We start from the raw sequence: 288,358 nt of genomic DNA, 5'->3' as shown, positions 1-288,358 counted from the left end.
CCCCCCACAGCTGAGATCTCCCTCCGGACCTTCAGCTGCTGCCTGTGGGAGCCCAGCCAGCCTTCTCGCGTCTGCACTTCCTACCCGTCTGTATGAGGCCTCCACTTTTTCTCCTTGGTTATGAGGGTGCTCCCCAGCTCGTCTTCATTGGCAGTTGATTATTCAGGATGGCTTTTCTATGTTTTAGTTGTGATATCAGTTTGCTCCTGGGAGAGTGTCAGTGTAGCTCCCACTCAGTCCACCACCATCTTTAATCTGCTCCGTATCACCTGTCTTGATGTTTTCACAATACACCTTAGGAAATGAGAAACACAAGAGTAAAATGGTGAGATTTTTCAGGTAGGTATGATTTTATTTATTCTTCTCCTAAACATTACTTATCTTTCTTACTGAAGCCTCTTTTATTTGTTCACTCTTGACTATTGACTATCTCTGAGAATAGCGATGTGATAAAGATCACTAAAAGGACTGTAGAAATCAGAAAAGATGCCTCATGCTTTTAAGCAGCTTTGCCTCCTAGAAGCAAAGCAAAGAAAATAAGACATATTGAATATGCTGTTAGCTATAATGCCCAGCATTTTATATTCATGATTAATTGTCCTTGACTTATGGTGGGTTATGTCCCTATAAATTCATCATGAGTTAAAAACATCATTAGGATGAAAATGCATTTAATACTGTACACCTAACCTACTGAACATCATAGCTCAGCCTGGCCTACGTTATACGTGCTCAGAACATCTCCATTAGCCTGTAGTTGTGCAGAAGCATCTAACTCATGAATACACTCTGGAGGATTGGTTGTTGACCCTCATGATTGTGCGCCTGACTGGGTGGGACCTGCAGCTTACTTTCACTACCCAGCAACATGAGAGAGTATAGTCCTAATTTACTAATTATTCCTTGCCCAAGAAAAGATAAACATTCAAAATTCAAAGCCCAGTTTCCACTAAATGCATACAGCTTTTTGCACCATTGTAAAGAAAAAAAATCCTAAGAGCATAAAGCTGAACGGTCTCTATGGGCTATGTAGTGGATCTGGGAATTTCACAGGTCACAGTTATCCAAGTGTCTGTTAGGCAGTTGATGAAGTCTCACTCCATAATAGAATCGGAGGCATGTTTGGGCAAAGAACGTAATTGGTAGAGTTTTTGTTGGAATATTTGGTGCTTGGATCTACTGTTTGTATCTGCAAAGCTCAGAGGGAATGAACACAATGTATATTCATGAAACTTTCAAATGAGATCAAGATGACAAGCAAGTGTTGAAAGCAACAGCAGTCACTAAAAATATAAAATGAGAAATCAAATAATATTGGAAAAATGCAAAAGTTAAATACTCTTAAGGACAGCAGGAGGAAAGTATCTACACAGGAGGCAAATGCTGGTTGTGTTCAAGATTTCCCAAAATAAGATAAATCTAAAACAATAATGCGTCAGCATGAGTGTGCTAGAGGCTGAAGGTGTTCTTGAATACACAGCTACAGGTAAGTGGTGGTAATGCAAGCGTGGGACCACAAATTCTGTGCAGACCTCTTAAGGAAATGTCTGCAGTTCATCAGCAAACAGATGGCCACGTATACTTTTTAAGCATTTGAAGGGTTAGATCGAACTGTTCTTTTGCTCTCCAACAGTGAGAAGCAAGCAAAAATAGCTCTAAATTATAGCCTAGATCATTCACCTTCTTAACTACTTATGAGCACTGTTTAATACACTCAATATCTTTCAAAAAAATTCCTCCATCACTAAAGATCTCTACAGAATTCCCAAGTGATATATTCCTAAATTCAACCATTACTGCCAGTAGAAATAGCATGTTAATTTCAGTGATATTAACAAGTAGCTTCTCTGTTAATAGAGGGCCTCTGAAAAGCAGAGGCCAAGATTGAATTCAATGTGCAAGAAAATCTCAGGATAAATACCTGCAAAGAAAATCGGAACAGAATTGAGAGAGGTTGGGCCAGCATCAGATCACTATGCACTCCAGGTGAAGCCTCCTGGAGGAACAATGGAAGATGGGTGGGAGCTTCTTAGATGGCAATGCAGACTTTTTAAAAAAAATTAAAAATTGCTCAGCCGGGTGTGGCTCAGCGGTTGAGTATTGACCTGGGATCCAGGCGATCGGGGTTTGATTCCTGGTCAGGGCACATGCCCAGGTTGCGGGCTTGATCAATGCCTCTCTCATCATTGATATTTCTGTCTCTCCCTCTCCTCTCCTTTCTCTGAAATCAAAAAAGATACATTAAAAAAAATTAAAAATTAGTTTGATTAGAGTTTACATGCAATATTACTTTTTATTAGTTTCAGGTGTACAGCATAGTGGGCAGGCAATCATATACTTTACAAAGTGCCCCCCCAACACTTTCAGTGCCCACCTGGCACCAAACGTGGTTATTACAACACTACTGACTGTATTCCCTATGCTGTACTTTAAATCTCTGTGACTGTTCTGGAACTACCTATCTGTACTTTAATCCCTTCACCCTCCCTTCTGGAAACCATTAGTTGTTGTTCGTATATAAGAGTCTGTTTTATTTTGTTTGTTTATATTGTTCCTTAGATTCCACATATGAGTGAAATCATATGGTGTTTGTCTTTCTCTGACTGGCTTATTTCACTTACCATAATTCCCTCTAGGTTCATCTACGCTGTCTCAAATGGTGAGATTCAGTTCTTATTTATAGTCGAGTAATATTCCATTGTATAATGCACCACAGCCTTTTTATCCACTCATCTGCTAATGGTCACTGGGATTGCATCCATAGTTTGGCTATTGTAAATAATGCTGCAATAGTAATTCAAAAGAATATATGCACCCCTATGTTCATTACACTACGGTTTTGAGGAAAATTCAGCAAGGCCATTGAGGAGTCCTTGAGCCAATGTCACCTGTTGGAGGGAGTGACACCACACCCTTCCCTGTCTCCTGTAAGTGGTCCCACCTTAGCATGTTCTTGCCATACTTAGTCACCGGCACTAAGAGGCTGATAGATTTCAGAGCTACCAGCTAAGGTCCTAAACCAGCTTTATTCCCTGCAGTCTAATATCTGAGAGGCACATCCCCACATCCACCAATGTCATGGTTTCTTGTGTCCTAACTCTTTGCCACTCACTGTGTTAAATACTCTGAGATCTCGTTGGCTCTACACAGAAGTTACCCAGTGTCAATGGTGACTAAATGGCGAAGAATGATGGCAGTCTGCATCTGACTTGCCAGCCTGTGCTCTTAACGTCCACTCCCTCCCTCCCATGGGACTCTTCTACCCTCTCCATGCCATACCTATCTGATTCGTGGTCCCAAGAACAGGTAGACATGAGCCAAAAAGTGGTGAGAGGAATGTGAGTTTCATTTATAGCACACCTTCCTTTCCTTCTTGGTTGAATCCTTGCCTTTGAGACTGAGCTTGAGCACTTTCTATCACCCTTTTCTGTTCCTTTTCACTTTCTTCTCATTTTAGTCCTGTTTAGCTTTAGCAAGTAAGCAATACAAATGCTAATCTATTTTTAAAAAGAGAGAGAGAAGAGAAAACCATAATTCATTAGAGAATCACCAAAATGGAAGACTTGTAAACTTCCTGGTTAAATGTTCCTTTAGGATTCTTTCCAGCCCTGTAATTCTAAGTCAGGTTGAGTTGTACCAGAAGTTAAAGAGCAGTAGAGGTGAAGGGGGTCACAATGGGAGCTGAAGTCTATCCCGTACATTCTGACTCTAAAAGCCTAGATCGTTTATAACAAATAATGTTCTATTCTTTTCTTAATTGTCCATGAATGTCCTTCACTTACATCACCATCCATTTCACTCTTAGGTCATTTTGATGATTAAAAAGACATACCTAAATCAAATGATGAGATTCCTTTGTTAGGACCTCTTAAAATCCCCACAGATGCAGAGAACAACTGCATTCGACGTTTGAAGTTTGTAATCAGGTCACCCTATAGTATTTTTGTTCCAGTATAAAGAGCCAATTTCATTCATTAATTTATGTATTCATTCCCAAAGTAATTTTAGTGCCTTATTATACCAGATTTTTTTTTTTTTTTCCAATTTCATGACTTCCATTTGTATTTCTTGGACATTCTCCAGTTGTTCTAGAATCTTTAAAAGGCTGATGACCAATAATAGACACACTCTTTTAATACGGCTCTGGTTTGTCAAAGGATTAGATGCTGTCTTTCATTTTAATATTTTGGTACCTCCTGAAATATCTCGCCTCCATTCCTGCTACCCTATCTACCAACATCAACGCTGCCCCAACCACTAAAAACATTTGTGCTGATATTTCTCATGTGATCAGACACAACTTCCAGATCTTTTTTTCTATATGACATTTAGTAAGCTTGTTTAGTGGTTTGCAACTTATTTTTATTTTGTGCTTTTTAGTACCAGCACCTGGTTAATTTATTCACAATATTTGTCTTTAATTTTTGTTTCTTTTTATTAAATTAAAATCAGCTTGATATAAAATGAAGGCAAAAACCTAAGCTCTAGCACTTACTAGCTGTCTGCCTTTAGAAAAATGGTTTAACCTCTCTGTTTCTTAATCTGAAAAATGGGGACAATTATACCTACAGGATAAGCTTGATTAGGAGAGAGGAAAGTATATATTAACATGTAGCTGATATAAAGTCAGTGCTCAAAATGTTAGTGTCCTTCTTGGAGATATGGCCAGTTATTTACTTTGTCTGCACTAAATTGTAATAAGCTAAAGCTTAATTTGAGAGGGAATTTAGCTGAAGAAAATCTTCAAAAAACTCTGAAAGGGAAATAGTCTTAGCTTTCCTGGAGAAACGCAGTTGATAGACTTAGTAAAAAGGATTACATATCATATTATTTTTAATATTTGCTTTTATTTAGAGAAAAACCACAGAAAAAAAATGTTTTTTTTGCCCCAATTTAGACATCTGAGAAAATATTCCAATATAGAAGAAACAAGCATTTAATTTTCTTGAAAAGAAAGATATACTTTTCATTAGACTAAGGGAGACAAGACTGAGGGAGACAATTTCAGAGAAAAGAAAACCTCACAAATGTTGGAGAGCTGCTTGCAAATACTGGAAACGTTGTTACGTGGAAGAGGGACCCATTTATTCTAAGTGGGCCAAGAACTATGGTTGGTACAAAAACAAATGGAAGGGAAACGAGAAAAGACCTTGCTCACCCTGAAAGACATTCAAAGGTGGAATGGGCCATCTCAGGATGGGTTCATTTCAAATCCCAGAGGCTACAAAATCACTTTGTGGTATAGAGAACTCAAGCATTAAAGGTTGACCTCATTAGTTCCTTATTTCTCAAGCTCTAACCCATAATGCAGAGCTGGAAACTCTCTGAATAACTTTTCTAGAGACTGGTAGATACAAGTCCAGGAGGAAAGTAGGCAGAGAAAAGCTCCGTGCAACTACTGAGCTCTTAAAGAGATGGGATAGAAAAGAATGGGCAGGAGACCACACATTTATTTGCTTTGTCCATTCTTGCACCAGTGGCTGGCAAGCAGATATCTAAATGCACCTACTCTTTTGGGTGGTCCTACTCTGTGGAAGGCACTAGGGAGGGAATGTGGGAATAGAGGTAGAGCAAGGTGGTCATGGTTCCTGACCTTTTGAAGCATATAGAAGCATTCAGATAGACGTGATTGACAAACCAGTAAAGAGATGATTAAATGGAATAATTGTCATTTTGAAAGTGCTATAAAGGAAATAGGTGAGGAAACTGGGAATGGGGGTCAAGTAGTTAGAATTTCTCTAAGGAGCTGCCATTCATTAACCTGGGAGTTTTATAAAATAGGTAAAAGCAAAGAAAGGAAAAGAAGACAGATGATAGATAGATAAATGATACATATAGATAGATGATAGGTGACAGATAGATGATACATAGATGATACATATAGAAAGATGATAGATGACAGATAGATGATACATATAGATAGATGATAGATGACAGACAGATAGATAGATGATAGATAGATGGATAGATAGTAGATGGTAGATAGATGACAGATGATAGATAGATGATAGATGATAGATTGATGATAGATGGATAGATAGTAGATAGATGGCAGATAGATGGGTAGATAGGTAGACAGATAGATAAATAGATGATTGATAGATATAGATGGGAAACCAGTTATGCAAATGAGAAAAGAAGGGCATGTGTGAGGTGCTTTCTTGAATATGAAAGAAAACCACTATGATCACAAGCTTTGCTCTTGGTGAGTCTAGAGTGGTAGTCGGGGTCTTTTAAGAAATTAAATTTATCCTAACAGAAATGGAAACTATTGTAAGGGTTTACTAGAAAGAACCAGAAAAATTTATAAGATTGGTTTTTAAATGTTTTACTTTTTATTTTGATAAGAAAATTCAAACATAAAAAATTTGCAAGAATGGTACAATGAATTTCTTTATACTTTTGACCCAGATTTGTGATTTACCATATTTGTCCTCTCTTTATATAGATTATTATTAGTAGTAGTGATATTAAATTATCTGAATGTAAGTTTATAAACTGCATGACACTTTACCTCTAAGTATATCCAAAGGAAAAACACTTTCTCTTAGATAACCCCAACGCAATTACCAAATTCAATGAAAGTAACATAGACACTACTATTCTCAAATACAGAGAGTATATACTTCCTCAGCTGTTTCTCTAATGTTCTTTGTAACAATCATACTTTTGGATTCAGGATCTATTCCAGAACCTGCATTTAGATGTCACATAGCCTTCATTCTCTTTGTTCTAGAATATTTCCTCTCAGCCTTTGTCCTCACGGCATTAACATTTGAAGAGTACAGGCTAGTTGAGGTGCAAACTCAAAGCTCTTCAATTTGGGATTGTCTGCTATTTCATCACGATTAGATTCAGGTAATGCATTTTGGCAGGAATACCACGGAAATTATGTCCTTTTATAGGAATTATGCAGAAATTACTGCCCTCTCACTGCAGCACATGGGGAGACCTATGATTTCATTTTGTCTTATGAATTGGTGATGCTAACTGACTACTTGGCTATATTATATCCGTTAGATTTCTCCACTGGAAAGTTATCATTTTTCTCTTTCCTAAGACATACTTTAAAAATCCCTAAACATCCTGTTTTCTGTTAAACATTTGCTCAGTAGTACTTAGCATTAATCATAACTCTTACTTGAATAAGTTACTTTTATTTATGGTGGTTAATGTTTATAATTCTTTCATAACTTTTATATTAGTGTCACTCTCATTTACTTATTTCTTACTTTTAAAGCTATTTATGTCTTTACTCATTTATACTCAGTATGAGCCCATGAATCCTGATTTTATCAGTGGGTTATAATCTGTGCCATTACTCATTTGGAAGCGCAAACTGTCCCGTGTTTCCCAGTGGAGCTCTTTCAAGCTGGCTCATTTGTCCCTTTAACGTGTCCCCATCCGTTTTAGAACCCTTCCTTAATTTTTGGCAGGAAACTGTCCCAAGTTCGTTGTGTTTTTTTAATAGAGAGTTTTGAAATGAGCGGTGGTTTGAAAATTCACATCTGGATGAAGTTCATTGTTGCACCTGTGAGGAGTGGAAAACATTGCAGGGTGGGCAGCAATTGACCAGAGACCATTGCAGTCATCTGGATGGAAGGTGACCACGGCCTGGGCCAAGGCCATGGGGATGGGGGATGAAGGTAATAGGGTATATATTAGGTATATAATAGGATGTGTAATTAGATATGAAAATTGCTGGCATTTGGACATTGAGATAATTGGATATTGAGGTGAGAACAAAAGGGATTAAAGATAATCCCAGGCTCCTGGGAGCAACAGTTGGTGAGGTGTGTATATTGCTCACCTTTGATGTCTCTTGTGGGCTCACATGTTGGTGATTCTATACCCTGGCAGCTGGGTGTCGTGTGCTTTCTGTTGACTGTGCGGATGTGACCAAACTTGCATCTGCATCGGTGGGGTCATGCTCATGGGTTGCTATGGCAACCTCTCGGGGTACAGCTGCATGACAGCTCCGGGGCTTTCATAAACAGAAGCCTCTGGAATCAAATGCCTGAAGGTACTTGGAGGTGACTCAGCTGGTGCCAAACAGAATTGGGAACCTTGGTCTTGCCTTTAGAGATCGGGAATGAACAAGGGGAATAATCTCGGGGCTTCTTGCCTAGTGTTAGGGTGATAAAAGTTTTCAATTTGGTGAAAGAAAATGACGGCTTGTGAATAAATAGAAGCTGGTTGTCCTCTTATACAATTTAGAATGAAAATAGAATGCTTAGGAAAAGCAGCAAGGAGAGATCTGTGCGACTTGTATTTTTGATGTAGGTGATAATAAGGTTATCGCCCTTCATTCCATAACTAGGAAGTAAGATTTGATTGGCATTTTTTAAGAAAATTTCAAAAGTAGGAACGTTTATTTGTGTAAGTTCAGAGAATTTCCTTGAGAGGAGAGATCATCTCATGTGTTTGGGAAAATAAAATATGACTCACATAAGTAACCATGCAGCTTTTTAGTTTATTGATATTCATCTGAATCCGGTCTTCTTTGGGGGGCGCTAAGTCCTTGACTTTTTCTCCCTAGATGTCGAGTTGTTGGTTTTGTAGCTCAAAGCAGTGTTGTGCTTCATCCTCAATCTCTGCAAATCCCGAAGTAACTGATACAAGCTCTACCCTCCCACTTGGGAGTCCTGATGAAAAAAAAGAGGAAGACAGGCTCTGTACATTGTGGAATCTAATTTTAGGGAAATTGGCTGCTAGACAACCTTTGTGTTTTGTCATGATCAAAGAAATTTGGAGTTATAGAATATAAGACATTATTCTATCTTAGCCTTCATATACACTAGGCTCAACTTCTCAGCTACCGGGGGAAGAACAGAATGATTATATGTGACTGTAAAAACAAAAACAAAAAAGCTCTACTTGCATTGGATATGCACAGAGAGACTGAAGACAGGAAAGGTGTTGGCAATTCCAGGCCAAGAAAAATGAATCCCAAAATATGAAAGAAAAAAAAGAGGGCATAGTCAATGTAGAAGGTATAAATCCAAAAGATTTCATAGTCAACTTTGTAGAAAATTATGCTTGATTACTTTTAGGAATTGCTGAGGGAAAACAAATTTTTAAAAAGAACTCTGCAGTTTCTACTTTGTCCAGAATTTTATATTTAGTGTAAGTCAGAGTATTACTTTACTGGAGATGTCGTACTCAATTACAAAAAACTGGGAGCCTTTAAAGAATAGAAATATATTTTGTCATAGATGGGAGGCCACAAATCTGATTGAGGTGTAGCCAGGCCACACTCTCTTCGAAGGTCCATGCAGAGTATCCTTCCTTGCCTCTTCCAGCTTCTAGTGGCTCCCAGAGTTTCTTGGCTTGTGGCTGCATGACTTGAACTGTCTCTGCCTTCACATGGCCTTCTCGCTCAGTCTTTCTGTGTCCTTTCCTTTACTTATAAGGACACTAGTCATTGAGTGTAGGGCCAAAAACCTCCCTCCATTTGCACCAAAGTCCATGGGAGCCACATCCTGCTCTCCTTCACAAAACTTTCCCTAAGGAGTTGTCTTCTGCTCCTCAAACTTATTAAGTCTTGCTTTTTTTTTTTTTTAAAATCAATTCTTCCTCTGTAACTGATTGTCAAGGGCATCTCTGACATCCATCAGTCAAATGCAGTAGACTAGTCTTGAGATAACGTGGCCTATTCAATGGCCTCTAGGGTGATAGTTCTAATTCTGTTAATGCTGAAACATCTAAAGGCATCATAAAGACCCCAAGAACACTGTGAATTAGATACTTATGTATTGGCCATAATCAGGGTCAATAGCTGTATGCTTACTCTTTATAATGAGAGCAGGATCTTTGCTATAAGTGACATCTTAAGATTATCAACAGCGGAGCCTCATGGTTGTAGCAACACTGCTCACAATTTTCCCACATTAAGGGGTATATCTAGAAAAGCATTTTTAATAGGGATTTCTTTAACTCCTGAAGTTTTTCTGTGTTTTTTGAATAATCATTCTTGTAGAATCCCATATGACCAAGGTATTTATCTAAAAAAACTCAAAACACTAACTGAAAAAGACATGTGAATCCATATGTTCACTGCAGCATTATTTATAGCAGCCGAGATATGGAAGCAACCTATGTGTCTATCAACAGATGAATGAATAAAGAAGTGGTGCATATGTTGGAATATTACTCAGCCATAAAAAAGAATTAAATATTGCCATTTGTGACAACATGGATGGACCTAAAGGGTATTATGCTCAGTGAAATAAGAAAGAAAGACAAATACCCTATGATTTCACTTATGTGGAATCTAAAAAGAAAATAAACAAGATAGAAACAAACTCATAGGTACAGAGAACAAATTTATTGTCGCCAGATGGGAGATGGGATGTGAAGATAAGTGAAAAAAAGGCTAGCTTGAGGAAAAACTTGGGGAGTTGCAAAACATTTAATATCTGTGCCATTACAATCTGTGCTTCTAAATGTATTTAGGGTAATTGGTGACTTGTATTTTATTAAATTTTTAAAATGTTAAATTCTTAGTTATGTCAATAAATGTAACCCTTTAGATTTTTACCCAGTGATCCAGACAGGATTCCTATTAATTGGTGTTGTCTCTCAATCTCTGAGCATGAGCAAGTCTGATGACCTCCTAGAACCACTTTTTCTATCTGCGAACTGGGGGGGAGAAAGAAGGGGGGTAACAAGGTCACACCCATCCCGTACAGCTCGTGTGTGTATCAGATGGGTTAATGTGGGTAGAAGTGCATCCTATATTATTACAAATTTGCAGAGCATTGCCAAATGAAAATGCTCTAAACTGCCTGCCCAGATAATGTACTGCCAACTCCAATAAAAGTTTTTATGCACAAAATTGATCCTGTCCATCTTTGGGGACTGAAAGAATTGGACCTGTGCACCGGAAATTAATCTACTAAAGTGGATGGCAAAGTAGAGCCATAAATGAGAAATTGCACAAACAAGCCGTCATTCCCTGGCTTTCCACAGTTACTGGGGCCATAGAACATACATATGATAGAAGAGTTGTGTCCTGCCCTAGCCGGTTTGGCTCAGTGGTTAGAGAGTCGGCCCGCAGACTGAAGGGTCCCAGGTTTGAGTCCAGCCAAGGGCAGGTACCTTGGTTGCAGGTTCAATCCTTGGCCCTGGTCAGGGCTGATGCAGGAGGGAACCAACTGTTGAGTCTGTCTCACACCAATGTTCCTCTCTCTCTCTCTCTCCCTTCCACTCTCTCTGAAAGGCAATGGAAAAAATATCCTTGGGTGAGCATTAAAAGAAAAGAAAAGAAAAATTGTGTCCTAATTTTTGAAGGAGGTGGGACAATATAATAGCCGTATACGTGCAACACATGCAAAAGAATAAAGTATTGACAAGAAGTTACATCTGGTGTCATGGAGTTGAGCTGGTACTGGATAGATTACCAGGCTACTTTGTATAAATTCTCAAAAAATTTTTAAAAAATTCCCATGAACAGTGACCACGTCCTTACTGCTTCTCATTGCTAGGTCTGTTGTTAACTACTTGACTCTAAATTTCCCCAAGTGATTGACAAAATTATGGAAGTGGAATCTGGGTTGTCTGCCTCTTTGGATCCCCCCGAGTCTGACACAGTGCCCTATAGTGTGGTATGGATTGAGAATATCAGTCCTAACCTTGGTCAAACGGTTAATATAAGTTTAATGAATTTAGGCTCAGTTTGTCTTTTGGGTGCTTCCATGTATTTGGCAGAGAAGTGCCTTGGATATGAACTCATCTTGGCTTGGAGTGTACTTCAGAGGTGAACTAAGATGCTATCAGCTCCACTTTTTCATTTCGATTTATTACAGTTATTCTTGGAATATCCGTAGTTACTGAGATATTAATCTTGCAGGCATGATATAATAGAACTTTCTTCATCTTTGCATTACCTGAGGGGAAATGAGTTGTAATAAAGAGCATATATTTATTTTCAAATTTAATTTAAGAAGCAAACTTTTATTTTGGAAACGCATGCTATTTCATTGAACAATGTACCTGGTAATGTGAAAAATTCCATTCCACATATCATGTTAGACAAATAAATTCAGGCAAATGTGGAGGAGGTGATTTGAAGAAACTTGTTATTAAACTGCCTCATGTTTAGGAATATTCTGTTGAGGTAACTATTTCCAGAATCAAGGAAGAAATTTTCCCTTTTTTAATTAAAAAAAAGTGTTCATGTTAATTTTATAAAATTTGGAAAATGCTGAAAACATTAAGAAGAAACTGGCCATAATTGTCTCTATTCCCACCTCCCCATCTAGAAATTATTAACACTTTAGGGCATAAGCTTTTTGATATGAGTGTGTATGTAAGTAAAACAAATTATGTTCCCATTTCACAGATGAGCAAACTGAGTGACTGATAGGATCCTACAGCTAAAACCCAGTTCTCTCTTTGACAGAATGCAGCAAGGTCTAGTCCCCTTCTTAGACGTCTGAGAGGTTTTGGAAGGATGTGACAAAGCACTCAGCATTTGTGAAGCACCTAATAAGTGACATCAAGTCGTTATTGTCACTTATTATTATGGTGGTGGTGGTTACTCATAACTTTATCTCTGGTGTTGCACACAATTCCTAGGTGTAGTAGTTGCTAGAAAATGTCTATCCCACGAAGGACCCACACTGCTTTAGTTTCTCGCTCCTAAAAACACGAACAGCACATTGGCAGTTGGTTACTAAGTCGGTACAAGGCAACGTCGCTTCCAAACTTTCCCCAGTGACATCCCTGTTTTCCCTCCCTCCCCGCCCCATATGTCTTCTCACTAGACTCCGACCTGGTAGAAAATAACAAGTGAGATGTTTCTGGAATCACTTGTACCTCTTGCTGGGATGGATGGACCCAGCTAAGCCGCAGACAATTGACAGCTACACCTTGTCGCGCCCCTGCTCCCATCCCCGGTCACATTCTAGTGACAGGCAGGAGTTCACTTCAAACAATTCGGTGTTATGGAAACCTCATGCTTTGCGAGCGAGTCATTTTCTCATATCAGATCATTGTCACTTAGAGTTTCAGGTGATTTCTTTGTAAGTAAAAGGCCAGCCGTGGGGAGACAGGCCGAAAGGGGGGAGTTAGGGCGCGCGGGGACAGGAGGCTCGGGTCCCTGAGCAGCGACACGGCCGCAGTCCTCACTAATCAGAGCGTTCATGAAGACACTTGGAAAGGCCTGGGCCCTTGCGTGCTGACGTAATCACCCCATAGAAAGGAGCCACAGCCAACAGGCAGGACAGAGCCGTCAGAGGGTGTCATTCCCGGCACTGAATTCAGAAAGCATGCCGCTAAGCTTACTGCCTGTGAAATACCCATTTTAGCCGATAAGACCTTTCCTAATGGGGTACTAGTGGCTGATTTTAAAACGAAAATGCTGAATGCCAGAAAAAAGAATGAATGGTGGTGATGCCTTGACATAAATATAACTGAAGCACCACGCTGTAGTCGCGAATTACACGACTCTTCTAATGCGATGGTCATTCCCACTGCTTATCGGGTCGATCCGCTGTACAAGTGCGCAGAAAAACAGGACTTTCCGTAAATACCATGATATTTTTGCACAAGTAAAAATCCCCAGTTTTAGGTCAGATATTCCTGCTGAGTGTACTTGAATAACATGATTTACCCTCCACCTGTAAGTGGAAGGTACCGATCACTGCACAACACTCTTCAAGCGCAAAATTAGGTATTTTTAATTTTACGATGTTCTTTAATCGTAGCCGTTCTGGCTACACCTACGATAGCCAGTGACACTAAAGCTTTAACCTAACCCTCCATATAGCCATTTTGTGAATAAAAGTTGAATTCCACTTGAATAAGGCAGGCGCATTGACATGAATATCAGAAATCATTTTGAAATCATGGACCAAGTTAATTACCCAGCTTCGCATATGTGTTATTAGTTTGATGACTTAGCTTTCAAAAGCATATAAGGAATGTGAAAATAAAATAGACAAATTATAACCCATAGAGAACATTAATTAAAGAAAAAGGAAGAAAAATGTAAAGCGAGAAAAAATGCTTTTGATATGTTAAATATTTCCAGTTAGGGCTGGAGGCTCAGCATCTCACTGTCTTCTGTGTGACAAAGATGAGCCCCTTAGTAAGTCATGAATCCTGAATGGCCAGGATTAGTGTATCCACCCTCTCTTCTATTTCTATGAATACATGGCTTGTTTTGAGAAAAAACAATTGTCAAATTAATGGCAACTCAACATGCAAAAAAAAAAATTGACCAGTACTCTGGAAAAATTCCCCTTTTAGCTCCAGTATTTTGAGGATTTTCTACATGTTTTTTTTTTTTTTTTAAAAAAGGCAGTTTGGGTTAGTTCCTCAAGGGCTTAATTTTAGCAAAAGCTTTGCAGATGATATGCTGAAGGCATTTGCTAAGAAAAAATTATTCTCATGGCATGAATCAGTTTAAGGCTGCTCATCTCCTTTAAAATAATGGGTTCTTTACATTTGTTGGATTTATTTTAACACTTTAAAGCATTTTCTAAAGTGAATGTCAGTTTGAAAAATTACTGTCCCCACGTGTTCAGCAATGGAAGGGAAGCCCACAAGTGCGCCACCAGCGAGTGTCCAGGGATTTCTCCCACCAAGCCCTCCCTGCCGCTTCAGAGCAGGCGAAGGCATTGGAGGCCTTAATTCCTGCGGCTAATTTCCTTCCCACCAGAGCTTTAAATATTCCCTGCTGCTTAGGAATCCTGCATTATGGTCATCTTTGATGAATGTTACGTGTTTTGAATCATCGCAAAAGCGCCTGTAGAACGATTTTATGCTTTGCATCTCCCGCCTCCTTCCAGCCCCTGGCCCACGGAAAGTAGGTTAGTTAAACTAGATCAAGCCTAAGTCTGAGTAATTGAAACTGGGCTCCTCTGGGAGCAGTTGAGATCCTGTTGTAAAGCCAGCGATGAGACTGGGTAGAAAATTGTTCTCTGGTTTAATTTTGTTCTTAAGTAAAGTGTCTTCTTTTCTTTGACCACATTTCTGGACAAATGTCCTGCACATAGTAGGTACTCAGAAGCCATCTACAAATTGAATTTGAATCTATTCCTTTTTGGGGAGGCAGAAGGACTTTTTCTTTTTTCCCTCTCAGCTCCTCTAAATATTCAAAATATTGGATTAGAGAAGGAACAGGAGTTCTGAACTGGAGTCAATGGATAGAAATCAATCTGTGAACCTAGGCGGAAAATATTATATCTTTCAAGCTTCTCTTTACGTAGTTCCTACTGAATACCTGTGAGTCAGCTGGCATGCAGAGAAAGAGAGCCAGCTCTCAGGACTTTCCTTGCTAAGAATGGATCTCATATCATCTTAACAGAGGCACATACATTCAGTTTATTTTTTTCCTTTCTATTGAATTTTTTTGGGTGACACTGGTTAACAAAACTATACAGGTTTGAGGTGTACAATTCTACAACATCATCTGCATATTGCATTGTGTGCTCACCACCCCAAGTCTCCATCCATCATCGTGTATACCCCATACCCTCCTCCACCCCCCCCCCCCCCCCCCCCGGCAATCACCACACTGGACATATAAAGTTAAATCATGGCTCTATGTTATAAGTAAAAAAAAAACTAAATAAAAATTGCTCCAAACAGAATCATTGTGTTGTATACCTGAAATTAATATAATGTTATATGCCAATTATATCTCAATTAAAAATAGCTCCAAACAGTGAGGGGGTTGTTGGATGATGCCACTGAAAGAATGTGACAGTCACATCCCATTTAAGACTCCAGGTCCTTCAGTTGGCATGAGGAGAAGGGGGGAGGAAACAATACAGCACAAATGCAGTACAATACAATCTAATCATCAAAGAAGGAGGTTTGGGGGGAAAAATTACATAGATATATTTCCAAAAATGTTTATGCCGTTTGATTCAATATGTCCACTTCTGTTCATTCTTCCTGATTGACTCAAACATTTCATCTAGTAAATTAGACAATACCTTGATTAATTGCTTCCTTTGTACTTAGCCTAAGATGGGAGGGGAGGAAAGCCTAAGCACAGGCCCTCAGAGTGTCCGTTACGAGACGCTAAATGGCAAGAGGGCGGGAGGGGGGTTTAGCAAAGGACTGGACAGTGGCTTCCAGGGTTTGCTCCCCTTTCTTTCGTACCCACGCCTCTTGGCTCCGATGCTCGCCGTTGCCTAAGGCTTGGCATCTCTTCCCCAGGCCTGTCTCGGGGCCTGGGCTCCTCCTGAGCTGTGCTGTTGCATTTCTGGCATTGGTTGGCCTACCTGTTCTTTCCCAAATGCGTGACTTGGATTCCACCTGGTTTCCAATGTCACTCCTCCCACAATTCAATCGTTACCCATTCTGTATTGTGACTCACTGTCACCCAGATTGTTGCTCCATTGGCTAGAATGCACCATCATGTCTAAATGTCACCCACCAGATTAATAGTTTACAATTAATGCTATAAGTGATACTGGATGGGTTGCAGGCTGAGGAGTATAAACTGAAAAGACTTTATGTGTGCATTTTCTAGAATGTAAGAGTGGATGTTTTTAAAACACTGGGTATTATTCGCTTCACTTTTCTGTAGATAGTCATTCTAAACCATGACAATCGCCAATAAATGTTGGGGGCCATTATCACCTGTACCGGGGCAGACGGTCCCTCAGCCTTTGTTGGCTACTGTGTCATTGTTGTTGAGGATTCAGTGACATTAGGCATGAAAAGTGTTCTGCAACTTATGGATCAATACATCAATGGATGTTTTATTATTATATTATATATATTGTAGAGTGCAATGTGATGATTCTATTTTCTAGAAAGAGGCTGAGCGACTTTTCCTAAAACTGGACATAGGGTAGAGCCTCCCCTTATTTTTATTCAGCTAATCATGAATGCTTTCTTTCCCTTCTTGCTCTCATCCACAAAACGGACTAATTTAGGGAAGCTTTTCATCTCATCAGGTGCATTAAAATGCACAAAGAACCACTGTTTTCATTTTTAAAAGCGGGGGATCATTAGAAATCACCAGTGATATGTATAGTTAATTGAATTGCTGGGCTAGAACAATATTACTAATAAACAACTCATGGCACATGGCTAAAATGAACTCATTATATGCGGACTATAATTATAAGGCATGATAATTCCCATGCAGAGGTTATCTCTACCACAGAGTAAGTAACTGTCTCACTCGGAGCTGATTTGCTAACACTATCTGGGAAACCAATAAATATTCATTATTCATATTAAACACAAAATTCTGTCAGTGGAAGATTATTTCTTTCAAGGTCACCTGTATTGAAAAGCACAGTGGAGAGGCAGTGTGGATCCAGTTATTCAGGCCTCTGTTAAACAGCAAAGTTTTTTACCTTTAGCCATCCCTGGCCTTCCTCCATCCCATTTAGAAAGTGGAATTTTGGATTTTCTGACTCCTTTTGCTTTATAAGTATATTGCAAACAAAGTTCAAATAGCTTGATGAAAAGCACAAAATCTATGTAAATATAAGACACTCACACCCCATTAGTTCTGGTAGTTAGAAAATATTTTCTTTGACATATAACAGTAAATATCTCCCAAAGTATTTTCAATCTGTAAAAGCCACTTAAATAATATACTTCTATCATAGGTATGAAGGAAAATATTTAAATGCACATACATTGAGCGTCATATATTGAAATATGAACTCAAATGCAGTCTTTGGACACGTTGAGATTTTTGCTCATGTTGATTTAAGTCAGTGTGACACACTCGTGTACTGGAAATTGCCTAAAGTTTGGCCCCACAAATCTATCACTAATCCAAAGAGATCACTTAAATATAATTGTACCAGGAAGATCAATACACATTACTACATAGTTTATGTAGTGTTCTATGTGACAGATTCTTTCACATATAATGAAAAGTAAATTTAATTTTTAAATAGCTGGCAATAAATTTAAAAAGCTGCTAATTTTCACAAAGGATTTATTTCCTCTTTAATGCCCTTTGAGGCCGATGTGTAAAGTTCTGTTCACCAGGATGAGAGTCCAAGCTCGGAGCCCAACTCCCTGGCATTTCTTAGATTTGGGTCACTGATGCCATGAAGAGGTGAGGCGAAGACAGAACTTGAGGAATTGTTTCATGGGGTAACTGAGGGAGACAAGGGCTCACAGCCGGCTATGGTTTGGTTCTTAGGGACACAGCATGCAGCTGAGTGAGGGTAGAGGGATCTGTGAAACCCTACACCTGATGACATCTTGGTAGTGGGTCTCCTGGCTCATGGAAGGTGAGCTGCTTTGAGGGACGGAGTTTGTGATGGGGAAGTCGGTGTGTTCATCCAAAAGGCCCAGAGGCAGTAGCTAAGTGAGAGCGCCTTGGGGAGTGGAATGAGCCCGGCACAGGAGCACAGGAGGGGAGAGGAAGCCCTGACGCAGGGGCGGAATGAGTGGCGCCCAGGGTGACTGTCAAAGGAGGGGGCGTTTCCTCTGTGCCCTAACGTGTGTCATTATTTTTTTTACTGGGAGTTGGATGAGCATCGTGTCTCTAAAGAGATGCACATTCCAAAACAGATTAAGAATCCCTGGTCTCGACCTCTCTAACCGGATATAATAAGAGAATGGCCTGAATTGGAGGAGGGATTGAGACATTTCTGCCCGGCCAAAAGAAGCTATTTTTTTTTTTTTGATCTTCCCTGTTCAGAGTTGTCCTGCCTGTTGACAAACAGAAAGGAAATGAGGGAAGAATGTTAAAAAGCCAAGGTAACTGCATCACAATACAGTAAAAATCCAATATAATTAGTAAAAAAGGCTAATTAATAAAGCTCTTCCAATGAGAAGGAAAATCAATGACCCTCAATTCAATTCAGCAAATGTTATGAGACATCTTGTAGATACCAAGCACTCAGCTGGGAACGGTCTGTGATTTTTTTAAAACCTTGTTTGAATAAATAAATAAGCCACTTTCCTTTCATCATTGATCATTACAGGTAATGCAAAACTTAAATTTCTCTATACACTGTCCCTTAGCAACTCCCTAGCAACCTTCAAAGGAGCAAGCTTTTGCCAGCGGAGCCCACAAAACCGAATTTTAAGAAAAAGCTTCTTCCTTTTGCCACAAAACCTTTCATTTAAAATGTTTTCTAAGAGAAATAAAATTATATTTCCAGTAAAGGTTTAAATGAATCTTTATCAAGTGCTCCTTTGCATCATAATCTAACACAATATTATGAACAATAGCTACAAGTTGAATTGAATCTCATTAGATAGAGTAAGTCTGGGGAAATCTAGGAGAAGCAGTGCTCTTTTTCTATCGTATGGTAGGTGGAATAATGCTCCCACCCCACCCCACTCCCCCAAAACTTGTCCATGTCCTAATCCCTGGGACCTGTGAGCTATGTCATCTTTTAAGGGAAGAGGAGATTACGGCCGCAGACAGAATTAAGGTTGCTAGTCAGTGACCTTGAGATGGAGACAGTATCCTGGTTGACTCAGGGGAGCCCTTACGTGGGGACAGGGAGGCAGGAGATTCAGGACCAGAGAGCTCGCAGCATGAGAAACACTCGCCCAGACGTCGCTGGCCTTGACCACGGAAGGGGCGAGGGGCCGAGGAATTCCTCTGGAGCCCGGGAAATGCAGGAAAGCAGGTTCTCCCCCAAACCTTTAGAAAGGGACACAGCCCCAATTTTAGCCCAGTGAGATCTACTTTGGACTTCTGGCCACCAGAACTGTAAGCTAATAAACCTGTGTTGTCTTAAGCCATTAAGTGTGTGGTGATTTGTTACAGCAGCAATAAGAAACATCTTGCACAGAAATAAGTCCTTGTGGTTCGTGACATCACTTCCTGTCCCCTTTGTTATCATAGGTGGCGTCTACCTAATCCCTGGTTCCCCCGGGGAATTAACTGAAGACCTGGGAACCTGGGAAATTTTAACAATCATGGTCATGGGCCATCTACTACGATAGCCTGGAACTCCATCTCTGTGTTTTGTTTCTTCTTTGCCTCCTCTCCAGCCATTAAAAAAATAAACTAATAAACAACATTCAAGTAGAAAACTTTCCCAGCAAGCCTTTCCCTGTGGGCTCCCTGGGCTCCCTCTGGACTGTGAGCAGGTTCCTACAGTGCATCTCTTCCCAGTCTTTTGAGCTCCTTTGTTTGCCTATCTGACTTATAGAGCTAAGGTCTTTCGTAGCTGGATGGATGGGCTGTTAATCATGACTCGTGTCTAACACAGATATTGGCGCACAGTGTGCCCTCAGTCTAAATGCGGGGTGTCCTGGACCTCAGACTGTTGAAATGTGATCAGCGTCACTACACTCTCTACCTGCAGCACAGTGGCTTGGTGACTGTTGCACAGTCAGAGTGATGACTAAAATCGTTATTCCAGTGGCTTCTAATACATCAAAGAGAAATGAAAGAAGGAAGGAAGGAGCAGCAATGACATTTGTAATTGATTTTCTCCTTAAACCAGAAATTCTGGGGGTGTGAGGGTCAAAATCAGGGTAAATGTGATAGACAGGATCAAGGAAAGAAGGACACTGAGGAGCCCCTGGACACCGTTGTCCCCAAGGTTGATTTTAGACCTGCCCCCGGTAGGTGCCAACCCCCTAGCTGCTGCTACAGGCCAGGCCGGAAAGATCCAGTGCTGTTTCCTCCACCAGCCAGCAGAGGTGACAGCTTCACACCAACTCAGGGAACTGCCTCCTCCCCAGCCACCTGCCTCTCCAGGCGGCCTGTCCTGGGGACGTTTCCATCGTGGGCTGCTGTGCTTACTGTGTTACCATCATGTATTCACTGCGGTTCATGGCAATTTTGCTGCTGTCAAAAGAGAAAAAAAGAAAACAATGGGTTTTCAACGGTAAGGCTGATGACCCAGGGTGAACTGTGTATGAAGCTCAGTAGAAAGTCAAGGATGAGTCGACGCACCACAGTTTGTTTTAAAACCTTTCTGCTTAATCTTCATAGGGAGATGGGAATATGCGGATATTCCAAATTCTCGCTCATCCGTGCCCCTGTCCTCTCGTCAGTTCTGCCACTGTTAGTACGGGAGTCAACCAGCCCTTTACATCACCGCAGGCTTTTAGTGTCCTTTCCGGTCTGCGACACCACAGGTAACTCTGTTGTCAGAGGAGGCAGATCTGGGCGAACCATCACTTTCAGATGATTTATTCCGGAAAGCGCGCGGAAATGCATCTGGAGCTCCTACGCTTATTCCCACAGTAAACAACGGTGTAGAGAGAACCCTCTTAATTTGTTCGCAGTGTGAGAAGTGTCAAGGGGAAGTCATGTTACATTTAACATCTTTTGCATTATCAGTTAGCTAATAGGGGTGATGGAGGAAAAAGCCACTCGAATTAAATGATTGGAAATAATCTTACTGTGAAGATGTGGTATGGAAGACAGGAAGCAGAAACCCAGATGAGTCTAATCTCTCTCCATTTCCTTGGCTTCTCCTAAATGCCTTTTTGTCTTGTTTTGGTTGATTAGAGGGGCAGTTTTCTGTGCAGCCTAGATGGAGCTGGATGCCTTTCTTTTAGGATATTTCCCTACAGAAAAGGAGAGAGGGTCGTCCAAGAGAAATGAACAAAGGACCTCCTGCCAGTGTTTTTCAATGAGGTCTAGTTGGCATTTGGGGTAAGATTATTCTTTACCGAAAGAGGCTGTGTCTTGCATTCCTGGGCACTTAGCATCCCTGTTTCCCACCCACTAAATAAATACCAAGAGCATGCTGTAGTTATCATGATAGTCAACTGCACACATTTCGAAACAATTCTTTGAGGGGACAGAATGGCCTCCATCGAAGAAAGACCACTTGGAAATCCAAGTGAGACCTCTTGGGGTTGTCTCATATTTTGTGACATCAGCATGTGAATGTCTGTTTTATCAGAATGTCTTATGTAATGTCACTGACAAACAAAAATGATGTAAAGAGATGCAACAGGCTTGAAATAAGCATGCAAGGTGACTACACACCACATAATAGGTATTTGCTATGTGGCAGTTAATAGCATTGGGAGGAAATGTGCAAGATGTAATGGCGAATGGGTGATGTCCTCCTTGCTCTCAGAGAACAAGTGGGTGGAGGAAACATCCATCAGACACGCACCCAGTAATAAAGCACGTGTCCCAGCGGATGAGAGAGTAGGGCCGGGAAAGGGCTGAGTGCATCCGGGCTGTCCAGCTGCTGGGTCTTACATGAGTACTGTGCTCTGGTGGAGTGGAATAGAGTTCTGTTCTCCCAATACAACTATATAATTTTCACCCTGATTTTGAGGTGGGAACAGAAGATGGGTAGATGAGTCTGTCTTAAATTTAAAACTGGAATATGGCTGATACTTATGTGCAGCTGGACAGGAAAAATCTCACAACTATTTTAGGAGATTGACCTTGAACTTTGTTTCAATTTCCATTGAGAGGAATACTTCTATTTTTTATGTCAAATAAAACAGACATTGACTTTGTTGCACTTCAAATTCTCATGAATATTCTCCTTTGATTTCTGGTTAATATCAAATGTTTCAAGTGCTCATATATTTAACAAAATTTGATTCTAGAACTCCTGTGTACCTCTTGGATTATCTAATAGCATTTCACATCCTTTCTGAGTTTTTCCCTTCACTTATGTATTGACGGTTATGACTCCTACTCCTATGGCTATTTGTAAGGTATTTTAGCTTTAATTTTTTATTTCTATACATAAATCCATCCACTTGGTACTTAACCATATTTACATTTAACTCAATGCATACCCCCAGATACTATGATATTTATTTACAGTTTTGAGAAACTAGAATGTCTAGTAATAAGGTCATGTAGGTACAAGTTATAAATCTAACAAAAAGAGATAAGAAGCCCAGCCGACAAGGCTCAGTGGTTGAGCGTCTACCCGTGAACCGGGAGGTCAAAGTCCAACTCCCGGTCAGGGCACATGCCCGGGTTGTAGGATTGACCCCAGTAAGGGGCGTGCAGGAGGCAGCCCATCAATGACTCTCGCATCATTGATGTTTCTATCGCTCTCTTCCTCTCCTTTCCTCTCTCTGAAATCAATAAAAACATATTTCCAAAAAAGAGAGTAGTGGGTAGAATTAACAAAAAAAGAAAGAAAAAGAAATAAGAAGGTTCCTGGTGGCGAAATTTTTAATTGAGTGGTAACTATATCTTTTTCTAGAGTCAATTGAGTCTCTGGGTGTTTTAAAACTGAGGTTTACTATTTTAATTGCTTTCAATTAGGGAATATTCAATACCATAGCACAGTTTGGAAAACTAAATTAAAACCATTCCTTGAGATCAATAGTCTGATTTTTTTCTACTTTCCTTACTGGAAGAAAAAGACAGCAGGAAAGATAGCAAATAAGCCAAGTTTAAATCTATGTAATATATAACTCTCTTGTCTTACCTTAGCTAAATTAGCATATTTTAAATTTTCTAAACCATGCAGTGCAAACGAAGGAGGGAGATTTCAGACAAATCTGACTTAATGACGCAGCAGCCAGCCAGCTGTCGCTACAGTTTCCTTCCAGAATGAAGTACTGATTGTGCAGCGGTTGGCTACCCAAGGAGACTGTCTCCACACCCAAGAAATACAGAAACTGATCACAGTGAAATCTGATCTCCAAGGGCCCGTTTCTCTCTGCAAATCAGGGGGAATCATGCGGCCGTTGAGCTCTGGGGCTGTGGAGGCGACAGCACTGGGTTCAGATCCCTGATACTACTGGGTAACCGTGTCTGAAGGTCATGTTTTTCATCATTTTCACCAGTGTCTTTTGGTGCAAGAATGGCGCTCTTTTCACTGAGCTTAGCACATCTTCCAATTTTTTTTAACATAGCACTTCAGGCACCATTACAAAGCCGAATATTAAAGATGGAAAATAATTACAGTAATTAGGCATATTGTTTATGACTCGCGGGAATTTTCCCTCTGCCCCGCCTTCCATTCCTGTGGTATCCAGCACCAGGGTATCACACAATGCAGGCCCACCCAGCTCTCACCATGTGCCAGACCTTGTCTGAGCTCTTCAGATACGCTACGCCAACTCATTCATTGTTAACTACCTCCTGAGGAAGTAGATCACTTTATATTACACCATGCTTTTTAGAAGCTACTAAGTATATTTCTAAATTTTCTTGGGAAGAAATAGAAGTTGAATGCTTGATTATGAGATCTGGAAGTAATAAAAAACTAAATTCTGCAAAAATAACACTTAGTTGGAAAGTATGAATCAATAACTCCAAAATGAACAATTAAAGCATAACATAAATTTCTCTTATTCTAGTGGAAATAAAGAGGAATTTAAAGGCAGAGTGGCAGGCATCTCTCCTAACATGACACACTCAGTTGGTACACCAAACCCGACCTGTTCTATACCATAAGTATTTTGGTTAAAATACAACAATAAACCTATATCTATACTTAATATCATCTTATCTCTAATATCCTATATCTTATTGTATGTCTCATATCTCCTACCATCTTATATCTTATGTCATCTTATATTTACATCTATATCTTTATCTATGTCTATGAATTTGTCTACATCTTTATCTCGCATCTGTATCTGAATCTGGATCTATAATTAGTAGGAGAAAACTATCCCATATACTAAGTGATTGTCCTTAGGCAAAGTCAATGTTACTTCAGGCAGTAACGTCACCTTGTCACTTCAAGGCACTGGAAGTAAGCGATCTTTGGGTAGGAAGATGTGTGTTTCAGAGGGTGTAGGCTGCCTCCAACACAGGGACAGTGCTCAGCAATCAAGTGAGAAAAAGTTTGGCTTGAAAGTCTAAGAGATCATGTTGGTTTTTCAATTACTTGAATGTTGTACTAATTAATCTAGTTGTGCTCATAAATGGCCAAAGGCAACAATGAAAAAAGGGGAAAAAATTTCCATTGTACCTACTAAAGCTAATGCAGAATCCCTTTTGCTGTGGTTTCACAACCACTGTAAGAAAAGAAACGTGTATAATTCCAAGTGGATTAGCCAAATGGATTCCTGCCAGTTTTCAAGAATTAGTAGTCACAGACATCAACAGGGTTGCTGTTTTTATTTATTTATTTTTAAGGGTTTTCTCAACAAAAGGCATGGCAGACTAGCAGAATCTGTGTGTAATCCTCACTCATCAGCCCAGGTTAAATGACAGTATCATTTAACCTTTACTTATTCCCACCTTCTGCCTTCTTGTGTGTTTTCAGAGTCCAAGGACCCCATTTCTGACAGCTAGTTGGAAGCAGAGGTATCATAGATCCAACAGAATCAACCTCTTGATTAATTATGGTCCATACTGATGGTGTGGACAGCGGGGACAGAACTTCCAGGCCGCATCTCAAAGATGTGAAGACATGGAAAGAGCCTCCTACAATCTTGAAAATCTCTTAAGGGATATGCCTGAGGCCCTTGTTACCTAGTAAGGGAAGTTAGGAGGTCTGACTTGTAGTTACTATGATCCACCACTGGGACAACCACAATTCGGGTTTCATTTTCCCTACTGACAAACGGTCAAAAGTGTTGATGTAACATGCCGTGGTCACATAGGCTGGATTCTCCGCTAAAGACACTTCATAAAACTGATGAAATATAATTCTTAAACCTTTATCAGCAAAGATTTTTTTAAGTATTTAATACAAAAATTAGTTTTACTCTTCCTCTTGGGATCTGTGCTAACATTCTTTTTGAACACTGGGAAATAATTATCAGCATTTGACAGCGACCTTCTTTTGGTGAAATATTCGCCCCAGGGAGGGGTACAGCAGCTGGTCAGGGAAAGCATCTGAAAGCATCATTTGTATTGGTCCTCACTTGCCCACAGGGTAGAGTGATCCCCCTACCTCCCACGTGTCAGGACTTTCACACTCCGCACCCAAGTTCTCTCCACTTCTTGGCTCCCACCACCCTCCGCCTCTCAGTCTGTTATATTTCTCCTTGCAGTTTCAAGCCTTTAAAACCTCCCTACTTTTGCCCATGCTGATCCCTCTTCCTGAAGATACCTTCTTATCAGTCTCCGTATGGAAAATGTCGTTCCCTCAAAGGCAAGCTTAAGCATCACCTCCTCTGACAAGCGTGACATCTCCTGTTCTTCATCATTTCTTCCCTCAGCTCCCTAAAACCTTTTATTACCTCTCTCTAATGTGTTCTTTTAAGCAAACTGCCAACCCGATTGCCTCTGACACACAATTACGATTTCCCTGAAAGATGGGGCCATAGCATACCTTAAATTTCCCCAGCAACAAGCGTAGCATCTGGCGCACAGGGCAATCCAAATGTTTGTAGATGATGTAAGGGACCATAAAGATATGCAAAAAGCTTATTCAGACTCGCATCAGTCTGCGACAGACCTCAGAGGAACAGGGCCAAGTGTTCACTAGATTTTTATTATGTGACTGTCATAGCATTAGGTGCTTCTCATATGAAACAAAATAATGCTCTGAAATGTCCGTCTGTGTAGGTCGCTTGTGAGCATTGCCTGTACTTGACTCTCCCCTTAGTTGGATCAGTGGCACCCATTTTGCTTTGAGGAGACTTAGAATCACTACAAAAGGGGAAACTGAGGGAAGAAGCTACATTTGGTTATGAAAATATCCAAAACAGGCTCTTAGGTGCCATTGCTGGAATGACATCCTGAAAGCCAAAGTTTACATTTGAAATAAAATGACTTTCTTAAGGGAAGAAATAGCTTTTGGGGGAGCCCCAGTGGAAGCAGGATGTTGAGTTTATGCCACAATAGACTAGAAAGAGAATATAAGAAAGCCCAGCCTCGTTCACTATTAGAAAGACAAGATAACCAGGCTGACAGGAGAGAGTGGCTCCAGAGAGCAGAAAGGGGTATGACCTTGATGGAGGTCAATGAGCTAGACTCTGAGGGGACCCACAGAGGGAGCCTCAGGTCAGCATTGACATCCTGCCGAGCTCCATTCCTCCCTCTCAGGGCCACACTAGTGTGTCAGCGGTTGGAAGCTCCCGTTAGGCCTCAGGTGAGCTCTTCCCTTTGCCTGTGCCCGTGTTCGCTTTATGCTTTGTGTTGTGGTGAAGACCTCCCATCAGCAGCTTTATCAATGTCTCCCATGGGTCCTCTGGCAGATGTGATTCCCAGCTGTGGCCTGGACTTTTCCAAACTTCTCATCTAAACTCTTCAGCAAGGACATGCACATTAGTTTTTCTTTATTCTTTGTTTCTTAAATTTATTGGGGTGACATTGGTTAATAAAATATATAGGTTTCACATGTACAATTCCATAATACATCATCTGTATATTGCATTGTGTGTTTACCACCCAAGGACATACCCATTTTAAAAATCTCAGCTATGGTCCTAAGATGAAAAGTTGGAGACTCTGAAATCTAGAAAGGTGGTGCTGACAAGGCCAGGAAATCCTGGGCATGTGTATGCTGGGACAGGACTGACGGTGGTAAAACTCATACCCTTTACATATGAATAATTTTATTCAGCCTGTACAGCAATTATACAATATAGTAATTATCATCTTGGGTTTACAGATAAGTGAACTGAGGCCCAAAGAGTTTGAATAATTTGTCTAAGATCCCACCACCTGAGGTGTCAAAATAAGACAACAAACCTAAAGAAGACATGGCTCCACTCTGCTGTGACGTCTTGTTGTGCGTGTCTGCGTGTTTGAGTGTGTGCGTGAATGTGTTTGTGTGTGTCTGTGCGCGGGCGTGCATGGGTGATGCTGATGGCTCATGCTGTCTCTGGACTTTACCGGAAAGGTTCATGCTTGTTTCTGCACCGAGCGCTTTCACAAAACTGAGGTGGGCCTGTAACAGCGTCTCCTATTTCCCTCCTTCCCTCTCTCTCCTCTTCACTCCTTCCTTCCGCTTCTCTCTCCATCTTTTCCAGGGTCACAGTTCAGTGACATGCCAAGGAGAAGAGTGTATTTAGAGCAACACTAATGATTCTGGCCACTGGCTGGGAATGTGATCTTCTGGGCTCCTTTCCCAGCTCTCCCACCCTGTGATTTTAAACCCGATTGAGCTCCTGTTTATCTAGCTGTAAAATGCAGGTGATAGTTTCTGCCTCACGAGGACTGGGAAGGAACACTGCGCCGTACCGTGCTTTATGGGCCATAGATGAAAGGCACAGTCAACGACACCTTCATTACACTGACAGCGTTTCCAAACTCACCGGTCCCCCCTTCTGTTTATGTCAGCACTGTCCTAGAGGCGAAGGTGGTATCTATAGCATCTGACAGGGGAAGGTGTGGGATTGCTCCTCCCCCGGGACGCACAGAATTTTCAATTAGCTTATGATTCTTACGTAAAATGGGTTTTCTCCAATGCACAGAAAGCCCAAATTTTATCAAATGTATTATCTGAATTTAACAATATAAATGTTGAAACTTTAAAAAGTACTTTGAGTGTCCACAAATTTTTTTTTTTTTCATTTGCCATAGCCACAGAAAACCCATATGCCACCCCCTAACAACCACCAAGAATTGATCCTTAAGAAGTCCTGGGTGATCTCCCTTAATACGTCAAACTTAAGATTACTCATGGATCAAGTAAATGTGTTGCTTGCTTTTGGATATACTTGGACTATTTCCTTGATTTGAATAATAAACTAGAAAAAAAAGAATCCAGAGGAAAGAGCTCTGTACAGAAGCCAAATAGGGTGCTTTTCTAAAAGGAACGCGAATGGACTACGGCTTCGCCGGCGTGCTGGCTTCTGTCACTCTGGCGCTCAGTGCCGGGCAGCAGGTGACAGCTCCCCTCCCGGATCCTGGAAGCACCGAAAGGCTCAGGCTGCCAGGGCTGCGGCCGGCCGCCTGGGGCTGAGCTCAGCGCCCTGCGGGTGCGGATGCGGAGCAGGCCCTTGCCTGGCCTGAAGAGGCGCTGGCTCGCCTGCCACTTGCCTTCCAGCGAGTTCTACAGTCCAGCTGTGCGAACAGCAGGCAGGTAATGCCTATTATTAAAATAGTTAACAGTTTTGACCCCTGGGAACCCCCCAAAGTGTCTCACCAACTACCAAGAGCCACAGACTCGGAGCAACAGATGAGGGGTGCAGGGCATGAGTGGGAGGAGAGATGTTCCCGGTGGTGCCCAGGCTAACCTGGAGTCCGCAGGGACTGAGGAGACGTCCCGGCGACAACTGCAGCTGAGAAGATACGATGTGTCGCATAGGATGTGTGTGGTTCCAGTGTGACTGACCCTTACTTCTCCGTAGGGAGGAACCCCAGCTTGCTAATGCCAGGTATTTCAGGTGTAAAAACCATCCACATTCGCTTCTACAAATAATCGGTAACTACAGAGATGAGTTGGTTTCTCCGATTCTCCCATCTTGCCGTTATTCCAATGAAATTTATTTTATTTTGACAAGGACATCATGTTAAACTCCAGTTATTCCTAAATAAAAATGTACATTTTCACATTAATAAAAGATCACATGAAGAAGCGATCTTTTACTAATAAAATTACTTTATGGAATGAATCCCCGAGCGTGCACCTTCCAGCTGTGTTGGCCCGGTGTCCCCCTGAAGCACATCACAGATTGATAACTAATCTGCTCTCCCCATCTGGCCTTTGCATCACTCACAGCGTCTCCTGCTTTCCAAGTTCTTCACACTGAATGCACATCCTTCCAGAGAAAACTAAAAAAAGCTATCAGACTTGATCCAATAATGAAAGATACCTGTGAGTTGTGGAATAATAGAAGGTCAAACCATGCCAACACTTTCTAATTAAGGAAGTTGTATACACTATTTTGAACTATCATAATTGTGTCATATTTCATTTTAAATATATCTTATTGATTTTAGAGGGAGAAGGGGAGAGAGAGACAAAAACATCGATGATGAGAGTCATTGATCGGCTGCTTCCTGCATGCCTGAGCCCGCAACGTGGGCATGTGCCCCGACCAGGAATCAACCATGATCTACTGCATCCTAGGTTGATGCAAATCGCTGAGCCACACCCAGCCAGGCAATTGTGTCAAAATTTAGAGATTAAATTGTCCTTGCTTACCTATTTGCTTCTGGTCTATGCACACCTGGAACACTGTATTTAATTTAAGATAACTAAGTTAAATGAATGATACAGTCAAAAGGGAAAAATGCCAAAAAAAATGTCCGATGAGTAGGACACCAGAAGAAATGTTTTGTTTTTTTTAAGGGCAGATTAAAGCAAAACTCATGTCTGAATTGGTGAAGAGATATGAGAGGGATGCGACAAATTCAAACATGATTCTTCTCAAGTTTTCTGCCTAACACTAAACATCTTAACTATTAAGTTTATTGACTATTTAATGTTTTTTGCCATGCTCAAAGATTTTAAGAAAGCATTTGGGATGTAAGACAACAATTTCCTACTTCCCTAGCACCCTCCATTGGTCCCAGTATCTTGTTTCTTCCTATTTCCAGACCACCTTAATTAGAAGAACCCCTCAAAATAATTTTATCTCCACTAAGCTAAGAGCAGGAACCTGAGCTTCTCTCTTTCCATTTCTTCCTCCCACCATCGCTCTTCATTTTACAGGGTCATCACTGTCCACGGGAAAGAAATCAACGTCATAGGAGCCTGTGGGGAGTGAGAGACTTGTGTGTGTAAAGACAAGGAGGTAATGGCCCAGTATCATAAAGTTATGTTTGACATTTCAGATTAATAACACTATTTTATACTACATACAATAACTTGCCTTATTGTTAATAATAATAACAATGACTTTAGATAATAAACTTGCAGGATTTTAATTTTGATCCTTTAGCATAAATGATATAAGTGCCTGAATACTATGGGTACAAAAAGAGATGTGATCCTGGAGTTTACTTAATTCATGCGTAATGATGACAGAGGTCAACAGAGCAAGGTCGTCGTCTTTGTCCCTATTTTGATGTGAACCGATGTTCTCAATGATGCTGTTCAAGGTCTGCATGTACAAATGGCTAAAAATAGGATCCTTGATTTAATCAGCCGAGCCAGCCTGAGCCAGGCCAGGGGTGTAAGACAAGGTATGCATTCTGGAGTAAATGAAACTTGGAGAAGGGCCCAGAAATCAGTGCGAAGGCGGAGTCTGGGCCTGGCACTAGAGAACCTGTCCCCTGTGCAGGGATAAAAGGACAGGTTCTTAGCGTCGTGGGGCCCATTCATTTAGGTAAGATTCAGAGGTAAAGCAGGTTTGCAGCATTCAGGTACCGTTACGACGTAAATATGACACTGTGCAGAATTGATTGGGAACTCCGAAAAACCCAAAGGCATTCTAAAGAATATTCCCATGTGATGTTGTTGCCCCCTTCAAAAAAAGGCTTTTTATTATTGCTCGTGGAAGTCAGTGAGAGGTTGTCACCGCTGTGCTAGCAGCTGTTCCAAGGACATAACCTTGAGCGAGTAGGTGCTGTTGCGATCATCTGGGTGGGACTGAACCCAGATAAAGCCTCAATCTAAACTCCTAAGATTGTGGTGGGTGGGTGCAGGAAAGCATAGGAAGCATTTTGCCTGAGTCACCCCATCCCCTGGTGCAGAGCCGCTTGGCTCTAAGGAGGATCTCAGAGGAGGCATTTTCACTCCGTGGGGAAAAGGAGAGGGAAGCGCAGCCGCCATCGTCGCTGCTGTGCCGCTGGCACCTGTGCAGCCTTAGCTGCCAAGCAGCCCGCAGCCTCAGCGAGGCTGGGCCCGCGGGGGAGCTGCCCGAGCCCCGCCCCCGCGCCCTGCCCTGCCCACCTCCCGTCACGCGGGCCATGCCCACAGCGAGGAGCCCCCAGGGGTTCAGTCCCATTAGCTGCTTGTCTTGACCCGGGGGGTGGGGGGTAAAAGGGGAAGGATTTCCTGCGAGGGGTAAGCGGAAATGTAGAATGTCCTGCAAAGTTTCAAATAAGCATTTTTTACAAGAGTCATGAGTAATTTCCCTTTTATTTATCTCTGCCCCATGCTGTCATCGTTATTTTTGAATCATTGAATCATTTTTTTCTTTCTCACTAAAGAAAAAAACCAAAGCAATAGAAGAGAAAACAAATACTATAGCGAGAAAAACGAAAGTAATGAAGAAAAGAACTGAAATAAATGCAGCATGGCTTGGCGATTAGAAATAAGAACACAGTTTTGGATAAAAGAAAAAATATGTAAATAGGTAGAAAAAGAAACAAACTATCGATGCATTAAAAGTAAAATTGATGAATAATTAAAATTAAGGAAGAAAAGGGTAAGGAAGATGCGTGCAGGCCATTGAGGGGTAAAGCGTACAGAGGGGGCGGGTGAGGGACAGTTAGGGTGCAGATGCTGGGGTGCAGATGCTGGGGTGCGATGAGCGGCGGGCGCCCAGGGGAAGGCCTGCGGGGAATCGGCGTGCCCTGGGGGCGAGCGGGAGAACTGTGGTCCCTGCTGAGGGGAAGGCTGGGGCACAGCCAGAGATGTCGCTCCCTTCCTCCTACCCCCCAGGCCCACTCAATGCTGGCGGACTCGGCATTGACGAGGCTGCCTCCTGAAAGGCTGGCAGTGAGGGAGCAGGGTCCGTGAAGGAACTGTTTCCAGATAATTCCATAAAATAATCATTGTGAGAGGAGAAGGTAGATGCATATTAACCTAGAAAGTCAGAACTAGGAGAGTCACCCAGCCCCCGGGTGTGGGAGGGCGAGGGGAGTCATTCTGACTTGCTTGTATCTGCTCTAGTGGACTTACCATCGGGCTGAGTTAAAAAAGGCTCTTATCGGAGGCAATTTAGTCAGGTCATAGGACCGTTATCAAATATAATATTTCAAGCATCTCTAGAGTGACAAAAAAATCAGCGCTGACAAGCAATTCCCTAGGGGTCCATGGTGCGAACTGATAATAAATGAAAGAAGAGGTTACTGTAATGACTAGAAATTAGGTCCTAAGCGCTATTGATGAACAATTTGGTGAGAAATAGGTCAGTAGATCTTTGTCAAAACCCAAGCTTCTTTGTAACTTAAAGAAAAGGTCAAATTAATTTTAAACCACCCAAATCAATCTGTCTTACGTGGCTTTAGATTGCCTTCATCACAGAACCTAGGATTAGCTGTCCCACGCTAGGAATTAACCTTAGTGGCCCGATTGTCTGTGGAATACTTGAAGATCAACATCAGGTCATGAAAAACAGACTGAAATTTTACAAGTACAGCTACCAACTTATACTTTGCTTATTATTTTCAGAAAAGCAATTAGACCAAGAAGATATAATTACCCATTTAAAGAAAAGAATGCACTATGGAAAAATCATAATACTATTATCCCACTTTCCAATCTGCGCCAAGGCCATTTGATGATCACGTGGGTTGAGGACCACTCGTGTCTCATATATAACCAGCGCCGACCAAAACGAATTTAAAGAGCACAGGTTTTGGTGCTGGAATGGAGAATGGATTCCCTAGTACCAGCTGGCATGGCAGTGGAGGAAGACCTGTCCATCTTCATTTATAAAGTAGCTACTTCATAATTCTTTATATAGGTGCTCACATTTGGTCCAGACTCAGATTAATCATGTGGCATTAGGAGTGATAGAATATGCCCCCAAATCCGAAAAGCTGTTTCAAAATACCACTTAATGACTGATCTTGACAACATCATTATTCTATAAATACAGAAAATGATACAGTTCTGGGAATTTAAGGGCACTTTCGAAGTTCTGCTTGTAAAATAAATTTATTTTTTTGCTTAAGAGAAGTGAACCTCTGCTAAAACTCATGAGCACACCATCATCTTTTCTGGTTAACATTATCTTCTGCTGTGATATGGGCCACATCTATCCCATCTGGCTGTATTTCATTTTTACTTGGCCAGGCTGTTTTCAAAACATGAGGAAAGAGGTCATCTCATCAATATTCTAGTTTTAAAATACAACAAAAACCAATAAAATAAGTATTAACACTAACTTAATTCTCTACTCAACAAATAAAAAAGTTACATTTCTACATAATCTGATTTATGTTATAATATTATGGTCAAATAAGAATCTAGCCATGGCTAGTGGACAGAACCCAAAATATATCCTTGTATCAGGCTGGTTTTTCCTGCATTACCATAAACTGTATTTGGGAATGATATTAAATATTTTGTATACAATTGAAAAATCGTATGTGTATACATATACACACACATGTAAGTATGCATATATACATGTATATAATTTTTGTAACTAAACTGAGATGTTTCATAATTACCCTTAAAGTTTTCTCTCTGTAAGTCTGTTTTCACTCTCATTAGGAATATGCTAGTTTTGGACCCGGGCCCAAATATTCTCATTATTTGTCACTTCAAGTATGTTTTTTAAGTATTATTACCTGAGTCTAGTTTGGTCTGTCTCGATTATTATAATAGTTGGAATTACCATGCCCCACAAGGTGCTTAAACTACATTATAGTGTTTAGTACTCTGAGAACTTGTCCAAGGTCTCACAGCTGGCAGCTGGTAGAGGCAGGGTTGGAACCCAGGTCCCTCTCACTACAAAAGCCATCTTCCTAACCTGTATTTTGCTTCCATGTTGAGTTGTGTTATAGCAGCGCTTCCCTAGTTTTAGTGGGACTGTGAATTAGTGGGGATCTTGTGAAAATGCAGATTCTGGTTCAGTGAGTCTGGGGGAGGGGCTGAGAGTCTGCGTTTCTAACCAGCTGCTGCTGCTGGTTTGTGAGGCATTGTCACCCTGACCCTGGAGACGATCCCCTAACTTTGTTTGCTTTTTACCTCCATGCCAGGATACACGGAATTATACTTTTTTGTAATATATCATCAAGCAATCTCTAGGTAAGCAGTGCCCTATAGAGAAATGAGGATCAGCCTCTGCCTCTATTTTTCCGAAGGTCCTTGCCAGTTGATATCTCTGAGCCAGTGTCTTATGGGATTGTTGAAACATGAATAGGTGAGAATAAAATCATTATTGTCATCATTATCATCATCATCATTTAAGGTTCACTCAGTGCTTATTGTAATCCTTGAATCAGGCTGAGTGCTTTACATTGATTCTATCAGTTAATCCTCAAAATACATTTATGAAGTAAATTGGGATGTTATAAGATTAGATCACATTCTGTAAATGCCTATGATTCTAAATTATACTGTTAACCTAAAGAATTGCGTATGTCTGAAATAACTCAGCAGAATTTATAAGTTATAAGAGCAACATGAAATTAGATAGGTCATGAAAGATGCATGTCCAATCGTGGCCTCAAGTCAGAATTCCTTTGCTTACTTTGGACAATTATGTAAACTTTTTGAGCCTCAGTGCCCTCTGTAGAGAAGGAAGAGCATTACCTACCTTAGAGTTCATTTGTGAGAATTAGATGGCTTAGTTATGCCAAAAATCGAGTAGTTTTCATGATTGAGTCTCAAATAACAGTCACTGTGATCATCATAACATTAGTGAGAGAATTAAAATATTATGACTGCCTCCTATCTTATTTCACAGAGTGTGGGAAGAAGCAATGAGCTGCATGTGGTCTTTGTAACTTTCCCCCTCAAAATCTGGCACAACATAATCAGAGTCTTGGCTCTTAGCTTTCCCTTTAGAGTTACAGCCCTGGCCTTGATGATTTCCCACTTTGAGTTGATAAAAACAAAGGACATGTTTTCTTAGAACTTTCACAATTTACAATTACTATTTTCTTCCAAACTATCCAAGTTCCAGGCTTAATTTAAAAAATAATTTTTTTCTTAGTTTTAATTGAATTGTAATAACAAAAATATAGCCATCACCGAGATTAAAGTGAATTAACTGTGAAACTATCTTTTCAGAAGCAAATTATGGCATTTACTTGGATGAACAGATCATTGACTTTGGGTATTAAAGTGACCTACTTGTTTAAATGTATTAAAACCTAATTACTAAAATAGCCATGTATGGCATTAACAGATAGTTAGAACCTTAGTTCCTGATAATTGGAAACACCAAACTTCCAAACTGGTTTCTGATGAAGTTCAATGAAAATATTCTAAGGATTATTATGGCAGGAAAAAAACATTTCAGTCAGTCCTGCTCTGGTTCATCCCCTATTTACTGAGCACCTATGCAAAGCCAGGTCCTTGACAAAGGTTTGAAATAGAAAGTTGAATAAGGGGTGCAAAACTTTAAGGAACTCACTGCTTTTAGTCTGGCAGGTAAATATATCAGCGAAAAACTAGAATATAACTTGTATCATAAGAGAGAAGATACCACAATGCCAACATAGGTTGGGTGGGGACATTAGCATCCCCATCATTTCATCAGCATAGAGCTTAGAGTAAAACAGCCTACTCATTACGTAAACAAAGCTTCAAGATAAGTCTTCTTGCCTGCCCCCACTGTCCTTTCCTTTCAAATGGGTGGCTCCCCTGGATTCCCATACGGAAATTTGGGGATCACCCTGACAGGTACTGTGTAGAAGACTAGTCCATTCTCTTTGTAGAAGACCTCAACTTAAAATGAGATTTAAAGGCCACATGAAGATTTTTCAGGCAAAGGCTTTAAGCTAGGCAAGATCATCCGTCATGAGCATGTGCCTGGATAATCTTCTCTTCTGTTTCTTTGCCTACAAAATAGAAACAAAAATTTCTTACATCTCTGCCATGCTGTGCAGATTACATGCTTGAAAAATCAAGTGGGCTCAATAAATGGCAATTCTGATGTCCTCTCCTGTGCCGGAAAACTGTCATATTCAGACTTGAGTGGGTATAAAAGGAAATGGTATGTTGAGGGAATGGGGGGAGGGTCTGGACTGGTGGACAGCGAGGTAGGTGTGGTGGGAGGGGTTGAGGGGCCAGCGAGGACAGCTGGGGTGGCATCCTTACAGTGGGCTGCAAACAAGTCATACAAAGACTTTTATGCCATGCCGAGGAGCTTGCATTTATCCCATTGGCACAAAGCAACAATGGATATTTTGTCTTTTTGTCTATTTTTTAAAGCAGAACAATTAGTCAGATTAAAAAATGTCAATCTGTTCCATGCTTCTATGTCACTGAATATATTTTGTTCATCTGTTTATTATGTTCTTCAGATTTCACATATAAGTGAGATCATGTGATATTTGTCTTTCTCTGGGGAGGGGACATCTGTAATAGTTTGAACAATAAACAAAACAACAACAAGAAAAAAGAAAAGAAACAGTATTATCAGAGATCAGAAGATTGGAGCTCCGATCTTTTATTTTGTTGGAGTTGCTTCTTGCTTTAGTAAAGTAGAATGTCAAGTTAAAAAAACACACAAAACAAAACATGAAACTTAGAGAAATCATCCTGACTGTAGTGTAGAGAATAAATGGAACTGGGAGGGTGAAAGCAGGGGGACCAACTGACGGCTCCTGCACCGATTTAAGACAGAAAGAATGAGAGACAGTTAATTTAGGGTCCAGGATAACTTATAAATACATTTGAACATGCTTTATTTTGAGAACACTTAACTAACCTACTATTCTTAGAATATTTATTAATTGGTTTAATTCCCTGGGCTTTTAATCCTATGGCGTTTCTGTTTACTGATTATGTTCTGCCTGTAAGATAACTGTTGTTTCATATGAATTGTTCTTAGACGTGAAAACTCTTTGTTTCTTGAGGGTAGGGATTTTTTTGTTTTGTGTGTGTTCCCTATAAGGCCTGTGCAATGCCTAAACTTGCTAGGGCCTTGATAACAGCTCGATTGAGTAATTAGGGCTGCAATCATGTAAACAAGGAAAAAAGCTAAAATTGTTCAAAACTATTGAATATAATGCTAAATATTATTGGTCATGCTGTGATATATATATATATATATATATATATATATATATATATATATATATATACACACACACACATATATATATTTAATTCTTTAAGAGCTTCTACAAACTATTTATTCATCGATCATTCAGTCCAAATGATTTGCTGTTCTCAAAGCAAATAGCTTTAACATATATGAAAAGTGCTCCACTATCACAGACAATGGTGATCAAATAAACACTTTGGGTGCAAAACTCAGAAAAAGCACACCGGTCTGCTGCAAAATACCTTGAATTTTATATTGATATCACAATGCCAATTCATGAATCATAAATGCACAGCCACTTGTTGGCAAAAAGAAAACGAGATGTCAAGGGCAGATGAATCCACCGGCGAAGCGCTCTTGGACGGCAACTGCTCTTTGCTGATCTCCATGTAACTTGAATGGACCAGCAGCTGGCGGTCCACCGCAGCTCGGGCAATGGGTGGCATGGGTGGCTTGCCTTTTCTTTGTTCACCTTGCAGCCCAAGGGTGTTTGCAATATTAAAAAGCACGCACACGCGTGCACACACGCACCCCGCAACAGAAAGCCCGCCCCAAGGATGCCATATGGCAGGGCCCTGCTCCCGAAACCCAAACAAAGCCCCAGCGGCAGAGCCTGTGCTGGTCTGTGGCCGAGAACTTGGGCTGACATCAATTATACTTTTGAGCCTGAACGGAATTGAACATAAGCTTGTCAGTTGGCACTTTGGAAGAATGAATTAAGCCCAGCCTGTGTTTCCTTATCACTGACTCTACCAGCCAAACCGTTTTGTGCTTGCCTTTGACATTTTAATTGGAGGAACTAGGGTGGCTTTTTTCAAAGCTGTTCTTGGATAGGTAAGCAAAATGCACGTTATTTCCTGGGTGTATGATTTGGATAATTCCAACATTTTTTTGCCAAGAAATCAATGTTACGTAATGGAAGGTCAGATAATAAAAAGTGTCTATCTATAAAAACTTGAGTTAATCAATTTTAATTATAGACACTTTTGTTTCTGTTTTGTTATATTTTGTTTTTGTATTGAATCAGTTACAAAAGTATTTTAGGAAACAGTTGGAGAAGTTGCTTTGCCAAATTTTGGATAGCCACAGGCTTACAGACGTTTTTCAATGAAATTAAATTTTAGAATATTATGATAAATTAGCTCTCAAATAAATATTCACTTAGCTTTACAAGATGATTTTTTAGATACATTCCTAAATGTTAAGTAGCTCTTCACATGCTTATATTGCCAGCAACATATATTTTTAAGCTATTAATAGAAAAAATAAACATCTATTTTTGGTACTTTTGTGCATCTTGAAGAGAGAAGATTTCTTTCCAATATTTATTTATTTACCACTATAATTATACTTGTTTCTACTATTCTCTCTTCCTCTGGCTAAATATTCATCTATGTTTGAAATTATTATTGTGGGAAAAAAATGAGACTCTGCTGAAAAAGATATGTGTCCTCCATTAAAAGGTACAGGGAACATGCATTTTGAAGCATTGCATTTTAATAAACACTATAAAATCATGAATGCCCATTAAAACAATTTGTGGGTTTCAAACAATTTTACTTGATGCTATAATATATTGTCTTATTAAATCTTAATTGAAGTTTCTAGAACAGATTTCTCTAGAAATATTTTCTCTGAAAACTTCATTTAAAATTTTGGATTAGGGCAGTTGTAGGACTGAGCATGTTTTAAACGAGATGGAAGATGGTACTGGAAATTGTGAACAGATCAGTTTCTTGTGTGAGCATACATAATTTCCTATTTTTGCCAATATTAGTAAGAACAGTTCTTTAAATTCATGAACAGTTTTGATCTTTTTCCCCCCAAAATGCCATGGTTGTCACTACATGGCACATAATTGTTGGCGAACTGTTCATTTTGCTGGTAAAGAAGTGAGCTTTGGTGGTCTGTCTTCTGGGGCTGCCCTTCCAATACGGAACCACTGGCCCCACATGGCCATTTACATTTAGATTTAATGTAATTTAATTAAGTGGCAATTGAGCACTTGACAGTTGGCTAGTTCCACTGAGAGACTGAATTTTCCGTTGGACAGTGCAGATGCAGAACATTTCCATCAGGGTAGAAAGCTCTGTTTGGCAGTGTTGTGTTTTAGTTTGGGGTGATACTGGTGGCCACTCACAACTCAAAGCATCCTTACTGTTCAGGATACCTAGTCCTAATCTTCTAAGAAGAGTATAAAATAATATCCCTGCTTGAGAAGCAAACTTTGAGGTAATGAATGGTTGAGTGAGTTGCCACAAAGTCTCACAGAGGATCAGGAATGAAATAAATGTTCAGATACGTGATTACAAGACTATATTGCCTCAAAAGTAAATGTCCTGTCTCTGGTATATGGGAACAACACATCCTGCTGAATAGTTTCAGATTTATCCCAAACAGCTGCTATTGATATGCATATGGCAACTTATTTCAAATGCTGGTTGTGGACCACCCTCTAAGAAAAAACAAAAAACAAAACAAAACAACCTTTGGGTACCTATTATGAGTCATGGTTTGTTCTACCAGTCAGCCCTAGACCTCCCAGGAGCAATAGATTAATATATTTTCTCAAACATATTAGAAAAAAAAGAGTAACTATAACTTGGAAAAAGTCTTACAGAAACTCTACCTGAAATTTAACTTCTTTTCTGATTCTTTTCAGCCACTTTCTCTTAGAACTGTGAATCATAAATACAACTCCTCTCTTAACCTCTACAGTCCACCACCCATCTCCCACTCAGTCCTACTTGCTTAGATGTTAGAGGGTAACACATTTGAAATTGGTGTGTTGAAGTCTTTACTGTCTCACAAGAGCCAATTGTTAGCACAACTTCCCAAATCTTCATTTAGTGATATCACGTTGGAAATCAGCCACACTGGGAATATTTACGTCATGGAAATCAGAAAGTGCTACAAATCGGAGTGGCTCCACCATTGGACTCTGTTCATTAAACACCGCGAGGGCATCACTGAGTTTAAAGATGTGGAGAAGCCTTTCCTACAAGCCACAGCCTTCTCTACTCATCTACAAAGGTTTAGGCATGCAGTGGTTTTGGCAGAAATCCTGAGTGGAAAAAACATAAAGACAACCGTCAGGAAATATTGAGTCATCAAAATTATGGCTCAGCCTCTTTTAGCAAGTAGTTCAATAAACGGAAATACACAATTTCATTCCTGTTATCCAGGAATTGAGGGGCTGAAGATTTATGTTGACTTTCATGATCAAGTTTTTAGCATAACAAAGCAGACAAGGGCACTCTATCACCTACATACTTATTTTTTATCTATGCAGCCACTTTTTGTGCCTATAACGCATGACTGACACAAACCCGAGGTAGCTCATTTGTGTCTGCCAACACTAATGAAAACCTTAAGACAGAGTTCATCATGGTGCTTGCCTACAACAGGCTTCTGAAATTGAGATATGCGTATTTCCCTGAATGGTTCATGTAGAGATTTACTTCATTAAATAGGATCCTACAATTTCCTTAAAAATAGGTCTTTCTCCGATTTGGAAGAGTCAGGCAGGAGAGAAATACTCCTTTTCACAATAAATGGGAGAATGCAAAGTATGTTTTCATAACCCCAGGCTTCCATTGTCTTCAGCATCTCTGGCTTATATATAACAGGATGTCTAACATGAGCAAAAAGGAAATAATCTAAGCCCAACTTCCATATTTCTGGTTATTATAAAACATTCACAGCTAGATACTGATAATGAAGAGAACAGCCATCATATTACTACTCCAGGTCTCCTTCATGCTGAAGCCCGCCGAAGCGCGTCTTGAAGAATCGGCCCTCGGATGGTATTAGATATTCATGCACGACGGCTGATTTAGATGATGACATGTGTGATTAGAGTCATTAAAGGGAAGAGTCGTGTAACTTGGTGGCCCCGATACTGCCCTGGGATATTTGTGAGCCCTGAATCTGCTAAAATAGCTTGTAAATGCTGGTCACTATTTACAGAGAACACATTACACGCTGTATGTTATAACCCACCGGCCCATAATAACTATAAAACTCAAAATAATTCACTTTACCATGGGCAACTAAAAACAGACCTTACATTTATACTATAACATTGTTCTGATTTGAAAGAAGTTGAAACAATTTAGTATTCTGCATTAACATTTTATGTATTTAAAAGCTTTATATTTCCCCATACCCTCTCAGTTCACAGTTTCACTTGTTCTTTTTTCTTGGATTCCATGACAAATTTTGCAGTAAAAAAAAATAAAAATAAATCACAGAAATAAATAAGACCTGTTTGTTCTAGATGTAGCACTCTCCGCGTGGGAGAAGTACAGGGACCAGGAATATTTACTTACAAAACTATTCAAGTCATAACGGAGGATAGTTTTCTGAATCCCATTGGGTTCAAAATTATCAGCAGTTCCTCCACATACTGGCTGAAAATTTTAAACTGGGCAAAAACTTGCCAAATATAGACATAAATGACAATGATCCATCTTGAGCCCCTGGCCTTGTTTTAAAATATTGTATAAATATATTTGAAACTTAAAGATGTTAAAAAGTGGAAGCTGAAAGACAAGAGAAACAAACTTTAAAGAATTTATCCTATAGAACTATTTATAAAGATCTCCATTAAATGTGTTTGAAGTGGCCAAACTTAGAATAATCTGAATGCTTATCAATAAAGAAAGGTAGACTGGATTTTTAACTCATCTGATTTATAAAATGTGATTCAGTGATTGAAAAGAAGGGGTTAGGTCTAAGCTGCTGTTCTAAAGTGTCCTTAAGTAAGAAAAGCGAGTTGATTATAAATACCTGCTGAAAATTGTACTTACATAAAACAAATGGCCAAAAACGTACATAAAATAGTTCTTTCAGCTCTTTTCCACTTAGCTGATGCACCTAGCTCATCTATGTTACCTGTTCTTTCTATAAAACATGCAAAAGATACACGAATGGCTCCCTGAAAATAGTTTCCTATACGGTCATCCATAAAGCTCCTACCAATAAGCATTCGCGCACAAAGGGTTAGTTGTGTTTGTTCCCAAACCTCCTTGTACCAAGTGCTATTGTTATAGCAATTTTCACATTTTATACAATGCTATAGAAAGTGTTTATAAGTGAATGTGATTTAAAAAAAGGGGGGGGGGGTTGTTGCTTCATGAAAGCTTAGTTAAAAAGTTTGGAAAGACTCCGTAAATGAAAGTCACTGAAAATACATATTGAGAATTTAGACATGGGCAAGAAGGCTGTGAGAAGAACAGGGAAGAGACTTGTTAAAATCTGGAAAAATGCTACACTAAGTTGCTTAGGAAATGCCTTAAAATGCCTGATGACTTGAAAGAAACCAAAATGCCCCATAAAGTCTGGTTCTGCCAGACGCCTGTGCCAGCGGTGGGGTCCAGGGCTGCACCAGCCGGGGGGAGGGCCCTGCTCTTTCGGACCGAGAGGGACTCGAACCCGGCCAGGAGCACCTCTGAGTTTTCTTCGTCTGTCATTCCCGTTGCTCTGTGTTCCCGTATCATAGGCTTGCTTTGCCCATTGCTGTGCCCATTTCAGCAACTTCAGACAGACCTGGTCTCGGTGCACCAGGCCTCTCGGGAATATGCCCAGGTCTCCAGTTTCCACTGAGACCGTCTCCACCAAGCCACTCGAGGGTCCTCAGCCCTCTGCGACAGAGACAGCAAGCTGACTTGAAACACAGTGTCGTATCTTTAGCCAAGGCCAGGAAAGCTCTCTCTGGACAGACGACCGACTCCTTCCACCCAGACAGTCTGTTCTGCCCTCATCGCGGATGCTGAAGAAAGTCGCTTGGTCCAGACTCCATCCACGGACAGGAGTGTTCAGGACAGACACCTGCCCAGGGCACTGCCCTCCACTGGCCCAGAAAGGAGAGGGCAGAAGGTAGACACCGTGTTTCCGACGTGTATGAATTTATTTTAGATTAGCTCTCTTAATGGAAAAGCATGGGGCAATGAGTTAACCCCCACCGTCAGCACTTTCCCAGAGGAAGGAGAGGGAAAGGACCTAGCAGTAGACTGAGAAAACCCATCTTCCAGGCAGCTTTCTGGTAAAAGCTGTCCTTTGGTAGGAAGGGTTTGGCCTACTGGGCTGTGACAGCATTTTTTACGGCCTGGCCACCATAATCTTTCGGATTCACTCCCTCTCCTGGTCCCTTGATTTCACTCCCTGGCCTGTTAAAGCCCAAATCCCAAACCCCAGTCTCAGGATGATAGGCCGTGGATCTTTACCTCCCATATGTAATGACTGCCGTTTCTTTTTCTCAAGCCTTTATTCTGCTTCTAGAATCTGCTGGGTTCATGGAAGGAACTTCTTTGATCTTGGGTTTAGACAGAATATACTTGCCAGAAGCCCCCTTTCTGCTCTTCACCCCTCCTCCCAGCCTCACACTGGTTGACACCTTACCTTTGCAGATTTGGCTCCGGTCATCCCCTTGAAAGACATTTATCCCTAACCTCTCCCACCCCCTGTCCCCGCCAGCCAGCTGGGCTCACTCTTTTCTTCCAGGGGTTAGCAGCTCGTGTTCCATCACAGCTGTGACATATTCCTGTGAGTGACTGAAAATCAGTGTCTTCATCCTTCAACCACAAAGGGCTTACTCCCTACACCCAAGAACCTCAACTGACTCTCAAAAAAAATATCCACGAAGCAAAGTCTTATGTAATTAATTGATAATTTAGGTTGTATACACTCTACATTTTGTAGTAATTCAGAGAAAAGGGAGTTTGTGGGTGTTTTCATTAGTCAGACAAGAGTCAATGGAGAACGTGAGGTTTTTAAATGACCCCTCCAATACAGCGTTTGATTTAAAAATATCGAGAGACATCAGGTGAATGATCACAAATATCCCAGGACCCAGGACCAACACTTGCAAGCAGTGATGGAGATTATCTGAGAGCGAGGCTTGACTTTATTTCTAACGGATCACTAGCTAAGAATAACTACAACTTTGAAATGAACTTAAGAACCAATGTCACATTTTTTAAAATATATATCTTGGGGTTTACATTAGAACCAAACCAATTTCAGAAGAAACTCTGGGCCAGGGAGCTGATTTGAGGAAACGGAGGCCATGATTTAACTTTCATGAAGTTTTGTCTTAAAGGTGTGGTAGCCAAGTAGCCGTATGTACCTGGCATCTTTTATTTCTCCCCACTCCAGTCTCTTATTTCCTTCTCTAGAGTTATTATATATTTTGAGGTTATTTTGGTCTGTTTTTGCTTTGTTGTAGTTTTACATATACTACTTTGACAACCTAATATTTTTTCACCATTTGGGAAAAGATGAAAGCAAGCAAATCATAAAACACATGCATTTTCTATGACTTAGGAGTAATATAATACATTTTAAAGTATCTTTTATGTACTTATAATGGACTAAAAGAAAAAGGAACTGTGGAAACACAACTCTTTGAAAATGCAGTTGCTTTCTCCAAACCTAATACTTGAGGAGCAGTACAGTCTGTTTGACAACTATTTTGGGGAAAGATGAAGGAAAAAAAGAAAAACCTCACTAGCCCACATGCACGGGTGGAGCTAAAGCATAGCAAGAGGAACTCCACAAGGCAGACAACGATGGGACAACTATATGTTTTGTCTGCCTTTTGAGTAATTGAACATCTCGGGGTAATTAAAATGGTTGCGTCTCATTAAAGCAGGTGTGTTAGGTAATATCTGATCCAGACTCTTAAAAGGTCAGCCTTAGATCCATGTTTTTTCTTTCATGTTGACAAGGGGAAATAAGTAAATGAATTTTGTAGACAGTCAACTACACTCAATCAAAAAAGGAGCTAGCATGCTGGTCCTAGTTATTATTTGACAGGAAAGCCCACAGATACAGTTAGGAAATTATTTTTATCAACTTCATGGAGATATAATTTACATATAATTTATCCATTTAAACAGTATAATTCGATGGATTTTAGCCTAGTCTTAGTGTTGTATCACCACAATCAATTGTGGAACATGTTCATTCCCCCAAAAAATCCCAGGCGCTTAGTCATGATCCCTCCTACTCTGTGACTATTTCTCCCCTTGTGAGGATGCCATACTTACGGATAACAAATGTTGCTCCCATAACACTGTCCACAGTACGCAGTGGAGCTACCTGCTAACAACAATGTCTCTAGTATCCAATGTTGTTAACGGAAATGCAGTTGTCCTTCTTAGAAGAGGAACACTGTAATTTCTCTTGAGTCTATGGTGATCCTTTTAAGTCCAAGAGGAATTGTTTTCATTATTTCCTCTCTAGACTATTGACTTCTTTGGGCAAGACTGACCCTGGGCAGCTGAATTATAAAATGATGTCACAGGCAATCCCAGTAGTATCTCAGCGCGAACTCAGAGGTTGAAGAACAAACTTCACTGGAAAATTTTTAGCAGGACTAGATCATCTTTATATGGTCATAGGTTCAACCTGGAATTGATGACTGTCTTACTCTAAGAGCCCCTGATGGCAGGGCTTCTACAGAAACCTCAGGACCTGTGATAGCCCAGAGCACGGAGCAGGGCCCTGCACGCACATGGGGCTCAGTAAAGGTTACCGCCTGACTGACAGCCTCTCCCTGGATGCCCAGGCCGAGAGATTTGCAGAACATTTCAGTTTGTCGCTGCCACAGTAATCAAAGGATAGCAGAAGGGAAGTGTTTTCATTGAGGTCAGCTTTCAGCTGCTATAAATTAGTCATGGATCACAATAGGAAAGGAAAAGGAGAGTTACATATAATGAGAAAGAGGGAACCTATATATATGTGTCATTCATGGCTCTATTTTGGTTATATGTTTTACCTACCAGATTAAACCAATGGAAAGTGCCAACACTACCATCCATGAGTATGGATCTGGGACTGGGCTTCTCGTCATAAATTAATAGGGGCATTTTTGTGGCCAACATTGAGCAATTAAATATCCTTTATAGTGTGTTATTTTGTTCTGCATATTATTCTGGGTACCTATAATTAAACCATTGTGAAGCATCAGAAACACCCAAGAAAAGAGGAGCCGATAATGTGGCTGGGAAACGGCACACAGCAGATGAATAATGAAGCTGAGCAGATAAGATGCAGTAAAGTCACCTTCGTTTTTTTAAATGACTATTTTTGCAGGGACAGAAAATTCACTTCACTTCTCATATCATATCCTCTCTGCATTCTAAAGGTGATCAAAGTTCTGATTGCTAAAAGAGCCAGGTCAACTTTTCCCCTTGGATTCCTATACAAATAATGGAACATTGTGCATTTCATTTCTAAACAGGTTTGATTGCTGAAATTCAGTATATAAATCTGGGTGTGGAAAAGTTAACATGAAAATCATGGAGGAAATTTAGGATAAAGATAATCATTCAGATTTCCAAATTATTGGCTCCTCTTTTTTTTTTGAAATAAGTCTTTCGTTTTAATTCTTGATTATAGTTGCAGTTAAAAATGCTACATCACCCATTAATTCTATGATAATGTTAACAGCAATGCCAATTTTAAAACTAATTTAGAATATTTGCTTAAGAGCCTGATGCCACCTTCCAATGCTCCTTTCATTTCCCATGTATTTTATTCTTAATTTTATCAGCTCTAATGTTCTTCAACTAGCCGCCTGTCTCCTATGATTGTAATCTTCCCTGTATTTTAAATCTTGAAAAATATAATTCATAGTTACAAGCCATTTCTGGAGGGCAGCAGCGTACAGGCTCCTTACTTAAACCTGTCCCATCCACCGGCCCTATCAAATGGAATATTCCCAATTACGTAAATGAGCATTCAAGGTTTCCCACTGATAGACTGTAAAACTGATTAACTTTGAGGGAAGGAAAAAATAAATGCACCTATCTCAACACTAAAAAAAAGAAAAATAAATAACTAGGGCAAAACGAAATAAACTACAAGTAATGCGATTTTTCACTCCCCAAATTAACCTAGTGCCTAAACTATGGAATTCCAGGACACTTTTATTTTTATAACTTTCCTAACAGTTATAACATTTGTAATTACCTGTTTAATGCCTCTCTAGCCTGATAGGAAAAGGCAGGCTATACAGTCCGTGAAGGCAGAGAGCAGTTATCTATCTGTCCTTTGATGTACACACACACACATACACACATATACATATATATATACATATATACATATATACATTATATTATGTATATCTTAAGCATCTGGCATAGCGCTGGAAACACAAAAAATATCAGAGCACATGGGCCGAGTGAAGATGCAGGAGGAACGGCCCGGTGCTGGCTCTGACCTGTTGAACGCCCGTCGGGCCCGGTGAGGGGCCCGGGAGGCAGCCTGGTTGAGGCAGAGGCGGAATCGCTGGGCGTGCTCAGTGCCTAAATCTTCGTGAGTGCTCAATAAATATTGACAACAGCAGGTTGTAAGCCCCAGGGAAATAGTGAACAGCTGTCAGTAAAATGGATAATGGTCATATATTTAATCAATTTGCATTACAAGTGGTTTAACTGAATTTCCATTCATTCGTGGAGCAAACATGCCTCTGAATTCACGGTATGGCTGGTGTCACGCTCAGCATTATTAGTTTAAAGTCTTACTAACTAACTTTTTGATGTCCTATTAGCGGCAAAGCAGCCAAACATGTTGTTCTCACATATTAAGTTAAAAAAAAAAAAGTATAGCTATTTACAACTTCCATTCTACAACTGTATCTTTATGTCATTTGCATTCACATGCTTGCCCATCTATAAAAAAAGAGAATTGTTACTCAGATTTTTAACCCAAATTCACTGCAAAATTGCATGTCATCAGCACCAGATTTAAAAATTCTAACAAAGATTTTGTTAGCTATTTCTAAAATAACTAAAAAAATTGGGTAAATATATTAGATAAATATAAATATATCATTTGATAAATATTTTCAATAGCAAGTCTTAAGAAAGTTAATTAATACAACATAACTAGAAAAACAGATAATATCCTGAACATTTTAGTGCTTTTTTTTTTTTTTTTTTTTTTTTTTTTACCACATAACACATTTTAGGTGATCTTATTTTAAAGGAGAGTGAACTATATTTTAATGACAATCAATATTTGCTCATGTATAGAGGAAAAATTAATAGCAAAACTCAGCTGTCCATCCATGTTTTGTGGAATTTCTGCTCACATATCTATGTATTACAACGGAAGGAAATAGCTTCTGTTGAAATGAGTTGAAAGACATAAATATTGGCTCTGGATCGAAGTTTCCAATGATCAATATTGATATAAATTAATCAAGTTAATTCCCAACTTGAAATTCGATGCTGCTTCCAGCTCTACCCGGTTGCCTACAGGGTAAACGTCAAACCATTTACAAGACATTCAACATCCAGTCAGCTGTTTTTCAGCTTTAGCTCCCCATTTCCACCTGTCCTGGCCACCAGCGTACTTTATTCCAACCACACTAGCCTACTGGCCATTGCCCGCAGAATGAAGTGTCCCTCTCTCAAGTACCTTTGCACACATGCGTGTGTCTTTTTGACAAATGTCCCCTACCCCACTGATCACGTTCTTTTTTAAGAACTCAATTAAAATGTCATTCCTTCTTTGCATTTGCCCCATGTCACCCAGTTTATTTTCTCCTCTGTGTTGTGTGGCTCATTTTATACTTCTCGCTTCAGTTTAAAATTATACTTCTGTGTCCCTAACAGAGTGTGGACTTGCTAAAATCTGGGCTCATGTCTTAGAGGCTTTTTAACTACTCCAGCACCAAGCACAATGTCCGTTAGTTCTTCAGTCCATGCTCGATATTAAAATTGTTATTCTAGTACCATCTAGTCATCCCAGAAGGGAAGGGAGTTCTTCTCAGTGAATGGAGTCGCATCCCTCATAGTGACGTCGGGGAAGGAAACAAGCCAAATGATGTGGCCACCCCGTTGCTCTGATATTCGGACTAAATTTCTTGGTCTTTACTTGACTATAATAGCAAAGATGTCGTGTTCCATTTCCCCTCAATTTGCTACCTTCTACCTTGTTGCAGAAACAGTCACCTCTGTTCTTTTGTGGTGGAAACAGTCACTTCTGTTCTTTTGTATCACCAGTTGTATCAAAAAGAGGCCTGACTTTGATGTCATTAATAGTAACACAGAGGGGTTTTGCTTAACATCACTGCTAACTGTCTGAAAGAAATATGTTAATTAAACTGACTAATGATGCTACATTGGATGGTTTGAATTCACAAGTGGGGGCGGGGAAGGTAATATAAAAATGATCTGAAGAGGTTAGAAATGTGACCAGGAAAGAAAGTAAAAAACCACCAACCTCCTATTGGAAACATGCAGACTAATGTCTGTGTACCCGTGGGGGACGTTAAGCCGAAACTCAGCTGCTCTGCGTGGGTTAAAATAGATTACAAGTTTCTAATTCTTTGAGGTGCTATGTAAATGCCAAGACATTATTAATTTTTAACGAAGTAATGATGATTTCTATTAACACAGAATTTTTTTTACAGCAGATCTTAGAACGCACAATATACACTAGGCCATATTTTTTGAGATCAGTAAATGGAAAATGGTATTAACCTTAGTCTACAGATTGGGAAAACTTTTAACTTAAAGAAGAACTGTACGATTTGTTCAAGGTCAGTGGAAGAGCTATCGACTCCTAGTCTTAACAGATAATTACTAAGATTGTGTTTAAATATATCTATGAGTTGCAATTGTTCATCTGCCTAGTTTAATCCTTCCATTTACCTAAAACTCTATTTAGATACTAGGGATACCTTTTCCTCAGATCAATCGCTACGGCTTAACCTACCTCTTCCAGCTGCTGGATATTCCTAACCTGGCAATTCAGCTCAGAGAGACTTGGAGGCAACAGCGCTGAAAGGAATGCTGAGCTTGAGGCACTGACGCCTGGGGATACACCACGGCCTGTTCAGAAAGAGTCCTGGCTGTTCCTCATGAGTGACTGTCACTGCCTGAGTTACCTGGCACAGACACGCGTGCACGTGCACACACACGCCTGCCTTGTATGTAACTGGCATTCCTGGGCGAAGGCTGCCCCTGAGAAGAGCACACGGACAAGCGTCCCAGGGGCTGGTCAAGCCAAGTGGCACCAGGGAAAATTCCAGAACAAACTAAGGCAGAGAGGGAGAGGAAAGAGCTCGGCCGTGAGCGTGCCCTGAGATTGGAAAGTGGGAAGGACAGGACCCTTCCTCAAGAGGACGGCAGACAACGCGGAGGCTGCAGAGCCCTTAAGTGGAGGGGACCGAGGAGGACTGGGTGAAGCAGAGGAGGCCGCACCTTGCAGGACGCTCGGGCCACAGGCCTCCCCCTGCGCCAGAGGGATACAGTTCTGCCCCGGCCAGTGTGGCTCAGTGGGTTGGGCATCGATCGTCCTGGGCACCAAAAGATTCCTGGTTTGACTCCAGGGTTCGATCCCTGGTAGGTGGCCTGCAGGGGCAGCCAATGGATGTCTCGCTCTCGCATCTGACATTTCACTCTCACATCGATGTTTCTCTGTCTCTCCCGGTGACTTTTTCCAGAGCTAGTATAACTTCCAAAAAGAAAATACCTTATGTGTTCAATATGGTCATGAAGAAAGTGATTTAATTAAATCGTGACCATAATTTTCTCTTTCCAGAATTTCTAGCCACCATGGGGGCCCACTTTGATCTCCCCTGATCTCACAAGCCAGAGCACACCCCCATCCTCTCATGATTTGTATTAGGCCTTTCCTGGTACTTGATTTTCTTCGCAGTACTCACCACAATGGGTAATGGTACTGTTCATTTACTCGATTATTTTCGCCTTCCCCAGTTACACGAGCAGGCAATGCTTGCAAATGCAGAGGGCTCTGCCATTTAGCAGAGCCAGCTTGTGCTAAATACTCAATATATATTTTGAAAATGAGTAAATATTATATATCATACTTTACACTTAGAAATATGTAAAGTACCGTGGGTTTTGTGTGTGCTTCTTCTGAATTTGTAAAGTACTGGGGGGGACCTTCCCCCCCTTATAATCTATTCACCAAATGGTTCCACCTTACTCCCTCTCTCTTCCCTTGTGTGTGTGTTGTTTTACCTCTGAGTGGCATTACCCTTTTTTCACATGCAAGAATTTTTAAGTAGCTGAGGGAAGTATTTATATTTCCATAATTTTTAATTCTTCTACTTCAAGAAAACATTAGGGCAGCTTGATTGATGATGCAAAGGCTGGATGCTGAGGCAGAATAAATGAGATTCCAGGTGCTCATTTTAGCTGCCAATTGTGTTTAAAAAATATTATAAAACTCTCACTGCCTTTATATGGTGGGGCCACAGGCAGAGCTCGAGGAAACCTCCCTGAGATGCCTGGATCCTTCCACACTCACCCTCTCACCCTGGCCTGCCTGGTCTTTCTTCCTTCGTGCCCCCAATGGAGGTTGGGGGAGCTGCCAATGTGTGCATGGTGCCCCCCCCGCCCCCCAGCATGCTTGGATGCTTGGAGCAGGGGAGATCGCTTCCCTCGATTGTACGGCTTCTTGCCTTTTCCCCAGGAGTTTTTTTTTGGTTTTTTTTTTAGGAATGAGACATAAAATTTCAAAATAACTATTTCAAAATAATAGGTTGGGGCAAAAGCAGGTTTACAGTTTTGAGTACGAAAAACAGAGTTTATTCTTGTGCTATTATTTATTAATTACTGCATTATTTCTCATACAAACCACTGTAAACCTACTTTTGCCCTGCCCTCTATTGGTTGTGAGCACCTCTGTCTCATTGGTTTTGAATCCACCGCAAACATGGTGCTAAATTAAAACAGTTTGACCATTCATTCATGAATCCATTCTTTCATTAACATGTTGTTTCCAAGTTCCAGACACCTTTCCAGACATTGGGGATGCGATACGCCCAGGTTGCCAGAATGAAATAGAATTTCAGGATGAAAGGACAGCCACTCCAGTGTGGGAGGCTTCCCTGCGAGGGGAAGTGTGGAGCTGGACGGTCGGCTCAGGGCCCGCGGGCAGGGCGCTCTGCGTGGATGTGACAGGCAGAGCCAAGCAGTAGAGTGAGCTGCGAAGCACAGAAAGAACCAGTGTGGTTGGGACATGGTGGCTCATGAGAGGCTTGACAGTGACATTTCTTAGGTACCCCTGACTTCACAGCATAGCCAGTGAATGGCTAGTGAGTTCCAATTTGTCGTATTTCTGATACAAACGTAGGTGATAATGCGCTTAGCCCACATATTATACGGAGCATTTAGCCTAGTAGAGAGACACAGGATATCACAATGAATTACTTAAAGAGACTCCTTAGTCCCTGTACTTTATGCTTTTAATATTACCAAAATCTTTTCACATGCTTTTTTTCAATTAAGTCTTTCCCTTTGCTTCCTGCTAACAGCGTGATGATATATTCATAATAGTTTACAAGGGTGCTATTAACAAGTAATACGGTGTAGATTCAAAGGCAATAAAAACTTTATTAATAAAATAGGAGATTTCACAGTATCATCAAACCAAACTCCCTTTTTGTATGTCCTGCCAACCATGATAACAATACCCTTGAGCACAGTAATTCTCCGAATCTCTCGGGGGACCCACACGCAGGCCCCTCCTTTTGTGGGGCAGAGAGTCACGGGCAACATCATGCCCTTGGAAGAAGAGGGGGTTTGCATAACATGAGGGTGATAGCTTATCTGTGCCTGTGCTGCTTCTTCCAAATACAGCAGAAGAAACTGTTCTTTCCCCTGAGTGTGGCCCAAGCTGGCATCCCACGGGGGGCCGTGGGAAAGAGCCAGGCCCGAGGCAGAGCACCCCGCTGCGCCGCCTCCGATGGGGAGTTTCCATTATTTCCCCCCGTGCGCTGCGTGTTATTCATGTTGGCATGTGTGCGGTTAGTAACAGAGCCACGAAGCTCAGGCGATTCTCCCACACAGGCAGGTGGGTAGAAAACAAACATTAAACAGAGAATCCATGCTCTGCAATACCACGCGGGCCTTACACAGGAGGAATCGGGGTTCCGGGCGATGACTTGTTCAAGGTCACTCAGCTACGAAGTCATAGGGTCAAGACTGCAATCAGCCAGAAATTGTTATTATATATTCTTTACGCTCACAATATAGTCTCTCTGCTAAAACTGTTACCATTTTTATTCTACAGTGAGGAAGAAAACTGCAAATTATTTTATTGAAAACGTACACATTAAAAAGGCACTCTTAAAAACTCCACTGAGCAAAGCATTGAGGACGTGATCACCTGAGGGCTAGTTTGGGGAAACTCGAATCTCACCCCTCCTCACAGACTGCTTGTCCCGTTACGTATCCTATTCCTCTTGTCTCTTCCTCTGTCCAGCTCTGAAAAACCTGATGTTAGCAGTTTGTGCATGTCCACGCCACTCTGGTCTTCCTCACAATGATACTTGTGCTTCAGTCTTGTCTTTAAGGAAGAATAAAATACTTCGCTGTTTCAAAGAAATTTCAGGTTAACATTGGAACCCGTAGAGTGTCTGCTTTGCTGAGTCTGAGGCCTTCTTTCCCTCTTAACAGTGTGCCCTATGGCAGTTACAAACAGTCAGGGGATGCAAAGGACAGCATCGAGAATAGAGTCAATAATAGAAGGGCACTAGGTTTATTGGGGGATCCCTTGGTAAGTATCTAACCACTATCCTGTACACCTGAAGCTTATATAATAGTAAATGCCAAATGTAATTGAAAAATTAAAAAGTTCAAATATTATGCCATATAGTAATTATAATAATAACCTATTTGAATTGATCAGTATACAATAAAATAACTTCACATGTACTATTTCATCATCAAAATATTCTGTGATAGTACAATTACCTGGTGTGTCAAAATACTAAAGCATGAGCAAGATAATTATTTAAATAAAAAGAAACAAGAACAAACACCAAATCAATATGCTTTAAATCCAGGATGCAGTCTTGGGTCTTCATTCATTCAACATTAATTGTGCGGACACTCAAGGAGCATCCACCATGTCCGAAGCCCCGGGGACTTCTACAGAGACAGGCTCCCCGCACCAGCAGAGCTCACGTCCCAGAGGAAGATGCCATCGTGAGATCACTATGCAATGTCTTCTGAACAGCACTGCAAGTACTCAACAGTAATCTATATACACCCTTAGTCTTTGACATTTAGGCTCTCCTGACACTGTATTTTGCCTGGGAAATTGTCAGTAATGCTATCTCAGAGATTTTAGACCTTGGATATTTTAGAAAGCCAGAATCAACCTCGTTTCTCTAATATCCAAGTAGACTTTATTAAAGATTTTATCAATATTTAGGCAGAACTAAAAAGATTTTTTAAATGACTATTTTCTTTCATTAGATATGGGTGAGAGACAGAGACAGAGAGAAAGACACTGTATCCAGGTGATATCAAGAACTAAAACTGGTCTAGCTTGAGGAATGAGCCCTTATATAAGGCTCTATATTGGTAGATTTTTATTCTGCCTTTAATTGGCAACCAATGAATTAAAGCTCACCACTTTTTTTGGATATGTAGTCATTCTGGTTATTGGTGGTTTGCCAGCATAACTCAGGAAAATCTGCTGTTTGGTTTTTCTGGGATTCAAAGGTTTGCTTTGATCATTGCTGCACAGATAAAATGCTCTATAATAAGAATTTTAACTTGAACTTAATAGTTTGATTTTATGTCGTCTCACTGAGAGATAGCTGAAATGTACTGATTTTATTAACCTTGATGGTCACAGAATTCATATATCCTAAGGATGGCAAGACCATTTAATTCATAACATTTTACACACTTCTCTTTAAAATTGAAAAGGAACTTCAAAAACATGTCATCCAGCCTCTTAAAATTTCAGATCGGAGAACTGAACCCCAACAAACCAACATGAATTGCCACAGACAATAGTGACGAATCCAGAAATACCACTCACTGTGTTTCAGTCCAAGGTTCTTTTCACAACCAGCACTGCCTCGTTTTTTAGCTCTGCGAGGGTAATTTTGAATCATTTGCTTATGTTTCGAATTTCTGGCTTCATTGTCTAAAATAGCGTGTGGAATAAAAGCCTAAGCAAGGCTCCCATAGTAAAGCAATGAATTTATTTTGAAATGCCCTTCAGGAAAGCCAAGTTTCAAAGGGGTTTCAAGACTATCACATTCCAGGATATTTTTAGATGAGAAGAGAATAGAATCCTGGGAGCACGGACTTGCTTATTAAACAACTTGATACCAGTCTCCTAAGAAACCAATTTAGATTGTGGAGTTGATTCTCCAAGGACAAATTAAGACCACCGGTTTTGCCTTTCCTCGTGACCTTTAGAATTATCTTTCCTTTCCACTCACCCCCAAAACACTAGGTGGGAACTCTGTCTTCTATCTGGAAATTTTAAAAGAGAAAACCAAAAAGAAAACATGAGATTTCTAGACACTGAACTCAAATCTCAAAGGGAAAATTCTATGGCAGTCTTATTTCCTTCAAATTTCATTGTAAAATTTTGTAAGAATTTGATTTAATGATCATTGAAATATACTATATCAGGATATTTATTATTCAAGTGCCCTAAGAATGCCTTTGTTTCATTTATTTTGTTACTAAAAATGGAACACCTATTTGTATTAGAAAATCACCCTTAAGTCTACCCCCCAGAGACGGCTTTTCTATTTATTTGGTGTGATTTTCATCCAGTATTTACTGCAGTGCATCGTCAATCCACATCGTATCCATATGCCTTTCTTCTCTCTTAACAAAATCTGTACCACCTTCTTTATACAATTTTTAATGTTGCTTTTCTCTACCATTTACCTTTTTTTGGCATGTCCTTAAATATTATTCAAATAGATGATTTTAATTTTGGCATATCGATCTCTTTGGAGTATTATAACTAGACCAGACTTTTTCTCCTTGGACGTTCATATTATTTGTGTGTGTGAAGTTTGGGTGTAATAAAAGTCAGTCCCTATTAGGTATTTACTGCGAGATAAATGTTCTTTACATATATTACTTTATTAACTCACTGCAATAATTTGTGATATAAGCATCATAAGGCTTATTTTGAAAAGAAAGGCGAAAAGCTTTCAGGAGATAAACAGCTGGCCTAATGTCGTACTGCTAGTATACGGTGGAATCACTTTTTGTGTGTATATATATTTCTTTGCAATTTTATTAGACTTGCCACAGGTTTTTCTACTTGATCATGTGTATTTATTAGTTCTCTCCTCCCTTGCAAAGAACCAGTACTTATTTTTCCTAATACATTACTTTTTGCATATCTGCTTTATTTCTTCATTCCTCATTTTAAATTTATTTTCACAAAGCTTTTTAGAATTGTCAATATTTGCATACATTTTTTAAAAAACATCAGATTTATGTGGCTTTTACTGGGATGCAACTATAACTCACAGAGATTTACAAGATGTGCTTTTAATCAGTTTACACTAAGAATGCTATTTTCATTTTATATTAAATCTCTCAAATCCAAGGGAAATCTGATACTAGCTTTTTTTCTTCAAATGTTACTATTATTTATAGAATTACTATTATAGCCTTATATATTTAATGGAGACTGCATACTTTGTCTTTTCAATACATAGATTCAATATGTAGCCTATGTTTTGCAGCATTTTAAAGTAATTCTATACTGAACAATTCATGTTTAAATGCCGTGCATGCTAAAAGGTATTAATTCCACAAGAGTTGCCTGGATTTTTAAACTTCATAATATTGCACCTAAAGCTGAAATAGGTGTCGTTAAAACGCAGAATGAAACAATAGAAAATAATTTGCTTGTTTCAGCTACTATTTGAAAGAGTATATTTGTTAATAATCAGTGCCTGGATTGGGAGAAATATTTCTTCCCTTTATTTGCTCTCCATTGTTTTATTTATTTTTTTCTTTTTTTCAATGTAGCAGTTACCATAGTTATGTTTGTTATTAGTCTTTAACTTCTTTAGGCTACCAGGGTAATTAGGGGCAATAAGAAAATGAATGTCTTCCTTAATGAGAGTGAGTCAATTTGCAGGAAACTCCCATTATGAAGTCTGTTTTCTGTGCCCTGTTTGAAGCTAACAGCCGGGTTCTCACGCTCAAAGAAGAGTAGGCTCAGTTTGTGGCACCCACACTTCTGGTCTTGGGTTCAACTGCACTTGTCCCCTAATCTCAGTGGAACAAGGATATTACTGATGTTACTGAAATCCCAGGAGGAAGCCATATGTAGCTCTTGACTCTTCATCATTTGCTTAATTCATGTTATTTGGTTTAGGAAAATGTGTGTTTTTTATGGAAAATTATTCACCCTTCAGTGTTTCCACTTTACCCTTCCAGAGGCAAATTACTTTGGGAAACTGAGACAACAGTCAGGACAAAAAGATAAAACGTATTTGCAGCTTCGGAGCCTGTCAATGCAAAGGGGGATGGGAATTATGTGAAGGTCACACTGCGCTTTCTCACTTCTCAGAGGTTTTCTGGTCTTTTTGCTGTTGCTGCAATTAGCTGGTTAATATTCATAAGGGAAGAGAGCAGAGCGAGAGTCAGACTTTGTTGAGCGTGTGCAGCCGGAAAGCTTCACCAAGCTTCCTCCAAAGTGACCACTGTTCCCCCCCTGGTCCTCCAAGGGATTAGCACCCCTCCCCTCCCACATCCGGGACTGGATTGTTGGGGGGAAGGGAGAGACAGGCACACGGGCAGAAGTCGGGGTGCTGCAGGGGAGGTACTGCTACCTGGAAACCCGGAGGGGCTCGGGGGGCCTGTCCCTGTGTCCAATTCAGCGGAGGCAGGGTTGGGTCATCTAAGGCGTTTATTGAGAAGGCCGGCCAACCGAGAAGACAGGGAGCACACGAGCATCCCAAACCTGTCTTCAGGAGTGGCCTGAGGGATAGGGCTATATAGGGAAATGGGGTAAACTGAGGCTGGGAACGGAATGCAGCTATTGTGCAGTACTGGAAGTCCGCAGGTGTCAGCTATTGTTCTTGGTCACCCAGTGATGTCTCCATAAGCTATCTCGACTCCTGGTTGGGTTGGCCTGACCATGCATCTTGGTCACCTGGTGATGTCTCCATAAGATATCGCGACTCCTGGTTGGGTTGGCCTGACCATGCATCTTGGTCACCTGGCAATGTCTCCATAAGGTGATATGTTGACTCCTGGTTGGGTCACCCTGACCACGCCTGCTCAATGGTACATTGTCCACAGCTGTGTCACCTCCTTATTTGCTTCGTCCTGGATCAAGGGGAGTGTATGGGTGCAAAGGCCTAGAGAAAGGAAGTTAAACCCCTGCTCACATGAGCATATGTGTTCTATAATTTATAAGTGATATAATTATATTTCAGATTAATTCAGGTCCACAATCTTTGGAAATTATAAGTGCCCCTATCAGTACTTGCCTCTCAGTCTAGCCTGGGGAACAATGAATTGGCTAGGGGGTGGACCCCATCAGAAGTACAGAGAAATCTTGGAAAGTTAATTGGTTAAGCTCCTAGTTAAAACCCCAGACAAAGGAGTTTTCTCTCTCTTGTTCCCTTTGGCTCTTGCATGTTAAGCTACGATGATTCTAACAAACCACCGCCAAACGCAATGCAATGCATCAGTTATTGGGACTGTGTATAATGACTCTTCAGAGTTGTTTGAGATTTCACCACGCACACATAAAATATTCCACACAGGTCTTGGAACATTATAAATGCTCGATGTATTATAACCATAGCTGGTAGATGACCATTTCTTCCATTAATTTGGTAATAAATCTCTTCTCCAAACTCTGATCCATTAGCATTGCAATTTTAAGATCAGGCACGTGGGGATTTTGATGGGCAAGGCTTGTGAAAATGTATCATTAAGCATTTTTATGGTTTGTTTGAATTGTAACAGAGCCAACTCTACCCTTGAGTAGAGACAACCTTGCTCTCCCCTTGAAGGTGATTTTTGGCATGCATATTTATTTAAGTTCCACCCAGTCTACAGGACTCAGCTTCTTTAATAGAAGATGTAACAGGAGTCACATGGGCTTTTGTTCGGTATACCAAATCAAAGCTGGCAGGCTGAGAACTCATTGTGGTACCTAAAGTTTCTGGCAGCTGCTCGCATTCCTGGTCTATAAGTCATGGACATGGGCCACCTGGATTAAACATATAGTCCTAACACCTACCCATCATCTCCCCCCAGGTTCCCACAAAGGAGAGATAGGAAGCAAAGTTACCATGTGCATTGTCTTGTAAAGAAAACAAGACTGAGTGGAAATGTTTTAAAGAAAGTTTAACACTAGATAGGAGAATCTGAAGCTTCCTAATAGGATATAGCAGCGGGTCTCAGTATACCTAAGAAAATAAACACTGGATTAACCAAATGCCTTTTTGTTTGTTTGTTCTTTAAATCAGCAGACATTCTCAAAGCTTTTGTAATGCTTATTTCATTTTGAAACTCCAACAGGGGATCTCCAACAGTCACAGGATCCCTTTGTTAAGATGCACATTTCTAGCATCAACTATCAGTCTTTGGGAAACACCAAATTACCGGGCGTATTCCCAGAAAATGCTGATTATCTGATCCCTTCCTCATCAGCCTCCTCCCCACCCCCCACCCTGAAGTTTAATGTTACTTCTTTGAATGTTTGGTAAAATTCACCTGTAAAGCCATTGGACCCTGGGCTTTTGTTTGTTGGGAGTTTTTTTTAATTTTTATTGCTGCTTCAATTTCACTATCTGAATCTGTCTCCAGATGTTCTGATTCTTCCAGATTTTGTTTTGGAAGATTGTACGTTTCAAGGAATTTATACATTTCTTCCAGATTGTATAATTTGTTGGCATATAGTTGTTCATAATATTTTCTTACCATCCTTTATATTTCTTTGGTGTCAGTTGTTACTTCTCTTTCATTTCTGATTTTATTTATTTGTGTCTTCTTTCTGTTTTTCTTGATGAGTTTGGTTAAAGGTTTGTCAATCTTGCTTATCTTTTCAAAGAACCAGCTCTTGGTTTCATTGATATTTTGTATTTTTTAGACGCTATTTTGTTTGTTTCTGCTCTGGTTTATTATTTACTTCTTCTACTCACTCTGGGCATTGTTTGTTCTTTGTCAAGTTCTTGTAAGTGTAAAGTTAGATCATTTATTTGAGCTTTTTCTTGTTTCTTAAGATAAGTCTGCAATGCTATGAATTTTCCTCTTTGGACGGCTTTCTCTGTGTCTCACAGATTTGGGGTTGTTGTATTCTCATTGTCATTTGTTTCAAGGTATCTTTTGATTTCTTCCCTGATTTCATTGTTAACACATTCATCTTTTAGTAACATGTTATTTAGCCTCCATGTCTTTGTGTGTTTTTCAGTTTTCTTTTTGTGATTGATTTCAAGCTTCATAGTATTATGGTCAGAGAAGATGCTTGATATGATTTCAATTTTCTTAAATTTATTGGGACTTGTTTTGTGTCCTAACATGTGGTCTTTCCTAGAAAATGTTCCATGGACACTTGAAAAGAATGTATATTCTGCTGCTTTGGGGTGAAATACTCTGAGGCGATCAATTAAATCCATTTGATCTAGTGTGTCATTTAAGGCTGTCATCGCCTTGTTGATTTTCTGTCTGGAAGATCTAGCCATTGATGTCAATAGAATGTAAAAATCCCCTACTATAACTCTATTACTGTCAATCTCTCCCTGTATATCCATCAAGATTTGCTTTACATATTTAGGTGCTCCTATATTGGGTGCATAAATGTTTACAAGGTATATCCTCTTGTTGGATTGCTCCCTTTATCATTATATAGTGCCCTTCTTTGCCTCTTCATATAACCTTGGTTTTAAAGTCTATTTTGTCAGATATAAGTATTGCTACCCCAATTTTTCCCCCCTTTTATTTGCATGCAATATTTTTCCATCCCTTTACTTTTAGGCTGTGTGTATCTGTCTCACATTGATGTCCCTCTCTCCCTCTCTCTGTCTCTCTCCATCCCTCTCTCTAAAATCAATGTACATATTATCTGGTGAAGATTAAAAACAAAAACAAAAACAAAAGCCTCCATTATTTGTTTCCCCAACAACCATCTCAAACACTTCATTAGGGAGAAAGCAACTAGTTTAAAATAAGTAAATAAATAAATATTAAATAAATGGAACTTATAGGTCTTTGTTCTGGTCAATAAATAACACAAAGAAAGCTACTAAAGAACTCCATGAACAGAGAAAGTGTGTGGATCTCTACTTAGCACAGTGGCTGTTGTGAATATTAGCATTGTGTAGGGAAAATATATTGAAATATTAATTTGTGTTTGGTCCTCCCTGTATTTTTTTCCTTTTATTTCACTTCCAAGAATATATCCCAGCACCTGGTGTCTTGTTACTCCAGGGAAACTGCACAGCAGAGAATAATGATTTTAAGCACAGGAGTACCCAACATGGCTCTAAAGGCCCAAATTTATGACGCTAGTTTTCTCATCAGCGAGAAGGGAGAGGGATGTGTGCTCGGAACAAGATGGGGTCGGGGGAGGATTACCCCAATCATGACAAATATGGAAACCTACACGTCCCTTGAACAGTAATGGCCACATTGCCCTATTGCAGGGTCCCAAGGAGGTTGGTATGGGAGGAATCTTTCTGAACATATTAAAGGCCAACTAACGTTTCTCAGGTTAAGTGAAACTTGATAACTAGTGGCCCAGGAGAGTAGATTGAGTGACTGAGCTCTCCCTGAAAGAGTCCTGCTCTCTGCATACTTGAATACTCCACTCACTTCAGATAGAGACCTCTGCAAATCTTTAATAAACACAGTGCATTGAGCTCATCTTTTATTCCAGGCGCTTGGCTAAGACTGTTTCACATCATGCTAACACAATATGAGTAGAGGTACCCTTAGTATGCTTATTTTAAAAGCAAAGACACTGGAGCTCAGAGAAGGTATGCAGCTTGTCCCAGGTTACACAGCTAGCTAGTGGCAGACAGACACTAGCTTCACCCTGAGAAAGTTACGTCCACAAAAGGCAAGGTAGCCCCCATGAGCAGACTGGGCAGCAGACCGAGAGCTCCTCTTTCTCAAAGGTTCCCAAAGAAGAACCAGGATGATTCTCATTGTCCTGGCTCTGTCATATGCCAAATCCCGAGGGGCCTCAGGGAAATGGAATTAGCTGATTGGCTAGTCCTGGAGGACTTGCCAGTCTCTGCAGCAGATGGGGTTGGGCCCCACCCAAACCACATGGATTGAGAGTGAGGAAAGAGATGTTTCTCAGGAGATCAAATTTTATTGATTGCAGAATGAGAGAAAGGATGCTGGCAGGCAAGCCATGACATTTACCCGATAAAGTATCTACGTTTTTATCTTTTCGCAAGAGAAGGCCTTGAGCTAGTATGCCTGTTTTAGAGGCTAGGACCGTCTGTTTACACTTCTATACATGCCAGCTTCTGGCACAAGCCGCTGCGTGGATTTCCCATTGTTGGTAACACTTTATGACGCATGTGCTTTTTCATTCTCTCACAATGAAAAAAGACGCTAGAAATTTGTCAAAAAAACACCAGTTACTGATAGGCTCAGCGCAGGGAAGCAAAACCCACACCTTCAGCTCCAATTCTGTGCAATGGCCAGGATGGGGGAGAAAATGCCCTGAGGCAACAGGTGGGTGCTCACCTGCTTGCGGCCTGGGAGCTGCCTCAGCTGGGCAACAGGTGGGTGCTCACCTGCTTGCGGCCTGGGTGCTGCCTTGGCTGGGCTGCTTTGAAGCCCTGGTAATAACTCCGCTGCTTGGTAACAAACTCCACCAGGATTCAGTTGCCATGCAACCGCGTGCTAGTTCTCCATAATTCTGCCTTTCCGATGATTACAGAGCGCGGCGCTTTTATAGTCATAATAATACCGCACACTCGTGCCAGGCCTTTTACATAAGAGGATCCCGAAAGGGTGAATAGAGGAGCTTTTTATGTAAGGCCTTTCACCAGGCACTAAAAATATCCCTGCTTCCAATTTAGCTACGTGGCAGCCATCCTCTCCTAGTGCAAATACACAGTAGCTATTTTGGCAGGAGGTGATACAGGCCTGCGCCTCAGATTGAAAGTACGAGAGATGTTTAAGAGGACACAGTGGAGACGCCTCCGCAGAGCACAGGCCTGGCACCGCGTCCGGGATGCTCAGATGCTGACGGGCATTCGGGGTGTCTCTGCCTTAGGTACCTGGAAGACGTTCCAGCGTTTCTGCTTTTTTATGGAATGAGGGGAGCGATTGAGAGTGCCTGGGGTCAGGCTCTACCGAGTCACTCAGCTGCTCCCAGGTCTGAAATAGGTACTTAGTGCAGGCAGAGGGGCTTTGCTGGCGTGTCAGTCACCATGTGGTGGAAAAAAGGTCTTCCTTTCACCCAGGGAGCTGGCCCTCACTGGGGAGGGTCCAGCGCATTATTTTTAATTCCTTAATAAGGAGCTTTTAGACATTCAGGTGTTGTTATCAAGGAAACAGTAATTTCTCTGAAAATAAACAAGTTGTTGGGTTCCCTGACAAACATACTTAGTAATCTTTTATTTATTTATTTAAAAAATAAAACTACCATAACCCAATGGAGGAAACCAAAACTAAGTCAGCATGGCCTTAATTTTAATGAGCTGGCTAAATGCGTTATGAAAATAATTTGAAAGTGAAGAGCTATTTGCAGCAGCAAGGTAATATTTTTGATGTTTTCAAAAATCCCCTCTTTTTTTGGGAATCCACCTGAAAAAGAGAGGGGATTTTTGGTCGCTCTCTGCTTCCTCTCCACTTATGCTGATCTGATGATGCTCCCTTACTATAATTGCTCAATGGAGCTGTCCTCTAATATTCCTGCCACTCTTCTTTCTTCAGTAGATCTTTAAAAATCTATGGGAACACACAGCTGTCCTTGTTAAGACATGTTTTCCAGTCTTCTTTGCAGCTCAGTTAACTGTGAAGTGATTCGTGCGTCTTTCTGGTCATGGCCTTAAGGAAGTAGATGAGATGTGTTCTCTTCTCTCTCCTCTCCCAGCCCCCCAGCCCCGGTTCTGTCCTTGAACTTTAAAAATAATGAAGAATTCCTCTTGGTGATGAGGGCTGTGAGCTACGGGTCGTGGGAGGTGGAGCTATTGGCAGCCATGTCTCCTGCTATGTGGAAAAAGCTGGTCTAAAGTGGAAAAACCCCAAGCCAAGATGCAGCAGGGAGAGAGACAGAGACAGAGAGAGACAGAGACACAGAGAGAGATGAACTGCGTTGCCTCCGTGTTTCATTTCTATGATGTTTCAGTATGGCTGTCTGGGTATATGCATAAGCATTGGCCAAAATAGAGGATTATAAACACAAATTTTGCTTCTGTTGTCAGAGACCTATTTATTATGAGAAAAAAATTAACAGTCGATGCCCCAAAAGTTGAAAATTACGTAACCCTCTGGTAAAGTCAGAGCTTAAGTGAAGAAATGAACAGAATTTCAGAAACTATTGTGCTTCACTTGGGGAAATTATTTGAGAAGAGACTCTTCTTAGTGCTCACAGGTGACTCATGTTGACACAGAACTGAGGCCACCTGTTCACGTGAGTCTAGAGTGCCCTTTACCACCCTGTTAACTAAGACCAGAATCACCTTCAATCAGAACAGAGATTCCTTCAGTGGTTAGAAATAAGGCTGAAAACATAACCCAAATATATGCTGTCTACAAGAGACCCACCTCAGAACAGAAGACTCCCACAGGATGAGAGTGAAGGCTGGAGAAACATTTTCTCTTTTCTTTTGCTTTTTCTTTTTTTAAAATATATCTGTATTGATTTCAGAGAGAGGAAAGGAGAGGGAGAGAGAGAAGCATCAATGATGAGAGAGTCATTGATCGAGCCCGCAACCCGGGCATGTGCCCTGACTGGGAATCAAACCCCGATCGCCTGGATCCTAGGTCGGCGCTCAAGTGCTGAGCCACGCCCGGCCGGGCGAGAAACATTTTCTATGCAAATGGAAATGGAAAAAGAAAAGCTGGGGTAGCAATGCTCATAGCAGACAAAATAGACTTCAAACTGAAGGCCATCACGAGAGACAAGAAAGGTCACTACATAATAGTAAAGGGATCGATTCAACACGAGGATATAACCCTGGTAAACATATATGCACCCAAGATAGGAGCACCTACATTTATTAAAAAAAAACTTCTGGAGGACTTTAAGGGAGTGATTGACAGCAATACAGTCATATTAGGGGACTTTAACACCCCACTGACTTCACTGGATAGGTCTTCCAGACAAAAAAATCAACAAGGAAACAGTGACTCTAAATGACACACTAGATCAGATGGATTTAATTGACATTTACAGAACATTCCGCCCAAGCTGCAGAATATACATTCCTCTCAAGTGCGCATGGAACATTCTCAAAGATAGACCACATGTTAGGACATAAAACAAGCCTCTACAAGATCAAGAAAATTGAAATCATATCAAGCATCTCCTGGGATCACAATGGCATAAAATTAGAAATAAGGCTGAGACTGAAGGGCCTGAGTACATACTGAAGCGCTCTGAAGGCGAACGACCACCAGTTACTTAACATGTATTTATCAAGGAGCTTTTCCTTGTCAACACATTTCTGAATACTTGGGATATAAGATGAAAAGGAAAATCTAGTTCCCTATTCTCTTAGAATTTTATTACAACAGTAGAGACAAGCAATAAATAAGTGAACATATTATGATAACGTATAATAAAAATGCATGAAATGGAATAAAATAGGGTAACAGGAGTCCATGTTTCGCATTTTGTGACTAGAAACCCATTTAAGTACCAAAGCTTTATGAGGTATGTCCTATTATAATTTTTTTCTAATGAGAAAGTTGAACCATAGAGACTTTGAATAATTGTTGAAGATTAACAGCTACTTAAGACTAATGCTGAGCTGCAAACCCAGGTGATTGTAGCTCCAAAGCCAGCTGGGTAGTATCATAATCCATGAGCATGACATTCAGGAGAGAGGCTGGCGTGAGTGCCAAGGATGGCCACGCAGACAGCCAGGGAAAGGGCTTTTCAAACGGAGGGAGGCGTGAGGACAACCTGAAACTGATAGCAGATTCTGTCTTGAGAGTAGTTTCCAGGAGTCAGGGCGAGGAGAGGGCAAGAGGCACTTGGCTGAGGGTATAGGATGGACTCAGGGTGGGAAAAGCCAAAAGGGGGGCCTGGAGTTGCCAGGAAACCAGCTCACAATTTTACCCGGGGCCTTGTTACTGCTTCTCAGATCTCAATGTACATTGCTTTGTCTACTTCACCTTTGCACAGCCCGTTTTATTCCCGAATTACATTTGAAAGAGTCTACTTTATTTTTCCAAACTTTCTGGGAAAAGAGCTAAAAAAATCATGAACAAAAATAAAGTGTTATAGACTAGAAAGAGAATTAGCTAGTCCTGGGCACCCAAAGAAGCCCTGTGGCCTTAGGCAAGCTGTCTAGCATCCCGTCTTCAGTTTTCTGATCTGTTCAATGAAGGGGTTATCCTGGATTATCTCCAAGTCCTGTTTCTGTATTTAAATTTGGCCTCCGAATAAATGACCAGCTACCCAGAGAGAGAACTGCAGCACAATTAAGTCGAAACTTGATCCATGAGCACCTTTAATTTAATTCGTAGTCAACCTAGGGTTAGAAGATCAGGTGTTTAGAAATGATAATCTTGGATTTGTTATTTTTAATTATTATATTTTGAGGGAGTATTATTACCTCAGGCCTTCCTTTGGCGATGAATTTCCCATCGCCTCCTTCACCTCCCTTAACATTCCCTTAAATAACTATACTTGGATTAACTAAATGATGTCAGGATGTAGGCTTGGAGAAGCCTAACACAGGCCGTAGTTTTCATTTGTTTCTTCCACTTCCACTGTTCTCTCACTATTGACGGGTATTTTCAAATGCTTATTAACTCTGTGACCTTAAGTAAATCTACAGTGTCCCCATTCAGGCAAGACAGGCTGTGGCATTTCATGTGGCAGAAGCTGACAAACTGAGCGAGAGCTGGCTTAGTATCGTCTCGGGCAACACAGAAAACCAGCCTGCGCCCCGTCCTGAAGGACACCATCTCCCAAACACCGTTTTAAATATTTTCATCAGACAGGTTCTGTTTCCACCTGCAGTCCCTTCTTTCCATGGAACTTCCCCCCAATCCTATCTGGCCAATACACTACCCATAGTGACTTTTCAATGTTTATCTCTTTTTTGCAGATATTGCCAGCTCAGTAATGCATCGGCGACATTTCCATTTCACAAATCCTCCTGTCCCAGACTTCTCATTTTTTAAAATAAATGGAAACCCACAGCCTTCTTTTTCAGGGGTGGAGGGGCTTCGTGAAGATGGAATTTTATATTTTCCTCAATATTACCATAAAAATTATTATTAAAATAGTATATGCTTATTGGAGAAAACTAAACAGCACATACATCTATTTTCAAAAAGTAAAAAAAAAAAAATTTCTCTGGCCAGGTATAAACACAGTTATCCTATTTTTTTCGGAACTAGAAATTTCCCTCTGCATAGAATAGTCGGGAAAGCTTGAACAGATCGCTTAAACTCTGCCTCAATAGTCTAATTTGTAAATTTGTAAAATGAGGATCATTAGACTACCTACCTCAGAAGATCTGTGTGGTGATTGAATGATCGAGTTAATTCAAGTACAGCACATAATAGTCGCTATTATGAATATTATATTTATGCATGATGATTATTGTACATGTGCACATATATTATATTATGCCATTTCCTATGTAACAGTCATCCAGTAAGTGTTAGCTCAGCGCCTAAGCCACTGCTCTGCGGAGCTGCCGAGATGCGCAAGCAGATGGAGGTGCCTGCTCTCAGGAGGCTTCCATCCTAGGAGGGAGAAACAGGTAAATTAAAACAGTAGTAAAACCAAATCTGATCTGTCTGTGTGTGTGTGTAAACTAATATCCGTTGGTGAGAAGTATTTGCAGAGAAAGCACTCCAGAAGATGTACTAGTGGGCGACTGGGTTGGGCTTTCTGTTTGTCTGTCTGTTCTTCGATTGGGGAATTAGGAAGAAAACACGAAGCGGAGGGAGAGAGGGGCCTGGGCCTCGGCTCCGGGGAGAGGCTCGAGCTTCACCCAACAAGCGCCAGGTGATTCGGACACTGCAGCTCCTCAGCCCACACTTAGACTAACAAGGATCTAGAATTCGTTCCATGCAAGGGATTGTAGGAATTCTTTATGTGTGTATGCATGCCTTTCTGTGTTTGTTTAATTGTGGTGCTTATTAATATGCAGCGTATATTTGTCATGGGCTAGGTGCCCACGTACGCTTTTCCTGGACCTCTGACCTCTGCTGTTGGTTCTCAGTCCACTCCGCTGCAAACTACAATAAAATCAATGCTGCTGCGCAGGGTGTTTTAATATTTAGTCAAGAAAACATCTGTTAATGGCTTTTCAAATTCCACCTTTAACAATATCAGATATTGCTCAAATTAAAATTATATTAACTTTGAAATCAATTTAGTAAGAAATAATTATTTACGAAATTGATTATTTCTATTTGAGAAGAAGGAATTTCTTTATATCCCATCTTCTTTCATGTCTCTTTTATGGACTGAATGTTTGTGTAATCCCCCACCCTCCACCCCCAAAAATTTGTATGTTGAAACTCAAACCACCAATGTGATGGTATCTGGAGGTGGGACCTTTGGGAGGTAACTAGGTTACAGGAGGTCATGAGGGTGGAGCCCCACGATGGGATTAGGGTCCTTATAACAAGAGGAACTCTGACTGAGGACACAGATGGAAGGTGGATGCCTTCCAAGCCAGAGGAAGGGCCCTTAGCAGGAACCAAATCTACCAGCACCTTGAGATTGGACTTCCCAGCCTTGGGAACTATGAGAGATAAATGTCTATTGTCTAAGCCACCCAGACTGTGATATTCTGTTCCAGTAGCCTGAGTTGACTTAAGATAGTTTCTCAGAAAGAAAAAAAAAGTCTCCTCTAAATATATGTTTTTATATTCAATTGGCCTCCTAAGGTACTGTCTCATTATTTCTAGTCACTCTCACCATGGCTATTATGTATTTTTCAGGTAGAAAAATATGGAGTCCCTTTGGAAGGACTTTCCCTCCTCAGATACTTGAGTTTTAATGTGGCTATGTCTGTTTTTAGATTTTTGTCTAAGAATTTTATTTTTAAAAAGATAATTTCATGTTCAGTGTATGAGCACTTTGGCATTTTCTCCTGCATCCCATGCCTTGCATTCAGATCTGCATTCATTCATTCATTCATTCATTCATTCATTCATTCATTCAGATCTCTGGCAGGTGCCAGGCACAGTCCACATGTGGGGCCCTGAGAGTGGAGAGGACGGGCCCTGCTCTTTCAGGAATCTCAGACTAGCACCCTTGGGGCATGTAGAGGGCATCGGCAGAGTATAAAAACAATCTCACAACTCTATATTTTACTGATGGGGTATGTGTTTCATAACGGAGAAAATGCATCAGGTTGGAAGGCAGTAAGTCTGGACTGTGGTAAGGAAGACTACCAGGGTGACTGACACAAGCCTTAGTTTTGAAACTTAGGTAGAACTTATCCATTCAAGGAAGAGATAGTTGGTTGGAGTGAGTGAGAGTGCCTGATTTGTTCGACCACGTAGATCCGTTTAAAACAATTTTTAACAATTATTATTGAGTATAGCGATAAATACATTTATTATCAATGTAAAATCTCCTGAAATCTTTACTGGAAAATATCAGCTGGTAAAATAAAGGAGGGATACCGCGGTCAATTCACATGCTTCTTGTCATGGGAATAGTCCATTCATTACCAGTTTACTCCCTTGACAGTATAAATGTAGTTTTTGTGTATGCTACTAGACAATCAATCTTTCCCCCCCAGTTACTCAGTGTTCTGGATCCTGGAGCAACATATCGCCGCGGTATGTGCTGCCCCGTGACCCCTAAATCGTACGTGCAACCTCTGCTGATGTCTGTGTTGTTGTGTGGGCAGGAATCATGGGGAACATATGGGTCTCATTCTACCAAGACTTTCATTTCATGCTGCTACCAGAATGCTCAGAAATCCTGATTAGATGGGAAGGAGATTAGCTCTCTCCCCAGTGGAATAATTTCATTATAACAGAGGTGTCATCTCCTTAAGCTAAATGTGGAAAGAATAATAGAAAGATTACAGATCCCGGAAAAAACTAGAAAGGCATTATTAGAAATGATGACATGACTTAGAGAGCACATCTTGATATATTTAAATAAACCCCTTAACATTTAGGTTACTGGATTGATCAGTTTTAATTCTCACTTTTCTCATTTGCATCACTTTTATACAAAAAGCACTCTGTGCCATCTGGCTGACTTATAGAGGAAAAAGCACTTTCCGGGCTCTGACACCCCTTGTCTGTCTGAGTTCAGGGAAGTGACATATTTAACCTCAATAGCATCAGCTCTGTTAGTCAGTGTAACAGAAAGAGTCAAACTCCACCTTTACTTAAGAACTTCAGAGCAGTAAGTCGTGAAGCGTTTCAATGACTGCTTTTCTATTGACACAGAAAACATCTATGTATTTTATGAAGATAATAAATAAATCGACACATAACTATAATTTGAGCTTTGTTGGTCTCTCTATACCTTTATTCTTAATATAAAGGTATAGAGAGACCAACAAAGCTTATTCTTGGGCAATGCATTTTTCTCTGGATGTTATTGAAATAAGTAGAAATGAATTTTACATTTGGTTCTATGATTATTTAAGAGTATAGATCCTCTCTGTTTCACTCCCTGAGATCTAAAGAAGCAGTTCTGGGGACCTTCTGGACACCAGCCCTCAGAGGTGTCGTAAATGCTTGCACGCTAATGTGTCTCTGGAGGAGAAATTGCCTGATCAATAGACACCGTGGCCTGGAATGGGAGAGAGTGGGGTTGAGAAGGTGAGGTGGAAATAATTTGATGGTTCTCAAGCTTCATTTTATAAAAAGAAGAAGAAGAAAAAGGAAGAAAGGAAGAAAGAAACACTGTAATCATAAATTATCCTAAAATTGAAAATATTAAATTTAAATGGCCACACATTGTTATAAATATGCTCTCTACACTTTGGGGATAAAAATCCCTACTTTTGGAATTTTTGTGGCAAAGAAAGGCCATTTCGCTTTATAATTAGCAACTGTACATCAGTCTCTCCTCCCTTTAGTATTTGTGATTATCCTGATGCAGGAAATCAAGGCGATTGAGGACCACTGGTGGTTGAGAGTCGATGAAGGCGAGGTCAGCCCAATGACCTCAGCTTCTGATTCCAATGAGCCAAGGAGTGTGAGGCCTGGAACACGTCTGTATACTTCTCTTGGTGACAGAATTCTCCTCTGTAGAAGTGGGCTATGCATTAATTTTTATTCAAGCGCTCTATAGTTCAACATTATAGCCCCCCAAGCCTGATAGAATTATCAGCCATGATAAAGTATTTCCCCTCCTTAAACTGTCTGTCATATAATTTACTTATAAAAAATCTTCCCTGGCCCTGGCCTGTGTGGCTCAGTTGGTTGGAGTGTCAGCCCATGCACCGAAAGGTGCCAGGTTCAATTCCAGGTCAGAGCACATACCCAAGTTGCAGGTTTGATCCCCAGTGGGGGACGTGCAGGAGGCAACCAATTGATGTTTTTCTCTCACGTCAATGTTTCTCCCTCTCTCTCTCCCCCCCCTTCCTGTCTCTAGAATCAATTAAAAATGACTGAGAAAAAAAAAATCTTTCCTTCTGATCCTGTGCTGAAAGACAATTTCAATGGGAACACATCACTACCAAAAATAACGATACATTATTCAACCTCTTGTTCACAGTGTGGTGTCTGCTACTAGTTTGTAAGTGGTACTTGAGGCACCTTGCTTTCCTAAAATGTGCTAAGTTTTTGGACTCATTATAAGCAGAGAAGTGGAGAGAGAGATGGTGTGAGGGGGGAGAGAAGGGGGGAGGGGGGAAGAGAGAGTGGAGGGAGGGGGAGGGAGGTGGCCTCTTGTCTTTCCCACTCATGCTTCCCTTTCATCTTTTCATCTAATTTTCCAGAGTGCATTCCACAGATACCCTGTTCCCACCGGAAAGCAGATGCACAAGGCCCAGGAATTAAGTGACATAGGTGACTCACTTTAGGAATGCACTTTAGGACATGTGGAAACTGAAAGTATAACAGTAATGTCATGTGTCAATTTTATCCCCCCCCCGCCCCCGATGCTGACAAGTTACAAAAGCAAAATTCACAAAGTCATAGTGCGGTCCCCGAGAGCACTGAAGAACCAGGAAGGTGAGCTTAAGTTTACGGTTTTTTTATGTTCTCTTGATGCATGAAAAATTACTTTACATTTACAACACATTTTTTCTATGAAATTAGTGATGAATGTAGATGTTTAGGGTAACCCTTGGGAAAATCAGCTTGCAAGTGAAGGTAATTTACAATTGGAATTATTAGAAAGAAATGTGAAGGAAAAATATCTACAGGTCAATGTTGAATAATCAGCTAATTTTTCTTTTACAATGAGTAGTTTAGTCCCTATAAAGCAGAGATGTATTGCTTAGTGTTGCTTTCAGCATAGTGTCAAGCTACACATTAAAAGATCTACATTGTATTTTATTACACTTTTTACTTGAGCAAAAGCAAGTTCGGACGCACGCGTGTGTGTGCGTGTGTGTGTGCATATACACACACACAGGTTGCATTCTGTAACACGACAGAGTTGTCTGTATTCAATAGGATGGTAAGGACCGAGCGGGGAGAGTCCTCAGGAGGCGTAGGAAATAGGGTGCCTTCAAACCATTTCAGCTGTGAGTCCACAGGAGCCAGCGCCCCGCGCCCCGCGCAGTCACGTCTTGTTTCTGTTGTGAAGCCACACGCCCTGCCAGCGAGACCCTGGCGGGCCTGCGCTCCCGGCCGTGCCGAGCAGGTGGCAGGAGCGGCTGGGCGAGGTGCAAGGCCCCTCCCCTCGCTCCCAGGCAGCAGCCTGGGGGCGTCAGCAGCCACTGTGTGCCCGGCTGGGCTGCCGCAGGGCGGGGCGCCGCTCACAGCCAAGAGGGGCACCCGGCTGCGCCCTGGATGCTCCATTTAAGCCGCTCCCCGTTTTCCCTCGCCAGGCCGGGGGTGGGAGCTTCGAAACACCCTCTGTCCCGAAAACATTGGTTTTTGCCAGGCTTCCGTTTCCCTTTCCCATAGAGGCTGAGTTGGTGCTGCGGTGGATGATCAATGAAGGGGCTGCTTTCCCCTGTGCTCATGTTATCATTTGCTCACCGGACTTCAGCTCAGCCAGAGGAAAGCGAGAGGTTCTGCTGCCTAGATGGGAGCCCCTTAATGAGGGGGGGAGGCCCCGGGGAGCCGAAATCCCGAGTAGAGAGATGCCGCTTGCGGGTTCCCTGTCGTCCCCTCAGTGGCCTGGCCACCCTGTGCCAGGGGCCCTAGTGAGCAGGAACTGTCCAGGGTGCTAGCGCGCTGGCCGGCCGCCGGGGCAGGCGGGCTGCAGGACCAGAGAGAGACGCTGCTGTTTCCGAAGGTAGGTTCTTTGTTTCCCGGTCCCTGATTAATCAGCAGCAGCATCCACAGACCGAGGCAGCTGGAGAGGAGAGAGAGAGAGAAGCGGGAAGGGAGGGAGGGAGGGAGGGCAGGGAGGGAGCGAGGGGAGAGAGGGGATGAGAGAGAGAGAGCTGGTTGTCACGGGGGAGGGACCATGCCAGGCTGCTCCAAACCTTCCGTGTGCAAGTGGCGATGAGAAAGAGCAGCTTTTGGGCTGAAAGGAGAGCCCCGTAGCGAGGATGTGGCTGATTTTTTGTTTTTATTTATTTTTGTCTTTGCAGAACATAATCAAATGAGGCCCCTTAGCCAGCCTGGGTGATCGCTTCGAGTCTTGTAAACCATCTGTGTAGCAAAGTGGGTAAAATCATCCCAGCTCTTCCCTGCTGGACCCGGGAGGAGAGGGGCCGTGTGCTGATCCCCACCCAGTCGCTACGCCCTCTTTCCTCTGAACGCCGGCTTGGAAGCAAACACCTGTCTTCTGCCACCGCACCTTCCTAGAAAACTTTAAAGGCCATTTTACCTGATAGGAAGAACCTCAAGGATGCTCTGATCTCTAGTGATGAAGAATCTGGGAGTAGACACTTTCCCCACCCAGATCCAATGCACTTTAAATGAAGAAAAACTGAGCTGAACTACAAGTGTGTTTCCTATGGTGCTGGACCACTCCTCCAGAGCCGCCCTGACGTCCGCCGCCCGACAGGCTCTGACAGACGGGAGTCACCTCCTGATTATTGCACTTAGCTCTCCCCGGGGACTTACATTTTGGTATGTATCTCATTTTTCAGATTCTCTAAGCATGCTGATTGAATCCGGCACTAAATACACCAAGCAATCTGCTTATGAAATGGGATGGGTTTCAGCTGGGGATACTTAATGCTGAAGTTTGCATGTCTTATTAGGTGGAGCAGAAATAAAGGCACATCGAAGGCATCCGGGGCTTTAATGAGCCTCAGGCTATCTTGTACCCTCTTGCCCACTTTGTTGCATTACCACAGAAATGGTTAGACTGGATTTTCATTGGTAAAATAAGCCATGTTGAATTATTAAAAGCATGGAAAATATTTTCAAGGGTATTAATTGTCATTCACATTGTGCATGCTGGTTATTTATCTGCTATTCCATAGCATAAATATTTCACAACAGTCTCTTCGCACATTTGTGTCAGCTGAGTTCTTGTTCTCACAAAGAGACTGTGCCATAAAAATATACAAACTCTTAAACATACACTGAAGCTGAAACTGCTTTTTTTCTACCCGATTACACATAGATGTCTTTGAGAAACATGTATTTTAATACCACTCAATATCAGAAAAATGTCATTAGTCTCATTGCAGTGACTATTTTCTGTAGAACTTCAGGCAGACTTGTTTTACTTGGGACACACACTTATTTTGTTTGAGTGTCTCGATTCTAATTTTTCCATGTACCAGAAATATTTTAAATATAAGAAACAGGTATTCCTTACCTGGAAAGAATGTTACATAAAATAATATTATTCATTTTCATTAAAAACATTTAAAGTTGTTTTGTTACAGCAGAACTGGATTTTTTTCCTAATTATAGGCCAGAAATAAGGGAATTGAATTGAAGAGTTTACATGATGTAGTTCTGATCACTTTAACATGCAAGAATTTATAACTGAGTCATGCGGGGTAATAACTGTGGAATGAGGGTAAAAATGAGCTCCTCTCCTAATTCTTCACTCTTTAAACAATGCTCCAAGGTGTTTTCTATATTGTCAAGTGGTAAACAAACTAACATGAGAACATAGGAGCCACCCATGCCAGAATTATTTCATTTTTCTGTGGAAAATGCAACATATGTTTGCCAACTCAGCAAAGAAGGGAACTCTGTGAAAGAAATTGGCACTTTAGAAAATGAATGAAAACAGACCCGAGGAAAAAATATTACAGCTTCACAAGGAACCATAGAGAAGCCCAGGGACTTAAAGCATCTGTCTGCAAAGTTTAGAGGGAGAAGTGTAGAAATCCTACACACCAGAGGGCCGGCTATTGTTTGAAACCACACATGAGTCATAGACCCCCAATTCAATTAGATGACATGCATTGTAGCTCCGGTCAGCAGTTTATTATACCGACTCTATCTACTCTGCAAATGCTGCCTTGCAAGCATCTGGAAACATTTGGCTGAAGTCTCAGAAACTATCTCAGCCATTGACATTGTGCACGAAGCCCTATTATTAATGGAGATGTGCAGTCTCTCTAGACCATGGGCAAGTAGCACTGTGGCAACCTGGAAGTTGGGGGGAGTTTCTGATTTGTGAAGCATTAACATGATCTCTGCTTATTTTCCCCATTCTGGGAAGGGAGGCGGTGGAGAACAACTCACTACAAAGTAATCTGCTTTCTGAGAAGAGAGCAATCAGTGTCTTTGTAGTCACTTCACAAGCTCTCTTGGTTTTAACTCTAACATTTCCCTTTTTGGGCAGAACAGCTGCATTTTGGTGACAGTGAGAATGAGAACATGAGCCTGACAGTTTGTGGGGTTGAGGGTAGGATTTCAAGCATAGCCAAGGTGAACTTACAGGACTTAATTTTGACAGATTATAAGATTTTTATCAGAAAAACAATTTTTACATGGTTCACATGGTTATCGATTATAACCAAGCAATCCAGTCTGTTGATTTGGTCCTATGGGAAGTCAGCAAATTTTTTGAAATTAATTTGCATACATATTTTACATAGGCATGTGAATCCTGATTATTTTAATAGTTATATTTTCACAATGTGTTTTTAAATTTGAGTGCATGCAAACAATTTTAAAAGATCTTTGTCTACTGCTGAACAAAAAATATAGTCAAAATGTCTTGGGAAACTTTTATTTGGGTGAATTTGTACTACTGGGCAAAATAGGATTCTTTATCTCAAAGAAGATAACAGTTACTGGAGTGGGAGGGAAAATCAAATTTTAATAACTCGAGTTGTAATAGCTTCCTCACAGCATTGAGACAGGTGTGGTGTGAAAACTTCAGAAATAAAGAGGTGGAGACCAGAAAACTACCTTATGCAAATAAAATATAATACATAAATGTGCAATGAAGCTAAAATATCTAGGTTTTTCACCAGGAAATTTATTTCCTATATGTATTTTGTTTATCCCATATAACACAAATAGCATTATAATAATAGCACAAAGTAAACTTTACCTTATGTAACTAACCCATCAATTTATAGGATTAACTGTGACCTAACATTTAAGAAGCTTTTTGTAGAACTCAAAGAACTGGGGAGCAGTTCTCCTCCAAACAAGTGGCTTTTCTTCCTCTGCCACTTAGTGGATGTAACAAATAACTGGATTAATGGAGATTTTATAACTTACTGTTCTGGAAATCCAAAGTTTCAGAGGGAGAACAGCTCCATTTCAGAAATTCTGAGTAAACACTTTAAGGAGAGAAAAAAGAACCAGCCTCCATGGGGGCCAGTGGACCAATTCACAGGTGATACTGACATATTAGGAGCCCGATTTTGGTTAATGCTGGTGAATGACCCGCAAGGAGGCTCTGTCTGAGAAGTGAGTGCACACAGCTACCTGAGCCTGTCCTTGTGCAGCCAGAGTGGTTGATGTCACAATGCATGAAATTACCCTGAAGGGAAATTTGTTCTGAATTTTAGGAGAAAAAAAGAGAAATACTTTAAAATGCATCTTAATATTTATCTGACCCTTTTTGCACATTTTCAACAATAACCTGTAATTAATAAAAAAAAAACCTATACTATGGGGAAGCCAATCTTAACATCACTTAGTGCCACATTAAATATGCTTTGGTAAATTGAGGCCACACAAAATTCATTCCTTAATTTACAAAGGAAATAACCCATATACATGTATGATCTCTAAGTTTTTGCATGCACTGATTTCTCAAAAATATGCCTCAATTTTTTTATTTTTATTTTTTGGCTTTAACACTCAAAATCACATAGTGTCTCAGCTTCTTGAGTTCCTTGGATGCAAGTAGTGCCTACAGAAGAGAATAAAAGAAGTGATTTTTTTTTTGGTTTCCATGGGTTCCATTTGGATATCCTTATGTATATTTTATGTTATATATATATATATATATATATATATATATATATATATATATATTCATTCCAGATAGTTTTATTTCAGTGGAAACACTTTAAAGAAATGTAATGCTACTTTCAGCTCTAGGCTCAGCATTGGAGGGTATAGTGATGGTTTTACACAAAAGAATCTAAAGAAATGGTTAATTCAATAAAAAAGTTAAACATTTAGTGTTTTTAATATTACCTGGTATAAATTGGTATATCTTAGCTGAGTAGAGTGACATTTCAAATTTTGGGAAGTGTCACAATATTATACAAAGTTTTGTTTAAGAAGGGTGTGGTCAACAAGAAATAAATAAAAAAATGAAAGAATAAAATAAAATAAAAATGAGCAAGTTAGCCATTCAGTTGTATGTAAGTCCACATCTGTAGCTTTTATAAGGATGGCAATGATTCTAAATACAGTAATTCAGAAATTAAACAAAAGGAATCTCTTATAAATGCAGAATATAGCAGTGGAAAAAAAGAGCAAAGTGAAGACACGTGATTTGCATGGGGATTCTGATCTTGGTCATTTCAGGTGTTTTCCCAGGAGAGCCCTGACACAAATTTTAAATACTGGCCACAGCTTCGAAGAGAAAGATCACTTACACTATTTGAATCAATGCTGTGCATTTCAAAGAAAACACATCTGCCCTGCGGATGATTACCACAGATGTCAGCTTTCAAACAGTGCTCTAGGGGGTGCTAAAATGTCTAATTTGTTGTGAGCAAAATTGGCTGCAGACACATACTAGTTCAAATAGAAGGACTGAATGTAGAAATGCAAGATGTTTCCTTCAATCTCACCCACTCTGTTGTCACAAATATCTCATGAAATAATTTGAGGTTTAGTGCGGTAGACTGACTGACTGACTGGTTAGTTGTGATACATCTAAAGATGCTACCTGAAGAAAGGGTTCCAGTTACCTTTTAACTATGGTCTTCTAAGATGCTGACTTTGGGAGTTAGGTGCCCAAGTCAGGCCTTCATAAAATGCTTGTACATAGGATTTTTATTCAAGGGCCAGAAATAAATTTGATTTACTATCCAACATTCAAAACATAGCCAAGTTTTTAGTGGTTAAAAAATACATTATTTAATATCTATCTTTGCCATAAATATATATTTTTGAAAGATAAACAGATTTATGACCCTACTTGTCTGTGGGTTCTCACTGCAGGGGAATGGTAGCAGTTGTAATGAGGTAGACACTTAATATAAGGTTTACTTTTCTTCAGTGAGGTCATGAATCTACTCAGTCAGAGTTCAGTGGCCTGAGAAATACCTTTAGAGTTAGAAAGGCGGAGGTTGAATGTTTAAGAGATGGGATGAGTTTTGTGGTTCATGTGCCCTCAATCCCTTATTCTCTTGATGTGGAAAATGGGGCAGAATGAATAAGTGGTCTGTACACATGTGTTTGGTTAGCAGGCAAATCAGTTAACGCCTTTCAAGGCCTCCATTTGCGTATCTGTAACTAAGAAAGTTGAACTGCACTAAACATTCTATTGACTGATGTTTCAAGGTAAAAATATGTTTATTGAGAAGTTACTACCAAACACAATTTTGGTTAAGAATTGTGAAAAGTATCCAATAATTATGGTCACATGTATTGAGCACTACATGCATTTTTTTTAACTGAATCTTCACACCAATGTAAGGAGGTAAGCATTATTCCAATCACCATTTTACTAAAGCTTAAAGAGGTGAATTAACGTGCACAGAGTCAGAGATCGAGGAGTGGTCCGGTTGGGATTTTGGGGTCATGCTGCTCAGCTTCCCAGATCTGCTCTTCAGAGCTGCCTCACTGCCCACCCCTCCCCTGCCTTACGACTAGGTTTGACACGTGGGCAAGGAAGCAGAAAAGTGTGATGCTTAAACACTTGTAATCTTAATTTTTATTTTTGAAGACTAGATGTAATTGTTGAAAAGTGTTTTATGTTCATTCTCAAAAATAGTGACCATCAGGCATGACAAACTAACAAATGTCAGCACTGCCACCTGAGTCAGTGCCCTTGTCCCTCTGTATTGACATTGTTCATTCACTGGGCCCTTACACTGTGTTGTGAAAGTCTGAAGAGAGACAATCCTGCCTCTGTAAGTGCCTAGTTCATAACGGGTGCTCAAGACATCCTTGAAGGAATGAATGATTGTACAAATACTCCCCTAAAACTGGGTGACACAAGCATGCTCACAGACCTCAATTCAGTGTTCATTACTCTGAATTTTACTAGATTTTATGGTTGATTTTCATTCCTCAAATTTTCATCTCACTTAAAAAATTCTTATAATACAACTTTCCTTAGTAGAAGTGTTTTATGGTACTATTATATAATATTTTCTCAGAATAAACATAATTAAAACTCTAGCCAAGTTGAAAGGCCTCTTAGGAAGATAATTTATTTTCAGGGTACACAATTAACCTTGTTAATGTTTGGAATATGTAAACTGTATAAAGAATCACTGGTGTCATTTGCATGGTGAGGAAAATTTAAGGGAAGAAATAAAAACCTATGGATAATGCCTTGCTCGAGGGCAGAGTGGGAGTGATCACCCTTCACCCTGAGGCATTACGTCTAGAATCCTTGTAATCCTGACGTGGCTTGCTTAACTACTGCAGAATTAATTGCCATAAAGTTATGCAGGTCTTTTTTTATCCAGGCATACCTAATGCTGGAGTCCTTGGTAGAAGTGAATTTTCAATAATGGCGATGCTTTAGCTCTCTGAGAATCATGTTCTTGTATTTTCCCCCGAAAATTGCAATCATTTGTAGCAGTAATTTTCTGTTCTTCTGTGTGTTCACCACTTAATCTATTCTAATGGACTGATATTAAAATATAATTCAGTTGTGTTAGATAGTTAAGACCATTTTATTTGCCAGCCCATTATGGCTTAAAACCAAATCAAACATAATAAAACTTAACATAAAAAAATCATGAATCAACAAATAACTCTTCTATCCTCTAGATTCAACAATTCCATAGAAATTGGGGAATATATCCTTAAATTCAGTGTGAGTTTCAAATAACATATGGATTGAGTGGCAGCTAAAATGCTAATAAACTGTGATGAGAAGTGAAGTTTCCATAGCTACAATCCAGGTTATGGAACATGGTTATACCTATAAAGAAAATCAGAATAAAAATGATTTGTAATGGTGGAAAGGAGCATCTCTGACTTCAGCATTAAATAGTTGGGCTAATATCTTACAAATACTTTGGAGCCTTTTAAAGAAAGTAAAAAAAATGTAAAGGTAATATCCAATTTTTAAATGGCCAACTTTTCCCCTTGTCAATTGATTTTGCTTTAGGTTTTTCCATCTGACTCAATTATATCAGTTTCCTCTACTACAGTGAACATGCAGTTGAGGACCGTAAGCCTTATGAAGCTAGAAAGGCAGGATACCTACCTTGTGCGTAATTAGCTAAACTTCAGTTCTGTTTTTGATTGATTAAAGCACAATTTCCCTATCCCCCGGCTTTATTGATTTCTGCGATTCATTGGATACCTTTACTTCAAGGCATGGTGATTTTCATGGCATGCTGGTCACCCGCCCACTCATTCATCCCACATGTACATTTGAAATTGAAATTGCTGCCAACCTTCCTCCTACACTTTTATTAGAATGTTATTAGCTAACATTATTATGTGCTTACTATTGTCAACCTCTCTGCTAAGCTCTTTAGTGTCCTCAACTCTCTTAGTCTTCACATTAGCAAGTGATAGGAGAGATTATTTCCATCATTTTATAACTGAGCTTAATACGTATTGGTTCAAAGTCCTACGCTGTTGTTTGATTTGATTTGGTTTTGGTTTTCAGTAATCCTTTCTGTGGCTGAGGTTTTTAAACCTGCGAGTAGCGATGACAATCACAGTTGTCACTGCTTCAATTTCCAGACCGGTCAGGATTAACCTGGTCCTGGTGATCTGCGGTGTTTGACTGATAGTGTCAGGCCATTGCAGAGAAGCATTTGGAAAAATAATGGAAGGTCAAAAGGGATTGTGGCCAAGACGAATTCTGTTCGAAATGCGTATTTCCTTGATGACTGCTATGTTTTGCACGGACAGTTCAGATTCATAAACTTAATTTAAAATGTAAGGAAAACACACGTAATGAGAATGTTTCTTCCAAATAATTATATTATTTTACTTGAGACTGAACAGAAAAGTATTTATGGGGGTCAGAAATAAATGAAGCTTGGATCACATATGTCTTGTTGGTATAAGAACACGTTTTTGAGAAACAAAATCATGACTCTAATTCCATAACCGAATGTTTCCTTCGGGCCCCACACTGTGTCTGCGGCCTTATGGGGCCTTTCCGCGCACAACCTCTGTCCCCTTGCCTGCTGAGCTGGTTGCCTTGAGGGACTGTTGGCTGCTCAGGCGACATTCACTTAATATTTATTTCAAATACCCTGATTGTTTTCAGTTGCCAGCGAGACGCTGCCCTGCTGCCTGCAGTTGGGGCCGAGGCTGCAGCAGGGTCACGAACAGGTCCTTCTGTCCCTGTGCCCTCCCTGCAGGAAGGGTCCCTCTGCCCATGCGAGCCTCCAGGATGATGCCTGCCAGCCCCGAGGAAGACGCCGTGGCCGCGTTTCTGCAGTGCATCGAGGACATGGGCATGAAGGCCTACGACGGCCTGGTCATCCAGAACGCGTCGGACATCGCGCGCGAGAGCGACCGCCTGAGGAGCGAGGCGAACCTGGCCTACCTGCGGGAGAAGGACGAGAAGCGCCGGCGACAGGCCGAGGCCATGAAACGGTGAGTGCGGGGCCCGGGGCCCCCGCTCGGCCCGCACCCCGCCAGGGCCTGGGCGCTGCCAAGGTGCGCTGGGTGGCACCGAGCCAGGCGGCCCCTCAGCTCAGCACAGGCACGGGGCCCACCGTGGTCACCCCAAGGTATCCACCCGAGCTGCGCCTGTGCAGGTGCAGACGGGGTGGGGGGAGAGCCCGGTTCCCCCCGAGCGAAAGCTCCTGCTGAGCCGCCTCTTGGTAAGGGCCCGAGGGGGCCAGAGACACTCCCACGGCCGACGCTGAGCAAAACCCCGGCCTGTGAGGGGCCTTGCTTGAAGCTCCCGCACTGCGGCAGGGGCCAGCCTCTCCCCAGGGCATAAAAGCCTCGTTAGTCAGAATCCCGGAGCCCTGAGCAAGCTGAGCCTGCTGCTGCTCTCGCTGGCACCGAGCATCCCGCTCGCTCAGGCGACACGGCCCCTGGGCTGCGGCTCCCGGAGGGGGCGAGGGCTCCTAGGGCACTGAGGCCAAAAGGGGGGCGCACAGCTTCTCGTTTTCAAAAGAACGTCACACGCTCCCTGTGCGTGCGCGTGTGTGCACGTGTGTGTGTTAAGGGCTACAGGCAGGTGTGTGTTTAGTGGACTCTTAGTCCTTCAGTGGATGCCACTTACTAAGTGCAAAGTGCAGAATTTAGAGAATTAACCCAAACCTACTAGCTGGATAACTGAATGATAACAGCTAAGTTATTTGGAGAGTTGGTGGATTTTTCATCATATCTGGCATTAATGCTTTTGCTTGCTCTCTGTGAACATTATGACATTAAGGAAAATAAAATATTATTTTAAGGGGAACTATTCATGCTTATAAAAAGCTAGGTAAGGAGGCACTACTTTGATCATTTAATTACAAGTAACTTTACATGAAAGGTGTACTGCCCGAGATGGGAGCCCTATAGCTACCTGTCGGAAGGTAACTCTAAGCAGGGTTCGATGTGCTTCATGCGAGGACACGGCATCGTGTAGTGACCAAGGCAGACTGGAAGGGTGTAAGTTCAGACCACCAGGTGATGAAGAGCCTTATGAACCCTTATGTTTTATTCCGAAGGAGAAAAGCATTCATAGAAGATCGTTGAGCAGGGGTGTGACATGCCCCAACTGAGCGTTTGGCAAGGATTACTGTTTTCTTTGTATTGAATAGATTGGGGGGGGGGGCAGGTGAATGCGAGAAATCCAAAGGGGAAGCTTTTGCAGCAATTTGGGTGAGAAACGGTGGTGGTTTGGACTCTGTGGCATAACATGGTCAAATTATGGGAATCATCAGAATTTTCTAATTGATGAGCTGTAAGAGTTGAGGAAGAGAAAGGAATTGAAGGTGGTTCCCAAGGGTTTTTGTTGTTGTTGTTGTTTTGACCTTCCTGCATTGTATTTTTTGTTCTTTTGGCTTTTTTTTCTTTTTTTCTGAATGAGAAAAATGATGTTTCCATGTAATAAAATTATCAAAATTAGAAGAGGAGTCACTTTAGGTTAAACGGTGGGGAGATAGGAGCTCAGCCTTGGCAAGCGAATTTTGTAAGCCTATTTTAGGTGTCCAGGTGGAGAGTTCTGGATTGGCATTTGGGTCCAGGACTCGAGCTGGAGATCAAAGCCAGTGGTGTAAGCCTCTTATTCTACAGATTTCACAGTCATGAGCCTGGTTGAGGACACCTAGGACCAAATATTAAAGAGAAACGAGAAGGACAATCAGAGCTATTCCTTGGGCCACCTGACTGCTGACTTGAAAGGAACAGTAGAAGAATCCAGCAAGAACAGGCGGTGAGAGAGGAGAACCACAGAGGAGGTGACACCTCTGAGTGAGGTGACAAAAGTGATTAGAGAAGACAGAGATTTAACAGATAGACCAAATACGATGAAGCCTGAGACTCAACCAATGCCTTTCACCGCATTGGTGTTGTTGACAAGAACACTTTCTGTGCAGGGCTGGGGAAAAACCCACCGGGATTATGTTCATGAAAAATGGGAAGAAAGGAATTGAAACAAAACACAGAGAACTAACCATGAAGGGTAGTCGAAGCAGGGAGTGGAGTTTATGGTGCAAGTTTGCTTTTCTATTGTTTTTCCTTTAAGAAGATATAAAAACAGCTTATTCGAAATACTAAAACAAACAACAACAGAAAGGGAAATGCTGATGACTTGGGAGAGGGAGGGAAACTTACGGTGACGATGCCCTGAGGACGTGGGGAAGGCGGGGGGGGGGGGGGGGGGGGGGGGGAATAAGTGTCTCAGATTGGAGCACGGGCTGCTCGGCCATCGGCCATCATAGGAGAAGGGAAGCCACAATATGTGGGTGGCTGAGTGACGAATAACTGACGGAGCCATCCTGCATAGAGGCCCCAGGCCTGGCTCGCCGTGCACCAGACACCAGTTTATTATTGTATTCGCACTTGTTACATGCGCCTGGAATTGAAGGATGGTGTCTTGCTATCAATACCTCTTCCCCCGGTTTCCTACACCCTTCCCCCCAATATTTTTTCTGGAACCCTAATATAAGTGCAAATATCTTTGGGAAGGGAGAAATACTAGGAAAGCTTCCTAAGTTGTGGAGACTTCTCCAATGTCTTTCATTTTCAAAGCAGGACTCATGTACGGCATGAGAACATAGCCGTCCCTGGAGTTGTTGGGGGAAAGGGTGCAGAGGGGAACGTGAAAGGAGCCGAAGGACTGGCGACTGGATGGGGGAGAGGCTAAAGTGTGTGGCCTGGCGATCGGCCTGGCTGTGCGTGTCTCAAGTGATCCCACCTCAGTAGCCATTGCAACGTCCAAGGTCAACTTCATTTTGTTCATATGGTGGTGACCAGGATCCTGGGGCTCTGACAGTTAAAAAATATAATGATTTTCTATAGTATAAAAATCCGCACAGCATATTTTTAGAATTGCTTCAACATCACTAATAAGAAATGCATTTTTAATATTTTTGAAAACTCCATAGCAAGATTCCGGTCACACAGGCATTTTGGTGTTTCAGGGATGGCAACAGAGGCAGAATACCCTCATCTAAATTCCATGTATATTCCAATATTTTAACATTCAATTTGTGTCAAGTTGTAGAGAAAATTCACTGTGACATTAACAAACACAGTCTAATCAATTAAAATTCTTTATCGTGCCCGCAGAATGCCTTTTTCAGTATACGGTGTGATTTAATATATAGGATGCAAATGCTGGAAGTCTAAGGATGGGCATGTTTGACCTTGAAAAGGCATGGATGATAATTCTCTGTGAAATATGACAGTTGCAATTTCAGAAATGTGCAGAGTGGCAAGGATTGCTTAAAAAATGGAAATAGGATTTCATATGATTGACCTTCTGGATCACATATGTGCCGCAACGCCTTTTGTGCTGAAGTTGAGACGCTTACAACGCTGAGCTCTTAGAAAAAGAATAACCTCGCTACTTCCTCAGTTTCCTAAGACACGTCGGCTTTCTGAGCCCAATTCCTTATCTTTGAACTAACTCGAGCCACGTGTCACTACAAACTGTCTCGTTCCTTCACTCCCATTTCTCACATGGGATTTTATCCACGAAGACTTGTGGGTGAAAAACTCTACATAAATAAGAAGACAGTGTCAGTGCTTTCCTTCACAGCTCCAAGTAATATTTGGTGAGGAAGAGAGAGAGAGACTTAAAAGGGAAAAGTTAATAGAGGGTAAAATCTTATTTCAGGAGCTCATCGTTTCTGCTACTTTAAGCCCTAATGGTTGTGTGCAGGCGCTGTTAAATGAGATTTCCTTTCTATTAAGAAGCCCATAAGAAAACAAATGCACAAAACCTACAACTTCGAACGAGTGAGCTCCGAAATCCTGGCTCGTGGGATGTGTGTGGGTGGAAAGGGAGTCTAAGAGGATGGTGGGTCTCGAACCATTGGCCAAGCAGAGGCACCAGCCGTTCGAAAGGCAGCAGCTGGCGGGAGGGAGCAGGAGCCGGCCACAGGCCGCCTGCAAGGCCACGCCTGGCACCTGTGAGGCCTGGGGCAGGCTAGCCGGTTCCCGGGAACGCCTTGCTTGGAGTATTAAGGATGTTCGCCGAGGAGTGTGGCAACCAAAAGACCATAGGGTACGCCAGAATCGTGCTGGAGTCTGAGTTTCATTTCAAGTCAGGTTTTCTTTCTGGATTTTGGATCTAGTCCCTTCACTGTCTCATTTTACCATTTCTCAGTGTTTTAAAAACTGTAGAGTGGAAACCAGAGGGAAAATGAGGTGGAGGGGGTAGGAAAAGGTAAAAGGAGTCAAATATATGGTGACAAAAGGAGATTTAACTTGGGGCGGTGAACACAATGCAGTATACAGGTGATATGTTATAGGGTTTTACATTTGAGACATATAATTTTATTAACCAATGTCACCCCAATAAATTTAATAAAATTTAAAAATATGGGAAATAGTCCTTAAATAAATAGCAGCTAGAGAATTTGCTCCCAGTACATGCCTTTCTGAGTGTGTTTTCTATTATAGGAAAGGGCTGTACTTTTTCCCTAATGAACCAAATGCTACATTAGTGAAATTCTCCCAAACACTGCAAGTCTGAAAGACAGCTCTCGACTTCAGCAAAGTGGTTCTGGCACAAAGGACTACTTAGACTGATTAGGAATGTCTCTATTCCCCATGGATCACCTCAAGGGATCTATAGGAGGTTATATTTCCTCTTTAAAAGTGACAGTCAGAAATGGAATTAGATTACTTACAGCTCCTTTAAATATACATGCACTTGTATATTAGTATGGTTATTTTGAAGCTCTTTATATTAGGAGGTTTCAGTATTTCCTTTATTCAAAGAGAAACAAAGAATGACTGAAGCCCATTCATTAGGCCATAGAAAGAAAGAAGTAAAAATAAAAATAAAGGAAATGTTTCCTTAGCCTTTATTAAAACATTGCTACCTAGAAAGCCAATGGTTGTGATACCAAAGTTTTGAATTGGTTAATATTTTAAGTGATTACCCAAAGACAGTGACACAGAGAGCTCTTATTAGAGACATGTCAACAGTGACATAAATCCTCTTTAGATGGTGATGGCTCCTGGAATCATGCTCGTGATTTGTGACAGAGAATTTATGGAAATAAAAATACTTATTCAAGTGCATTTGAGTGAATGATGTATCCATTCAGTGCATCACAAATAGCTACTTTGGTCACAAATAGATAATATCACTGGGTCTGCTTTCATTGGAGGCCTGTAGAAAAATGAAATATCCTATTTGTATATCAAAAGAGATGGTAAAGCACCATTGCTCAGGTTAAGTGAGGATAGTTAAATGAACCAGCGTTCAGAAACACAACTTGGTTAACTTTCAGAAATACTTTACAGTCAGCATAGAAATACCAGTCAGCTGTAGCTCCTATGCTCAGAGCATAGGAAACAGCCCCCCAGAGCCCCCAGGCATATTTCTACCTAGAACTAAACGCAAATCTGCCGCCCATCAGGGTCTTGCTGGAACGAATCAGCTGATCTGATCTGATGTGAGTTTCTGACCTAATTTTGCTGTAGGACTCGGAGCTCAGGCAGAGAAAACAAGGTTAATGTGTTGATAAGTGGGCGAGATTAAACAGCAGACAGTATCTTAACAACCCTCTCTAATTTCGGCTTCCTCTTGTGTTTGTGATTAATTCCAATCACTTCTCTATTAGTCATTTCAGAGGACTACACGCTGCTTCACTTGTTTTTATGTGAACATCGTGCATCTGAATTTTCTTTTTTCAAAACTAAACAAGATGCCCGGATACTGGAGTCATGTTGGTTGCAACACCAAATGCATGGGGATATTTTTATTCGTAGAACCATATGATTAGAGGAGAGAATTCAATAATTCATCTTGCCCATCCCTCACTGACTGCTCTTTATTAAGCCAGAATCCAAATCTACAAGGCTGATCCTAAATGAATTGATTTCTTAAAAGTGTTCTATTTTTCTTTGTGGTGCTGGTGGGGAAAGTTAATATTAATGAGCATATCTATAAGGACACCACTCATGCTTATAAATACTAACTTTCTCCACTAAGCCTAAGGACATGACATTTGTCCAGTTTGGTGGTTGTGCCGTCTCACTTTGTAAGTCAAAACGAAGGCTGCCCTCTGGCCTACAGTTTTCAGTAAGGGTCACCCCAGTGCTAAGATAATTAATACACACTGGCCTTCATCTATTTACAATTCACATTGCATCTATATTTGTAATAGGGGTGATTTTAGGCTTTTCATTCAGTCACCTGCCAGGACAGATTAGAGGCCACCTGTAGAGGGACCTTTAATGGCCTCTTCTTCTTTTCATGTGGCTTTTTGTGAGCTGTTTATACTTTTGATTGTTTCCACTTTAATTACATCCTGGACCTAGCATTGACTTTTCATTTTAAGAAGCTCAGCGAATGTTCCGTAGCTGAAATAGACAGATGTTGGCAAGAGGAGGGGCTTTTCGGAGCCTCGCCCCATATGGGCTGTCAGTCAGCGCGAGAATTAAGCTCTTCTTATGCTGAGGAAATCGTAGCAAAGAGTGGACCTTCCAAACATCCAAGCCTATGGAAATGTGAATGATTGCAAAGAAACCCATTGGAAAATTTAAGGTAATGTTTCTTTTAGAAGTAGCATTAAATATTTAGAGACAGTTATAAATTAATTGAGCAATAGTTTTCAATCTAGGGCTGTTTCTTATACTCTGCAGGCTATCGGAGGATATTTTCAATCTTTAACTAAACATGGCCTTTATAAATTGTTCAAAATCCCAGGCAGGGGAAAGGAATTATTAAGGAGCAAGGCTATGAGTCAGGGGATTTTTTTTTAACTGCTAAAAATGCAGTATGGCTTCGGGAACATGTCTAATGTAACAAATGAAGCTGCTAGAGTAGAGGCTGAGCATGCCAATGAAATAGCTCCAAGGTTTCTGTCCAACTTCGAGGTAGCCCAGAGAGAACATCTTCATTCTAAATGTATGGGTCACCTCGAAATTAATTTTAATCATGAATTAACAAACGGAAAACCAAGCCCCTTCCCAAGATGAATCTCTGCTCAAAACACATGCCTCTAGTTGAAAGTTATTCTCAATAACATTCATATTTGGAAATGCGTGACAGAATATTCATGTCCATGCTAGAATATGAATATAACCAGCCTGCCGGGAAGCAGAGGGAGAAAATAACTCTATTTTGAAAAGCACTTTAGATAAGATGTACAAGGAAGATGCTTTAAAAATAAAAAACCAGCATTTAAAATCCATTACTTTAATTAGTAAATTGCATTTTAGTCTTTGATTTGAGGCTAAGTGTACCACTCAGCATATCCTGATATTTGAATAAGAAATTAAGTGGTTCAGCAATGAAGACAAGCATTACCAAGGAGACTTCTTAATTTTCTATTAGGCTGAGGTTTATAGGTATTGCATAGCTATTTTGTTTCTGTACAGAGTTTTTCATTAAGCATTTATTGACCCTCTGTTATACATCAGGCATTGTTGTAGGTGCTTGGGATAAAGCAGTGAACAAAAGAGTAAGTAATGTTTGCTTACCTTCATAGGATTTACAACTTGGTGAGGGTGGGGTGAGGGAGACAGATAATAAACGAACAATTAACATATAGAGTAAGTGAAAACGTGATGAGTTCTATGAAGAAAGCTAAACTAGAGAATGGGAGTTAAGGGTGTGGGGAGAGTGTGGGTTAGGTTGGTGAAGGAAAGGATCAGTGAGGATGTGACATTTGTGTAAAGACCTGAAATAACAGAGAAGAACCTTGCAAAACTCTAGGTGACAGATTTTCCAGTAAGAAGGAATATCCAGGGAAGAGGGTCCAGGTGAGAGCATCCCTGGCATGTTGGAGGAACTGCAAGGAGGTCCTGTTGCTTGAGATGCAGAGTGAGGTGGAGAGGGTTAGAAGATCAGGCCAAAAGTAATGGGGTCAGGTCTTGTCAGGTCAAGGAGGTCACTGGCTTTCACTCAACTGAGATGAGATGAGAAGTCACTGTCCTCTTTGGAGAGAGAGAACGCCATACTGTGACTTCTGTAAGTAAAAAGGGGATCCTTCTGGTCGCTGTGCGGAGTAGCAAGGGCAGAAGAGGTGCATGGGTTGTGTGGACGGAAGCTGGTGGCATGGACCAAAGCAGCAGCACTGGATGGGGAGGTGTGCGGAGGAATTGGAGACACGTTTTGAAGGTAGAGTTGACACAATTTGATGATAGATTGGATGTGTGGTGTGAGAGCAAGATAAGGGCATGGCATTCCCAATAACATATGGGAAAGACAGCCGAAGGAGGGCTTTGGGGGCAAAGGTTTTCACATTTTAATTCTGAGATGCCTTTTAGGCTTCCAATGGCTTGTGATTGGTAAGAATTTCATGCTTTGCATTTGATCATCTGTAGATATGAGATGGAATAATTTTATACAAATGTGAAACACTTTTATAAGACACTAAAAGTTACACACACACACACATTTAAGATTGAAGAAAGATTTTTTTTATAAATGTTTATCCAAAGGAGGTCAAGGGTGTAGATTAACCAGAGTGAATGAACAATTGCCTGGAGGTCTCTGCCTTTGTGTGGAGCTAGTGGAGTCTGTGATCTTGATTCTAGAGCTACATGATCCACACTTGCAGACGCTTTCCAGTGTAGGGCAGAGATAACAGTCAGTCCTGTAATGTTAGAAGCAAAGTAAAAAGCAGATGTAGGCCTACAGAACACTCGACGTTTCTGAAACATGTTCTGATGATGAATGGATGCAACTATTAGCCTTGGTAATATTCACTTACGACCATTTTGGCAATGAGGGAGACATCACTGTCTAGTTGATGCAATGGGACACCTTTTCTGTTCTTGGGCATTCCAATAACCTTGTAGATTATTACCCACTAGTAAAATGGAAATTGGGAGCAAGACTATGTGTGAGTACAGGGGAGCCTGACTGAGTAGTGGGAAACTCTTAGGGTCTGGCCAAAAGGTGAGATCAGTTTCTTTCACTTCCTAGCTTTAGTGAGACCCATAAAATATGCCTTAATTTTTAAAGTGAAGTTTACTCGTTTGTCAATCAGAAATAATATTCATTTTGTTGAGTTAGGAGAAAAAAACGATGCAACACATGTGGGTCCACTATTGGAATAGCCAACTGTCACTGCTTAGAACTGGTAGCTGCTATTATCATCATCATCATCATCATCACTTTATTGCTTTTATTGTCATTGTTACTACCTTTATCTTCCTCACGTATTGTGGCTATATTAATAATGACATAGGACACCATGTCCAAAAAGATTCTACCTTCATTTAGGGTAGAAACCAACACAGGGAAAGAAATGGGACTATTTGCTTTGAGCATTTGCAAATGACGTATGTACCCAGCCCCCAAGGGTGTATTTCTTATTTTATCGTTTTGTTTCATGTTCTCCATGTACACATATTTTTGCTCTTTCTGCTAAAATAGTTAAAATTACATGAGGGCTGAGAGAATTCCGGCATATGAACAGATTTTAAAAAGATGCAGTAATTGGTCGTTTTAGTCTTAATTATTAAACTGGCTTCCAAGAGCAGAGAAGCTGTCTCTTGTGCATAGTAGGTTTTGAAATATTTGTCCAATCAGATCGCATCGACTCACTGGGTGCACTGACATTGGGTTTCCCAAGGGAAATAGAAATAAGCTGGCATATCATGGGATGTTTCAAATGCAATTCACTCATGAATTCCCAGACATTTTCAGGGAACGACCCTGAAAGTTTTCCCTGTTGGCATAGAAGCGGCTAAATTTTTATTCTTTTCATGGACATGCATACTTCCTGTGGAAGTGCAATAACATTTAAGCTAAAACTAAACAGAGGAAGAAATAATGAATCACATCTACTACATATATATAAAAGTTAACAGTCTAAACTGGTTTTTCAAAGAAGGATGGTATGTGGTTTGACTTTTCTCCTGGACAGCAGTGAGTTTTGGACACCGCAGTGTAGATGCCACTTAAGTTTCAGCTACGCATGGGTTTGAGGACACTGGGGGTGCTGGGCCCACGACAGCCTCCCACACTTGGCCTGGGAAAGTGTGCCTCCTTCTTCCAGGCTCTTGAGGTGCTCACTGCAGCTCTCTATCCTGCTCCTTCTTCAAAGGGCACCAGAACCGCGTGGAGAAACTTGAGCCTTTGAGGATTTTCCTAGGGACCCTTAATCTCCTCGGATGCTTGATGTTAGATTGTCACATAAACTTTAAAAATTGCTTGAGTGCCTTTTATAATATCCCATTGAGATAGTATTTGTTATGGAGACAAATGACAAAACAGGACTGGAGGGCACTTTCGAGCAAGTTACCGCAATAGATCGTTTTTCAGAAACATTCTTTCAGAGGCTAATATTTATTTGGGGGGAGACATGATATTATGTGATTTACAAAAAAATAACAGTACTGGAAAACTTAAAACACACACACAGGTACTGAGGAAATATTTCCGCGGCGATCAGAGCCCTTTTCCTTCGCCTCCCTCCCAGGTGCGGAATTCCCGAGCAGGGCCCGTCCGATCAGGGTGCAACTAGAATCTGAAAAAATTTACCCCTCTGTTACTTTTAACGTGGTTTAGAAAAAACCCATTGTAATTAATGTAAATTATTCTCTTCTTCGTACCCGCCTCTGAATAATAAAACAAAGAGTTAAAAGATGGGTAGCTTGGGACATTTCTCTGATTTTTACCAAGCCCTGGGACGCCCCCAAACCTGGGCCGCTCCCGACTCTCAGCAGATCAATGCGAATAATGTGTCTGCTTTAGGAAACGTCCCAGGCGCTTTAGACTGCCTGTTGGACAGGCACATGGATCATTTCGAAAAATTAGTTTTCAAACAGCAAACCTTATTCTTAGGTTCTTTCTTCCTTTTCATATAATTTTCCTTTTACTTCTCCTTAATAATTTAGGATGTCTGCCTTTCCTTCGTTCCTGACTTGTGTGCTACTCTTCAGTGCCAATCGGTGCGTGTGCATGTGCGTGCGCGTGTGTGCCCGGGTGTGCGCTCCCATCCTGCTCCGCTGGTGCTCCCTTTTTCAGGAAGCCTGGGTATTTCACACAAACGTAGAGAAACACATTTCCAGAACATGGTACGTGGTTCAACAGAGAGCCGGGGGAGGGGACAGCAAAGGGCTGCCCAGCGAAGGCCTTTTTAGCAAATCCTGCTGCATGTATTAATAAGGAATGCTCCCCATCAATCTGCCGCGTGCCTTAGTGCTGTCTAGTCCAATTCCAGCGGAGAAATTGTTCCCTAAGTGTTGGTGGCCTGCCACTCAAATCACAATGCCAATAATACGTGCCATGCTAACGTCCCTGGACTCAGGGTGAACTTTCTCACAGGGTCAGACTGGACTAAACAGGTGACGGGAGGAATGCTGTGTGTCTGCATGAGCGCCACGGCCACAGCAAAAGAAATGGGGGGATCATCGGAGAGATAAGCAACAGCCTAGGAGGCTGTGAACCAGTCTACCAAAAATAAACTGGCAGGAAATAATCCAACCACGCATCGCTGCCTAAAGAGCCAGCTAAAAATGCCGCGGGGAGAGCGTAGCCAGTGCGGAGCTCGCCAGGTCAGGGGAGAGCAGCCCTGCGCGCAGAGGGAGCCGTCCCGGGAGACCAGGCCCGGGCGGGAATCAAAGCCGAGGGAAACAGCAACCAAGGCTCCGGGAATATTTAATTACAGCATTTCAGCTCGGCCCCTACCCGTGAACAGTTCTGTTGGGTGGTGGATATCATGACAAATGTTATCCCCCATGGCTAGCTGTCAGGAGCATTCGTTATTATAAACAGATACTTTTTAAAGTCGCGATAGAATATGCCTTCGGAAACTCTTGGGCTTGAACCCACACCATGTGGTTTTTCTAAAGAAGTCCGTGGGTTTCACATATGACCCGAAAATAAAAGCGCCTGCTTTTGAACCTGGAGCGCAAGGGAACGTGTTCTATGGCTTCCCACAAGGTTACAAATCTCCAAGGAGATTCCGTGCAAGTATGAGAGCGTTTGAGATGAGGTGGGGACACTAAGCCTGCACTGCTCTGTGACTGCATTGAGGTGCAGGAATGAAAGGTTGGGATGGTATTGGGCTTTAGGAAGGCATGCCGCTCGTGGGTTTATCATTAATGCAGTGACCCCGTCTGCCCCAGCCTTTCCCTTTCAATGCGACTTAGAATTCTAAAAAGAAGTCAGCTTAAAGGGGTCAGCACAGTCCCCTGTGTAAGTTGCCTTCATATAAGCTCTATCTTTAATTTAGCACAATTGGCAATCTTAGTGAGAGATAGACTGTGATTTAGTTAACAGGAAAACAGAATGACCTCTGCCACCCCAGAGTTGAATGAGAGCTCAGTTCAGGCTGGAGGACATCTCTGAGCTATTGTAGGAACAATAACCTGGGAACAAAATGAAATGGCCTCAGTGAGCTTGTGCTGAATGGGCAGGTGCTTTATACCATGGCCTGATCTCCTAGACAATTGTACGCATGTTTATTTTTCTAAGATGTGCTTTAACAATGTATGCATGTTATGGTACCTCAATCACACAAGATCAAACCTTGTTTTAATGAACAGGCTCAGACAATCAACCCGATGCAATAAAACTATCTCCACGTGCTGAGTAAGAGCTCTTGTTAGTTCCTGATATGGATGCAACATATTCAGGCAAACAAGGTGTAGCAGGGAATGGAAACCCTCACTACTTTCAATTCCATGAGCAGTCAGTTTAGTTACTGAAAACCTCAGCCTTTTACTACATGAATCATGAGGATGTTACCAGTGATGGAAATGAATGATCTTTTTATGCAATTGTCTCAGGTGAATAATTAGAAACAATATAGTTTCTATGATACTTGATGAAACGCAGTGTCATGCCTTTCAGATCACGCCTCATATATCTCAAAGTCAACATTATGTTTAATTTTTGTTTATATTCATGTCTGAACTTTGGAGAAAAGGGGAATTTCCCTCCCTCCTTTCAAAGTTGTTAAGACAGATGGGGAAAAAATGAACCTAGAAAGTGTTGTTTTGTAATAGAAATGGGGGTGGGGCAACGAATTAAAGTTTTCATCAAATTATTTTTCTCAGATATACGTCCTTTATTTTAATCAAACATCCCATTCGCATACTCTCTGTAAGTATTCTTTAGCCTCAGTTTGTATTACTCAAACCCTGGTTTTCACCTCTGAATGAAGCATGTAGCCACTTAAATAATATATCCCATGCTTAAATATACTGTGGGAAAAGTCTTCCATGCATGGCTTATAAATTAACATGGAATTTTTTTCAAGTTTTTAATAATGTCTTTGAGATCTAGAGCTCCAGAGTGATACTTTACCATTTATTTTGTTGGAGTCATAGAATTAATATAAAATAAAGCCAAAAATGAGGAAATTATAATTTGAGGGACTTCTACAGCCCTCAGGCTTGACTTCTGTAGTTTAGACTGGTAAAGGTAAGTAAGGACATTCATTACTAAGGCACTTATGGTATTTCTATGGCAGATACTGAAATGTGGTCAGGACATAGTCCTCCTAAAACCAAAGCATTAAATGGTAAAAAATTAGATACAAAGTAAGAAGAGAAGGGAAAGGGAGAGTAGAGATAAAAAAAAAAAAAATTCAACCAGGTACTAAAATACCAGACTTTGTTCCCTTGTTACCCTGTCTCTGAATTTATAAGTGAGCTGGCAAATGCTTGTTAGGAGTAAGCATGAGAGAACACTTGCAGCTTTACAAAGGGAGCCAAAGTAAGAGCCTGGCATATTCTTGTCTCTGGAGTGGCCCTGTTTTCTCCCACTCTGGAGTCAATGAGGACTGGCTCTAACATAGCTACAGGGTAAGGGAGCATGTGCATTCATACTAAAGGTACAGGCCACTGCCCTTGGTGTGTGTGTGTGCATGTGTGTGTGCGCGTGTGCGTGTGTGTGACCCATTGATAGATTGCACACAGAGCATTTCTCACCAGGAATTTATCCAACAAGTCAGGGCACTTTGGTTATTAAATTGAGGTCTCATGTTAGAAGCCATTAAGCAAATTATTTAGCGCATTTTGCTTTAGAAGGCAAGGGCACAAGTACAATATTTTATAACTGGTTAATTTCATGCTGCAATTAAATTCTTGACACATACTTGGAATGGGAAACTTAATGTTGAGGGGAAAATTAAAGAGGCTTTCTATTGTCAAGTTTCTGTCTGAAAATGGACTTTTTAACAGAGGTCTATCTAATGCATTTAAGAATTGACATCTTCTGCCCCAGGGCAGGAGGGAAACTACCCATAGTGTAATCTAAGCAGAAACAAATGTTTGGGTTTTTACATTTGTTTTATTTTTAGATTTTATACAACCAGTAAGAGTTGTACTATAATAGATTTTAGCAGACACTTCAATGAAGATAAGTTTGTAGCAAATCATTTTTATTAAACAATGAAATTGGCCTAGTTCAGTATATACGTTATGTAAATGTTTAATTTTCACTTTGATGGCTGACTTAGGAGAAAGTGGAATAATTTGTGTGTGTGTGTGTGTGAAAGAGGAATATTGAGGTTTAAACTCAAGTTTAAATTCATTACAGTGGGTGACATTCAGTTAAAGAAAAAATAAAAAGTTTGTTAAGAATAAATTCTTAATAACTGAAATTAAAAGAAAATGGCAATGTCCTCTGGAAAATTAGTTTCCTGTATACTTCTCTCTTGTTTTATATTTCTTTTATTTTTTTCTCTACATTTTTTATATTTTCACCTGAACCTATAGGAGAGGATAGCAAGTGTGATCTACAGCATCAGACTTCCTTGCAGGACAGATTTTGTCCCGAACTCTTTCTGGCTGTGTAACCATAAACCAGTTACTCAGATTCTCCAGGCTATGGTTTTCTTCATGATAAAGTGATCGGGATAATAATAGTACCTACAGCTTAGGATGACCCCAGGCCTATGAAGGGCTTGACACAGAACTCACAGCAAGCTGTGAGCATTAACACCTTTTCACTGAAATACGCCCCCCACGAGGGTAGGGCTTTGCTCTGCTCACTGCTCTGTCCTAATCACCTAGGATAATAGATGCCCAAGAAGCATATTTGCTTGATGTATTGAATAACTAATGATGTGATGAGACCTTATTTATTAATTAATCAGAAGGTAGCAACATGATGTAATTATAGGGGATGCTAAACCTTCACCCTGTGAAAATATCTCCTTTGATATAACCAATGTCATAAATCTCAAATGTGTAAAATTATTCTTTTGGCTTGCATATTGCTTCACTCTTTAGAAGACAAATGAAAAGACAGCAATTAGTATTATTAGTCAGTTTTGCCTTACCGGACTGATTTATTAAACTTATTTCCAAAAATAGGTTACAGAGCAGGGTGTAAAATTAAAACTGAACCAAACAATGGCCAGCCCCCAACACAGAATCCCATTCAAAACAATGAGAGTTTAACAACCTGGAATTTTTGTAAAGTGATTCAGATCTTTGCTGGAGTCTCTTAAAGGATAGCCATGATGTCCTTTAATTTAGAAAACCCAACGCGATGACTCTCCATGACTCTCTCTCCCATCTATAATCTTCTAATAGTCCCCACGCCAGGCAACTCAGGCTCTCCCTTTCCTGCCCTTCTCTGGAAAACAACAACAACAACCCTTTATTGTGTAGATCAACGTAACTCCTCTGGATTTGGGGGGTTGATGGGGAGGCAAGAGAGGTTGACTCTCTCCCCTTCAGATTTTGTGCCGCACCTGAACTCTGCACACGAGAGCAGGTTGGGCTGACCTAGCAGCACAGCATTCTTCTTCCTTGGGAAGTGAGGAAGACAATGAAATTCATAATCACTTGTTGTCTGAAATCTTCATTTTTGTCCCAATCATAGATGACTATTCCTCTCTCTTCATTGTGAGATTGAGTTTCTTCTCAATATAGGTAGAAGGCTGGAGTGTGGAAAAAGTGACTGAAATTGGAGTTCTGAACAGCATTTCACAGCTGTGCTTTTACAGAACCTCTCCCTCTACCTGAACTTACCTACTCAAGTGCCCTGTAGTCCACGGGTCAGCAAACATTTTCAAGGAGTGATTATTTTAGGCTCTGCAGACCATGCGGTCTCTGTGGCAACTCCCTAACCCTGCTGCGGCAGGGTGAGGCACCCCGTCAATACCTAATCCAAGGAGTATGGCAGTGTTCTAATAAACTTTATTTACAGAAGTGGGCGGAGGGCCAGATTTGGCCTACAAGCCATGGTTGCCCAAACCCTGCTAGTCCATCTGTTGGTTTCGTTGACCTGATTGTCACCATCCAGGCCAATTTTTCTAAAGGGAATTTCACTGCTAATTTGCCCTCCCTGAACATGTGGGCGGGGAAAGCATTAGGAAGTTGAGCTTCAGAACTGTACTTACTGTTGAGCTTTCTAGCTGGATTATTGATCCAGATGTAAAATACAACTTCAAAGAAATTTGAGGGGAGTTTTGAAGTTCTAAGATAGCTAGTTTTCAAGAATTTGCATAATGTAAGAAGAAAACATGTAAGTAATCATTCAGAGATCACAAGAGCAGCTACCATTGATTCAGGGCTTGTTTTATATCAAATACTACACATTTTTCACATGCTATGTCTACGTAATCCAGATGATATTTCTATGAGGTGGGTTCCATCACTGGCTCCATTTCACAGACAGACAAGCAGAGTCTTAGAGTCTTTAAGAAGTTTGCCACGATCTCATAGTGAGTGGCAGAGTTGTGGCAGAGCTCAGGTGTATCTGACTCCAAAACACAGTCCTGAAACAGGAGAGAATAATGCCTTATTTTTAGGGTGGCATTTGGATATGAGAGATGGTCTGTCCATTAGTTGTTTCTACTTGGGTCGAGGAGACCTGGCAGGTCACTTGGGCAGCTTCATCAGAATTTTAAATTAATAATTGAAATACTCAACTTGCCTTCCACATAGTGATACTGCAGAGAGCCCATAGGACATTCTGAGCACCCAGAAGGTGACAGAAAGGTTACATGTCCACAATCTAGTTCTTGGGACAGCTTTTATATCAGGTCCATAATGATGTATTTAAATTTTCGCAAAGTTTCAACACACCTGGAATTTCTTTCAATGTCTATGATATTTTGAAGATCAACAAAAGGAATCTTTAAAAAATTCAGGTAGCTAAAAACTCCTTATAACATAAGCCTCAGCATGGTGAATGATGAAACAATGAAATTATGGTTCACATATTTTTAAATTGTATGCTGATAATCCATTGGCTATTTTAGATAAATTCTATATTTGAGAAAAAACAATAAACGGACATAGTGCATTTGCTTACAGAATCTAACATAAGTGCTGAATGTTTAACCAAAGCCGCAAAAGCTTCTTCTTCCAGTGATTTTCTTATAGTATTAATCTAAATTCTGGTGCATCTATGCCAGAGCAGCATATACCAAAAAATAAATAAAGAAATAAATACAACCCAGTTTCAGGCTATGCGCTTACCATGGCAACCCCAGCATCACATGGTGCACACGCTCGTCCGGAGGCAAAGAGCTTCACGGGCTCGTAAGCAGACACACACCAGCCTCCCAGCCATGTGACTTTGCCTACAGTCAGCAGCCTTTGCCAAAGAAACGTGTCAGCGTAAACCGATAAACTCGGGGTTATCCTGACTCCTGCAATTCTGTGTTCTTCCACCTGCTCACTCGTCTTCTCTCTCTCTTTCCCTCTCCTGACCTCTCTTCCTCATTTTCCCAATCTTTAAAGATGTATCATCTTAGATGCTCTCAAAATAATCCTTTCTACTGAAATCTCCAGGACTCTAAGAAAATGTTTTGCAATTTTAGGGTCTTATTAATCTCCTTTTCAGAGCCTTAGAATATTAATAACATGCAGCCTTTCCAAAGGCTGACAAAAAAAATAATGTCTATAACATAAATGAAATTTTCACAAATTATTTAAATTCTCTTCTTCAGTTTAATGATTTGCTTAGCCATTAGGATCAAAGTTATCTGGTAAGTAAAATGTAGGTTATCTATTGGACTGAACCAAAAAACCAAGATAAGTGCAGGCCCAAGTAAGAAAACAAAGCAAAGAAATCAAGTTTTAGGCCACATTATGCATTTTAATTCTATGTTTTGAAAATAGTGATGAAAGCACAACAGTTCCATCTTTTTTCAAAAGTTATTTCAAATCTCAGAACAGAGTCTTAATCCACTTGGGCCACTCACATCAGTTAGATGCTTTCTGTGTGCTGCGGCCGTGGCAGGATCAAAGCACAGCAACAAAACGCAGGCTCTGGACTACGCCTCTCCAGTATCGCTTCGAGACTCCACCAACTGGCAGCTCCCAGGGTCCTAAGGATGCTAATTAATGAATCTTGTGATTTGTGGTGAAGCTTTTGAACTTCATGGGAGTCCATTTTCAATTTCCAATGCCAGTCAATCAGACTCCAGTGCTATTTCCCAAGTAATCATGTTTATGTGCAAATGTTTTTAGTTAACAGCCATTGGATAATTGCCTGCCTCTTCTCTCTCTCCCTTCCTCCCTCCCCCTCTCTCTCTCTCTGTCTCTGTCTCTGTCTCTCTCTCTTTCTCTCTCTCTCTTCACACACATGCATTCCCCCCCCCCCCCAAATGAGCTTGCAACCCTTTTGGAAATGATCCAGAACAAAATCTCATCAGCATGTTCTGGGAACTCATTTGCAAATGCACTTCTGGGTTAAGAAGCCCACTTACAAGACCAGCAGGACCACGTCGCATCTACTGTGAAAACAGGAAGGTTGAGGAATTGAGCATAGCAAGAGTTGGCCAAAAGTTCCCACAGTGAGCAAAGTCTGATGTTTATAAAAAAATCAAATCAAATGTGAGACAATAATATATATACATATTATAAGTATATACGTAAGGCCTTAGAATTTATAATGATGATAATTTTAAAGGTCTTCACTGCAGAGGCTGACTGTTGACCCTGCATGCACATTTGTATATGTTATACATATCTGTTTGGATTTAGTTAATAGAAAAACAGCTAGCGTAAAGCCATCTTGGTACCTATGTTCAAATACCTATATGTCTATGTCTATGTCTATGTCTATGTCTATGTCTATGTCTATGTCTATGTCTATGTCTATGTCTAAGTCTATGTCTACGTATCTTCTCCAGCAGACCATTTTTTCTGAGAGCTGGAGCTAGCTGTGATTCAGCCCAGCACCTTGTGAAATCCTACTTAGGGTACCAGTTCAACTTTTGTTACAAAGGACAAAATAACCCTGGTTTAAGTAAGGTAAAAGACTCTCTCCCTCGCTCACCTCCTCTGTGACAGTCCAAGCAGAAACGGCCCAGGGCTGAGAGGGCATCTCCATCATGCTGTGGATCTAGACCCCTTCGTAGTTTTGTGTTTTTGTCGTCTGTCTTCCCCATGAATATTCCCTCTTATAATGTCAGATCTATCTCTGCTCTGGCTGCTCCTACCACATCTGCATTTTAGCTACCAGTAAGGACAAAGGGATCCAGGTTCCTTTATTTCAAGGCATGGCCCAAAATTGATACTTTCTTTTCCCTCATAACTCATGAGCCATGACCTACTCACATGACAGCACCTAGGTGCAAGGGACATTGGAAAATGTAGTTTTGAGCTGGGCAAGAAAACAGGTTTTGATTGAGCATCTTGATGTCTCTGCCACGGCTGATTTCTAGGAAAGACGTTACACACAGCGCTTAGGACATACAAGCTTCTCAAGGCCTAAAGAATATTTGAAAATGGAAAAAGGATATTGGCTCCAAAATATAATTTAACGAGTATCTAATAACATACCTATTATGTGTAATTTGACCAAATTCATTAACTTGTTTGCTTTATGTTCATAAAAAGCCAATTTTTTGAAAAACAATATTTACATTGGATTTCCTCCCATTGCCAAAATCCTAGTATATACAAATCTGCTGAAAAATTATAGCCCATCATAAATTAAACAAAAAATATGTAGCTAAATATTTTTAAAGGGCAAATTTAAAAATATTTTAAAATTTTACAGCCAATAATATACTAAATGGAATTATATGTATACATTTTAGTTTGTTCCATAAAGTTGCATAAGGAAGTCCCATAACTAAATGATTTAATAGTCTTCAAATGCTCTTTTTCAAATGGGCCTGAATAAATGATTTTAAAAATTGTTATAATTAAGCAGTTTAAGGAATAAAATGTCAGCTGTTTCATTAAGCTGTGTTTTGCAAAGATCAATGTTTATGGGATGTAGAGCTGACTGAATCGAATGAATGGGAATGACATGTATCTCTATAATTATCACACACGGGCCAATATATTTTAACAAAAAGATGACTAGCAGCCAACTGCCTGTGAGTTTCTCCTACTCAGTGACAAGGGAGGGTTTGTGTGAATACTGAAGGGAAGCGTTCTTTGTGTTTCCCTTAGGAGACCTGGGGAGAAGGTGGCAAGGGCTTCGTTCTGTGCTGTAAAGGATGCTGCGTAAAGACAGCTGAGTACCCAGGGAAGGCGCAGCAAGGGGTGGGGTTGGGAGCAGCTTGAGTGGCCTCAGGGACAGCTGCCACTCCACCCTCTGCTACAACAGCTTCCTAGACGGCTTGAAAGCTGCTTAGGGATTTCTATCAGCCATCACCCACAGTAGCACCAGTCTTTCCGTGCAAAAATTAGAGGAATAAACCTATTTCTTTTCTAGAATTCTAGCAGAACTTCGAGTATTTGGGAGTGAGAGGGGGCAGTTCTTTGAGTTATAAAGTGTGATACTTATGCAACTGAAAGGAGAAATTTGAAAAAACATGCTTTGGGTTGCCATGACAGGAGAAACTATTCCTTTATTTTGAAAACGCTCAACGTTCAACTGATACTGTCTATTGTGTGCCTGCATTAGTGACAGGTATCACGATGTAGAACATGAACTTGGGGGTGCTCTATTAAACCAGCTGGTATTTCCTGACAATGAATTTCCTCTGTAAACTTTCTGCTCTGAGGACACCGTGTTCTTTTATAAGAGAATTATATGGACAGTGCCACTGTTGTAGATGGTACAAGGTGATATATTATAATTAACATATTTGATGTGTTTCTTTAAATCAAAACACTGTTATGTGTGTGTGTGACACATACACACGTATGGAAGTCTGACACTGGTATGATTAGGAAGCAGCTTGAGCCCTTCACATGCGATCAGCCTCGCTTATCTGGGGCAGACATCAGCCCGGAGCAGTTCCTCCGCCGGGCCGGACACTTGTTCTCTTGAGCGATTGCACAACCGGCCACGAGAGCTCCCCACGCAGGCCTGGAAAGCGTCCTGGGATGTGAAAGCTTATTTTATCTCATGATATTGCTCTTCCTGCACCCGGACCCCATAGTTTGTGACCTCTTCACTAGCCTTTTACCTACATATTTTCTCTTTGATTTGCTCCTTTTGGGTGACATTTCTCTTCCGAATTTATAGCCCAGAGAGTGGTTATTTACCATCAAAGATCTTCAGTTACCAAATAAGCATTGAAAGAAAGCTACGCTAAGGCATAATTAACTGGGTGTATCTACCTTTTATCCAATCTGTGCGGCAGGGAAAGATGGGGTCAGAAGGGGAAGGTGCCCTATGTGAAGAGACAAGTGGACTGAAACTCAGCTGCACTTGTATTATCGATACAAAGGAGAGTGAATTCAAATGGACACTCCTGAGGGTCAAATGACATGTTACATATTAGTTCAAGTCTTCAAAAATAGCAGTCAAAGTGGAGGGTAAATGGGCCTAATTTGACTTAAATGGTCAAATACTCAAATCTCCTTATGCCCATAGCTATAATCTGCTTCCTGATTTAGTTTTCTTTTAGCAGAATGAGTTGTCTATCCTTACTAATAATTAAAATGCTCATGAATTTTCTATGCATTGATATTCCTTTTACTAATTAATTTCCTTGCAAAGTATCTACTTCAGTAACTTAAAGGGATGAATTTATATTACAGCAGTTACTCTTCTTGGTTTTATGTCTCAATCATACTTAAGCAAACACATACAAACACAAGCACATATGCACACTCATTCGGTTATTAAACATACATTTATTATAAGACCATATGCCATAGTGGAAAAAAGCTTGGACCCTAGAAACAGATCAAGATTTAATTTTTGGCCCCACCACTCACTCTGAGCATCAGTTTGCTCATTTGTGAAAGAGATACTGAGACTACCTCCCTCAGGGGATGGTTATAAGAACTCAACAAGGTGAGGCATGTAATGTGCCAGATACTAAGTACTAATAAATACAAGATATTATTTATCGATCACCAACTGGGTGCCAGGTGCTGAGACTTGAAACTGTGTGATGAACTTCTTACTCACCTCCCTGCCTCCAGCTCCTACTCCCCACATCTAGACCATTTCACATGCGATGGCCAAATTCATTGGTCAGATCAGGCCTCTTCCCTGACATTTCCCATGCTTTTCTTTTGCCTATAAAATAAAGAACAAACAATTTTCAGTCCAGCATTCGAAACGTATTAGTTTGTTAAGGCTGCCATGATAGAGCACAGCAAGCTGAGGGTGGCTTAAACAGCAGAGATTTAGTTTCTCACAGTCTGGAGGCTGGAAGTCCGAGATCAAGGTGTTGGTGGGGTTGGTTCTTTCTGAGGGCAGTGAGAAAGAACTGAGGCTTGCTGGCAGCCTTTGTCATTTCTTAACCTGTAGAAGCCTCACCCCGGTCTTTGCCCTCATGTTCACATGGCACTTTCCCTGTGTGTGTCTGTGTCCAAGTTTCCCCTTCTAATAAGGACTCTAGTCCTATTGGATTAAGGTTCACCCTACTCCAGTGGGACCTCATCTTGACTAATTACATCTGCAATGACTGTATTTCCAAATAAGGTCATATTCGGAGGCACTGAGCATTAGGACTACAGTGTAGGATTTTTTATTTTAGTGGTGGTGGAGGGAGACACAATTTAACTGGTAGCATAAAACTTGTCATATCCAACTCTCTAACTTAATTCTGATTGTTTCCCTCCAAAAGGTAAAAAAAAAAAAATCTTGCTAGTCCCTATACACACCACTCTTTCCTGACCCTCCGCCTTTTACTAGCATAAAAGATTCCCTTTTGCAATGCTCCAGTTCTCAGGTGAAATTCTGCCTGCTTCGTATGTATTGCCTTTTCTCCAGCAGCGCTGTCTTCCCCCATCTTATCCCTGCTTCAAAACCTTTCCTTCTCTGAACTTCTGCCATATCAGAGCCTCCCTCCCTCAGTGGGGTCTGGAGGTGGGGCTAGAGGGCAGATACCCACCGGGCAACAGATGGCTTGAGGAGCAATAGGAACACCCCAAGGAATTCGGATGGGCTCTGCAAAGGGAAAGAAGAGCTGACTATGAAATGGAAAATAGAGTTCAGCAAGCTGTAGCGCACCCAAGGAATGTAAGTTAGAATAATCTTGTTTGATGCCCAGACTCCAAAAGCAAGCATCTGTGACTTCTGAAAAGGTGGTGGGCACTTCCCATGGCCTCTTACAAAGCACTTGGAATGGCTTAATGTCAATAATAAAAATGCTTGTTTATGGAGGACTCGGTATGTGACAGGAGTAAAGGAAATCTCTTGCTCCTTCCTGCTCTAATCATCTAAAGATAAGAGCTGGTACCAAACGGCAGTCTGACTGTGTTTTGAGATGTGTTCATGAGCTGAGCAGCAGCCAGATTACTCCTGTCTACTAGTAAATATCATCATGCCTGGCTCCAGTACCTGGTGGTGCTCGGTTCTCTACTCTGAGAACACACTGCACACAGATCACCTTTTGGGGGGTCCTCCCACTAAACAGATAAAGTGATCCTGCAAGGTAATTCTAGGGGCTTCTCTCAGAAAAGAAGGGAACTTTTCCACCATGCTAAATAAACTCAGATCTGCACATCTGCAAGTCTAAATGAGGCCTTCTTTACTGGACTTGGTGCTTCACACACATCCTCAAACTTAATCGCCTTTCAGGTGGGGCTTGGAGAGGTTAAGTAAGGTACCTAATACCAAAGAGCTAATATGTTTCAGAAATCACATTAAACCTAGCCCTGTCTTACTCCAATGTCTGCTTTTACCTATTGCATCATCTCAGCTCTCTTTCTATAATTTAGGAATGAAGATATTTATTCAGACAGTCACAGATGAAATGAGGGTATTGATTCCTCTCTCTCTCTGGACTAACATAAAACATGCATATGGTTGAAATACAGTGGCTTAGAACACGATTCATCTTTTTTTATTTTATGTGTACCTATTCAGATCTTGAGTCTGTTCTTAATAGCAAGACTACCTTGTATCTTAGTATGTGTCTCCTTAAACCTTTACTCTGCCCAACCCAGTACTGAGTACCTAGTAGGTGTGTCAAAACCTTGTTCGCTGGTTTTGAATATTTAACTTTACCAGGAATAGGAGAGTTTTATTGGGTACATATGAGTTTTATCTGAAAACTACCACATTATGTAACGCCGTGAATAAATGTGGGTATATTTACAGTGCTATTGCAGTGGTTTTAAGAGCCTGCCACAGAACAAAAGATTCTGGCAAGTGCCTTAGCTTTAGCAAAGATAGACACACGCTCCCATCCTTCACAGTGCACTGCCTCTGCTATAGCAGGGTGGCGGGTTCAGCCACCGAGCTCTGGGCTGGGAATTCAAAGACCTAATTTGGCAAGTATTGCAAAATCATTGACAAATGGCCAATGCTCTAATTTAGGCCTTTGCATTGATTTAATTTCTAGAGACGAACCTATCAAGATGTTTCAGTAGATAATAGCTCATGTCTCATGTAAGATATTTCCCTATTTCTATGTAAAGGAATTAAGAATTAAAAAATGGATAAATATCTTTAAAATAATGTCATGATACGTCCATAGATAAAATAGGAAGACAATCTAAATTATTTGTTCATCTATCTACTCATTCAATCAACACATATTTATTTAACACCCACCATGTCTCTTGCATATAAAGGCTCTCTGATTTTATGTTTGGGGAATGTGGCAGATACTGTTCTAATCTACGAGTACCAAACTTAGGGAATTACTGTGATAATTAAGTAATTAAATAACTTAGAAAGTTTGTGGGACTTAGGAAGCACTAACTGGGTGTTAGCTGCTACTATCACTCATTCATTCATTCATTCATTCATTCATTCATTCATTCATTCATTCATTCATTCCTCACCGAATCAGTTATGCTCTGCTGACCGAGTATATAGTAACCAAAAATTCTCTCCAGTGCGAATAACTAATTTCACTGGGTAGATGATGATGTGAAAAACACACACAATTTCACTACTGATTAAATTTAAAATGAGAAAATATGAATCACAGGGGAAGGGGGTGCCAGCTAAAGGAGGGCCGGAATGAGGAGACCCCAATGCCGAGGCACCTGCAAACGTTAACTGCATTCGGTGGCGAGGAAGTCACTGGAAGGCGCAGCCGTGCTGACGCATTAAGCACAGCGTGCTCTTGTGCACCTCGGGGCACTGTGTGCAGAGCCCCCCGCTGCCACCTTTGGCTGGAAGGGGCCACGGGCCCGCGTGGGGTCAGGGCTATTCCGCACAGCGCGAGGCAGGGTCAGCGCGGGCCTGCTCCCCACGCGGCTGCCCTGAGCCAGGGAGGCTGCGAGACAGTGCGAACAGTGCCCTGCGCCGGAGGCGCGCCCTCAGCTGGAGCGGAGCATGTTGGCAGGGTGGCGGGGCCCCCTGCAGCTGCAGCCCAGGGCGCCGAGGAGGGTGCAAGATCGGGAGAAAGGCCCCAGGGCAGCAACTCAGCAGCCAGCCTCCCTCCCCTGGCCGCCGCAGGGCTGCAGGGCGCCTCCAAGGCTCCCGTGGGACTGTGGCTCTCCACGGAGACATGCAAGGGCATCGGGGCACCTGTTACCCCCTCCCTACCATCAACCAGATGCCACCTGCATTACACAGACCTGGAGAAGCTGGATGCTAAGACGATCTAAAGTGCCTACGAATCGCGTAATTTGAGTTGCAAACCCTAAACCTGCTCTAGAATGCTAGCACCGAAAAGAAACTATAATTAAGAAAATATTCGTAAGAATAATGCCGTACATTCCAAACTTGAAGTTAGAACCTCAGCTCTACTGTCAATTCTTTAAATTAATATAGAATGGATGAAAGAATCAGACAAAATGATTAGATAAAAGACTCTGAAAGATCAAATACAATAAATCTATAGAGCACTAATCTAGGAGGGACCCTGAAATGGCCAGGGAACGGTGAAATCAATGGACGCTGCATTCCGCTGCATCAGTTTTGCTTAATTCAATATGAGCAATCTGAACTCATAGCTCCCGACAAACACATTATAAAGAAGCTTCTGAAGGCAGCGAGACAGTTCCAAACAGCTGTTCAAACAAACATAATTTCTGTGACTCTTCTTGATGTTCTTCGGTCTGATCTCCAGTTTGAAAGGAACTCAGGTGGGGATTCCATTTGAAGTGGAACTTAGGAAGATCGAGCGTGGGATGGAAAAGTAAATGAACCTGGGAAGCTGTCCCAGTTTGTGGCCACCTGAGATTGGCCTTTTCAGCTCTGCTGGCAAAATACAAGTCTGCAGACATGCTGGCAGGTGAGAGATCCAGCTTTATGGAAGCAGAGTAAAGAAAGCATTTTGGTAGGAGGAAAAATTAAAACAAAGGGGGAGAGAGAGAGACAGGAGGCCAAGAGGAGGAGTTGGAATCTTTTTAGCCAATTAACACACCACCTCCTGGTTTTGAGGACACAAACTGTAATCCAGCGACAGTCATCAATAACTGTTAAATATCAGGAGAGAGTACATGGCTGAGACTGTGGAGGTTCACTCTGCAAGAGTCCAGAGGAATTATAGGACACAGGGAAATGTACTTAAATCAAGATATTCAGGGCTGGTCATGGTAAAGGGTGCTAGATTGTTTAAGTTGATGCCTCACTTTTAATGAAATACCTGGATTAATGTGCTCATTCTTTACTTATTAGTTTTAAAAGAAGTATGTGAATAAATTAGTCCTTAGAGAAACCTCTTGTACTAACATTTTGGGTCATGGATGCTTCTGAATTGTTGATTTCTGGAGCTCAATTAATATACATGTTTACATCTCTGTGGATGCGCATAGATGCAGCCAACCCTAAACACCCCCAGTAGTGTCGGTTTCCCTCTCCTCCCAGGAAGCTCTCGCTTTAAGCTACACCTTCCAAGCTTTCAAATCATTATGACTATTTAGAGGCACTGAATGGTGACAAGCCATTGTCTTTGTCATGGTCTAGAATCAGAATGAGCCAGCAGGGATTCAGTGAGCAAATTCTAAGTTGAGGTTTTTAATTTCCAATTGGTTTGCAAACTGTGAGCTTTGTTTCTGTTCATTGCCCTCCTGGTTGATATACATTCAGGCCTGAAACAATTTTGGTGAGTGGAAAGGACACATATGTGCTTATGATAGAGCATTTCTGTAAAACCTGCATAGTGAATTCCTTGGGGACATTCAAGTATCTGTTCATTACAGCCCCTCATTGTATCTTGTAGTATTCAGTGTAATACACTGAATATATATATATATATATATATATATATATATATATATATATATATATTCCTTTTTAAAAAGGTTTTAGTATCAGCAAATGTTTAAACTAAATGTGAACTTATTTACCTAAGTAAACTTATTTGCACAAAAGCTTCCAGGCTTCTTAAAGAGGTTAGCCAATGGTAGACAGAATATGCCAGTGTGATCTTACTTTTGCTAGCTAACCCCTTCTCACCGCAGATGGAATCTGCCATCCCGCAGATATGTCACTGTTAACACGGGTCTCGAATGTCATTTTTTAAACCCCCTGTCCTCGTTAATATTTTTTAACCAACCAAGAATACCTTCTATCAGAGAGCATCTGAGAAACCTTTTCTTGGTCTATCAGAGATCAACCCAGACACGTTCTCCTTGCCGGCTGCTGATGGGTCTAAACCAGCATCGCCCTAGCTAGGTTGTTATAAGGGTTTCTTCATGCTTTTGCCATTTCATTTTCCTTTTTAAAGAAATTGCTTTTCAATTACAGTTGACATACATAGTGTACAACATAGTGGTTAGACATTTATATACCTTACCAAGTGGTCACCCTGTTAAGTCTAGTACCAATCTGACACCATACATAGTTCTTACAATATTATTGACTGAACTCCTTCAGCTGTACTTTACATTCTCACGCCTCGTTTTATGACTAGCAATTCACCCTGAAACCAATCATTGTGTCCAGAAAACTCCCATGTTCTGACCAAGCCTGAATACTCTGCGTGGAATATCCTTGGAATAGGTGAGAACAGACCACTTAGAGGAGGGGAGGAGAGGTGTTCAAAAAGCAAAATGGGGTGCCGTGGCTACATAAATGACAACGAAATATTTCCTTGTTTAATAATTACATATGTAAGAACACAAAATGTACCTGTTTTTATACAGAGAGTTATTTCATTGCAGATAAATGGAACCAAAGAGATATTTTTATTATACTAAGATGATTTAGATCTGGCAAAACTCCATCATTATCTCTAAGTGTAATTTAGAGCCTGGAAATTATTGCTCTGCCCACTTAAAAAAATATATATATATATGAGAGGATAAATGCATTTACCAGGCCTAGCAGATGATATATACTTCACGGAAGCCATTACCAAGACTGTAATTTAAAGTAACAGTTGCACCACTTTAGAGCTGATAGAAACTGCTGGCTTATTTCAGCTCAAATTGATCACAAAACCTCACTCAGCCCACATTTCTCATTTCACTCAGGTACAAATTTCTGTAGCATTTATTAACATAGAGAAAGATAATGGGCCAAATAATATTTTTATTAGCTTCAAAACTCTGTAATGTGAACTGTTAGTAAGAATGGAAAGTTCATTCATGTGTCCATTCATTCAACAAACATCTCTTGAATTCTGCCCAAACCACATGTTCTTGAGTTGCTTTAGAGTAACTTGTTTAATCCTCTCAGTAACTGCAGCCGGCAGGCCAACCCTCCCTTCCTCCTCTCTCTCTATCTGTAGATGGCTTTCCTTATGTACACACATACCTACATTAACTGTATTGAGAAATACTAAATGATGTACCCATGTCAAGTAAGTTGGAAGCAGTAAATGTAAAGTGTCAATTTTAAAAGTTAGAGTAATCCATGCCTCTTAGTACTAATTACCAGGAGCCGTTGACTCAGTTAAGGAGATGTGAGGGTCTAGATCTACCCTGCTTTAGTCAAAGCATCGTGTGACTATCATCGGCTCTCATCCGACAGCCTCTCAAATATGTAAACACAACTTCAAAGTTCCCAATTGAATTTGATTAATTCTAAGATAAGCAGCCAAAGAGTGCTGGGGGGGGGGGGGTATGCCGATTAGTTGTTGATTATTGTTCATTCTTACATTTTCTTTCCAAGACAATGCAAAAAGACAATAAAATCTGCTAACAGGAGCTCGAGCGTGGCGTACATGCACAGAGTTCAGGTTCAGCCTTAGTGGCAGGACACAATCTATTCTTTAAGTTTGGCTTTTTCCTGGGCCTTTGGAAGGTGAAGCAACCAAAATGCCTGTTTCAATGTCATTCCCAGAATCACTAAGTTTGTGTAACTGTTATGAGATTGGTTAGGATCCCTTCAAATCCAGTCGGCATACCCATCTCAGTAATAAAACAAAGCAGTCACTCAGCTTTCCCATGTAACTACCTTCCAATATTCACTTTCAAATGCAGGCACACTCCAGGGATAGCTGGAAGTGTCTGTTTCTTTCTAGATTGGAAATTCTGTCAGTGATGTGAAGTATAACTGTGTGTTTATTATTGTATGAATAAAACTATGATTATGAAAGCTGTTAATTCGATGCACAAAACATTATTGAAGGCCTTTGAAACAGTTACATAAACAGGGAAATATACTGACAGCTAAAATAAATGTTTACATTAAGTAAGAGACTTTGCTGTATCAGTGCTTCTCACACTTCAGTCTGCTCACAAACCAGCCCGTAATCTGGTAAAAGTTTGGATTCTGATCCACTGGGGTTGGCCTGATGATTCTGTTTTTTCGTAGCAAGCTTCCAAGGGATCCCCATCTTGAAGAATATTAAATCTTGCTTGTGACAATTAATGCTTATACATATAAATACATAGCAGAAAAACAGAGTGAATTATCATAATTCTAAGAGAATTATTTTAACATTACACCCAATAAAATAGCTTTTAATTACTGCTTTAAAATTCGGCATACGAAAAATTTTTAAAGACCACATAGAACGCTCTCCAGTAATAATGTCAATCTATTAATGTATAAACAAATACATTAGTGTTTTTGTATTGCAAAGTGAGACTTTTAAAATTTGACTAATAGATTTCATGCAATAAGTCTCAGTAATACTTATTTCAAGTGAAATTATAGATTTGTTCTTGTGTTCGAGGGGTTCGATTTTGATGGTGATATTGGCTTGAACTTGAGCCTGGTAGACAGAACAATGGCTCCCCAAGGACACCCATGTCCTCAACCCTGGAAATTGTGAATATGTTATATTATGTAAGACAGTGGAATTGAGGTTACAGAAGGAATTAAGATTGCTAAAAGCTGATGACAAAATAGGAGATTTCTCTGTATGGTCCGGCAGAGCATAATGTAACCACAGGGGTCCTTAAGTGTCGAAGAGGGAGGCAGAAGATCAGAGTGATGGGATTAAGAAGGGTCCACCTGTCTATTATAGGCTTTTCGGATTGAACATGGGGCCATAAACCAAACAATACGGGCAGTCTGTAGAAGCTGGAAAAGATAAGAAAAGAGATTCTCCCCTAGAGCCTCTAGAAAGATCCGCAGACACTAAGTTGAACCAGTGAGACCCATTTCAGACATCTTAACTCCAGAAGTATAAGAAAATAAATTTGGATTGTTTTAGTCATTGTTTGTGGTCGTTTGTTACAGCAGCAATCAGAAACTTATACACTTGTGTTTGGCTGAATACTTATTTTAACACTTGGCCATGCAGCACATATCCCAATCCATGAACCTCTGACCTGTCTTCATATCTATACTTATATTCTCAGCTATACATTATCTGTGCAAGACACTATTTTGTGCCTGAGAAATAATGAGTTGCATATCCACTTAGCGCAGGAAGGTATTTTAATGCCAGTTGTTAACATTTTCTTAATCGGGCTCCGGGGTTTATTGCTAGAAGGTACACTAATATTTATTAGCATAGAAAAGTCCCCCAGTTCCTCCGTGTCACACTCCTTTATTGATAAAATAAAGAAGTTCACTTTGAACTAATTCCACTTTAATTCTTATGGTGGTTATCTTTGAGTATCAAATAAAGGAACGAAAACTCTAACCCTATACTGTAGAAACCACTGGCGTATAAGCTATAAGAAGAACAGGAAAAACTAAATGTAATTACACCTAAAGCGAAGACCAGAGCAACATCTTAACCCCCGAGTCTCAAGCACAAGATAGACTTGTCAGCTTCCACCAGGCTGAATGGACTTAGCTGTTAATCATTATGATTGAACAGATGACTCAATTATACCCTAGGCCAGTTGATGGTCCCCGAGAGTGTATTGTGAATGCGCAGAGATAAAAGTGATTCATTATTATGTTAATCAAGACCAAAGGTCGTGGGGCAAGTAGGTAGGAAAAGGAACGGCGCCCAGTGAAACTTGCTTTTCTGTATTAAACATCCTGAGAAGGCTTAATGCCTGAGTCTACAGTGTCGACAGTGCTCATATATGATGTTTTCTAGAACAAAAGTGTTTGATCGGGCAGAAATAATGTGGAATTATTTCTAAGATGTTTTTCTGGCAACCAATTTGTTGGGTTTCATTCTCTCTCTTTCTTCTTATTTACCTGATTATACTAAACTGACTAATTTCCACTGCCACTTAAGGAAAAACAAACAACATGCAAAGTACAAAGGAGGTTCGCTTAAGGGATCATTTTTGAAAATGTACCTGGATTAAAGCATTCTCTTTAGCTGTGTTGAAGATTTCACCATACAAGTCAGGGCCTCTGGATAAAATATGACTGCAATTTTAAAATCAAATTCAATGTTAGTATAACTTTAATCCTTTCATTTGGAAAAGAAGGTTATTTTAATTTTTTTCTTTTAGTAGAATATAACATTTATCATTAATTTAAACAAAGTAATGCTGCTTCTTGTTGGGGAAACAGAACTCTCACCTCTGATTCATACTAAAGAGGAAAATTCTTCTAGATTCGATGTTCTCGCAGAGCAGAAGCCACTGCCTCGCTTCACCTGTGGTCACACGTCTACGCCCAAGCTCTGATAAGTGGTGATCAACTAGCTGCTTTGACTGGATATGTCTTACCTTTAGTAACTGTAGTTTAAATGGGCAAATATTGGGTTTATTGGAAATGTAAATGTTTACTTCCTTCTTACCAGTTAGGCAAGAGGTTACAAGCTCGTTCTAAACCACTTTGTTGATTAATTTCTCTGCAGACCTATATGGAAACGATGAAAGGCAGCCCCTTTGTTAGATATGAGTGACTCACTTTGTTTGAATTCCATTATTACATTTTTCATTGGTCATCTCTATGTCCAGTTTCATAAGCTCACATCTAGTCTCTCTGGAGTTTCTCTTTATCTTTATAGAAACAGGAAGATCCACATTCACTCAGATTTTCAGGAAGCGAGTTGAGCAAGTGAAGAGTGAGAGACACTTACAGCTGCTTCCTGCTCTGTCACATCATATCCCCGAAGGAAGATTCATCTCTATAGCGAGCGATCCAGCTCCTTGATAGAAACGGCTTTACATTTTGAGTACTTTTCTGTTATTTAAATTTTACACTGTGCTGTTGTTTGCTATCTTCCACACCAAAATCTGGGAACAACATGGTGCTGAGGTTAGGGTGCGGGTTAAGGTGGAGCTGGTGTGTCCTGTCCATCTTTGTGGCCCCCAAAGACTCATGTGGCACCTGCATCCCACCACCAGATACGGTGAGAATGGACCAGTAGAGAAAAGTCTGTTCCTGGAATGAACTTTGGAGAGCGGAAGGCTGCGTGATTTCAAGAAGTTAGCCTCTCTCCGAGCCTATAGAGATAGAAGTCCTTGCAGCTTCCACTTTTCACTATTGGTCCCCAGATGTCTTTGTCTGCCTTTGGGCTTTTAGCTTCTGCCATATTTTTATTTAGGAGAACATCATAGGACAGGAAGGGAACCCAAGGATCCTTCTAAAATTCTTTAACATGGACTGAAGATGGGAGAAGATTCATTAATAAGAGCAATCAAGTCATCATGTTTTCTGTTGATAAATAATAAGAAGTAGATCTGCTAGGGGTAATTAGCAAGGTTCTGAATTATTGATGATAATAACAATTATTATAGACTTTATAAAAATTTTAAGCTTAAGTGTGCCACTGTAATTTAGGAAAGACAATAATTTATGCGCCTTTGTTATAGTCTTTATTTGAGTCAAAACATGTATCTTCTTCTGTCACAGATTGCAGTCTAATTAAATGTGGTGTCTCAACATCAACACTGATTAGTTAGAAATGTAAATACCCAAAATGCTTGATCCTAATTAGAAAGTGATTTTCCCCCTGATGTCTGCATGTAGTGTATGTCATGTAAAAATATAAGATCTAGTTAAACAAACTTGAACATATACTTGTGTACCATACATATAATATATAAAAAAATAAATACATATGTAATATATATTACATGTATTATGTATATATTCTGTATATTTTGCATAGGTTTATTTAATATATAGGCTTAGTTCATTATATTTGCTATCCTACATATATTTCTCTAGAGATTTCTAAATAAATGTAGATGGCAGTGATTGTCACCAAGCTTGAAAAAAAAGTCTGAAGGTTTAAGTCATAAAACTACTAAAATTTGGATCTGAAGAATGAAATGGAGGGTGCATTTCTCTCCTTTCTTTTCATTCTCTTGCCACGCAGTCTCTTCCTGCCCGCTCCATTGCTCTGAGAATCATTCCATCAAGACCTGACTTCACCTTTCTTTTGTATTTTGATAAGTTTTACCTGTTTTCCTGACCAAAAGCACCCCACCCAGACTGGAAAACTCCATTTTCCAATTCTTCCATCCCAATGAATGGCTTTATAACTTTGATGATGTTACATATGGATCAGAGGAGAAACAGGTGTGCTGTTCATCTTCTTGATCTTATGATATCATACATTTCCAGGCCAGCACCGAAAAAGTGTGATTCCCCTAAACCATGCCGAAATCCCTGACTTTGTAAGTGTGGCTGACCTGGATCAGAATGTAAAACAATGGAAGTATTTTTAGCAATGCTGAGTTGTAGTCAGATCAGAATATTGTTTAGAGCCCCACCCCTCTGCCAGTAGCTTCAGTTGGTGCATTAAAAATATAATTATCCATTTCACATTTGAATGGCATGTAAAGACTCCAAGAGCATTTAAAAATGTTGATTTGACATTTTAATCCATGAAATTTTAGTGACTTACGTTTTTAAATGATGGTGATCAACTAAGTCCTATTTACTGGTGATCTATAACAAGAGATTCAAACTTGAATAACCTACTAGGAGCAGATATGTAACTTACATCACAAAGCAGACCAGGTAAGAAATGAGTAGCAGAAGACTGCTCATCTAGAAAATATGAACTATTTAAGTCTGTCATCTGTCTCTCAACCCTACCTGTATGTAATACATTTTAGCACTGTAAATTCCAAATAAGCATTGCTAAGGGCAGGCTTAAACCTGCACTTCACCAACCCAGAACTTGAGTTTAGCTGCCACCACAAGGCCAAGACCTTGGGCAGCCCTGCTGTCAATGCTGACGTACAGGTTATGGACAGGCCCAGTTCCGTCTCAGGCTCGGGAATCATTTTGCAGAAGACTATGGAGTGGTAAACAAATTTGCAGAAATAATTTTGTCAAACTGAATAGGTCATCAATCAGTCAACCGTGTTTCTTATTACATATTTGTAACTTTGATGTATCTTTAGCATGTTATTTGCGAGTACCTTGGTCTATTATTCAGAAGTCTTCCGACTTTGAAAAGTGTGCTATTTAGCTTTATTTGTAGTAGTAAACACTTCAGGGCAGAAAAACTTGCCTCCAGTATACTCTAAAGTTACCAGCAAGTAATTAAACCAATGTTTAATTGGGCCATTTGGACAAATTATTTTCAATTGCATAATTTGGAGTCATTTCTTCCATATATCACTGTGTCCTATCCTTCACACCTGTGTGGAAAACCCCTCTTCAGGTCTTTCCCAGGAGATTCTGAAAACACTCAGGTGACAGAGCAGTAGCAAGGTTAGCACAGCATCTTATCTGGCTCTGGATTATAAGCAGTGTGCACTGTAGGGATCCTGGAGGACTCTTCTTATATGGAAGGGCAGCTAGATAAGCCATTCCGATGACTTTCCAAGTTAAAGAAGCCTGAGTCCTCAGAGAAGTTTGCCTAATGCAGCTAGTGTACTGCAAAGACCTGTCAGTAATTCTTTAAATGCTATTTCAGATGGGAGGATTGAGGCAGGAGAGGAGTGAGCAAACTGGCTTGTCAGGTAAGATGGACACCAACTTGATGTGCATCTCAGAGCCCTTTCAAAGAAAATTTGTCTTCCCAGGTCTTGGGAGTACAGTCAAGCAGTGGACAGCCCATTCCAGTGACTGGTAGAGGCAGGGGTGGAAGATCCAAACTCAGAACAAATTTGACAGTCATTTGACTCCAGAGCTTCCTTGGGGATAGGTCAAGGCTGTCTTCAAGACTGCATGGCACTCGGACCTCTCCCTCTGCTCAGTTCTGTGGCTCTTCCCACTTTCATCTCCCTTCCACTGGTGTTGACCCGGAAGGAGAAAGTTCAGGGAAATAGGTAGACATTTTCTGCATTAGGAACAACACAACACAAAACAAAACAAAACAAAAATAATTGAGGGGGCAGGAAAGTAGCATGGATAACGGACACATGCCAATTCTAATCCGATAGGGCAGGATGCTGTCTGCAGTCAACTGCGTAGTACATGCACACAGAAGGGGTCTGCCCAGGCTCAGACCCAGCCTATTTCTGTGAGAGAACCATGGGATCCACTGTTGCCAGATCTTCCAGATTAAGCAGAAGCCAACATTTCAGCAACATAAAATATTCTAATTCTTTTGGGTATACAGGTTATGAGAAACTGATCAGTTTTAGTCTTCTGTTCTAGCATTTGTTCACTCCATAGGTGTTTTGGGGGGATGGTAAAAGCCTAGACAATGAAGTACGGATGTGCCATCATTCTGCAAAGGGGAAGAGATGAGCCACTCAGTCTGATTTGCATCTGCCATGCACACTTCTTTCCCTCTTTGCTGCTTGCTATCTGAAATGCTCTAGCTCATTTTGGGATGCTATTTGTGCAATAAACTCCGTGTGAGATGAGCTATTTAAAGACTTTTAATCCAGTTTCTGGCAAAATTTATGAGTTTTTATTCCTATCTCACCCTCAGATAGGGTACAAATTTAGGAATCCAATACCTAGAAGCAACGAAATATACCATTTTAAGTACATAGAGAGCTGTTCCAAGGGGAATAACACATTTCCTTAGGTTCCCCATAAAATCAAGAGCAAAGAGATGAGAAGCTGAAGAGTGGACTGACATTTCAGGCCTTATTTTCTTCACCAGTGAGAGAAAAGGGTCCCCTGTGCCTGAACTTCAGGATTGCTATCAAAGAGTAGGTTTCTACATGAGCATGAACCTGGTTCTCATGCAGTTAGGCCCATTTGTATAACGTCATTCTCTGGGCCCCTACATGTATGCTGGAATTAAACTTCTGGGTCAGGCTAATGAAGAAATTTATATATTATTAGGTGTTTCCTAGAGCAATATACATCCTAAAACTACACTCTGGGTCTTTGAAGGCTTTGTTAAAAAGCATGTCTGATGTTCCATGAATGAATTTCAGTGGACAAAAATCTGAACTCTTTCCTCAACAACAATCACTATACTTACTCTTTCTGTTATTGATGGGGAGCTCTCCTTTTCCCCACAGGTTGCTGGTGGGAGTGGGCTTTTTACCATGTCCAGAGAAAAATAATTAGAATTCTGAGACTCACACAGGAGGAGTGATTTTTATTTGTGTGGAATTAAACCTCTGAGTCTCCAAGAACGAGTGTAGCTGTGGCTTCAGTAAAGCTAAGATCAAAGCTGTTGCCCAAAGTTTTTGTTTCATGTTGGAGCAGTGTCCAGTCCAGCATTAAGCTAGTTTAATTTTTGTTCCCAGTTACAGCCCATCAGTTCATTGCATGTGGGGCCCACAGGACCACATGGCTATGGAGAGAACACAGGCACTAGCAAAGCCAAAGGAACCAGAAAGCTGAGAGAGAGCTCCTTTGTTTAGGAGATTATGTATTCCCAAATTTTCAAGGGTTTGCATTAGCTCCACCCCTTCTAGCCAATGATTTCCCAGGTTTGACTGATGGACACTTTCCCTGCTTCACCCCACTCACTACACATGTGCCCATCTTCCCCTTTGTCCAGTCCCTTCCCTCAGTAGGGAATGGGCAGGTGATTCCATGGGGAATGTGAAATTGCAGCTTCCTGGTGAAGCTGCCCAAATGACCATGCCTATAAAGTCTGGCCTCCCTTTTGTTCCTTTTCTATTATTAATAACAAGTTAATTACAATGGTATCATTTCTAAACTCAACTACTTTTGTCCATTGTGGGTTTTTTAAATGAAATAAATGCTCAGCTCCCCAACTACTCAGCTATTTCTTAAGCACAAAATAACTCTGCTCTCCAGAAGCAATCAGCAGACTTATTAAGGCTCACCTACAGTTGAAAGCACCATGTTGTCTGCTAATTTGCATTGCAGATATGAAGCCAGTGGCTTTAACCAGCCACTTGAATATCATGAGCTCTTTGTGACACATGGAGGAGACTTCCCTGTGTGTGTGCTATCACACAACATTGAGCTAAACAAAATAACACACACCACGTTTTTGGAATATACCATTTCTGACAAACATTTTTCCTTTAAGCATTTGCAGAAGATTTATGTTCTCTTGACAAACCCTGTTTTCTGTCTTCCCACCTGTGATTTATGGGGATTTGTTCCATTTCTTTTATGTTGTTTGTTTTCTGTGGGTGGCGTGGATGCCTGTTAAATTTGCAGATATTTTCTCTTCAGGGTGAATAAAATGAGCATTTGGGCTTACTTTGGGGATAAATGGACTACATAAGTAAAGATGATAATAGAAAGATGGAAATTATCTTAATTCCTTATTGCAAGTATTCTTTGTCATAGTTAAGACTCCAGGTGTGATCCTTGCTCTGCTCCCTGTTGTGAAACTGATTAGGAGTTATGCAAAGTTAACAGTTGGGGTTGCAAGAGTTGTTCATATGATTTTCCAATTTAAAATGCTATTTAGCAGTAAACTGGGTTTATAAACAGATGTATTATATGTCATTTTTTTCTAATAAAACATACAAATGGAGAGAGACACATATTACCAAAATATCAAAACTTGAAGTCTGAAAGATATGTCCAGACAGTGTCTTAACTATTCAAGAATTTGTGTTTGGTATCAACAGAACATTAATCACCAATTTATTTGGCTTTGCTTTAATCTCTGTAGCTCCTTTCCTGCCTGAAATAGCCCTCACTTTTTTGTTAAATGCCTCTGAACAGACTATTGATGTCTCACTGCCTTTCAATCAGATTTTTCTAAACCAATTAATTAGCAAAGCATTTATCAGATTATCATCCATGTGGGAATTTTATGCTGGACTCTGTTAGTCTGGAGTAGAAATCAGAGATGATATTGTGTCTTCCACATTTTTTAGAGGGACAATTAATTTAAAGAAAGCAAATAGCACTATGCCATCATACACAAAAACTAACTGAATTATATGGTATAAATTAATTCACTTGTGGAATATGTTCATTCATTCAACAAATAATTATTGAGTTCTTGTTATGTACCAGGCTCCTGAAATACAGGAATGAACAAACCAGCCATAGTTAGTGCCTCAATGAGTCATTCAGTTTATAAAATTTCAGAAAATTATGGGCTGAAGAAATGAGAAGAGTCTTCCTAATGAAGTTAAGACATATGTTGAGCATTGAGCGATGAATATTATGTTATGGGTTGAATTGTGTCTCGCCAAAAGATATATTGAAGTCCTAATTCTTTGGCACCTGTGAAGGTGACCTTATTGGAACAGGGTCTTTGCCAATGTAATCAAGTTAAGACGAGGTCATGCTGAATTAGCTAGGTCCAAATCCAATTCAACTGGTGTCCATATAAGGGGAGAAGAGACACAGTCAGACACAGAGGAAAGATAGCCGTGTGAAGGCATAGACAAAGATTGGAGTGATGTATCCACAAGCCAAGGACTGCCAAGGACAGCCAGACACAACAGAAGCTAAGAGGAAGGCATGGCACCGATTCTGTCTGCTCTAGTGCCTCAGAGAGAGCATGGCCAACACCTTGATTTCAGACTTCTAGCCTCCACACTGGAGAGAGGATACATTTCTGTTATTTAAGCTGCCTAGTTTATAATGTTTTTCTATGGCAGCCCTAGGACACTAACACAGGAAACACAGACAGGGCAATGAGCAAGGAAAGAGAAACAACGAAACCAAACAGCACGTGGGGAAATACGTTCATTCAAACCATAAGTTCAATTCAAGTGGGCAATATATTCTAGAAACTATCGGCATTCATATTAAGGAGGTGATCTAATAAAACACAGAGAAACTTAGACCTACACAATAGAAAATCATGGCGAAAAAGACATATGATAAACAATCTAGCAGCGATACACAAGCCTATTGACTTCAGCAATCCAGTCATTCTAGCAAAGTCCTGGACAACACCCACCAGGCTCACAGCAGGGAGGAGAGTGAGCCACAGGGGACATGAAGACAAAAACGGCAAAACGAGGAGGTTCCTTCTCATTGTGACAATGAATGATTTCTTGCAACTGGTAAATTTAACCCTTTGTACTACACATTTGAATTTTAACTTTGATATCAAGAATTTCTTTGTCAACTGAAGTACAGATGGTACTTCAAAAGTGATTTCAATTGGCCAAAATAAGGAAAAATCATGAATTAACAGCTGATAGGCTATTTCTGAAGATTTCACAATAAGATCTACTGCAGCTTTCCTCTCTATTAGGCACAGGCACAGTATAGGTGGTAAGTGATTGCATTGTACATTTCCCTTTTAGAACTCACACCATTTTAAAAAGTAAGTATCTTTTTCTACCATTACTTGTGACCCAATTTTTTGTGGCTAAAGTAATAGCTCTGGTAAAATTCTTGTCTTGAAATATTACTACAGAAAATGCTTACAATTCCCTATTTTCTCCACACCTGGTGTGTTCCTACCTAACGTGCAAACATATGTGCATCCATTTCCCCAATTACTGGATATCAGAGTAAAATCCCACCGGGTTTCAGGTTGACCTCTTCAGGAGCACAATTTGAAGCCCCAGATTTCAGGACAGAAGTGCAACCTGGCACATACAGTACAGGCTCCTCTGAGTTTCTGTTGAGTCTTGCTAAAATTTGTGCCACGCTTGAGGAAGGGTGCACTCAGCATTTCTGGTGGGCAAAAAGCCACCTGCACAAAAACATCTCATGATATGCCTGCTGAGAAATTCCCCTTTCCCACACAATGCAGGGCGATGTGTGTCTGCCCCACTTACACTCTAAAATATTAAGAGCCGACTCTTTACTAGGACTTAAGTAGAAAACAAAAACAAAAACCTAGCACATGTGACAGCACTGGCCTGTAAGGACTTAAAAAAAATAGTTTATGTAAGACTTTACATATATATATATATATATAAACATGAAGGCACACACACATATGATCCAACACGCATCTTACACAAAATGTGATTTCTTTTTAGCTGATCAGAAAGATGCTGAATCTTATTAATATGTATCCATAGATTTGAAAATTTACCCACAATATATGTTAAAGCAATGTTGAGGATCAACCATTAATTTACTCTAAAGAGACTTAAACAAACCTCCATTGTTCATGGAAATTCAAGACTCCAGCCACTCTGCAGAAAATGTGCCATGAGCATGGGTGTCCCTGAGTGATGTGGCTGCCAGTTTAAGCAGCGGGCCTGAGCAGCGCTTCGTGCGCGGGCATTTGGATCTCGCGTGTGCGTGAAGGGGGACTGGAGCAGCTGGGGTGAGCTGGAATTTTCTGGCTGCTTAGAAAACCTGCTTCTCTGACCTGATTCGGGAATATTGCTAAGGTGATAGATTAAGAAAAAGAAATCTGAGACCTTTTAAAAGTAATTTTCTTTCAAATAGTTTTTCATTTTCTATGTAGAAGAGAGTGTGGGGGGCATAGTTGTATTTAAACATATTTTTTAATGATTTTTAGCTTCCTCTAATTGGGAGTGGGTCTCTAAACTAATATAGTAACACGTTAATAGAAATATTTCTGGCAACCACTCCATCAAAATTCCTGCGTGGCTACAGTTGATTTCGGTGGACATGTGTAGCCAGTTCTTATGAGGTTTCAGTTGTTATGAGGTTTCAGGATTTGGGCGAAGGCGTTACACAGGCACTACTTATCTTATTTAATGGCCAAACAGGCCCTGTGAAACACGTTGCATCATTCAACAGGAGAAAAGCTGAGAGAAGGTAGGTTGCTCATGGTCACACACAGCAAACAGCAAGGCCAGGAATGCGTCTGGCTCTGTGTCCTTCAAAACCAGACTGGCTATCTCCCTGTGGCAAAGAAATGCTTCATGGGCCCGTTAAAATGCAGCATAGCAGCACCAAAGGCACTGGACATCACTTAGGTGCTAATTTTAACTTATAGAACTTGACCAGGAGGTCAAAAACAGTGACAAGAAATACCATTTAACAGCGTTAATTCTTTTCTCGGCTGGGTATGTATTACTGGGTTGAATCTCCCTACCACCCCTTGAGGGAGACACTAATATTACCCTTGTTTTATGAATGGATTAACTAAGGATTAAGGAGGTGAAGTGACTTGCCTAAAGTCACAGGTCTAGCAAGAGGCAGAGCCAGGAATTAAATCTTGAGAACCTGACTCTGATGAATCATAGTGCCTCCCAAGAAGAAATCTGGCCAGAACCAGCCACATTTGGTGTTAAAGCTCCGAGAATCATAAGGTCTACTCAGCTGTTCAGACTCTCGCTTGGTTGCTCTTTAATTTCACTTGGAGATAATTATCACATGTTTGGCTATGCCTTTGACAGCTAACGAGGAGTAGAGAATTTGAGGAGGTGATGGGGAAGGGTAGTGGTGGAGTAATCTGCTCTGGGGGTCCCACTGACTCTAGAAGAAAGTCATTGGAGGATTGTGAGGGATATGCATACACTCATGGCATTGGAGAGCTTTTATATATAGGCAAGAGGTCTTCAAAATTAAATAGTCCCTAAAACTCATTAGTCTGTTTTGAAACATGGTAAAAAATTGATATTCTTAGTAGTAATTTTATTAAATTTAAATTTTTGTCTTATAAGCTTACCCAAATTGACAGTTTTTCAGGTGTTTTTTCTAGGCAAGGCCTAGATTTCTGTTAAACTAAACCAAACTAAACCTCTCACAGTACGGTGCAGTGATCAACTTTATCTGCCTTCTCAAATGACACCATCTTCTCGGTTTCTCCCCAGTGGCACTTATATTATAGTTAATGGTAATACTGATGTTGAAAACATAAACAAAACTAAAGGAAATAAGTGAAACTAATGTTCTTTGACTTTGGCCTTATGAATATAAATTCCTTATGAGGTAGAGAGAAAAAAACAATTCTACCTGACTTATAAAGTATCTAAAGAGAAAGAGAGAGAAAGAGAGAGAGAGAATGCATGTATGTGTATGTAATATGGAAAAGCCCCTTCCATCTGCTCAGTACAGAATAGTATGTAATTCTGCAGAGAAAACAGGCAAAAATGTGGGAGTTGGAAGAGGTGGGATGGCCCAGTGGAGAATGGGGAAATGTCACTAAGGACAAGCTAGATACAAAATTCAGGAAGCAATTGGAAAATCAAATTTAAAGGCCTAAAGTCAAGGCTTATAAATCCCAGTATTAAAAAAAAAGTTTCACAAACTTCAAATCAATTCAAAATCTGTGAGATGTTAGGACATGGAGGGAAATACAAAAATCTGGAATTTCAGCCAGGTACATTTGAAGTTAATCCTGTAGGCATGTATAGAAACATAAGCCATTCATAAACAAATACTAAGACCTAGGAACTTCAGTCTGGTGTTATCCAAATTGTAGACGATGTAAATTTGACACAGAGTGGTTGTTTATGGAGAGCTAGCAGCGGTGATAAATGTGTGCGCTAGAGGGTGGGAGAATCCAGGGACAACCTGGGACTTGGGCTTAGATGAGGATTCTGAGGTGCTGAGGCACAGTGATGGGGGGCACCTGAGAGCAGCTCGTTAAATGGGGGCCCTGGGCGTCGAGAATACAGTGAATGATGCCAACTGTGCTTATTATTAATTCATTCTCCTTAAAGTGAAAGTAATTCGAAGGCATAACTCATTGTTGGATTAGTAACGTGATGATCGGGAAGTTGATGGTCATAAGCTTTCTAAGCTTATGAGAAATCTTATATGTGCTACCTTTGTGCCTCTGACTACAAGACAGATTTGCTAGAGCCAAACTCAGCAGTGAGTTACGGCTCAGCCTGGATGTGGAGAATATTTATTTCGAATCACTTCATTGTTTATATTGTTTTTATTCTTAGCAATCTGACCTTAAGATGTTTTTAAAGATTTTTTTGAGGAGTATTCTGGGTATAAAAAGAATGACAATAAATTTTCACAAAAGCAGTGATCCTGAAAGCTAGGTTTAAGAAGATGAGACTAGAGACGGCAGCAATTCAGGAAAAGACAACCAAGGACCTTACTGGAAGTTGGAGAAGAAAAGTATAGTTTAAATCCTAATATAGAAAGTGATTTTTTAAAACAATATTACAGGAAATTTCAAAATACTTATTTTGCTATGTATTAGTACAGAAACAGAGTCTGCAAGTAGTAGAAGGAGGGAGGATGACTTTTCATGAACAGTTCACACAAAAAGTGTTTAAATAGTGAAAGAAAAGGGGAAAAACCTTTGACTTATTGAATTTAAGATGACAGCAGGGAACCAATCATTGTAAAGAAATTAAAGACCTGGCATTAGGCATCAATAGGTTTTAACATTATGATAGCAAATTTGATGGAACAGTGAGGGAAAAAATGTCATCCTAGGAGATTCAGGGGACAGTCTGTGTGTGGGGGCCAAAGGAGAAGACATAAGAGGAAGAATTAATGGGAGATGTGAAAGAGGAGAGAGGCTTCAGGCAGGAGAGCTCCTCTTTACGCTCCAGCCAGAGGAGGCATTCAGCAGACTAGATCCACTGTCATCAAATCCATCCTTCTGAATTCAGTATAATTTACATGGGAATTTCTAAGTCTTGCAAAACCAGGTCAGTTATTCTTAATGTAAAATGTAAGCTTTCCTAAATTCATACTCTACCTCCGTGCATTATCGTGTACCAACGTGCTCTACTTATTAAGTGAATCTCAGAGAGAATACTTACGGAAAAAATCCAGGCAATCCAACCACCCTTCATGACCCATTGCGATCGTCAGAGGCGCTGTTCTGTATGCATAGCCAAAGTGCCTTAATAAAACAGCATGGCATGCCAAGGGTGAACTTTCCATGGGCTCTGGTCGTCCAGCCCAAATAATTACCTCTAACAGCTTTTTTGGATCTGTTACAATGCATTATGAAAATGCTCAGAATTCCAAAATGCCATTCTTTTCTTTAAATCCACCAGCAATGACCAATACTTATTTGCTTATGCAGTCACCTTTTATATCTTGCAGTCTGATCAGCATTTCCTCAACGGTAAACTTCAGAGGATTCAAAGATTGCTGTTAGGATAGGGAAAGCATCTCAGGTTTTCAGAATATGTTATTGAAGTTCATCAAATTTTCCCCAAAGTGATTTCCTTGCCCCAGTCCCGTTTTCTGCAAAGTATCTTTCTTAATGCAAAACATTATTCCATCTCCATGTTTCTCTCTTCAATTTCCAACCAATCCCAAAGGTGAATCTATATTAGGAAATTCCAGTTCTCTGTCTTAGTCTTCTGAACTCCATGCAATCTTGGTAAAAGTTAAAGCAATCAAAATGCGTATTACTTTCTCAGGAAATCCATGTTGTTATAAAGCCAAAAATGCCTAACTTAGAACATCATTTCTGAGAGTCGGAGGCAAATTAAATTTTAGAAAATTATTTTCTGAAATATAGGTCCTTGTTGAAACTATTTTTCAATTCAACAAACATTTTTGAGTGTCTACTATGTAACCACAATTATGGTAGTTTTTGTGAGGAGTGGGTGCAGAGAGATTCTAGAAATTAAGAATATATGGTGTCTTCCTTCTAAGATGCATAAATGTACAAAGTAAAATGTACTGTTAAAAACTGGAGTCATTGCCCAGCCGGCATGGCTCAGCAGTTGAGCATCGACCTATGACCCAGGAGATAGGGGTTCGAGTCCCGGTCAGGGCACATGCCCGGGTTTTGGGCTCAGTCCCCAGTGGGGGGAGTGCAGGAGGCACCAGATCAATGACTCTCATCATTGATGTTTCTCTCTCTCTCTCTCTCCCTCTCCCTCCCTCTCTTTGAAATCAATTAAGATATATTAAATAAAAAAAAATTGGAGTCATAGTGGGAACATGGAGGAGAGAAAGATGTAGGTGAACAAGGGGAGTTTAAGGGATATTTCTCAAATAAAAAGGCACTTGAGCTACCCCTTAAAGAAATGTGTATTTCCAGTAGGATGGGTGCACATAATTCAGGTGGACTTGCAGGGAAAAGGAAATAGTTCAAAGGTATATTGAGGTACAAGCCCAGGGCAGGTTGTGGCCCTGGCCAGTGTGGCTCAGTTGGTTGAGTACCCTTCCAGGCACAGAGAGATCTTCGATTTGATCCTTGGTCAGGGCATAGGTCTGGATTGCAGCCTCAATCCCCTTCCCTTCCTCTCTCTCTAAAATCAATAAAAACACGTTTTTTTAAAAAGAATGGAGATTTTGTAGAAGAGCAAGTAGTTTGTATGACTGATGCATAGGATGTGTTGTGAGGCTATGCATGGCAACGATGGCGGAAAAATATCAAGGAGCTTCCTGATTGCAAACTGTAAAGAATGGCAAAAGAGACCCACTGAAGACACTGAAACTGGAGAATTACACATATAGGATGTGTTTAAGATGACTTAAAACTTGTTTGGTTAGATTAGAACAATGAAAAGACAATATGGCTTCCTTACTTCTATAATTTAATGATTTTTTAAAATTAACAAGAAGTTTAAAAAAAGAGTTGCTGTAATTTAGCTCAGTAACATGGTCCAGGGATTAAGTTTCATCATTAACTATTTTAAATTTAGAACAAGCAGCCCTCCTGCTCATTTACAGCTTCTTTGATGTAAGGACTTATAATTCAACAAAAGACTTCCAAACAGAAATTTATCTTTTTCTTTCCAGTTTTTCTTAAGTTGACATCTCTTTGAAATTTAAGTTAAGATAAGAATCATTCTAAATTTATGTACCATGAAATCAAAGGGAGAAACAAGGGGAAATTAGATGCTGTCTTTCGAGCTCTAATTTTTCTTTCTTTTAGAATGCACTTTCTTAAAAAACTTGTCAATTGAAAATAATGCCTTATGTAATTAATCTCTATAGAAGCAATCAGGTTATCTTTTTACCTCTTGTTACTTTGTTTTTTATCAATGGTCAAACTCTCTTCACTAAATTGGCTAATTATAATTATTACTTCTTTCCCCTAATTTATTGTCAATTCATCTAATGACCACTACTCATTAACAAATGCTTTAGAATGAAAATACGATCCTCAGTCTAGTGAAATTAATACATTTTGTTGTGCTTATGTTTTTGTTCTAAAATCCAATACTAATTTTCGAACGTGAAATATTGTGATGTCCTAAAGACAAATTGAATTGTTTAAGAATAAAAACATGGAAAACAAAGTTTGGAGCCAGTTTCTAACTTAGTTACTTTCAGCTTCATCTGACTGGTTTAAATTAATAGCGTTTACTTGAGAGCCACCTCCCTTAAGCAATAGTATAAAGCAATATTTCTCAAAATTTAAAAAATCACTAAATATTATACATAGGATATCCAGCACAGAAAATAACACGTGTGATGTGGTGTAGGAAGCAAGGATCCACTCTCTTAAGCATTAATTTACTACTTCCTCAATAAATATTTTTGATTCCTGGTGTGGCCGAACATTGTGCTAAGTGCGAGACATAAGGAGACCAACCCAGAGCCCCGCAGCTTGTAATTTAGTTGTCAGAGAGAGACATCCAAATAATAACACCCAATCCACACTCACACATACAGTGACAGCTGTTGTACCTGAAAAAAGCAATGATACATAGAATTATGAGGCAGTGTAATGAGAACAAAATTAAAGAAAGCAACATTACACACAAATCTCTCACCCTTACATGCAAAATATAATGATAATTCCTAGTCCGTTATATTCTATCCCTCGAAAAGGCAATTCTGGAAGTGACCTATTATAAAGCCTCTTAAGTGTCGCTGCCTACAGTTTGACAGGAGGAGATCTGTTCTTGTTTCTTCTTTATAGAAACATCTTTCTTTCTGCTTCTGCATGCGGATGTTTGGGGCGGTCCTGTTGGGCTGCCCTGAAGCAGTGTGTGAGTCACAGGCCCGCCGCCCAGCTCCGCGGGCAGGTGCCCATCCCGCCCCTTGCTGGCTCTTCCACAGCGTCCTCCCCCTCCTGGCCTTTGCTGTCACGATGTATCACATCAACTATGAGACTATTTAATCTCTTTTTTTCCTGCTTCACGATGCCTGCAAGAGTTTACTGGAATATTAAAAGAAAATGCATCCCCTGGTGATGGGATAAATTAGTCATTTCCAGGAAAAGAAGCTGTGGAGTTTCCTGGATGCTTCCAGAATGCACTCGTACGGCCCTTCCTCATTTCCTCTCTTTTTTAAAAAAAATAGTAACTTTATTGAGATAGAATTTACGTACTAAACGTGTTATCTATATTAAGTGTACAATGTGATGATTTAGGCAATTTACAGAGTCCTGCAACCATGAGCAAAACTAAACATATATATTTTTTAGAATACTTTTAATACTTGGAAAATAGCCCCTCTCCCTGTTTGCTGTCCGTCTATTCTTGCCTTTTCTGTTTCGAGTCACTGGATTCCGATGCTCTGTGGTCTTGCCTCTGACGTGCCGCGGACTGATTTTCAGATCCGTTGCTGCTGGAGCCCGCACCAGCAGTGCGTGTGGGGCTTATTGCTGAGAAGCGCCCCACTGTGTGCACCTCACCGCAGAACACCGCACCTTCCAAACTGTCACTTACGCTCTGGCTGCTCCATTCACCGCCCCGGGCCTGTTCCTCCTGTGGCCACCTCCGTCCTCCCCTTCTAGGGTCATCAGTTCTTTAAAACTCAAGTTCCCTCCCCCAGGTCTCTGAGCTGGAGTCCCCGAGGTGGCTCCTTCCCCAGCCAGCTCCACCCGGGAGCAAATGACACAGGTAAACAAATGTGTGGTGTTGCTGCCGATGGAAAGAACAGGACGGCAAGAGAAACACGAAACCGTGTGGAGGGGACGGAGGGAGCCCGCCGACCCGTTAGTTCAGGGATCCCCTGGACTGGGCAGGACGTCTTCTGAGGGCTGGTAAATAGCTCATCTTTTTATTGGAAAGAGACTGGCTTGTGTTTTCCTAACAAATGCGTTGCTCTGGTGCACCTGTGCGAATTTTCCGCATTGCTAATTCATAAGCAGGTGATGCCTAATGGGAAAATCTGTCATTTATTTTGAATTGTTTAAAAATTTAAGTGCAGCCACCATTATCCAAAAATCCCTGCCCTGGTGTAAGTGGAGACTTTAAAAAGAAAGTATTGGTTTTATGCTCAGTTACAGAGCTGTTGATGAAACTGGTAAGCACAGGGGGAAAGCACTGGTCAAAATACTTCCTTTATAATTATTTCTAATTTTGAAAAGAGCCACTCATAGAAAGAGCATGAAGTGTACATAAATGCAGACACAGACACATATACATACACACACTATTTAAAATAAGAAGAGTAATGGTATACCTAAGAAGGAAATTGCCTTTAGATAAATATTTAACTTAGTGCCCAAGATATTTGTGTTTGCATTGACCCGGCAGCTTTTTTGGAAAGGCTACTGGAGACGGAAGCAGGGTGAGATGTCTCTCAGATGAACTTACTCTCTTTAGTCTCTCGCTTTGTATTTTCCAGAGGACTGTTTGAAAGCAGCAGGGCATTGTGCCAGTTTATGGGGTATTTGTTTGGCCAGGAAAAGTACACAGAGTTACTTTCGGACACAGATCCCTGTAATTGAATCCCATACCCCACACTCAGGGCAACATTGGGAAGAAGAAGGGTATTTTGCAAATTGCTGAAATGAGGAAAGGATGGGCATAAGTGGAGAGCCACAAGTCATCACCTGGCAAGGTTTCCGAGGCCTCTAGCTCCGGGTTTGCCGGGAGCGGCACCCTTGCCATTTCAGTCTGGGTGCCTCTCTGCTGAAGCAGCTGCCCTGCAGGTAGGATGTTCGTAGCCCCTCTGGTCTCTACTCTCCAGATGCCAGGAGCTGTCCCTGCCTGAGTAGTGACAGGCAACGATGTCTACCGACGTTGTTAAATGTCCCCTGGGGAGCAAAACTGCCCCCACTTTCATTGAGAACTAGTGCCCTAGGCCAACTTTGAGCAAAGTGCACAGTACCCTGGTTAGAATAGCCATTATCTCCTGAACCTTCCTTCTCCTGCCTGTTATTTCAGGACCAATGTCAAAAGAGGAGATTCATAATCTTGAAAAACTTTGTTGCTGTGCATGGGAAATAAATCAGGAGTGCGAGGCAGACAGTACAGACAAGAAGGCGTTCACGGTTCCTAGGCTCCCAGCAATAGCTGACTTTGAAAGACTAGCCAAGGGTGGGAACTATAGAAGTCGATGAGCTGAAAAGAAAACTGCCAGCTATTAGCGTTTCTGTAGGAGGTAAATGTTCCAAGCTTTGATGCTACGGAGAATTCTCTGAAGGCCTGTGCAAACAGCACCACGCACAAGCCCCAGGAGCAGGCAGGCACAGGCGCGGAGCCTTGCCTACTGCTGAGCTGGGCTTATGGATTTAGCTAGACGCGATCTCTGCTTCCAAATGCCACTGATTTCCTCCATGGAGACATTTGCTTCTCATAAATAATCTTTGAAATACCCTCTGGGTTTATTTCGGGGCACTGCTCATGTAAATTCATTGTCCTCAGTATAAACAGTCCTGGCTGTTCTAAAATACAGAAGACAAAACCCACCAGGGCCCCACCGTGGAGGTGAGGTGGCTGGAGACCTTGCTGTTCTTGCCCTCACCGCCCTCTTCACAGTTCAGTCTCTCTGGGCCCTTCTCTTCGGGAAAATTACCTGACTGTAGCCATTAAAGCCCTCTTCCACACACATCTGAGATGCAGCTCTTTCCCAGAAAGCCAGCCATACATTTAAGAATCTTAGATAGGGAGAGCCTTACCAGCTAAAGGAACGTTAGCCACCAGTGTGGGAGACAGATAGCACCAGGGTCAGAGATATACGACCAGCACTTCTGAAATCACACGTGGACAAGCGTTATTGCCCACTGGTAATTAAGGCCAGCCTCTCGCTCCTGTCTCCTCTGGTTCTATCTTCTTGGAAGTTCTCTGGGGGCTGAGTGCCTTTGTCTGGCTCACCTTCCTCTAGCTTGGTATGTTCTCTGCCATAATAAGCTTTGGCCTGGCTCTGGCCACAAATGTGTCTGGGGCAAGAAGTGATGGGAGGGGACAATACACAAACATGGGCTCCCTCAGTGGCGCTGGCCTCTGGGCCCATGATAGTCTCCACAGCTCACCTGAACCTCTGCTTTACTCCAGAGCCTCTTTTCTGGTTTCTCTAGCTAACTTTCAACTTGACAGGATACAGATTCTAAGTTAGCTTCGCTAGACCAGCTTAACCCACACTACGAGGCAACCTGCAGTATTTCTGGTGGTGCTATTTATTCCTGGGCATTGACAGGTATGCTAGCAATCAGTTGCTGTTATTTTCCATCCCCCTCCCATGCACACAATCCCCCGACTCCAGCTTCCGTTACACCCACGGGAACAGTTGCACAAGCAGCATTTTCCACAAAGCCCCCTCCGTGATTTTCTGTGTCCTGTGGCACACCTGCTGGGAGTCCTGGTGTCCTGACACTCCCAGGGTACCAGGAATAAGAGGAGAGGTAAGGTCCCATTTGAAACAGAAAGGAAATTTGGACTCAGCATTCACAGAGCTCTCTTTGTTCTCTTAAGAAGCTCCTTCTGACCCACATCGATTGACCATCATAGGGTGTCAATCAAAATTTATGCGCTTCCATTTCACGATCTTGCTGCTGCTTAGGAAAAGTAACGACCAGGGAGAAATCTTAATTGTTCCCCGGAGAGAACAAATGTGCCCAGCAGCATATGCCTAATGAAGCCATAAGTGCCAAGGAAAAGATGATAATCTTTGGCCTTTAAAAACAGAATAAACGGATTTTGTTTATTTAATGCAAGAGAAAAAGTGGGCTGCTCTTTTTGTAAGCCAATCATGTGAAATTAATGGGATTTTTATTTCAGCTCTTTGATGACACTTTTATTTTCCAAACTTTCTGAGGCCATCGCCCCTTTGTTGCTCTCCTAAGGGACACTCTTTCAGAGCAGATTTTACCTGGTGTCCATGAGGGGCCTACACAGCCCAGGGAGACTGTTGTCATGAAATGAATTTCATTCTAATGGTGGCTGAGTGTGAGTCTATCAGTAGTATTGAAACAAAGACTTCCCTTAAAGAACAAGCCCACTGAAAACCACCCAGTAAATAGGGAAATGGGCCGCCCAGGTAAGGAAATGAATGCTTTCCAGCATAGCTTTGCTAAGAATCCAGGGGAAGTGCAGTCCCGACTTCATCTGTAAAACCATTCAATGGCTGGTGACGTCTACTCTCAAATGAAATGAAAGCTTTCACTCACTCGGCTGCATACCCACTGCAAAGTCCACATCACAGTTATGTTTTTACTATTGTTTTCATCATAGATTAGAAGTTCTCCTTTTTCTTTCAAACATGAGCTGTTTCATTTGCCAGAAGCTGGTAATTAATTATAAAATAAGACAGTACCTTCCTGTTTCCCTTCTTTATTAAAAATATAATAAATAAGGTATTGCCTTCTTTAGAGATAAAACAAGTACTAGTGTTTGCCAAATCCTCAGCTTTCATGGGGGTCATGCAGCCAAGATCTGGGTGTATAATGAAGCAGGGTTTTCTTGTGTCCAAAGCATTGGGGTTGAACTCACACCCAGTACAAGGTTTTTCAGCCCTGGCTGACTCTTATGAGACCCTGGGGAGCTTTTCAAATACCAGTGCCTGGGACCTTGACCCACATCAAATAATAGATCTCTCTGGAGATGGATCCAACGTGTGGCCAGGGTTGAAAATCACCAACTACAAGTCCATTCCCCAAAGAATGCTCATAGCTCTGTGAGATTCCTGGTGAAAGAGTTTGGGCAATGTTGCAAACTGTGAACGCTTCTTGGATAGTCATAGAGCATGTCTGCATATTCTTCATCCTTGTGACCTGAAGTTAAGAAACCTGCTGAACTGTCTTTAATGTGGCTGTTTTAAATAACTTGACTATGAGACTTTCTAAGTTCACATTCCACCCATTAGAGCAGCTTCTATTTGTCAGAGCACTTTGGGAAACACTGAGCTAAATACTCTAGGGACTTTGAGCAGCTCCTGGCTCTGAGGTTCAATTTCCATTGTATTCTGTTCTGTTCTATACCATTCAACACGCACTGCAATGCTGTCCCTAAGGTATTCCTTTGATTACTTACAACATAAAGACTCACAGCAACACATGAGACTCATAATCATTACCCTTTGAAGAGAAATGTTCAAGCCATTCCCATGAACAATGCTTTGGAGGAGTGATCTCGGAGGCTTGTTGCTAAATGAAGGGGAGACTAGTTTTGAGGAGGAATGGAAGGCTTCCTGAGCTTCTTTGTGAATTAAATTTTATAAGTAGTACCTACTGTTCTCCGGTGAAGTCTCTGGGGTGACAGAGGAACTGGGTCAAAGGGACTGAGGAAGGCATATTGCTTCTGAGGATTAGGCAATCCAAGACCAGGATTAGCAATCCAGAGGCTAAAAGTGGAGTTTATTCAGAGCTGACTCTAAGGGGACTGTATATGTCCTGATAAAACAGAGATAACTAAATATGTAAATTAAAATTTCAATATAACTTTGTCTTTTCTCAAATGTGGACTTGCCAAACTTTGTCCTAAAGTGTGCTATTAGCCAAGACAATCTAGAATATGTCTGGGCACTTGGGTACTGAGTTGCACAACTAGTTCCTGTGGAGTTGTGTTGCATTTTAGATTTGCCCACCTGGAGACTGACACTCGGGCTTGCCTTATGAATGACTCTTTTGGTTTGTTATCACCCACACTTCTTGAGGGTGCTCATGTTCTACGTAATGCGCTAGCTTCTGGGGACAGACTGAGGGTCAAGATGGACAAGTGCCAGAGCCTCCTGAATGCGGTCTAGTCCGTCCAGTATCCCTCGCTGATGCTCAAAAAGCTCTCACACAGGACTTTAAAAAGGCAAAAAAAAGTTAAAATAAAAACGCCACACTATAGAGGGAGGACCACATGTAGTTTATGACCTGTAGCATACTTGTATAAGCAATAGCACATTCTATAAAATACAACGTAAGAACCAAATTCCAATCAAGTTGCTCTCTAGAGTCGGTGACTTCCTTAGCCAGGGTGTGGTTAAAAGAAATGTCTCATTGATGGTTAAACCATGTCTGCTTCTTTAGGCACCTCAGGCCTCCCATCCTTTACTGCACACAAATCATGTTTTGTGTTGAACCCTCTCATCCCATCCATCTGTTGAAATGTTTTCTTTCTTTCATATGGACTTCGAATCAGAGCATTTAAATGTCTGTGAGCTTGCAATCGCTCAGCAACTTCTTGAAATTCAGACTTGACTATAGAATCTTCATCACATGTACTTCTATAGTTTTTATTACAATTTCTTGTCTTTGGAAAGAACTTAGTAAGTTTTCCCTTCCTCAGTATGTGTGCTGCAAAGCTGTCTACTATAGATGACTCCTCTCCAATGGGTTGGGCTGGGAGGAGGGCCTTTACTCGGTAGTTAGTGATGTTTCAAGTGATGGGACATGTTTACAGCCCTGGCTTGGGTAGGAGACATTTCCAGATTGGGTATGATCTCCGAAAAGCTCATCTTCTCTGTAAAAGTCATTGATTCGATGACACTTCCTTTAAAGCAATAAAAGATTTTCCAGGCTGTGAAAGCTCATGATTTACCCATTTACTTTATTTACTTTTGTTATGCATTGGCTGCACATCCTCAGGTAGTAAAATGTTGGAAACCTGTATTCTATCTGGTTGTGGAACAGGAGATGGTGAGCAGAAATAATATAGGAGGTGGTGGTATGGACCAACGGATGTGGGCTGAGTCTCAGGTCTGTGTGGAACAGGTCAAGAGCAGAGATGCGTCCCTGAGTAGCACAGGCCAGGAGAAGGCTCATGTGCCCCCCTCACATGTTGGCGACTCCATGGCCCATAGGACTGGTGCCTGTTGGGGAGGAGTAAAGTCCTTATGTATCCACAGGTCGCAGTTGCCATCCCTTTGCCTGTTGATTGATAGAAGCATCTGTGTCAGGGACATCAGAAGCAACACTTTAACCAAGCCATCTTGTCAACTATTATGTTTATATTCTAGGACTCTATACTTAGAATTTTTTTCTTAAAGAAAACCAACACCCTGCGTTCCATGAGTCACAAGATTATGCACAGGCTCTGGGGATAGGCAGGCCTGGTTCAAAAACAACTTAGCCTCAAGCTGTGAGACCTTGGACATGTTACTTAGGGTCCTTATATCCATCTTTCCATCTGCAAAACAGAGACAATAATCGTCCCAAATTCACAAGGCTGTTGCAAGGTGATTCAGGTATAGGTTGGTGCCTTAAACATAGGTGATGAAGGCATATCCTTATGTTATTGCTCTTTGCTTTGTTGTTTTTCGCAGATATTGAATTTTTTACAAATGGAAGGTTTGTGGCCTTGTCTGTCACTGCCATTTTCCCACAGCATTTGATCACTTTGTGTCTCTGTGTTACATTTTGGTAATCCTCCCAATATTTCAAACTTTTTTTGTTGCTATTATATTTGTTATTGTGATCTGTGATCCGTTAATAGCCATCGACATGAGGCAAGACCTTCAGGAGCAAAAAATTATGACTCTCTGAAAGCTCAGATGATGTTTAGCACTTTTTTTTAGTATTTTTAAATTAAGGTATGTACATTTTTTGACAGAATGTGATTGTACGCTTAAAAGACTACAGTACAGTGTAAACATAACTTTTATATATACTAGGAAGCCCAAAATTGGTTTGACTCGCTTTATTACAATATTTGCTTTATATTGGTGATCTGGAACCGAACCAGCAATATCCCCAAGCTATGCATAATTTTATTATCAGTCATTATTATTATGAGTAATTTAATCCATGCATTGTGCCAACTCATTAAAGAAAGTATCCGGAGTCATCAATCCTCAGTTCAGACGTCAGCCGTGTAGCACAGTACAAAGAGGCAGATTGTTCTGGAAATGAAACATTTGGAATTGACTCTCAGTCCATTTACCAATGAGGGTGTGTTTCGTCATTCTTAAAATGGGTTTAATCAGACCAAACTGCATATTCACACGGACACTGTGACAAACATATTACTTGAGGAATAAATGTAGTTTATATGGATGTAAAAGACTGATAATTTAGATGTTACTTCCATGATGTATCCTGACAATTTGTTGGTGAAGTAAGGTCTGCTGAAAAAGAACATTTTTATAGCAACTTTTATATTTTTTAAAAAGTGTGTTTAAAATGAATTCCCCAAACATATACAGGTAAAGAGTGATGTCACCGTGCCAGGCCTCAGGATGGTGCAGGGCCACGCCCTGGGAGCTGCAGCCTGAAATCTGCTTATAACCATGTTTATCTAACAAGTTCATTGTGGCCAACATAAAAATACTGGGAGATTTTTACACATACGTGTGGATTTTTATACTTTCCCCAAAACAACTGGTAGAGTTGTTTTCCTGACAACAGATTTACAGGGAAATTGTTCTCACTATCTCCATGGTTACCACACAAATCCCAGTCGCCGGGCTCTCATCCGGATCAGTGCAGTAGCCTTCTAACTGATCCCTGCGCTTATGTTCTCACCTCCCGAATCCCATTATTAACTGGAACTTAGCTCACACCATGTTATTCTTTTGTTCAAAACACCATTACGTTTAGCAATCACCTTTATAAGGAAAAAAGGAAAATCCTCGATTTGTGGCATTTGCTGATTCCCCTTTGTAAATATTTCCACTGTGGCCAGTTTCACACTCCCAATGTGAAGTCACACTGGAGGTGGAAAGACACGTGTACACGAGGCTCTGCCAAGCCAGGGTGCCCCGGTTCCAGCATATAACTAGAAAACTCTCCAATGACTTCTCAGGCCACTCAAAGCCAAGTCCTTGCAAGGACCGGGAATCAAGTCCACGTTTTCAGTCACCTCTTTAGTATCATTTTCACTCTACTCTCTTCTTGCTAGTTTCATGCTTTTATTACTCAGTTACTTAATTCATAAAATGGGGATGTGTTTGTAGCAACATATCATATGAAACGTATGACAGCATTCAGCATTCTTAAGAAGAAAAATATTGTATTAATCCAAGTGTTGGGAACGCTGGCAGTTCCCCAATGGGAGGGAATGTGGCACAGAGATCGCTGAATTTCATTGAGCTAGACAAGTTACTCAGTGACTGTTCTCCCCACAAAACTGGATGTGAGCCAAAGTTTCTGTCACCTGATTTACTGTGAAGAGCATCTAGATCCATGCAAGGAAATGGGAAGTATTTGCTTGAAGTTGAGGATGACTTTAAAAGGCAAGGATGAATCAGTTGCCATGATGCATTTAGTCACATCAAACCCTGTCCATTGTGTGGGTTCAGTCACTAATGCCTGACTCCAAGGTGACCAGTTCGGCTGGATCCATCCTCTTGTTCCCATTAGCCACTCTTTTCTGCTCCATAGCCTGCCTGTGACTTTTGAAGGAAGACACAAGATATCAAGATATGAAATTCCATTCCTTCCAGGAAACTGGGCCCTACAGAGGGTAAAAGAGGGTTGAAAGAAATGATTTGCCCATAAGTGTTCCACATGTACTTGTCAAGGTATGGTTTGTTCTTTTGTGCTTTTTTAATTTTCTGAACTTGGTGGTGGTGTCTAGGGGCACGTTATTTGCTATTCCTGTCCGTGATGCTTTAGGGATTTAGGTGGAGTGGATCTCTGCTTGTATAGCTTGTGTATACGATGCAATTGTGTATACAATTGCATTTTTACCCCCATCCTTAAGGGAGGGTCTTGTCTGCCTGGGTTTCACAAAAATGTTTAATGTAAGACAAGAGATAACGATGGGGCTTGTTTATGTCTGAGTTTCTTATACTATTATTAGTAAAAGCTAGTAATGCCAACCAAACATAAAGCACTAACTTTATTGAAACTCTTTAAATTTGGCCAAAAAATTCAAAATACTTTATTTGCTTATCACGCAGAATTATATTAGTAGTGCTCATGTAACTTCTTCATTGCATAAAATTTACACATGCGCTTATTTTTATATTTTATAAAGAAATATTAATAGGTCAGTTTTTCTGTTAGAACAGTCTTCTAAATGTCCAGGACGATCTCAGGGTCTGTGGTAGTTAAAAACACACATAAGAAAGAGCATTCCCTCCCCACTGCAAAAACTTTTACTTTATTTGGGAACAAAAAATTAAAATTATGAAATGAATTGTAAATCCATCTATCTGTTCTATTTGCACTCCCGTGGGTTTAGGAAGTAGAAGTGTGTAGGGAAATCAACCAAGAGTGAGAGTTGGAGGATGAGTTGATGCTGGATTTGAAAGTCCAGGTACAATCTGAAGAAATGGAAAGAACACTTTCTACAGAAGAATGAATTATTCATTCATCCCCTCATCTGAAGAAGGTTCTCTCTCTTTCTCTTTTCCACATCTCTCTCCTTTCTTCATTGTATCAGCCTTAACAGCTGTCTGCACTCCTCGACTCTAAGTTTTGGGAAGATAGCACCCTATCCCACACAGATAGGTCTTTAATAATTACAGATTTCTACGAGTAAAACTGGAGTAAGGAGCAATCTGGGAATTCTTACCATAGAGTGGGTGAATTTCTCTGGTTGGTTTATTTAGGACTTACTTTCAAATTCACTTTCTGTGGAAAAAAAATTACAGATTTAATTAGCTAATTGAATGTGTATTAATCAGTATCTGTGTTTTTGATAGAGGTCATCAGCAAGGAATGGATATTGGTGAATTTAATAGCAGAAAATGTAATTGAATATGTATGGTGTTATCACATTATAAAATATGTTCAGATCAAATGCTGTTGTGGGCATTTCAACAAGTGGATCTTCAGTAAACTCATCTAGTAATATTATGGCAAAAAGACCAGAGAAGGCTGCAGACCAAATCTGGTTTGTTGCTTGAGGTCATCTAGGCATGTGAGGGTGACAGCCTCTCCTTCTATTACCCTGAATTTCCTAATCATGACCTTGCATCTGACAGTCATGCTGATCATATGAACACTGCATACAAGGACGAGGGTGTGGATGGCATCTGAAGGGATTGATAACAGAGGCTGATCATAAAACTTAAGCTGCACACTGAAAAACAAGATTTACAGCAATTGAGGAGGGACTCAGAGAAGATTGCAAGACCAACTGACAGGATGTTCCAAAAAAGTATCAGAGGAGACTTAGAGTGAAGCAAACAGAGGTCGTGAGCTGGAATGACAAATGTCAGTAGTCAGTGATTGAGATGCTTAAGATTGAGGTTATGGAGGGGGTAAAGTTATTGCAAATCAAAAGGTCCAGGTTCTGACCGTGAGAGCAGTGGCTGAGATAAGAAGAGAAAAGATCTCTTTGAGGAGATATCAAGAAAAGGAGTGGCCAGGGAATGTGTGTATATTTAACACTCTGTCTTGTGCAGCATTCCTAAATTAACCTAAAACTTACAATTTTCCACCCTTCATTTTTTAAAACTACATGAGTTGCAACAAAAATCTCTTTTGGTGACTCCAATCTGCATTCAAATCCTGTATTTTCCAAGGCTTGCAAACTCTTTAACAGAAAATTGAAACAAATGCCCACAAATGACAGTTATAAATGGGGGGGGGGGGTCTTTTGCCAGAGAACAACTAAGTGAATTGTCCTCCCTAAATTGAACAATTCTTCAGTAAATCAGAAACTCCCTTTTCAGCGAGGCAGCCTGAAGTCACATTTCCCTGGTCCCCTTACACGTGCATGAGAACAGTTTATTCTAATAGGATAGATCTTAGATTGAAATGCACTCTCCATTAAACTGGAAGCCCTTGAGGGGTGTGTGTCTTTCACTATTGCCCTGCACAGGCTCACCGAGCTGCCACAGGCAACAAAAACCACATGATAAATATTACAACGAGGCCAACAAAGATACTGCGTTCATTATTATAGGGAAAATTGTTTGTTTTATTTTAATATGCACTATGGGCATTAAAACAGTTGCTAATACGTTGTGATAATAGCTTCTAATTTGTTATGAATAAAGATGTCTAGGAGAGGGTGAGGTTTGATCAAAGGCAAGTTTTAACACTGGACTTTGAAGCCCCTAAGGGCTGTGCCATGAAGCCATAAAGCAGATAATCCAAGTGCATGCATTGACATAGAGCATTAGATTCAATTATTTCGTCTGACGGAAACCAATCAGGGAAAGTGAGCTGTTCCAGGAAAGTCATTCTAGAAAAATAGGGAGCCAGGCTTCTGGCCTCTGCGTAGGCAGTCAATGGCATCTATAATTCGATCTATCATGTTATTACATTTGGGTGCATTAAGCTGATGTGCAACCTGTTGTGCATAAAGACGGCACACTGGCCACTCCATTTAGAGTAACTAATGCGGCTATGAATGAGTATTTGGCTCTTAAGTAGTATCTCTAGCGATTCACATTTACATGTCATTCTGATTATATGGAGGAGGGATGGAAAGCTGGTTTTTAGAACTGTGGATATGTTTTTGTTTTTTGTTAAATACACTTAAAAAATTCCAGCGAGTGAAGTTCTCAGCTTTACCAGTCTGCCAAGGTAGTGTGTTCAATAAAAACAATTACAAAATTATGTTGTTGTTGTTAAACAGAAAAAGCAGTTCATGAATGTAACCTTGTTCTACACTCTCATTTTAACCCACAACAGTCCCAGGGGATCACTGGGTTACATATTACCACTCTATTTGATAAATAAATGAATCTATTTGGGAGTGAATTCTCCAGTGGTCATGCAATGATTTAGGAGCAGAGCTAGAAACAGAATCTTCTGAGCAGGGTGGAAAAAAGGTGTGGGTGCAGAGTGTGTGTATGTGTGAGATTGATAGTGTCTTTTTAAATAGTGAATTAAAGATAAATGAGTGATGTCACAAATGAATTAGGAAGAAGGGAGATTAAAAGGGAAGAAGGGAGGGAGGGGCGTGAAAGGAAGAAGAGAGAAAGAATGGGAGGGATGGGGCAGGAGCTCACGGTGTTTGAGGGAAGGTGTTTCTAAGGGAAGAGGTGCCTGAAATGCTTTGCAATGCTTTTGATCTCTGGTAAGAATAAGCTGATAGGCAATAAAGCTGAAGGATGAATTCATGTCAAAAACCCTGAGGAAGGAGATTGAGCCAGAAACCTGAGAAGTGTTACAGAGGTAACTTGTAAAAAATGCAAAACGAGAGGGGAGGGAAAAGACAAAGGGCCCTCTCCTTGGAGGGCAACAATCTTCTCCCTGAAAAAGACCTTAAGTTGCTATGCTGAAGAACTCGGATTTACCAAAACTGAGGTGTCCTGAAGCTCTGAAATACTCATTATGAGTTTGTATCATTTGTAAGTATAGTATTATCTTAACTTTTAAGTAGGATAACCTTAAGTTGCATTCAGATAAGTTTAAGATATTATTTAGAAACATTGATGTTTGGTTTGATATGGAAGGTGAAGCAGCAGTGTATTTTAATTCGTGCACAGCTCATCCTTTACAATGATTCTAGAAACATCTAGAATTGTCTGATCTTTCTTAAGTGTTTTTTTTTCCATTCACCCTCCTAACTCTTTAAACTGTAATATATTTCTGGGACCTGACCAAGAAAGGAGATCAAGTCACAGAGGACACTTGTAGAATGCCCTAAAGGAGGTTCTTTCATATGGTGACGCATAGAGCCCTTCAACAGCCCAGAGGAGTGGCGCTGGGTGTAGCCTTGAGAAAGCATTGCTGATAATGGAAGTCTTCCTCAAAGAAATCACATCTGAATTAGGTTTAAAACCTGATTGACCTAAAAGAATATTTTAGTTCAGGCAGCGATAGCAGCCTGTTGGCTGAGGTCATGATTTAACCTGTCTGTCACCTCAAGACTCATCACTACACTTGGCATATGGTGAGCTTTGAACTTTATTTTAGAATCAACAATCTCGAACAAAGTTAAGGTGGGAGCATGTTATATTAAAGGAATCTTAAGGTCAAGGAAGAAACATGCTGCAGATAAGACCTGGGATAGGGCTTAAGCCTTGAAAAACGTGCGTGTCACATACAAATTTGGGTTGTTAGTCTGAAGAACTGGGAAAGCTATCAAAGGGTTTTAATTTAGAGAGTGACATGAGCAAATCTGCATTTACAGGGATAAATCTGGCAGCACTGTGGGGAAAGGTCACATTAATTTAGCCAAGAAATGATAAGCACCTAAACCACAGCAGACCCGGGGAGATGGAGAGGATGGGATTAAGCCGATCCCTGCATTCAAATGACTAACTTATAACAAGACTGAGAGTTTAGAGTGCATGAGTGTTCACAGAATCGTCCTTTCTCCGTCATAAATTAAGAAAATGGCAACGAAGTGCGGTGATGGCCACGGGCAGCGGGCAGGGGCTGGCTGGAGGCAGGCAAAGTCGGGGAAAAGGGGGACATCTGTAATAGTGTCAGCAATAAGAATGAAGAAAAAAGAAAATGGCAACTAAAGGAAAGGGGAAATGCATCACGATATTAAATATCACAATCGTTCCTCTGCTGCTTAAAAAACCTGGGAGCTATTTCTGAACTATTTCCAATCAGATGTTTCTTCGTTTATTAGATCAATAAATACCTATTGGGTGCCCTCTTTGAGCCAAGCATCCTTCCAGCCTTTGGAAACCCAAGACAAACAAGGGGCCATCAAGTTGTGCCCAAATACCTCTAATTTCTCAGGTTCTCTAGATCTTAACGGTCAGCACACAGTCTCTTCTCCCTCCTCTCCCTTATCTGATTAAGTCTTACTCATGTTCTGCAGCAGCTGGAAAAGCCACTTCCTCCGGGGACTTCCCAGCCCTTGAGCCTGGGTAGGGCCCCACTGCACCTGCCCAGCACTTCCCCTGCGAGAGCATCTAACCACATGCTGCTGAAGACACGCTGGCTCAATGGCCTTCGATCCCCTGAGGACACGGACCACTCTGCTTTGATCACTAACTGACAAAGGCTAGACACTTAGATGTTTGTTAATAGTGAGCAAATGAATTAAATGACTCAACCCAGAGAGCTGTTTCTTCCGCCAGAAAAATTATACCTTTAGAAAGGCAAACCAATTATACTTTGAATTGGCATTGTTAGCCCCTTCTGTTGAGCAGGTTCAAGGCCATTATGTGTTAATGTTTTGTGCTTATAGTTTCTGCTTCTAGGTCGAAAAAAAGGAGCCACATATGTTTAGCCCAACTCATTTCTAAAACCTTGGCATGTTCTCAAAACATATTCAAAGCTTATGGCAGTTTTAAAGACGCAGATAGAATATATTTTCCAGAACCTCCCCTTCTTTGGTTGAATTTTTGGAAAAGATCTCCCACGATGTGAACTTCTGTAAACTATATTCTAAGTTGAACCTGAAAATCATGATTTGATTTTAATTTTTCATATACTCTCACTTCTTCAAGCCAGGACACTCCAAGGGGTAGAGTCGTCTTATTTATGTATAGAAATAAGAAATGTTTTAATTTTAGATTCCAAAGTACCATAGATAATAACATATGTTAATCTTAAAAGCACTTGTCATGTTTCAAGTAAAAATAAGTTGCTTAAAAATGTTCCACAGAATTTGTTCTGAGCTTAATAAGTGTTATATTTCAGTCCTGCCTCTTTAGAACCTCAGAATCGAATAAAAGGACTTTGATAAAAGGCTAAAAATATCTCTCAAGTCCCCATTCCGACCTCCCCATTTTATTGTTATGACTAAGCATCAAATTAATGGGCAGCAATATCGCTCTCAAACTCTGGATGATAGGTACTTTGTGATAAATAATGGTGTATTTGTTTTTCAACCATAACTCCCCAGCCATGATTACCCTGAGCCCTAATGTTCATAAAATTCTTGAATTATCATGGGGTTTTGACAGAAATAACCATGAAATTCATCCAATAGATTTGCTTAACTCTAGATGATACCCAACTAATAATTACGGCAGAAAAAACTAGTTATTTTTGTACCTCTTCCCTCACTTTCCAGCAAGATCTCCGCCCCCCCAATTTGGATTTGGAAGTATATTTCCTGATCATTACTGCCAAAGCCTCTTACAGAAATAAGCAAAATGCATTTATATTGTTGGAGTGTTTTCCTTTATCATGCTGTAGAGTGGAAACTTAATAAAATGCCTATTTTATAGCTGGGAACAGAAAGATGGAAATTGATACAGAGCTCCCTGGCAAACTAGAAAGGTAGGGAAGGTAAATTAATATTTGTCTAGCTTTTAGTTTTACCAGTCACTTTGCTAGGTGCTTTTGAAATTCTTTATCTTATTTTCTTATAACAACCCTGGGAAGTATGTCCCTCATTATAAAAGTAATTGAGGTTCAGAAATGATCTGCCTTTTACCTAAAATTAGATAGCTAGTCAATGGGGTTGATTATATATCTTAGACTCTTTTTGAGATACCCAAGTTTGGGCAGAATTGAAATATCCTAGCAAGGAGAAATAACATATTTGATGCTTAAGAGTATCCATCTGAAGTGTAACATGTGCAGCTAATAGAATCTGGGTTCCCTGTCCTGAGACAGTTTTTTTTTTTTTTAATTTTTATTCTGTTATTTTTTCTTTACTTTTTCAATAATCATTTACCACAGCAGTTAATAAAAAGGTGTATAAAAATTCCACCTTTAACACTTGACTTTGAGATGCCAGAAACATCAATAAGCAGGCCGTCACAGGAAATTCATGTCTGAAAAAAGTCTAGGAGTGTTAAGATACTAGGAGCACAAAAGTAGGAAATAGATATCACTGAGGATATGAAGTGGGAAAATGAACACTTGAGCTTAAGGCAAAAAAAACATCCACAGTCATGGCTTTGAATGAGCAATTGGGACTCAGGGAAGCTATTAAGGGTAATGGTGAGTGAACAATTCAGAAGAAAATACGAGCACAGTTTAATTTTACTGGAGCCAAGTCTCCACATCAAAGTATACTGAATAATTAAAATTATATGTATGGGACAAGCATACAAAGCAGTTAATTATTTTAATTTATAGTGATAGATAGAAAAATATTTTCAAGCAATGATTGGTATGATGCATTCATTTCTTGCTCTGGATCATCCCTAGTCCTTACCTGGCCTCAACTGCATTTTCTAACAAAATATTTATTTAGTAACTACTGCATTGAATTTGTTTCTTCAGGACTTTTTCCAATGCAAGTGTCAGAAAACCCAACTATATTTGGCTTTGACAAAATGGAATTTAGGAGTTGACATAACTGAAGGATTGACCTAGCTGCAGGCATTGCTAGATCCAGGTCTTCTACAATGCAACAGACCTGGTCTCACTACTATCCCTTCATGGTGGCGAGAGGGATGAGGTGGGTCTGGGCTTCCACACCACGCACGGTGTTCACTGTGGTTGGACTGACTTGAGGCATTTGCCAGTCCCTACAATAGTCATGGTGGCCACGGGGACCTAGTGGTTGATTGGCTGGGTCTGAGTAACAAGCTGGACTCGGAAGAAGACTGGTTATTGCACAGGAATTTCCATTACCAGGAGCAGAGAGAATGAATTTTTGGAACGCACAAATGACTATAATGTCCAGGAAATTCTGTAACTGAGCCCTCCATCTGGCTATCTCCAAAGTGGACTTCCTTCCTTCTTTCATTTCTCCTTCATAAAACAAATATGTTGGAGCATGTGTAATGTGCTAGCGACTGTTGCGGTGAGAAAGAAGACAGGATACCTGCGCTCATGAAGATCAAGGTGAGCGGAGGTGAACAGCCACTTGTACTCATTAAGGCCCCATGGGGATGGAGGGAGTGTAAACGTGATGAATTGGATGACAAGTTTCATCTGCCAAAAATCGTGGCAGATATAATCAATTATGACTCCTAAAAGTCTGACTTTGGGTTGAGGCATATTGCCTGTCAAAATAGGAAAAGGTATAACACATTAATCTCTTGGCTTTTACTGCATACAATTTTTCAAGAGAATGGATTGCTTCAGCTGGAAGTGACACCTGGGAGAGGCCGATGGTGAAGAAAAGGGACATGCTCTAGAGCCGCAGCCCCGCTGGTGGGTGCGCTACAGGGGACTCACTGGGCAGAACGGGGTGCCTGCCATTTGCCCTCGGATAGCCAAGGAGGAGGCAAGAGGGAGGCAACGTCGAATATAAACTTTTCGAGTCATAATTTTAATGAATGAAGTCTAACTATTGATTTCCTTTCCTTCATCTATGGTAAAACGCCTAACATGAAGGATTTGAACAGTTAGCAAACGACAGCTGTCAACTCGCCCAGAGGCAGATTTAAGGACCTCCTTTAGGGCTGCGGCCTCCAGGTTCCTTTCCCATGCGCCCCTTTACTTCACGGGTAAACGTGCCCGTCCCCTGAAGCCAGATCCACGTCTTTTCTTGAAAAGTCAACAGGAAACCTTCCAAGCGGCTCAGAAGTTTGCAGTTAGGAACGGACTATACACGTCAGGGTCGCAGATGGGTTTTTCAACTCAGCTTCACAGGATTGTTCCAGAAAAAACAAAATATTCGAACCAGCAACTCCTCCCGTAGGTAAACCTTCAGTTTGTTTCCCAACTCCCTCGCGGGGCTTGCGGGCGCCTCACCCACGGAACGGGATTCTGTTTCCCTCCAGTGGTTCCCAAGGACGACTCTGCTGGGAAACATTGGCGTGTTTGCTTCACAATCACACACAGAAGCTACAGCCCTGTCACCTTTAGAGATGACATCTCACCTCGGTAGCTCACCCTTCTCCAGGGTGGCTGTTTCATCACTAGAGGGAAACAGTTCTCAGGAAGACACACGACGTTGGTGCTGATGGATTTTCAAGACGACAGCAAGACAGAGAACCAGCCTTGCTGCGCAGCGGTGTCCAAGCAGCTTTGAAGTCCTTGTTTTGTCGCTTTCCTTGACAGTCCCGATCCACAGGTACTCTTAAAATTCAAACAAGTACTGCAGAAAGTTAAGAGCATGAGGAATGCATTGGCCCGGATGGTCTCGGTACTTGGAGTGAAACGCAGGATTTTGTCTGGACCCTGTGTGCGGTGTTTCGAGGTTACACTTTATGTATACCCCCCTTCAGAGACGTGGCCCTACAACGCAAGTGCCGATTCCGTAAACACGGTTCGGGAGGATAGGACTTAAAAGCGGGAATTTTAAAGCTAAAATTGTTGACCGCATGTTATATGTCAGGCTCTGCGCTAAGTGCTTCATATATAGGATCTCAGGCAACCTTAAGAGCAATTCCGTGAGGCCAGTCCTACTATTCAGCAGACAAGGAAATGGTAATGGTCTTAGGGGTCAGGAGCTAATGTTGTACAGCTGTTCAGTGAGGGAACTGGGGATGGAGCCCCAACTCAATGACTCCAGAACACAACTGTCTGGTCTGTCCATTAGCCAATAAGTTGTTTGGGTGAGAAGTTTACAAATGCCAATTACTTCTGGGAAAACAACCTCCCTCAATTTAACCAATACATTGTCTTGTGTGTTTTATAATAGAAAATGAACCAACACAACCAGATCTTGCAACACTGCCTACATTGTGTGAGAAAAGGCATACTTGTTTAAATTCAAATTCAGGATTATGAAACTTATTTTTATTTTTATAACATGCAATGTGTCAGGCTTAATCTATCTCAAGTGTTAGAGCCTTATTGCAAAAATACTCTGCTTTCTCCAGCCCCCGTAACTTTCACTTTGAGCCAAGTGTTCCTACAGTGGAGTTGGTTCCTCCCTTCCCAACCACCATTTAAATGCTCCGTCTGAAGCCGGGGAATGTCCCATTTTCACACGCATTTCTTATTTCTGGGGTCTCTGGCTTGTCTTTAGGCTTTCTCTTTTCTCTTCTTTGGTTTCTGAACGTCACAGGCTGTTTGATTGCTCCCAAGGATGCTGGTTCATGCCCTCTAGAGAGCAGATGGGGGTTACAGGGCGAGAGATTTACTGAGGAGGATGTCGGGGGTGGGGAGGAAGCAGGGACAAGGACAAGCCTCAGGCCAAGGTGCAGGCCTGACAGCTGTGAAAGGAGGCGATGGAGAAATGCCTGGACAGGAAGGGCCTCAGGTGGACTGTGGTGTGGCCGTGGGAAAGTCTCAGCCTGCCCAGTGGGGGAAGTCGGACACAAAGGTTGCCCATAAAGGACGCCCACCCTGGGCAGAACTAGCCAGGCCCAGGGACAGGGCCTTGACTGAAACGCTGCAGGGGATTTGAAGATTCTGGTGCGGGCGGCCGGTGGCTAAGTCCTGTCCTTGGAGAAGTTTCGCTTCTGATGGAAGTCTCGGCAACCTATCTCAAACCGAGAGAGAGTCGTGTTTTTACATTTCTGCTCAAACTTTTCTATGTCAAACTTAAGAACCTTACATTTGGAAACCCTGCGTACTCTTGAATATTTATTAGGTGTTTAGAACTGCCCCGGGATCAGGCGGTTTTAACTACATCTCTTCATTAGATGCTGCTATTTTCATTCTGTGAGGCTCGCTTATTGCTCAGCTAAAGCTCTAGTGTCCCCGAAGGTTTCTGAGGAACTGAGAGGTTGCCAATCCCTTCACTGGTTTAAAGCGTCTCCTCCCCCGCTGTCTCCCTTCCTCTCTCTCCCCGCCCTGTACCTGGCGACGGAGCCCCCCCGCTTTGTGTGCCGGCCTTGTCTTTCCCCTGCATCAGCCAGGTAAGGGTCCAGGTGATCCTGACGAGGTGGCGGAGTCAGGAGCTGTCCCCTCGCCCGCAGCCTGCGGCTCCCCCACGGGGAATGCCCGGTCACGTTTTAAGCCACCGACACCGTTTAGCTTGGAGTCAAGAAACGCGATCCCAGCCGGGTTGTGCCCTGCGCCCCCCCCTTTTCTTTGGAGCGTGACCCTGAGACTACCTGGGACCCGGGAGACCAGGACACGTGTTGGGTTTCTGATGAAACCAGGCGGCGTGCGCTTCGCGGTCGCGCGTGGCGGGTGTGGAAGGCGCGGCGCCGAGGGCAGCGTGCGCGCCCCGGGCCTGGCGCGCGCCCCGGGCACCTGTGGGCAGCGTGCGCGCCCCTGGCACCTGTGGGCAGCGTGCGCCCCGGGCCTGGCGCGCGCCCCGGGCACCTGTGGGCAGCGTGCGCCCCGGGTCTGGCGCGCGCCCCGGGCACCTGTGGGCAGCGTGCGCCCCGGGTCTGGCGCGCGCCCCGGGCACCTGTGGGCAGCGTGCGCGCCCCGGGCCTGGCGCGCGCCCCGGGCACCTGTGGGCAGCGTGCGCGCCCCGGGCCTGGCGCGCGCCCCGGGCACCTGTGGGCAGCGTGCGCGCCCCCGCGCCCGGCTCAGTTTCCCCCCACGGACCGCCGTCTGCTTTCTCTTACAGCATAGGCGGCGACGGGCGAGGCCGCGACGGCAGCTACGCGGGCAGACATTTCCGCATGGGGTTCATGACGATGCCGGCTCCCCAGGACCGCCTCCCCCACCCCTGCTCCGGCGGCTTCTCCGTGAGGTCCCAGTCCCTGCACTCGGTGGGGGGCGCGGACGACGACCGCAGCTGCGGCTCCCGGAGACAGCCGCCCCCCAAGCCCAAGCGGGACCCCAGCACCAAGCTGAGCACGTCGTCGGAGACGGTCAACGGCGCGGCCACCGGCACGAGCGCGAAGGGCCCCGAGCGCGCCGAAGGTAACCCGCCCCGCCCCCGGCCGCGCCCCGCACCTGCCCGCACCTGCCCGCCCCGCCCCCGGCCGCGCCCCGCACCTGCCCGCACCTGCCCGCACCTGCCCGCACCTGCCCGCCCCTGCCGGCCAGGAGGAGCCCGGGCAGGGGAGGGCGCTTACGGAGGTGCTGCCCAAGGGCAAACAGAAAACGGGATTTGGTTTCCCGGGGAGGGAGGGTTTGGGTGTTTTCTTACCCCCTTAAAGCTTCCAGTTTTCAGGAAATTATTTCGCCTAGAAATATACCTGAAATTTATATCGCCTTGTTTTTATAAGTATTATTTATGTAACGAAAGAAGTATTATGTGCTTCTTAGGGGATTCTTATAAGGCAGGAAGATGTAAAGAAGAAAAAACTTGTGGTCATTTTTAAAAATAATTAGTTTTTTACATTCTGGTGTACTTCCTTCCAGCGAGTGGTTATGTACACACACGAGTGCGTGCGTGCGTGTGTGTTTTCCCTCACCTATGAGATCTGATACACCTCGGCCTCCTAGCTGGCCCATGAGGATAAATTAGGTCAGCTTTAACTCAGATCCAGTCCCCAGGGGGGAGAGTAGTCAGTCTGGAGTGTGCTTTGACGGAAGCCCATTTAACCGATAAAAAACAACAGAAGTTTCAGTGCATACTGAAAAAATACAAATAAATGCCTGGAGATGAAGCTAATCCAACCACTCTACATGGAAAATCTCCACTTAACGCTCAGTGTTTCCTGTTGCTCATATATGCAAAACTGCATCACGAATATGTGTATGCGTGAGTACAAATGTGAATAACATGTATGTGCATGCATGTCTACAAAACTGAAATCATCGTGCGTAGAGTTGTGTGCTTTGCATTTCCACTTCCTCTCTTGTGACTATTTTCCAGGTCATCTGGGGTGTTAAGCAACAGCATTTTTAAGGAGAGACGTGTATAGCATAGCGCTTTACCTAAGCATTACCTAAGCATTACCCCCTTGATGAGCACTTAGGTCGGATCCAGTTTGGTTTACTATGTTGAACAGCACAGCGGAGGTTGTGTGCATGCCTGTGCGTCTGTTTACGTAAATATTGTTTTCTGCTGCCTTAGAGTATTTGATTTTTCCCCCTCATGATTCAAGGTCATCACTATGTCCTTCAACGTGCAACACATTGTTGCTTTTAGAAACAATTTAGGTGTTTGGTTTACTTGTTTATACACTAAAGGGCCCTGGAATGTTTTAAATGTTGTTCTCAGGTTTTCTCTGATACTGAGCATGGTGCTTTCATTTCTCTTTGTTTTCTGTGACCTTGTTTCCAGAGGTTACCTCTTTCTTGCTTTTGTTGCCAGAAAACTATATAATCAGTTTATATTAGACTGTTTGCAAAAGAAAACAGAACTATATAATCAGTTTATATTAGACTGTTTGCAAAAGAAAACTCTTCTTTCTTAGAAGAGTGGCCTGGATGAATAGGGCCTGAACCTGGCCTAGAGGACTCTAGAATCAAGGCTATAAAAAAGTCAGCCAAAGGGGAGGGGAGAAAAACAGACAAGGACAGCAGCCAGTAAGGAGCCTGTTACCAAGCCACGCGTGTGTGTGTGTGTGTGTGTGTGTGTGTGTGTGTATATGTGTGTGTGTGTATGTAATGCTTCTAGAAACATGCCTGGAAGCAGTGCCAAATGCACACTTCAGAATAGATCCCTCTGGCAGGGGGACCTAGGGTATTCACAGTGACCTTGAGCTGAGGGTCAGGACGGTTCTCCCCTAGAAGAAACTTTTGAGTGTCAGTTCAATTGTCTTAAAAATAGAACTGATCGCCTTCATTTGGGGCTCTCTGGGTAGCTAATTTCTGAGCTAGAGGAGCTCTTAGTTCTTCCAGATCCCTTCAGCATCTAAAGATCTCGGGTTCCAAATAGCTAATTATCACATGGGACAGAGGCTGCATTGCTATTTCTTCTGAGGATATAATTACAGCAGCAGCAAAGACTGGGGAACCGACTTGATGGGAATGAGGTGTACCGAACACTAGGCCCCACTTTGACACCGCTCCTCAACAGGAACCCTAAAGGTGTGCTGAGGAGCCTTCAGCTGTCGTGTGTCTTTGAGGATGGTCAGTGGACCAGATGCACTGTGCACATTTCACCTTCTCCTCAGAGCACTTAGTAAAAAGTCCATTGCAAACGCGGGTACATTCAATCTCTTCTTTCAAGTTATATAACAATAGGGATCAGGGCTCGGTTCAGAGATGGGAAAGAGCCTGACATCCAAATGAACACATTCATATGTGTGTCCTCAGAGCCAACATTATATAAATATGTAGATTGTTCTTTTATGAATTCGTAGTTCTTTATAGTTGTGAGATAACTGAAGTTCATTACAGAGTGTGCGTTTTCTTTACAATTTTTCTGGCTATCAAAATTATTAGGAAGATGAAAAGCGAACTTTTATGAACCTTAGCCTGACTTTTCTTTTTTACATTAAATGTCAGCAAAATCAAAATATTGATTCAGTGGCATTAGAATGATTTCCATGGTAACCAGCTTCTATTTCAGTAAGGGATTATGGCTCCCCTGTGGATAAAAGTTAAAAAGAAATGGACTTGTAACAAAACAGCTTTTCTGAGTAGGAAAACAAAGTTTTAATGATGAACACAAACAAAATAAAAATCGCATGCCAAGAAAGGTATAATTTAGTTTTTAAAAAGTGTAATCTTGCCACATTAAAAATATACATTTACTATTCTAGTGTAGGAACTTCTATAATAATACTTTTAAAACTTATATGTCATACAGTAAAAATGATAAACTGGCCATGATTTCCCTTTTCTATTGCCTCTATGTGGTACCTGCTTAATTTGAGGAAATAGTAGATGAAGTAAAGGAAGTTAACTAGGATGGACGAAAGTCCATCAAGCCCTGTCTCATGTATGATCCAGAAAAAGCAGGAACCATGAAACCTCACATCCACCATTCCCATTGCTCAGGCAAAGAGGTGTCCTGTTCCTCAACAGCATCATAGTTAGTGACTCTGTGGTGTGGACAAAAGGCACTGCACTTAGAATCGACACTCAGACATTGACTTTGGGCAAGTGACCCAGTGAGACAGTGTCTTTACCTTTAAAAGTTTATAAATAACTGAACATCGATTGTGCCCTGCCTTCCTCATAGCCCTACGACAACCCCTTGGGCTAAGGCCTACGAAGGTGCATGATTGAAAGAAACTGCTATACAGATATGTTAGTACTGCTTTAAATGTGGAATTGCCACCTAGGGTAACAGGTATAATAGGGCTGAATACTGTGACATTTTGGTTTGGTGAAGCACATATATTAAAAACCAAGAGGAGAGGTAAAGAAAGGTCATTGGCACACACACTCTACGTGTTAGAGGCTTCAACATTTTATACAATGACTCACATATGCAAGGAAGTATTTTCCAAGTGTAATAATCTTTCATAGTACATGACATTAATATAATATTTAGTATAATGGGGAAAGCAAATTTTTATTAAACTTCAAGTACCTCTACACTTTGGAATCCTTAAATAATATTTTTTTAGTTAAGCTTTTCTTTACAGGCATATGATATTAATTGGAAGAACACTGAATATTTTAACTTTCATTTGTTATGAACCCTTCAAGGCATTTCCAGCCCTTAATTTATGATGTTATTTCATGATTGTCTCTTTGCAAGCAATGAGGAAATATTTTTCACTTGGAATAATGTACCTGATAGTTTCTGATTTTTACCTTCTAAAGATGTTTAGCTGAGTCATATGTGTGAACCACACATGACTCAGCTGAACCACAAATTGGAACCCCTGCAGGGATATTTGGAATCGTGATTGTCTTTAGAAATGTGCAATGTGTGGTTGAGCCAGAACCAAGAGAGGAAGGCTAAGTTCATCACAGGGTCTCTGTCTTAAACGCAAAAACAAATTCCTACTTCAAGGTGACCAAATAATGAACTTACAGCCTCTAGGAATGTTGTTTTCAGGCCTCCATTTATTCATCCAATACTTGGAGCACCTGCCTTGTTGGACTGGGAATCCTGTGGTGAACTGAACAGAATCAATCCTTGCCCTTGTATTACTATCAATTTTGTTTCCAACTCTCCAACTCAGCCTCTGTTCCTCTCTACATGCCATGAGGCAAGCCCCGATTTATAGAAATCACTTCTAGAAACTGAAAATCTGTCATGACAACCATGGGACCTTCTTCCACGTAATTAGTTGTTTAGCCTGGAAGAAATAGTTTATCACATCTTAATAATGTGACTTTTCCTGCAAAGGTTAGTGTTGCTCTTTTGCTGTTGGGTGTTGACAATTTAAAGGTGCCTGACTCTGATTTTCTGCCAATGTAAACCTTCAAAAGCAGCCTGTGGATATTGGAGGAGAGAGGAGGCAAGTGAGTTGAGTTGCTTTATCATCTCAGGGCCCTTCCAGGTTTCCCGGGTCAGAATTCCAGTTTGGGAACTTAAATCAGCACTAGTCAGAGGCAGCCATCTATCGCTATTGCTTTCTCAGTGACTAGCCCAGATCTCTCATACTTTATCAGGTGATCATAATTTTTTTTAAAAAGACTGTTCCAATTACAACTCAGTATGATATATTAGGAAACATGGCTTTAGAGGCAAATAGACTTTGGTTTCATGTTAGCGCTGCCAACATGCATCACTCTCAGCCTCAGTTTCCTCATCTGTAAAGTGAGAATGGGAATACTGACCTTATGTGGTAGGGGTAACCCAAGATGCCACCCAAGATTCCCCACTCCCTGGGACACTCATCCTGTATATATTCCCTGGAGCCAATATATCATCGGTGACTTGAAGATGAAGGGAGATGTGTCAAGGAATGTGGGTGGCATCTAAGAATTGGAATAACCCCAACTAAAAGCCAGCAAGGAGACAGGGAACCTGGGTCCTGTAACTGTGAGGAACTGAAATCTGCCAACAGTAATGACCTTGGAGGTGGATGTTTCCCCAGAACTTCCAGGCGAGGACTCAGCCTGGATGCCACCGTGACTTCAGCCGGTGGGACCCTGAGCAGGGAACCCAGCCTTCTGGGTTCTGGCTGTGCCTAGACTTGTGCTCCTTAGAAATGTGAGCCAGGGAGGGGCACTGGTGTTCAAGCCGCTGTGTTTGTGACAACTTGTATGGAGCAGTGGAAAGCAGTCTGGCTCGCCAGGTCCTCAGGCCGAATCTGTGGGGTGAAATATCGAGAAAAGCACGGAACTTCGAGCAGATGCCCAGCAACCTTGCTGTCTGTCCTTCGCTCCCAGCGCCGGGCTGCAGTCTCAGGTAGTGGAGGTGGTTAGGACAGTGCCAGCAGCTTTCCAAACGTCCCGGCCGGACCGTCCAAGCGACTGCGTGATGGACCCTCGGAAAATGCTCACCGATTAGGCCTTTCAAGTATCTGCTTAGCTCCTTCTGAACCTGTTTGGATCTTCTCCTGACAGGGTCCTTCCTTTCTCACCAACAATTTTAGTTCTTTTAAAGGCCTCGGCATTGGCTTTTCTGGTGACTATTTGAATGGCTCGTGTAGGTGACTGCATAGTGTCTGCTCCGGGTCCTTTTTCATATCCCAAGTGGCACTTGTGCTTATCAGGGTGTGACCAAGGAGTGCACAAAACCCCGTGCAGCACCGCACAAATAAAACACAAGGAAGGGGAATACAAGCTCTCCAGGCCCTCATCGTTCGGCATGTGGTGGTGGTAGTGTGTGCTCTTGTTTGCTTTCTGGGAGAGAGGTGGGGGTCATCACCGAAGGCCCACATTCCTGGGTTTCTCTTTCCAGGTTGACAGGATCAGAAGCTTCGAGGCTTCCTGGTGTCAAAGCCATCTGTCAAGCCAGGCGCTGCTCAGATGGAGGCAGAGTTGTACATCTACAGTGTGTGATCTTTTCCTAAACGTGCCCTGAGGCCCATGAATGAAACAGTTTGTATGTTAAATCATCATGCAGCTCATCTCCCAGACCTGGCCGTGACTGTCCATTCCAGTCCCAAAATGACCCTGCCTAGTGACTGCTGTCACCCGTCATGCTTCTGTTAAGTGGCTGGATTTTACTTCATTTGTTTCAGTGTCTAAGATTCATAAGAGGATTTTTGTCCGTGTTGTTGGCTCAGATGGGTTCTTCCGTGAAAATCTGATAGACCTAAATTTTCTGAGTGTCTGTGTGATCGAGACACTGATCTGGAGGGTGTTCAATTGTTGTGCAACAAATTGACACAAATTTAGTCCCTTAAAATACCACACCTCTATTGTCTCACGGTTTCTGTGAGCCAGGAGTTCTCCCAGGGTTGCCCCAGGCTGCAGTCCAGGTGCCAGCGGGGCTGGGTCAGGGTACTTTCCACGCTCGCCTGGTTGTTGGCAGAATTCATGTCCCTGAGATTGTGGAGACATGATCGCTTCCTTCTTCAGAACAGAAGGAGAGAGGCTCTCTCATCTGGATCCTCTCCCTCCAGGGAGGGCCTGGATCTTCCTTTAAATAGGTCGCCCAGGATAACCTGCCTTTTGATGAACTCAGAGTCAACAGATCAGGAAACTTGATTATAACTGGAAAGTCCCTTCACCTTGTTTCCATAGACTGTAAGTTAATCACAGGAGAAAAATACCATCACATTCACAGCCCGCTTGCACCCAAAGAGAGAGATTAAAGCCCCAGAGGGCGGGACTGTGGTGGACCAGCCTAGAAGTCTGCCTACTCAGACGCAAAGGAGAAGATTATATATATATTTCTTTCCTAGCAACCATTCACCTATGAGGTTGGGTACTTCAGAAGTCAACTAGTGGGACGTTAATTAGCAATGCAAGAGGTAAACTATAATTAAATATCACCATGCAATCTAAATAATTGGTAAATAAACAGGGCACACTAACACCCCTCCCCTTTCCTTTTTCCCTGCTGCAAAATGCGTGGATTGCTGTATTAAGTTGAAATTGGGAACATTTTCTTTCTTGGTTTCGGCCTTACTTGTGAGACATGAGAAAATACCTTCCTTAGTCCTGCAGCCCCCACACCAAAGAACTTCTAGAACATAGAGGTCCAAGTAAGATATTGGCACCAACATGGTGCAAATATTAAAAATTATAGTGTGCATAAATAAATGGCCGTCCATTTGATCCTTACTGCCAGTTTTCCTAGTTTGTGACTCTCTGTGGACCAAGTGGGCTAGCTTGACCCAGCACAGTCTCCGTCCCCTAAAACACCGCATGGATGTGGGCCAGCCAGTGTACAGCAGCCCTGATACCACTATGGTGCACCCCAGTGCTTTGCCTGTGGGCTGCTCCAGAACCCCAGGATTGTAGTGAATGGCGATTCATTTATACTAAGTACCTCTGCCCGCCTATTGAGTAGCATTTTGATGACAAATAAAGATGAGACTGCATGTTGCCAAGGTATGCAACTTCTGAATTGCAACACCGGGTCCGTGTTATGGATAAATGGATATCAGAAAGCATGTGTCCTCGAATGAAGTTGGGGTTACTACTGTGACCCTCATTGCAATTTTCCATGGTCTCGGTTTTGGGCCTCAAGCTTGGCTAGGTATTTATCTGTGCAGTTTATACTAAAGCACTGTGGGGTAATGTAGCAAACTCCTAAAGGACTAAGATCCTGTAAGGACAGTGGAGGAAGTAAGTTGACAGCCTGCCTTTCTTACACACCCCCTCCCTCACTTCTCTACAAAGCCCTCACCTTTCCTCTGTTTCTTCCCACTTGAGTCTGGCCCCTAAACGTGCTCCTTTATGAATGAATCTTCCAGGAGACCGCCTGATGCAAAGAGTTAATGCACTTCCAAGGGTCTTTCATGTACAGAGAAGTTCAGGCACTTGGAGAGCGCGGAGGGGAGGCGTGGTGATTCATGATCCTCAGGGAGCTGGTGCTGGGGGGCCATCCGTCACCGCTCCCAGCGTGGTTTACAATACAGTCCCCCTCTGAATGATTTAAAAGATGCGGGGGCCGCCTGCATGCTCTTAGGCTGGTGCGACCTTACACTGGCTTTCCTCCACTGCTTTACATTTCTGAATCTTAGTAGGACACAAATTAATTACGGGCGGTGGCAAAGGATGCTGCTGACAGGCTGTAATGCGTTATTGGCACCATTACTTTTCATTTCGTCCCCATTCTATAAATCACACAATGTTCAGCTTATGCCATTTAGATAAAGGTTTAAAAAACCAAGTTTCTTGATGAAGACAACAGAGCTGAGATTTCTTTCCCTTAAGCGGCTTTTGGAAGTTAGTTTTCCCCTTTCTTACCCGTCTGTATTTCTGGGCCACCCCGAGCCATTCCTGCTATAGTCCTGCAGGCCGGGTATATTCTTCCAGATTAATTCCACTTTGTTATTCTAGAGGCACCCAGCTTCTGAGCAGTGTTTCACGCTACCTCCGAGAAGACTGTGTAAGGCCATTTTTTAAGGCAGAGTGACTGCATGTGTACATAAATCTTGCCTCTAATTGACCTCGATGAAGCGTACACTTACTGCAGAAAGAGTGCTTTCGTTTTATGGCCCTGTGTCTGCACTGACAGCTTTTATAATACAAATTTCTTTCTGTGAGTTTTCCTGGTAAGTGGGAAGGCAGTGATGTAAGGCAAGCTCTTCTTAAAATTTTTTTTGCTATTAATATGTATTAAATTAAGTTGATTATACGGAGCAGAACATGGGAACACGTCACCCTATGGAAATCTGCTTTCTGACAACTTCATCCAGCGAGAACAGCTGAAAACCAAGAAGACTAAGGAAGAGCTTAGGGGAGCCCAAGTCCTTCTTCTTGTACCGAGGCTCAGTGAATTTTACAGAATGTCAACTGCAGGAGGTTTTTTTCTTTTAACTTGCTGGAAAACCACTCCCTAGGGTGCTAGGGAAACCTGCTCACAGTAGTTTCTCATCAGAGGTACTTCAGGACCAGGCCGCCCCGGGGGTGGCCGAGGGCTTTGGGGGGCTTTAGGAGCCGAGTGCCAGAGAAGCTGTGTTCTCTGCAGGAGCTGGCCACGAGGAGCTGCCCGCTGTGCAGGAGCGTGGCCGGTGAGCTGCGGGAGCCAGGAGAAGTGGAATTAGCGAGAAAAAGTCAGAGAGGTGTTGCCTTTGCAGTTGGAGCAGTTACGCATAATCCCGTTTTTACTCCTTTCCTACTAGAGAGACAGCTATAGTGACAGAGATGTAGATACACAGATATAGACAGAGACACACACATAGATTTGGATATATTTATAATACGCATGTTCTGTCTGTGAGAAAAGGGTCCCAGCACTCTTTATAGATCAGAACTCATTAAATGTGTCCTGTTGATCACATTTACATTTTTTATTGCAATCTGGAGGATCGTAAGCCAGGAATGAGTTTCAGTGAAAGATCTATAGATCCTTAAATTATAAACATAGCAGCCACAGCTATTTCAGCAAGTAAATAAATGCAAAAGGTTGTATTTCACGTTCGTGTTTCCAAAACTGAAACCTAGTATGGGACGTATATGAAATAAAAGCCCGGTCCCGAGCATCCCTAGCACTCAGCTTGCCCTGTAGACCGGGCCCCCGCAGCCCTGCTCCCCCTCTCAGCCCAGGCTCTGCCCGCAGCCCGGGCTCAGGGTCTCCTCCCACCCTCCTGCCCCCTTGCAAATGCTCATAGCCTTACCTGTGTGGAAATGCTGCTCTTGGAGAATTTCTCACAATCTTCACATTCTTGCCCCAAATCTCCTTGAGTGAAGATGTACCCAACTCCTCCCAGGACTGTGCTTTTCCAGAATTAAACATTCTTTTCTGTGCTCTCTTCCATAGCAGGTTGCCACACTTGACATTGCTTTCTTTTTTTCCTGAAAGACTTTCTTTTCCTATCCTTACTAAATTTCCTGAAGTATGCTGTTTAATAAATCTATATTGAAGTTGACCTTTATTTATTTGGAAATAAAGCTGCAGAGATTATGTTTACACATTAGAGATATGTTATCCAATGATAGTTGAGCTCATTCTTACAAACTGTTTTTCACCATTATATACCAAATTAAATGTTACCAGTAATTATTTATTCTACCAGAGTGTTTATTGAATTGGGGAGAAATTATTCACAATATTTAATAGTATCTGTGGCATTTCCAACCCCTACAGGTACAATAAAAGGCACCATTTATTAATATGTCCTAATACTTTTAAAAATGAAGTATAAGTATTTTCCTTTAACTCTTGCACGTCCAGAGACTATCACACTAGATAGGTGAAATTGTCACTGAATTCCTCAGAGAAATATGATATGTCAAAGACTCATATAGTTTTTTTTTTAATACTCAAGTTGTCACCAAATGTAAGTGCTTAAAATAAAAACATCTGTTTATTGAGTGATGTACCGCACTACTCAGTTACCTAATACTCATGTGTCTCTGAAGGGTAGGGAGTTTACTGGGGATGTCAAGCTCCCCGCAACTCTAAAGTTATGCTAAAGATGAGGAAAACAAGGATGTGGAGAGAAAGAGGTAGAGTGGGTTTTATAACCCTGTTCTGTGGAAACACCGAGGGGACAATAACTCGGAGACATCTGATAAGGAAGGGAAAAGTCCAGATCCACAGCTCCACAAGATGTCCATGCTGGGAAACGCTTCGGAAAACATTTCTTTAGAACCTGAGAACTCTTCTTCTAAGAAGTAACCGTGAGCTAACTTGTTTAGTTAAGCAATAAGGCAGATGAGATTCTAAATGGTTGCGTAATTAAAGCAAAATTTCTCAGAACTGTGCCATTTGAAATAGCCCCCCTCCCCCCCGATTTCTTAGAATGGTGCCTGAATCCCATCTGTTTGGTTTTGGGCCTGTTTTATCTGGTCTCTACTATACCACTTCCCAGATGTATTGTAATCAATCATTCATGTGTCTGTTTTCAACTCTGAGCTGTGAACTCCTGTAGGACAAAAATCATATTAATCTAATGTATATTTGCTCCTAGTAAGTACAGTACACAAATGTTTGTTTAAAGAACAAATAAGAATCCAATGATTTTAGATTGAACGAGTAAATATCTGATGGAGTCATGAGATGGGAAAGGTTAGGAAAGAACTGAGCTTCGCGTTGTTATGCTTGAGATGTTTGGCAGATATTTAGGTGGAGATAAAAGGTAAACAATGGTATATAGTCCTCTGCAGAATGAGTTAGTGATATACACTTGGTTGTCATTAGAATAAAGATGACATGTAGCCACTAAATTAGACGGAATCACCCTAAGAGAGAAAGCAGAAAATCAGGGAGTCTAGAAACAACCCTTTAATCGACTTCGACGAAGCATAGCCTTATTTCAGGAAGAGTAACTCAGATTAGGTCAAGTGTAAGGGAAGCGGTAAAGCCAGGAAACTGCCAAAAAGTAGCCAGTGACTTAGGAGGCAAACATGAGCTGCTTTAAAAGCCAAGAGAAAAAGATAACAGTGACTAGTGACCAATGGTGAAAAGTTACTGAGAGTGAAGTAGGTTGAGGGCAGAAATGGGTCTATTTTGTCTGGCAATATAGAGGTCATTGGTGATCAGGACAATAATTTGGGGACTGGTGGAAGCAAAAGCCAAACTGAAGGTGAATTGAAGAGAAAATGTACTATAAGGAAATGCAGAAATGGTAAATGTAATTATCGGAGAAGTCTGGCTATAAAAAGAAACAGAGAAATGGCCTGGCCAGCATGGCTCAGCAGTTGAGCATCGGCCTACAGTCCAGGAGATTGAGGTTCGATTCCCGGTCAGGGCACATGCCCGGGTTGCGGGCTCGATCCCCGAGGGGGGGCGTGCAGGAGGCAGCCGATCAATGACTCTCATCATGGATGTTTCTATCTCTCCCTCTTCCTCTCCTTTCCTCTCTCTGAAATCAATAAAGACATATTTATAAAAAAAAAAAAGAAACAGAGAAATGGGCAGTAACTAGAAGGAGATGAGGCACCATAGTTGTGTGAATTATGTGAGGAACAAAAACAACATAGTATTATGATGAGAAAGATCCGGAAGAGAGGGAAAGACTGATGACGCTGAGATAGGAGATGACCAAACAAGGAAAGTCCCTGACACACTGACAAAGGAAGAGATTTAAAAAGCTCTTCTTGCCCAGCCGGGCGTGGCTCAGCGGTTGAACGTCGACCTGGGATCCAGGCGATCGGGGTTCGATTCCCGGTCAGGGCACATGCCCGTGTTGTGGGCTTGATCAATGACTCTCTTATCATTGATGTTTCTGTCTCTCTCTCTCCCTCTCCTTTCCTCTCTCTGAAATCAATAAAGATATTAAAAAAATTTAAAAAAGTACAAATAAAAAGCTCTTCTTGGCCTTTGATGGGATTAGGGCTTTTTTCTCTGTGCCGTAAGAAGAGTAAATGAAGAAATGGAGATAAATTCTGGTTTCTGTCTTAATTTGGTCATGAGAGTGAGAAGAAAATTACCTTTAGTGGTGTTCCAGTTATCTGTGGTTATGTAACAAACCATCGGATAACTTTGTGGCTTAACAATTTATTTCTCTGTATTGTGGGGTTTTAGGCCACTCAGCTGGGTGGTTCTGTTCCATGTAGTGTAGCTGATGTCACTCACGCTGCTGTAATCAGCTGGGCGCGTGGCGGGAAGATGGTCTTTCATTCTCCAGGGTCTCTCTTCATGTGAGTGCTCATGATTCAGGAGTCTGTATCTCTACAGCATGGCAGCTGGTTTCCAAGAGCATGCATTCCCAAGAGGACACACCTGATAGTCAGTATTTATTAACCATGTGCTTGTGTCATCCTTGCTAATATCCCCACTGGCCAACTAAGTCACGTGGTAACAACCAGAGTCAATGTGGGAGAGGCTTTCCAAAGTCACGCATGCCAGGAGGAAAAGTTCACTGGGGGGCCACTAACGTCACTATCAAAGATTGCTTTTATTTTCTTAAGCGAAGCAATGCTAGCCCTTAAAAGTTGGTTGGGGGAAAAAATACAAGAAATAAGACTGTCATTATGGGAATTGGAAAGACAGTGATATTTTGAGGCAGTGTTGAGTTCCTGCGTGAGCTGTATTCATGAATGTCACAGAAAATAACAAAAATCTATTGCTGTGACTTCGTGTGATATTCTTCAGCAGCTCCTCAGTGCGCGCAGGCAGCAGACAGACTGGCAAGGTCATTTACAGATGCCTGACTCTGTCTGGGAGAAGGCACGTAGACAGCGGGGAAGCGGCACCGCTGTATGTAATATCTGTCCTTTTGTCTTTTGTAGACTTCCTTGCTCTTCTCCAAGAATTAATCAGCCCATCACAATAAATTTAGATACGCGAGGCAAAGTGTGTTAAACCCTCAGAGGTTGAAAAAACAAAGGTATAAGACACTGTCCTTGGCATCAACAAATTTATTTCAATGGCTGAAACATCTATAAAGTAGTTGGAACCCTACCTTCTATTCCTTAGACATTGGTCGCTTCTCTACTTTTCATTCGCTTCCCACACCATTTCCCCCCCTTTGTTCTTTTCAGTGGAAAATTCTCCCAAATTTCTTCGTATTTTCAAACTTTCCTACTTGCTGTTGTATTAGTCAATGTCCAGAAACAAATTTAGAATTTACATTTGTTATTTAAACCCAGAGAATTTCCTATGAGGTACAGAGTCAACAGATATAGATGCACTGAAGAGGCAGAGGACACAGACGTAACCCAGAATTAGCAATTACCAGAAACCACTTCCATCCTTTGGGAACAAAGGGAAGTGGCTACTAAACCGCAGGAGCTTGGAGGAAGGACTCTAACGTGGAAGGTGACTTTATATGCCTTGGCCCTTTGCGCTGGAAATATGGTATTGCGTCAGCTTCAAAGACGGAACGGACAAATACGCTTCACTTATAATTTTCATGAGCATAGCCATTGTTTTAAAGATTCCAAAATCAAAAAGGTGTGTAAGTCTTCCATTTAGGGCTTTATAATGAGGCGAAAAGTAGGTCAACGTTTATCAAGGTTTAAAGAAGAATAAAAAAGCATTTCCTAAGAGTGGAAAAAGTAGGCATTTAATTACCCTACAATAATCTTGTCCCTTAGTCTCCATTGCTACTCCTTTTTTAAAATATAAACTATTTGTCGTATGGAAAAATTTTCCAATAGAAAAGCACCGGTAAAACTGTCATCAGAAAACATCTATCTTGAGAACAGATGATGCACAGATCATGGAAGTTCTGAGCAGCATGAAATAACCACAGCTTCCTAAAGGCAATATTATAGCAGCTTCCAGAAACTGTGGGCATTTTCTAGTTTTACTTCATATTTTTTTGTCTTTATTTTCTATACAAAATGTGTTAATGCTTTTGGAGTGATTTTTAGAGGCTAATTTGTAGACCAAAATATTCATGTTCGAGCTTTATTCCAGAAGGATGTATGTTTTGGCCAGCCATTTGGAAGGAGGTATGAGCGGCCAAAACACATATAGGCTAGGTGGGAGGGGAAAACTAGCATTTTGTTTCTTATGTTTTAAAAATATACTTTGTGCAGCTGAGTTGGATTTTTATTTTATTGCCTTTTCTTTCCCTTTTTGGAATTATATTTAAAACATGGCCGGGTCAAATTTGGGCTAATCAATGAACAACCTTTTTCTCCCTTCCCTGTGCCTGATTTTTTTTAGTGTTATCATCACAACCAAATATTTTCTATTATTAAAACCTTTTAGTCAGGTCTTAGGTTAATAATACTAACATATTTGATCTTTAGAGGTCATTAAAACTTCCAGACTTAAGGTCCATCCATCTGGTTCCCAATGGTAAGTGGTGTAACCAACAGATTTGGGATTGTGCCGGTGGATGCCACCGCAGGCGTCCACCGCGTGGAGGTGGACCCTCATTCTATCCTCATGGGACCCCTGCCATACAAACCAGTCTAAGCCTGATGAGTTCCTTCTTCCTTTTGCTAATAATCACATCAGTCAAATCACTTAGAGCTGATACGAGGACAACAGGAACCCTAGAGTTTCTAGAATCACCCTGGGAGCTGGTGAGGGATACAGATGGGAGAGACTGGTTGAGGATGTTCCTCTGTCCCTCCATTTCTATTTGTCTCAGCCAGGGATCACCTAAATATTAGTGGGTCTCTCCCCTGCCACACAAACACACATGCACACGCACACGAGCACACACACATCTTGCAACACGCCCCAGCAGTCCATATGCTGCTCTTTGTTTCTATAAGTAGTGTTACCTCCTAACGCAGCATATAATTTGCTTATTTATTGTGATTATTTATTGTGTGGCTCCTACTAGGATATAAACTCTCTGAAAACAGGGATCTTGAAGATACACACTGGTTTTTTTTCCACATTAGCTAGAACACCTAAACATTTTTAAGTTTATTCATCAGAATATATTTAAAATGTTACCATATTAGAAAGCTAGCTTTTTAAAAAGTGAACATGCTCTTTTGAGGAACATTCTCTTAAGTGAACATAAACTTTCTCTGACTATGAAATAATCCTATGTATATACTTAATAATTATGTAGTTATATAATTTTATTACATGCAAACATATTACATAGGCTAATGCCATCTACTGCAAACTAAATTTTAGTGGCTTAACAAAATAGAAATTTTGTTCTTGCTCACATGACTGACCAGATGTGGGGTTTATGGTCTGGAGTGGCCTTTTCCCAGGTGGTGATACAGGCATGCAAAATCCTCCAGGTTCTCCTGGATGTGGGGCTACTCAGTCATCACTGTCTTGCTGGTTGCATGGGAAAGAGATGGCTTCTTAATCACCTTGGCCTTGAAGAGACACACATCACTTCCATTGACCCATTCCTTTGATCCGAAGTGTCACGTGGCTCCACCTGGGTGCAATACGATATGCAGCCTCTGGTTGGGTAGCTTCTTCCCAGGGACAGCTCTACACTATGGAAGGAGGGGAAGAATGCATTTTGATGGATTGTTTACTGTGTCTGTTGCATTTTCTGAGCAAGTTCTCCTGTAGCATGCATTCCCACTGACAGGCTGTACTGGCGGGGTTTGCTGTCATAATGCATAATAGCTTTAAGGATATAACGGTGGGCAACCTGTTCATTGGCTGAGTTCAACTTCAGGCCATAGGTCAGTTTCAAGTCTGCCCCAATGTCTCCGATGCAGGGACATATAAAAAGCCACAGCAGCAGCATCTGGGGCAGGCTTTTCTCATGAGCGTGACTGAAAGAGGCCAAGTCAAACCATACGTATCCAAATTCTCTTTTTTGATACAGAAGAGGTGGGGTCTACACTGATTTCATTGGCTGATACTTGAGCTTAGTCACATGGCCAAGCTCAACAGAGTGAGGCAGAGTGATCCCCCCATGACATGTGGTGTGATGGGGAGTGAATTTCTGATGACAGTTTACATCCCCCCAGGCTGATGTTGCGCAGAGACGAGCGCAGGGCTGGAGTTCGATACGGTATTTCAAATGCTCTCATCCGAGGCAGCGGAGCCACTGACGTGAGGGATGCTCAGAACTCAGGGCGCAAGGGAAGGGGAGGCTATTTCACATAGCAGCCTCCAGAGCCACCTTTTTATTTCCCTCTCTTGTATTTATTCCCACTTAGTGGACAAAGCTGTTTGAGCCCTTAGCATACAGCCATCCCAGCTTTTCTTCGGCCCAACACTGCCTCTGGGCCGCAGCCTCTCGGGGTGATTTCCTGTGCTCTTCACCCACCGGAGTCATCCTCCCGCCTGGATTTCGGTCAGAGTTCTGATCCGCATGGGGAGTGTCACCTGGAATCTTTGCTTCTCTCCATCTCTGAAGATTTGTGGACTTTCACCATTTCTGTGAAGATTCCTCTGCCTTCTGGGCACTGACTATCTTCTCTGCTCTGTGCATCCGGTCGCCTATCCCTCGGCCTTCCTTTCAGCGCTGTCTAATGATTGTCTGGTATACGTCAAGGATTCTTGTATAAAATGGGGATGTTCCAGGAATAAGATAAAGAAACTCTCTAATTTCGTGGAGTTTGTATTTCAGTGGCAAACACAGACACATGAGCCAAAATGTAAAGTACGATTTCAGATAGTACCAATGCTGTGAATAAGTGACGACGGGGAAATACGCCTGGGCGAGCGAGACGGGCGGCGGGACACGGGTGTCAGGGACGCCTTCTCGGTGCTCGAGCTGAGAGCAAAATAGTGACAACGGAACAGCCCAGGCAGCTGTAGTCAGAGATATATTTCCAACCAGAGTCCCCGTAACAAAAGGGCCTTTAAGGCTTTTCCTTTTTAAATTTTTCTTGGAATCCACTTATCATATTTAAGTTGTTGGGTGAATACGAAAAGGGCCACGTAGGGTAAGCTAGGCTGGTTGCCCGGGTCTGTAACTTGTTATTTTAAGATTAGGTGGAATTATATTGTTTGAAGGGCCTCTATTTTTCTAACAAAGGCCGGATTGCGCAAATGTGGAGTAATAATGTTGCCTAATGCATTATAGTGCTAATTTACAAGATCCAGGGAACTTGAACAGAAGTCCTTGAAAACATCACCTACCTTTCCTCCATTTCACCTCTGTGCCTCTGTATTGCTTCGGGAATTGGTGTGATCCCTGGTGCTACTCTCCAGGGGTCATCCAAGGACAGAGGGCTAACCTCGCCACACCAGCAGTCCAGGTGTTTTGGATTATGAGTGAGGACTATTGATGTGCATAAAAAAGTAAAATGTGGATTTGAGATTTCCGCCCTTGGCTTTATATTAGCTTCCAGTTGCTGTTGTAACAAAGTGCCACAGACTTAGTGCTTAAAATCACACAAATGTATTGTCTGATAATTCTGTCCGACACCAGTCTCCTTGGACTAAAACCAAGGTGTCAGCAGCTCTGTATTCATTTCAGGAGGGTCAAGGGGACAGTCCTTGTCCTTGATTTTTCAGGCTTCTAAAGGCCACATAAAGTTTTTGGTTTATGATCCCCTTCTGCCAAAGCCAGCAGTAGCTGGCCGAGTCCTCAGACCACCTCTCTCTGATCCTGCTTCTGCCATCACATCTCTTCCTCTGAAGGACACGAGGGGGCAGGTCCTCTGTTTTCAAGATTCATGAGGTCAGATTGGATGCACCTGGAAAATCTCGGCTGCTCTCTCCATCCCGAAGTCCTCAGACTCAATCACATCTGCAAACTTCCCTTTGTCATGGAAGGTCCTGTGGTCACAGGTTCCAGGTAGTAGGACATGGGCATCTTGAGGACTGTCCCGATTCTCCCTCCCAAGGCTTCTCTTTAAATTGGTGACTGTGACTTCCAAGAATGGGGGAGGTCTCCCCAGATGGAGCCACTCCTTAATGAGACTAACCTGATTCCTGGGACTGGGTCAGGAGAATAAAGGGGTTTTTTCAGTGCTGTGGCACCACTCAGCTTCTGACCAAGAACCCAGTCCACCTGGGGACTGAGCGCTCTTTTTGACATGCTCCGGGACTGCGCCAGCCTATTCGATTTCTGCAACTAGAATCTGAGTTACCTCTCGAAGTCGCTCTATAACAACCTGCAGAATTTTTTTTATTATATTAGGAGCTTGGAGGCTGACTTTTTCCCCCCTCCTCATTGTTTGTGTTCTAGCACCATCCTTTTCTGTCCTTTTGATGGATTCCAAATTGTTCCTGGAAGGAACCTGGCGATGATTCTAATTTCAGCGGCTGGTGCTCTGGGGACTGATCTGGGCCTTGTCTTTGACATTGTGCTTCGCTAATCATAACCCCGACTTCTGAAATATGAGTGTCAGTGGAGAAAAGGCTTGCCAGCTCCATCGCTCATTTGTCACTGAGAGGATGCTTTTAAGGAAGGCCTTAAATGAAGGCCTTGTACAAATGCCAAAAAAGAAAAAAATGTGCTATGTCTAGGGATTAGTGAAAGCTTCCCACTGCCTGACCTCAATTAGAAAAAGCAGAAATGTTTCTAAGGATTGCTTCTGAGACGCCTGACGTGGCTTACTGGATGTGGGAGGTAACTCCTGAGCCGAAGCTCTTTGCCAGCGGTGATCTAGTAACCTCGCCCCTTTACTTCCCTTCAGAAACGCCTCATGAATTCACTCAGGGCTCTCTCCTCAGCACTGGCGGTTGGATTTCAACCTGAACTTACGGGAAGTGAGGAGAATCATGTGCAAAAGAAATGGAAGAAACTATATAATATCTCCAAAAAGGTGCCTAAGCATAAGATTAAAATGTTTAACTTGGGATGAGCAGGGTTTCTCAAGCATTTATTATTACCTCTATAGGGAACCATTTTTTAAAAATATATATATTTTTATTGATTTCAGAGAGAGGAAGGGAGAGGGAGATGGAAAGAGATAGAAACATCAATGATGAGAGAGTCATTGACCAGCTGCCTCCTGCACGCCCCCGACTGGGGATCGAACGCGCAACCAGGGCACATGCCCTGACCTGGAACCGAACCTCGATCTCCTGGATCCTAGGTCAACGCTCAACCACTGAGCCATGCCTGGCCAGGTGGGAATCTTTTTAGATATAATTTTTCTAATCACCCTCCTGATATTTTAATATCACATACACTGTACATCTGATGTGTTGTATGTATATCTGGGATTTGTACATAAAAAGAGTAAGATATTCTGCCCCTGCTCCAAGAACAGATTTTTACCCCCTCGAGGAAGATACAGTCCTATTGGGAATGCACGATATAAATAGGAGCACACTTTATCTCCTTCCCATTCTCATATTATAATTTCATATTTTAAAAGTGAAAACTGATTATGTGAAAATCATAATATGTACATATGCAAAAATAAGCACAAAGAATATTATACTCCCCCAGGTCATAGAAACATAAATATATAACACACAATACACATAAAAATGCAGGGTGGGACAAAAGTAGGTTTACAGTTGTGAGTACACGAAACACAGAGTTTATTCTTGAATTATTTATTAATTATTGTATTACCCTCCATACAAACAACTTCTGCCCCACCCTGTATAATTTTATAAACATGACCACCTTTCTGTGTCAATAGGTATATTATTACATTATATTTGCAGAATACTTTATTATACAGTTATAATGTCTCATCATTTCGGCACACAATACTTTGGCAGATATTGATGCTGTTTCTGACTTGTTTTGAGAGAAACAGCACTGTGATATAGATCCTTGTATGTATCTTTTCATACATGACTGAATATTTCCTTGAGATGCATGCCTACAAGTGCAGTCTTCCAGGCAAAGGGAATTCATTTTTCAAGGCATTTGAGATGTGATGCTAAATTGCCACCAAAACAGCATGGTTCCTTTCAAAAAGCCATAATCTTAGCAAAATTTGAATGATATCTGAGTAATTGAGTGGTATGTCTCCTACCAATAAAATATTGCATTTGCATCCAGATGATTGGGCATATTTTTAGACGGTGTAATTGTTCAATTGGAACAGAGACTCTCTGGAGCAAGCAGGAACCGGGAAGAGATCTGTGATGTGTTCGGAATTTTATGTGTAAAACTTGGCTCAGCAGAACGATAGGGGTGTTTGCAGAGGCCGGAAACATGATTACCGTCCTGATTCTCTTCTTACTTTTTTATCATTTGAAAATTGTCCACACATTTCATCCCAGCTTCGATGAATGGTTTGCTCTGGAAGTGTGAGATGACAGAGACGCGAGCAACAAAAGAAGTACTTTCTAAAAACTGTTTGTTTATGGCTTCTTGTCAATTTATTAATTCAACAAATGTTTATTGAGCAATGCTAGCTGGCAGGCGCTGGTACAGGCCTGGGGCATATATAACAGTGGCTAAAAACAAGTCCCTTTCATCGTCAAGTGTGTGCTCCAGTGTGGGGAGGCAGATATCAGCCAAGTAGCCATAAATGTATAATCTGATGGCAGTTAGTGATGGGTGCTATGGAGATAAGACAGTGAGTGGGAGATGAAGGGTAGGGGCTGAGAGGCAGAGGAATATTAGATAAGGTGGCAGAGAGAACCTTCTGATCAGAACTGAAATAAAGTGATGGAGCAAGTCATGCAGGTATCTGGGGAAAGGCCATTCTAGATGCAAGGAAGAACATTCTAGACACAGTGCCTTGAGATTGGAACATGCTTGGCCATTAGGAATAGGAAAGAGCCCAGTGTGGCTGGAGCAGAGGGAGTGAGGGGGGCAGGGGTAGGAAAGGAAACTGGAAAGATGGACAAGGGTTAGTTCACGCACAGCACTGTAAGACACGTAAGGACGCCACAGCATCTCGAACTTTGAATCACGGCAACTATCCACTCAACAAATATCCTAAAACTCCTGGTGTATCCCAGAGCCCTGGCAAGACACTAGGAATATAAGGGGGTGAAGACAGGCCGGGCTCTCAAGGAGCAAGTGTCTCACAGACCAAGTGTCCAGGGAGGACACGATAAGCGTAGAGACAACTATGCTTTATTGTGGTTGTGCCATCACGGGTGAAGCAGCGGGCGTTAGCTGGAGCACAGTGACAAGTCACCGAGGTAGCTGCAATATAAAAATCGGGAGATGTGTGTGTGTGTGTGTGTGTGTGTGTGTGTGTGTGTGTGTATTAATACTCACCCGAGGATATTTTTTCCATTGCTTTTTAGAGAGAATGGAAGGGAGGGATTGAGGAGGGAGGAGGGGGAGAGAGAGAGAGGGAGAGAAAGAGAGAGAGAGAGAGAGGCATTGATGTGCCCTTGAACGCACCTGGCCAGGACTGGGGATCAAGCCTGCAACCCAGGTTCCTGTCTTTGACTGGAAATCGAACCCTTGACACTTCAGTGCAAGGGCCAATGCTCTAACCATTGCAAAAATCAGGGTATTTTTAATAAAACAATATTTTTCTTTTAGTAGCCTGCCTGTGTCACTCTGTCATTGCATGTGTTAAATGCAATGTGTTACCTCATTTGGGATTAAATGTTAAGTCATCTGCTCACCCTGTGAATTGGGTCTTGGAATTAGGGGCCACATTTTTGCATGGGTTTCATTCAGTTCAGCTCTATGTCTGGATCAGGCTTTCACCAAATTTGTAGCAGTGAACTTATGATGCCAAAGAAATAATCTAATTGAGATCCGGCTTCCGGCTTCAGAAAGTTCTGGACCTAACTGGACCTTGGCTGCAGGATTAGAATGTTATGAAAAGCTCCCTGGAAATCTGGAAGGTGGGGCGGGAAGGAATGGGGGTGGCCGTGTGGGTTACTGGTGCTTTTTGCTACTTGTTTTGTCAGTTGTGAGTCTCACTTGTTGGTAAATAGTTAGAAATTATACGTGTTTTGTTTCCCCTTTCGATGGCAAATCCTTTGGGGGAAAGAAGTCTGATTGCTTTGTGTGGGTGTGTGACAAATGACACATGAATGAGGAAAACAATCTTCTCATCTGAATCTGTTCACAGCAATGCTCAGAAAAAAACTGAGAAATGCAGGGCCCATGGCTCCTGCTCGTTCCAAGGGCCTTTACCATAGGCGCCCAACGTCCCCGTCATCCCGGACTGAGGACTGGGGGCTGGTTCCGGCAGCTTGGGGGCAGCCCCCTGCAAAGCTGTTTTCTGGCCTGAGCGCTGCGCTTCAGGGTGATTCTCTGATGTTTGCAGGACATGGGTTTGACTGCAAGGACCCTCATCTCCAAGGTAACGCTGACATTCCTATCTGCAGAGAGCGGTCTGTCTGCCCTGTTTGGGGCTTTCTGCTCTCTGAAAAGCATTGTGGGAGCAAATCTACTTGACGCCGAGATGCTGTCCCCAATTACCTTGTGTGCTTGTTCCGGGTAGTTTGCACTTGCAGAGCAGCCCAGGACACCATCCTCCTGAGATCAGGGTCCCCTCCTGTGGCCTCCCTGCTTTCACGTTTCCAGCACCAAGGTCCTTCGTAGTTACTTTCTCTGCCTAAACTACCAGCTTAACTTGGGTGAACTAGGGCTGCATCTTGTCCCCATCTTAACTGTGACAAGCTTTGGCTGCTTCTCATACGATGGTGAGTTTTTCTACATGGGTCACAGATACGATGTCTGATGGTGAGACAGGGTCAGGCTGTTCTGTGGCTTCAATGCCAAGTATTTCTGAAGTGAAATTAGTAAAAGGTGTTCAGGATGAATGAGCAATATGAAAGTTTACATCTTTTTATTGGTAACTGCATAATTCTGATTGTATTCGAGAATACACTCTGTGCTTGGAACCGGGCTTTAGCTGAGGAAGACAACCGTGATTTTCTAATCTGGGGGAGATCGTTCAACCATCAGGCACACAAATAACCATGCCCTTAGGAATGGTGGCACAGAAAAGGGGAGGATTCCAGGGGAGAATGTTTTTAGATTGAATTTCTAGGAAAGAGATCCCTGAATGAAAATTAAACCAAGACCTAAGGTTAAGTGGGAGGGGATGAGGGAAGTGGAGGGGGCTGGGAAGGGCATTCTGGGTGCGGGGAGTACTTGGCAGGAGAGTCTGAGTGGGGAAATGCCTTTTTTGGTCTGAATTACTGGAAGAGAAGCTTCTGGATTCAGGGAGTTATCAAAAGGATGAGTATTGTAATATGTGGCTGGAAAAAAAAGAGAGATTTGAGCCATGTGATAGAAGACCTTATTTTTTCTAGTAATTATGAGGAGGCCTCGCCAGGTTTTGAGCGGAGGTCCATTGGTTCATGCTATGGTCAGAGCTAATTGATTATAGTAATTACAACTTTATGTATGCAGGGTCTGATCAAGCATACTAACCACTTCTATTACCACAAAGCAGGGCATTTCTGGGTGTGTAGAAATAGATATATAAATGCATATGTAATACATGCATTACACATTTTATATACATATACATTCGCCCATATAGACACCTTCATATGTGTATATATACGCATGTACGCGTGTATACACATAGACATACAAACTTAAATTTGAAAATATACTTTGAGATTAGGTTTAGAGCATGTCTCTACATCCCCATTATTGTTACATAAGACGTCTGCAAGTAGAAGTTTAACTTTGGGTTGATCCCATGCTGATGAGGTACATGCTCAAGGCACGAATGAGCAGGAAAACACTCGCAGGGAATCATCTGGGAGAACACAGACAGGATAACCTCTGTTTTTTTACATTTGTGGTTCAGGATTCATGTCATCCTAATGAATTTTATCATAAAGAAATGAACAAAAATCTAAGTGTAAAACTGAAGCCAAGTAATATCCGCTGCAGTTGTCGTGTTTGAATTATAAAAGGCTAGATTTCAACTAGCTCGAGAACTCATCCAAGGTAAGGCAGGCGGAAGGATTGCTCGTGTGGCCCACCATGGGGCTGCCCGTTCGAGCCCTGACTCTGACGTCACTGTGGATTAAACAGAACTGCCAAATAATATGAGAAAGAAAAGAGCAAAGCTGACCTGAGGCCTTAGGTTCTAAAGTCAAGCTTCTGCTCTCCCACTGTCCAATGCTACTTAGTGTTGTGTTTTCAAAGAACTCAGAACCAAAAAAGACCAGCGTCTAGTCCTCGTGGTCAGTGGGGCCAGGGCTGCGTCAAACCACCCCGGCTTGGATGGGACCATTTTCCTCCCCTGAACTTAAAGATAAAGGGAACCTTCCCAGCCTGCCAGAGAAGAATCGCAGGGTCATTCGGGCTAAGGCCCAACTACACAGACAAAAGGAAATCCTTTCCCTTTCCAAGCACACTCTGCAAAAATGGAGGGTACATTGTACAGGCATAATGGGATGGCTAGAATATCCAATCACATACACATAAAAAAAAATTTAAAAGTCTGCATGTTCATTACATGCATATGACGTAAAACTTTAGGATGTCTCCAAGATGAGCCAGCTCATGTTCTGGAAATATTTTCTTTCTTTTTTAGAATCTAGTCACACTTTTCCTAAACTTGAGAAGCACAGAAAACCACCCCTGAATGTCATTTGACAAAACTTAAGGGGTATATCCCTGGTTTGGAAGAAACAGAGTCTGAATAAAATGCATTAATCTGTCGAATTTTCTGTCTTGCCAAATGTATGCTATGATCTATATCGTTCATGCCCTCTTTTGTTTTTATTTTAATTGCTTTTTAAAATTAAAACCCACCCAGGGAAAAGCATCTTTTTTTTCTTCAACATAAGCTGATAAGAAACTAAGAATGCCAACCCTGGAATGGTAATGTTCAGAAAATTGCAAAGTCTATGTAACTTTAAAGATTACATCTTTCAAAATAAATTTTATTATGTGGATATACATAGGATATAAACCTAATACAGGAGGAAATTGAAATATTGATCTCATAGTTCAGTGAACATAAAACCTATGTGTATTTAGGCAATCACTCGTTTTACAATTCCCCAGAACTGGTAGACTCTCTGGCATTGGCACCATTAATTTTTATAGCTCTGTGCTAAATAAGCGTGAAGTGTGTGTGAAAGTGTATGCTCTCATTGCTTGTCTTCCAACATAGGTTTTTATGAATGCTGATAATAACTGATAATGATATTGGTTTTACTTTTTAAGCCCTTCCTGTGGCCCAGGCAGTACTCAAATACTTCAGATGTAGCGTCTTTTAAATCCACATGACATCCTATGAATAACCATCATTATACCCATTAAACAGTTGAGTTCAAAGAGGCTTAAAGAGGTTAGAGTGCACCTTCCCATGGTTACACCACTAATAAATTGGGATTGGAATTTAGGCTAATCTCACTCGTGGAAGAATATGGGTAATGGTTTTTGTTTTCTTTTTTAAATAGGTAAAACACCCTTACTATATATTTGTAAAGCAAATAAGCACTATCATCTATAAAGACAAATTATTCTTTGATAGTGTGGCCACTGGAGTCAGATCACCTGGGTTGAAAGCCAGTTTCTACCACACGGACAAGTAATTGATTTTCTTTATAATGTAATTACAATGCCTATAAAATAAGGTTTATAGTAGTTTTAACTCATGGATATCGGGGGGATTAACTAAAATAATCCCCCAAAGCACATTGCTTGATACAAAAAAATGCGTTTGATACATGGTAGCTATTATTATTTTTAATTTTACTATTATTATTATTACTGTATTTCCATTAGAGAAGACGTTAGCCCACATCAACACAACTTCAATGAAGCTGAACGGAATGTTTTCTGGCTCTGTAATTCCATGCTGCTTCCTCTGTGTTCTCAAATACTTTAAAAGATCACAAACATTTCTATCTTTATATCTCCACCAGGACAGACTTACAGAGGATAATCCCCAGGAGACTGGATTTAAGGCACTGCAGGGATTCAGCTCCTACAGACCTGACTGCTCCAGGGACAGGGGAAATGTTCCAATCGTTAATCGGATTTTTCTCCCAACTTACTTTCTCTCAACATATTATCCTCCTGGGTTGAATCCAAATTAAATGAGCTTCTGTTGGGTGCTCAGCATCATGCATTTTCCATCGCTACTTTTTTGTTGTCACATTTTTTACCCCCCTCAAGACTCAGAAAATTAGCTTATTTGGTAACTTCCTTTCTCTGTAGGTAGTGATGCTATGAGCGATAGCTACTGTGAATTTGTAAAGCTGATGGCTTCAAAATATTTGTGCAAAGGGAGAAAGAGTTATAACCAGTGGTTTAATAATTCAGATATCTTTAAGTTTTAAATAAGTATATTGTTTTCCCTGGGTTGGACTTCCTAAGTATCATTTGATTGACATTGGGTGGAGGTGATTGGTACACAGAGCTAAAGCCAAGAGTGTTCTAGGTTTGGGGAACCTGTAGTACTGTAGACATATAGTTTTATTTAGGTTCTTTCCCTAAATAAAGCTAGTCTTTAAGATTAAGTACTCCTAAAGACCTTAAAGAGATCATCTTTCATTAAAAACGTTGAAAATCGGAGGAAACTTTGAAGGAATATAAGAGAAAGCATTGAAGCATTAAAATCATTGTTTATTGGTAGTTTATTGTTCAGTAAGCAATTATATATAGTAATTACTGAACAAGTGCCTATTGGGAACAATTTCCTCTATTAAGTTTGTTTGGGTTTTTAGAAAGATGAGTTCATTCTGCCTTATAGTTTTTCGTAAAGAGAGAAGCTGAGGACCAAAGACAAGACAGGAAATGAGGATGGTCACAAGAAATAGCTGAAGCACAAATGACGAAAAAGAAAACTGAGAGAGAATGAAGGAAGCAGTGGCCCTCTGAGTCTTAAAAGATGGGCATAACTCTCAGTCTGTTTGGACTGCTGTAACAGAATATCATACGCTGGGTAACTTATAAACAGCAGAAATTTATTTCTTACAATTCTGGAAGCTGGAAGTCCAAGATCAGGGTACCAGCACTGTTGGGTTCCGACTAGAGCTCTCCTCCGAGTTCCAAATTGTTGACATCCCCCTGCGCCCTCACAGGGTGGAGGGAAGAGGGAGCTCTTGGAGTCTCTTTTATAAGAGCATTAATTCCATTCACAAGGGCCACACCCTCATTACCTAATCACTTTCCCAATTCCCTAATCTTCCACAATCACACTGTTAGGATTTCAACATGTGAATTTTGATCATAGCAGTATACAAAACTGAATTCTACTTCACTTGTTTCTGATGAAAATATTCATAGAGAAGATATGTATAATATTTTGGAATATTATTAAAAGGATCCTTGCCCTGGCTGGTGTGGCTCATTTGGTTGGGTGTCATCCTGTGCACCAAAGGGTTGCCGGTTCAGTTCCAGGTCAGGGCACATGCCAGAGTTGTGGGATCGATTCCCAGTAAGGGGCGTGCAGCAGACAGTCGATTGATGTTTCCCTCTCACACTGATGATTCTCTCTCTCCCCCCTCCTTCATCTCTCTCTAAAAATCAATAAAAATAATAAAAGATTAATTGGTGAATCTAAAGTTAGAAAATGAACTCATAAGAATCATATATGTAGAGGCTTCAGACTCTACTAGCATGCTGGGCCCATCCACACAACAGGGATATGACAGAGGACCATATGCCCTGAGCACTGCTGGGGGTGGGGACTATGTTTTGCTCTGAGTCTCTTGGTTTTATATTCCTTGAAGCTGGAAAGCTCCCTATGGTTTTTCTTTCTTCATATGTTAATACCTTTGATCTGATTTCAATTCAGTTCTTTTGACCAAAAAGTATGTACTCTTTTTTTCATATCTCTTCTCTGAATCATCCAGGGGTGATTTTCTAATACTCAGAAGGCAATCTCACTTCCTTAATTTCTCTATTCTGAAAGGATGCTGTTTCCTCAGGGTGCACACTGTAGTTCTATGAAAATAACAACAGCATTTTCTCTGAGATATCCACAAAAACAGGAAATTAATTTTGGGATTCCCCCCCCCCCCCGTTATCTATTGCTATGTAATAAACCAACCCAAAATGCTATGGCTTAAAACAGCAGCAATTTATTATTTCTTATTCGGTGAGCTGACTTGGCTTATATGGGTACTTCTAATCTGTGTGACACTGGTCAGGGTCTCTTCTTTGGTTGTATTTAGCTGGCAGTTGGGATTAGTTGGAAGGTCCAAGAAGTCTTCATTCAGATGTCTGGGTGACACCACATGGCCTCTTCAGATGACTAGATAGAGCTTCTTCATAGGATGTTGGTCTAAGAGGTCTTACATGGCAATTGGCTTTCAAGATAAAGGAAGTGAAAGCTGTCAGTTCTCTTAAGTATGAGACTCGGTATCACTTATGCCACATTCTGTTGGTCAAGGCCAGCTCTGACTAGAGGAGAGCAAGATAGACTACCTATTGATAGGTAGAATGCATACAAAAAGGGAAGGATTTGAGGGTGGCTTTCTTCAAAGACTACCACAATTTGCCTCCTAGCCACAATATTTCCAATAGGCAAAATACCGTCACCCTCTTGTGGAAATGTCTTCTTGTATTACAACATGAGCTTAAAATCTAGTATTTCATCATCTAAATCATGCCCATGTGCCATGAGGCTCCTTAGATGCAACTCCTTATATGCAAAGGTGCTTGAACTAAAAGTACAATTTATTGGCTCTGCAAAACCTGACACAGACTGGCTGGCCAGGAGCAGGAAAACTGCAATGTACAGTCCTGTTCATAAAAGTGGGGACTGGAGGTCAGAGAGGCACATAGAAGTCACTGATTTATTTCCACACATCTACCCAGTTCTCCCTATTCCAAGGCCAGAGAATATTTACTGATTAAGGCTCAGTTCTGCTCCCTGGTTTTGGTTCTCTGTGGCTCTTGGCGTTGTGCTCTGAGCTCTTAGTTACATCTGCTCTCTAAGCCATCCTTTCCTGCCCATAAGAAATGACCTGTATCTGAGCTGTATCTGAGTATTTTTCTCAGCTCTTTTCTAGCCCTTAAAAGCTTGGGGGCCCAAAGGCTTTTTTAAACTTAAATGTGAACTGTCTCTGCCCGTTTTAGTCAAAGTTGGCAAAGCTCCTTTATAATTTTTGTGGTTTTCCTGTGAATCAAATTATACTGTTTTCATCAAAAGACAAACACAAATTGCTGAGTCAGACCTGTCTCTTCTTAGGATTGTGGTCAGAGTGTTGTGAAACATTTGTTAGATTCCTAAAAGCCAGAGTTTTCAGCAAGGTTTCGTATAGCCATACCCTTAGTTGATTATTACTCCAAGATTACATTTTACTGGCAGAGTTTTGGATTTGACCCTTGCCCTGGGACCATTTTTCACTTTGGAAACCTTTAGCTGCTCAGAGTGAAGGCTTCATGGCAAGTCCTATGTTGGAACTATTTCCTTGCGAACTGAATAGTTTCTCCCTTAATCAACCCCTCTCTCTTGCAATCCTTTATCACACACGGCTAAAAGAAGCCAATGGACATGTTCACATTCTTCCAGAACTCTTAGTTGGGTTCACAATTTCATTTAGTACACTGTACAGTATCTACATTAAACAGATAATAGTCTTGCCTTTTTTTCTCCCAAAGTAGGACATAGCTCTCCTTTTCTTCAGCTTCTAATCATAGCCATTTCCTCACCAGTTTTCTGCCTCCCAACAGTCTCCTCACCATCTCTCAGGCCTCTGCCACTGCCCAGTCCCAAAGCCAACCCACAAGGTATAAATTTTTGTTCTAGCAGCACTGACGTGCTCTCACGTTTCAGATGCGTATAGATTCATAACAAACTACCCCCAAAATCAGAGACATAAAAGCAACAATTAAACTTGTTCCTAATTTTGTGGGTTAGGAGTTCAATAGGGTACGGTGGGGATGGGATGTCCCTGATCAAAGGCGTCTGCTCAGTCACCTGAGATGGCTCCAACAGCTGGGGAGTGACTGTTCAGCTTAACTGGGGTCATATGGCTGCAGTTTCATTTTCCTTATCAATTTAGGTTTTTCTGTTGTCGCTCTTTCCCCATGGTTACCTTGGGCTTCCTCACAGCACGGCGGTCTCAGAGTAGTCAGACTTCTTTCATGGTGCCTGGCTTCCTCTGGGAGGAGGTGACAGCTTTCACGTTGGAGGGGAGAAGAAACAGACTCTGCCTCTTGAGGGATGGGGAAGTATGTAGGTGCAGGGAGGGGAAGAATGGATGGAGCCTTGCTGAAGACAATCAACACAGATTCTCTGCTCTAGGGTTGTTCAAATATCCCTCATCATAGCCTGCAGTAAGAGATAAGTGAGACCTAGGAAGTATCTATACACTTGTACATAAATATTATTTCAAGAAACAACATTTACCCTTATCACATGAAATGCACTCACACTTTCTAATTCTTTTTTTCCAAAATGTTTATTACAACTATTTTATTTTACAACTAATGAGTTGAGATGAGTTAATTCAAAACACAGTGGTTCCGATGAAAGTTCCTTACTGTCTACATGACAAAAGCGAGTATCAATCCAAAATAATATGCCGTGCAGCTTGTCTGAGGCAAATAAGCGATAATCATGCCCTCTAGCTTAAGCCAAGACATTTTCGGTTCCACTTGACTTTAAAACCACATTGTTGAGCCTGTTACATGTCCTACTTTGTTTCATTCCAAATGTTGATGTGAGTTTTCTGTTTAAGTCGTCACCAGATCCAGGACAAAAACCCAGGTCCTACCACTGCAAATCCAATTATCACACTTTCTTGGCCCTCCTGCAACAGACTGAGGGCATGTGCAACTTCCATCCTTTTACAAACACCTTCATTAAAAAAAATAAAAGGAACTATTTTGCAGATAGTATTATGGGGCTTGTGACTGTGGAAATAAAAATATCCCTCAAACCCTTGGAATGTTGGGTTGTGAAAAGAGAGTTATTGTGAGCACAATTCTGTGAAAGTGGGAAATGTGTCTCTCACCTTCTGGAATCAGCCAGTTCTAGTATCAAGCAGGGTGGACCTGACTTCTCTCCACTGGACTCTCATTTCCTGATTTGAATTACCTCTTTAAATATATCATTACAACTAGTGCCAAATAGTATGGGCCCATCATTATAGCATAGGCCAAGAAGACCTTTTAAAACAATACCTTATGCCAAATACAATATAATGAAATCAAAATAATGTAATCACAGATTTTTTTCCTTTGTTTTAAAAGGTATAAAGGATTGGGGAGTGGGTTGGGGGGATGGGTGAAAAAGGTGAAGGAATTAAGCAAAAAACAAATCTCATAGACACAGACAACAGCATGGTGATGAACAGAGGGAAAGGGGGTGGGGGAGGTAGGAGAGGGTACAGGGGCATCAATGGTGATGGGAGGAGACTTGACTTGGGGTGGTGAACACACAATGCAATATACAGACGATTCGTTATAGAATTGTACACCTGAAACCTGTATAATTTTATTAACCAATCTCACCCCAATAAAGTCAATTAAAAATAAAACTAAAACACACACTAAGTAAATAATGAGATTTAAATTGTTTTAAGTAGTTGATAAGGAATTTATATTTCTTCCTTAGTATTATATGGAGTTTGGGCTGGATAATCTTTAAAAGCCCTGAAATTCTCAGCTTCTGTGGCCAGAGACTTTCTCTGAGGAGATACTTACCTGTGTTGTATCTCTTTTCTCACATCTTGGGTGAAGAACATCCACAGATGCAATAGCCTAGTTTTTAAATTACACTTTTTAAAAAAGCCTCACCCAAGGATATATTCTCATTGATTTTGGAGAGAGGGGAAGGGCAGGAAAGAGAGAGAAGAGAGAGAAGAGAGAGAAGAGAGAGAGGAGAGAGAAGAGAGAGGAGAGAGGAGAGAGGAGAGAGGAGAGAGGAGAGAGGAGAGAGGAGAGAGGGAGAGAGAGAGAGAGAGAGAGAGAGAGAGAGAATGGTTGCCTCCTGTACCTGCTCAGACCCTGGATAGAGCCCACAACTGAGGCACGTGCCTGGTGGGGAACAGAGCCCTCAACATTTAGGGCACGGGGGGAGGGGGAGCTCTTCAACCACCTGCGCCACACTTGCCAGGGCTACGCTGTTTTTAAAATAAGGAAAATTTTATTTCAGAAGGATAGGCTGACAAGGAATGTGGCAGATTTCCAAAATTAACTCCGAAAGACAGATCACCTGGGCCTGAGAGCTGTGCCTCACCTTTGTTCCCAGATCTCTCCTTTCAAAAATGTCACTTTCTGCTTACTCAATGCTACTGTCATTATACTATTTTGAGCATTAAAATTTGTGTTCTGGAGCTGAATGGGAATTATTGCTTCTATCTTCGGGCTTATTAGAAATAATTTAAAATTCATTCAACGGCAATAAAAATCACCTTTACATTATGGTTGAATATTAAAATTTGTAATGTAATTTTTGTCTTTTATTAGTATTTCAGCATTCGCAGATATATTTCAAGACTATTTGTAAGTACCTTCTAAAGAGAGAACTTTAAATATGACTTTTTCTTTAATTCTTTATTGCTTAGAGTGAAGTTAAAATACAATTAATTATGTGATAATCTGGCTCAAAATTTCAGACTCTGCTTTATATAGGTAAACTTTTAAAAAAGCACATATGACCTTTGAAACAATTTTTCTTTTTTACTCCCTAAATGATTTAGTTAGTACTTGGACTAAGGTAAAACCAGATGATAAATGGTAAGTGGAGAGAAACATCAGTTCATCAGAAAAGAAACTTTCCTCCTCTGATTTTCCAGACAGAACCGTGAGATTGTAAAGGGACAGGGAATGGGAAGCAGATAGTATCTGGGAAAAAATGGGTCCCGATATTAAAGGAACGAATCTGTTGATTCATCCTGATCCTCTATAATTTACTTCGCACTCTGCTCTCTAAATAGTCCTCAATTCTATCATTTCAAAGTTGGATCAAGATAGAAGGAGAGGAGAGGCAGCAAAACGTGCCCGAGTCATGCACCTGCTGGCACCAGGCGCTTTTCAGCACCAGGGGAGGCGAGGGAAGGCGCCTGCCCACGAGAAGCAGCGTCTCCTGAGTAAGGCTGGCTGGAGAGCGGCTGTAGCTGGCGGGCAGCAGAACAGAGCGAAGCGAGGGGCCGATGTGCGAAAGCAAACAAAAACATCCAGAGCACGGGTCGGAATCAAAGGGCAAATGCCTGCACCCGATTCGGAGGGTGCAGAGTCAGCCTGAGAAGAGCCCTAACAACAGTCACTGGAGGAAGGGTGCTCCTGGGCGAGTGCCTGGAAGAGCATCTCTGTCATCAGCTGTAACGTGAGCTCTGTGACACAGTTTCAGGGCGTGAGGAGGGGTAGGGCAGGAACAGGGGGAAATTGCATATAAAAGATGGAAAGAGTTGCATTAATTCTTAATAACAAAGCTAGTTAAATTACTCCAGCTCCAGTGGAAGAAATTGAAATGAGTGCTGGCCACGCAGCTGCACAGGGTCTTTACGTAGGCTCAATACATTTATAGTTATCTAAGTCAGTTATCTAAGTCAGTTTGAACTGCCACAGCAAACTACCAAAGACTGGGTGGCTTAAACAACAGAAATTAATTTTCCCACATTGTTTGAGGCCAGAAGTCCAAGATTAAGGTGACAGCATTGTTCTTGTGAGAACTCTCTCCCTGGCTTGTAGATGGCCACCTTCTTGCCATGTCCTCACATGATGGAGAGAATGGGAGACCAAGCAAATGCCCTGGTGTCTCTTCTTATAAGGGCCCTAATCCCACCCATTAGGAGAGCCCAGCCCTGATGACCCACCCCATGTAAACATAATTCTCTCCCAGTGACCCAGCTCCAAGTACCATAACACTGGAAGTTAGGACTTCAACATGAATTTGGGGGAACACAGTTCAGTCCATAGCAACTGTCAGCTTTGATTATCTCAGCGTCACCGGGAGAGTGACATATTATATTTTATTCCCCTTTGTCAGATGATATCTGATTTTGGTTTGGCACTGAAGTTATCCTCGCAGTACAAACAGATTCTCTAAATTCCTTCCTACTGAATAGTTGTTCTACCTTAATTCTAACTACATTGTGCTCTAGAATAGACCCTTCTCTTTCGTCATTTTATAAATAGGAAGGGTCCTGATTTCATTTTTTTCCTGTTTCTTTTGGTAAACAAAATGAATTTAATTTGCTGACATTTTGAATGCAACCTTAGCCTTGGTCTTGCTCATTCCAAAGGCTGCCTTCTGACCTATGTGGAAAGAGGGATGTTGGCTCCAGGGTTGTTCACAAGGCTGCTGTTTCCCTGAGTATCATGGGACTCCCAGCTCTACCACTGACCCCCTCACTGCCTAGGGATCTGGGCAACGGCCTCCCCTCAGGATGGTGCTGTCACCTAAGTGTGGGCTCAGTAGCTGCTTGAATTCTGCCTGTCCTGTTATTTCTCCCCATGCAGCTACCTGAGTCTAAGTTGGAATGTCTGAGTTTAGAGAAGTGTCAAAGAAAACAAAAGTGAAGTATAATTTTCAAGGGAGACAAGTGAAACTCTTATTCTAAGTATGATTGTTCCTATAACAAAGTTCTCCATCACATGGACACACATCAGTTCCTAGCTTTAGGTTAATCCTCCACTCACAGAGCACCTCCCTGTGCAGACTCCTTTCCTCTGTGGTTACCCCCAACCCCATACCATCCAATTCACAGAACCCAATAGTCAAAGACGAATGTTTTTCCAGAGCGTAAGTCCCTTAGTTTAGAATGATACCCTGAGATAGATAGCAGGAAACAAGCTTCAGAAGAGCAGTCTGGGTGGGCTTTGTTCTAAGTCCTGACTCTTTCAGAGTCCCTGTGGAACTAGGTCAACCTCCTTCAAGGATGTATAAGTTTACTTTTGGGCTCAGATTTTTGTACCTAATGTGATGACTTATTTAAATTGTGAGAATTAACATATACAATAGATTCCCCAAACCAAAAATATTTAAACCAGCACATCCCTCCTAAAGAATTCTCTGGGTATTTATAACTCCATTATGTCTCTAGCCTTTTTGCTTTTAGCACCAAAAGACTCCACTGCTATACCCCCTGGAAAATGATATCTAATTTTTACTAATATGAGTTAAAGAGAAAGTCTAGATACATTAAGAACCTCCTGTTCCAAATGCTGTTTGTAGTGAGTAAAGTCAATATTGTGGGCACAAATGGATCAGAATATTTAAAAGCAGGTATGACCAGGAAAAGTGAGACACACAGCCACTTCTAGAATATTCTATTGGTTCCCTTTCTCTGAAGGCATGATTGATGTGTGAAGCAGCTGCCTAACTAATCTCTGCTTCCCCTTTAGTAAGTTTTATAAAAGTTCCAGTGTCTTAAGCACGCCGGTTGATAAAAACAGAGGCTATTTCAGGTGTTTCCTGATTTGTGCCTTGAGATCCCCCCCTTCCCTTAAGGCTGCAAACTACAGAGAAGCCTGTTATTTTCTCACAGTTTTACACCTAGAAGTTCTACTGTCAACTTACATTGTATGTTACCATTTACCACCACCAACTCTGTTCTGCCAGTTGCATAATAATAATAATGGCTGTAATCATACATCAACACAATGAGATAACCAGGCTCCAGTACCTCCCCTGCGTGCTAAACAATTACTTTCAGTCACAGATGTCGCCAGCCTGTTCCAGCCCACCGTATGGTGTCAGGACTTTGTGTCCCATGGCAAGAACAAGGAGGGTGGGGGCTCCCAGCAGGCTGCGGGAAGCCCCGGTCCCCATATCTGTGAGTTTCCAGAAGTTATTCCTGAAGCTTATACCTCCATCCTCTGGATTATTTTCTGGCAGAACTTTTCCTTGGGGTTCTAACGTGTCCGGGCAACGTATCTAATACATTCATTCCAAGATAGGCTTTGGGATATCATAAGAGATCTAATGAAGAAAAGCAGACACACACACCCTCATCAACAGTACCTGGAGATGCGGAGATTAACCTGTCTAGACTCCTAAGATTTTCACACCAATTTCCCCTCAAGTATCAGACCCATCTCTGTAGAAGTTATTTGTCTGAGCCAAGGCTGAGATCAAGCCCAGCAGGCTGGGACGCTTGCACCCCCAATGAAAGAAGGTGCGACTGCCTGCGGGAGCCACATCATGAAAGGGACCATTTGTGTTAACAGAAACTCTACCGCCCCCCCCCACCCCCAGTGTCTCCCTGCATTCTCCGAGGTCAATCTTTATGAAATCTGTGATTGTTTCAATGCAGCATGTTTCATCGGAAGGCTCCTATTTACAAGTTCTGAGACAGAGGCACGGAGAGCCCCGGTCTTAATACATCTACCAGGGCTGGGTTATTAAAGTGAAGTTTGCGCCGGCCGGGCGTGGCTCAGCGGCTGAGCGGCGACCTAGGATCCAGGCGATGGGGGTTCATTCCCGGTCAGGGCACATGCCCGGGTGCGGGCTCATCCCCAGCAGGGGGCGTGCAGGAGGCGGCCGATCAGTGACTCTCTCATCATGGATGTTTCTCTCTCTCTGTCCCCCTCCCTTCCCCTCTCTGAAATCAATAAAGACATATTTAAAAAAAAAAAAAATCTATGAGACCTCAGCATGTTAAAGCAGATAGTCGTTAAAAAGAAAAAAAATGAAGTTTGCAGATAAAGACCGCTGTTGTTCCTGGTCAGCTTTTCCTAAACACGGGGGCCACCCGCCTCCCGCTGGATGTTTTTCGTCTCAGCGCCGCGCTGGGCATGGAGCGGGCGGCCCGTGCCATCGGCACTGCGGGATAACGAGCCCCAAACGCGGATCCCTTCCCACTGCGTCCCCGCGGGATTCATCCATGTTCCTTTTCTCTTTCTCTCTTTTCCCCAGTCGCAGCCAAGCCGAGGCCCAACAGCGACGAGTACTCAAAGAAGGTGCCGCCGCCCAAGCCCAAGCGGAACCCGAGCACGCAGCTCAGCGCGTCCTTCGACGAGGCCTACCTGCCGCAGCACGCGGCCCGCCGCGCCTCGCAGGCCGGCAGCCCCGCGGGCGACGCCGAGGACGAGGAGCCCGTGTACATCGAGATGGTGGGGAACATCCTGCGGGACTTCCGCGGCAAGGACGACGACGACGACCAGAGCGAGGCCGTCTACGAGGAGATGAAGTACCCGGTCTTCGACGACTTGGGCCAGGACGCCAAGGGCGACGCGGACCGGCCGGGCTGCCCCTCGCCCGGCGCCCCCGCCATGGCGCCCGACTGGGACTGCGCCTGCGCCAAGGCCCCCGCGCCCTGCGCCTGCGCCAAGGCCGCCGCTCCCGGCGCGCCCCGGGGCCCGCTGTGCGACATCCCGCCGCCCTTCCCCAACCTGCTGTCCCACCGGCCGCCCCTGCTGGTCTTCCCGCCCGCGCCGCTGCAGTGCTCCCCCAACTCCGACGAGTCCCCGCTCACCCCGCTGGAGGTCACCAAGCTCCCGGTGCTGGAGAACGTGTCCTACCTGAAGCAGGCCGGGCCGTCGCCGTCCTCGCTGCCCCCGCACACCTCGAGCCACCCGAAAGCGGACAAGGACCCGAGCGGGGCCCTGGGCCCTGCCGCCGCCATGCTGTCCTCGTCCCCGCCCCCGCCGTCCACTCTGTACCGGACGCAGTCCCCCCACGGCTACCCGAAGAGCCACTCGGCCTCGCCGTCGCCGGTCAGCATGGGGCGGTCCCTCACCCCGCTCAGCCTCAAGAGGCCGCCGCCCTACGACGCGCTGCACGCGGGCGGCCCGCCCCGGAGCGCGCCCGCCCGGCCCGTGTCGCAGGACGGCGGCAAGATGGTGGGCGCGCCGGTCGGCGCCCCCGCGGCGCCCGCCGGCTGCCGGGCCCGGACGCCCACGAGCCCGCTGGAGGAGCTCACCAGCCTCTTCACGTCGGGCCGCAGCCTGCTGCGGAAGTCGTCGGGCGGCCGCAAGGCCAAGGAGGCGGCCGAGAGTGAGTGGGGCGTGGGGGGGCGGGGGGCGACCTGCGGGCATCGAACCCCGCGCAGCCGGGCGGGGACCTCGCCGCGGGGGCGGCTCTTCTTCCCGCAGGTGCGGCCCACGCGTGTGAAGGGAGCGACCGCTGTAGGTGAGATGGGAGGGCCGTGAGCTCTCATGGCTCTGGAAGGGCTGCCCGAGGGGGAATTATACATTCAGGCAGGGAATTGGGAGATGTTACTTATCTTCCATTCAAAGCCTGCTTGAGCTCATACGTGGTAGAGAACCTTTGCTGGAACGACAGCGATTCGGATGGAGTTTAGGACTTTGTTTTTTTTGAAGCATCGTGAATGAGTTTCTGTGCATGCTCCGTGCGGCTGCGCTCCGAGCTTCACCCCAAACAGGCCCACGGCCTCCCTTCTCGGGCCCTGCTGGTTATTAGCGTGTTAGTCCTCTGGGGCTCTCCCTGGACCCGCCCGCATGTAGACTAGGGAAAAAAATCAGAGTGATAAGTAGGCAGTGAACATTATGTTTACCACTGGATGTCAGAGACCAGAGTGTCCGTATCTGAAGTCTGACCCTTTGTGAGCCTGAAATCATTCCATAATACAGAGTAAAGTCAAAACAGACCCAGTTTTCTCAATGTCCATTTCATTACAGGACACCGCTTTCCCTTGTTTAAAAATGCCTTAGGCGGCTACGTTGATAATTTATCATTTATATCTCAAAGGATCCCAGCACAGGATTTTGTTGTTTATTTATTCATAACAGTCAGACTGAGGGTGTTCCTTAAAGGGAAAGAAATCCTTAATACTTTTGATGATGAAGATGACAAGCCTTAGATAATTAATATTCATTGGTACTTATAAACCACTTATCTTGTCTTATTGTTTCTTTACCCAGAGAGATCTAGGAAAGCATTAGCTGCTTAAATAACTCCAACTCCCCCCCAAAAAACCTAACACATTTCATCTACAGGCAACAATTTGTAATTCATTAGGCATGTCTGGAGTTACATACACCTATTCATGTGTACATCCAATTTTTTTTTAATTATTTTAAAAATTGAATTAAAATTTAGGAACAACCAATTTCTAGAGCAGCAGTTCTCAGCTGGGGAGGTTTTTTCCCCCAGGGATATTTGGCAATGTCTGGAGACGTTTTTTGGTTGTCAGGACTGGGGATGCTACTGAAATCCTGTAGGTAGAGGCCGGGGATGCTGCTTAACAGCCTACAGTGCATAGGACAGCCCACTGCGCGCGCGCGCGCGCGCGCGCACACACACACACACACACACACCACATATAACACACAACACACAACACACAACACTATCTGGTCCTCAGTGTCAATCAGTAGTCAATAGTCTCAGGTTTGGAAGATCCTGATCTATAGTTATTAAGGCTTAAAGTTTCTTATAGATTATTCACGTGTTTTAAACATAGATCAGGTAAAGTTTTTGGAATAAGGTGAAGAAAAAAACATTCCTTTCAAATATGTAACAGCAAAATTAATAGAAGTTTCATCCTGGAATTGGTGGCATTATTGAATTTTCTCTTTTCCTACCAGTTTTGTTGGAGGACCCTTCACAGCTCCAGCTGGCAGCTATACCAATTAGCTAGAAAAAGTGTATGTAAAAGAAATGATTAACTAATGAAGTTATTTCAAGAAAAATCCATCTGTTAGAATCAGTCGGTGTGCTGTGTGTCACAGACTTCTCCAGTTGACTCCAAAATGAGCTTTGTGTTCCTCTGAAACAAAGCTTGTCCATGCAAAAGTGACCCAGACCCTTTATAGCTTTAGGGGATCCGAGGAGTGAATTTCTCCCTATGTGCTGCTAACCAGGCATCAATTCTTCAGAGAAAGGGCATGCCCTGAGTTGTTTTTAACTTCAACATTTTATTTTGCATAAATGGAAGGGAGGAAGAATGCTGATGGCACACAAGAGTAATCCAATGATACTTCCTTTTGACTCTGGAAGAAGACAGAAAGACAGGGTCAGATGCTGACGCAATCATAGGGGCTCTCAGGAGTCTTCCTGCCATTCAAAACATAGATCCGAAATTGTTGATAACTGAGAGCTAACCTGTAACTACTGTTGCGGCATGCTCAGTGACACAACTTTCTCCTTCACTCTTCCCAGACAGGATGTGTAGGTACCATAGGGACAGAATAAGTGATATGAAGATATAACAGTCACGCCTCCTGAGTCTCAAGTGGTACTTTTTTAAATTTCAGGAATAAAAGTGAGACTGGTATTTCTATTCTTTATACCCCCCTGGCTTTCCTGGAAATGTCAATTTTGAAAAGTTTCTGGTATTCAATCTAAGGCACATTTACTCCTATTTTAATTTAAAAAAAAAATCTGTCACATGAAATTTATGCCTTCAACTCTTATTTTTAATAATCTATAAAAACACACCTAATTTAATAATTTCATATCTTAAAAGCTTACAACTCTTGATGGGGATAGGGCACCAGGAAGAGATAAAATAAGTCACTAGGGGTAGACTATGAATCAAGTTCATTTCACTTTACAATTTTCTAAGCATGGCCTTCACATTAATTGTTCTAGGAATCATTCTTTCCCCTGGTTGATGGGACATCGTAATGTTTATATATGAGGACACTTGATAGTCTCCCTAATGACAGTAATTTTGATTTGAATTGCTTATTAATATTTTTAAAATTTGTGCAGAAAGGGGGGATATGAGGCATGGGAGAAGTGGTAAACTTGTATTTTATTGCTGTAAATTTTTGTGTATACATGAGAAGTAGGGGAAATACAAATATGTTTTACAGTGAATTTGGAGACTCAAATGATAATTTTCTACCTATAATTTCTATCTTTCTTTCACATATATATATATATATTTTGTATATCTCTTGAGTAGAATTTTTAGAACACGTGGGTCATGAACGGGCTAAGGAAGGAGCCAAGGAAAGAAATGATGCTGGCCCGCCTGCCCAGTATTACTGCGACGAGAAGGCACAGTGGTGGGGCGGTGTTGCCACAGAGCCTCATCATACTCAACAGTGTTCCCCCTTAATGGAGAGACAGAGCTATCTCCTGCTAAGTTTCATGTTTCAGCCTTTTAAAAATACTCCCACTTAAGACTTTCAAATGTTATATTTTTGTAATTATAGATATAAGTGGGATGAAACGAGTTTGGAATCAGATGTAACCTTTGCTTTTCCATTCACTTTGTAAAAAACAACAACACACACACAGAAACAACATCCCTCAAAAAACATGCAAACAAAATAAAACCAGAAAACCATCCCCCACTCTCCCCACCCCTTTCACATACACACAGCACTCATGTCCTTTTCTCCTTTTTAAGTCACTTGAGGTCCAGCGATGCCTAAAATATTAGGCATTGCTGGTGGGGCAACTGATCAAGCTTACCTTTACAAGTTGAAATTTTGAAAGAATTTTAAATTTAAAGGAATGATTTTGGAAGAGATTTTTAAAAATACATTTCTATGTTTATTTATTATCCTGATTTTAGGAAAAAAAGGAAGGGTATACTAACATAATATAGCCATCTTCGTGATTCAGAGTCATTGTTGTGATTACTGTTGTGTGCCTACTATGTGCCAATGCCCCAAAGGGTTAGCAAGGTGATCTGAACAGGGAGGCCTCACACAGTGGTGACTATCATTGTCCCTGCTGGTTTGTAAAGGCCGTGACACGTGACACAGTGTTGACAGCTTAATTATTGTGATACTGGGATGTCCTCAGGGGCTATTAGAGGTTGTCAAGCTGACAAACCCTCTCCTGCTATATCATTTAAATTCACTTAAACTCTTATGTCTGTTTCTTGTGGTCTTCCTTCCCTTTTCCCCGGTAGTTTTATTGATGCCTATACCTCTCCTCCCCTCCCCCGCCTTTCCTAGTCTCCTTTCAGTCTTTTTCTCATTGTATTATTATATCATGAATCAATTATGGACCAAGAAACCAGATACCCAAACTTGTCTGAAGAGACACTGTCATAGGGACTTTGTGACCTCTACTTTCAAAGGCCACTTGAACCCCTTTACTGAGTCTTGAATGACATTCTTGCATCATATCTGAGATGGTCAGAAATATCAACTTTCCAAGAACTGAGCTGTCCCGGGAAACATGGAGAGAATATTATTTTATTTTAGGAGGGCCTACACATTTTGTTTCATTTATTTAAAACATTACTTTTAGTAAAATTTAGCAAACAAAATAATTAAGGACTTTATCTTACCTCCTTCTCATTCCTGTGAAAGGTAGGGGCTGACAGAGAGTGAGTAGGGACAAGTAGCTATAGTCCACCCTCGATATCTATGAGGGACTACCCTCAGATACCTAAATCCAAGGGTGTTCGAGCACCTTATATAGTAATAGTGCAGTATTTACATATAACCTGTGAACATCATTCCACATACTTTAAATCATCTCTAGATTACTTGTAATACCTAATACATGGTGGGGCAAAAGTAGGTTTACAGTTGTTCCTATGGAAAATAATAATTAGTAAATAATACCAGGATGAACTCTCTGTTCTACTTACAACTGTAAGCCTACTTTTGCCTCACCCTGTGCAATGTAAATACTATGTAAATAGTTGTTATACTATGTTGTTTAGGGAATAGTGACAATTTAAAAAAAGGCTGTACATATTCAGTATAGATATAACCATCATAGACCTGACCAGGTAGTAAACGTCAGCAATGTATTTTTAAAAATATTCTTGAATGTATGGATGGGGAACCCATGCGCACAGAGGAAGAACTGTATAGAGAAACCAAAGAGAAGAATAGAGAGTAGAGCTCATAGCTCTGGGTCTCTCATCTGCTGTGGAGAACGGGTGAGCCCTCCGCCTGTGGCAGCCAGCAGCTTGGAGCTGCCTGGCCAGAGATGGGGCTGGGACTTGAACCTCTGGAATGCTGGGATTCTTTACAGGCATTTGGGGCTTGAGCTACACCCAGATGCCTGAAGAAATCTCGGAGGATACCCTAAGGAGGATTCCAGAAAGTCTGGAAAGACCGAGGCCTCTGGGATCTGTTAAACATCACCGTTGTCAGGCCCCTCTCCTTATGTTTGCTGGTTGCCTCCCTGCTCAGGGTCCCACACTGTGGTCTCAGGCTGTTTTCTGCCTTAGCAAGGCTCCTTCCCACCCTCAGAAGGAAAATGGAGCCAAAAACTCCCAAAAAAGCCCTATGCAAAATGCTTTTTAGCATCGCCGTTTTTGTTCAGATTTGTGTTCATGTGTAGTTGACAGAATCAGGCACTTACCTTTAACATTTTTTAAAAATATACAGTTTCAAAAGAACACCCTGGCCTATTAAATTATTAATATTTTTAAAGCTAAATAAATTCTTTTCAGAATGGTGAGGTTAACTAGAGTGTATGTAAAATCCCTTGATTTTGAAAATGCATCTGACTTCTTGGTTAATTGGGACCCTGACATTGTCTGTTTTCCCCACTCAGTTTCTCCCAGGATTGAAATAGAGAATCACTGAAGAAGACATAATTTCATAAATAATTGCTCACCTTTCTGGGGGTACACTGCAGCTGCCTTTGATTGATGCAGGCAGACGTGTTTATCCCTCGTGTTTACGCTCTCTGTCTGCGGAATCTGTAAGTGCAATTGCTTGTCAGCAATTTAATCAGCAGTTCCCTCCGTTAAGTCTCTCTATTTCAGATTTATAAAATGCAGAAATATTTTCAATTCAGATATAAAGCTACAACAGTCTTTTTTTAAAAATCAAGATTCCCTCAGTTGTATATAATTTTACACACGTGAAATATTCTAGGACAGATTTCTTTCCCCGCTATTGAATACCTGAAAAAAAATTCAATTTCTGATTTGCATTTAATATCATGTGTTCCTCACACTTTGACATCTATAGGTAATTACAGATTAGGAATAAGTAGGGGGTTCCTATCAGACATATCATAACCCCTACGTTTGTCCTACATTCTAACTAAATATGATCTAGAGGGCTAGGACAGGGGCTGGATGGCACAAGAGATGGCTTCCATCTTAGCTCAACCATTAAAACGCTTTGAGACTTTGGATTAGTCAGTTCATCTCTTCATGTCTCAGTTTTCTCACTTTTCAAATGAAAATATTAGGTGCTAAAACTGTTAGTCTCCTCTGGCTGTGTTTGATGCATCTGTGGATTACTATATGATCTGTAGATCCCCAAATCAATGACCCTCTTCCTGCCTCTCAGGCTTTCTGACTGATGTTCTCTTTTGTTGAAAGGACTTCACCAGTAACTCCATAAAACAAAATCTAATCCTTGGATCCCTGCTAAGAGTCTGTCTACTGTTTTATAGAGTAGGTTTTTTTTGTTTGTTAGTTTTTTATGTTCTTGTCTACAAATTATCTTTCTTTCAAATTCTGAGAGCACTTTGTACTTCTGCAGTGGTAAGTGTCTTAAAAAGTTTTTCCTGTCTTACCAATTAGACATATGGCCAGGGAAAACAAAGGCCATACCTGCTTATTATTTTAGTTCATGTAACACCTGGCCCAGTGCAAGATTTCTTAAAGTTGAACATGATAAGTATTTATTGAACTTGTTGAATTAATAGGCATAGTGACTTGAGAGGGCTACTGACTTTGAAGAAATAAAAGCCTATGAGAAATGTTTGACCATTAAATAAAAAAAAAAAAAGTAAGATCCTATGACTTAGAAAATTCCACACTCAAATCGATATAGTTATTCAGCCAAAAAGGAACTATGCTGATTGCTAAATTCATTGCTTGTGTTCTTAAGTGTCCTATTTTAAAGAACGCACATTTCATTCTAGGCAGATTTATTAGGGGAACAATATAAAGAACATAGCCATAGAGCATTTAAATGTACACCATTTTGTAGATACCAAATTGTCATCAGTTTCTGTATAGGTGACTGAGCTATGAAAATGAATCACTTTTAAAAGAAAATAATAGGAACAAACATTTTAAAGAAGGAATTCCAATCTGATTGACATTATTCTTTACTGAACTCAGTTAGCAAAGAGAGTAAAAAACACATTCAACTAAGTCATTCAACCTCATTATTGGAAAGGTACTTTGTAAATCCAGGGAGCTGCTATGTGACAGGTGGTCTTAAATGCCTGTGTTCCCAGGTAAGAATGAGTTTATGTTATGACACATTTGAAAAGACTTCTTTTTAACTCTCAAAAAGAAAATCTTTTTACAGAACTCAGTAAATGGGTGGCAATTCCAAATTTAATGAAATGTCTGAAGTGTGCATGGTATTTCCCGGTTGAAGCAAACTCATTTTTGTTGTTAGCTGATGGGAGCTAGGTTAATTAAGTGTTTCACTCCTGATAGACTAGCCAATCAACTGGAAAATCTGGGCTATTGCTATTCCCAAATGAAAAGAGTAAAAATACTAAGGGGAATCTGAGAGGGGAGGAGGGAGTGTTAGTACCATGGATTTTGCAACAGCACATCTTGTCTAGCAGGGATACCCAGAGTGCTGAACTTACAGGAGAAATGTTAAATCCAGAAGTCTGTAATTTTTGCTGAAAAATGATAATGGAGGGAAAACTCCCCCTTATATTTTATTTTGGTCAACTTTCAGGTACATTCGATAAACTATGTTATAGATGTGAAATGATATAATTAAGCCAGAAAGGGGACATCTATAATGTTTTCAACTACAAAGATAAAAAGAGAAAGAAAAAGGGATAGAAAACAAAATAATAGGTAGCAAGAGTCAGCAGGGAGAGAATGGGGGCATCCACGTATTGTCCAACCCCAGATCCAACTATAATGCTGTGGGCGGTAATTTTAATGTGGCTTTGTTTCTATAACACAAATAAGAAACCTAGGTTCCCAAGAATTAGAAGGCTGGGAAAAGATTGAGATGTCAGCAGCTTCTGACAAAATGATCAGAGCCGAAGTGAAGCATTGCTCTCTCCAAGTCATCACATTCTGAATATCAAAGTTTCTTCTATATTTACAATATAGTTTCATTCTTTCATCAATTCTTTATTAACCCCTTACAATCATTAATGATGAGAGAGAGAGATCAAAGTGATGAGCTTTTTGTCAATTTGCTCTTAAGAAAAATCTCAAACCTAAAAAATTAAAACAGATTGCCTCACAGTGGTCCTCCTTCAGTTGATTGATGACCTCACTTTAAGCCTGCAGAATGCACTTTGGCTTCTAAACCAGGTTATATAAATTATCATTTAATGTAAACTATAATAAAATTGTCCATTGATGTTTCAGCAAAAACAGCTTGAATCCACATTCAGCCATGATTCTCTGCTTCCCTGTCATGGCCAAACCACTGAAGTGAACACTCTGGACTTGCTGCCTCTATTTCTTGTCAGCATTCCACCTTTAATTTTCTACAGTCCAGCTTCCTCTTCTGCTCACTCCAAAGTCACCCAGGGCTTCCTAATTGGTCTCTGGCCCTGGTCTCTTCCCACTCTTGGTTCTCTTCAGCATCACAGAATGTCTGACATTGATGGTTACTCTATCTAAAGACATTTGTCTTGGTTTCATGCAATATGACATCCTCATTAGTGATCCTTTTTGGGCTCTGTTGCCTCTGCTTCCTTTTTGAGGAGCTCTGCTCCTTCATTTCTATATTTAATAAAAGCTCTTCTAACAACACCACTGACACAGGGCTCTAAATGTTTGCCACGCCAACTAAATTGTCAGCGCACAATACTGAGTCTTTGTATTGCAGCAACGAGCACATTTTCTGGCACAAAGTCCACTTAATGTGTGTTCCTTGAGTGAACAATGACTGTTGGACTAAAATGGATAAGCGTGTATCTAACTTCCACAATTAAATGTTAAGTTTTTGGGAGCAAAAACTATATATTAAGTGCCGATAGCCTCCTATGACTGTGTTTTGCATAGTTAATTTATATTTGTGCATTTATTGATTTTTCCAAAGCTAACATTTTTTTAATAGTAAAATCTAATAGAACTACCATGATTTCCAAATATTGAAAATAATCTAAGTTTTGTACAGGATACCAAGATCAACACTAATTAAGATGTTTCAGAACCAAACACTCCAAGGAATATCAATGGAGAACCCAGGTTTAGATGATTTTTATATAAGTCAGAAGGAAATCAGTCGTGTTACTGATTGGGGAAACCAGAGAGCACTCAGCAAGAAAAATGAAAGCAGGTATTCATTATCTAAATATTTTATAAAAGATTTAAAGTAGGGTCTCTGAAAAATAGCATGGTACAGATTTTCACTTGATGGTTCTGGAAGCAATATTAAGATATTACATTGTAGATAAGAAAACTATCAGCTAGATTGTATATGGTATTGAGTATGGCCCTTCTGCTCTTTAATTTCCAGGATAATATGTATCACCATTTCTATACTTTTGATTTTAAAAATTCCTTTCTTCAATCAGCTTAAAAAAAACAATCTCATTGTAATGGAAGGTAGATTGGGGAGCCTCAGGAGATACATGTATGGAAAAAGACATGGGAGTCAAATGTTCTTGGGTCCAAAGATGCATTAGCCTCTGAACAGCTGTGCTTTTAGGACAAGGCAAACTCTCCAAGTCTCAGCTGTTTTATTTCCATACTTGCCTCACAGGATAATTGTAAAAAATTAGAGAAAATTATGTAGAAAAAGACCTTGTAAAATGCAAATTGCAATTTTAACTAATGATTGACTTTTAGATATTTGTGGAAAGAATAGTTTATTAAAAATAAAGTAAGGTCCGAAATGAATTAAATTTTCACATTCCATGTTGTCTGCACAACTTTCTTCCGTGAGGCTTGTCTTGGGTAAAGGATCTGACACCTTAAGTGGATCATCTAGTACCTGATATGAGGACCACGAAGCGCTGGCGAGAATGTGAGCATTCTCCATTCCCACAGGAGGCAGGCTATTTTAAGGTTGCTGGATGATATCTAAGCGTTGAGAGAAGAGGGACATCACACCTGGTAGAGCACAGTTGTCCTTTCCCTATAAAGAACAGCTCTGAAAACAGAGGCTGTCTTCATTGTACGAAAGGGTAGGCAACGTGACAATATAGTTGTGAAAGATTTATCAGCAAAAGAAAAAATACAGTATAACTGGGTGAGTGATGTGTTTTTCAAATGTAATGAATATTTTTTATCTTTTGATTATAAGTGATTTATCTTATAAATAAAAGCTTTGCTTCCATAAAGGTATAGGTGTTAACCAATGAACAAAACAGAAAGCAGGAAGAAGCAAAGTACCTACTACAAAAAAATACTCAATACGCAGGTGGGAGGCAGTTAAAAGGTGATGTGTGATGTGTCGCTTCTAAGCAGATTCAAATAGAATCTCTTTTCCTTCTAAAGTGGTCAGTCATAATGAGAAAAAAAATTGAAGTTAGCATTTGAAAAATTCAACGTCAGAAAACTACAACAAACACTAAACTGCTGTATAGAAACGTGTGCAGTCGGAGATACAGAAAGCATGCTAACCTCCTAAATACAGATTAACTGGTTTAAGTAGGCAAGCTACAGAGTGACCACCCGTAATAGTTCTCATAAATGAAAGGCTGCTGACACAGAAATAGCTGCTGAAATACTTCATTGTCAGTTTTCTCATTTCTTATTAACTTCCATGGCTTTCCTGGTAAAGTCTTTACACAGATGCTCATCAAGCAGAGGTTTGCTTCGCACATCAATTTTTAATATTCACCCTCTGAGTTAAATGAAACCTGCAGCATGAGGCTCCTCCGGTTAAAAGCAGCCCTGACCTACTTCCTTGTGAAATCAATGGGAGACTTACAAAGACTCACAAGCAGCTGGCATTTAAGGCCAGCTCCTACCCTGTGTTGGTGCAAAATGTGTGTTTCCCTGGGCCACCACATTCTTTCTTTCTTTTTGAATTTTTAAAGTTCTTGTAAGAATAGGGGAGACTGTGGAGGCTATGGAGCCCAGAGAGGGAAGTCGGCTTGTGGGCTCACATGGCAGCAGCATTTGTAGTGGCTTCCAATTAACAGACACCCCTAGGTCCAGGGCAGAGGAAGGGAAAGAAAGGCCTAAAAGGCACCCACTTGCATTCAAATATAACCTGCAAAGAAGCAAAACGGAATCTATCAGGATGAGGTTTTCAAACACCTGCGTTCCAAGGCTTTTGAAAGTAAGAACGACAGTATATGGTCAACCTTTCTGAAGACTTGTATGTCAGATACTTGAATTGCAGGCATGAAATAGGAACACAAACAAAACCAGCGAGACAGGAGACATCAGGACCGGGAGGAGCACGCTGGGCCTCCATCTGGTGAGGGGCTCCTATTAAAGAGCAAGTTAGTTCCCTTCAGGTGGTCATGTTCAGCCACAGAAGGGGTCCAGGTGTACCTCATGGAAGTGCAGGGTCAGCCTTATGCTAAATTGTAGATACTAAGCTACAGTGGGGTGAGCCTGTCAAATTAATAGAAGTACTGTTCGGTGTACGTGTATCTTTTACATCCTTGGTTAAGTTTATTTCCAATTATTTTATACTTTTTAAATTTAATATTTTTTTATTAATTTCAGAGAGAGGAAGGGAAAGGGAGAGAGAGAAACATCAATGATGAGAGAGTTGTCATTGATCGGCTGCCTCCTGCACACCCCCTGCTGGCGATCGAGCCCACAACTCAGGCATGTGCCCTGACCTGGGATTCGAACCGTGACCTTCTGGTTCCTAGGTCGATGCTCAACCACTGAGTCGTGCTGGCCAGGCTTATTTTATTCTTTTTGATGCTATGGATACCTAAGTCTTTTAACTAGGTATGTGCATACGTTCAGTCTCTTATTCATTCAATGAATATGGGCAAAATATCTCCTCTGTGCCAGGCACTATTCCAGGTGCTAGAATCTTCATTTTGAAATGTCAGTCACGAATTCAAATGAAGATGAGAGGTACATTTATTCATAGAGACAGCGCCTTCTGAGGGCAGACTTGGCAATCAACAAAATTATTACAGAGATATAGTGAAGACGACTAGCAGCGTTAGAATTGAGCACTTAGGAAGGCGTCCTGTTTCTCTTCCTCCCTTGCCTCTACACTGTGCCACCTGGCCCTCCTGGCTGTGTCACAGCACTGCCCTGGGTTCTGAAGTTCCCAAAGCCTGGGCACCTGGGATTCACTCCAGCGGCCTGGGTTTGGAGACGCTTAGGAGATGACTGCTTTTTTGTCTGAAGCATCATCATAGCTCCATCTAAGGGATACGTACAGTACGTCTCTCTCCTTGTCCTCTTGCCATTTTTTTTTTTTCTGCTTTTCTGCTTTTCTTCCTATTTAACCCGTGAGCCTAATGCAAAACCATGGCTGTTGTCATTCTCTGTGGCCCCCTCCATCATTCAGGTTGGTTTTGCCACAAAGAAGTCTGCCACCAGGTAACAACAAAACAAGATGTCACAGTAGTAAAAGGTCTTGGTATTGTCAGAAAGAAGAAATAACATCTAATTCAGGCCCTGGTTTGGTTTTTCATTTAATTTGCAAAATATGAAAAAGAAACACCTTTATTTCTGAGCCACTTTGTGACTGAACAGCTCATACATGCATTTTGTACGTGTGTGTATATAAAAGGCGTGAAGAAAAAAGAATGACAGGAGCTGAAACGAGGGGACAGATGACATGCACTAACTAAATGGAAGTTGGAAAGAATGATAACACAGGAAAAGGGAGGGAAGGAAGGAGGGAGGGAGAAGCTAATGATATTGCCACGTGCAATTCCAAGAGAACTTTTGTATCTTACCTTCCTTGGCTCCAAAGGAACACGTGGAGACTCCCTACTCTCTGTTCTTAGACCATGAGTCCCATAGTGGGAGCTCAGCAAATACTTGCTAGGCTTTAGAAATGGTCTTTTTTAACTCCTTCATATTTACAAAGTGAAATCCAAAGAGCTTCAGTTACTTGAGCAGAAAATAATGTTGTGTAGATGCCCAATCTGAAACAAAGTCCCCTGAAAAGATTAAGATATCAACATTTAAATATATTTCTGTTGGTTTTGCCTATAGCCTTACTTGATCTTAACTATTTAAAATACCGTTTTGGGGGGAAATCAAATCTTGTTCATTGGAGACTTTACCCTAACAACTGTTGTTTCTCTCCTTCAAATTTACATGTGTATGTTTCCCAAAGAATGCCATTAAAATTTGTAGGTTGGCCAACAATGATTCCCAAACTCCATTTATTTCTCTAACCATATATATTTTTTAAAAAGTATGTCTTTATTGATTTCAGAGAGAGGAAGGGAGAGGGAGAGAGAGATAGAAACATCAATGATGAGAGAGTCATTGATCGGCTGCCTCCAGCACCCCCCTACTGGGGATCCGAGCTCGCAACCCGGGCATGTGCCCTGACCTGGAGTCGAACCTCGATCTCCTGGATTGTAGGTCGATACTCAGCCACTGAGCCACACCGGCTGGGCATCTGTAACTGTATTTATCTAGAGAATTGGTGAATTAAAATCATCAAGAAATACAGTACTTTATATATTCAGTTCTGTAGCCATCAGTATATTTTCCCAGAAGGCTTAATATTCCTACTTTGCCTTTCTTATAAAACCATAACAGCTATGACTTCTTTAACCACCCCCCCCCCCCCCCAAATACAGCTATTAGTAACTGTGATTGCAACATCTAAGTTTTGCATTTACTTTGATAGAAATGAAATTTTCTTAGTACCCTTCATGATGAAGGAATTATTCTTCTTAGCATTTAGTGTTTGCTTCAGAAACTTTTATGAATGTTATTTTCAGAATTGCATCTTTTAGGAAGAATGGAAATGGTATTTTTCTTCCTATGCATTAATATTTTTAGTGCCTGAATGTCTGTTTCTTTTAAAGAAGATTAAAGCATTTTTCCATCTGCCTGTTAAAATGATTTGAGTCTTAATTAAAGTTGATTGCACCTGTGCATATATTCAACTACCCACACACCTCCCACCCACCAGTGGAAAAGCTTGTCATCCCTTCAAAAATTAAAAGAGGGAACTATGACCTTTAAAAGAACCTCACAGGCATAGAAAACAGACAATACTGAGAAGTATGATTTTTTTTTATCTTAGATCAATGACTTGTTATCTTCTAATTATTATAAAAAAGTTGGTTATCTTTCTTAAGCGGCTGGTTTCCTTGTCATTTATAAGGCAGGCTAGCTGAACAAGCCAAATAAAATTATCAAAATTCAACACAGATTGGCACCCGCGCACTCACTGGTCGCTTGTGTGTGTGCCTCAGTGTAGGCAGTTCAGTCTTTCCTTATCTGCGAAGGTCACCTTAAAAGGTGGTGTAGTCAAACATCTTTCTTCTCCATCAATAAAATTTGTTTTCAAGGAATTCTAATAAATAAAAAGAGAGACTAGTTCCTTTTTCCTTTAACTCTTTTTTCCTTTCTCTTGAGTAAGCAAGGGTAATTAAAATGCTTTCGGCTAAAACAGGAAAATCCAGGGAAATAAAGGACCCAGCCAAATCTACAAAAGACTAATGAAACGTACATTAAATGTTGTTAAAAAATGTTCAATTAAGTCAAGAACAGTGGTTCTGAACTCTGACTTTATGTTAAAAGCCTTGGGGAGCTTTTTAAAACCACCATTGTAAAGGCCTCACCCTCAGTAACCTTGTGGCCCTGGCACGGGTACTGTTTGAAAACTCCCCAGTTGTTTCTAACATGCATTTAGGACTGAGAAACTTTAGTATAGAGCATATTCTGGTATTTATCCGTAAAATCTTAAACTTCAGGATCCTGGAGCCCAGATGCTTCATTTAAAGATAAATAAATGAAGGCTCAGAAGGGGAAAGTGATTTACCCAAGGCCTCATAGCTAATTAGGGGCTAAGCCTGAACTACTACCCAGGGTCTCACTACCCCTAAAACAGCTCTGTTTACACCGTGCAATGCTGTGGCTGGGACTTCCCAGATCACAGCACTCAGAGGTATGGACCCTCGGCACTTGGTTGCTGTGAATCCACACACTGAATTATTAGCACAGTTTTATATCCTCAAACAGCACCTAAGCCATTTCTATAAAAATGTGGCAGTGCGCCATGCAACAGGAGCTTCAGTTTTGATCCCAAATGCCTAATAGTAATTTCCTATGCATGTTAACTCAGTCTTGAGGATATGTAAAAATGTCCTACATTTTTACAAAGCCGCCTCAATTTATAAAATTTCTAGTAATAAATTATTGCTTTGAACTTTCTAGTCAGTCATTCTATTTCTCTCCTATTGTTCAAAGGGTTATTCTGACATCACCACTTGAAAAAAAATAGATGAAAACAGAAATGCTGTAGGGGTATTGATAGAATTCCACAGTTTTCTTTTGTCCTGTAGAAGAGTTAATTTTAATTCCTTACATCTGATATTTAATTGGTCACTTTCTCCCAGTGGCCCAGTGACTCAGCTCATAAAGCCAAATCCTCTTGAACATCTCACAAAAGGGCAACTCAGATTATAGCCATGGTTTCTGCACCCTCTTTATACCATTGCTACCTCTCCTTGAACTTGGCATCTTTGCTTCTGCATTTTGGCTGTGCGACTGTGCATGCAGTCGGCTGCATCTAAGGGTATTTTGTATGTAAAGCCACCCCTCTTCTGTCCTATGGTATCAATTAGTTTGGAATCTCCTTAAAACAGGCCAAGGTTGTAGTTTTAGGAAAATCAGGCTTCTGTGTTTGAACATTTTGACCAAATATCATTTCTGTAATGTATTTAGGTGCACATGACTCACTTTCAACTGAGGAAACTAAGTATTTGATTTTAAGATATGGCCCCTTCTCTTGGTTTTAATACAGACTTTCAGATACCCAGTGTCAGCCAGATGATGGCAGAACCATTACCAAGGTCAAGTTTCCCCAACAATTAAATCCAGAGGTCTTTGTGCTGTGCCGGTCTCAATTCAGCATGACTGTGACTGGGGCCACGGGAAGGAGGAAGAATGTAAAAAGCACATATGTTCGAGTCCTTGTGCCCTCCTTTCTTTAAGAAGATTCCTTTTTAGATTGTTGGCTTTATGTTAATTTGCTGCCTCGTGCCCTACTTAACTCTATTGTCAGGTCTTCTATAACTGTTGGCATGTGATTTGGGGGTTTGTCAAAAGATACAGATATCTTAAGTCAAAATGTGAGCTTGACCCAGGTTATAAAGGTTTTATAACCTTAGAACTCTGTTTGTCAAGTATTTTAGAATTCTCTTTGTCCCTCTCGGAGACTTTTATCAGCAGTTTCTCTGTCAGATATGTGGAGAATTTGGTGTAGACAGAGTATGATGAACTTCAGTAAGGTCAGGTCCTAAATGGGAGAGAAAACGGAGGGGCAGCCATTGTTGTTATAGGGGCTGAGGAGAGCTGTGGGCATAAATATTTGATGTGGTAAATCATGGGGACACATTTGCATTTGTATGCACTATTTTGAAATAAAAAGGATTGTTGAAAAATAGGGACATTTTCCATAACTATGCTTTATTTTCTGTGTGCAGAGAATTGAATGTGGGTTCAGGGTAGGCATTTAATGAGTTTCCGGTATAACCTTGTCTAGTATTTCTCTAAATCTTGACACCAATGAGGTTGGTTAATAAAAAATAAAAAAAAAATGATTATCATTATTGAATAGAGGATAGATTTTGAATTCCAAAAAGTGATCTTCACCTGGTAAATAGTCCCAAGTTCATCTGCATTGGATGCAAACACTAGAAATTGTTTACAAGATACGCCTCAAAACATTTTCTATTTCTACATCTTTGCATCTATGTCGGTGCACCCCACTGAAAAGGATGTTTGAGAAGTTGATGGCATTGTCATGTTGAGATGGTGCTATCTGGGCTTCAGTGGCTTTCAACATGCTGCTAAAAAAAAAAAAAAAAAAAAAAGCTGCTGCCAACAATGAGCCTCTGACCTGGGATAACTCCGCACACACCTTCCTTCTTTTGTACAGTTCTCCAGGCAGAATCTTTTTTTAATACTGATGACATCACCACGCCTGCACCTCAAAAATAAATGCAAACTCTATAGCCTGTCACTTAAAACCCTCCTTAACTTGTTTTTTGTCTTTTTCATGTAAATTCTGGTCCCCTTCTTTCCTAATATAAAGCTTTCCTTCCAGACAGGCTGAATTTATTATGGAGACTGAACCAGTGTCTCTCCCCACCCTTGTTTTGTGCTAGTTTGTCAATCTGGAAGGTTGCTGTTAGGGTCAGCTGTGGGGAGGACAGGCCCAAGGGAAGAGTCACGTGTGTTGAACAGTTGGTATCCCCTGTCCCCCAAACTCACCCACCTACCCCCAGCCTCCCCTTGCCGTTCTGTGAATCACTATTTAATGAAGATTTCTTCAAGTCCCAACCAGGAGAAACCACCTGCTCTAGCCTTTCATCGCCCCCCATCATCTCTCCGAGTTCTTTCATCGCCCCCCCCATCTCTCCGAGTTCTTTCATCGCCCCCCACCATCTCTCCGAGTTCTTTCATCGCCCCCCCATCTCTCCGAGTTCTTATCGGAGCTCAGTCCCGTGTTAGTTCCCGTGATCATTTCCTCTGCGTAGGGCCCCACGTGGGCAGGGCCGCGGGGTTTGGTTCCCTGCCCTGCTCTCCCACCGTCACTGTGCGGGGCCTGTGCAATGTCTACACAGATGGAGCAAAGCATCTGCATTGGCCATGGGTTGAAAATAATAGGAATATATATATCCTTTTTCCACTTGACGTTTTAATCAAAGCAATCCATAAAATACGTTAGAGTAAACTGCTACAGGCGGCCTTGAAAAAATGGCCGGTCTTTGTTTCCTGACTTCTTTCACTGCTTCTGATAAATCCCCCTTGGTCAGCCCGGTGCGGGCTGCACGGCGAACTGCGGGAACACTGACCCGTCCCCAGCCGCCCGGGAGCTGCCGGGGCTCCGTTACGACTCGTGCCGAGGTGTCGGGGCTGAGCTGGGAGTGATCTCCACTGTCTAGACTGACATCTGATTTCTCCCAAATCTCAGCATATTAATTTCCCTGTTGACATAATCTTCAAATGTCTGAAAACAGAAAGGTGTTTTTTTAAATTCTTTTAAAATAAGATAAAGAGCCCGACCAGGCGTAGCTCTGCAGTTGAGTGTCAACCTAGGATCCAGGCGATCGGGGTTCGATTCCCGGTCAGGGCACATGCCCGGGTTGCGGGCTCGTTCAATGACTCTCTCATCATTGATGTTTCTGTCTCTCTCTCTCCCTCTCCTTTCCTCTCTCTGAAGTCATTAAGATATATTTAAAACATATATATAAAAATAAAATAAGATAAATAATCCTTCTTAAAAAAACCCAAACTAAGAAAACAAAACGAAGTATCACTGATGCAGCTATTTGTTCAGAGAGATGCGAGTTCAAATCCTGCCCCCTCCACTTACCTCTGATTGGCTTTGAGCTTATCAACCAACAGGACCCTCAGTTTTCCTGAATGGTGAAGGCTGTAATTACCCACCCCTGAGAAGGCTACATAAGGATTGGAAATACTGTTTTTTAAAGAGTCTGATGTAGCATCTTACCCATCATAGCTACTGATTCCATGGAAGTTCCAATCACAATGAGCCGCTGGTGCTGTGAGCAATTGTTTAGAGCTGGCAAGCCTGCTTTTCCAACACAGCAACTACCATTCACTTTCCTTTCTACAAACGGGAAAACATTTAGGGGATTGTATGTTATTTTTAAAGCCAGGAACTCTGTTTAGTTCAGTCTCCTAACCAGGTGGCAGAAAAAAGTTGGATCCTGAATTTGCCAATGACCCAGAACAAATCATGAATTTTTTTTTTAAGTAAGGGGTCCATTTTTATTTTTTATTTTTATTTTTTTTAATCTTCACCTGAGGATAATTTTTTCCATTGCTTTTCAGAGAGAGTGGAAGAGAGAGAGAGAAACATTGATGTGAGAGGGACACACAGATTGGTCACCACCTGCATTGGCTGGGGTTCAGGGCCTGGGATCAAGCCTGCAACCAAGGTACATGCCCCTGGCCAGAATCGAACTTGGGACCCTTCAGTCCAAGGGCCAACACTCTAACCACTAAGCCAAACCGGCCAGGGCATGAATGTTTTTTAAAGATTCACTTTCTTAATTTATTTTATAGTTCACTGTGATTTGATTGGCAGGGAAATCAAACTATAAAAACCTGATCTGGGGAATGTAAAACATTGAGAAGTTTAAAGTGGAGGTATAGATTAGAACGGACGTAACGATGTTTTTGAAACTTCAGAACTATTTTGCTTCTGTAGGAACTTTGTATTGTAGAGGTATAACATTTTAGACTTAGGGGAGGATACTTAGAAATAATTTACTTCAAATCAATAATTTTATCTAAAAACTAAGTCTCTCTCCACAGGTCCTCTTGGCTTCTGCATTACAGGAACAAATGAAAATATAAATTTTATTCTCTGAGCAATTATCTCTTTGCTCTGAAATACTAGAATTTCTTAAGGAAAGTGTGGTTAAAATAGGTCAACACTTGAGCTACGCCTGGTGACTCCAGTGAAGGTTTTCTAGGTAGAGATTATTGGGCAATATCTCTATAATCCTTATAGGCCTTGATGAAAAAGGGGAATAATTACATAATCTAGACATTTAGTAGAGAGTTTTTAAAGACCAGACATGCTGTTTGAAACTCTAGTTATTAATCCATGACCACGAATGGGTGTTACTTCTTGCAACCACGGAAAGGAACTGTTGAATATAAGTAGTAAGCTCCAGCGACTTATGGCGAGAGGTTTCCTGGACGTGTGGCCAGGAAACCAACCTGTCAGAGCTTTGCTAACTGCTGTTTGACCTTGAGCAAGTTGTGTAAAGGATCTGAGCTGTTTTTACACCTATAAAATTATTAGGATTCTTTGCATATTCTATCTTACTTCAATGTGCCTCATCTATTTTATTATCTTATTAAATACTGTGCCTCATGTAATTCATTAAAACCAGGGTTTCACCCCATGTGCCTTCCAAACACAAACCTGGACTTTCTTTCCAATCTTATTTAAAGTCATGAAATCTCCGGACGCCTGAGCTATTTTTTGTTATTTATATTTAGAGAAGGCTTCCGTTAGATGTTGAAATTGACATAACTGACCCAAATGACAGTTCACAGGAGAGAGAAGTGATAATAAAATAAAATAAAATAATAAAATAAAATAAAATAAAATAAAATAAAAATCGCCCCTGCTCCCTGGTGCCCTTTCATTGTGGAGACATGGAGCCTTTGCCCTGTCTTCCCTGCAGACTCAGGAGATGGATTAATAGACCTGCAGGAGAGGACCCCCCTGCTCGCCTGCACTCATAGGTAAACTGTGTCAGGTTACCTGGCTCTGATCAGCTCCAGACACTACAGTTTTAAAAGACACCATGACATGCGATTAGTGTCCAGGCCAGGGTGACCGGGAGAGTGAGAGCTCTAGCTCTAGAGCCTGAAGAAGATGTGACTAAGGAGAGACAGCCTCCCTCACTGTGAATTCTAAAGAGTGTTTACTTAAAAACCGAACGTCTAGTCCTAAGCTGCTCCAGAAACAGGACTACCAACAACCAACAAATGCTGGCTTGCGGAGGGAGGCCGACTTGAGCTCTCTAGAAGAGCTTTCTAGCAATTAAAGATGTTCATAGTTGAGCCAAGCTTCCCCATGAGGCGGGAACTCCTCCTTCCCTGGAGCTATCCTCCCAGGGCAGGGCACCATCCCAGCAAAGACCTGCACGCACCTTGCTTTTCCTGTTGCTATTGTGATTTCCGAGGGCCCTTTCAGCTCTAAAATGGGATGACTGAATCTAACACCCATCTGATGATGCCATTTAGTTCAGTGCCTCCTTCAGCGCTTCAATTGTATTGTCTTTTCTGCCTGATTAATCCGCCTTCATCACCTTTCATTAGTTTCCTTGTTCAGCTGTTGGAATAGGATGGAGAGACTTTTATCCTGCTGATTCTGCCAATAAGAGGGGACAATTCTGAAGCACTCATTGTGTCCCCAGGAAGCTCAAACACTCATCAGCAACATGAGCTTCAGTATCTGCTTTGCCAGGCACAATTAGAGTCCATATTTTGTAACCAAACCACAGATATAAAAGCCTCTTGTCTAAATTATCTGAATCATCTAGGTGCTATAGAAACAATGAAATGATATGACATATTAATCCTTTTAAATATTGCAACGACAAAAAAAAAAAAGGAATCTTATATTCTATGAAAATGGTATTACTGGTCATATTTCCAAGTAATAGTTATTTTTCTAGGGAAATATCTTGTTTTCCACTCTATCATTAGCAAGTCAATTAGAAACGTGTGTTAACAAAGAAAATAATGTTTGTTATAGTAACTAATTCATGTTTGTAAGTGAGGGTTATTGGTTTATGCCATGGTCCATGTGCTGTGAGATTGGAGAGGTGGGCAGAGAGCCTGTGAGTCAGGCCTGAGACGGGGTTCGACCCAGGAGTGAAAGACAATGAACTACCTTTCCTGGATGAAGCATTCATGAGTTCATTCATCCTGTCTGTTTTCAATAGGGACTCTATTAGATATTGAGTCTCTAGTCTTAAGAAGCTTACAGTCTGGTAGTGGGATCACACATATAAATCAACAATTACATGACCTTTCCAGCCAAAAAAAGAAGTTTAGAGAAAGGATAATGCTGTCAGTTTTAACACATTGGCACTCCCCAGAGAGCTCTGTGTAAAGGCCCATCAAGGCTATATTGTTTTCTTTGTCTCTAGAGCCTGCGAAGGATCTTTGGGTTGTGGAGATTTATAAGACTCCTCACTACCATTTCATGGTTGGGAGAGTGAATGTTCATGGGGAAGAGGGGTCAGAGATCCTGGGAAAGCTCAGTGTCAGGTGTAGGTCAGACCTGGCGAGGAAGGCCATCAGACCTAGGGAGCCAAGCAGTTACAGGTGGCCCAGGGCCCAGGGCAGGGAAGGCGAGTGAGAAGCCAGAGAGTCACGTGCAGACCCAGAGACAGAGAGCGAGACGAGGCAGGGAAGGAGAGAACTCGGAGAAGGGACTTCAGAGTGAGCAGCATGGGGCATGACAGATGGGAACCCCAGAGAGAATATTTCGGTCATGGAAAGATGGCTCCTGGTCTCTTATTGTTATTTATGGTTCTTTAAACGTAAACACTGTAAGGAGTTCAAGACAATAAAACGCAGAACACACAAGCTTAATGACAAATGTTATGCAATAATACATGCATTTTTCACAGCAAGATCTCAGTTCAAGATCCGTCTGCAATGTAAGAATCAGATTTTAGATGAAAAGTCACCATTCGGTGTTTCATTGATGAGCAGAGGAGGAGCACACTCTGTGTAGCTGGCCCTGTGCTACATGCTGCTGGGGCTGTAACTGTCAAAAGAACTTAGGTTTTTACACAAAACTCTACCACTGTACCTAAGATTGATCTTTTTCAAGAAGGTTTATGTTACTAAAATATTTTTTTTCTAACAGGCTTTAAGAAAATACTGAAATAGATGGACCTGGATAAATATTTCCTATCCCTCTGAATAGATGTCTTTGAATTTCAATGTTTTATTGTACATATTTCTTAGACTAATGGTCCATTTCCATTTATCTCTTTCCAACAGTTAATTTGAAGATTTTCATATTTATTTTAATTAAATGCATGATGTAGGAAGCTGCACTTGAACATACAGGAAACCAGATTCATTCTCAAATAAAATGCTCAACAAATACATTAATGATTTTCTTACAGATTTTTCAGCTGTGCCTTCTATTTTGGAGGCAGATGTTCAGGTGTAAGTCTGAGTAGCACGATTTCTTCAATCCTTTTGTTCCACTTTTCTTAAATATACCTGCCAAAATTCACCAAAGGCTAACCTCTGGGACTTGAAAACAAAGAAGGAAGAAGGGAGAAAAAAGACTCCTTTTTGTTTCCATAGCACTGGGCCTTTATTTAGTTGAGGTTTGAGACCTAAGGACACCTCCCTGGTATGTGCATTCCAGTCATTGGAATGACAGCCAAGAAACTGAGGCAGGTGGAGGTGCCTGGACACACGCCCTCAGCCTTCCCTGTTTAAAAATGCCCTGACCGCAAGACAGTGTTGGACCCGGGGCGAACTGTGAGCGTAATTTTAGCATGGTTGGTTTCAGTTCCAGTGACAGGAGACTGTGTGTGTGTGTGTGTGTGTGTGTGTGTTTAAAAGAAAGTAAATATTTAATGATGATAGTGGAAACAAATATTGAAGTCAGTAAAACGTGAGCATACCAGTGGTTGGTTTAACATCTGGAAGAGAGAGCGAGGTGAAACGAATGGGTCATTAGGCTCCGAGGCTGTGACATGTGGAAGCCAGAGTACATTTTTCTTTGAAACTGTGAATAAACAGCTTGGAGATCATCTAAGATGCTCTTTTCTGATACTTGTTTTATTTCATTTGACTTAGGGCACCGAAAAGCAAATGTTGGTTACATTGTTTCGCTCTAATTGTTATGCTGGAATGCATTACTTTTACAATATTTTAACTTCTATTTGATTCCAGTGTAGCTGGGACTTAGGCTTATATACAGATCCATGTAAAGAGCAGGGCTCTTCCTGGGGTGGCTGCTATGCGATTGCCCCCTGGTCTAAGTTCTGGCCCCTAGAATGATACCCACGACCTGTGTTCACGCAGCTGCAAAGCATGTTGGAGCTGGAAGGAACTCTGGCGATGTGAAGACCAAAACGTGAGCGCAGGCAAAGGCTCTGTATTCAGAGCTCGCTTAGGACACAAGGCAGGCAGACACTGGCACTTACACTTGGCAGAGACTCAAAGGCAGGGAGGAGGGTGGGAAAGCTTTATAGTGGGAAAACGAAAAAGCTTCAGATATGCCCCAGTTGGAGGCTGTTGGCTGGGAAGCTGCAGACAGGCTAAATAAAAGCAGGGCATCCTATGTGATTAATTTGGGGTACATATTTGACTTTCTGTGGTTGGCTCTCCGTTGGAAGCTGGGCCCAAAGTCCTGGCTGTTTGGGGCCAATTGCTACACAGGTTTGGCTTCCTGGCTTGGCTGCTAGAGAGAAGGGTCTGATTTCCTAAAGTCTGACTTACAGATAGGGGGTTGGCTTCCTGGCTTAGAGCTCTAGTTTTATAGGTGGCTGGCGGTTTTCCGTGAGTATAATTCAGTCTCTGGGTGATCATCGGCTCCAAATGTAGAAATATTTTTAAAGAACTCATAGAGGACAAATGGCTATGATTGATTTAAGTCAATATTACTTTTTACTTGTATGGCACTTTACAGTTCCAAAGTCTCTTGAAATGTAGAATGTCATTAGATCCTTCCGATGAAAATGGGGACATTAGGCAGAGCTGGTATTATCTCCACTTTGTAGTTAAGAGGAATGAGACTTGGAGAGGAGAAACCAAGTGTTCCGAGACACGTTCACGAGCCCACGAGGCAAAGCCCGGCCTCTCGGATTTCTCGCCCAGGGCTGCTAATCATTTTACAACCTGTTCCGGCTTCGCCCCACGGATTCAGGGGAGGGGAAGCCGAGGGTGACATGTCTGTCCTACGGCTGAAAGTTCATGGGCATCTGAACCTGCACACACAGAAAACACACTACAGATTCCTTATGTGGATGAAACTTTCAACCTGGTGAATTTTACAACTTGTGACTGTCAGATAATCAGATTTTTGAAACTACAACAAGCTCTGCGCCACTTTAATACACTTATAACACGCACTCGATTCTCTTGTTCCATTAGGAATGTCGTATTTCCCACACACATCAGAAAGATGCCGGAGGAGCTGAGAAACCTACCAAATTAACTGATTAATTAAATACCTGTGGAGCAATATGCTAGGGGTGCCAGGGGCGCCAAATGAAAAAAAGGGAAGAAAACCCCCACCTCAGACCCTGCCTTTAAAGAACTCGGGGTCCTTTGGTAAGAGCAGACCCGTGGAAAGGGGATGTGAGACGATGGCCGTGCAGAGATGACACATCCCAGCACCGGGCGTGCGGGGGGGAAGGCTTCTCAAGTCGAGGGGGCAGGGCCGCGGGGAGAGAGCCGCACGGAGGCAGGCCATGAGGGCCTTCCAGGGACCAGCACTGCCTTCACTGGAGGCGGGATGGGTAAGAACTCACAACCAACAGAGATGCTTCTCGAACACACTGTCAGAAGTGATGGAGTCAGAGAGGAAGGAGAGGGAGAGAGAATCTTCTGGGTCACAGGGAGCTTCGACATAATCCTGTGGGTGACAGGAAGCTTCTGGAAGGACCTCAGATAGGGGTACATTATGAGCAGATGTGCATGTTATGTTTGGTTTTGTTTTTAAACACTTCCCTATGGCTTTTCCCTGAAATACTCTGTTCTCCTGGCAGCAAGGGGGTAGCGCTCTTAAAAGCCCCTTCGTTACATGTGTTTGTAAACCCTTCTGTACGCGCATGACAGAGTGGCAGTCACATCCAGTCCCTGATCAGATTTTCATTTTAAGCAGGTCACACAGGCAGTACTTGGAGCTCGTACCTTGGGGACTGAAGGAGACAAGTAGCAATAGTTCGAGGGCAGTGATTGGAGCTTCAACCAAAGCAGTTGAGGTAGATGTGCTACAAAGTGGAACAGAAAAGAGAGCAAGATAGCCGGAAATAAAATCTGCAGAATCTGCTGACGGAGAGATTTGGGGAGTAGCAGTTAAAGAAAGGGAGACTGAGCTTCTAGCTGGAAGGTTGGCTGGACAGCAGGAACCATTAGTTCAATTTAAAAAAATGGTGTCAGTTCAGTATCTTGAAATGTTGAATTTGTGTTTTACATGGGGACTCACCCAGCAGGAAGTTAGACAAAATTTTTTTATTTTTAGTCTAAAGCTCCAGAGAATGGTCCAGACTTGTAATAAGATATTTAGAAATCACCAACAATCAAACAACTGCTAGTTGAATCCTAGAGGGCAAAATCGCAGAAATATAGAATTAGAGGAAAAGTGGCTAAGCCAGTGCCGTGGGGACAACCGTCCTGTAAGGGATGCTTGGCGGAAGAGAAGTTATGGGTGACACAGACATGGCGTGAGGCTCAGAACAACACAGGAGGATAGGCCACCAGGGAAGCTAAGAGGATGGAAGATGTAAATAAGAGAGTATCAAGAAGTTGTCAAATGGCTCAGAAATGTCTTCAGATTCGCCTCCTCAAAGGCCCAGGTGATGTTGGCAAACACAGTTTTAGTAGAGCGGCTGGGAGGAATTATGTCCCGGTGGGCGGTGGAGTGAAAAAGATGACACAGAGAGACAGTCCGTGCAAAGTGTACCCTAAGAAGTTTCTGTGGCAGTGAGCACGGGGGGGAGTCACTAGAGGAGCCTCAAGGTTCGCTGAGCTGCTCCTCTTTCCCAAAGAAAGCTCTTGACCAGGGATGCCAACCTGCACTCCTCCAATGAAAGGGCCCTGAGTGATCTCCACCCCTGTTATGTGTAAATGTCATCTCTTATACACCGATAGGTTTCTAAAAATATACTGAAGGCATTTCAGAAAATTGTTCTTCATGTTTTTAAAGGGATCTGGAAAGGATCTGACTTTTGTTTAACAGCATGTAATTCTGGTTGACACACAGAATCAACAGAGGAGCTAAAAGTGCGAAGCCACAGCACAGAGCCACTGCCAAAGCTGGACAGCAAAGAGAAAGGACACCACGGTGCACCTTCCAGAGAGCCTGTCAAAGCTCAGGAATGGGATGGAACACCAGGGCCACCTGTGGTCACCAGCAGACTGGGAAGATGCTCTGTGAGCCCCACCTTGTTAGCAGGAAACCACAGCTCAGGTAAGCAAGAGAATGATTTCCTAGACGGTAATTCCTCAAGTCTCTGAAAACTGCTTTTATGCAGTTATCACTTGGAGACCCATAGCCCCAGGTATCTCTTCCTACTCATAGAAACAGCACAGATAAATAGCCCTCCACACCACGGAAGGTGACACTGTGGTGGACCGCTCCGGGGACCATATGGGCAGTGGAGTAGTGAATGGTGCTCACTGGAGCCGTGGGATGGGACACCCTGACGACTCGAAACATCTTGTACTGAATTTTATGTGAAACACCTAGAGCCCTCGTCTAAAGCAGTTTGCATTTATAAAGTATAAGTGATTGGAAGCTTATGCCTCTTTTGCTTCAAAACAGATTTTAGGCAACTAGAAAACATTAACAGGAAGTAAAATTGAGGATAAAAATGTAACAAAGACGATACGAAGGCAATAGCGGGAGTAGACATTACGAGGCGTCTGAAGTGGTGAGCTGAAGAATTTCAACTGGGAATGGGGTGTGGGACTACGTTTCCACATCTAAGCCAAAAGAGTTGGAAAATCATAATCTAATACGCCTTTAAATTTCACAAGTTGAAATTAAAATCTGCAATGTAATTTACATTGTTAATAGATGAGTGTTATTAAACTTTGAGTTCTAAAAAGCATCATGTATTTTGCTTTGAACAAATTCAGCTACATGATGGACTTACAGAGAGCTATCAGTTGAAATAAACAACAAATAATTGTTTACTAAAGAAATTGCAAAGTAGGTTGGGACCAGAAATTAAGAATCCTAAGGGCCTTGTGTATTAGAAATGCTTTTAGCCACAAAGTACCAATGAGCAGTGTCTTAAGTAATAATGACCTTTGTTAACCTCTATAGCACCCAACCTGGAGGTAGGGAGCTTCAAGTGCTTTCCCACTATTCATTGAGTCACTGAGGACCTGGGAACTTTCTATCTCTCTCTCTCTCCTGTTGTGATACCCTTGATTTTTTTTCCTCTTCATAATCACAAGCTGATGATGACAGTTCTGGGCATCATGCCCCAGTAGACTCTCCTTTTCATTTAGTTGGTCAGAACTGGGAAACACATTCTCTGGACCAATCACTGTGTGAAAGAAAATGGTATTTCCATGAGCTTATAAAAAGCCCTTATTTCCCTTAAATCAAGGGGCATCTGCCTGATACCTAGAAATGAAATCAACGGTCTATTTGCAGGTATAAGGGGGGATGACATTGCCTAAGCAATGGACAGTCTCTGCCACATCATGTTTTGGTTTTGAACATTATGTGGTAGACACTCTGTAGTCATTTAAATATTTTTTAAGATAGAATGTAACTCAGTTTCCATGATGATAGATCCAAGGGTGACTCTGTGGCCCCAAGCATGGGAAATGGAGATGGTTACACGAGATGTGGAGCAGGTTTAGGTGGGAGAGCCAGGACTTCAGTCTTGACTGCATTAAGTTGGAAGTGCTCTGGGACATGTAACTGAGAAGATAGCGGACAGCTGGAATTACAGGTCTGGAGCTGAAGAGATTTAGTGGAATTAGAGATTGAGACTAGAGACCTTTGAAATGGTTAAAACCGTAAGAGTAGATTATTCTAAACTAGGAGAACAGGAAACAGAGAAGAAAACTGAGATTAGGCAGTTTTCTGGAATGTTTGGGGAATCCAGACATTTCAAAGGGTGGGCAAAGGCCCTGGAATCTGTGAAATAAAGAGAGATGAAACAATGAGACAGTCCACAATTCACTTTTTCTGAACACTTAATAAGTTGCACAAAAACGGGTAATATATCTGTGACACTGTGACATGAATCTCCCAAGAAATTCAGTGTAAACAGAATTTATAACAAACTTTGACTTTCTTCCCCTGAAAACTCCAGAAGCGTCTCTCTTGCTTTATGGCATTAAGTCACTCCTGAGTCTTTTCAGCTCTGTTTGAGAGCAGTAAATCGTTTAGTGACCAGAAGAAATGACATGACTGTCTGGAACCGCTCACATTTTCCCCCTTAGATTCTGAAGGTGGTAAACAAGGTGAAAGAAGGAAAGATTTTTGTTACATTTTCAATAAAGACATTTGTGTGTCTATGCTCAAAGAAATGTGAAAGGTAGGGGCAAATGTCTAGTCACTTGCAAAAAATCATTGTGAGTCAGGGTTTCTCATGTGAAAATGAAACTTTTGATGTGACCACGCAAAAGAGCATCACACCTCCGTGAGCTTTTAGCAGAAGTCGATACCTCCCAAGGATGGCACCGCCTTACAGCTGTCGAGTCTACCCTTCTACCCTTCTGCCAGCCTCGAGGGGCAAAAGGAGAGGGTGAAAAATGTTCATGTTGGCAGTTTTTGTTTCTCTGAAAAGAAAGAACCTAATATGTGCCAATATTATTCTTTAAAAATGCCATAGTTCCACTAGCAAAAATGTATAAAGTAGAATATCTGAAGTTCTCTCGCCTGTGACGACCCAAGCAAAGGATGCCCCCTCGAGGAGAGCTCATCACAGGGCCTTCGTCCAGAACTAAGAGCTCCGCGAAGGAAGTGGTTTGGACTTGCTCTTTCGGAACAGGACCCAATGAGTCCGCCTCTGCCCTTTCTCCCCGCTCCACCTGTTCACGACTGTCCCCTTGCCGCCGGGCCCCTGAGCTACTGGTCCCCTAGCAGCATACGCGAGAGCTGCAGTGGACAGCCCTCCTCCCGAGCAGCAGGCACTCAGCTCCCCTGACACGAGATGGCGAGGAGAGTCCACCTGTCCTCCCTAGGGATCCCCCCGCCCCTGTCAGCTTGGCCTCTGGCCCTCAAATTCCCCCCCCCCCCCAGCTCTCAGTCACAGACTGCTGCTTTACCAAAAGTGGTTTAGCCCCTTGAAAAAGTTGTTCTTAACAGCTCTCTTGAGGCATGGAGGAACTGCTGAAGTAAAACGAGTGGACGTGTCAGATCTCAGTTCTAATTAACATTGCCACTGGTTGCTGTGGCACTTTATTAAAGTCACTGTCGTTTAGTAAGTCAGGGATTCCCTGGAGGGTGATTCCTGAAGGCCGTGGAGGACTGGGACCCAAATGCTCATGAAAATAATGGGGAAAGTGGAAAATATACAAATAAGTATGGTATTGACAAATTCAATCCCTGAGTCAATCAACAAATAGATTCCAAGCAGCATGTATCCAGCTCTGGAATGATTTGGAGGGACGGACACTCTCAATCACACACACACACACACACACACACACACACACACACACACCCCATAAGCTATATGAAACCTGGTCTCTGTCCTCCAAAGACTTACTATGCTTCTTTCTGCAACAAGACTATTGAATAAAAGTAAGTTAGATTATCATTAAATGTGTTATTTTCATTATTAGCATCCACTGTATTATTTCTATACTGTTTACTATGGTTGCATATCATTCAAATACCAAAATTAGTTTGGGCTTGAGAGAGATGGAGGACCTGAGTCTTCAACCAAGATGATATCAGGACTTTGAAAAACACATGATTATTATTAACTGAGTAAAGATATGTGGAGACAACTTTCCATATGGGATGAAGGTCAGCACAGCTAGGGTGGCCCTCTCCTGACTTAGTCCTGTGAGCCCACCCGACTGAAGAAGCATTTTTGGAAGCAAACTCAGAAGGCCTTGCCGGAACCCTATGTGGAACGATCTTAAATAAGAACTCAGCTCCTGCGTGCACAACCTCGCGTGGTCTGCTGTTCTGAAAAGGTCCACCGTGGGAGAAAACCGAGGTGCCTAGAGGACAGGCAGGCATATGAGTGAGTGAATTAGGGGAGGTGCCTCCTTCAAAACAGACAGGCTGTCCTTGCACATTACATACTTAGGGATGTCCTTTACCCTCACAAAGAAAATGATTTTCCCCATTTTTCTTGAAACTTAAAGCCCTTTTGGTCTAAGTGATATATTTCCACACTTGTTAGAAGCATAGGTGTGGAGAAATATTTCTCTATTGCAAAAAAAGATCTATTGGAAACTGACAGGCGTCAGGGCTGCGTGATGGAATGCAGGTGACCTGGAAAGCACAGGGCATCTCTAGGGGACAGAAGCTACTTGGTGCCAGCTGATTTCACCATGGGGAACATTCAGTATTCCCAGCCTTAAGTTCTATTACCTGAAATCGCACAATTTTTAAATACAGCTTCATTAAAAAAACAACATTGAATCGAATAATTTTCTTCCTGTGGCCGTAGAAGATCTGAAGGCTGTCCATCCACATTTTCTGGTTTGTAAAATCAAGGGATGACCAGTGGAGATGTGAATTTGACCCTGATGCACAGAGAGGTTGCTCATAGCAGAATCAGCAGGTGCCGGTAGACATTATGCCCATCCTGCTTTTAATTTCCAGAAACTGCAGCTCCTTGGGAAGGCTGTGCTAAGGGTAGAAGTGGGGATTAGAGAGGGGCACTTAGCCTTGGACAGCCAAGAAGGAAGGGGGATTTCTTAACTCTGAAAGAGGAACGGGAGTCTGGCGTCCCGTGATTAATAGTGAAGACCTTCGCAGCAGATCCACTGGCAGGTGCCGGCAGTGACCTGGCCCCTGATTGGGAGGGAGGGCGAGTGGGGTAGAATTTGCACACGGCTCCTAGTGAGACTGGATTTTAAGCTTTAAGGTTGGAAACTCCAAAATATGGAACTCTGTACTTCCAGGGACCCTGCGCTCACCCGCATGGGCTGAGCACCAGAAGGGCCAACTTGTGTATTCTGCCCTCAGAAACTGGGCTTTTTCATGATCGGTTTCAGAAAAGCATTTCCACCACCTTTTATGGTCAGCCCTTCATATCCAAGAGGAGTGAGAAGCAGATAGGATTAATTTCATTTAAAAAACACCAAAAAATGTGCTATTTCTTGCACCGCACATTTGTAGAGTAAATTTTATATTAATGGTAAGTGCAAAAATAAGGTATAACAGAGTCATTGAGTATAGAGGTTCATATGTTGGGTATCCAACAGATCTGTATTTAAATCTGAATTCTGATATTTTTTATTAGTGATGACACTGGGCATGCCCCGTCATTTCTCTGAACTTCATCCATAATAGATGGATGATAACAGTACCTAACTCACAGATACTACTCAGAATAAAAAGTGAAGATCAAATGAGATAAGAGGTTGACACACTTAGCATGGTGCAAGGAGCACAGTATTAAATAATCACCAGTCGTCACTAGGATACCAGACACCTTTGCAGCAGAGCTGACAATCACGGGTCTGGGGTAATAAAGGAAAGTTTTCTATAAGTAGTGGGATTTGAGCTGGGCCGTAAACTGAGCAGAATTGAGACAGGAAAGGGAGCAAGAGAAATGCAGCAAAAAAAAGTCATGGGTTTTCCCGGGGATGGTAACAGGCCACAGCTCTGGCGTCAACACGGCACTTAGCACACCCGTACCCCAGGCTATGGTTCTTAAGACTCTGGCCGTTCTGAGTCACGTTCTCATCCCGCCCTTGGAGACTGGGAAACCAGAGATGTCAGGGTGTTAGCAAGGCCTAAGAGTGGACACCTGGGAAGGAGAGCAGCCGAAGGGGAACACTTAGTATCAGCCCCTGAAAACCAGGGTTCAGAACGGAACTGCAATGGGGTACGAGTGTAGCCTTTGATGGCTGAATTATCAGTTGACTTATGAGAATGACACTTTCCTTTGGAACATACGTATTTACTGTACTTTACCTGGTAATGCTGGAGTGACTGGCTAACTGCTGCTAAACCTCCTGGCAGCCATAACTCAGTTCATGTCAGCCTTTCGGATCCGTGAAAGAGCCCCATGGGCTCAAGCTCAGAGGAGTGAAAAGCAGGAGAACAGCGTAGAATTGGGCAGTAACAGTATTCATGACAGTAATTTCTGGCAAACCATAATAAATCTGTGTCGTTTTTCTAGTGCAAGTAAACCACGCCTTACAATAGTGTTGATCAATCAATACTTCGATGGTTATGGCTTTAAATTATATAACACCGCTGTGCCCCAGGCTCTCTAGCCTAACAGAGAAGATGAAGGAAATCTCACTGTGTAGGTCATTATGAGGATTACATTTAAAAGTGCACAGAAGCGCTCAGTACAAAGCTGGGTTATACCTAGTAGACCAAAGTTTATTCTCTTCTCATTCAATTTTTCTGGAAAGGTCTCTGATTTTTTTTTTCTAGGACCAAGACTGACTGCTTCCTTCGAAAGCTCAGTTCATTGCAAATATGATAAAAGCTTTTCTCAGCTACAAGCAGTGTAACTGGCTGTAGGACTATTATTGGTGAGACGGTCTGTGCTTCACTTATTTGAGCAACAAGATTTTAGGCCAGTGTGACTGTCATGTTTGGATTCCTTAGAGTCTGCATTCATGAAATTTGGAGAAAGGATTAGGGGCAGGCTTTAAGGCTTGGTTGCTGCGTTATACACAGTTATCCAAAAGCAAACAACCTCTCACAGTGTCTCTGTTCTGCTTGGTAGCAGTGAATGGAATTTAAAGTCACGTTGGCAAGATGTGGGCATAACAAGAAAGTATTGGTATCTGCAAAGGCATACATTTTCTTTAATAAATGACCATTGACATTCATTTGTCTAAATTCAGTCATTACCATTTTTGTTTGTTTATTTGGCATCTACTCTGTTCCGCGCAGGGGCCAGGTGTGGGGTGCAGGGGGTGCGCTATGAATATGGTAGAATAGACTCTGTGCTCCCAGAGCTCATCGTCCGCAGTGAGCACAGAAAGTGAAACAACGGATTTTATAAATGCTATGAGTGACAAATGTTTGGCACAATCACGTTATTGTCCAGCAAAAAGGGAGGTAATTCAGACAGGCATCCCGGAGAAAGAAAGGGCAGATCTGATACCAGCATACTGGACGTAAGACAGGCAAATGAGAGGGAGAGGGTTCCCTGTGCTCCCTCGTGGAAGCGTGGATGAAAAATACTTACTTTTAGAGCCTGATTAGTATTAAATGCTTTGATATGGCCACGTAATTCCCAAATATCTCCTCTGCTCTTTCTTCCATGTGCGCACATGGCCTTGTTTGGATGCCGTGGTGGCAGTAATGGCCCCAGGTTCTCCCCTTTCCCTGCACCCACACACTTTGCAATGTGCTTTCAGAACTCCTTATCAAGAAGCGAGGTTTCTTTCCCAGCCCTGGCATCTGGGCTGGCCTTGTGTCTTGCGTCAACTAGTAGAATGAGATAGAAGTGAGTGTGTGTCAGATCTGAGCCTCAGAGGACCTTGAATGCTTCTACTTGGTCTCTTCCAACCCCACCTACCCTGTAAACAAGCTTGAGGTCGCCGGTTGGACAATGACATACCTGTGGAGCAAAGCCAAGAGCCCCTTGTCTTCATCTAGCCAACCCCCAATCATGTGAGAAAGCACAGCCCAAATGACCAGAAACACTGATTGACCCACAGCCGCACACAGATGCACGAGTGAGCCCAGCCAAGACCAGAACCACCCAGCCGACCCATGAACAGAGCGAAAGGACTGTGGTCTCAAGTCACCGAGTCTGGGTATCGTGTAAAATAATCCATAGGTACCAGGGTCTGTTGGAATTTTGCTGGTTTTCCCTCAAGGGGAAATGCTTTATTATTATTATCATATGAAAAAAAGCAAAAGTGAAAATCCATTCTCCCATTTTGACTTCACTGAACATCCCAGTTTTCAGCTGTGTGTCCCACCGCTCAGGGCCTGTGTATCCACAGGGACGGGGTTGTCTACTGCAGTCATTTTTATTGTGCAGCAAGAACATGGGCCAGCCTGGGCAGCGGCGTCCCTGTGGTCCCTGTGGTTGGGTAGGGGATGACTCGCTTCCCCGGGGGCTGTCCCTCCAGGCCGTCCTGGGCGGGGGCTCGGAGCCCGCAGGCAGGCTCCCATCTGCTCTCCTTCCAGTGCTAACTGGCTGCTTGGTTATTTCCTTGGGGGACACTGGCCAGGCCCCATCGTGGGTTCTGCCCACTGTTTTCACACCCCAGAGTTTAAGGCTCCCTTTCTGGGCCGTAGGAGTAAACACGGGGCAGAACTGTCACTTGCAGGGCCTTTGCAGAGCAGCGTGAGTCACGTCCCCAGCAGCCCGCTGCCCTTTCTGCGTGGAGGACTGTGACTTCTGCCTGCTCCAAGTTGCTTCTCCAGAGACACTGTTTTATTTGTGCTTCTCCTGATGCTGGTGGTAGGGCTCTGAGAACCCCAAAAGGAGGCCTTGGAGTGAGTTAACTCTTTTACCTAACAAAAGCCCGTCTTTCTAAAAGCTGGTTACAAAACAATAGACGGTAATTACTCCCACATTCCAAAGCCAAAGTCGGGACCACAAGCGGAACTTGCGAAGGAAGTGATCAGGATGAACTTGGTCATCCGTAGCTGAACTCTCTCGTCCCCAGCCTGTAGCTCCCAAAGCAACTGTAGAGGCTCGAAGGGTGGGGACCAGGTTTTAGAGAGACTTTTAGACTTTGGACTCCTTTGTGGGGAGGAAAGAATTGCATTGTTCTCTGACTGCATCTCAGGTCCACTGTGTTCAATTTAACAGTTAAATACACAATTTTAAGGAAAACACAACCTGATATTACAAAATTTGCCCTAAGATAATAGCAAAAGACATTTAATCTGAATTATAGAATTTAACTTTTTTATCTTTGTGGATCATCTATGACCCATTTAAAATAAGTCTTATATTTATATAACATGTGTTCACTTTTAAAATACTTTTATAAGTGCTATCTCACTTTATCTTCCCCAAAACCTGTATGTCTGTGGTCTGGTGTAATGAACTAATTATTTAGGTCACCACAATGAAAGTCTAGAGGAATCCAGTAAATTGCCCAGACTCATTGGTGAGTAGTAGACAGATCGAGAAATGGATTCGAGGTTCCTGGCCCATAGTACAGCCCTCTTCCTGTACTTTAACAGGCGGGGTTTCCCTGTTTCTACCTCCATGCTCACAAATTCAGTCATTTATTCATTTATTCGCCTTTTTTACCCCTTCATTATAAAGTTATCCAGCATTGTGCCTGTGCCAGTGGGGGAGGTTGCTATTAATCACAAAAGTGAAAATGTGATTTTAATTTGTGACAAAAGCCACCAGGGAAAATGACACCGCACTCCCTCTTGAGCATGTTATAAGGCATCCTGATGACATGGGAACTGAGATCTTAGGTGAATTAGAGAAATAACAATAAAGGGAGTGGACCCAGGGGGTGCAATGCCCTGTGAGGCCAGTACGCCTTGGGGAGCGTCTCAAGGGAGGGCAGAGGCCAAGGGACTGTGGCCAGGGAGAGGGCTGCGAGCCTGACAAGGGACAGGCTGAGCTGGCCAAATTAGTGACTCTGGCCTTACCTAAAAATGACAGGAAGCCATTTATGGATTTTGAACTCCTGGGAATTTAAACTCAGGGATCAGATTTACAAAGTCAGTTGATATAATACCATCCTAAACCCAGGGAAACAGAATTACGAAGATAGCATCCTGCCCCAAATAGCCTGCCCCATATACCAAAGAAATGTTTTCTCCATTCTCGAGCCATGAAATGCCTCTGTTCCTATAACTGAGAGATGTTTACAACCGACTATCTAAAAGATCTAAAAATTAATTCTCAAGCACCTGAGCAAGCATGTTACACGTGTGGTTGGTTGTTCGTTTTTTCCTAAAACATAACATTGTAGATGCTTGTTCTTTGGTTCAGTTAGTTACTCATTCAGCAAACCTGTGAGGACACCTGATTGAACAGCTCACTCTGAGGGGTGACAGATGACCTCTGCCCTCCAGGGGCGTCTGTCTGCCTGCCCGTGGTGGCACCTGATCTCACCTCTAGAGCTCACTGCCGCTCCTGTTCAGGGAGACAGGATTGGACTTGGTGGACCAGTAGTTTGTAGGCTTTTCTCTAAATCATGTATATTTTATTCCCCTTTTTGTTCTACAAGATGGCTGGTTAAAGTTAGGGGAGATGTCTGGAATCAGGGAATTTGGTGATATTAACTGATGTGTGTGTGTGTGTTTAGGTGTATATATATATATATACACATACACACACACACACGAAGCTACTTATGGATTTTAAGTTAAGGTTTTATTTGCAAAGTCAGCTAACTTACTATTATATACTATGTATAAAATATATGTCAGTGTATATATTTATATACATATACACACACACACATATATATATTCTCTTAAATTTGATTGCTAGTAAACATATGCCTAGACCATGACATTGTATCGTATACAAATACCCTGAACGCTACTGCAAAAAATACAACCTGATAGTAATTTCATTCATATTAGAAAAATCCTGAATTCCCAGCTGTTCTCTAATTCTACTGGGGAAAAGTAATGAACCAGGCATACAAATTTAGATAATTCCGAAGGTGCCTTCACCTTACTTGGCTAATAAATCAGCCCTGTTTGAAAACACAATGCCAACACGCCGGAGAGAGTTCCGACTGCCCTGCCAACTCCTGCGTCTCCCGGGGGACCTGGCCCCACCCTGCGCCCTCCCGCAGGAGTTCGCCCTGACACTGCTCCCAGTTGGCAGTAGTTGGTTTTCTTTGGAAAGGCCTGTGAGTTTGCCAGCTCACTGTCTTCACAAAGAATCCCCTTTTTGTTCCTGTGAAAAGCCTTCGAAGATGTTACAAAAAAAGAAGCTTCCGTCTGGCTTACGCTGGGCTTTTACAGAGACTAGTTCTGGAAGCTTTGTAAATATCCAGTAATATTTGCACTGCCATCTACTGTCCACCACAGGCACTGCAATTTCCTCTCTGATTTAAAACAAAAATTTTTTTTAATGTTAAATTCAATTGAAGGCTGGTCGATGCATTTTTGCCTTTTTATTGGAAACTTGGGAAAGGTGAAGAAAAGAGGGAAGGTTTAAAATAATTCATTCAATTAATACTTTTAGTCCTTGGGTATCAGTTATCATGTCACTCAGGGGAAATAAAGAAAGGAAGGAGATATACAGGACTCCTGTCCTCGGAGAACACACAGTTTAGTACAGGGAAGGACAGGATGCCTGGTGAGCTGTGAGAGTTTAGCAGCACTCATGAAAAGCTCCCGAAAACGGATGAAGGCACTTCTCATTGGCTGACTTGGACTGGTGGTTCCTACATTACTTGGAGTTTTCAACATGGTATTTTCCTGTTTCCATTTTTTAACTACGCCACTGGCAAATTAACTGTATAAAACATTCCTTTCTAAGAGAACTATTGGGAACTTAGAGTCTATATAAATCAACAGTTCTCAAAGTCTTCAGTCTTAGGGCCCCTTATGTTCTTAAAAATTACTGAGAACCGCCAAAATATTTCATTTATGTGGATTAAGAATAATAACATCATAATAAGAATTAAAATTGAGAATTAAAAAAATATTCATTAAAAAGAAAACATCATATATTGACATAAATAACATCTTTCATTAAAAAAACCCTATATTTTCCAAAACTATAAACAACGGTGAGCAGATTGACATTGTTTTGTATTTTTGCACATCTAATGTCTGACTCAATAGAACACAGATTCTCATACCTGCTTTGGATTCAATCTGTTGCGATATTTTGCTTTAGTTTAAATATATGAAGGAAATCTGGCCTCACACGTATATGTAGTTGAAAGGAAGGAATATTCTAATAGCGTGATCATATAATTATAGGTATTCTTCTTCAATCTCTTCTAAAAGTCAACAGATAGCAGTTTCATAAAAGTTACCTCTGGATAAACTCAACATTCTCTGTTACATTCAAATCCATTGGTCTGTCTTGAACTTGTAGAGGCTCTTCACCCGTACATGATTCACAGCTTCATGCTTTTAGAAAACATTGGTTCACTAAGTCATGCGAACCTTCCATATGTTGACACATTCTGCTATGAAAATCAATACAGTGCACTCATTAATATCACCACTGACCTCCTAAGAGAAGTCTTTTAAGCGTGGGGATGCTGTCAAGCTCACAACAGCGAGTGCAAGTTTTACAAAATTTTTTAATTTTTGCTTGAAAGCTCAAACGTATCATTGTCAACAAATACTGTCGATTGTCTTCCCTAAAGCAGTGGGCTCCCAAATGATGATTCTCGTTACGCTAAGTGAAATAAGCCAGTCAGAGAAAGACAGGTATTGCATGATCTCACTCATATGTGGAATCTAATGAACAAAACAAACTGATGAACAAAGCAGATCCAGAGAGACAGAAGCATGGAGCAGCCGGATGGACTTCAGACGGAAGGCGGGGTGGGGAGGGGGGCGATTCATCAAAGAGCTTATCTGCATGTATGCAGGACCCCTGCACACAGACAAGGCCTGGGAGGGGTGGGCGGGTGCAGGATGGAGGGGCAATCAGGGGAGGGGGACATCTGTAACACTTGCAACAATAAAGATAAAGTAAAAAAAAAAAAATAAAGCTAGAGCTTGAAGTTTCTGCCTCCCTGTCACAACTGCTCCTGCACTCATCCCTCCTGCTGACTCCGGGTCCTGCTTCCCCGAGGGACTCAGGGAAAGTTTGTGGGTTGAAAAGTGAGTTGGTGACCTGCCCAGTGAGGGATTCAGGCCTAGCCCTCTCCAGGACCACAAGGCAACAGCCTGCTGTCTGTCTGGTCTCCCCACAGTAGTCTCATCCCCACCTTAATGAGAGTTATAAGTCCACTGACCTCCAGAGAAAGCACTCAGGTTTCTGATTTGTAAATTGGGAGCATTTATAGCTAACTCCGTAATTCCAAAGAGTGTCTTTGGGCTTAAAGATAATTTAAGTGTAGTTCAAACAGAAGCCGGACTATACCAGGCCCTCCAAACTAACAGTTCATACAAAAGTTTGTAATGAAAGCAGAGATGTCGGTTTTTCCTTTTATGCCCTTTTTCCCTCCTTCATCAAGCATCTCCTGGTATATCTGAAACTCAGTGTTCTCTATCTACTATAAATTCTGTGTTTCTTGGATAAAGAGAACTCTTTCCATCCCCGAGTCCTAATCTTCGAACTATCCCGTCAGTGGCCTGGACAGGTCACTGGGCTCCTTCAGGAAGGGAAGAGTGAGGGCAATGCTTTTAATTTTGAAAAAATGCTATTACTATGAAAGAGTGCAAAAATCTTAGAAGACGGTTATAAAATTTAAAACAAATTGAGATAAGAGAGAAAGGTTACACTGAAAACATGATGAAAGTAGCCAACATGGGCACAATGCTATGTATAGGCTTCAAAATTAGAGAGACAAGGAAAGAATGAAAGGGGGCAGAAAAGTAGGAGGGAAGGAAAATCTGGGGAGGGCGCAAAAGGCATTTTAGGTGCTGGGAGCCCTGTGGACCAAAGCTGAAATCAGAGCACCAAACGTGGTCTCGGCGGCCGCTTTTTCCCTTAGTGGGGTGTCGTCGCGAGTGATCACTATGGAAGCTGCTGTGACTGGGCAGAAGGTGCGCGGGAAGGGGCCTCGGGCTCGCGTGACTGCCCTCCATTCCCAGGAGCTCGTCTTCAAAGAGAGCCCCTGCTTTAGAGTCAGCTGCGGGGACCTGTTCTCACGTCCCCTGCCGGCGAGCCCCGGAGGCCGCAGGCGCGCCATCGCGGGCCCCGCGCCCCACTAACCGCTCTCTGTCTCCCTCGCCCGCAGAGCCGAAGGTGAGCTGCAAGCTGGGCCGGTCGGCGTCCACGTCGGGGGTGCCCCCCCCGGCCGTCCCTCCGCTCAGGCAAGCCAGTGACCTGCAACAGAGCCAGGTACCCTCACCGTTAGCCAGTCGCGATTGACTCCCGCGCTGCGACATGCCAAACGCTCCCACCTGTCTGTCCTGTGTCGCTGTAGACGCCCTGATGTCAGCATTGCTTGTCTTTCTCTGTGTGTACGGGTCCGGGGCAGGAGGGGCCGGTCCGTGTTCTCACCCAGAAACGGGCGTCCCTCTTCCCTGCGCTGGGGGAGACTCTCTCTGCTGTTACCAAACCTTTTGTGTCTCCGGTTTCCATCATTCTGTAACATGAACGTAGTTAAACCTGTACTCTGTGTATTGGCTTGGCGGTTGTTTTTAAAAATTCTTTCTCTCTTCCATGTGTTGTGTACTTCTCTACTGTCTCTGAAAAATTTATCAACATTTGATAAATTTATCTACTTTTGTTTTATGTAGATTTCCTTTTAAATGTTTTGTCTGTGACACACAGATGTTGTCAATGAATTTGTACATACCTTTGGGCTCTTGTCCTGTTACACTGTAATATTTGGGGCCACTTTACTTTTATTTTTATTTAGCTTGGAGCATGATTGTATGACACTGTGAATATTGATGTCCTTATGAATACTCATTTACCAACTGATTTGGATGGAACATGGCAGCTAGTCTTCTTTCTGAGGCCATAAAGACAAGTTGACCGACCAGATAATCTAGATATTTACCAAAACCTATCGATTAATAAGGCAGTCTTTAAATACATGGCATCGTTCTCTTATACCAGTAATATCAGAAATGTTCTCAGAAAGGGGATGTAAGTGTTCGTGCATGGTAGGTGACATCTCAGTTATCACCTGAAGAAAAGAGACAGAGAATAAAGATATAAGCTAAAGTACCATTTAGTTCTTCGCAGTACAACATGTTGCCCTGATGTTCATTTGGGTGCGTGGCTGTGTACGGGGAATTTATTACGGGGAAACGTTAACTACCTGTTCTATCTGTAACTCACCCCAAGGGAATTCAGTGCCTGGACTTAATTTTTTGAGCCTTAATTGTTATTTGTGCCAAAGAGGATGTTGTCATCCTGAAGTGGTGTCTCTCTGCTCTCCAGCTTTAACCTTGGTGTTTGTGAAACCCTTCTGAGATAGCAAATTATATAACCAGGGAGGATACCTCCATGGGAATTGTCCATTAATGATGAACAAGTTACATATTCATCAATTATTTACAATGTCAAGCTCTTTTAAAAACATAACTAAGCAAAACATTTGCTTTTTTTTTCTCTCTAATGGGAGAAATGGAGCCTTTTAGTATTTTGGTCTGGCTTAAACACGCACAGGGTTTGGTTTACGAATATATGAGGTACCTACAAACACAGGGATGAGAGGCTCCTCTCAGGGGCATCTCAAGCGCCATCTAGAATTCCTCGTGTCTTAATTTAAAATGTTAAATGCCTTCATAACTAAATGCTTCAGCTCAAACACTTTTTGGGTATAAAAGACGTAGAAACAATAAGACAACGAATTACTAAACAACGCAATTAACCCCACGAGGATAAACTGCCATCTAGGTGACTAAAACTATTCCCAAAATATCACATTCACCAGTTTTGAATGTTTAAACACTGAATACAGAAAGGACAGAGTTTTTACTAACTGGCTCGTTACACAAGCCCTTTCCCAGGTGCCTGCACCTCGTATGGCCCTGGGTCTCCTCGAGAGGCTTCCTGCGTGTGTTCTCTCCCCTCTTAATCGTTTCATCATCTCAGTGGAAGCAGGCTCCTCGGCTAAACTTCAGGAACAGAAAAAAGATAGTCTTTGTGCCCTCACATTGTCAACCCTTCCCTTGCCTGACGGGATGGCCTTCACTCTTCAAATCACAGCGACATGGGAAACTCAGGCTGCAGGAGGCTGCTCCTTTCCCCTCCGAGCAGCAGAAACGCTGGGCCCAGGCCGCCGTAGGTGGGCGCCAGGCTCGGGCGGAGAAGCCCGACCTCTGCGCCTCTCCTCCCTGCCTTGTGAGAGTTGTTCCACTCGCCTGGCCCTGTATCCTGGAGCGAAGGGGTCAGCGTGGCTCAGAAGAACCTAATCCCTGCTCCTGCCCCAGAAGCCTCTTTAAGTTACTCCCGGGATGGCACCGCCCTTTGCTCAGTAACCCAGGGCAATGGTGAAGGACATTTAAACCGCTTGAATCTACCAGTGCATTTTCCTGCACCAGCGGGAGTAAGGACCGCCCAGTGTAACCAAACAGGCAGGCACCCACCCTCCTCACTTTCTAAACAGTTCCCCAAACCAGGATTCCCAGGAGTTATTAAAACTCAGGATGCTTATTAGCAGATTAATGGACTTCTTACTGGTAAATCATCGGAAAGCTCTATGATCTGTTGAAAACAAGAGCAATCCCTGACCCCTAAGATAATTCCACTGGTGCTGGTTTACTCAGAGATCTGGCTTTAGGGAGGCCGAGCGGCCTCGGCCACACTGCAGCTGATCACAGAGAAGGGACTGTGTCTTCTTTCAGACCGTTCACCTCTTATCTCTTTTCAGTGCAAGTGCTTCACTTATCATTTCGTGTCGCGGTTGCAGCTTGCTAAGGGGTGTTTCGGGGGGATAAGCAGAAGTACCCAGCAGGGCTCCTGCAGAGGTGCGCAGGTGGCCAAAGGAGACTGACGCTCACCCCCAGGAGCCTAGGCCAATAATCACTGTCCTTCCCAAAGAATCTAGACAGTCGTTACTGACTGACCCACAGAGGGGTCTGGGCTTCACAGTGCCCGACTTCACCCGTGGTGTGTAAGCAAAGGTGGAGGTAAACTGTGCTTGGCTTTGCGATCTGTTCTGGCTTCCGGTCATTGCAGCGGGCACAAGATTTGTAGAAATCTATAATCCCATCTGACTAGAACTTCATAATCTGTGAGAGCAAATGAGACGTTCGGGAAAGAAGTACAAGTTCTAAAGCAATTAGAGATGGCTCCACAACCCACAACACTCCCGAAATCCAGAGAGATGGAAAACAGATGCTTCTCTCAGTTCATTCCCTCCTGAAGAAACAGAGGAGACGGGCAATTAGGGGAAAGCGGCGTTTCCTTGGAATTTTATTACAGTGCAGCCGCCTATCTGGGCATTTGTCATAATGCAGAGCTTTGGAAATTAGACTGAATTTCTGTGCCTGATGCAAGGGAGGTGTTTGCTTTTCTTGGTTATAGAAACACACTGTACAGAAGTTATGTGCTGGACTTGGAGCGAGTCACTGTCTCTTCTTTTCTGTGGTAAAGAAAGCGTTGTGAGCACTTTACGGACAGCAGGTGATGGCCATGTGATTCCTCTGTCCCTGGCTGAGAAGAGCCTGCCTCTGCGGGGACCCTGTCCCATTGGGGGTGGCGCCCCCTGTGGTCTTGCCGCTGCAGGTGAAGGGCTGGCCCCTAACGCACTTGGCCTTGTGACAGCCCTGCTTTCCGTCAGAAATGGAGCAGCCAGGGCCTGTGTCTAAACAGAAGCGCCAGCTCTCCTGGGAGAAATGTTTCCAAGAATTGTTTGCATTGGTTTTTCTGGGAAGGAAGGAGATGAGATCCACTACACACACATACACACACACTCTCTCTCTCTCAAATACACTTACACACACTCCTACACACAGCTCTCACATACACATACACATGCACACTTGCTCATGATCACACTCACACACAAACATGAACACTACATGTTTCGCATTTTTAAAACCACAACTCCCATGTCCAATGAAGGATTCACAGAACCGAAGGCGACCTAGGGTTGAACTGAAACCCCTCTGCCTGCCCCCAGGCTTCTCTTTCCTCACTGGGTTACCTCTGCTTGTCCTTAAGTTGGGGGAGGGGTTGGAAAAGGCCCTCTGTAGTTTCCTTTGGACATACATTTTGAAGTCAGACAGGCCCCAATCTCTTTAGAAGTCTAAAAATCGCCTCTGAAGCAGTTACCCTCCTACTGCATGTGCCCCGAGTGCCATGAGAGCAGCCTCCACACCCCCAGGACAGGCCTCGCCCAGGCTGGTCCCCTCTCAGTACTTACAAGCTGGTATCTAGGTGAACAAGCCCAGCTCCTTCCAACCTGCCTCTTTAGGATTATGTCTCAAACGCTGATTTCGTTTGACGGCAGCTCTCTGGGCTCTCTCCAAGCCCCTAGTATCCCCTGAGCTTGATGACCCTGCTGGGGTGCAACGCTGGCCTGCCCAGGCCGCCCGCAGAGCAGGATTCCTGTCTCCCTGTAGGTCTGCAGCTCTGTCCGCAGGCCAGCACCAGGCCAGCTGCCCTGGATAGTGAGAGAACGTGCGAGAGTGTCTATGGTTTGACACACGTCCTGAGCGTGTTTTTCAATGTGCCTGATGTCAAAATTGTTCCCTAGATATATTTTTAAAAAGGAAGATAAATAATCCAAAAAATAGGGATTAGGGGATCAGTCCTTGCGGAAGACAAAGATGTAGGATTTAGGCGGATTCTTGGACAAGGGCTGTGCCTGGAGCACGAGCGGAGGCCCAGTGCCCGGACAAGGGATGACGCTCCGTGAGTCTCTGCCGACTTACTAGGCCTCTCTCTCAATAGGTGTCTCTGTATATGCTTGAAAAGGCGCTTTCCTCACACTTTACCCCTTTCCTTAGTTCTTAATCTCTCTGGAACCGTGAGATGTTTTGATCGATGCCAGGGGGTCAGCCTTTGATGCCTTAAAGCTCTGAGAAGACCACTAAGGCCACTGCTCTCTCTCAGGGTCTGTGTGAGTCTGGGCTTTCCCTGAACTTCCCAGAGAGTCAGGATATTTGCGCATAAAATTCGTAGGAGCCTGGAGAGCACGAGGAAGGCTGGAGATAAAAGGAGAGCAAATATCTTAACATAAACCCTCGACGGGGGACAGAGACCGGAATTCGGATTTCATCCCGTCAGTGTCTGCCCACAGCTCTGACCAGTGTAACCTTACAGGGTGTGGTCTTACTGAATTCCGCCTTCAGCGCGTAGGATGGAGCAGAAAACCAAGCCCAGTACCGAGAGTAGAGGAGCTTCGCCCGTGCCTTCTCTTTAGCGCTCCCGCGGGGCCGCCAGCGCAGGAGGGCTTGTTTAGCCAAGGCTGCGCGCTCTCCCAGCGCGAACCCCGTGGAGCTGGAGTATATTACAAGGTCTCATCCGGTCAGTTGTAGGTCCATTTTCAAGTGCATCCATCCAGAAGTTAAGGTTGGGCGCTGGAGGGAGGAAGCAGGGCCAGGAAGAGGAAGGAGCGGGGTCTGTGGGGGGTGGGGCGCGGGCCACCGAGTTAACGTGACCAAGGGCCCCCTTCCTGCCATCCCTGGGCCGGTGCTGAGCGAGCGTTTCTGCTGTTGAGACCCCGCGATGCTCCGGGTCCCCTTCTCAGGCCTGGCGTGAGAGCACCGTCTGCAGTTTGTGCCTCTACCCAGCTGACCTGATCATAGGCCCAGGGTGACCTCATAGGATGGAAATTGGGGCGGGGGTGGGGGGCAGAAACAGAGCATGCAGCTAATCCGCAAAAGCTGGGCTCCCGCCATCAGCGCACAGCTTCCCACCCCCAGGCTCTGCAGTAGATTGGAAAAGGACCCCCATTCCCTTCATTCTGCACAGAAGCCAACCTGACAAGCATTTCCAAGTATGAAAACCCCCGACTCGGGGACAGGGAAACGCCACGAAGTTTTCAATGCAGTGTCAGCATCGTGGTGGGGAAGGGATTATCTGCACCACCTGCAAATTGTAAAGTAAAGTGGTACGTTCACAAAGATTACGTTACGGAGAAATTACAGTTATTTGTTATAGGAATGATATTTATCAAAGAGATTGGATCTGGCCCTGTGTAATGTGGAATAAATTCCTGTGACAAATAGAAATGCCAGTGGTTCTATTGATTTATTGTCACGTATGAGGGCAGAGTCGCATTTAAATAATGCAGGTGCCAAACCTGCCAACCATCCAACCAGCCAACAGAAAGCATCACCTTATGTGTGCCCTCTACTGTCCTGTTGATTGGTTTATAAAATTGGGAAGTTTGGGTACTTTGTGGGGCTCTCTATAATGAGTGACATATTTAAATAAGAAATGAGATTTTATTACCTTCATTTAAAAATTTTTTTAAATATATTTTGATCGATTTCAGAGAGAGGGAGGGAGAGGGAGAGAGAAACATGGATGAGGAGAGTCATTGATCGGCTGCCTCCTGCTGCCCCTTGCTGGGGATCGAGCTCGAAACCCGGGCATGTGCCCCAACTGGGACTCGAACTGTGATCTCCTGGTTCATAGGTCGGCACTCAACCACTGAGCCACGCAAGCCGGGCGTTATTACCTTTAAATAGCAGCCAAATTCAGTAATATGTGCAGTGAAGTGTGAGCATTATTTGATTTGGACTTTCATGCTAAGAATTCAGAAACTCAGATTGCTCTTTACAACTGACCACAGCTTGGGCTGAGAAATTCTGACATAGTATTTAGGAGTAGTGTGCTTCTTAGCTTTAGCATATTTCAAGTGGCAGAACAGTCGGGTCACCTTTTAAAGGCTGGTAGTCTCAGTTTCTCAGTAACTCCAAAACTGAGTAGAATGAAATTAAGCAAACCATCCTTTTGCCCATCCAGTAATCTTGCCATTCATTCCCTGGGAGTAGGGGGCAGAGTGTAACACCCAGGACGATGCTCTCTAAGAAGCCTGAAGCCAATTGACAAACAGGAGCGGGGACGGGCAAATGGACCACAAGGGTGTGCTCCATCTGACTCTGCTGTAGTCTCCAAAACCTGCATGTGCCAATGTTTGTCAAACAGTTTGAAAACAGAGACTCTGAAATAGTTGGTGGTTAGGTTTATTCCAAATGCTAGTATAGTCGAAAGTGAAGCTTTGGCTCAAAGTCCAGAGGCAAAATGACCAATTCACTGCCGTAGGTCTTGCTCGAGTTGTACGCAGATAGCTGTTGAAGGTTTACAGCTGGGTAATTCCACTCAAGAGCTAAGCACAATGGTCGTGATCGGCTGCCAGTTATTCGCAGAAGCCCACGGCCTAGAAACCTTCCCCATCCTGGGTGGTAACTTGAAACCAAGGTCCAATGTCGCTGGGACGGGAGCCTCACATTAGGTGGGCACATCCTGCCACCTCGTGTCTGAAGTATGCTTTGCAAGCTGCATGTGGTGTGTTTTTTTTAAACTGAACCTAACAAAACTGCTTCATGACAGAAAAGATATGCTGCTTGGGATACTATAATGCTTATAAAACCCAGGACCCATGTTTCTGATGACCCATGTTTTGGGTCTTTTCCATTACTTTGTTTCTGCAGTTTTAGGCTAACGTTTGAATAGACCTCTCTATCCTTCGGGGAGGGGGGAGAAGAGCACATCGCAGCCAGTGATCGCTGAGTGTTTTGCATTATTTACAATCAGATGCAGCTGTTTCCACTGGGATTTGTGACATCTGTGCCTCGTGATTCCCTGACTCCAACCCGAGCCTCCAGGAAGGGAGATCATTAACCCTACTTTGCAAACTGGGGGAGAAATCGAGCAGAGAGAGCCTGACTCGCTGCCCAGAAGCGTTCCTTCTCTATTGCTTCTGTTTGCCGTTAACATGTTTGAGACGCATCACTCAAGACTCTTTCCTGAACAGGGCAGCCTCCTTAACTAGGGGGTAAATTTAACCCCAACTGAAGTTACCTGTGGATCGGGAGGAAATGCTTACCCGGTGTTAGTGTTGGCTCAGGCTGCGCGACACTCGACTCAGAATAAAAACACAGGGGCCCTGTGAGCGCCTTTCTCAGGAAGAACTGCAGGTCTCCAGTTTCTCCACCCAGCCCAGCTGCTGGACTCGCCAGTGCTCTTCACTCTGTGCTGCAAACAAGCATTACCCTCCCCATGGAAAGCAGTTGCCTCAAATAAAGCAGATTCCTAAAGTGGCTTTGGCTGAGGGCTCATTAGTGGGGCGAAAGTAGGCTACAGTTGCTCGTATGGAAAATAAAACAGTAAATAATAAGTGAGAATGCAGGGAGAAGGCCTGTGTTTGGCACACTCACAACTGTAAGCCTACTCTTGCCACAGCCTGTGTGTGCTGAGCCGCAGTGTTTGTATGTTTTCTACGTTTATTTTCGCAGCCTGCATGTGCAGTAGGTAATAGTTCCCCCATTTCGCTGATGAGAAAACCGAGGCCGGAGAGTTTGTGACCCGTCTGACAGCTAATCAGTGGCCCTGAGGGTGAGGGGTCAGCCCCGGGGTTCTGTCCACTGGAGCATGGCTTTACTTCCTGCCAGGAAGGCCTGCCTCTCTGAACTTGCCTTGTTCAGAAAGCTCACGCTCCTTCACTGTCATTCATGCACTTATGTTTTCACTCTTGGATTTCCCAGCTCTTGTCTTTTACCTCGTCCAGATTAAAATCTACGTAGCAGAGGGTCAGATGCAACGAAGGCTTCGGCTGAGCAAGGCACCGCCGTAGACCAGTCTCCCAGGGCGAGATGGGGCTGGGAAGGCAACGCCGGGAGCTAGATGTCACTCACTGGTTGTGTGGCTCTCCTGTGGACCGGGGACTGGTGCTGGGAGAGTCAGCCATGCAGGTGTAGGGTGTGTGTGTGCACGTGTGTGGTATGTGCATGTGAGAGCATCAGCACTTGAGCACATCTAACTTTCCATGTTCTGCAAACATACCCCTCACACACATGCACATGCTGATACCAGCTTCTACAGTACTGGTGGGTTCAGCCAACGACACACAAAAGTAATTAACTCGCTCCCCAAGATTTACCTGGTTTCCTGGCTTCCTCGGCAGCCCTCTGGACAGACGCTCTAGGGGAAGCAAAGGCCACCCTGGCACCGCGAGGCCTTGGCTTTCCAAGGTAATGCGCCTTAGTGCCAGCACCTAAGCCCTGGCTGTCGGCGAGGTGGCGGGTGGTGTTTGGGACGCCGCGTTTCATGACGTCCTTCCCAGAAAACACAAGTTATTTGAAGGACCAAAAGGTGTCCAGAGCCATCTCACCTGGCCCGGTCAGCTTTGCATATGAAGAAGGGAAGAGGCTTTTTCTGGAGAAGCCAAAAGAGCCGAAGGCAGCTACCACTCAGGATACAACTTAGGAAGGGCCCAGCCTGTGCACTCACTAGGCTGATACAAACCTAGATGCTGAACAAGGGCCCTCAGGGGAGTCTTACGTTAGAAGATTAACATCCACGGCCCCCTGGGTCCCTTCCCCAGCCGCCAGGAATTTCCAGGTATCGATTCCCACATCCACATGAAATGAGATAATGAACGTGAAAGCATGTTTTACATAAAATGTTGAAATGCTGACTTTCAGTAACTTATGTATTTAACACAGAGGCTCTTTATAGAAAATATATTTTTTTTGAGCAATGAGTTGTGAGGCACCGTGTCTCACCTCTAAGAGTCCTGGAGCACTTTGGGGACACAAGACAAAGCAAGGACAGGCTAGCAGAGAGAGGGCAGCCGCGGCCACCCCAGCAGCCTGATGGCTTCTCTCGGATCTAAACGTGTATCTTGCAAGGTGGCCCTGCTGTTTCATGACCGGCTCAGTAGCTCTCACCCTTTCCCCCAACTGCAGTCCATAGGCTCAGCCTCTGTCCCCAGATGTCCCCCCTAATAACATGGGGGTGTCAGTGTTGACTCTTCCACCCGAAGTTCGGTAAATCTACCCATCGCCTCCTTGGGTTTAGCCGGCGCCAGTGGCCCTGGTTGGGAAGATGCGGTTTTGTGATTCACAAGCCGGCCCCCCGCTGCCCAAACTGTTGGCCTTGTTCAACCTTTGTGTCTCGGTTTCCCTATTCCGCTTGTCCAGGAATTTTCCTAGCTTCTTACTATCCTGCCACAGGGGGGATGTCTATTAAAGTCATTTCTGAAAATTGATTTTTTTAAAAATCAGCTTTACTAACAGGAGGGGAAATGGTGTGTCGCGGGACCACTGTAGAAATATAAACTGTAACGATGCAGGTTTATATTTAGGACAGAATGTAAACCAGGATTGGAGAGAAGTAAGACCTTTACAGTCCCTAATGGGAGCGATTATGAAGCCCTCTCCCCATAAACAGTTCAATAGAAAATGCCATCTTTTAAAATAACACAAAACTTACATAATACCTGCAGTCTGACACCAAGCACACAGTGTGCTTCCCATTCCGATTCGGATGTGCGGGGTTTCCACACCCCCAAGCGGTTCTCCTGCTGGGTGTCTCAGTTCTGAGGCTGTGCACCTGGGAACAGCACCGGCCCCAGGTGAGGGCCTGGGCCCACAGGACTGCCCTGCACTAAGATGCCAGTCGAAGGGCCAGGTTGTGACCTGTGCTCTGACCAGATGGCTGTAAAGTAGAATTTTCTATGACTCCCTCCTGGGTTCAGTTCGTTTGCTAGGGCAGCTTACGGAGCTCAAAGCGAAACGCTGTACCTCCTACATCACAGGGTTATTATAAAACGTCATAACTCAGGAACGGCCAGATGGAAGAGGCGCCCAGGGCAAGGTGTGGGGAAGAGACAGGGAGCTCCAGGCCCTCAGGGCTGCCCTCTCCCAGGATCTCCACTCAGTCACCAGGCGGGAAGCTCCCGGGACCCCGTCCTTTTGGGTTTCATTGGAGGCTTCATTATGTAGGTGGGACTGATTCGATCTGTGGCCTTGGTGAAAGATCTCACCTCCAGCCCGTTCCCCCTCCCCAGGGGTCAAGGTGGATTTGACGGGAAGTTCCAACCCTCTAATCACATGGTTGGCTTCACTGACAACCAGCCCCACCCTTTAGCACCTTCTAGAAGTCACTATTAACACAACAAAGGACACCGTGAGAGCTCTCATTCCAGAAAATTCCAGGGGCTTTACCAGCTCTGTGCAAGAAATGGGAGAGAAAACCAAGTGTGTATTTCCTGTTACAAATCACAACATCACTGTCTCTCTCTATATTCACCTTCATTTAGAGTTTCTCTTTACAAAACTTCACGTAAGGTTACTGCTGCTGAAATCTTCATTTTCCTTTTGTTGCTTTCTCGCTCTCCCTTTTCCTGTTGTTTTGCCCCAGATTTGCTGAGCAGGGGCCCCAAACACAGGAGAAATCGTCTCTTGGCTGATTCAGCGCACTGACTCTGTGTGACGCCCACAGAATTTCTAAAACGACTCCTGCAGCCAAATTCAAACGCAAGGCAAAAAGTCAAGGTTAAAAAAAAAGGTGTGAAAACTCTCAATGACAAAGCGCTATTTGCTACTACAGCTACTATTGTATTAAAAGAAAGCCCACCCCCACGCTACACTGTCTTCTCAGTGAGTCACAGCATGGCACGGCTTCCACTCGACTGGGATGAGCTGTGTGCGAAGGTTTGCCCAAGCTGCCGGCAGAGGGCAGCCTTTCATCTTTCCCTACCCCCCTGAAAAGTCGGGGTGGGTCCCTGCCGTCCCAGCAGGAGGCCCGCTTCTCCCTTGGTCTGGAGTAAAACACTTCAGGTCTTTTCTTTCTGCTCCTCCCACCCATCATCTTTCCCCTGCCCCCCAGATGCTCCCAGGCCTTTGGGTGCTGTGGCTGACCCGAGGAGAAAGACTCACTGCAGGACGTGGCCGGGTGCGAACCTTCCAACAGTGCTTTCAGAACCTGATATGCCACAGTCCTGCGAACAGTCCTCTGGGGTCTGGGCAGAAAGATAGTGTGGACAAAATTAATTCCTGGCCATTTTACTTCGCACTGTCTCCAAAGCCTCCATGCTCCAAAATTACCCACCTCACACATAATTGCCCAGCCGCTGTTTCCCATACCCCTGGTTAGTTTACCTTCTTTGCACCACCAACCAACTAACGTGTAACTGTCCTAATAACTAAGAGGTGTGACTGTCATCGACACTTTGCAGCAGTTAGCCTTGGCATTGTAGAATTTGCAAGTTGCATTCATACACTCACTCAACGAACTCTCATTGTCCACCTGATAAGGACCAGGGCTTCTGATAGATGCTCAGTGTTTGATACAAGCTCCTTGAGTTCCAAGGAATTTCAGCCTAGTAAAGGACACACACACACACACACACTTGCAATTAGTCTGATTGGGGGAGATACACAGAAGGCAGAGAGGTTAACTCAGTGAATCCTGGCGGCGTGATTTTATAGCCTGGGAAGTGACACCTGACCAATGTCTTAATACAAGAGGGTGGGAGGCCTTTGCAGAGGTAAGATTTGCAAAGGAGTCTGGAGCCTGAAACCATACAGTGTGGACAGAGGTGCAGGCAATTTAGCATCACAGTGGGAAAAATCAGAAGGAAGTTATAAGGGGGTGAAGAGCACATGGTAACGTGCATGGAGAAGCAGGCGCTGTAAGCGTGGTCATTGTTATTATTTCCATTTTACAAATAGGGAAAGTGATCCATCTGCTATATCAGGTAGAAATTTGCTGAGGAGCTGTTTATCATTCAAACACTAATGATCTGATCTCATTTTAGCCTCAGATGAAGGTGGGGATTACTCTAGATAAGCTCACTTTCCTGGTCAATTAGCATCACAAAAAATATTATAAACCCAAAGGAACATTCAATTGATAGAATGTACAGGAACTTTCATTTGTTTCTTTTACTTTTTTATTTTGAAATATTTTTAGTGATAGAAAAATCAGCAAGCTAGCACACTAGTATACTTCACACACACACACACACACACACACACACACACACACACACACACACACACACACACACACACACACACCCCAGCTTGTGCACGTGCAAATATATTTTAATCGTGGCACTTCAGCTCTAAATATTTAAAGATGCGTCTCCTAAGACCAAGGGCATTCTTCTAAACAATCGCACCCAAAAAGCAGTCTAGCAAATTATCATGATTCAATACTAGGTTCTCACAGAAAGCCCGCTTTTAAGTCTGCACACGTGCCCAGTGCTACGCCTCTTCCCAGTCTGGGATCTAATCAAAGGTCATACATTACATTTAGTTCTTAGTTTTTGTTTTAATCTCTTTTCATCATGACTATTTCTCAGCCTCATTGATTTTTTTTTAAGACACTGAAATTTTCAAAGCCCAGAACAGGTTTTTTTGTTTGTTTTTGTGGGGTTTTTTCAGACCAACACTTAGCTTTGGTTTGTCTGATGGCTCCTTTGTGGTTAGATTAGAATCAAGCATTTCGAGCGAGAGAACCAAGTGTGGCGGCCTCCTGGACGGCGCTGGTGTTTCATCCCTGGAAGCCGGAGGTCTGACCACTGGGGCAGGCTGTTCCTCAGGCCCAGCATTCTGAGTACCAAGAGGAGGGCCAGCGGAGGCTAGAGCCTGTCCAGCAGGGACCAGTCGATTCGGTAAATTTAGTATGCCTCTTGTACTTTCTTTTAAAGAAAAAATAACTTAGTTTCATCCATTTTAAATAGATTTCACTTAACATTTTCTCTGTGACAATTACAATAATCTTGCAAATCATAATCATTACTCTGTACCCAATGAGAAAACTGAACGACGAAAGGACAATGAAGGGTCGAGTTCACGTAGTTAGAAACGGCGGATCTGGGACTTGAACCCCCCTCTAGATGCAACCCCCCCCCCCCCCATGTACATCCCCTGTGATCCCCGGTGTCTGAGGGCAGAACCTACTACAAGTGGCCATACCGCCCATCGCCACTAGAGGGGGTAAGAGGACTAGAAATCTTCTGACAGCTCAAGTTCAATGCTGGGCGACGCTTACACCTGAAGGAGTAAAGAAAGGCCATTGTGTCCCCCCTGGGGCCCCCCATTTTTGTTTGCTAATTTTAGCTTAAAATAAAAATAGATTAAGTGTGCACTGACTGCAGACGTTGTAGAATAAGATTGAGGACAAGCATCAACACCCACGAACTGCAAAGCGAGCATGCGCCCGAGCATGTGCCGTGGGTAATTTGCAGCGAGGTTCCGGACAGGCACGGCCCTGGGTCCCGCTGCCACACCTGTTCCTACCCCACAGCGCAGACCGCAGCTCGGGCGCCTGCGGAACCCGCGCTTTTCCTGAACCTGTCTTTTCCTCTTTAGGGAAAAGGTAAAAAAGTCACGAGGAAATGTGGATTTGGCCTTTCTTATAATGTGTTGCTTTAAAATTAAAACTTAGGAATAAGTCTCTGAGTATCACACATTTACCTCCCACGAATGAAACATCGCTATGTGTAATTCATCCTTTAAAACTCGTTCCCATGGAAAAATAGGGGCCAAAGCTCATTTCTACACTGACCGGATTACAACACAAACCCTATCTGGAGACACAAGTAGAATCCCTCATTTGCAATCACCCAAAGTAACAATGCTAATAAAATAGTATGATTACTATTTCTACTATTTATTTAGTGAAAATACTATATTTAGTAAAAACCAAACCAAAACAAACAAAAAAACAGAAGAAAGAAACACAGTCCTCTCCTGTCAACCCTAAGAAAACAGGTGGCCAGGGTGTACTGGGCAGACCTCACTCTGTTGTATACTTAAAAAATTGCTGGGAAATGCTAAAGTGAGTAACATTAAAAAATAAAAACTTCATTTAAATTTAAAGTGTTAAATTTGAAAAATGTAAAGTAACCTTCAGGTTAGCAATAGACAAGGTATAACTATGCTAGACTTTCAAGAGAAAAATAAAAATTTAAATCTTAGTTCTGTTCTATAGTCTGCCGATGTGCAAAGGGGAGGTTGACAGACACGATCACTCACAAAGCTCTTGCTCAACCCGCTGTGGGCGTCCCCTGGAAGCAGGGTGCGTTGCTGTGAAAGCGCAGAGGTGGCGACGGGTTGCAGTAAATTGCCTGGCAAAGCAGAAACTCTTCAAGCGCAGGCCCTCGCTTTGCACACCCCAGCGCATTAAAGCACACCCTCCGCTCTGAACAGTGGGCCCAGGATTCGCGGGTTCGGCTTTGGAAAGATTTATGGACGGGCCGTGCTGAGCTCCTCTGACTGAATCCATTCCAGACGGTGCTGCTCCGGTTCTCTCTCCGGGGCCTTAACAGCCCACAGATGCCAGGAACAAAGGAGCGAGACCGTCCGGTTCTCATCCCATCAGAGAGGCAGGTTTAACCCGAGGAATCGGGCGAGTGCTGGTGCATAAAGGGTTTGTATTAGACTCGAGAGTGAGGCCCTGGAGTGCTGTGCCCGGAGGGGTGAGGAGATCTTCCCTCCCGAGACTGCTAAAACCACAAGCAGATTCCGAACCAGGGAGGGGAGGGGAGGGGAGGCCAGGGCAGGTCCTGGAGCCAGGGGAAGGGAGGCCGCGCAGGAGCCTGCAGGCCTCTGGACGCCAGGGAATGTTTCCAAAGGCCCTTCTGAGATAATGTCTTAACTACAGTGTGTCCCCCCTACTGCCACCAAGGGGTGCTGTTGACCTAGCTTATCCCTTCCTCGGAAAATGCTTCCAGTATTTTCCCTAAAATCCCTCCTGTAGGCTTTCTGCCATTATTTTGGGAACATCAAATAATAATTCAAGAAGTTTCGTGTATGTTTCAGAATGACGGTGATCTGGATTAAAGTCGATTCTCCTGAAATTTATTGGGACTCTTCATAACCGTTTCTTTAGAAAAATAAGCACTATCCTTGGGTTATACCCCTCCACCCATATCGCAGACTACACCTTCCCAGCGGCGACAGGAGATGCGTGCATCACACTAATGTCTGCGCTATGGCCATGCAGCCTTTTCGGTAACAGGATTCTGGTGCTTCTGGGCAACTAGTCAGGGACATCAGTCTCCTCTGAGAAATGACACGAGGTGGAATGGGGACAGTTTGGGACCCGGCAGCGTAACCTCCTCCTACCCCCGGTCGGCAGGCAGGGTGAAAATGCCAAAGGAGTCTCCAGCCATCGCTGTCCTCGCTACCCACAGTCCCCCCTTAACCCTTGCTCTTGGGCCCAGTGACGAAGCAGGTGCTCCCCCGCCTAACCGCCCGCGCTCAGGCTCACAGGCTGGCCGTGTGGCGAGCCCGGGACGTCCGGGGAAGCCAGAGCGTAGGGTCTCGGTTCTCCTGAGCGGGGTCCAGCAGAGTTCCAGTAACAAGCTCTCTGCCCCAAGAGCTGCTGGGCAGAGACCAGCAGCAGAAGTGAAGACTTTTGTTTTCCTACCAAGACTTTCACGAGGAGACCAGGGTCCTGAGGAGTGTAACTTGGGGAGAGTTTAGGGCTTTGAATATATACTAGGTTGTGGGGAATGGACTTGGAGGTTTGAAAGCATCTGACCTGCCATGCTCAGGAGGCTACCTGTTCTGGTGTTGGCAAGTGAAATGCTTTGTGAAACGAAGATAAAAATCGCCTGAGAGCTTATCAGCCCCTCTCAGAAGAGCTTATTTCTCCTTCCTGCAGAAGCTTTGGGGGCAGTGAGCGAGGTTAGTTCATTTGGAACAACTGGCAGGAGCCCTAGTGCGCGCATCTGCCCGCGGGGCCGTTACTGTGAGCATGCGGAGGGCAGCCCGGCCTGCGGGGGGAGCCAGAGCGATTCTTGGGGGGACTAGAGGTGAGCAGAGAATCAGAGGGGGCAGCCCCTTATCCGGACCCCTGGCCTGTCACTGCTCTGCTGAGCTCTCTCCTTCCTCTGTTTGGGGCCTGGAGCCTTCAGTATTTCCCAGTAGTCAACCGACAAGGGGGACGAATTACACCCCACGTGCCAAACCTGACCTCCTTGCAGGCTCTCCTGGGGCAGTGAGTGGGGCGAGGACCAGCGGTTGTATCTGGTCCCAGTGGGAGCCCCTTAGATTTCCTGATGTTTGTCAAGGGCGTGGGGGTCCCTGGGCTTCAAGAACTTGAACAGGAGGTAGAACCTGGAAGTTCTGTTTCTGGTAACACACTGGTCTTAGAGTAGATTCAGTTTTAGCAAAATGAGAGACGAAATCTCTAATCTTATGTGTTAAAGGCGAGGGCGATGAGATTCCTGATTTCTATGAAAAAATGAACGATGATGTTTCGCTAGCTTCTCAGAACATCTGAGAAGATAGGACCTTTCCCCGGCCCCGTAGACACAAGAATGACTTGCACACTCGTTGTTTACTAACAGTGAGCCGGCCCCAGCTGCCCCTCTCAAAACTTGGAACAGATTAATGACCTCTGTCTTTGGAGGTCAAGGTCTTTCAGTTCTTTTTCTAAAATTTCATGGGAAAGAGGCAAACTTTCCTTCCGTTTGTAAAGCTTAATCGAAGAGACTACAAATAAAAATAAAGGCCATTTATTTCTTCAAGAATATCATGTATTTTTAATTGATAAGGTGAGAGAGATGAGCCTGGGGGACCCAGAGTAACCTGGGCAGGGATCTACTGTACGAAATGTACTGCTCGCGACCGTGGTGAGGTCGGACGCGAGGGGCAGGTGTGCAGAGCCCCTGGGTTTCATCCTGGCCCAGTTATCCCCCCGCTGAGTTCCGTGGGCAAATTACTTAACCTCTCTGACTCAGGTGCCTTATCTAGGAAATGGTGGTAATTAAAAGGAGCTGTCCCTGCCGCCCTGAAGCGTACAGGGTGATGGTAATTTATGACAAAATGGATTTGAAAACATCGTTGGTTTTGTTGTCATTTGTCAATCCTCAAAGGACAGTGAATAAGTGATTTGATTCCGGTCCCAGCTGAGAGGGTGACATTACATCCACTGTGTGAGAAACTTGGCAAGTGTGCGCGGGGAGCGACGTAGCTGAGTAAGTATGGACATAATTACAAACTGCTCGTGGAGGCATGTTCTCATTTTTAAGGAATGCTTTAAAAAAGCAAGTACTTTATTTCAGGAAAAAAACAAAAAGCGCGGCAAAGAAAATATGAATAACACTGTGTATTTCGAAGCGATGGTCTTAGAAAAAATAAAACTAACTAGTGAGATGCTTTGCACTAATTATAATTTACGACAGAGCGCGCGCCTTGGTGTTTTTTACAGTTTTGTCTACAATGTTCATTAGAGCATTTGAGAATTACATTGAATTAAAGTAATTCTTCTTACCATGCAACGTAACTTAAAACACTACTTAATTATTGCGAACCATTGATAATCCGTTTTTATTTTCGGAGTGGAGTTTCTAATGGTTTTCATTTCTTTCTCAAATCTGTTCTGTTATTGACCTTCTTGCTCCCAATCTGAGGGAACTCTTGGCGTGTGGAAAGCTGGAAGGTTGTGGAATCAGTGGCCTTGGCTTTGGCCGTCCTGCCCTCCACCGGTGGAAGCGGGAGGGAGGGAGGGAGGCCGAGGGGTGAGCGCGGCGGGGAGGGGGCCGCGTGGAGCCCCTGGCGTGGCTCCCGTGGGCTACGAGGAAGCCGCTCGCTCTTCACTTGATTTTGCGTTTCTCATACAGGGTGTTGTTTTTTCCTGCCTTTCTGTCCTCACCCCGTGAAGATCAGAATAAATTTGGCTAAAAAAATAAAATAAAAAATAAAAAAATCCAACTTCTTTTGAGGAAATCTAGCTATAATAGAAATCCAATAAATGCACGGTCAACATGACAAAGATTGTTTTGATTCCTGGGAGGCGAGTGCTGGGTTGGAGTGAGGATGAAAGATCTCGGCTTTCAGTGAGAGTGGCTGGACTTGGACTCAGAGAACCGAAGGACATTTACTCAGAAGGTGGAGCGAGGGGGGCACAGCCCCCAGTGCAGCGGCTGCCTGGGAGGCCGTGGGAATGAGCCTGTTCTCGCCTCGACAGAATCCCCAGTACAGACCATACCTTTCTACTCTGTGAGAAGCTGCATTGCCAGTGATGAAAAACGGCAGGCGGCACCTTGCCTCTGCGCTGAGGGACAGTGGGGCCCAGGCTGGACTGGGAAGACCCAGCTCCGGACAGCTGCTGTCCCATGTCTCCCTAACTTTTCAAGAAAAGCCAAGACCTAGGTGTTTTCCTCCTCTTACTCCCTTCTCCACTTCTCTCTCTTTCTCTCTCTCTCTGTCTCTCAATGTATAATTTAGTGACTTGTTTTTTGTTTTTTTACATTGGCTCAAGAAATTTACATTTTTTTACATTGGCTCAAGAAATTGTGCACTTTATGTAAAATACAACTTTATTACAAATAAAATACAACCTTGGCGGGGCCCTGAGTTTCACAGTCTGTGCCTTCTGGTCTTTTCTAACCTGCGGTGCAGACAAGGGAAGCGACTTGCTCCAGGCTCGTAACTAGCGAAGCTGCTGCGGAGCTGAATCCCTGTGGCGGCCAGTGTGTCTCTCATTCTCTGACAAAGTGACCGTCGTGGAGGGCAGTGCGTTCTCGTGCAGAAAACACGTATCCGATGTACTTTCTCAGCTCTCTTCAGAGCTATGAGAACTAAAGAAGATTGTTAGATGTTTCAGAGATTATTACTCAAGTCTGTTCCCTGAGGATAGAGTATTCCACTTGCCTATAAGCCTCCCTCTCTTTTGCTAGAGAAAACAAATGTTTACTGAGACGTGTCTCTCCCTAATTTATCTGTGGTCAAGTTTATAGGCACTGTTAACAACCAATATTTTGTAATAAAGTTAAACTCAAAACTAAATTAATGCTAATGGAAGTGATTAACAGAATATACTTCGTGGAAAACATCAATACGTGTGTTGTAATTGAATTTTAGCTTGTAATACTGTTTGCTCCTTTAGGGGATGTCTCTTTAAGGCATGCTACTTATAAACTCCTTGCTCATTTAAAAACATAAATTAATTCTGAAACCTGCTCAGAGGTTTTTTATCTTCCTTTATTACAATTAGCTTAATCAATTAACAGCTGAAATTATATCTGTAGTCATTAGGCTTAATTGCTGAGAAATATGTCATGTCTTCTTTACGGGGGAAAATGTATCACGATTTTTCTAGAGCCTTTTTACTTTCCAAGGGCAAACGCTTCCTCATAATAAAATAGTAAAAGCCAAATCAAGAATGTATACATATATACATGTGTACCTATATATAAATATTTTTAAGATTATATATGGTCTTAAAAATACATGGTCCCCGATTAGGGACATAGACACTATAATTTTTGGACAGATTTCCTCTGAAAAGCCGCATGCTGCACTTTGATACATGAATGTCATATATCACATCATATATTATTTATGCTTATAGTAGTTGTCTTTCACAACCTTATACAAATTTATTGCAGCGACACTTCAAGGCAATTACAGACACTTGAGAATTGTATCACCAATCAACGATTTCTCACGCACTGTTATCATTATTTCTCAGTCATTGAGCTTTTCTGCCTCTTCACACAGAAGCATCCATGTGTTACATCTGTGTGTTCTCCGTGCGCGTACGTGTAAAGATGCAAACACGGCGCCATCACGCCCGATGGGTGATGTATTTCTGGGTGGGGAGGTTCGATCCTGGCCTTTCACCAGAGGGCCTGTGCTGGATCACATGCACTTGCCTGTGGCATTTGTCCACACAAAGCTAACATGCTACTTTGACAATTCGCTTTTGCATTTAGTGTTCATCTTGTTCCAGGCAGATGTGGTGCATTTTAAATGTTTCCTTTATCTCGATGAAATTTTCTTCTCCAAAATTCTTCTACCGCCAGGACTTTGTAAAATGATGGTCTGATGCAATTACCCTCCTCGCCCAGGGGGTGTGCAAACCATGTGACCTTCTCCCCTTCCACAGCCTTTCCCTTGGGCTTTTCACTACATCAGCCAACACTTCTGTGCGACCCAGGGAAGAGACACTAACTAACATCTCACCATACTTGGGAATATCCTTGGAGAAGCATAAGTATGTGTGGGGGCTACTGTATCGCTGGCTTCCGTGAAACTGAGGAATCATTGTATTTCATCAAACAAAGATGGAAACCTCTTTTGAAGGCTGTCTGGAAGCCTACCATGTGCATGTACACACACACACACGAACACATATACACACGTAATGCCCAAGAATTTGCACTTTTAGCCAACTCCCAAGGGCGGCTGAATGCATGCTAAGGCTTAGGGAGCTTCAGTTTGTCATTTAACCTGAGTCAAAGGGCTAAGGATCTGAGACCCCAGAACTCAACAGATCTGAATCCTTGAGACCCCAAGGACTCAAGGACCCCCCAAGTCAGAGGGAGATGTTCTCAGCTGCAGGACACCCAGATTTTGGCTCACGTGGCACTGAGGGCTGAGTTTGAGGGCAGATGCCTTCTGGGTTCAAAAATCCCAGGAAATACATTTTTGACCCTGTACAAATTAGGATGTTGTTGGATTCAATTGAGCCAAAGTGAAAGCATTCATTAAATCGAAATTTTGAAAGCCCCTTTCCTGAGAACACTCAGAGAGCATCACACGCGTAGTGTTCCATTTCTTTTTGTTTTATTCATTCATTTCGTGAACATCTCACACATACGTCCATTGTGCGAAAGGCTAAGGAAGAGGGGGTTGACACATAGGCCCGTCTTCAAAAACCTTACAATCTGCAGTGGGTAAAGAAGTTATATTTTTGTGTGTCCACTTTGTGGTTGATGCTAAATTATTATAATCCTCCCAGCAAACACGAGGTCTTATTGTTTTCATTTTACAGATAAAGAAACAAGCTGTCAGGAAGGTTAGGTGACTTGGCCCAGGTCTCACGACTGAGTGGCAAAACCAGTTCAGTTATCCATTGTATCCACCTATACTGTCTCCTAGGAAAGGAGATAAAACGTGCGCACGAAAACAGGGCTGTTGTTACTAAGGAGGGAGGCCGTGTGCTGGAGGAGCTTGGCCCCAGCTGCAGTTGTCACTGTTTAGCATGGAAGTTAAAACTGACCTCTGCCCTTGAAAGTGACTGTGACCCAGGGGTCTTGATTAAAGGACGTCACTGTAGAACCCGAGAGTTAGGTATCTTCCTCATTTTGCAGACAGAGAAAATGAGCGAGCTATGCTAACTTGAAATTCTATTTTGTCTTTATATCCACGCAATTGTAAGACTTACTAATTTATTTTTAAACCTTTCTGGTGGGTGGGTTTTACGTACCTGATCCCGTAAGCAAGTACAGATGTGAAAAAACAACATATATGGCTTAAAATACCAAGCACTAATGTTTTCATTACATGATTAGTAATTGACCAGAGGTGGTACACTGGGGGGGGGGGGGGGACTTAACATGTAGAGAAAGAAGGGAGGGAGTTAATGCGTATTCATGGTGTTGCATTCAAAGGCAAGTCTGCAATGGAGACGCTGGTTCTCATGTCATCAATATTTGTATCTCTCAAAGCTAAATTTAGGCATGAAATAAACACTGCAATTCCAGTACACGCCTCAGGTGTAAACTTGTCTAATAGTTCTTTCATGAAACATAGGTTCTGAGTCAACATTGCTGATAAATGAGCGAGGGTTACAAGAGAACATGTTAAAAGCATTCAATCAACAGATCAGACTTAAAGATGAAACTATGCAAAAAACTATGCTCAAAGTGAAAACATGTACCAAAGGTGCTATTTCAAACACTATCACCGACGTCTAGAAGTTAGGGGCATTTCATACATAACCTTTACATTTTATAGTATCTCAGGCATGAAGAAAAGATAAATAACTTGTGCAATTTCACAAACGTGAGCCTGAAAGCCAGGATCAAACGTGCAGCTTAGGTATCTGTTCGAATAGCTTCACTCTGACCTTCATAAAAAAGGCGGGGAATCTTTACGTGGCCCCTCATCTTCCTGGCCTTGAATTTATACTTTCAAAAGTTCAAGAAATGGTGTTTCTAATAATTATAAAGTCACATGGATTATTTGACTGGACCTTTTAAACATTGGCCATACAAAATGCTAAGATATTGGGTCGCCTCTATGTGCTTTAAAAATGTCAGTTATTATATAACCGATATGTAGTCCGAGCCTTACTCAAACCAAAAGACTTTTTTCTGTGTAATGATCAACTAACATGGGTTTGATCACTTGTTATTTGACAACTAAGTAATAAAGAGATTTTATTTGTGAATCTGCTGACCAGTTCAGCTAAATATAATCCTTCCTTCTCGGTTACGTCAGTTTCAAAAGGGTTGTTGAGGGCCTGTCTCGCTGCCTATATTATGTAAAGCTCACTCCTTTTCGAAATATAGTTGGGAAAGAAAAGACAAACAATTCACAAAACTTATTTTCTGAAAAGTTCTTGAAACAACTTTTCCATCAAGCACATAACCACTGCAGGCTTATTCAAAGAAGGGGTTGACCTAACGTTAAACCTCTAATCTAGAGCACTTAAACCAGGTTTTCCACTTTATTTCTTTCATTCCAATACCTCTTTTTCCTTATAATGTTTAACTCATAATATGTATAGTAAACATGCCAAACAATTTGCTTAAACTAATTGTCGGAGCTGATTTAAAAATCTAAGTCTCATCTTTTATAATTTATCTCATGAGCCAAATTTGATATGAAAAATATGTGAACACATATGAATTAGTGCTCTTAGTTTAGTTTTAGAGCCCTTTTTATAGTACCAATATTGACATTATCTTTTTTGGTCTTCACCGGCAGTTCTAATAGATACATATGTTAAGGGTCAATTATATTTACTTGGTAAGTTAGCAAACTTATTCAGTGTAGGGGAAGACAGTAAATATTTTAGGCTTTGTAGGGCATGTGATCTCTGTCCCAGCTACTAAACTCCACAGCATCAAATAGCCGTAGACGTCAACAAATGGGCGTGTCTGTGGCTAGGCAACACTTTATATACCCTGACATTTGAATTTCATATGATTTTCACGTGTCACAAAATAGGACCAGGAGACAAGGCCTTTAACAATGTGTGGGACTGTACAGTTTCCCAGTCCCTTTGCAGGTTTTACTGCACTGCCTCCTACAACCATGTGAAGTATGGTTTTTCAACATACATAATGTACACATAAAGTATGTACAATATACATAAAAATAGATGTGAAGTATATATATAAGTATACATACTATGTATATATGAAATATGTGTACACAATGTATATATAAAGTACACACAAGTTCAGAGAGATACATGACTTGAGTGTCACAAAACAGTTGAGATACCAAAGTCACTTAACTCCATTACACCATGTTCCTTCCTTTGGAAAGAATTGAGTCCCATCATGTGATTAATATATGTGTGTGTGTGTGTGTGTGTGTGTATATAATTTTAAAACAGTTTTAAATTTACAAAAAGATTTCAAAGAATGTACAGAGAATTCCTGTGTGCCTCCCACCGTTTCCACTATGGTTAATAGTTGCATTACCATGATGATCTTGTCACAAGCAATGCCTCAGTATTGATGCATTAGTTTTAAAGCTCAGAGTACTTTATTTGGATTTCCTTAATTTTATCTACCCTTTTCAGGATACCACATTAATTAATTTTAGTCAGCATGTCTCCTTTCTTTCTCTGGACTATGTCAGCTTCTCAGACTAAGCATATTTTGTAGGACCCTGAAAGTTTTGAGGATTCCTGGACTGATATTTTGTAAAATATCCTTCCAGTTGCGTTTGTTTGGTGTTTTTCTTATAGTTAGACGGAGTCATGGTTTGGAGGGGGAAGACCACAGGGGTAACGTGGCTTTCTCATCACATCATAATGATGGTGCGAGGTCTCAACACCACTTGTCACTGTTGATCCCTGGTGTGGGGTAGGTCGTGTCTTCCAGGTCTCCCCACTCTGAAGGCACTGTGCCCCCCCTTTCCATACTGCACTTGGAAAGAATCAGTGTGTGTGGCCGATTCTTAAGGGGTGTAGATTTATTCACTATCTCCTCCTGTAGGAGCTTCACTCAATTTTATGTCTGTGGACCTATTAGTCAAGAATATTGGCTCTGCTGCGTCATGTTAATGTGAAAATCTTGTGCAAGAGACGGGTGTTCATATTAATTGAATGACTGTTTACAATTGTCTTTCAAGGTACACTTACTTGCCTGTGTATGTTTCATTTCATCCCTTCATGGTGTATATAATAAACACATTTGGATTAAAGACAAGAAACAAGGCCACTTGATTAAATAGCTAAACTAGAAGAGTTTATTTACTGGGCTTAGTTTCAAATTAGTTGTAAATCTGCTCCCAGAGTTCTTTTAACTCCAGGGGGAAGTGGAATGGGACTTTACGGCTAAATTTACACTGGATGTGAAGAATTTTATAATAAAACAAAAAGAAAATATGAAATCTTTCACTGGTGGCATTCTTAACACACTTCATATAATTGCTAAACATGCTATTTATTTTGTCTAAACTGATGAACTCAAGAATAACATCCTTCTATCAGAATGAAGTATAATTCTTAGACACATTTTAGAGGAGGGGGATTTGGCCATTAAAATGGCCAGAGTAGTAACACTGTAGTTCAAGGTCGGGGAATTAAAAAGTAAGTGCACCCTCCAGAAAATAGGAATTAAACAACGATGCTATATAAAAGTAAATATGGGAAGCAGATCTGTCTTCCCTCAAACTAATTATATTCTCCATTCATTCATCTCCTTGTAACATAATAATAACTGTCTTGGGTCTTTTAAATGAGAAAACATGTTTGACAGCAGATTTAACATGAGAAGATGCTATATCACACTTGACAGATTTGTAAAAATATTTTAAATTTTGAAAAAAATGTAGTTGGCTATTTTCTAACAACCTGTATTTGAATTCTCTTAGAGTATCTAGCTCTCTTCCATGTACTGGGCTATGGTTCCTCATGGAATTTGTATTGACATCTGGCTGCCAAAAGAAGATATTTAGGTCAATATTACAGGGTCAGTCTGAAAAAAAAAAGGTTCTTCTATTAATAGTTTAACTATGAAATCAATCAAATGAATATTGTAAGTATTATAAAGTAAAAATGTAAATAACATGAAAAACCATGCTTTATAACTTCATTCTTAAACTTTTATTTTCTAGATTTTTAAAGAATGGATTATTCTTAACAAATTCACATAATTATGTAGCATAAACTTCTCATGGACTAAAAACACACGCTTATTATAGATAATGTGATACAGTTATGCAGATATAAAATGTAATGCAACTGTGGAATATACTGGTGACGTTGTCAGAGTTAATCCGGGGAAATTATTTTGCAGTCACGTATAAGGATTCACAACTTAAAATATTGAAAGAAATTAAGTAATAAATGATTTAATGTTTGTGTGGAGCAGTAAATACAATGCAAATATTGAAGTAATGCTGTAAATATCTTATCTGCAGAGTTTTCTAAGAGGCAACAGAAACTATTAATGATGGTGGCTTCTACTCGTGCATAAAATTTTTACTGCGAGCTTACTGACTATGCAGCATGTTGGGGCTACTGAGATGAATGACACTGGGGGCCTACCCTCTGAGAATTGGGTGTTTTCAATTCCATTTATAACAGTTTATAGTCACAATAAATTTTGCTCATATTTCCACCATTTTAGAGTTACTGTATTTTTATTGCACAGATAAATTAATTTGCAAAATATTATACGTCTTTTGAAAAATTTCCCAGCTGCTTTGGCAGTCTCCTCTTGGGACAAAAACCTACTGGTTATGTTAATTCAACCAACACCTAGAATTGCATTTAAAAAGTGAACACCCCATGGTCAAGGTCCTGTGCTAAGGTAGGAGCCAGGGGGATACCACAAGGCATGAAACAGAGCTTGTCCTTTCAAGGAATTTTATATCAGTTTAGGCACCCACAAGAACTTGATCTAAGAGTATTATTTTTGGGACTCCAAATTCCTTGACTTTATTTTATTTGATAATCACTTTTTATTGCCTCATAAAACTGTAAATATATTTGCATTGTTGAGTAGCATCTGGAAACAGTTGTATATGCAGCAAGAGCTGTTATGTCTAAATGACACTCGGGAGATGGAGCATGCAGTCGTAGAAAGAATATTCATTTTGGAGTAAAAAATATCTGAGTTTCACATGTATATATCACAGCTAATAAGCTCTGACCTTGATCTAGTGCCTTGAATTTTCTGAGAGTCAGTTTTCTGACTTGTAGCACGTAGACAAGTCCTAACTTTCAGAGCATCTGGGCGAGTTCGGTGTAACACACAGAGCTCGTGCACATGCTCGGCAGGAAGCAGGTGTGGAAAACTACTAGGAATTTGTCAGTAGTATAGTAATTCCTGGGCAGTGCCTTATTGTTCTCAAAAGTGACTTCAGCCCTGGCCGGGTAGCTCAGTTCTCTAGAGTGTCTTCCCGATACGCCAGGGTTGCGGATTCGAACCCTGGTCAGGGCGCACACAAGAACCAACCAGCGATGCATAAATAAGTGGAGCAACAAATCGATGCTTCTCTCTCTCTCCTCTCCCCTCTCTCAAAAAATCAATAAAAATCAATCAATCAATAAATGACTTCACTTTCATTATCCAATGATCTTTTCAGCAACTTCTGAAAGGGAGACATTATCAGTTCAGTTGTTCAGAAAGAGAAGCCAGGAGGTGGAGCGACAGGGGAATTCGACACGCCCAGGGGCTGAGTCCTGTGTCTTAGCTCTAGGTCCTGCCCTCCCCATCAAGGTGAAGAATTGTGCGAAGCTGACATTGCCTTGAAGTCTGCATGTCCCCATCTGGACATCGAGGGCATTGCTAACTTCCCTTCCCAGTCCTTTCGGTGGTGTGCACACAGAGTCAGTGAGTGCAGCTGTCAGAGGCACGGGCGTCGGAGAGGAACTCTGGGGTTCAAGCCCCAGCTCCGCCACCCCTTGGCTCTGAGCTCGGCCACGTTGCCATCTCTGTCTCCTGTGCCCATCGCTGCGGGCTGGTAAACGGTACTTTCTTCAGAGCACCACCTGTGAGGAACAGATGACCTGTGCTGTGCAAGGTCCTTAGGATGGGGTGTGGCCTGTGGAAGCTTCCCATGAGGACTGGCCCTGACCATCCTGCTAAAACTGTAACAGCCAAGCCGGACTCCAAGTGAGCCGTTTCACCTTTTCTAGGTACGGAGTAGATTTGCTTAAACAATAAGTGGAAATCCCTCAACCCGGGTTTATGGCTCAACTACATTGCTGTCTTTAATTCTATATGCTATTTATAAACAAGCCCAAGTTTTATTTCAAGAATGGAAACGCTCATTAAAATCTATAAAACATAGACATACTGGGACCTGTAAGACAATGGAGTCAAGATAAAAGTCATAGGTAAATATTTGGCAAATTGCTTAACAGGATAAGAACGGTTTTATTTCCCTCGTGTGGACTTTTACAACACACCGGATAAATAATCATGCCTAAATTACTGTTTAATAATATCACAGTGTTTACTAATTTAAGTAGAAATTTTATTTATAGCTTCCATACTTTAATTTTGCTTTGTAAGGCTTTCAAACAGCTGCCATTTTTCAAAACGACGACTAGCACAGTGCAAAGAAATAAAGATAAAAAAATAAATAAACCCTGCTTTCAGTCCATTGTTCCTTCTGTATTCACTCTCTCTCTCTCACCAGGTGGCATGCATGCAGTGGGTTCATGGAGACCACACCATGCTTGAGATGATTGAGAAAAAGCGTTGCTTGTGCAAGGAAATCAAGGCTCGACAGAAAACGGAAAAGGGCCTTTGCAAGCAGGATAGCATGCCCATCCTGCCCAGCTGGAAGAAGAACGCAGGGGCCAAGAAGTGCAGCCCGCCGCCCTACTCGAAACAGCAGACGGTGTTCTGGGACACGGCCATCTGACTGCGCGCCAGGGGACTTGGGGCGCGGGGCGGATGGAGCGCCAGCTCCTCCCGGGACACCATGGGAAGCGGGGCCTACTCCGGGCAAGTTCCAGATGAAATGTTTATTTCCTTGCAGCTAAGGCACACTTATTTATCACGGATTATTTTGAATCCAAGGAGAGATTAAGATGTACATATTTTACTAATTTATGGGTGACACCTGAGATAATCCACATTATACGTATATAAATGACAGAAATATCAAGAGTTTTACTATATGATATAATTTCGGTATTAACTGGTTTGTTATCTCTTTTATATATGTAATCCCTTGATGCCTTTTCTTATTAATTTTTGCAGTTAAAATATTTTTTTCTGCCCGCACTTGTCTTCTGTCCAAGAGCTCACAGCTCTAAGTCACACTCAGTCACACAACACGCGATCTGGTGCTAGTCGGGTCCCCGCCGGACACCATGCACACCAAGAACACCGGCGGGGACCGAGTGCAAGAGTGACGCTCAGTGTGGACGCCACGTTGCTCAACACCGACGGTCTCGCTGCTCTGGCTTCAGCAGAATTTCTCTTCGGGACCCTCTGGATGCTAAGCGATGGTCAGTCAGACTCCAGAGAAGGCAATTAGGGCACATTTGGACATCCCAGCAGAAAACATTTCCTTCGGAAACGACGTTAGGGACACGCGTCCTTGCATCATTGATCTGATTGGAGGAGACCAGGGTTCACTGTGACAAGGGAAGGAACAAGGAATCGAAAGCCAAATAGCGCGACTTCTTTCAGGAAGGGGGGGGCCCGTGGCGCTGCTGTCAATGTGACCGCGATTTCTAAGTCACTTCTCGCGCGTCTGTTTGTCCCCCCTCGCCCAGAAAATGAGAAGTAAACGTATAACCAGATGCGTTTACAGGTTTTAGTTCGCCGTATGCCAATCTCCCTCAAGAGTTGGGCCTGTTAATGAAATGGTATTTCTTGTTCATCTTATCAACCTAGTCATTACCACTTTTTGGGTCGCTATTTTCTGTGCATGATCATCACACCCATTCCCACTGATTACGACACCATGACCAAAGAATTATGGCCACTTGTTTATTTCGTTTTGTTTCAAGGAAGAAACAGGAGGTGCAGGGGATCGGGGAAGGGGTGGATTCCATTTTATGTGGTGGTGAAACTTAAGTTAAACAAAGCATATATATATCTTTTAAGAATAGCTTCTTAGTTGAATATAAATATTGCCACAAAGGATAAAAAGGAAACTATCGCATATATTTTGTATATTTAAATGACTATTTATGCTTCCTAAAATGGACAGGATGTGGTTCTTCTTTAACAATCAATCGAGTATTATATTTCTGAGAGACAAGGTATGTGTTTGAAGGTATTGTCATAGTGGTTTTCCTTGTAAGGGTTTTGACAGCAATAGTGCAGTGTTGCTCAAGAAAACCAAATATAACTGGAGTTAGGGGATTTTTGTAATCTATATTCCTAAAAACCTAGTAATGCTTTATCAGTCAGAGTTCCTTTCAAGCCTTTGAAATCTTATAAGATAATTTTTTAATATTTTATAATTAATGTATATTTTGATGTCCAATTAGAATTCTGAAAAAAAAGGGAAACAGGTAAGTGGGAGCATGTATATGTGTCGTGTGTGCGCGTGTGAGCGTGAGTGAGGACTCATTGGGAGAACTGTATACATAAAATGCTTCCTCAAGTCTTAGGCTTTGCTTGTGTACGTGAGGTGGTAAAAAAAAGAAAAAAATGCAGAATCACAGGTTCGGGAAATCACAGAGGGATCTTAAGGAGCTTAAATAAACCCTGTTGACATGTTTCACCAGTTAGGAAAGCCAGTAACCCATGGGACACAAATCTGAGTGATAAAAATGTGTTACGATAAAATCAGAATTAAAATAAAATGTGTTTATGACCCAAGTTGTTCTACTGATCTAAGTTATTAGGACCACATACACTCCAGCCATTCAATCAGACACAGACATCAGATCATCTTGGTGATGATCTTGGTGTATGTATATATTCAGGCTCCTTAGGGTCATGACTGGATAATTCCCTTGAACTTTGTATTTAGGTAACATATGCAAGTGTTTTTTCCAGACGCTGATCTTTTCCATATCTCTCTGAATCAAGCAGAGGATATTTTGTAATGCTGCCACTTGTCAAGAAAGAAACAGAGATACTGAAACGGCTTGGGCTAGATTCAGCCATTCCCATTTGTTCTGCCCAATGCATGTTATTTCCAGTTTCACATACTCCTTTTTAAAAGTAGGTTAATTTTTTAGAAAGGTAACTTGTTTGAAAATCTGATCTTAGGCAATCGTTTCCATTTAATTTCTCCAAATCTTGTTTTCCATGGGAAGTAATGGAAAGATCTGGAAAAGTGGTTCACGGATGTTGACTCAAGAACTGTTATTATGTGCCCATCCAACGGTCTGTCCTGGCTTAGCCTATATGGCAATAGCCTTTCTATGATGAATTTCCTCTTAGGATATGTTTCTTTATGTGCAGGAAAAAGGTGGATAGAATAAAGAAAAAAGCTTACTCTCTAGTGGCCGCCAATTAGGACACTTCAGTCTATGAATCTGGTCAGAAGATGGAAAAAGTCCACCTACAGCCAGAACACCATTGAATGACAAAGCTTATATTTTTAACAGTGCCCAAGAACAAATCTTTTCATGGCATGGTTAGCAGGTGGAAATGGCCTTTTTGCAGCAAATTTTAGAGAAAGAGAATTTTATTGGCTTTCAGCAAGATGCTTCCATATGTGAGAAACTTAGCAGAGAAGAGACAAATCCTGCATTTCTGCCCAACCCCAGCAGCCAGCACATTCTGAGGCACAACAGGAGTCCTCTCCATAACCACTGCCACCCTTTCCCACATGTTCAAGCTGTTGAAGTGAGTGTAGAGTGAAAAGTCATTGATTTGTGTCAATGGAAGTCAATGTCCACCCATGTAAAATTGCAGGGAAAGTGAAACATAAAATATCTGGAGGTTAAAATTTGTAGTTTTACAGGATGTACACCTTCAAATACACAGCAACTGTGTGGATGCAACTAGATAGAACTTCACTTTTCAAAATAATGACTCTGGGACTTCAGAGGCACTAGGTTCCAAACAGTTTTCTTCAAATGCATCCAGAGAGGAGAGAAACATTTTTCTTACCACACTCTGGCTTCAGCCCCATCCTCACACAGCTTTTGGGTTGACTCTTAATGAGCAAGTCAAAAATACTGAACAACCTATTAGGACATCCTTTTAACTAATTAAATAAGCCATCTAAACACCATACATACAATGCAGTTTCCGTATCTCTTATATGTTAAGGTGAGTCACTTGCCTAAAATAAAAAGAGCCTGTAAGCTAATTATGGCTACCTGTGAAAATAAGCAGAGTCCTATGATTTAAGCAGTAATCTGACAGGAGAGAAAATTCACCTTTGAGAAGGAATAGAAGTAGAATAGAATAGCAATTTATAACTCATTATGTCCCAAACTTAAATGAAAGTGAAAGAAAAATGGTACTTAGGGTATTTAAGATAATCACCACACCTTCCCTATATGGAAAAACTGATGGCTAACTGTAGAGTGTGGATAATTTGTTATTAATCCATTATTCATTTAACAGTTACTGTTGAGCAACTTATGTACCAGTTATTAAAAAAAAAAATTTGAAGCATCTGGCATTAAACATTCAAACGGATGTGGCCCAGCCTTTAAAAAACTTAATTATGCAATCATTAATATTTTCGAAACAAAGCTGATTGTTTTTAAGAAGATATATAATATCACATGTGCTTGACATCACTTATGTGTTTATACACGGTGTTCTCTTTGCTTTCAGATCAAATGTACAGTCATAATAAACTACTAAAACATACTAGCGTCAATGTCTCGGTATCAAGTATGTTTATGTGTAAGCCTCTACATGTGCACATAGGATCTGTCCCACTATCTATCAGTAAACCAGTAAGAGGAGAGCAAGTTTTGTTATGTTGGACTTGAACACTATTGCTTGGGGTTTAGAGTCATTTAAAACCTTTTGATATTTGAGTCCATTATCAGAGCAAAATGTGTTTAATCTAGAAAAATAATGTCTGTATGTTTCCATTTAAATGTTATGTAATTTCAAATTTAAGGGGAATTATCGTTATAGAGGTACTGTTGGGTTTCTCTCCCAAGCATCTATGAAAACCTTTTTCAAGTGTTCGGTTCCCAAATGCGACTGGGTTTGCCCACCCTAAAAGCATCTGCAGTTACACGTGTATACAGCCACATACAGTATACATACTGTATATAATATATAGGAAAGTGTTTAGTATGCACCGCTTTTGTTCGGACTCCTTAAGTTGACATTTGTAGTGTAGCGATTTGTGTAACGTGCACTGTGATTATAAAAATCAAAGCACAGTCAAGTCACAGGTCTTGTTCTCTTGCACTAAAAATGTGTTTACGTATTTAGCAATTGTATGTTTACTTTCTTGCTCTTTTCAAGAGATTGAAACAAATAGCTATGGAGAAAATTATATAAGATAATATGTTTTTTAGTGGATAATGGCACTACATTTTTAAAAGACAGGGTTTTTAAAGGAAACCATTTAACATCCATTCCAACAGAACATGTTTACCGTATCTAAAAACCTGAATGTCATATTGCATTTTTCATAACTCATTAAAAATGTCAGGTATGTGCCTGAAAAATTGTGCAAATAAGCATTAGATATAACAGATTTCTCTACTCACGTGTTGTTAGCCATTTCTATATACGTAATAATATAAACACTGATGTTTTCATTTCTCTTAATTTTTGTACTTGATTTTTTTAGGTAACTTGTAATTATAAATGTACTTTGATACTACTGAAGTAACCAGATGTTGTTTGAAAACGAATTGTTTTCTTTAGTGCATTGGCAATATTTTAAATACTTTTGTGCTTATTTATTTGTGCTCCCGTGTAATTATAATAAAAGCAATAGTTTAAATTAATTGACTTTGTTGTTGCTGGTATTTATTCACCAAGAAACAAGCTTAGTAAGAACTATTTCAAAGAAAAGTGCATGAATTTTTCAACTTTCTACAGTTGTTCTCGAGATGGTATGCATTGCGGAAGATGGGCGTGGGCAAGTACTCAGGACCTGGTCTCCGGTTTAGCTGTGTGACCCTCCAGGTGTCCTCAATCAGCACTTGGCTTCTGTGTCAAATAGGTGATCCACTAAATGAGAGGAGCCTTGACATTCCTCAATCTTCAGTATGCACCTAATTCCAGTTAAATGACTCAGCATGTATCTAAAGTGTGCTGGAGGCATTAAAGAAACATTTCCATCAATCCTAGACCTGTGTGTGCAGACATGGTATTTACTGGAAGGGTACTTAGCATGCTGATTTATTCAGTCATACTTCTATACTTTAAGTAGGAAGCAAGTCACTACATTAAGTCTTACTGGGGTAGTCCTCACAGGTTTCTTCAGGCAAGGAGAAAAAAGCTAGAAATCAGAAAAAAAACCTCAATAAAATATGAACTATTTGATTGTCCTGCCCTTCCCTCACCTCTTCAAACAAAAAACAAAACAAAACATTTTTTTCCTATATAAGAGTGGGTATTAAAAACTATTCCATGCCGGATGAATATATATATAATGGTACTGATTATAACATACACACTCATACGCACAGATACACACACACTCATTTATCATTGTGGATTTTCCTCTGCCCTTTATACTTGCTCCCAACAGAGGAGCCCAACATCACACAGCCCACCACTCCTGAGACCTTTCCTAGGACTTTCTCCCAAATATTCTCCCCTTATTTCAGGGACCAGGCAGTGGAGATCAGGAGACAGAGGAGATGTAAGCAGATGGGTTCCTTACTTGTTACAGATATGGAAATCTGAGTCTTTTCTTTAGTTCAATCCTTCTGCTTTCACCAGGAAAATAACATACAGAACCTCAGGAGGATATGCCTGCTAAAACAGAGCCCTTTGACATTGTCTAATCTGCCTCCAATTCAGGTTTGCTTGGCATCTCAACAGAATAACAAATGTAGCAAGGCAGTAAAATTTGGGGCCAAATTACTTTCCATAAATCTTTGCCTCTTTAGGGACTAAATGCTAGACTATCAGACCAAGGGCTGTGCAGGAGCAGGACTCAGGAAGATTCCCTACCTTTCGGGGTCACATACAAAGTTCTACCACATACACATATATTGTCCATTTAAGCCAGTCAACCCTGGAGGGGTTTTGTTTTAAATTTAAAAATTTTATGTTTATTTTATAAACAGGGAAACACATTTTTCATGAGAATGTAAATTTTCACAGGGTAGGCACATGTGAATGGGAATTGTATTAGTCAGGGTTCGAGAGAGAAATTTATATATATATATAAAGAGAGAGAGTGACAGAGAGAGAGAGATTTGTTATAAGAAATTCGCTCATGTGATTATGGAAGCTGACAAGTCCCAAGATCTGCAGGGTGAACTGTCTAGCTGGAGGCTCAGGAGAGCTGATGGTGTAATTCTAGCTCAAGTCTAAAGGCCTGATAACCAGTAGAGCTGATGGTGTTACAGTTGGAAGGTGGGCAGGTGGGAGACCCAGGAAGAGCCGATGTTTTAATTCGAGTCTAAAAGCATGCAAAAAGCTGATGTCCCTGTGCAAAGGCTGTCAGGCAAGAGAAACTGTCTCTTACTTATAGAGGATCAGCTTTTTAGTTTCAGTCAGGCCTTCACCTGATTGAATGAGGCCCACCCACATGAGGGAGTGCAATCTGTTTTACTCTTTCTACTGATTCAAATGTTATTCTCATCCAAAAACACCCTCATGGAAACACCCAGAACAATATTCGGTCAAATATCTGGGGACCCCATCAGGTTAACACATAAAATTAACCACCATAGAAACCGCATAGCACAGCAAACTTGCTTCTGGAACTGTCAGTTTTGCTAGATGTTAACAACAAAATTTTGATAGTGTGAATGTATTATAAGCCACCATTCTTATCTGCTCAAAATGTATTATATGTGTATTTTTCAGGAGCTATATTTTTATGTTATGACAAATCTTTTTGAGCTGAATTTCATTTATTTTGCAGTGATTAACCTAATTCATAAATAAGTTGTGAAAAACTTGGAGAAATTTTTTAAAAATTCCTCTGGGTGGCATTAAGCACTATGGATATTAATTGATTCCTTAAATTTTCATTTAAGTCAGGTCATTTTTACCCATAGACTATCAAGTTATCAAATGTATATTTACCAAAAACAGATCTATCCTCTTACGTTTTAAATTCTGATTTCATTTTTAGAAAATAACCTCTATTGACTTTGGCAATATAAGAAGTTGTTCATTGCCTAGTTAACTTCTCTCCTGTGTTACATATGAACTGGGGTAAAAGCACACAAGACACAATTTTAAGTAAATTGGATGTGGTATATTATATCCAGAAAACTGTTCAATGACCACTGCTCATGAAAACTGTCAGAAATTTTTACAGTTGCACTTAGTTAAAAATCATCAAGGTAATAATTTATGGTACTTAATATTTTCAAATGGAGTTACATTTATTAAACCTGATTAGTAGCCAATGGACCCATGAAGCTTGACATAAAATCATATCAAACTCATTCATCAAAGCATTAATAGATTAGAGGGATTTGCAAGATTACCTGGCCAGCACTCTTCCTGTATTTTGATCTTAATGATTCCAGGTTGTAAGGATCTACGTTATTTTTAAATTCCTCGGGATTCCCTAAGGATTTATTACAAAAGGGCTATTGTATGGCCATGTGTAGCAATAATAAAATATGTACTTGATGTTTTTAAGCATAAAACTGAGGCACTTCAAAGATTCATCTTTCTCTTCACTTTAAAAATGTATATAATACCTGATATTGAGTACTTTCTTATTTTGAGAAGATTCTTTAAACTTTAATGAGAACGATTAGAACATCAATTTAAATGACTATAGCCTTGGAAACCTGTTTAAATGCTCCTCCAATGAGAGCAGAAAGCAAAGGAGAGAAAACAAAAAATGTCTGATATCTGCAAACCCGGGAAGGTTGGCCACTAATCTGAAAGGTTTTGGTAGGCCCCAGGTTGCAGGAGTTAGTAGCTTTAGGGAACCCAGCCGCCCAAGTGACAGAAACCCTGCCACCTCAGTCATCCTCTAAAAGCCCCCCGCCCCCCTTTTTAGCAGGTCCCTGAGGGGCTGAGAGGAAAGTGGCGGCACAAACACAACAGGGTGTCAGTGCCCAGAATCTGCCAGGGGCCTGAGGACAGAGCCGATAGACACGGGCGTCTTGAACTGGTTCCCTCTCTAACATCTTGAGATGAGTTGAAATGGAAAACAATTTTATTCCTGGAGCTGAACCAGGAAGATTTATCAGTTTGGGTCAAGTTCAATTTTGAAACTATTTTCATTGGCCAGTTCTGCTCTAAGAAATGCGAAGCAGCAGCGTTTGGTAGAACTCGCTCCATGGTACAGGCTCGTCCATACGGCTCCTTCCCAGCCTGGGTCCCACCTGAGATCCAGACGTTCCTGGCGTGCGGCCTGGAGGCCACCAGGAATTCATCAAAGAATCAGTTCTTAGGGAGTTTGGGCCAAAGGATATTCTAAACACAGGGTAGGATTAAAAGAAAAAAGGCAAGGGTAATGAAGGTAGCTAATGGCTGAAGTCCTGGCCCAGATGAGAGACTGGGGAAAATGGGTGCGAATGGGTCTTCCCCGCTGTAGGGAGGTGACGCCCTGGGCTGGGGGAAGGTGCAAGTTCAGGAAAAAGGCCACAGCGCCTCCCCTGCTAGTGGCCTGGCAAAGGTGCTCAGGCCTCCGCTCTTCCCCAAAGCCAAACCCAAGAGTCCTGAGAGCCCTGGGATTCAAAAAGAAAGAATTTCAGAACTTCTTTATTATCTTTATGAACAACTTGATGTTACTGTGAGCAAGAATCACCACAGTGAGGACTCAGTGACAATAAGAATAATGCCTTTTAGTGGGGGGTTAAATCCTTGGATGCTGGAGTACCCGGATTTTAATCTAGCACCTAGACTTAGTGGCTCAGAAGCTTGGGACATTTTCTTTAACCTTTCTTGTCTTAGTTTCATCCGTAAAACTGGGAAGAGATTGTGACTTCCTCCTTTGATCATTGCAAGGATTTAATCTGTGGGTGTAATTTCTGAAAATTAATCTGTGCACCTTGGTAAGTGCCATGTGAATATTGGGTTTCACTGACCAGTACTTCTAAACCTTTACAGATTTATATTTGCCTATACAATGGTGGCTCAGATCTACATATAGGTTATATTTAGGTTGTTAATCTACATGTTGATGGAGATATAATGTCTCTTTGTCGTCATCCATAAAAATCTTCAGTGCTCCCCAACTGCCTAAGGAGAAAGTTTCCACTTCTATTCCATCCCCCATTAGCATTTCCTGAGCAAGTCATGCTACACGGTTATTTCCAGCATAATCTATTGAGATAATTATTCCTCTCTGTGGGAACTTAGCTTTACCCAATACAGACAGCAGAATTTCAACACACGTTTATCAAAAGAATGAATGAATAAATGAATGGATAAATGAGATTATAAAGCCATAATAACCCTATTGTTTGAGTCCAGAAATAGATATTTATTCCACTCCTAAAGATTTCAAAAAATACGTTATGCAATTTTTTTCTGTGCCATATAAATGTAATATGATAACACAATAAAATCCAATCTTTTTCCTCATGTTTGGGGCTCTAATTAGAACAGAGTATTGCCAACAGTTGATTCTAAATACATATTTGTTGAGTGAATTAATACATGAATGTCTAAACAGATGAATGAATTAATATGTGTTCATTCAGAGCCCAAGAACTCCTATTAAATAGTTAGTTGAATTTAACTACTTGGCTGTATTTGCATTTTCTCATTTTAGAGTTAAAAACTTTAATTCATAGTTGAGTTAAATGTCTAGGTGTTCTTAAAATGGGTGACATGTAAATGCAAAATTTAGCCAAAATTCAGCTATTCAATGTTTTGTCGATTGTAATTCGCTGTGTAAAACGTTTTTCCTCTGTTAAAGGCTTTCACTGCCAAACATTAGTGTCCTTTGCAGCTTTATGTGTTCTTGCTACAGTGATGGGACTGAGGGTCCCAGTAGCCAGGAGCTGCAAAGGGCCTTGGTCACCACCGGGAGCAGGGCGCTGGAAGGCAGGTCTGGGACGCAGAGTGGATGGTGGCCCCGGCCATTTGCACAGGCCTGTGATTCACGCGGATGGTGAGCCGCAGCGGCTGGGGGCGCCCGGGAGGGGACCAGGAGGGGAACCCGGCGGGAAGACTGACTTCGTGTTGGGCAAATCGGAAAAGCCCTCAGTAAAGTGTCTGGGTCGCGATCACTGCAGCTTGCAAACGGTTTAAGTGCAAGGGCCAGCGGGAGAACTGGGCCGGAGCGTGCTGCAGATGAACCGGCTCGCAGCCTGCTTCTGGGCTGCTTCTGTCCCTTCCCACCCTTTCGGTATTATAACCACTTTGGTTGTGATTCTCCAAAGACTGGAGACACTCATCTGTTGCTTTCTGTTGGGGCTGAAGATGCCGGGAGCCTCTGAGTGGAGTCGGCCTGATGGAAAACAGCCGGGTCTCCAGGTAAGCAGATGAGTTCATCCCATTTCAACTGCAGGATTTATGCTTCCCACTTAGTTCTAAGAAGATGCTATAAAAATCTAATTGCCTATGGACAGAAAGCTGTGATAAGGCTTATTCTTATTTCTTATGTCACTTCTGGGGTTTTGACAGCGTAAGCTCCAGGTATGATTTCTAAGTCAAGTAAACACCATGCTGAAAAGGAGCGGTTAAGTTAGTCAGTGGTAGAAACAATGTATGACTGAGTCAGATCATGAGGTCAAGAAAGAACTTAAAGTTTATTTCTTGTTTCTAGGTGGAGATGACAGTTAAAATAATAGGCATATATGCCTGGGCAAGACCATGGGCTTATATGTACTTTAAAGCAGGCCTGTGAGCTGGTTTGGACCTTGAAGAAATAGCCTAAGATTTCCATACGTCTCTCTGGGTGCTTTAGTGTAGGGATGACTCTTTTTATTAAGGCATATGTTTGTTAACCAGAGCTTGTGGCTGTTTTTTAAATTTTTATTTATTTTATTATTATTATTATTATTATTATTTTTAATGCTCACCTGAGGATATTTTTTTCCATTGCTTTTCAGAGAGAGTGGAAGGGAGAGAGAGAGAGAAACATCAGTGTGAGAGAGACACATCGATTGGCTGCCTCCTACATAAGCCCCGACCAGGGCCGGGATCAAGCCTGCAACTGAGTACATGCCTTGTCCAGACTCAAACCTGGGACCCTTCAGTCTGCAGGCCAGTGCTCCAACTACTGGCCAGGGTTGATTTTTTTTAAAACAACTTATCTTTATTGTTGAAAATATTACAGATGTCCCCTTTTATCCCCATTAACCCCTTCTACCCCATACCCACTCCCGCCCTAGGCCTTCACCACACTTTGTGTCCATGGGTTATGCATATATGAATATAAATTTTTGGTTAATCTCTCCCTCCCACCCTCCACCCACCTCCACCTTCCCTCTGAGATTTGTCAGTCTGTCCCATGCTTCTATGTGACTGAATATTTTGTTCATCAGTTTATTATGTTCTTTCGATTCCACATATAAATGACATCATGTGGTATTTGTCTTTCTCTGATGATTTTGACTTCAGCTTTGACAGCCATGTAGTCTATACTTTATATTCATTGCAGTAATCACATTTGAAAATCATATATTTTAATTTATAATCCTCTATTTTCCCCTCCCTAGGAGTCTTTCAGCTTCACGAGGAAAGGGCCACCTCTGCCCGTCACTCTGATCTCCCAGGTCATTGCACAGTGCTGACTGGTGCTTCATTAAAGGGTGGTCAACAAAAGAGTGATGAAATAAGTATGAAGGCCAAATAAGTTATTAGAAGACAGAACAAGTTTTAATAGTTGGTGACTGGGGAAAAAAAGATTTTGTCTAAACTCAAGAAAAAACTACTTAAAATTTTCCAAAAAATGAGATAAGATTCCTTGTGACCTGTTGAGTTCCCTTTTACATCTAGTGAAAACTGTGCTTGGCTCATGGTAACAAGGAGAAATGCTCCGTCTGTGCAAAGCCTTTCATGACATAACCTTCCATTGTCACTTGGGCTCCTTCTATCCACTCAGGCTTCTCTTGGCTCTCCAATCCCCTTGCATTCCCCACGGTGCCCTTTCAGGACACCCCATCTCTCTAGAATGCTTAGCTCCCTTTTGCAGACAATCTCATCACCCTTTTCTAAATATTAGAGTTAAAACTCTTGCATGCTCACTCAGTGCTCATGACCTCACTCTTTCATTCTAACCCATTCCCTTTCCTAACTGCCTCACTATGTTTCACTTATGTTTGCATTTTCCTCTTTCCCAAGGGCCACGAGGCCCCTGAAGTCAGAGATTATTTCTTACATCTCATTGGATCCCTGCATCTAGAGTAGACCTGACACTTATCAGGGGATCCGTAAACATTGGTAGAATCAATGGGTAAATAAATCCTGGCCTGAGCTTTAAAAAGAGCATTACTACTTGTGATGGTTAATTTTATATGTCAATTAACTGGATCATGGGGTGTCCAGATATTTGCCATAAGCATTATTCTGAGTGTTTCTGTGAAGGTGTTTTCAGATGAACTGAGCATTTAAATTGGTAGACTGAGTAAAGCAGATTACCCTCTCTACAGGGTGGGCCTTGTCCAACCAGTTGAAGTCCTAAATAGAACAAAGGGACAGACCCCTCCCTCAGATAAAAGAGAATTCCTTCTGTTTGACTGCCTTTGAGTTGGGACATCAGTTTTTTTCTAGCTTCAGATTTTCCATGTTTTCAATGTTTCTAGCTGAAACATTGGCTTTCCTGGGTCTCCCTCCAGTTTACCACCTACAGATCTTGAAACTTGTCAGGCTCCATATCATGTGAGCCAATTTGTTATAATTCTTTTTTTATGTACATGTATACCCTATTGGTTCTGTTTCTTTGGAAGATGCTGATTAATATATCGCTTAACAGTCAAAACAAAATAACCTGGAATTTCTTTTCTCTCTGACCTCCTAAGTCTCCTGATATTTTCTTTTCTGTTATAGGATATAGTAACCTAGGTGACTGAGTTTTAATACACACCTTTGATTTACCAGTATTATTTTCTTTTCCATTCCGTATCTGTATCATTTGTTGATGCTTTCTTACTTCTGAGAGTCTCATCTGATGTGCGGCCCTTCCCTTCTGCTCCAAGTAGCACCATATTTCACCGTGTTTATTATCTTGGATGCACTTGTCAGGAATATTCTTCTGCATTTATTTCTCCAACTCTCCATATCAGAATTCAAACCCCATGGGAGCAGGGACCTTGTCTGTCTTGTTTCTGGCTATATTCTCAGTTCCTGGGAAGTGACCTGACATGTAGTAAGAGGGAGGTTCATGTGAATAAATGGATCATATGTATATCATGTTCTCAGGCTTTCCAGAAAAATCCTCAAAGCTGGCATTTAAGAATCAATGCGGAATGGATAATCAACTTTATTTTTCCTTTCACCCTAATAGGACCACTAAATTTCACTCAGGGGATTCTCACTTTGATCTCACTTCTAGTGTTTTAAATTGGGCATTTGTTTATTTATAACTATGCAAATTATGTAAGGACGAATTAGATAGATATTTTGCTCTGATCACAGATTCACAATCTCATCCAGAAAAACATTCATCTTGCAACTAACACTCTTGATAATTTATCATAGGTTTAGATTAAGTCACTTTTATATAATAGATGATACTTATCAAAGATGTACAATAAACAATTCAATATATTTGATATTTAAACATTTCAGTGGATATTTGATAATGAGGCATAGGCTCATGATATAAATTAGGAAAAAAACATTTTTAGTGTCAGGACTAAGTTTTAAGAAAGTTCAAAGATACATTTCTTCTATAAAGGGACAGATAAAAATCACTTTCACTAGAGACTAGACGTTTAATTTTTTCACATAAATAATTGGGTTGTGCTGAGATTTGTGGGTTGTCAGAACAAAGATGTTGTCTGCAGATGCTTGGGGACAAATGCTTCCTTGAAGTCACTCAGATACACATTTCGTAATGCCATTTACACTTGGCTCTCAGTACACTGAAAGATTTAAATCATGTTTCAGAAACCAGATGAAGGAGATGTGGCAAAAATCCAGTTTCAGGTGTGCTTCTGGGAGATCTCCAAGGGGAGCATGAGCATCTCAGGATGCCCGGGCCTCAGGGAGAGAATCGGTGTCACTTGGAGAGCAGGGTAAGTTACCAGAACCCTTCTTATCATCGACGGATCTGTATCCTGGTGGGATTTAGGGGTGCAGTGGTCCCAAGTTAAGTAGTGAAATCTTTTATTGTAAGTATGTTATTTTTTCTGGATGTACATAGAATTTTGTCACTCTGATTCTCTGTCAATTCTTGTTACTATATCACTTAATTCTTTGGAAGATTTAAAGGTTAAAGTTGATATGAAAGAATATGAAGTCTGAGTTATGATTTTTAATTTAAGACAGTGGGAAAATTAGGTCATCCTGAGAGGTCCGTGAAAGAACAAGTAGTTCAGACGTTTGCACCTGCTCATCTTGAAATACACATGCTCACGATCTAATACCTGCCCCCTGACATGTACGCTCCAAGTTAGCAGACATTCTGCCAAGCAATCCACAGGACAGAGCAGAGGGAGAGGATGAGTCATTCAACATAGGAACAAACTTTAGTCACCCAAACTGATGGGCCTTCTGACAAAGGAAAACCCCTACAGTTGGGCCACCCTCGTAGGTGTCTCCAATTAACCCAAATACCCTGCACTCGGTGACTTGAGCCGGTGGTCTGAATTATCAGCACCTATCATTTCATTGCTTCAGAGAGGGATCATAAATAAATATTTGTTGAAAGAACTATCCCCAGCTTTTTCCCTAGAAACAGAGGCTTTTTTTGGGGGGGGGGGCTTTTATTATGAGTAGATTGCTAATGGGCTTACTTAGATGTATATTATTTTAGAGAAACTCAACTCTTCCTCATTTATTTTCCACTTTCTGTTTGCTGAATTTTAGTCTCTGCTATCAGGAAACTCAAGTTACGAAAACCCTTTTCTTTCCTAGTAATGTGACCTTGGGCACGTTATTTGAAGTCCCTTGGCCTTGAATTTATAACCTGGGAAAGTTAATAATTCCTTATTGAAATATCATATAGCACTGAAAAAGGAAATAATACATGTGAGAAATGCAGTGTAAATGTGTTACTCATGTCACTTATTTTATGGTTCCTGGAAACCAGTTATAAACTGCATTCAGAATTGAATGGCAGAGGCAGGGGCAGTGAGGTGCTTTGCATCGATCCCCTGCTCTAGGAAACCCCGTTTTCCTCAGTGTCTGGGGGAAAGCCGGGTTAAAGGGAATGCAAGTGAAACACCTGCCAGTGAGTTCAAGTTGTACCTTCCCTGCATCTTTCTGCTCTGCTGTTTCAATAATCAACATCACTGAGGCATTAGCTACTTTCAATGTTAGCTTAATTCTAAAGACAAGGGTTCCCCAGCTCCCACAGGGGTCAATGGGTCTCTAAGAAGAGAATGGATGATCTCGTGGATGGCGAAGGCTTGTGAAGACAGCCAGCCCACTCGGAGCCCCCCTCCCCCACCCCGCAGGCCCCTATTGCATGCATCCGTGCAAACTCACACGCGCAGGTAGACACACGCACTGCTCCCTTAATTTTCACCTTGTGAAAGATGAGTCAGGTGTGCTCTTCTTACCCTTCAGCTGTGCCGTGTGCAAGATGGGTGCTGACGGAGGGTGCATCCTTAGGGTGCTGTGAGTAATTAAATGCTGGGAGTGGAGAAGGAGGAGAGTTTCTAGAAGTAATTCCAAAGGTTTTTCTTTTCTTTCTGATAAGAGGTGTAAACATCTCTGGGGAATGAATCATCCTGTCATCAGCATGAGAAATGCAGACAGTTCCCTATTTAAGCCTAGCATATTAAAATAAAATAAAAGGGGAAAAAAATCGCATAGGCAGATAAAATGTGGTAGGGATTAATCATATTGGCACGAGTGAGCCAAACATAACAAAAACCAAGACACTTTTCAGGGCAGGGGCTGCCCAGCCTGAAGGGCACGATGAGCCACCGGGATCGGGCTTAGCTCAGTCACTGGCCGTCTTCTGTACTAGTCAGAGCTCCTTGCACTCTAAGCATCAGGAGCACCTCTTGCATTAGCTCAGAAAGAGAAGAGCTATCCTGGGAGTTTCCTGTCACTATGAGAGGGGAGCTGGACTTGAGGGACGCCTGGAACATGGGAACGCAAACACTGTCTCAGCCCGTTCAGGCTCCGGCCTCCGCTCCTCCCTGAACATGGTGTTCACCCTCATGAGTGAACCTCCCCTACCAGGAGGGGAACAGGAAAACCAGCTCCTAAAGCTCCTACCTTCCACCTTCTGGGTCCCACAGGATAAAAGCATGGTTGAGTAGGTCATGGTTGAGTAGGTCATGGTTGAGTAGGTCATGGTTGAGTAGGTCATGGTTGAGTAGGTCATGGTTGAGTAGGTCATGGTTGAGTAGGTCATGGTTGAGGTACAGACAGGAGGTGAAGTCACAAGGACTCTGCGTGTGTGTTGGGGAGCACAGGCAGGTGTGTCCAGGGGGCGATCCGTTGTGATGTGATGACGTGACACATGACCTAGATCCTTCCTCGTGTATAAATACTCATTACCCAACCTCCTGCTGCACCCCCGTTTGAAGATGGCCTTTGCTGCAGAGACCCAGCTCTCCCAAGATCACACTCCCTTTGCAGGTCAGCCGTCAGCAGCATCTGATGACTGACCAGAGGATATAACAGCTTGTCCTTCCCTCTCTGTTTAGGAAATTTTTGAAAGGCCCCTTTGCCCTCTCGCGTTCCCTTCTCTTCCACAAACAGTCTAATATCATGCCCTAGTGAGGCCCTGGAATACTCATCTCCATTTCAGAGGCGGCTTTCCAAGGAAGCCACCCCGTGACAACTGAGAAGAAAAGAGAAGAGAAGAGAGTTCTGTATGTTGCTAATTTTTAAGATGGAGAGAGAGGAAGAGAATATGCTCAAGAAGGTAAGAAAAAGTTGGCAAGGAGAAGACTGGTTCAGGGACAGCCGCATTATAAGACAGGATGGCTTTCACCTGAGATGTTCCATTTGTTTATTTAGGTAGGCATATTAGCTTAGACTGACATGAGAGAATTGGGCAGCGTATTTATGGATCATGGTAAATTTTTAATAGCAGTAAGAGGGACACTGGTCATCGCGACAAGACAAAAGATTGGCAAATGGTGCTGAGGACTCAGATGAAACTGAAAGCCATGATATATTGGCACCAAATTTTGCAGTCATGCCATTTACTCTTGCATCACTGTTTTTAAGATGTAGGAGTAAAGACAATGGGCTGAAGGACTGACATATTTGAATAAAAACTAAAGGCTAAGAGAGCTGAAGAGTAGTTTAAAATAGAATATGAAACATACATGAATATACATGACTGTTAATTCTCCTACATCGATGATATTCCTATTTCCGTATTTTATTCCCAAGGAATGTTTACATGGTACTATTCTACTTTTTCTGGATGATTTTAGTCAGTATTCTTTTGCAATCACATTTTATATTATCATTAATGCGATTATGTATTAATAAGGCCATCACGCCATTTGTCTTTCCTAGGTCCTGTGCACACAGTGATGGATAAAAATAGCCACTATGGGTATGCCATTATATAAGCAATTAAAATAGAAAGTTGGGATTAAGTCCTCTCCAGATTTTCGCCAGCCAGAATTTTTACAGTCCATTAAATATGAGAAATAAGCCGTAAATTTACTTTCTGTTGGCATGAGTTTGCTTCCATTTTTAACGATGCATGTCATCCTTGGAGTCGGAGAGACACAGGATGAGGCGGGTTGGAGAGAAACTGGGGTCACCTCCTGGGGTCTATCACAAGGTTGGTGGAAAGGGGTCTTCTCACCGGAGGCTGCAGTGCATTGATCTGCCCAGCAAGCAGAGCCCTGATGAAATGAAGGGGCTGGCATCTGCACTCAGGCCGCTGATCCAGAGGGACAAGTAGGTAACGAGAACAGAAGACAACGGCGACACCAGGTTCAGAGAGAGCGTAGAGCTCCTTCGCCTGTGCCTCGTCATGTTCAACACAACCATCACCTTCTAACAAATTCCCTACTTGTGTGCTGGTCTGTCTCCACCTTTAGTTTGGAAGCTCCAGAAGGGCAGGGTCTGTGTGTCATTTGTCTTTTTTGTCTCCAGAACCTGGCATAGAATCCGGCGTTCAATGTGGTGTATAAGAAATGTTGGCTGAATGAAGGAACTTAGTAGATCAATCTGGTAATAATTTTTTTTAGGTATTTCTCATGTTGACATTATCAGCATCCTTAGTAATTCGTTCCAGCAATACCTCAATCCATTCAATCCGGGGCAAGGGATGAGTTGCACCCTTCCTGCCCGGGGTGCCGTTTGACATTTCACTCAGCGTAAGGCTATCATACAGCCGCTCTGCATTCCACATGCCGGGAAAGCTCCGGTACTTCATCGGGGAGGGGAGGGTGCATCAACTCCAGTGTTTAGATTCTCAAACTGTTTTCAATTAGGAAATGACTTCTGTGTTTCTCCCACTCAACTGCCTTTGATTAGCTCGAAGCAAAAATATGCCGTCGCACAGAAATGTGCTCCCTCAGTCAGAACCTACAAAGGCTCAGCGAGTGCTCAGCTGGCTTCCATCTCCACACACTCCTCAAAACATGCAGATGCGCCCGGACCCTGGCCGGCCCGGCCCTGCGCACTGCCGCCAAGCTCCGCAAGGCTAACTAAGGATCGCCCAAAGTTGTTCATGTTTCTTAAACGGGGGCCACCATAGGATAGAGCCAGGGCACTGAGCAGCTGTGTGACCTTCAAAGCCCTGGCCCTGCTGTCCCTGGAGTTGCTTTAAGATTGTAGGTGTGGAGATTTTACACGCCCAGAGGCAGCAGGGGGCAGCCGGTCAATGACTCTCTCACCATTGATGTTTCTCTCTCTCTCCCTCTCCCTTCCTCTCTCTGAAATCAATAAAGATATATTTTTTTTAAAAAGAGGATTTGATCATTCCATTTTAAGAAAATCAGTTATGATGAGAAGGTATCATTAAGATCAATTAGGGAATATACTAGATGACCTAAGTGAGTTACAAATGTACAGTCTGACCCCCAAAGGTGTGTCTGTTTCCCTAAACCCACAAAACGCTAATATGTTTTCTTGGCTTGAATTTAGTATTTAATTCATAATAGGTGCTCAATAAAATGCACCACCTTTATCAATACCCATATGTTTTTTTTTCAGGTTTATTTAAGATGTACACCAATAATTATTCCTGTTTTATACCAACACATCCTAATAGTTAATGTACTTTTATAAATTCCATTTCAATGGTTTTATATTTCCCAGACAATACAATTTCAATTACGTCATTCACAATCAACTATAAAATAAACATTTTCTGTGACTAGGTCCAGTAGATGCAAAACCCTAGGAAAATTTAAACAAATATTTTGATTTTGTTTACATGTACGCCACCAGCTGCTTCAGGAAAATCAATTTGGACAAAACAAAAATTACAAAAGAACCCAATATTGTAAACACCTGGATTGAAACACTCAACAAAAAGCCAGAAAGTAAACACTGCTATATTAAACTCAATCATCTGGGAAAAAACCTACTCCCAAGTGTATCTCAGAGAGGGTTTAATTTCCCAGAAAAGAGACTGAGGGTGAGTGGCAAGCAGAGAGCAGAGCAGATGAAAAGGAGAGGCTCGCTGCTGGGGAACCGGTCATGTCTCACCAGTGTCGGTGTTGGTGGGTTATTGGAAAGCTGAGAACACCCCCGATATATAGAGTTTCCCTTCTTCCTACACCCTTCCCAACTCATGAAGAGGGTGGGGTTGGACCACACTCACTTGCCATCAGCAGGAAGCCCGTTTGCTAGGAGCCAGGATCTTAGTTCATGGAAGCACTTACTGAGGCCTGCGCTGAGCATCAGGAATTCAGAGATTAATCGGAGGAGTCTGTTTTTCCCTTAGAGATTAATCGGAGGAGTCTGTTTTTCCCTTAGGAATCTATAACCTAGTGATGACTGAAATACAGTGAATAATTGTGTGATATTCGGGATATATGCTGGAATAGAGGTTGGCGCAAGACTAGTGATGGCTCAGGAGGAAACAATGAAATCTTGCAGGGCCTGGGAAAAGCTCAGATAAGAAATGATCCTTCAGTCGAGTCTTGAAGTCTGTGTGGGAGTTTCTCCAATATTCAGGCAATGGAAGGTGAGTTAGCAAGTGTGAAGGGGGTTCCGGATGCACTTCCCAGAAGGAAGAAACCTTATCGCAGAAACAACGCTAGACCAGGACCGCTCCAAGGTGTAGCCAGCACACAGGACCAAGACTGCTTACGCCTGCACGTGTGCCCTTGTCCCGTGGGACGTCAAGTCCTAACCACAAGGTCAAACATAAAATTATTACGAATTTCAGGGTGGCAACAAGAGATCATTAAGCCAAGCGCGGGGCCTTCTCGGAGGAGGGCCCTGTGGTACTGCACAGGTGTCACGCCCGTGAAGTGGGCTCTGCATTCGAGTGATTCTCACTACAGTGGTGTGCATAGTGTCGGCAAGCATTCAGGTTTGCCCTCTTTCTCCCAAAATTTGCTATTAATTGGACTTGGAACACAAACTAGTTAGGGGGAAGGGTGGATAGCAGTGAGAAGAAGCTGGGCCAGAGGCAGGGCTCAGACAGTGCAAACCTTTCTACAATGTGTTGCAATTTGATGTTTATCTTATGACTGAAGAAGCGTCTCTGAATGATTTCGAGCAGATGTCCCAGAACAGATTTGTAGATTAGCAAATTCAATCTGTTGTTAAGGTGATGGGTGGATTTAATGCAAGAGAAACAGGAAGTAGGGAAAGTAGGGCTGAGCGTTACAGGTGAGGGGATCTTTTACCCCCCTGCCCTGGCTGTAGAAACCTGCCCCGTGTTCTAGTTCTGAATGGGCTCTGTCTCCCACTGGAGTGGAAGGTCCTTGGTGGCACAGAAGGAGTCAGAAAGATTTTAGGAAAACACAAAGGGAACAGCACCTCACTTCTTTCCACTCACGACATCCTCACAATGCCATATGTTAGGATCTTTGAGCTCTTAGCACGTACCAGGAGCACCTGGGGGGCTCGAAATGCAGAGTCCCTGTCCAGACCCAAGTTGGTTTGAAGGATCTCTGGTTAGAGCCTAGGGGCCTGCATTTTACTAAGCTCCTTATGTTTTTCTCTTGAAAACTAGACTTTTAGAATAATGACCATACAGAATCCTATGTACTATCATCTTTCAGAGATCATCAAACAAAAAGTCATCAATTCATTTTGGTTCAAAAGGAGCTTAATCCTGTCCTCAAGTCTGTATATGAGGCCAAGTAGAATCGACATCAGACAGCATCAGTGGGCCACCCAGGAGACAGAGAATTTACACACAGCACACACCGAGTGGCCCTTCCTTTTCTCCTTGCTCCCTAACCGAGGCAGCGAGCAATGGCAGCAAGGAACTGGCCCTCTTACCTTGTACCGAAACCACAGCAGCAGGAACTTGGAAAGAGGGGAGGAGAAATATGGAATCTACCGAATGCATAATTTGCCACCTGTATGGTTTTCTTCTTTAACTCTTTGTTAAAAATAAAATTTACATGCCTTCAGAATAGATTAAAAATCATTACTGCGCTCAAACTTACAGAAGAGAAAAAAAAAAGTCTTCTGAAGAGAAATCCCATTTCACGAGCTTTAAAATGACATAAATCTGAAATTACGTTTATATTAAGTAAATGAGGCAGATAATTGGTTAAAGGATTTGAAATGGAAAGTCTAACTCACTCCTTTTATATTTTAGACTCTCAGGATCCTTCTATTTACTCTGTGCACATCTTATTTATACAAGTGAAATAACTGACATATGCTTCATATAAATATAGAAGTTTGGGATTATAATGACCAGTTTCCAACGTAACAATAACCTGTGCAGAGACTCCCCAACGTAACAGATTTTATAATATTTCTTTGTAATGTTATTATGAAAAAATGCAAACAAAATTGCATATAATTTTGTTTATAATTTTGACTATAAGGCCTTCTTTAGTTGCTTTTCTTTTTTTGTAGAAAATTTTTATGAGTGTACTTGAGCCAAACTGTGTGTAAACACATACACACACATATATATAATTATATATATAATTACCATCTTCTCTTATTCAACTTCATAATCATTTTCTGACTTAAGTCCTTTGAACATGCAGTAAACTTCTGCTAGTTTTCAAAAAGTACCCTAATCGAGTAATAAGTTCTTTGTGTACATTGGTCTATTGCATGAAGTGTTATCTGGACATTCGTGACTCTTGTCATCTTAATGATTCTGGGCATTTGTCCAAAACATTTTTGCCCTCTCTTGCTCTGGAAGGTTAAAAGACAAGTTCATTGAAAATATATTGGGTTTTTGTACATCTTCAGGGAAACTGCTCTATGAAATTGTTGTCTTGAGTTATATGTGTCAGTGCTGTTTGACATTTCTACCTGCAATATTATACAAGATGGAGAGAGTTTAATAAAACACTTTTTCTTTGAAGCCATTGTAGTTTAATAGATGAGATAGATTTATCATTATCTAATAAAAACTAAACAATTATATGAATCAAGTCATTTTGCTAAGTTTTAGAGCTTTTGATTGGTGTAACCATGGCTTTAGGCAGATAATTTGGAAAAACTATTTATATATTGTGTTAGATAATGAACCATCTAATTTTATTTTTAAAATGCATTACAGTATTAGTATTGTAAAAGGGAGAAAATATTTTATTAATATTTTGGAAAATAGCAATAAAAAACAGTTGAGGGGAATGGAACTTTCACATATGCTGGAGAAAGCACCAAATGATGTACTTTTTGAATAAAAGTATATTGGCAATATCAATGAAAATATTAACGAGCATATATTTAACAGAGAATCTTACTATGGACAAGTAACCCTACAAGAACATTTATATCTATATGCAAATGGACATGTATAATCATATCCATCAATAGTAAAATTTTAAAATTCTATGTGATATATGCATAGAAGGCAATGCTATGAAGTAGGAAAAAAATATGGTAGACCTCTGTATTAATTTTCTAAGTTGTGCAACAAATACCACAAACTCAGTAGCTTACAACAATGGACATTTACTACCCCACAGTTTCTGTGGGTTGGAAGTCCCGTCACTGCTCAGTTAGGGATTCTGTTCAGGGCCTCATAGGGCTACGATGACGTTTGGTTGGGCGATATGTTCACAGAGAGGCTCATGTGGGGAAAATCTGCAATCATGGCTACTCAAGTTGTTGACAGCATTCGCTTCCTTGTGGTTGTAGGACAGAGGGTCCTGGCTGTTGGCTGAAGGTCACCCTCAGCTCCCATAGGCCATAATTCCTAGTTGTCCAAATGGTTGCTTACTCCAAGACATTCTCCATAAAGTTATACTCTCGTTACCACTGAGCATTACTTTTGGAGTTAACTCTAATATGTGGAGGTACTACTCCTTACTGATAACCCTTTCTCCAAATGCATGATTGACTTTTGAGAATTTTTCAACCTAATTAAAAAAATCAGCCTTTTCCATGGTGTATGATCTCTGAAGATGTTGAAGAGTTAATGTTTGGGTTTTCAGCCTAATTTTGCCATAAAGTTCCTTTCACTCTTTGTAGAGGAAAACAACAACAACAACAAGGACTCCAAATCACCCTCTGAGGAAATGTAATTTAAAAGCCTAGAACTTTGATTTAAATGCCCCTCTTGGGGTAGAGATTTCATGGTAGTATGTACTTTAATCTTGACCTAAACTTCCTTTTCCTTTTAAAAATAAACTGTAAGCATTGTTTCTTGGATATAATTGTAAGTGATCTTTCCAGAAAAAGAACAACTCTGTTTTGAAAGAATGTAGTAAGTACTACTGAAACCTGGGTGATGGCAGGTTGGTCAGACGCTAAGTGGCTAAAACTGGACATTCCACAAGACCATAACATTCTTTAATTGCAGCCAAGTGGCACGCTCGGAGGAGAGGCGCCTTTCTAGTCCTAAACCATTTGGACGAAGATACTTCACAGAATTTAGGTTTTCTTTGAAATGACTTTAGTAAAAGCCTTATTTTAAGAATTGGCATGGAAGTCAGTGCCATTGTAAACAAAAGACTTGTTTTGTTTCTCTCCAAAAATAATGTATTCATTTGAGTATAAGTAGAAAATTCAGAATGAGCCAACGTTAATTTCATGGCTTTCAGATAATCCAAGTGGACACATGCTGGCATACCCTCTTTAAATGCAGTGCCATGGTCCATCGTCTCTAACATAGGGGGCGAGTGCTGGCATTTAAAGAACCTTCATTCACAAGAGGGAAGTAAGGGCCTCAGTGCCCTGTAATGGATTTCTAGGGCCCAACACCGAAACAAGTAGTACAGTATTCCATTACTGCAACCAGCTTCATGAATCAATCTAAGTAAATGTGTTTTCTTTACAGACTTTAAACAATACAAACACATTTGCAGAGTTTTTACATCATGGGGAGTGCCAACAATTGTATGAGTTTGAGGAGACTTTTTGTTGTTCTGAAATATCATTTTAAAAATGTTCCCAGATCTTAAAAATGTTAAAGTAAAACTGGAACTATAGCCCTTTACCAAATAACACGTAGTTTATCCAAAGTGACCTTCATTATTGTAATTCAGTGCTGTCTTACTTTTACAAAATATAATACTTTAAATTAAGACATGAAAAAGGCAAGCAGATATATAGAGTTATCAAAATACAAAATTCTTAATGACTACATTAAGAGGAATCTGTCTTCCACTTGCCCTGATCTATGACCAGAAAACATGGGCAGAGATTTCTTAACATCAGTGCTAGGACCAGTGCGTGTGCCTGTTCGCCTGTTTCCCGTCTTCCATAAATATTTATGGAGAGCCTGTCCTAGCCAGGGAATTTGCTAAAAGCTGATGACATAAAGATCAGTAAGACAAGGCCTCCGCTAGGGCCTGTGAGGAAGTGTGCACGTGTCTTAGGGCTGCTACACCTGGGTCCCACAGACGGGGGGCCGGGGGGGCACATAAACAGCAGACTGTGTTTCCCACAGTTCTCGAGGCGAAGAAGCCCAAGATCAAGACACGAACAGACTCAGTGTCTGCTGATGTCCTGCTTCCTGGCTCATGAGCAGCATCTTCTCACTGTGTCCTGGGATGGAGGGAGGAGCGAGGGGGTTCTCCGGGGCCTCTTTAATAAGGGCAGAGCCTCATGACCTAATCACCTCCCACAGGCACTACCCCCAAATGCCTGCCATTACATCAGGATGAGGTTTTAACTATGAATTTTGGAGATACACATACGTGCAGTCTATAGCAACATGTGAACTAAAAATTCCAACATAGAATATGTTATACAGAGTTTTAGTCAAGGTTCTGCAGAGCATAAGTGAGAATAATTTCAGGAATAAGAATCAGAAATGACTTCACAGAGGAGGCATAGTTTAATCAGGGCACTGATTAGACGTTAGAAAAACTTTTTTTAAAAAAGAAAAAAGGGAATTCCTATAAATATTAGAAGTATGTTCTAACTCTTAGTTCATAACAATAATCCAAGTAACATTTTAATGGGCATTAGAGTAAACTAAGAGTTTCTTTCAAATGCCATCTAGCCCTCTTTCTAGCCACCCAAGGTTCCTGGGCTTGACCACACTGGTGGAGACACTGGAGGAGAGGATCCCTGCAGGGAGCGTGAGCTTGTCATGTCCTTCGGGCGCATGGGAGACAGAAAAGCATTTAGCCAAAACTACCACCGGTGCCTGAACGCACTGCAAAGACTGTTCAAGGGGCAGCTGGCTCAGCAAGAGGGTCACACGCAGGGGCTCGCGGCCCGTATATCAGCCACGGGAACGAAGGCAGCCCCGGGCTTCTCTAGCCGCGTGCAGCGAAGCCTTTCGCTGTGACTCCATGGGACAGTGGCCCGTTTGGCTTAGGGCGTGTGTCCCTGATGCAGAGCCTAGAGTGGGGTCTAAGACCACAGGCGTCCGAATCACCAAGGCTAACAGGACTCACTCAGTGTGAGTGTGAACAGTGAGCAGCCTTCAGGTGATTCTTTCACCTGCTGGAGCTTGAGAGGAAATGAGTAGGTCTGCAACATGATGGATTCAGTGCCGCTTCATCGTTGACACCTCCGCCCTTCATTTGGGACACACTGGGCTACAGGTAAGTTTGATAGAGCCCTCAGCTTTGCCGAACCTCAGTTTCTTCATCTTTAAATACAGCTCATGAAGCACTGAACTAGATGATTCTTAATTCGCTCAGTTATTCACGTTTGCATCCAGGCAGTAAATATTTTTCTAGAACCTACTGTGTGTTAAGCACAGCACAGAATGGGATCCGCAGACACATTTTCAGGGAGGTGCTTGTTGTCAAGCCCTGCGCTCAGTTGTCAGGTGAAGGGCGCTGTGACACGGGCCAGCGTGCTCAGAAAGGCTATTCTTTGGAGTAAGGCTATTTTTTGTCCCTGAGTAGGCTTTGAGAATTAAATTTTCTCTATGCTGGAAGCTCTGTCTAGGCAGATTTACAGTAATTGCCCCTTGGTGCTTTGGGGGAACTCTCACTCTGAAAGAGCCTTAATGGATACAAGAGCGTTTATTACTCAATTCTTGAGAGCACAGCGGTCAATTCCTTGAATTAATTTTTAGTATAGTACAGACAGTTAAAGAGCAATATTCCCTTTTGAGACTTAGAATAAGGAACTTTTGGACAGATTGTAAATGTTTAGGGAATCAAGGAGACTGCATTCTGCTGGAAGCCCATGGAATTCTGCAGGAAAGGTGAAAGATTGTACGTTAGGTTTTTAATGGACACTGTAGACGTTTTATTGATTACACCTCCAAATATCATCACCTTGGAAAACAGGTTTTAACATGAACTTTGGGGGCACACAGACATTCAGTGTATAGCACTCGTCAACTCTATGCTTCCATTGGAAGTAAAATGTGATTTCTACCTCACACCAGCACTTAAATTCAAGACGGATGAATGGCCCCAGTATGAAACACAGAATTTTTAAATTATAGGAGAAAATATAGAGAATATATTTAATATAATGATTATTAAAGTAATTAAATAAGGAGGCCATTGGACTGAGGTGGCACTAAATACCTTGGTAGCCTATACAGATAAAGGAAAACCTAAGCCAGAGTCAATGCCCTCAAATCTGAGAAAATAAAATATAAGAACAGCCATTCACACACAGTCAGACAAGGCAAGTGCTTCAGCTACAGCCAGTAAATAATTTTCTTGCTCTGTTTCTGAGTCTTCTCTGTAAACACCTCTCCTTTAGCCCCCATCGGTGGAGCACTCCTAACCACCTACGGTATGGCACTGCCCTACTCAAATCAATGTACGCTCAAATAAACTAGAAAATTTTAATGTAGTTTGCTTTACCTTTTAACAGTATAGAGAAAGATTTCTTGAATAAGACACAGAATGCATAAATAATGCAGAAAAAAGCAGCGCAGTGATGAGTTTTTACTGAACACACAGGTGATGCCGACACACGGGGTCTTGGACGCTCCCATGAACCGCATCAGAGACACACACCCTAAGCCAAACATTGTGACACACGCTCCCTCCGACAGTACATATGAAACACTTTACACGCTCAGGCGGCAGTGTTGAGAGCTAATTGCAGAAGGGAATGCTCAAAAAAATCTGGCAAGCTTCAACTTCCATTGATTATGGGCCTCAAGGTTGCTCTTCCTAATTTAGATTCCAAAATAGCAACATCCCTCAAGGAGCTAAGGGTTTGAGCCACAATCAGTCGGTGTTTCTTAACTGGGAGTCCTGGTTATTCCGTGCTCCTGTAGGCACTTGGGACTTGGCGGGGGGGGGCTAGGCATTTTTAGTTGTCCCCAGACTTAGGGGTGGGTGCAGGTCCTGGCATTTAGTAAACGGGCCAGTAATGCTAAGCGCAGGGCGCAGGGCAAGGAAGAACTGTCTTAAGCAACTAAGTGACAAACAGGCTCCCACGCAAATCTTTTCTCTGAACGAGACTGTTGTCCCCGAGCATCTTCTTATACAGACGGGTGGGATCAGCAGCAACAAGAGCAGCAGCTGGCGGTCAGCCTGAAATCAGACGCCAGGAGAGAGCGAAGCTGGGTGCGCACCAGGGGTTCTGGTAGAAGACACGGGTGGGAAGCTCCGCGACTCAGGAGACTGAGCAAATGTCCTGAGGACTGCGGGGTGTTCATCATCTAAGCCTGACAGTGCTGGGTCTCCACAAGAATTCCTTCTTCTGAGGCCCGGGAGTGCCGATGCGGCCCTGGAAATGTCCAGGTGGCAGCAAGAGGCCCGAGCGGAGCTGGGGTAGCCCCCGTGCTCAGGCCTCGCGTTAGGGGTGCTGACGTTACCTTGCGACCGCCCCGAAAGCAGAGGTTGGGAAGGAGGCTCGGAGAGGCCAGCCCAGGCTCAGGACAGCCCCTCTGGCAAAGAGCTGTGCTCTTTATTTTCCAACATCATTTAGAAATAGGTGTTAGGATCCTCATTTACTAATCAAGGAAGCTAAAAGGGAGTTTAGGTAACATTAGCGAGTGTCTGAATTTTAACCTAGGGCTTCCTTTTTATAGTCCAAATAGTCCAAAACCTGTGGTTTTATACTCATTTTTACCTTAGACTGTGGCGGGGGGGGGGGGGTTTGTGAGAGAGAGAGAGAGGGGGTGGGGAGAATATCTGCATCTTTATGGTTTGGATTTTTAAAAATAACATTTGGTATTTTTTATAACATTTTTTTTAGTTGGAAGAGTTACTAGAAGATCATCCTACTTCCCCTACTCACTAAGTCTCCACTGAAGTTAAAAGAAATACTAGCTACACATGCAGTTCAATGTTAGAGAAATAAATGGCTTTCTCGTTGGCTGATCGCCGTGTGGACCAAGGTCCCGGCTGCAGACCCACCGCCAACCACTCTTTTAACCCAACCGCAGACCCCCCGAAGGACCCGGGAGCTGCGTCGCATCTGATTATCTGGGCCTCTTCACTCACAGTTCATATGCTCAGCGGTGTTTTCATTTTTGCTGGTTTGCAGTTACCTAAGTTCATCAGAAGCTCAGACACTCGGCTTTGGCCTTCACAAGCTTTGCTGTTCCATCTGAGTGACCTGGAGCCGCGGCTCAGGGTGACTTCTTCACTCAGATCATGTTCTTTGGGTCCCAGCGGTGTGAGCTGGAGCCCACGTGGCCACTTCGCTGACTTGGGGGAGTCAACATCATTGGCATCAGCGACAGCGCCTCTAAAACCATAGGCCAGATCATGTGGCCCGTCCTGTGAGGTAACCCCTCTCCTTAATGAGATAATACATTTAGAATAACATTTACTTCTCCAGGTTCAGGGTGTAGCTGAAAATAATGTTCCCACGATTTTATATTTTGACTGGATGGCTTAGTGGTGAAGGCAGGTTGTAAAAACTGGGGGAAACTGTGGGTGGTTTCTCCCTAACACATTCCTAGAGTGGGAGAAAGCGTTCAGTGCCTCTCAGGGCAGTGACAAGTCCCTTTT

At 42.0% G+C, this 288,358-nt stretch overlaps 1 protein-coding gene across 1 annotated transcript; it reads left to right on the top strand.

Moving 5' to 3' along the window:
* Nucleotides 1-82,569: 82,569 nt before the first annotated feature.
* Nucleotides 82,570-258,681, top strand: NYAP2 (neuronal tyrosine-phosphorylated phosphoinositide-3-kinase adaptor 2; the record flags this gene model as incomplete). Its single annotated transcript, XM_081143223.1, has 6 exons — nt 82,570-82,790; nt 151,710-152,008; nt 188,930-190,009; nt 216,451-216,657; nt 230,190-230,293; nt 258,454-258,681. The coding sequence occupies 6 exons, from the start codon at nt 82,570-82,572 to the stop codon at nt 258,679-258,681; spliced, it is 2,139 nt and encodes a 712-aa protein (XP_080999349.1).
* Between the last annotated feature and the right edge of the window lie 29,677 nt (nt 258,682-288,358).

Source organism: Miniopterus schreibersii (genome assembly GCF_964146895.1).
Source record: "Miniopterus schreibersii genome assembly, chromosome: 7".
In the NCBI taxonomy this organism is placed as follows: domain Eukaryota; kingdom Metazoa; phylum Chordata; class Mammalia; order Chiroptera; family Miniopteridae; genus Miniopterus; species Miniopterus schreibersii.
This window is presented reverse-complemented; position numbering and strand designations above follow the sequence as displayed.